The 272,116-nt window shown below is 41.2% G+C and overlaps 15 protein-coding genes and 1 long non-coding RNA gene across 26 annotated transcripts; 9 read left to right on the top strand and 7 right to left on the bottom strand.

Annotated features, from left to right (window-relative positions):
* Nucleotides 1-34,626: 34,626 nt before the first annotated feature.
* Nucleotides 34,627-38,187, bottom strand: rps24 (ribosomal protein S24; the record flags this gene model as incomplete). Of its 2 annotated transcripts, XM_084375250.1 has the most annotated exons (5): nt 38,100-38,187; nt 37,318-37,383; nt 37,007-37,216; nt 36,276-36,389; nt 34,627-34,712 (listed from the first exon to the last, which is right to left on the bottom strand). In XM_084375250.1, exons 1-5 carry the CDS (start codon nt 38,100-38,102, stop codon nt 34,710-34,712), a joined length of 396 nt encoding a protein of 131 aa, XP_084231376.1. In that variant the 5' UTR covers nt 38,103-38,187. The 2 variants fall into 2 exon arrangements, with proteins under 2 accessions (XP_084231376.1, XP_084231375.1); XM_084375249.1 differs by lacking the exon at nt 34,627-34,712 and having other exon boundaries at nt 36,270-36,389.
* Nucleotides 38,188-41,316: 3,129 nt separating this feature from the next.
* On the bottom strand, nt 41,317-47,611 carry eif4ebp2 (eukaryotic translation initiation factor 4E binding protein 2). The gene is made up of 3 exons (XM_084375366.1): nt 47,330-47,611; nt 45,076-45,252; nt 41,317-43,404 (listed from the first exon to the last, which is right to left on the bottom strand). The coding sequence occupies exons 1-3, from the start codon at nt 47,460-47,462 to the stop codon at nt 43,373-43,375; spliced, it is 342 nt and encodes a 113-aa protein (XP_084231492.1). The 5' UTR covers nt 47,463-47,611; the 3' UTR covers nt 41,317-43,372.
* Nucleotides 47,612-47,735: 124 nt separating this feature from the next.
* On the top strand, nt 47,736-56,580 carry LOC311270470. Its single transcript, XR_014624263.1, has 3 exons — nt 47,736-48,189; nt 56,120-56,288; nt 56,445-56,580. It is a non-coding gene; the product is annotated as an uncharacterized lncRNA (long non-coding RNA).
* On the bottom strand, nt 56,400-59,274 carry LOC311270468 (uncharacterized protein). Of its 2 annotated transcripts, XM_084375365.1 has the most exons (3): nt 58,478-59,274; nt 56,673-57,039; nt 56,400-56,609 (listed from the first exon to the last, which is right to left on the bottom strand). In XM_084375365.1, the coding sequence occupies exons 2-3, from the start codon at nt 56,991-56,993 to the stop codon at nt 56,541-56,543; spliced, it is 390 nt and encodes a 129-aa protein (XP_084231491.1). In that variant the 5' UTR covers nt 56,994-57,039; nt 58,478-59,274; the 3' UTR covers nt 56,400-56,540. The 2 variants fall into 2 exon arrangements, with proteins under 2 accessions (XP_084231491.1, XP_084231490.1); XM_084375364.1 differs by having other exon boundaries at nt 56,400-57,039.
* A 958-nt stretch (nt 59,275-60,232) lies between these two features.
* ppa1b (inorganic pyrophosphatase 1b) lies at nt 60,233-65,546 on the top strand. Its single transcript, XM_084375796.1, has 11 exons — nt 60,233-60,407; nt 61,125-61,189; nt 62,565-62,618; nt 62,711-62,830; nt 62,925-63,011; nt 63,167-63,293; nt 63,380-63,507; nt 63,804-63,889; nt 64,851-64,926; nt 65,024-65,063; nt 65,171-65,546. Exons 1-11 carry the CDS (start codon nt 60,347-60,349, stop codon nt 65,200-65,202), a joined length of 876 nt encoding a protein of 291 aa, XP_084231922.1. The 5' UTR covers nt 60,233-60,346; the 3' UTR covers nt 65,203-65,546.
* Nucleotides 65,547-66,821: 1,275 nt separating this feature from the next.
* Nucleotides 66,822-71,098, top strand: sar1ab (secretion associated, Ras related GTPase 1Ab). The gene is made up of 7 exons (XM_084375117.1): nt 66,822-66,903; nt 68,020-68,090; nt 68,748-68,867; nt 68,959-69,024; nt 69,110-69,213; nt 69,316-69,447; nt 70,958-71,098. Exons 2-7 carry the CDS (start codon nt 68,033-68,035, stop codon nt 71,072-71,074), a joined length of 597 nt encoding a protein of 198 aa, XP_084231243.1. The 5' UTR covers nt 66,822-66,903; nt 68,020-68,032; the 3' UTR covers nt 71,075-71,098.
* A 2,058-nt stretch (nt 71,099-73,156) lies between these two features.
* tysnd1 (trypsin like peroxisomal matrix peptidase 1) lies at nt 73,157-77,062 on the top strand. Its single transcript, XM_084375256.1, has 4 exons — nt 73,157-74,526; nt 75,839-75,969; nt 76,120-76,305; nt 76,496-77,062. The coding sequence occupies exons 1-4, from the start codon at nt 73,451-73,453 to the stop codon at nt 76,696-76,698; spliced, it is 1,596 nt and encodes a 531-aa protein (XP_084231382.1). The 5' UTR covers nt 73,157-73,450; the 3' UTR covers nt 76,699-77,062.
* Nucleotides 77,063-79,601: 2,539 nt separating this feature from the next.
* Nucleotides 79,602-113,700, bottom strand: spock2 (SPARC (osteonectin), cwcv and kazal like domains proteoglycan 2). The gene is made up of 10 exons (XM_084376217.1): nt 113,340-113,700; nt 98,139-98,184; nt 88,112-88,226; nt 87,644-87,749; nt 85,171-85,279; nt 84,851-84,985; nt 83,330-83,548; nt 82,767-82,829; nt 81,181-81,312; nt 79,602-80,602 (listed from the first exon to the last, which is right to left on the bottom strand). The coding sequence occupies exons 1-10, from the start codon at nt 113,526-113,528 to the stop codon at nt 80,457-80,459; spliced, it is 1,260 nt and encodes a 419-aa protein (XP_084232343.1). The 5' UTR covers nt 113,529-113,700; the 3' UTR covers nt 79,602-80,456.
* A 9,521-nt stretch (nt 113,701-123,221) lies between these two features.
* On the top strand, nt 123,222-124,604 carry LOC311270485 (DNA damage-inducible transcript 4 protein-like). The gene is made up of 2 exons (XM_084375391.1): nt 123,222-123,498; nt 123,718-124,604. Exons 1-2 carry the CDS (start codon nt 123,330-123,332, stop codon nt 124,221-124,223), a joined length of 675 nt encoding a protein of 224 aa, XP_084231517.1. The 5' UTR covers nt 123,222-123,329; the 3' UTR covers nt 124,224-124,604.
* Nucleotides 124,605-125,960: 1,356 nt separating this feature from the next.
* Nucleotides 125,961-132,522, bottom strand: dnajb12a (DnaJ heat shock protein family (Hsp40) member B12a). Its single transcript, XM_084374885.1, has 9 exons — nt 132,338-132,522; nt 131,816-131,993; nt 130,654-130,799; nt 130,384-130,554; nt 128,589-128,665; nt 128,378-128,487; nt 128,111-128,283; nt 127,483-127,625; nt 125,961-126,587 (listed from the first exon to the last, which is right to left on the bottom strand). The coding sequence occupies exons 1-8, from the start codon at nt 132,468-132,470 to the stop codon at nt 127,504-127,506; spliced, it is 1,110 nt and encodes a 369-aa protein (XP_084231011.1). The 5' UTR covers nt 132,471-132,522; the 3' UTR covers nt 125,961-126,587; nt 127,483-127,503.
* Nucleotides 132,523-132,545: 23 nt separating this feature from the next.
* trmt2b (tRNA methyltransferase 2 homolog B) lies at nt 132,546-134,934 on the top strand. Its single transcript, XM_084374884.1, has 2 exons — nt 132,546-133,550; nt 133,833-134,934. The coding sequence occupies exons 1-2, from the start codon at nt 132,705-132,707 to the stop codon at nt 134,454-134,456; spliced, it is 1,470 nt and encodes a 489-aa protein (XP_084231010.1). The 5' UTR covers nt 132,546-132,704; the 3' UTR covers nt 134,457-134,934.
* Nucleotides 134,935-137,018: 2,084 nt separating this feature from the next.
* scdb (stearoyl-CoA desaturase b) lies at nt 137,019-148,660 on the top strand. Of its 2 annotated transcripts, XM_084376448.1 has the most exons (6): nt 137,019-137,389; nt 139,732-139,987; nt 140,830-140,960; nt 142,351-142,556; nt 144,751-144,983; nt 146,913-148,660. In XM_084376448.1, the coding sequence occupies exons 2-6, from the start codon at nt 139,750-139,752 to the stop codon at nt 147,110-147,112; spliced, it is 1,008 nt and encodes a 335-aa protein (XP_084232574.1). In that variant the 5' UTR covers nt 137,019-137,389; nt 139,732-139,749; the 3' UTR covers nt 147,113-148,660. The 2 variants fall into 2 exon arrangements, with proteins under 2 accessions (XP_084232574.1, XP_084232573.1); XM_084376447.1 differs by lacking the exon at nt 137,019-137,389 and having other exon boundaries at nt 139,507-139,987.
* A 2,792-nt stretch (nt 148,661-151,452) lies between these two features.
* wnt8b (wingless-type MMTV integration site family, member 8b) lies at nt 151,453-159,442 on the top strand. Its single transcript, XM_084374819.1, has 6 exons — nt 151,453-151,632; nt 152,786-152,819; nt 154,365-154,503; nt 155,456-155,581; nt 155,676-155,818; nt 158,194-159,442. The coding sequence occupies exons 1-6, from the start codon at nt 151,562-151,564 to the stop codon at nt 158,761-158,763; spliced, it is 1,083 nt and encodes a 360-aa protein (XP_084230945.1). The 5' UTR covers nt 151,453-151,561; the 3' UTR covers nt 158,764-159,442.
* A 4,033-nt stretch (nt 159,443-163,475) lies between these two features.
* Nucleotides 163,476-180,393, bottom strand: cuedc2 (CUE domain containing 2). Of its 4 annotated transcripts, none has more exons than XM_084375493.1 (10): nt 180,265-180,393; nt 179,343-179,428; nt 179,111-179,254; nt 178,958-179,019; nt 178,016-178,140; nt 177,711-177,878; nt 177,552-177,616; nt 177,408-177,468; nt 177,153-177,315; nt 163,476-163,631 (listed from the first exon to the last, which is right to left on the bottom strand). In XM_084375493.1, exons 2-9 carry the CDS (start codon nt 179,414-179,416, stop codon nt 177,169-177,171), a joined length of 846 nt encoding a protein of 281 aa, XP_084231619.1. In that variant the 5' UTR covers nt 179,417-179,428; nt 180,265-180,393; the 3' UTR covers nt 163,476-163,631; nt 177,153-177,168. The 4 variants fall into 4 exon arrangements, with proteins under 4 accessions (XP_084231619.1, XP_084231618.1, XP_084231617.1 ...); XM_084375492.1 differs by lacking the exon at nt 163,476-163,631 and adding an exon at nt 173,099-173,155; XM_084375491.1 differs by lacking the exon at nt 163,476-163,631 and having other exon boundaries at nt 177,089-177,315.
* Nucleotides 165,632-173,701, top strand: hif1an (hypoxia inducible factor 1 subunit alpha inhibitor). Its single transcript, XM_084375490.1, has 8 exons — nt 165,632-166,049; nt 169,013-169,263; nt 169,776-169,924; nt 170,039-170,184; nt 170,433-170,539; nt 171,153-171,216; nt 171,311-171,421; nt 171,736-173,701. The coding sequence occupies exons 1-8, from the start codon at nt 165,870-165,872 to the stop codon at nt 171,790-171,792; spliced, it is 1,065 nt and encodes a 354-aa protein (XP_084231616.1). The 5' UTR covers nt 165,632-165,869; the 3' UTR covers nt 171,793-173,701.
* A 51,425-nt stretch (nt 180,394-231,818) lies between the features above and the next one.
* Nucleotides 231,819-262,610, bottom strand: pax2a (paired box 2a). Of its 5 annotated transcripts, XM_084375232.1 has the most exons (12): nt 262,013-262,610; nt 260,521-260,686; nt 259,918-259,938; nt 259,279-259,476; nt 255,749-255,834; nt 255,504-255,623; nt 254,540-254,584; nt 246,998-247,173; nt 244,542-244,662; nt 236,091-236,192; nt 234,664-234,750; nt 231,819-234,486 (listed from the first exon to the last, which is right to left on the bottom strand). In XM_084375232.1, the coding sequence occupies exons 1-12, from the start codon at nt 262,053-262,055 to the stop codon at nt 234,410-234,412; spliced, it is 1,242 nt and encodes a 413-aa protein (XP_084231358.1). In that variant the 5' UTR covers nt 262,056-262,610; the 3' UTR covers nt 231,819-234,409. The 5 variants fall into 5 exon arrangements, with proteins under 5 accessions (XP_084231358.1, XP_084231360.1, XP_084231359.1 ...); XM_084375234.1 differs by lacking the exon at nt 254,540-254,584; XM_084375233.1 differs by lacking the exon at nt 259,918-259,938.
* Nucleotides 262,611-272,116: the final 9,506 nt, after the last annotated feature.

Raw genomic sequence — 272,116 nt, 5'->3', positions numbered from 1 at the left:
TGTACAATGATAACCGTAATAATAATCATAAACCTTCTACAGGAAATCGCAGTAATTTCAAGCCACTTCTGCCATAAATTCTGCAAAGACTCTTCAACATGAATGTATAGTGTGAGTCACTGCATCAACACTTCAACAAAGAAGAAAAATCCTATGATGTTGCACCATAATTCAGCATGCTGAATCCAGCGAGCTTAGCTTTGGGTTTGAACACCAACAACCAATCTACACCGATCAGAAGCGCTGGTATTTGATGATCATGGAATAAAAGTCAACACTAAACTATTGTCTCCAGAATCACCTACTTTACCTTTAAAGGGGCACTATGTAGTTTTGAGAAGAAATCCAAAATCAGAATTTTAATATTTATAATATTAATGAGGTAATAATACAAAATCGAAATATTTATATTTCAATAAGTGAATAAACAAGCTGTCCTCAGAGGAAACAAGGTCCCCAGAACACTGTTTGAAGCTAGAAAGGTGGCAGGGTCCACCACATATAAACAAAGTAAAACAGTATGACATTGTGTTGTCCTTAAAGGTCAGTTTGTTTATTCAGTTAATTCAGTCATGAAAACAAAGAGTTTTATTATTTAGTTTGTTTAGGCAGGAAAAAATTAGCCAGTGAAGATCTTTCTCTTGCCCCAAAACTGCATACTGCACCTTTAATGGAAGTGAAATTCCATATTCTCATATACAGGGTCCATAATAGAGATAAACTATGATTATTTCATTAATAAATCTCTTGATTTTTTAAATATATCAATGCTTAGTTTATGAAATATCAGAGAAAAATAGGGAAAAACACTCATTACAATAGTCTATAATATCCTGAGATTTGATCTTCAAACTGCTTGTTTTGTCTGATGACTGGCTTTATCACCCAAAGAATTATCAAATTTGTCTTTTACTCACTGACTTGTGATTGACCAATCCCACGAATTGACGAATCATCCCAGCTTTGACCTTGAGTTGATGGCAATAACCCAGCACAAACATAATCAATAGTCTGTTACGAATGGCAAAACATGAGTTGAACCCATGTTGAGTATCCTACATTTGTGTGGGTAAGTGTAATTGATGCAGCTGATTGACCGTATGACTGAGGCAAGATTAGGGAAAATAAAGGGTTAACAGTCAGGACCAGGAGAGGAGAGCTGGGGCAGTAAATGGATCATCTCCTGCGGAGAAAAGGCAGAAGAGCACTATTTTAAAACAGGACACGACAAAGTCTGCTTGAGTACACCATTGATTGTCTCTGGCTGCGAGAAGAACAAGGAGCTGAGAGGGAGACAGAGAGGGACAGAAAACAGATGATACGACTGCTGGCTTCTGGAAGCTTGGACAGCTTTTTATAAATGCTCCCTCTCTCTCTCTCTCTCTCTCTCTCTCACTCTCGATTGCTCTCTCCATTCCTCCTCTGTTTTTTCGCAGTGTATGTCGACTGAGCAGTGGCAGATAAGGCAGACAGCCGGGGCCCCATGCTGACTGGCCCGACTGGCTGTGGGGAGCGCAGAGGCAATCAATGAGTGCTCACAATAGAGCGCCAGCATCCTGATAGCTAACAGCTCCCTGAGGCCATGGGAAGGAGGTGGAGAAGAGGGGGATGATACAAGTGGGGGAAGGAAGGAGAGAAAAGGCAGAGGACGGTGGGTGAAGAGATTTTGCGCTTTAACACATGGGTGTCATAGGTTCCTTGGTAGAAAAAAGCAACATGTATGAGGCACTAAAGCACTTATTCCTTTGAGGGTGTTTATGCCCACTAAGGCATGTGTAACTTGAGGTTAACGCTCAGTTCATGAACTTTTGCCTGCATCTGAGCCAGGACTCATCAGTTATGGGATGTGAAGTGAAGAGTGGTGGTTCGACGCTCGGGGTGATGGCTGCAGTGATCATGCTATTTATAGTTGGCTTCTTCTTCCCCTCATTGTTGCACGGTTTGCGTGTTTGCATGCGTACGTATGTGTGAGCCATTTTTTTTTTTTTTTAAACGTTATTATGCAATGCAGTATCTGACCTTGGGAAGAACATGTGCCAGAGGGATATAGGGAGAGAGCTGAGTGAATGTGTGACCACTTCAACCTCTGTGTCATCCTTGACTGCACAACTCGCTACCTCACTAGTCACAGAGCAGCTCTCACGAGGAGTTGGAACATTATTATTAATTGAGCTTATTCACTTCCATGCATACTACGCTGTAGGTTGTGAGTCTGGTACAAGACTGGATGGGTGAAACAGGTGACTTTTTTTGGATTATGACCTCTGCCAAGGAGGTTAGGTTTTCACCTGTGTCTGTTTGTTGTCAGCAGAATTACCCAAAAAGAACTGAATGGATTTCCACAAAACTTATAGAATGAAATAATAATATATAATAGACACCATTGACTTTTGGTGCAGATCCGGATAAAGAGACTGATCCAGGAATTGTCCTCACTTTCTTTAACATTGTGAGATAGGGATTTTTGCTAATTTAACAGGGAATAATGCATGTATCTAGATGAAAAAATTCAGGCTCCTTTAGGTGTCCAGTATCTATGAGTGAGTACAAAAGGGGACTGTAGGGCCTTGGCGGAGGTATGCGCTCTACTCAGTGCCATTATAGTTTGAAATGTTGTCAGCATTTATCATTAAAATGCGCAGAATGTAATTTCTGACACTAAGGGTCTCTCAAATTGAGGCAATGAAAACAAAAGCAGTGAGCATTGGAGTCCTCAGCATTAAACACGCAACACTGCAGATAAAAATCAATCGTATATTTACATTTGAGAGAAGGTTTCAAAGTTTTAAAGAGACAGGAGCCAAAACAGATGGTGAATACGCTGCTGCAGCTCTGGGCAGTATAAGAAAATTGATGTTTTTGTGAACGCTAAAACATGTGAGCCCAAAAATAAAATTATGAACCTGATAATATGTCTCCTTTAATGGGAAAATATTGCATATGCATGCTCTAACATGCCGCGCTCCAAACTGTTAAAAACAGTGAAAATCCCGTTCAAAACATCGCTCATAACCTTCCATTTAAAGCAGCTTTCAGTGGCAGTCTTGTATTGTAGCGAGGATCTTGTGACTGGAGTTAAAAAGGAAAACAGGCTGGCAAATAAGCCACCTAAGCTACAGCCTATTTCTCAGGATGACATTAATATAATAGCGCTGGTGCCCAAAACAACTTTGTATTGATTCGCATAACCTTTTAAGCCAATCGATTGCTGCACTCCAACTCAGAATGCTTAGGCATGGGCATGTTTTCAAGCGAGGATTTGTTGCAGTGTTGCATGTTAAATATTGTGTCTTGTGGTGTCTTTTCTGCTGATGTGTGAGCAATTCATCTTCATTTGTTTTTTTTCATGCATTCTCATTCATGTAAAGATGCAGTAATTATGTCTAAAGTAAATAATTCATCTCTACGATCGATCATTTGATCTTTTGTGATCTAACCTTATTCTGCCACGGGTCTCTTGGTATTACAACCCTTTTAAAGTTTAAGAGATAATAAGATGTAATAAGTACATATGTCATGTCAGACTATAGGATATAAATACTTTGTCGTGACATATGTTGTAAAGTGGTTTAATCCCTGCCATGCTGACTCATGCTCCCCTGGTTTTCAGTGGTTCTGTTGCTTCCTAACATGCTGTCCATGGTGACTCATCCTTAATCACAGATTCTTGAGATCCATTTAGTCCTCACTGATCCTGGAGGGAGTTCATGAAAAAGCTGAATGGTCAAAGATGCTGGGGTTGCTTCTTTCATTCATTAATTCATTCAGTTATTCATTCAACCTTTATTTTTACTCAGGGATACATTACGGTCGAGACTTGATTTACAATTTAACCCAGACAAAAGCTTGATGACAGCAATAAACAAAAACAAGAAGGATTAAAATAGTGACAAAAGTAAAATTAATAGAAAGCCAAATTAGTAAAATAATAAAACCTTGGGAATAAATAAAGCATTGTACCAGAGAGCTCACTGCAGTGTCCACATGAGTGCAGCTGCAGGTGAAGTTAAGGGGATGCAGCCTTTCATTTGCAGTGCACATGGAAACAATGCCTGTTCCAAACATGAGACGGTAATAGCCAACACTTAGTTGTTCTTGTGCTAACTCAATTGTTTTTGTGAAACGACATATGTGAGAAAGATATCTGTGGGTTCTTTTGTTTTAGTCTTTCATTCAAGAATATATTAAAGCCTGAGGGTAAACAAACTTATACAAACCAAGTGGTATACTACTGAAGCATTTCGCTGCCCTGCCTGAAAAAGAAAAATAGATCAGTATCACCTTATAACTAGAAAAGTTTAACCTTTAACAAGATCTTTTCCTGTTATAACAAGTTAATGTACCAGGAGGCAATAATCTTATATCAACTTTGGAGGGGACTACATTCAGTTTTTGCAAGAGCAGTTCCTGACATGGAAACCAACAGTTTGCTGTAACAATGCTTGCAAACGCTACATCAACCTCACAGCTGAGGAAAACCACATCGATACATGTGCTATTGCAAACATTGGTTAATGTTGATGTGGCTTGCAAGCAATTTTTAGCTAACCACTAGCTAGCATAAAGAGTGACCACTAACACATTTCAGAGAAAATGAAGACTGGTATTGATTATAAATACCTAACATACACTTTGTATGACTGCTTACTGGAGGTGAGCCACTAATAAAATTAAGACATTTTCACACTGTATTATCACATTATAACATGACAAGTCATGTTAATACAAAGTTATCATGATATAATGTGTGAATCTTCATAAAATGTGATAACTTTGCATAATAACATGAAAATAACTGTGTTATAACAATAAAGTTTTCACATTAAAACATGTGACTGGTCTGTTTATCTCACCATAATCATGTTGGAAAAGAACCTGCTTTTTGACGTATATGAATTTCAGAGCATGTGACTTAACTAGATGTCTTTGATTGGGAAAAGAGTGGAAGAGGGCATTCGTAGCACAATCACTGCAAGGAAACACTAACAATGTCTACTTAGCATCTTAACAACAGAAACAGCCTGTAGCCTGCTTAAGAGCCTTAGTTATCCCAAATCTCTGTGATTATATACATTAACAATGACTAATCATGTTATACAACCTAACACTCTCCAGTTCTCCAAGGCACTGTGACTGAGCTCACAACCTCTGGTGTGTCTCTGGAGGGCCGCTGCTTTGTGCCTCAGAGTTCAGGCTGGAGCTTGGAGCCGCGGAGCAGCAGGAGGAGGTATTGAATCTCCTCCAGAAAAAATAAATAACGCCCTTGTCTGCAAGTGACCGGTGCTCACTCCCAGACTTTCAAGGCGGCTAGAGTTACTGTGGCCCCTTGACAGGAGCAGACAGGTTGTGTCTGGGAGAAATACCTTCCCATAGATGACATCATTGCGGAGGGAGAGCGAGGCACAGAGTGAGCCGGGAACAAAGGCTCAATACTCAATCAAAACCTGAGATCACATCCTGATCTTTTTTCTCCTCCTAACAAGTTTTGCTGCATGATTTTATCTGCGAGAACATTCTGTCTCCTCTCAGCTGCATCTCTGACCGATCAGGACCCTGATTAGACCGTTATGCGTCCGTGAAGAGCGAAGCTTCAATCTTCATTTATTAGTATTCGAGAGGCATGAAAACATGACCTTAATTCCCCAGAGTGGCAATGCTCAGACAGTACAGTCCTCCGTTTAATACATGCCCACACTCAGAGTCTGTAAGACGAAGAAATACTGAGATCTAAGAAGGCAAGTCTCAGAGATGAGTCTATTGTGTGGGCTGAAATTAGCTCCAACCACCCTGCTCCCAATGAGGGTGGTCTCCCCTGAGCGCTGTGGATGACATTACAGGGATTTGTCCGTGAAGATCCGACTCTATTACTGCAAATAATGCTCTAGCTGGTAGACATCCACATCAGGCAGAAAAGCGTTTTGCTCACAGCTTGTAATCATGTGTATCTCAATTATCTAAAGTAGCCTCATCTATGCATCATCTTCGCTGCTTTAAGAGCAGCACAGAAACATGGAGGTTCACTGAAGGGAAGAAACGTGTGAGCATTCAGTGACATGAATGGATTTAATGGATGCAAAAAGCCAAAATATTTAAACCAAAGAAAACAGGGTGATACCACATAAGACAGCACCACCTGCTGGTTGTGTCTGGTCAGTGTTGAGGGGGCAGGAGGGCGGTGGGTTATCCTCACTGTGCAGAGATCAGAGAACAGGATTAGTTATGGAATGAGACCAGGCACATCCATGACAATCTCATCCAGATGCTGCTCAACGCTGTCTCACTCACAGTTACTGTAAGCGTGCTGCGAGTGACTGAGTCACTGAGCCCGAAGGGTGTAGATGTTCTGGCTGGTGATGAAAGAGTCGGCGGGTTAATAAGAAGACAGAGTGTGTTGCTCTCCACTCCACCAAGACCTTTAAATGGTCCAGCAGAGATGTTCAATGTTGAAATTTGCAGCGGTCATTCACGCACTCCATGCTCTCATAGGTCGCTGACACCCCTCTGTGATATGACGCAATAGGTAGTGTTTTAGCTGTGCAAACATCTCAGCAAGAACGGACTCTGGACCGTGATGACCGGGCGAGCTGTAAACCTCCCAACCACCACCCACCCACATGTTGCCACATACATACGGGACCCACTGTACACAAACACAACATGACTCATCCCTGTGTGAGAAAGGAGCCGCCCTGGTCCCTCAGAGAGCAGTATCAGCTCACCACAATCTATACAGCCCATGTAGCACCTGACCCCACTCTCACCTCACCGCTGCTCCCTTGTCCTCATCTCCTAATGCTGTTTGGAATGTCTTGCCAGGCAACGGCCTCTGTAAACACAGCACCTGGCAACTCAGACAGGAAACCTCCATGGCTCTGTGGAAAATTAGATGCCATTACTGTGTGCGCACACCCATTTGTTCAGATAACTGGATATCTGTGCGTGAGCTCTCTCCGTCAATCTCTGCTCTTTTGTTCCCGCTGTAAAACAGTTTACGTCTTGTATATTTTCTAAACAATCAGCAACCTAATCTGTGTCGGTTCATGAGCTCCCGACATCAGCTCCCATTCCTCCTCATTACTATAAGCAGCCTTTCACCAATTAACTCCCCCCTTTTGATTTGCATTACAGAGGTGGCCAAGAAAGTGCCATTACTGGACCTCCACGCTGCTTACCCTGTCCCATCAATTTCCTGTTATTGTTGGCAGTTGAGCTGAAGCCCCAGTATTGATCCCTCACCCCGGGAGAAGATAAGGTGGAGAATCGAGATGGATTCCATATCTATTATCTAATGGAATTCCTCCTCCCAGAAAGGGCTATGGATTTTCTGCCATTGAAGCTGTGAAAATGTGTGTCTATGCGGGCCTCTGCTGTGTCCCTGTGTGTGGGTGTGTGTGTGTGTGTGTGTCCTCTCTCCAAGCACAGAATGACGCTTTTGTGGGATGGATTAATGCGGTAAGCAGAATATGGTGGAAAGTGGCACTGAGGCTTTACGGACTGTTGAAGCATTCAGGGAAATGCACTCTCTATGAATGTGTATTGACCTGCTGCTCTCCAAATGGCCCTCTCAGACAAGTGCACATACATAGGCTCTCATGTGTGGAGCATTGCATCAAATACTGACACACAAAGTGGTGCAGTGATGGGGGCTTTCTCTAGACTGTGACTATCAGAGGTGTGCCACGTTTATTAAGGGTTTATTAGCTGTAACTAATAGTTTTTATTGATGGTTAATAAATAATTTACTAATGCTTTAATGATCAGTATAAGCCATTAATGGGGGAATGTTTGTGCTGTCAGGTTGGAAAAAAATGGCCTTATTTATTATTAATAAAGGGTAATAGGTGTCTTACTTTCTAATAAGCTAATAGCAACGGTTAGCAATTATAATTGTAATAAGTCATGAATCAAGAGTCTTTGCAGTAATCAGTTGGCTCTGCAGTTGAATGTTTGTTGGTAGTCTACCTTCTATATGTAGAAGGGGCCCGGAGTACTTTATGTCAAACAACTTAGATAACGTTGTTTAACTTAGTGTTATTTATCTTGAGTCACCTTTGACCTCTGAGATACAACCAAAAATGATGAGCAGAAAATTTGAGTGAAATGAGCCTTTAACACTGTATATAAGCACCATTTTAATAAATATGTCCCTTAACCTCTAGAATAAGAAACACACCGTTTTAAGATTAAAATAAGTAATTTGTTACTTTAATTTTGAGGCAAAGATAAACAAAAATATTAACTTAAATTTTAAGTATTGTATCACAGGTTTTCCCTTTAAACCTCACATTTTGAAACAAACTGAACAGCTTTCCTGTGCTTTTCTTTTTACTTATAAGTGACCAAAAACACACTATGCACTCATCAATAATCGCTCTACAAAAAGCCGGCATAAGGGTAAGTCAAAAATAAAATTGTTGCAGACCTGAGTCAATGCTCGTGAGCGTAGAGACCAAAAACTTAGCAGTCGCTTCGCTCAAGCAAGAGCACAAAACCAAACGAAGCAGTACCTCTTTTCCAAATGATGAAGTCCTTCAGAGAAGATTAGCAGCCCATAGAAATCCGTCCATGAGCAGGATGGCAGCAGGGGGTGATATTCAGAGTTTGAAGGAACTCTGACCATTCCCGGGTGGCTCAGAGCTATCTGGTTGGAGTCTCTCGTTTTCAGGTTGGAAACAGTGCAGATGAAGCCACGTGTCGAGCTGGGTTAGCTAGCAGCAGCTACAGTCTGTTCACATTGCTAATAGACTACTCGCTCCATTCAGGGCTGCTTGCATGTTACAGCACAAGAAACTTCATGTGGAAATTCTGTTACTAACTAAAGCATGTCCTTTTGCTGATTATCTAACTGACGATCAAAAACATAAGAAAATCCAAACTTTTCCTGTACAACTTCAGACCTCCACACAAACACATTCACTCCTTATCCCTACTTGATCTCTGTTTTTTCCTCACACATGTTCTCTCTGCATCTCCCTGCTGCAATGGTTCATTGAAAAGCAAACCCATGAGACTCAAAGCATTTCTCCAGAAAGATACTCAACAATCAAAAGAAATAAAGTGCTTATGACTTTTTAACATTCCTTAATGTTTTGAACCATTTTTACCATTTTTTTACCATGAACTCCACATTTTACAACACACTAACAAATGTTTCAAACCAATCCCGTTTATTTATGTACCTATTTATTATGGACAACTATATATTTGTGCATGTTTTTCACTGGACTACAGCAGTTAAACCAACATCAACAGTTTTTTCCATTTATGGGCAGCGCAGACAAGCCTTGAACACACATTGACATATCACCTTTTAAATTGATATAGCGAACTTGTGAGCAAACAGTTGCCTATTTACACATCCATCAGATATGGAGTAACATTAGCAAAAAGTCGCCAGAATAAATGTTGGCAATGTATTTGCAAACCACAGATATGCTGAGCAGGGCTGTGCCTATGGTCTGTTCAGATTTATGGCGCAAAAATGTAGACTGGTTGTATAAACCTTGCACTATTTGTGTTACTGTTTGCAAAATCCCTGTCACTACAGGAAAACCAACAACCTCCAAGCTAGCGACCTACAGGCTGAAAATGGCAAGTTACTCAAACACAACCTGGTTGTTAGCAGTACGAAGGTAAACAAAGCTAGTGGCTGTAACCTTTTCTTTTGCTGGGACTTTGTCACTTTAATGCCAGGGCTTGCCTCCCCACGTGAATGACAGGTTCCCCTCAACACTATTATAAGACAATGTGATTGGTTTGAAGAAATACAAATAAGCCAGAGCATTTTCCCCCTATACCAGAACGATAATTGGTGCAGCCAGACCTTTGGATCGGACAAGGAAAAGCTTACCGTGTCGTTAAAGATACCCGGTTCTGTTGGCAGTAACACGGCTGGAAAATGTCCAGTGGTATCGCCCTTGTGAATGTTGAAACGCCATCTCAAACAGTAGTCGCTCGCTTGGCACAAAATATTGATATGTTACATATTAAACCTGCAAATGTAGCTTAGCATAACATAACATCTGTGGTTTGCAGAAATGTGCACTGCCAACATTTTACAACATTCACCAGCTAGTCTCTAACTGTGTCCGTCTTAATTGAAAACAACTGCCTGCTTCAACTGGAAACAATACCCACGAGAACGGCGGGAGTAAACAAAACAAAGAGCTGAAAGATGCTAAAACGCTCTTTAGTGCTGAGGGGAACCGAGTGTCTGGGGATGTTTATCTGCAACACCTTTCACATACACTTAATCATGTCATCCATCGTTCAGTGTTGATGTGAAAATATTGATTATGGCAGCTATAACAAATGGATCGCAGTCCTTTTCCAGGAGGTCAGAGGTGAAATGGTCAATTGGAGGGGTCTGTTAGATGAACTCAAACAGTAAAAACACAAAGCAAGTGTCATGCTGGAGGAGGATAAACACACACCACAACCTGGCATGAATCAGTAAATGATTTACAAGCCATTAGTGAAAGCAATTAATTACAACCTATAAACACTGGGTGAGCTATTAGAAAGTGGTGCCTATCAGAGGAGGATCTATTCCTCAAAGAACAAATAAATAACTTAAATTGCAATGAAATGTATCTATGACACAATCACTGTTCGCTAGCACCATGTCCCTCTTTGTTTCTTTCTTTTGTTCCCACGTGCAGCACGCTTCCTTATCGGAGCATCAGATAAGCTGCCAGATCATCCTCTTCCTTCATCACACACAGGCACACGCTGACCCTGCGCCGACAGCAGCTCTGATTTTCATGTTTTGATACATCCCATAGACATTAGGAAGAATTTCATCCCCCCAAAACAGCGAGTGCACAGGCGAGGCAGGGGACGCTGTACCCATAATACCCCTGCATCCCATTATGACTTGATTATCTTCCAAAAGAAATTGACTCACGGTGGCAAAAATGTGTTCCGGGCGCATCGGAAATAATGAAGAATCAACAACTCATTGCCTTGATGGCTTCTAGTAGCTGTGTGGCCCCAGAGTACACACAACAATATTTCACAGGAGCTTAAATTGGTGTGCTACACAGCAGAATGCAGGTGGGTCTATGGCATGTTGTGGGATGATAAGTCCCTGTGTAATCAAGCCGTGGCACGGTCGCACATATGGTGAATACTGTTATTCTGAGGGACTGCTGATAAGACGGTGCCTCTGCTTTACAACACACAAGTGACAGAGTCAGGGGAAGGGAATTGAAAACCTGCTTTGATTACTGTGTATGAACGGTAGTTGTATAGTCTTTGTGGTTACAGCTGCAGGATCGTTCCCATCATTTAATTTACCCTTATAGGCTGTACTGAATGGACACACATGCACGAACACGTACCCAGAGACAGAAGTCAGTCCTCTAATGGGGAAGGTGATAGCCTTAGTGGGTAAATGAATGTCAGCAGCAATTAGAGGCCTGGCGTAATAGCATCTAACAGAGAGGCCACAGCGCAGCAGGGTCAGGAGTTTACCATGTATCACCAGGATTACATCCACACAGAGTGGACACTTTCAGCCAAGGACGTCTCGAGGGCAGGGAGACAACAGGACAAGGGTCTACACAATATGAGACGAACAGACTCTCAAAGAGGAGGCGATTAATGCGCATACGGCTGGGATTAACAATGTGATACCAGAGCCACTGCAGCTGGTCAATTCCCTTAAGGTGTATGCAATAGCTTGTTGTCCTTCATCTTCGGCTGCGGGAGGCTAGTTGTTATAAGCGAGCCCTCGGCTGTATGTGGGTAGACCTCAGCAGGTTTAGATGCCAAGCTTAAGGGTGTAAACATTGTGTAGAGGTGAAACAGTACTATAATAAACAGAAAAACAAAGTGACAAAGTGGCCTCTGGGGAACACACACACACACATTTACACTGAAGATACGTCTAGAGGAAGTACAATAAATAACTGTATTTACATACACGCAAATAATCTGTTCACGCCCTCACATGAGATCTCGTCTCAGGGATGCAAAACTGTTGTGCTCATAACGTTCATCATTCATTTCAGGATTAAGATTTGGTTTAAAGGTGTTACCCCACAGACCAACAAACACTACATTCCTCTTTGGTGAAAGTGCTTTTAAAGTTTTTTTACTCTCATCTTAACCTGAGCTACAGAAACAATTGAAACTTTATTCAGTAGCCTATGGAAGCTTATAAAAATAGGATTAAGGATTACTTGAGCATTGAATTCACATCATGCACACGAGAATTCATGTAATTTTTTGTTCCTTCTCCAGTCCGTTTCTTGGTTTGTTTTGGAAAATTTTAAGTCTGTTTAAAGTCTCAATGGTAAAATTCCTGTTAAATGAGGATTAAAATGTCCCCAGTCTGTGTCTGATGGCGGATGTTTGTTTATTGCCTCAGATTTTAATGTAATAAATGCCTCAAAAATAAAACAAGATAAAGACAAAGGTTCAGTTTTAGAGCAGGTTAAAATGTTGTAGTTAGGTGTGAGGCTATGGTTATGGTGAGAATACACAATCACAAGTTACATAATCAATACACTTCTACACTATCACAATCTTATTAGGGTTATTTTTAATCTATTATTGAGTACTGAATGCTTTTATAAAGAAGCGGGAAAAAAATCTGCATTATCTGTGAGAGGATTATGTAAACCCCTTCTGAAATCAAACATTTTCCTTCATTGTAGTTCAATGATCTGCATTATTCCATCTTAATTTAGAAGACTGATGGTCATTTTTTTTTATTTTGAAACTAACTCATTTTAAAGATATAATATGCAGGAATTCTGAGAGTTTAATCAAGGTACTGGTGTGTTTCATGTGGTTTCATGTCGCTACTTCGAGGATACTGAAATCGGCTGACTTAATGTGAATGCAGATCGCTGCTGCAGTCAGGTTGATCAACAGGAGTGAAGACAAATCTACTTTTTAATCCCAAATGTTTAAAAGTAATCTCAGAGATCTCCTCCTGTCGACAAACTGCTCCAGACCAGAGCAGAATGCAATGTGACTCCAGCTGTTTATTCTCCAGACTGGCTCAAACCCAGACTCTCTGCCCACCACACCACACTTGGCAAACATTTTTTGTTTTGTTTTGGTAAAGAGGCAGAAGTTAGGTTTGTTTTACACTCAAGGACTCACTAAGATCGAGGGATTTGCAGCATAAAATGACTACAGTATATGCATGTGTTTAGATAAGCACATACTGTGTTGCTGTTCAAAACTGTCTGTGAAAGCATGAACATGTAGAGGCGCACAAGATAGAAGGAAGGACAAGAGAGAGGGAGTAAGAGGGGAATATAATATCAGTAAAATAGCAAATCTAGGATCACCTCGGAAAAGAAAGAAAGAAAGAAAGAAAGAAAGAAAGAAAGAAGAGTGGACTAAAAGGTCTTTTGCTGCATATTCAGAGCTTTTCCCATGGGTCCGACACACTGGGCTAATCCCATCCCATGCTGACACTGTGTCTACCAACAGAGAGGAGGTTCAGGGGTAGACAGGAGAAAGGAGCAAAGAGGTAGTGGGGTGGGGGAGGATGATGAGAGGTGTGTAAAATGGGAGGAGGTAGGAGATGGATGAAGGGGCAGAGAGAATCAGGAAGGTTGTTAAGTAGCAGTAGCTGATGATTGAGTGGAATGACTGCACAGAGGTAAAAACCAGTGAGAAGATACTGGAGGTGTCAGAGGAAGGCTGAGATGACACATTAACGCTTTCCATCTGAACACGTCCCTCCCTAATTCAAATCAGGGAGCAGCTCCCAATGAAACAATTATAGATCACAATGTGTGTGCATTAGAGACGATCAGACAGCCTTACAGGAATTTAAACCTGTGGTGCTTTAATTCTGCATTTTCTATTATTCCTCCCATCCAGACGCCTTGTGTGGTTGTCATCCCTGACGTGTGTAGGAGGTATTGGTGGAAGATGGCATCAGGCCTAATTAGATATAATTATCCCCCTCTCTGTATCTTCAACCTCCAGACCACAGAGCTGGATACTGTACACTCCAAACACATCACACAGCGCCCTCTGTTGGCCGTTTCCTTAGTGTTTACTTGCAGTCAATGGGCCGTATGGAAGGTGGAGAGGTTCCAGTTTTGACGCCATTAACTTTAATATATCTGTCCCTTGGTGCAAAGTGTCTGAACACACTCTTGACTCTGGCGCCAAGCAGGATAGTTTGTCACCTCTCTGAACATTTAAAGCAGACTCTGGCTGTGGAGGAGGAGCAGGTTGTGTGTGTAACAAAATGGTACCGCAGCAGCACAGGAAGACTAACATGCTGCATCCTCAGAGGACGGAGGCCAGAAGGAGGCTTTATTAGTGTGATGTGAATTCACTGCAACTTAAGACTCATATGTGTTACAGTTCTTATGCTATTGTAACAGAAGTGCACATTTTATTTAATTTATTTTATTTTATTTTTGTCAGATTAAAGACACACCCAGGAGAAGATGCAACATGGTGCGCATCCAATTTTGTAACTGGGAATGAAAAGGAGGCAACAGGATCTTATCCCACAGCAGTATGAACTCTTCTCATATAACTAAGCTCCTATAGGAAGATAAAAGTAGAGGTGCAACAATTAATAGATTGATCCCAGTAATCCCAAACTGTGGTACACGTTACACTGGTGGCTCCCCAGCACTCTGTAGTGGCATGCGTACAAATCCAATGAAATGAAATGAAAAATAAGTTTTAGATTTAAAAACATACAAAACTAGCAAAATACTGCAGAATGTTTAACTGACATACTTAGATTGAAATGTAATGTATTATATACGTTTGGTATCTCCAGTAATGTTGTTTCAACACGTGTAACCATGTCATCCATGATTAGTTACCCGCTAAACTGTGAAGTGGTGGTAAAGTGAAAGGTTCAAACACACTCCAAATGGGAACTATCGGGAAGAGTTGTGTGGAGCAGCATGAAAATATTTCGAGTAGGCAATGTTGAAACTGAAGTTGACAAAAGTGAACCGAGCATAAGTGCGAAGGCACCTGCTAATGTTAGCGGCAAAAGGCGGTAACAGTTAGATAATAGAGTAGGTCAACGCTACTGTACTTTAACATCCTTCATAATGGTAGTACTTGGTGAGCCTATTATTTTTTGAGGTGGTACACAATGTGAAAAGTTTGAGTAACACTGGATTAATCGATTTGTTGTCATCTATTAAATTAAGTTTGAGTCCTCAGCTGCAGCCCACGTTCGATCCACCCATGACCGTCTGCTGCATGTCACTTGCATATGCGAGTACACACTGACTGATTGAAGCAGTATATGTTTAGTTCACTGGTTTACATTTAATTTCCTTTTCAATTTATGTTCACTTTGTCATATCCAACATGCTTGCAGATGAAACTGTTTGCATCCCATAATAATTGCCTGTGTCCATGGCAACCACGTTTCTTCTTCTGGTACCAAGGAGCTCAGGTGCGCACTGTTCCTCCACACATCCTGCACGAACACACACACACACACACACGTACACAGACACACACTCAAGCTAACGTCTCCCCTGACAACAGAGCACAGCTTGCATGGAGTGAATGAAATGAACACCAGAAACACCCAGCAAACTGTTACATCAACCCTTTTCTGGCAAAGTCCTCCCACCACATCTGCTTTTGTTATCGCCTCATAGGAGCTCCCTTCTGTTGAGTTTGGGGGTTTTGGGGGAAATTTGTTCTTTTTGCTTTTCCTAAAGACAAGTATGGGGCTGCCAAGATGTGTAATACACGCTCAGAAGTGTAGAAGTCAAGCAATTTAGCCATCTTTTTTTTTTTCATTTTTGGCACCACATCTTTTCCAGCACAGGTAGGATTACAGAGGATTTCAGGTCACGGTGGACACAGGACGGTGACTGACACTCAGAAGATTGATACTGTCTTAGCTAAAAGGGTCTGTGTCACCCAGAATACAGAACATTATATTATAATGCTCCTCGTGTCTGTTTGCCGATACGACCTTGACTGTCAAAGACTCCTAAGTGGCATAATTGCTTGTACAACCTTCAGGAGGTTGTGCATGCTTGTCCCACATTAGATTCAAGCATTTCTGGACAGCACATGGACAGTGCGATTTAAGAGCAGTGTCTACTCCCTTCTTCTCCTCCTCTCCGCCTTTAATCTCTCTCTCCGATCTCTCCATCCCTTTCTCTTTTTATGAGAACTGTCACGTTCATTCCCCTTGCTCTCCTGGCGCGAGTGAAGTCCCAGCCAGCCGCCAGTCTTCGCCTTAGGGTGTGTGATAGAAGAGCTTTCATTTATTAGCGATTATATCACTAACACAAACCAGACCAAAGAGCTCCTTTTTCTGCTCAGGAGCAGCGCTGGTCAGAGGCATCGGTGGAAGTCCCCACATGGTTGAGATCTGATGGGTTCAAATGAATTCTCTGATCAGCGCGTCAGAATAGAAGAAAGAGTTATTACATCCAGCCTGCGTGCTTGTATCCATAGTCAAAAGTCACAGGTTAACTGGCACACTGTGATCAAAATGTGTCAGATGTTCTTTCTTGTGTTGATGCATGAGAACAGTTTGACATGAAATCTCAACAGTCCCATGAAATAATGACTTTCCCTGTCCATTGGTGTGCAGCAGAGGCTTTCCAGTGGTGAGGTGCAGACAGATGAAGCAAAGATACTGCATGAGGTGAAAGGGACAGGTGCCTGCTGGTAGTTAGTTCTTGTAGTTTAGCCCAGTGATTTGGCCCTCTTATCAACATGGTAAGCAGTTGCAGCTGGTTCAGTGGCTGTGACACACGGAGGCTATTAAGGTGCTTTAAAACTGTTGGCTCCTGATTGCTGCAATTTGTGTCTGAGGTCGCACTCCTTCTATATAATTCAGTAAGATTCGGTGTGACTTACACTTTCTGATGATACTATGTTTTATTCCACTGTGAATTAACTTACATAAATCTGCTTAGAATTCAAAGCAGAAAGACGCTCCTTATAACTTCAGAACTTTCTTCAGGTTTTTATGTTTTCTTTGCTATCAAAGTAATCCCATAGTAGTTACCTGTACATCCATGGATACAATGCATACACGTACAGCTAATTACTAATTCGGCATTCTATGGCTCCACTTAGGCCCAAAACTTAAAGCATAATTATACCCTAAACAAAAGTAACTCCGTTGTAAATGATCTTTATCTACCAAGCTGTGGCTGCTACCTCGCTAGCTACAGTAGAACGGCAGAATCACACATTTCATTGGCATGATAACAATTTTATATGATAAAACACAGGTCAAAAAGTCTGGGGTGAAATCAATTTCATACTAATATGTAGTTGTTGCATTTCAGCCTTTTCATTTTTGGAGGTTATGAAAGTTGTTCCTTCCCTTTCATATTAAAAAATGATGAAAGTTGTGTCTTTTTGTCAAGATGAGCCAAATCTCGCAGCTTCGGACCTGTAATTTTATCTATTTGTAATCCTTTTTTCATATTTTTTGCTTTGGCCTTTGTTATGAATGTGTAAATCAATTTCCACCAAAACAGTAAGGGATCAAATGGAGAGTGCAGATGATGGAGGAGGCAAGTTCCCCTGAATGGCTGCTGTCAGTTTGCATTTTACAATTTTTGTTTCATGCAGAACTTCTTCTGCAGAAAACCTCAAAACACATCATAGGGTTTAGGATTAAACTGTGGGTAAGATCCACATAGAAATAACTGAACCTGAACACAATTCAGCCCGGATGTAACCAATTCCAAACATAACCACTCATGCAAAATGATAGTGGAGTAAACATGTACTTACTGTTTTGGCGGCATGTCTGGTCACACCATTACATTACTTACCAGGCAAAGGTGGAGCCAACACAAAGACATGTTGGCTTGCTGGCAGACTGGCTGGTCTAATGGTTGCTCTGTTAGCCTGCAGTAATCCAGCCCAGCTCCCCTGTCTCAGCAGCCCTCCATCTGTCATTGGAAAGCCGCAGCGGTCCCCCAGGTGGGAGCGTTGTGTCAGCCTGGCAGGGTCATTACCGCAGGGCCTGGGAGTGCCGCTGGTGCAGCCTGCTCCACTGCAGCCCCTGCCCAGATCTAACCCCTGCCAGGTAGCAAGATCTCACACAGACCTAATGTATTCACACTAATTAAACTGTGCCAGGCACCACAAGCGCCCAGCTGTTAAAATAGAAAGACCAACTGTTTGTATCAGAGGATGGCAATGTCAAATTCTTACCCCCAATACCACCTGGATCACCTGGTTCTGAGAGAAACCACAGAGAGGCCTTGTCTTTTTAAATGTCTAACATTTTCTTTTTAAAGATTTTTGCGTTTAGTAGATAATAGGGAGAGTAGAGAGCTGACAGGAAATGAGGAGAGAGATGAGGAACGACACACAACATAGGTGGCCATAATATAAGAGGGGTGTTGTGGCCCCTGTGCAACCAGAACAGCTTCTACTTAACTTTGTAATTTAAAACTCCTTATAAATAACCTTTACATGATAATATTTATTCTGAGACATAAATACCAGAATACAATGACAATAAAGGTACCGTGTCGAGTGTTGATGACTAACAGCTTAATGGAAAAATGTTTTAACAAGTAGATCCCTGTTTCATTTGTGTTCAGTCTGACTGACTGGATGTAGGCTGTTGGTATTAGCCTGCCATTTGGCGCCTATTTCAGGTGGCATGTCCGCCATCTGCATGTTACAACAATGACCTCCGAGCTAGAAATGACTATAACCTGGTTGCTAATGGGACAAACCTAAACAAGCTAGCAGCTCTTACCTTTTCTTTTTATGAGGATTCAGCCAACAAGTTACCACCAACCCTATTTTGCAGGGCCACCATCACTGCATGCTGGGTTTAGCAGCACCCACGATGATTGCAATTGGCTTACAGAAGTATAAACAAGGCAGTGAGTTTTTCCCCTTACGCCAGAATGAGAACTGGTGCAGCCAGACTTATCTTCACAGCTGTGTCATTGCAAGACTGTATGGTGCAGCAAGCATACAGGTAACAGGATACACACTCTTGCCACTGGCCACAAAGGCTTTGAAGGAGAGGACTGCGAGCCAGCAAACATGGATATAAACTACACATGATGTAAAATATTCAAATGATTCATGCAAATGCATTTAAAACATGTAGGCTTCAAGGGTGAGGAGTGTTTTGGTGAAGAATCTCTTGAAATAGTCTAAATAGTCTAAATAAACAGATGTATTTGCAATTAATTCAATGTGTGATAATATAATATAAGGTGTGTAAAGTGATGTACAGTTCAGGAGCTGGGTCAGGTACATTAGGGCAGTTTTCCTGGGTCTTTGTGTCAACTCAGTCTCCCATTCAAACAGAGTTGCCCTGTGCATTTCCAGTGGCACTGTGCTCCATGGTTGCATTGAGTTATTTGCATTTCTATCTGGTCGGAGTCAGGCTCAGGTTGAGTTGAGGTCGGGCGCTGCAGAAGACGACTGGTTGGGGTTGTGGTAAAAGGGAAAACAAATTGATTTGGAAACAGACTTTGACACAACCGGGGAATAGTTTGAGATCTGAGAAAGATGTGGAAGGAAGGAGTGATGGTGGAGGTGGTTAGTGCAGAGCAGAGGGGCGGATGAAAGGGAGGACACAGAGCAGTTGCAAACCTGAGCAGTGTCAGTGAGAAGCCCGTCCTTTGATCCGAGGAATGGCCGTGAGGAGGCACATCATGTGTAATTGTAGGGTGTGAGAAAGGGTGAAGCAGAGGGCAGAGGGAGTTAATGGTGCTGGTCAATTTGCCTCCGTATATTTTTGTCCAGGCTCCCCAAGTCTATGGAGCACCAGCCAGCTGCCCCATACCCAGGAAGCTCCATCTCCCATTAGACTTTCCATCTATAAATATTGTGTTTCAGGATTCCACAGAGATGAATAATGTCATAAAAACAGTCCATTGTCTGCTTCTCAAGTCGAGGAGGACGCACTTCTATCTGACAGTCAAAGTGATCAATGTGAGAATGACGACGTGATTGAGAAAAGCTGCTGTGTGGTTTCCTGGTTGACACAAAGACAGGGAGAGCTGAATGCAATAGTCCAATATGTTAGATTGCTTATTAGCGATCTCCTTCCAGAAGTGTTGCTAGTGTGGACAGCGCCAGATTGCACACAAGTAATCATCTAAAGTGTTTGGGGAACAAAGTGAGCAGGTGTTTGATTGTGAGAGATTCATTTGGGACAGATTTGAGTCCAGAAGTTGGCAGCAGACGTGATTGATAGATATTTCTCCCATTTTGTCTTCTGGAGAGAAGCGGAGGGGCCTGTCTGTGTTGTTGAGTGTTTAAACTTGTAATTTATTCAGCAGTAATGGGTGTTGGAGGTTGTGTTGATCTATATCGAATTAAAGGCACCCAGTGTAGTTCTTCTGCCACATTCCTTCCTTATTTCTGTCTTTTTGTTTTTCTTTTGTTTTTGTTTTTTAAGAGGTTTTTAATTTAAATATTGTTTCAATTTCAGCTTTTATCTTTCAGCTGGTAGTGCTTATCAAGTGTTCCCAGCTGTGTGCTGCTTCTGTTGACTTGCCTTTGTACACTGTCCCAATGATGGTCTTACCACATATCGCGGCTGACCCACAAGCCCTTTCCTGCCAATTTGCATAAATCACAGTCTAGATCTGACAGTCACTAGGCAGCACAGGCAGGGAGATGCCTAGCCCCTGTGCAGAAACCAGGCCACCAACCCAGAGAAAGGGAGGCCTGCCTGCCTGCCTGCCAGAGTGACAAATGTGTCTGTGGCCTACCTACTCCAACTGCCTCCTCCTGTGTGAATTGTTAGTGTGTGAGCGCATGTCTGCATCTGTCTGCAAACGCATGGGTACGTCCCTCTGTGACATCACATATAAAGGGTAATAGGTACTCCAGGGCTCAAAATAAAGCAGTTTAACAAAATAATACACATACGTTCCCTTAATACAGTGAAATCAATCTGGTGTTAGAATATACACTGATGTTACTCAGTGTTTGCAGAGCTTCAGTGTAGCATCGGTCAAACAGAGCCCAAAGGACATTGCCGCATGGCACCTCTGAAGCCGTGAACCATGACTGGCAGGTTGAATGAGGTGAGTCTATCCCACTGAACCCTCACAGACTCCGCAGCGACCCAAAGAAACCAAGCTGCCTCAAATAATCTTCCTGCAAAAGTCTCCATCCTTGACACAATACACAGCCAATGATATGTAGACAATGAGATGATATCATTTAAAAGAGCGCTAGATGAACCTAAAACTACTTTTATTATTCTATGTAGAATAAAGGTTGGTAGGAATGAGGCATTAATGTTTTACCGAATTTATGTCTTTATGTTGCAACTTTACATTTCTTTACAACACTGTGCCCTAGTTAGATTTAGGCACAAACACGACTTGGTTTGGGAAAAGGTCATGTTTTTGCTTAAAATACCTGCTTTGGTCCCCACGAGGTCTCCTTAAAAATATCCTTTGGTGTCACCCTTACAAATGCTGAAACACAGGCTCTAACTGTGGCCACTCTGGCCTGTAACTCCACCACCATTACCTCAAACCTCTCGCTTTGAGAGTCAGGTCATAAAAATGTAATGTGAACATGGTGTGACACGTCTTGTAGAACTGCCAGCATGGTACGTATAATACATGATATCGAATCAGTGCTTTGCAGAGACATTCACTGGCAACATTTTATTCTACGGACTGAGCTGAACTAACAGGCCTAGCCCAAATCATCACGTACAGCCTCAGACAAAAGCATAGACAGGTGTTTGGACATGGAAATGATCAAAATAGTTCAAAAATATCACTGGATGTGATTATAAACAAAGTTTTGTATCCCGTATTTTGTTTGTGGCACCACTTATATCTCAAACAACAGACACAGATGACTCTCATCAGATCACTTCATGTGTGCGTGTCTATGTTGATGATACTTGTGTGTGATATGAGAATGTCAGGTGCAGCTAAAGGACCACGTTGGCAAGTTTAATGAGTTTCTAAGTGCTTAAGTATCCGCATTTGGACACACCACAGGGCTTGAGTTGTCACCTCTCCAATTAGATATGAGCAGAGGCTTACTGTAGTGTGAGGCCAATCTAAAGTGACAGTCAGAAAACAACATGGCGGGGATTGAGGGGATGAAAGATGGAAGTCAACCAGAGCGTGACAGGCTACTCATTTCCCAGAGTAGAGCGCTGACACTCGTGTCTCTCTCTTTCAGTGCGTGCCGGGTAAAAAAAATACAATAACACTGATTTGCTGCAGTTATTTTAATCACAAAGCTGTGGATTATACATCTTTGGACACTGTGATAATGTGAACTCCACCAGAAAAGGTCTTCGTAACTAAGGGTCACTGTGATTTTCCATGCAAGTCGTGCTTACACTCACATCGTCTCAGCTACACAAGACGCCTGGAGTCTTGTGTGCCCAGCGCTGACATTGCAGCTGTTTACACATTCCCCACGGAGGACCACTCTCATCGCAACACCCAGCCCCTGGGTTACATAATGCTACGTACGTGCATGTGGGTAGTATGTGTGAGAAAGAAAGGGAGGCGGGTGGTGGGGGTGAGGAGAGGGAGAAATCTACACACTGCTCAAGCTGTGTGCTCAGGCTGAATGATGATACAATTAGACATATCCTCCACTTTGATACTGTTGTTTTGGTTGCAGATTAAAATGCCAGACATGAGCCAGTGCATGGGCAAACACAGCTGTTCATCCCAGAGCTCTTTCAGCATGCGTAGAGAAAGTTTACGTTTCGGAGGATGAGAAGCACATTTTCTACATCGACCCCGCGTTCGATCGATCCAAATGCCATCCGAACAGAAGTATGATCCGCCATCTTCTCCTCCAGATGATGGCTGTAAACCAATCAAGATTCAGGTGGAAACGTTTAGTTGTCTGACAAAAAAACAAAAAAAAAAAAAAAAAAAAACACCCACACTTCAAAAGCACTTTTGATGTTTCCCCCCTCTGTTTTTCCAGGCCACTCATGCATCAGTAGTTTTGTGAAAAACACAGACTCTGAGACAATATTAGAAACAATGCCCGCAGGCGATTCTTTGAAGCTGAACGCCAAAGCCGCTCGGCCAGTCAGCCCATTGATAGCGTGCTACTCTCCCCACTAGTTTGTATGATGCTGGTCTTCAGCCGGGCTAGAGGGAATACAAAACAGCTTTTTCGTCCAACCTATGTCAGCAGCGATGTTAAATCTTAATATTGCGGCCCGGGCTTCGACGGAGGCCAGTGAAAATCTCGCAGTCATTTGCTCAACAGAGCATGTAACATTTGGCATGGAGCAACTCAAGTAGCTCATAATGCACTCATCTCAAGTTAATATAACCAAAGCCGTGGAGTATCCTGGTGCTTTAGACTTCTGAAGTATTAAGTAAATATTCATGATGGCACAGGGTTCACATTCAAGATCATGCTCGCTCTTGTTCTCACTGCTTTTCTTCATGGCACTAGCGGATATATCCCCAAAAAGCCCAAAGCAATAATACCGTTCAGTGAATAATGTTGCCCTGGCAGTAAACATCAACTCCACACTGGCAGTGTGCAGCGCTCGCAACACAGTTCCTTTTCATTGTATTTGATCACGTTTTATGTTAAGTCTTTGCATTAGATGTCTGAGATTCTGGGTTGAACCTCAATGGGAATAAACATCACCGCTGGGATGCTAATCATAGCTGTTGCTCTTGGAATAGCTGCGCCAGCAGGCATGAAATCATGCATAAGTTAGAGCAGCCATTAGGGATTACCTAGGTGTTCTATTTTATACCACTTCTCCAACAAACACGCAGAGGGAAGTACTTAAAGAAATTGTTCCTCACGTAATGGATGCTAATTAGCTTCGTATTGATGTATAAGACAGATGATGGTCTGTGGAGATAATTACTGCTGTCGTATATGAACATGATGACACAGTGAGAGTGTATAGGAGTGCGGGAGTCATATATCACAATATGTATTTCCTAGAGCAATTACAGCACACCTGACCTTCAGTAAATGTGATTTTTACTCACAAAATATGTCCATCCTCCGAGGAGACGGAAGGTGATTCTTGAAGTCAACTTTTGAGTCCTACATTGCATCATTAAACCAACGAATGAGCATTTCCCTGTTAACTTTCCTGAACTGCTCTCTTCCTGATATCCATATTTCATAAGCACCTCTCACCATTCATCCCCTTCTCCTCTATCCCAGCTCATTTTCTTGTGCCAGTGCAGTTGACTGCACAACAGGGAGCAGCTTATATTCTGGGTTCCTCTTAATTATTAATGGGTTTCTCAACACGTACCCTAATCCATCTACACAACTTGAAAATACTGACACAGGGAGAAATCACTCTTTCTGAGGTGTAACTTTGCTTCTGAGATTCGAGGTTGACCCATTTTCACCTGGACTGACAGTAGATGCAGTCCAATATGGAATTAAAGTGTGAGGCTGACAATCAGAAGCATTTGAAAATACATTTTTAGGGTTAAGTTTTCTTTAGGTGCATCCATTTCACTTCAGGGAAGTCTGTGGTAAAATATAAAATCACTGAATGGCAAGAGTAAACAGCCATTCGCTTTAAAGATTTACAACATTATGACAGATTTCTGCTTACATGGATTTGCTGGCTTTGATGGAAATGTTTCATGACTAGGCCTACTAATATTCCCCAGTATCTTCACAGTGACTCCACAACATGGCGAACCAAGAAGGAAGGATCAGAAAGATTTGAGGAGAAGAAAGGTTTAAGAGAGTAAGAAGAAGAGAGTGTTTATCATGTTGTAGCATGCTAACATTTACTAATTAGCACTAAACACAAAAAACAGCTGAGGCTGCTGGGAATATCATTAGTTTTGCAGGTATTTGGGAATTTAGCAAGTATTGGACAATTTAAAATTTTGATGGCACGCCAAAGTTATTGCAATTAATCTTGAGGTGAACTTTAATATCTGTAGCAGTTACGCGGCGATACATCGAGACACGTCTTTACTCAAAAACAAAAATGTTAACCTGATTGTTGCACAAGAGAAAAAGCGTTGAGATAGTTCTTTCTCCACCAAAGTTGCGGATCAACCAAACAAGGCTGCTAGTAAAAACATGAAAAGTGAGCCGTACTGTGCAGCATTTATAAGCCTTGCACATTAAAAAGTGCTTGTATTTGAATTTGTGTGGATGGTAAATGGACTTGCATTTCTATAGCGCTTTTTCCAGTCTGCTGACCGCTCAAAGCGCTTTACAACACTTGTCACATTCACCCATTCATACACTGATGGCAGAGGCTGCCTGCCATGCAAGGTGCCAGCTGCTCATCAGGAGCAATTTGGGGTTCAGCATCTTGCTCAAGGATATTTCGACAAGCAGCCGGGGGAGCCGGGGGAGCAGGGGATTCGAATCAGCAACGTCCCGACCACTGCTCTACCTCCTAAGTTACAGCTGCCCCGCATTAGTAACATTGGAAACATTAAAATAGTGCTAAATACCACCAGTGTTTTACAAATATCTGCTGAGATACTGCTGCCCTGCTGGCTTAAATCATATTGCCCACAAGTACTCGACTGCTTCCCACAGCTTTGACTGGTTGCTTTAGTAGTCGACTAGTGCTTGTACAGAGACAGCGGAGGACATACTGTGTCCTGATGGGGTCTCAAACATAGCTTCTGACAGAAGTAAGGTCAGAGCCTATTGATTTTTAACACTGCTCAATGAGACAGCAGGCTGCTCGGTGCAAAAGATACCCCTATAGAGCCAGTGTAAAGAAACACGGCCTCAGTTCAGTTACACCGGCTGTTACATCCATTTCATGTAGGTGTACTGTAATGAAAAAGCAATACAGGGGATCTCTATATGATTGGCTTTCCACCTGGATGCTTTCATCCGTTTTATCTCTCAGATCAGCAATCACCTTGAAGAAGAAAGGCAGCAGAAATAAGGCAGGCTTCCATCGCAGCATCATGCACTACAGCGGAGCAGCCAGGACGACGGCCTTTGTGTGCTCTACAGTAAAAATGGGAGGGAAAGTGGGGCACGGGGTCTTTAATGTGCAGGGCGGTATTATATATCCTTTTAATCATGCTCCCCCACCCAGCAGCAGTTTAGGATGAGAGTGACGGAGAGCCAACACAAAGCTAATTCCGCCCCTGTCACATCCGATCGTCTCTTACCTCGCAAATGAGCTGCAGTAATGACACTCGCCTGATGGCCCACGTTCATGCACATTTGCAGGGGTAATGTTTGATAGAAATCAATCCGTGATAATATGGTGGATGGCAGCGCTGGGGTGATTTTCTGGAGCGATGGCTTTGGTGCAGTGATTCAAGCACTGAGGACGTCTCTTTTGGCGAGAGAGAGCCGAGCAATATGCTGTATTTCAAGCGTGTTTAACCTCCGAACCTTAAATGCACACTCGAAGGATTATGATGTGTTTGGCTTATGGTGTTTAGCAGTGCTTGTTATGGTGGTCTTTTGGGAGTATTTTACATTCATTTAATTGTGTTTAAAAACAGCAAAATGACTTTTGTAATGATTGAAATCATACAGATAATCTTGCATTGTCGTTTAAAGGGAAAGTTCACCCCAAAATCAAGAATATATACATATCTTACCCTCTTAGCTGCAGTATGTTTTATCTATCTAGATTGTTTTGGTGTGAGTTGATGAGTTATCTGCTATAAAAAATGTCTGCTTTCTTTCCAATAAGATGGAACTAGATGGCACTTGGCTACATTAGACATTTCATTTCTTTCCATAAAACATGACCTGGTTAGTCAAGATAATCCACACACCTTGCTGAGAGCAATTTCATATAGGAACTATTTTCTTTCTACTGAACTACAGCCACCAAACGTATCACTGCACAGAGGGTAGCCTGCATCTACTCATGGATGGAAGGCTAGCTAATTAGCTAGCTAACATTACAGCTCAGCCAAGGACGACGCCATCAATGTTTGAAATCCCGCGCTGGCACTAGCTTGAGCCTCTCGTCCATGAGTAGATGCACACTTTGTTCTGCTCTGTTGAGCTTTTCAAATGTAATTTTTTGGAGTTTTGAGCACCACAATCCGAGTGCCACCTAGCTCCATTATATTTGAGAGAAGGCAGCTATCTCTAGTGCTGATGTCTGCAAAACTCAGCAACTCTCACCAAAACAATCTCGATGGATAAGTAACACCACAGCTAAGAGGAAAAATCAGTGTATTTTTATTTGGAGTTGAACTGTCCCTTTAAATAAAGGGGATTACTGAGCCACAAAGTAAAACTCACACTAAAGCTAAGCAGCAGACAGCAGTGTAAAGATGTTTGATATAGAGTGCTTAAGAATCCAAATAAACATCTAAAAATCTGGCAAACCAGACAGAACAAATATTCAATTTTAGAAGCATGTATGTAAAATATTAGACAAATATGCCATTATTTTGAGTCAGCAAGTACAGAAATATGATGGTATCATAGTGGAACAGAATGTATAATAGGACACTTTATAATCACTATTTAGTACCAAACAAAACAAAACAGCAAATCCTTGTAGAATATGGCATAATTCTAGACAAAGTTCAACCTGTTATTAAAGAAGTATTATGTGGGCATTGCTGTACATTAGCTGTAAGCTAACGTTAGTTAGTAATGCCTCACACACAAGTAAAGTACATTTCCCTTCCAGCTCCAGGTGACAGTCAACATTATAGTCCGTAAACACCCGACAATGGAGCTCACCTTTGGGGATCGTTGCTGCAGTCAGGTTGATAAACAGGAGTGAAGATAAATCCACCTCTTAATAAAATAGTAATCTCTGGGCTCTCCGGATCAGAACAGAATCCGGTGTGACTGGTTGTTTATTCTTCAGAGGTTCTGGCTCTGCACCTGACTCCACTCCACCGCCCCCTAGAGGCAGAATTTACATGGCTTATGTTAAAATTAATATTTAGACTCCTGTGCAGAATAACCATTTTGATGTTTCTAAAAGCGTGCTATATCTTGACAAGCTGAGGCTCTGGATTGCCACAAAACGGTCCAGCAATAAGATGATCAGTCAAACAGTCATTATAAGATCTATTACATTTTAATTACTTGTGTAAGTGTTAAAACTGCTGTGTAAATTGAGTCCCAAACTTCAACAGAGTACATAAATTACTCCAACTATGACCTGATGTAGTGATGACGAGTAATTAGACTTTCTCGTTCATTTCATACCGCTCTATGTACTGTATGTGTGGATACGTCGAGAGAGCCACTAACAACACCATGAATTATGCATTTCTCCAGCGACAGAACATATTATGGGATCTGAGAGGCAATATGAGCAAATCTCCCTTTTTATTCATGCCAGTCCTGTTTAATGAATCACTGGGAGATTGCTCTCACTGTTGCCATTAATCAGAGCTTCTCTGCTGCTGATTGAAGAGGGTAATATGAACAGGAATACCAATGAGTGGAGGAATGTGCACGGGCTGAAAAATGGCAGAATAACTCAGCCATGCAGACAGCCGGGTGCTGTGTGTAGTCCAAACACAACCTTGTCCCATCCTTACCAGGAATAAAGTCCATTAGAATTTGACCGCGTTCTCCGCTGATATACAGAGACTGTATCAAACTGCTGCGCTCCCACAAGAGACTGAGACAATTTGGTTTTCGACTGCTATTGGAAAACCATGTACCACAGTCATTTTGGTACTTTGGAGGCTGCACGATGCAACGTTAAGTCCCAAACACAAATTTGTTTCATTGATTGAAGAAAAACTGGACCCGACTCGTGCTCGAGGGAGCATTTTGTTCATAAATTGAATCTATAAATTTGCCCTTACGCAGTTAACGTCTCTAGAATAAGGATAAGTTAGAAACCATTTGGGTTTGTGCCGTGTCATTTTTTCTCTTTGCTTTTCAAATTATGTTTCTTTGTGTATCCCTACTGGATTCACATAAATGTCATGCTGAAGCCTTTACAAGAGAAAGTAATTGACTTTTTGAAGAGTGCGACCAAGAAATTTAAAGGAATAGTTTGGTATTTTTTAAAATAGGCTCATTTGCTTTCTTGCAGAGAGTAAGATGAGCTGGATGCCACTCACAGGAAGCTACAGCCTTATCCATCAGTTGTTTGGGTGTGAGTTGCCAAATTTTGGAGATATCAAACATAGAGATGTCTGACTTCTCTTGAATATATTGGAACCAGATGACTCTTGGCTTGCGGTGCTCAAAGCACCAAAAAAAGTTGAAAAACTCAACAGCAATGTCTTTTACCCAGAAATCATGACCTGCTTACTCAAGATAATCAGCAGATGTTTCTTCATGTCTCTATTTTTCTTTCCATGTCACAGTGGAGAAGGAAGTGTGCTTCTACTCATGGATGAGAGGCTGGCTAACTAGGCTAAATATAGACATTGCTGATATCTTCAAAACTCAGCAACTCGCACCAAAATAATCTATATGGACAAATAGGACTGCAGGTAGGAGCAAAATATGTCGTTTTGATTTTGGGGTGAATTTTCCCTTTAATCGATACAAAACTGACACATTGTGGTTTGATGATGGGTTGTGTGCTGGACCACTAAAGAAATTAGATATAATTAACAAGTGACTTTTAGTGGTGCTTGTAGGCCAATTTTGTCACCTTTGGACAGAACCACACTAGCTATTATCCCGTGTTTCCAGTCCTTGTGCTAAGCTAAGCTAAGTTAAGCCTGCGGTAGCGTACAGGCATGAGAGTGGCGTCGATAAGCCCATGATTAGCAATAATATTAATACTAACATCATGTCGAGAACAGAACAGGCCAACAAGAGCTTAGCACAGCCACGGCAAACATATCTGAACGATGTAATGGTGGATTATTTAGTATTTTGGTTTAATTCAGTTTTATTGGCAAATTGATGGACCGTGATGAATTGCCTGGGAAATGGTGTGCAGGGCATATAACTATATTTTTGCACAAACCTGATAAGCCTTTATCGAGTATCCTTCTTCTAAAACCCAAGGACACACACATGCACACACACACCTCCCAGTCCAGAGAGTACAGCATGGCTATCACACAGAGCATTCCATCATACTGTCACTCACATCTGCTGCCCTTTCTCATTACTGCACCCTCCCGATTCTCCCTCTCTCCTTTACCTCCCCTTCAGCCAAAACGCTTTTCTACAACCATCCATATAATTCCCCCTGCTCCCCTTTTCTTCCTGCTTAACACACTATCTTGCCATGCCAAAAAAAAATGAACAGAATTCATGAGGATGTAGGTGGGTGTTAGGGAGGCAGGTGAGCCGACACGCTTTTACACCGGTCTGATGTCCTCGGAGCCTCTGACAGCATGTTCGCAGTCTGAAAAAAGGCCACAGAGCGGTTTCAATACACCTCACATGATTGGAACTGAGAAGTGATTTTTCACATGTGCACACCGGTTAGAGTGCTAGAATTAGACAGCAGGTATCATTTCTTTCACCTCTCGCTGAACCTGTGAAAAGGGATTGATGGAAAATACTATTGTTGCATCGAGCGACTATACTGTGTCGGTTTGGGCAGATGTAGGGTTTGCTGCAGTCTCTGCTGTATTTTTCCCTCCTCTACCGCTTCCAGAGAGGGATAAATGACAAAACCATGTCAGGCTGGTGATGCAAAGAGGATAATTAGGATTCACGAAACACAGTTTGTCCTCAAAAGCAAATCACTTCCCTGGTGCTCAGGGGCTACCAAGGCACAGATCATTTTATATATCAGCACCTAGCAACTGGCAGATGGAGTGAACTTAGTGCAGGCTGCCAAAGCTGATAGGACACTGCAGGACTGCAAAATGAGCTGTGATGATTCCCCTGCTGAGGCCAACAAGAGAGACATACCTCATTAAGATGCATAGCATCCTCGAATGCCCGGACACACTTTACAGCACCAAGTTGCCCCGTGCCGAAATGATCACAGCGACGATGAAAACATACAGTTTGGAGCTGATGGTTGCAAAACAAACGCAGGACAGCTTGGTAATTATAAACCTAAATGTGGTAGAACGCCAAATATGAAAGAAATCTAAACTAAATCACTATGTAATATCATTTTTAGAGCTGCATTGTTAGAAATTAATGAACTGGTGTACACAATATTGAGATCATAGTCTTTGACATCTATTGACACGTGCATGGACATGCTGGCGAAAACACGCCGTGAGTCATCGGGAATTCTGTTCATTTTCTCCTTATAATACCACAGCTCAGCTCTCTGCATGGAGAGAGACAGGCCATTAAAAGTGCACCTGTTGTGAGGGCGTAAACATGTGTTCCTCATAACCATCTATCATGAACCTGACTGCAAAAACACCTTTGTTGTACATGCAAGCAGAGGAATATTCCCCCTTCTTGCCCGAAAGGAAATCAGAGGTGAATGTAGACCTTTATCTGGTTTTATTTGGTTTGTGTGGGGGTCCCCGGGGGCCTTTGCCACAGTATTCTGATGCTGAGGCTGCGGCTACTAGACAGTGCATTCATCGTACATCATCGTCTGAGGGATTATCTCTCATCTTCATCCTCACATCATCTTTTTTGTCCTCTTTTCGCTTTATTTCTTCCCGCTACTCTCCCGATAATATCCTGCTTATTGCATTAGCCTGCTCATTATCCCTCTGATGTCATCCTCCTTTCCTCTTTTAACAAAAACACAGGAGGAGCGAGGAGGGAAACTGATTTCATCCGTCCCAAACAACAGAAACAAAGGAGGGAGGTCAGAAGATAAGAAGCAGGAGCAAGCACAATGAGTGAGAGAACCTGAAAAAAGATGCTGCAGGGAGAGAAGAAAAGAGACAGAGAGACAAAGACAGAGAGGCAGAGAGAGACTCCTGGGACGGAGCGACAGGGCTGTGGAGAGAGGAGCTTAATTTCCCAACACCATCTGTTACCATTCCCTGGGTTGAAAGCTCCACTTATGTCAAACCTCCCACAGCCACACACCAGTAGAGCACCACAGAGCCACAGTTCTTGTCTGTCCCCTGCACATTTTTTCTCCTCCACACACCTATATGCAACAGTCACCCACCCACTCGCATCCTCCACAGAGGCACAAACACACACTTCAGCTGAGATAAATGAAGCTGCCTGCTGTTTTCTGGGTCATAGTGGGTTTAAGATTCTGTTGAGGAAAAATAAAGTCGAAGTATTTGGGCGCTCTGCAGGAAAATGGATTCAGCTTTACACCAGTTCAATGGGGTCTTGATACAGCAACCTCTGTTCCTGTTGTGTCTGAGTCCAAATTATCTTGACAAACTGTCAGTGTTTAATCTTAGCCGGCTGGCATCGATTGAAGGAAAGCCCACAGGGGCTTCTGGGTATATATATATATAGGCCTTCCTACTGGGAAAGAAGAGCCCTCAACTCAAAATGTGTCAATGGAAGTGCCTCCAAGCTACTGTTCTTCCTTTTTTTTTTGCTTCTGGTGTAGACACTGAGGACTGTGGTGGAGAAATGTCTGCCCTACATTCAAGACTTAGTAGTGGCATGAAAATATGTCAAATTACAGGGTTGGAGACATAATATGTGTGACATAGAGAGTGAAGGGGGTCTCTAACAGGATGATGTTGCATTAATATGGATACAGTAGTCACAGCACTTTGGATAACGCTCTTGGGGAGGGTGTTACCTCCATGAAAGTGAAGGTTACAGAGGTCCTGAAGTCCACCAAAGCGATTTTTTTTTTCTTGGGCAAATTAATTATTCATCTTTGGCAAGTTATAGATCTTGCACACACAAGATTAAAAAAATATCACCTTTCAGGACTTCAGGTGCTCCACAGAAGGTCACTGGAGGTTGGAGGTTGTCATTTTTAGCATTTGATTGCATGATTTCAGGCAAGATTCTCGTAGCATGCCATCATTCATTATTAATGGAGTCAATACTACATCTTTGATTAACATTTCCTCTTCAGTTTCTTATGAGAAATTAGCCTGGTTACAGCTCCTGCATGTGGAAACATTGATATCCATAAAAGAATGGGAGACATTGGGAGGAAGGCATGGGGATAGAGGGGGAGGGGGGTTACCCTGAGGACAAACCATTCCCTGGCATTTTAATCACTTCATTTACACACTCTCTCAGGGTATTTCTATGCAAATTATCTTAAAAGGTCACGCTGTACAGACGGATATCCATTCTGTTCCAAAAGGTGTTTATAAACAGGAAAAGTCCACACGCACTCAGATAGACAGGCCTATCTGTGTGAATTAGTACATTTTAACCGTCAGGGGGTTTTGCCTCTAGGATGAATTAGAGGTGAATACTTTATCCAACAGGTAAACACTTTTAGTGACGGCTTCAGTGTGTAGAACAAGTCTTGTGTTTTCTTCAACAAAGGGAGTCCTCATGTGGCCTTTTCAGGTTACTACAGCTGAGTCTTCAAACAAATTTAAAAGCATCACTGTGACAGTGGTAGAAAATGTTTGTAAAAGCTTAACGGTCCTAAGGTGGAAAATCTACCAAAATATGTATTTCAATAAAGACAATCTAATTATGAGGCACAAAACAGAAACAATGTGCCTCAGATTGGTCAGCATGTTTTGACTGAGACTTAATCATATAAAAACAATAAACAAGATCTTTATAATCTCAGCATATCATTTAGTTTGACATTACCATGCCAAGTTTAACAGTGGACAGCTGAAAACAAGATTAATTTGGCTGCTTTGAGGTAATGTCATTAAAAAACCACTAGATGTCACTATCAAAGTTCATGTTTAATACAGTATTTCAGTCAAATTGCACAATCAAGACCAAACTAAAACGGCACTCACTAGAGTGCATACCTCCATCAAGGTCCAACAGTCCCCTTAAACTCAATCAAACACCAAACTTTATCGCTTGTATCACTCTAAATTTTAAAACTACCCATAACTGCTGAACCATAATTTAAAATCACCAGATCTAAATGAAATTGTAATCGCTCATAGATACCAGGCACCTTAACACACCTGATTTTTTTCCCCCATCAAGATCCATGCATTATTCCCTGAGAATATCAAAAGTTAACTTTTGATGGGCAGAGACCCATTTTCTATCCAACTTCATTCATTATTTTTGTGTAATCCCACCAACAAACCAACAAGAAAAAGGGACATGATAAAAACAACCTCTTTGGTGAAAGTAATTACTTGTTGTGAATAGTATACTTTGTACTGGAAACAACCCTAGTTTCCTTAAAAATGCAATACAACTACTACTGTTATCACTAGTAATCACATTTCCATGTGCATTTCATCATTATTGCTGTAATACATCTTTGTGTACTTTCACTCCTGTCAACCATCGCTTATAATTGAATACATTGTGATCTCGTTGATCTGCTCTGTACATGCGACATCTATTGCACGTCTGTCCGTCCTGGGAGAGGGATCCCTCCTCTGTGGCTCTCCCTGAGGTTTCTTCCGCATTTTTTTTCCCTGTTAAAAGGGCCTTTTTTTTGGGGCAAGTTTTTCCTCACTCGAATCGAGGGTCGAAGGACAGAGGGTGTCGTCTCTGTGCAGATTGTAAAGCCCTCTGAGGCAAACTGTGATTTGTGAATTTGGGCTATACAAATAAAATTTGATTTGATCTAAAGCCATATAAGCCGTTTGTGGATAGCCATCACTCACACAAACAAGCATTTTTACAGAAACACTGTCAGACTTGTTTGACAGTCAAGATATGAGCTCAACTCAAAATATAGGCATCAGAAAGTAGTTTGAATAAATATACCGAAAGACCACATATTTTCAGATTTTTTCCAAATTTATTTGATGACAATATACAAGAACATCTTGAGCATGGAGACCCTCCCTGGATGTCCGGGCTCACTGTAGGGAGATAAAAGCAAAATTAGTACAAGAGCAGAAATAAGATGAGATAAAATAATAACTTTGACAATACAAGCAAAAGTTAAAGTTAAAGAGTAACACAACAAAGGTATACAGTATTTTCAGACGACATCATACGAGTTTTAATTTTTTCATGAAAAAAACAGTTATCACTTGTTTAAGACGTTTTAAGAAAAAACCGAGAAGAAAGTGAGAAATTCATACAGTGGCAGGATTTTAGTTTAGCTGCCCCACACTCAATACACTAAGGAAACTAAGATCCTACACCCAACTTCTGCTTCTATAAACTACAGATGAAGTGTTGTTGAAGTGGTTTAAAGTAAGCCAGGGTGGTCAGAGCCTAATGGATATACCTGTCTTATCAGAGACAGTGGTACAAAGGAGTGGGGTAGGCAGGGGAAAACCTATTAGCAGGGATTTTGAAACGACATGGGAAGGAAAACTGCAGGGGAAAGTAGGGTGTGACATGCATGGCACTGCTTTATCAGCTTATGGTGTGCAACACAATGGCACACCATGCCTTTTCTGCTTCTATATACCTGCACACTGACACTTCATTTCTGCAAAAGAAATCCATGGGAAGCAAAATCAAGAACAAAAGATGGAACAAAAATAATGTTAACATGTTGAAATTTAAACATGGAAAAGAAAAGATCTCTGAATGGATGTGTAGTGAATGTCCTACACAGGTCATGTTCCACATTTAGATCCAAGCCAATGAAAAGCAAGCTAGACGTCGTTGGACATCATTGATGTTTTAAAACACAGGTGGCTGCAACAGTAAAGTATTAAAAATAGTCCAACTAAGTTTTGAAATTCAGAGATCCATTCTTGGTAACTTTAGGCCAGTGACTGGACAGGAGTATGCAGGGTTTGATTGAAACAAACACTACACTGGGGGATTTCACTGATTAGTACTGGATTTTTAAAGTACTGTCCATTATGAGCTGTGGGATCTCCTCGCATTGCAATTAGGTTTCAACAATAGGGTGTACAACACTATTAGTTCTCAGTTTAAACTTGTAGTCATTAGTATTAATACAAGGAATCACTGGTGGGTCAAATCCTTTCATATCAGATGCATCATGGATGCATCATGTACATCCAGAGGGAAAAGCATCAAGGCTCTCAGGTGGGTAGGTGATGGTGTAAAGGGAGGAGTTAGCTTGTATCTATAACTCCTGGATTATCTGCACACTGCAGTTAGTCTATGTATGAACAACATTTACCTTCTACAGTTCCAGAAGAACATTTGATAAGATTGGAAAGATGACAAAAGAAAATTATAACAGTAAAAGAGTTGTGGAAAACAAAGATTAGCAGGGTTGGAAAAGAATAGGTGTGCAATGAAATCAAAGAATCAAGTGCATTAGATTAAATGATGACTTCCCATTAACAACACATTAGGAAAGACAATCCCTTTCCCTATGACATACTATGACGGGAACACTTAGTTTAATTTTCTGTACGGGACCAAGAGGACACTGTATACATGGTTAGTGATATTCACTTGGCACCAAGTATATAAAACAGTCACTATACCTTTTTGCCAGCAGCGCCCACACTGGCCTTCTTGATGCCTCGTACTTTCTTCATTCTGTTCTTGCGTTCCTTACGCTGTTTCCTTGAGGTCTTCTTTTTCTCATAGAGACCATGCTGAGGAACACAAATGAACATGTTTGATTTTACCAGAGTATACTTAATACGTTAGTAATCATACTGTACTATATCACAAGAATGAAGTTCTATGACAAGAAGCAAAAAATGTGTATTACAACTATTACCCCTTATAGTTGTAATACACTTTTGCTTCTTGTGATTAATTATTGATATTAATAAAATAACTTGAACTGTGCACATATCTACATTTCAGTAAATTACTCAAACAGCTTCCAAATTAGTATGCAGTTTCTGATGACAATTATGGATGATCAACTTTCATTTTCTGGTGCAGCTTTCAATACCATCACACCTTTCAACTGTACCCGTCATTCTAACCAACTTCCATGTGCTGCTCTTCTGCCTTCTGCAAACTACATAGCATGCTGTACAGGCAATGTGGTACATGAGCACTCATGAGAGTTTAGAGACTCTACAATATTAGCAAAGGCCTTCAGTCAAAAGCTGTATCCCATTAAACTGCATTTAAGGCCCCACAAGACATATGTAAGATGAGTGGGAAAAAAAGGATGCCTTCCACTCATAACACAAAACAAGCTCTCTGGTCATTGTGAATAAAGCCATCAAAGCACTGACGTAGACCCAAAACTCACTCTGGCCAGTCTGTGTTTGGGCTCATTCTTCTTGGCGTAGTCTAGGGAGTCGTAAACCATGGCAAAGCCTGTTGTCTTGCCACCACCAAACTGAGTCCTGAAGCCAAAGACGAACACAACGTCAGGGGTGGTCTTGTACATCTTTGCAAGTTTCTCCCTGATTTCAGTCTTGGGGACTGTGGCCTTGCCGGGATGCAGGACATCGACGACCTACACAGAGGACAGGCAGAGAATAAATTAGTGTAAAACAGGAAAATAAGTTCATGATGGTGTCAACACAATGAACAGTGCAGGGGAGTTGAAAACCTTACCATTTGCTTCCTCTGAAGCAGCCTGTTCGTCATGAACTTGCGGGTCCTGACTGTTACTGTGTCATTCTAAAGATGGGAGAAGGTAGATGATCATCATTACCACAACATACACAACTACTACATGTGCAGTCTGAACACTAAATCAAAACGTCCTAGCATTTTATTGCAAAGGTATCTCTACACTGTATCACAACACTGTCAACTTCTCTGCCATCACATTGGCTAAGCCAGCTCGCTTACCTGAAAACTCACATGCTTCTGCAGCCTAAATATGGCCTGTTTTTACAACAACTGTGTGCCAGTTGTTAAAGTTGGGCAGTACTGTTGTAACATAACATGCTTTCTCACTTCACGAGGGCCCTGCCATGTCTAACTTGGCAGTGTAGCATATGCTAACGTTAGCCGCTAGGACCCATCACTTCATGTTCATTAATAACTACTTGTTTATACCTCTAAATACTACAGTGTGTCTTTGAACAACCGTGTAGCTTTAGCGTATGCTGTAGAGTTAAAAAAGAAATAAAAACACATTGTTGTAACTGTACAAGCTAACCCCAAACAGGTAAAGTCAGTGTGTATCACGTCCGGGTAGAAACACAATCAGCATAGCATTGGGATGGAGCCGCTGTATTTCCACTCATATACCGTCGTACCACATCAATATTTATATTTTACTATAAGGGAGACTTAAACGATCATTTGATGGGCATGAAATGTATGTCGATGCACGGATGGCTTCGATGTTGAACGGATTTTACTAGTATTTTTGCCACAAGACTCACCATCTTGACGCCGGCCTTGCTCAGGGACGTAGAAAAGGAGGAAGGACCAGCAGGCGACCGGATTAATGCCTGCAGAAAAATGAGTGGGCACGTACTTGCATTGCCTGATGTAAAAACGTAACTAAAAAATAAAAAACTCGGTGAAATTATTTAATGTTTGTGTCAATACACGTAATATTCAGCTATTGTATTTGAAATGCGTTACATAAAGAAGAAGCCTAAAACATTAGCGCATTATGCAAAGCCTGATATATTTTTTCGGCATCAAAGCATTTTTTTCCCTCCAGCGTTCATGCTGTCAGCTCTGAAACACGTACACACTTTTAAGTATACACACAGGCGGAGGAGGTTTAAATAGTAAAACACTGTAGGTAAACTATACATGCAGGAGGTAAACTGACATTTAGGGAAACACCAGCTGCGGTTACTGTTTAGTCCACTAGACGTCACTCATACAGCACCACACCATGACCACAGTATAAAGTAGCTAACTGGCAATAATAACAAAACTACAGAAGTACGCTGTAGTTATGAAAATATACCAAATAATGTCCCTATTAATGGTACAACATGTAACATTCAGCCACAAATTCATCCTCAAAACAAACGGGGGGCAGGATATCACCAGAGTAACTGCTAACTGCTTCTAACTGTAGCTGTCATTAGCCAGTTAGCTCAGTTAGCTTTGCAGCTAGCTGTACGGAAGGGGAGATCAGTGCACCAGGGGATTGTTGGTGTTTACACTGCTACTGTACTAAAGGAGCCTTGGACGGAGGGATCCCGGGCTAGCTGGTTAGCATGCTAACTTAAGATTGCGCAACACAATGCATACATTCACTCTTTACATTCTGTTGGTAATTTCTTTCCTTATTTATATTTTTGACTAAAATTCTTCCATATTGCACATTTAAGTAGCTTAGGCTACATTGCACGCAACAGGTTGTCCATGGCAGCTTCTTAACCAACCAGTAGTGCTCTACCTGGCCCTTGGGTTACAGTTGGTTCTTGCTTGTTTAACACAGTGTTATTTAAGAATATGCACCATGTGAACACAATAGCCTAATACGGAAGCAGAGAACGGCCATGGATTTTTCTTCTTTTTATGCACTGTTATCTCGTGATAACGACTTATTATCTCGTTATCTCGATATAACACATATTGTTTTCTCGTGATAACAAATTAATTATTTCGTTATCACGATCTATGGTCAGCCGTCTGTGAGACAAGGGCGTAGGGACCATCTACAAAGTGCAACCCCGAAAAGAGATGCTACTAATATTCAGTAACTTCACTATTATTCAGTGTAGTGTCACCAAAATCACTCCACACATCAATGGTCTCCTACTGGCTATACTACAACTGTTAGTTTGGACAAATGTGCTTCTGCATAATTTTGGGGAATTGAATAATATTCAATAACTTGACTCTTATTCAGTGTAGTGTCACCAAAATTAGTTCAAACCAGGGGTCTCCCTGTTGGTTATACTACAACTGTATAATGTCATGGCTGTCTCATGGCCACTGCCTTTGAACCAATCAAATGAAGGATGCATTGGGTGACTAAGTCACCAGCCAATCAGGAGCAACTTTTACAGTTTTCAGTTTTACTGCAAAGCCACTATGATGAGGTAAGACATTTTCAATACTCAATGCTTCAGATTCCATTGAAAATTTGCCTCCAGAAATTCCTCAAAATTATGCCAAACCACATTTGTCCAAACTAAGTATAACTTGTAGTATAACCAGCAGGAGACCATTGATGTGTGGAGTGATTTTGGTGACACTACACTGAATAATATTTTTTGTAGCATCTCTTTTTAAGGGTTGCACTACAGTCCCTGCGCCCTCGTCTCACAGACGGCTGACCATAGAGACCAATGTTATTTGTCCAGCCTGGAGGAGCGCTTGTTTTGATGAAAATGCGGTTGTAGCTCGTTGTCTACCTTACCACAGTAGTGAAGAGTCGTCGTTTGTGTTTTAACAATGTTTCACTTATGTGTTATTGATCTAGGAAGTTCGAATCTGTGAATATATTTCTAACTTTACCGAACTCTGTTATATCGAGATAACGAAATAATTAATTCGTTATCACGAGAAAACAATATTTGTTATATCGAGATAACAAGATAATAAGTCGTTATCACGAGATAACAGTGCATAAAAAGAAGAAAAATCCATGGCCGTTCCCGGCTTCCGTACAATACACTGTATGTTAGTTTAGAATGTAGTTTTAATGCAATAATAAAGCACTTAAAACTAAATGTTGACACAGTGGCCATCTGCAGGACAGATGATTTTGTACTTCAGTGGTGTAAAATCCTTAAAAAGTGCAATCACCAAACCAAAACCAGTTGAAATGCAGCAAACCTGGGATGTCTGAGACCGCTTTTTTATATTTGGAGCCCTGTGGCAGTTGATATTTTTGCCCTGCTACGAGTCCAAGCTTGGATGTGCACATTAAAAAGATTGTTCATAAGAGGATGAAGTAGAAGTTGTTTATTAAGTGTTATTATTACTATAGAGGGCTGCCCCAGAGTGGGGCCTGCTGGCCAAGATTGGCTTGCAATAAGGTTCAATTTGGCCTGCAAGTTATTTTTCTCCCCATAAATACATAAATAAATTAATGTAAAAGGTTTATATGGTTTTATTTATTTTAAGGTTAAAATGCTCTTTAAATATGTAGGATCCCTCATTTAATCTGACCACAGCCTGCAGAGTGACATTTTGCAAAGGAACTGAGGGAATTAAGGCAACGCAGGATCCTTTAGTACTATTGTACATATTAAGGATACATACAGTACAATAGGTGTTTGCTTTTGGCACATGGCCCACCATTTAGTCAAACCGAGTAGAGCCAGGCTGGCAGTTGTATATGGAAAAACGACATTAGTTTCACGTCTGGCCCTCCCAGGGAGAAAGTTTGGGCACAACTGCTTTAGAGGACAGTGGGTTATGTATACCAACCTAAACGCTTTTCTTTTTAACAGTAAGCTGTCTAAAAAGGCCCATGAACGAGAAAACTAGGGGGTACAAACAGAATGTTTACAAAGAGGTTTTATTTTTTAGATTGTTAATGAGTACTTGTAACGTGACATTTCAGATGTGGCTCCACTCTGGAAAAAGCATGAATCAGTGTTACTGAGACTAAAAGACATAGTGGTGAAAAACGAACATGAAAGATTCCTGCTCCTTACTGAAACAGTGAGCACAGCGGCCATTAAAAACATAACGACTTATTTTCTTTGTTACGGAACTTTATTGATCTTGCAGCAACAGTGTCCACTGGCATTGGAGTTTCATTTAAAATAAAGTTATTTGAAATCAGAACAGAAAGTTACAGTAAGTTTGTTTCAAATCTCTGTCAACACACAATGTTAAGCCCTCATTGTCAAACCAAACTGATCTGAAATAAAGTCTGCAAACTGAATTATGATGCTGTACTCTTATCGCCAAAAAATGTGCAATGCAAATTGGGTTCAAGCAACCCCCTTTATGTGTTTGTCAACAAAACATGGCCTGAATTCATTACAAAGCCAGAAAGAAAAAAATAAAACCTTTGATAGACATCATTTCAGCCATTCAGTGGTTCCAGTCATACAGATGAACAAACGTATGGTATGAATGAAAAATAAAAGTAATTTAAGGTGGTTTGTTTGCCAACTTCAGAGCTGCTACTTAGCAGACAGGACTATGATGGTGGTGTAAAAAAAAAGTAAATATTGGGACTAAATAACCACGTTGCCATCTTAACTTCAGAATCCCAAAATGAAATATCCCTATCACACTTTCAAACTTCACAGCTGCTTGAGGAAAAGGAAGTGATGTCGAAAAAAATAAAACATAAAAGTTCTTCTTTTGCTCAATTGCCAAGTACAATGTTACCTGTTCGATGTTGCAGTGAAAAAATAAACATCTGTTGGAAAGTACAAATTGATGACAAGGAACCCAGTTTGTCGTTGCATTTGATTCAAAGTAAGGCATGGGCACACATGACACATGAAAACAATAAGGTAATGTTACGTGGATTAAGGACACTGGGGACAGGTTTGTAGATTAAGGGACAGCATCTACCAAGCCTGATGCAAACAATGTCTTCTGGTTCCTTGACACTTTTATCTCATTCAAAGGCTTGACAGCGCTCTTACCCGAACAAATACCATCAATACTAAAACTGTATTCAAAAATAAAATGCATATAAAACATCTGGATTATTTCAAGTTTTTTCAAAAGTCTTCTTGTATTTTACCACAAAAATTGTAAATTGGGATATTAACCATTGACACCTTTTCTAGAGTTATCAAATTGAAGACAAACCTCCCGCCAAAACAAAACCAGCTGAGTCAAAGTGACCATTAAATCTGAACAGAGAAACTTTTCCTTGCAGTAGAGAAATGTGTGAATAGACTTATATAGCAAGGTCACAATAGTGATGAATCAAGTGGCTTGATATTGTTAAACCTAGTGAAAAGCCTGCCGAATTTATAAATAGCTCTGTGGGAAATACAATCATTTGATTATTACAAAATAATTTAAATTACGGCCTAAAATAAAAAAACAACAAAAGTTTTCCCCTGAAAATCGGAAACTCACACAGGCTTGTGTCGGTAAAGGAAACTAAAATCTTGGAATGGCATTAAATGCTCACCTAACTGCAAAATAAAAACACAGCATCCCTTTACATACCATCACGGGAAACTAAAAACAGACCAAACAACCGATAATAGATTGTGGAGCTTTTCAAGTAGTTCCAAAAAAGAAATAAAAATCATTTAAATAACATGCTAAACATGGGTCTTCAAAACCAAAGACTGTGATGAATATCAAAGCTTTTGACTGATTCTAAGGCCAGTACTCGAAATTACCACCTCCTCCCCCAATTTAACTTGGAATATGATCAGTTTACGGTGTGCTCTGTTAAAGATCCTGACTCACAGAAAGCTTTAAGATGAGCACTGCGATCCACATACTGGACAATGTGTCTGGGTACATAGTATTCAGGCCTGCACCCTTGCTGTGTGGTTGTTCATTTGTACAGCGACTGTTAAACACTGAAGTCTATACAAATGAACCTAGTTCTCCAGAGTTGGCCACATTGTACCTGTATGTATGATACACTGAATCCCCATGGTTTACACACATTACATCCAGCAGCGAGACAGAGAGCTAAAGAAGATGGCTGCCATGAGGGCTCACAACATTGGTTTCTACAAGCCAAGCCACTGGCACGTGTGATGCCAGGTCATTTGCTTTTGCTGGTGAGGTTCCCAGTCTGTTAGATGTCCATTTCAAACTGAGCATCGTCACCTGTAAAACAAAAGAAAAAGCCAGAAAGGAGTTGAGACACGTCTAGAACAGGTTTTAGTAAAATGGCAGTTATTAAGTGGAATAACAACGACATCAGAGGGTGTGTTTGTCAAATGTTTGGGAAGAGAGGGTTTGGAATAAGGCTGCAGCAGTAAATAGTGAAGAAAAAAATGGATTGTTATGATATTGTTCACATTTTTTAATTTAAAGTTTATTTCAGATCTCATGTCTGTCAGGACACAGTATTTTGTTAAATTGTAATAAAGCGTTTGTTCCACCAAAAAAACCTTTCTATTTGTATTCTTTTTCGGTCATTCTTTTGTGTAATACTGTTTAACATGATATTTTGAAACTGTGAATTTTCTGACATGGTTATTGTACCATGAAGATCACATACCGTTGCAACCCTAGTTTGGTGACTATATTAATAAAACAATTCCTACTATAAAAGGTTACTCAATCTTCAGGGCTGTGTGATATGATTATATACATTGTTTGATGATGGAAAACTGTCTTTTTGATATGTGCTTGATGCAAATGAACTGCTCTATTTTTGGTCTGGATGACTGAGAACCTTCATCAACAATATTTTTGGTCATTGGAGGATCCTTGGCATTTTTCCGCAGAGTGAACGCAACACAAAAACGGGTAATTCCAAACAGGAGAAGGACTCTGACCAGCCAAGATAAAACACGGAGCTTGGAACTAAATGAGGGGCTACTTCTGTCACATGGACGTGGTTTGGGTATGAATGGTAAATGGACTTGCATTTCTATAGCGCTTTTCCAGTCTACAGACAGCTCAAAGTGCTTTACAACACTTGTCACATTCACCCATTCAACACACAGTCATGCACTGAAGGCAGGGGCTGCCATGCAAGGTGCCAACTGCTCATCAGGAGCAATTTGGGGTTTAGTATTTTGCTCAAAGATACTTCAACTTGCAGTTGGAGGAGCCGGGGATTCGAACCAGCCACCTTCCATCTACTAGACGACCTGCTCTACCTCCTGAGCTACAGCCGAAAAGTCTGATATGGACCAGAAAACCATACAAATGGCCACGACTTTCCCACGACTATTCAAAGCTTCATCAGCGATCTACTTTTTACATATACACTTCGCTATTGCTAGTGTAGCTATAAGTCTAATGAGAGATGAGGACAGGGGAGGAGACATCAGCCACTGTCTATTCCATTCCAAAGTCAAGTTGATAAGGGAGTGTTGAGCTCATGTTGGTCACAGCCCTGTGCTCACAGGACTGCATGTCTGCTTATGTTAATGTGTGCTGGTTTTGAGACTAATAAACGCCATAGAAGAGCTCCATTTCCTTTTGCCTCTTCTTCAGTGCAGCCAGAGCAACATCTCCTTCCTCTTCGAAACCCGAAGCTTTGTTAATTACCATGGCAACTGCAGTAGCTTCAAAGCACTCATGTCAGCCCTGCTTTTAGGCCAATGTTTTGTTTAAGTACCTTTAATTCGTGTTTACTTCAAAATTTTATTTTAAAAACAGGCCTTTTCATTTGGTCATTTTGCAACAACTATTTATACATTACAGTAACAGGAAGTAACAGGAAGTGTGCTAGCTTGTGATATGTATTGATATCTTTGACATGAAATTAACTATACTGGGGTATGACATTTTTGTCACATCCCACAGCCCCATAAATGTTACCGTTTGTGGGCTTCCCATCATGGTTGATGTGGTTGTTGGCTTCATTCTTCTGGTTCTCTCTCAGGACATTTTGGCTGGTCACTCCAGGGATGACAGGCAGGTGAGCTGGGGGAGTCTGGGCAATGGGAGAATTGCGCCTGTCCAGTAGGAACTTACGGTCATAGATGATCCGGGTTCCTGCAGCAGGACACATATAAAGGTTGGGTTATTTGCATGCTATGGTACAATCAAATGTGTTGTTTCAGTCTGTAGTGGGTGCACGGCTTTGACAATAAAAAAACATGTCCAAAATAAGATGGCCATCAAATTTCCAAAAAAAAAGTTGAAGCAGCTAGGATGACTGCACCCACTTAAAACTCAGTCGTCACCAAACTTTTTTTGACACGCCGCATTGAGGAAGCCAAGAAAACCTATGAAGCGGTATACTTATTAAATTAGTTTAACTACATGTTTGTTTCTCCTGCTATTCTGACAGTACGAGAAAGACAGTCTTCTCCATGGTTTGCATTTGACTGACAAGATGCTTAGTGAGCTCCATGAATTTTCTTTCATAAATCTCGTACTTTGGCAAAAATCTGGTGAACATCAATCTCAATAGCCTTGCTGACTTTTGCACCTGTTTATCCCCCACTATAATCAGATTCACTGACCTTTTACATATCAGACATTTTGACGTGCCAGTCATGCCAGAAGAGCACAGGTAACGATGATACGATAACGATGGCTTGCATCCAGACATTACTGCAGTGCAATGTAGCAGTAAATTTTCATCAGCAACACCTGTCAGGTTTAAATGTCTGCTGTGATTACAGGCTGTTCCAACTCTAGTTTCACTTCATGGCAGGGCTGTCATGACCATGAAAATATAGTTGACGGTTAAGTGTCAACAAATAATGGTGATTGATGACTTATTATTTTTAATCAAACAGTTTGCATGTGTGCGCCCTCTGCAACAATGTGTTTCTTGTTCTGTGCCTTCAGATAAAAAGCTGTTGGCGCTTATTATCCACTCAGGTGTCGTTAAACAATAGCAAAAAAGGAAACGCAGTGAAATGTCATTGAAAGAGCACCAGTCAAACCTCAAATGATGGTAATAGTGATGGAAATATGACATTTCTGCTTGTTTCATCCAGCTGTATTGAAACAGGTGAATGGAAAATATTCTATCAATTTTGCAAAGTGATTGTGATCTGATTAAATAATTACGATCAGGCAATTATGCAATAATTGCGCCTGATTATGTGGGCCCCCTTACAATGGCTCTATGTTCACAATTCAGAAACAACTGCTTTAAATGACATTTATCCTAATATACTGAAACAACAGGTCTATCTCATTTAGAGCTGAAATGATTAGTCGATTGACAGAAAACTTGTTATGATGATAATTAATCTTTTTCAGCCGTTTTTCAAGCAAAAATTCCAAGAAATCCTTTGGCTTTAACTCCTCTAATGTGAAAATATGCTGTTTTATATAGTAGGAAACTAAATATTGGACTGTTTGTTGGCGTAGAGTTGCAGCAGTATACCTGTTTTAAGGTATATCATGGTAGAAAATTGACGGCATTGTGTGAGTGGATGATGCAACAGAGCCAAAGTAGCACATTTTAAATTTGTTTATTTTATTGGCAATGACAAAAAAAATTAGATACCGATAGATAATCAGTCTACCCCTAATTGCAAGCAACAATTAACCTCTAATGGATACCAAACAAAATCTCTTGGCAAACAAGGCTTTATTTAATTCATATGCAGTTTCTACACAGATTTAAGGCATGTCAGCACCACTGTGTCAAGATAACATATCTCAGTCATGCAGTTAAATGTGTACAGTATCCTTGCTAGATTTATTCCACTTCCTTATTCAGACTCAAATGAAAGATTGAAATGACTTCTAACAATATGCCACACAGCTGATGTGCAGTATTTGCTGTAAAGCTACTGGCTGTCACACTCCTATCTGACATGGGTGGCTTTTTCGCCTTTTTCTTTCAAACACAATAACACACAGATAACAATGCATCCATCACAATCTCTGCGCTGCAGACCAGCCAATCAGGCAGCAGCCTCGGAGCACAGGGGCGGGACTAAGCTTTGTTTTTGTTTTGATAGGGATGACAAGGCAGCAGGCTAACGTTAGGCCTGTGGCAGCAACAGTTAGCTCAGCGGATCGGTGAGAGCACAAACAGCACAGAAACATCATTATCATACATTTTAATTAAACATATGATACGGCAGAAGGGGCATCCTCTTACCTCCGGGAGTGGTAGAGAATAAAGTGCCTCCAGGGGTGGTGCAATAATCATGAGGTAGCTGCGTTGTGTCGTTGATCAACACCGTCCTGGTCGGGATGGCCCTGCTCTGGCTATACTGACGACTGGTCGACATTTTCGGCGCCGATTCGATGACAAATCCAGCAGCTACTGAAAAATGTGGTGTTTATTTCCCGACGGACGGTGGAAACCCGGGCCGTTCCCCACTCTCTTTATCTTCCCAAAGGCTTTCTCGTCTTTCCTCTCGTCCTCCCAGCCGTCAGCACCGTCCCCTCCCTCGCCAAGGCAGGAAGCACGACACGCTGCGGGCGGATATGAAGTCAGCGGCGCGGTGCAGCAGCGGACAGACCCTGGCAGCTACTTTTTACACTTTGAGTGACAAATCTGTCTGTATTAGTGGAAATATTCCACAGACAGACTGACTTTATAATTGACTGTATTCTGTGATATTTCTTCCCCTGATCTCAATCCTTCCATTACACCTAAAGCTTTCATAACTTGAATAACTGGCCCACAGTCCAAGTCCTGAGGGGCAAGTGAGACATCCATTTTAATTCAAGTCTGAAATGATCTAAATGATTTTCTCTCCTGTTTTTATGACTAACGATCTGGTGGGGAAAAAAGGTTATGTCAGGATAATCTTTCTAAGTTTGTTATTTTTTGGGAGGGTGCTCGCTGCGTAACCGCAAAGGTGGAGCTGCACCAGTCAGCCCCGCCCCTAGTCGGTGCAGGCCCGCCCGTTGATAGACTTCCACAGCCAGCCTGCCCCAAGTGGAGGCAAGTGGTAGTAGTCGCTGGATTGAAGAGTTGTGAGCAAGTGATTGGACTTCAACTTAATGGCTGTAAGTAACCCAACGTAACATAAACATTGTAGCGGCTTATTTAATTCATAAAATAGTCCGCTGAGAGGCAAGCAGGCTCCTTACTATGACTCGCTGAATGAAAAACCATAATCCAGTTCGAGCTGTGTTTGTTGACTTTATTAACAGAAATTATGATCAAAATTAAATGGAAATTGCGGTCAAAGAAAAAATATAGGGCCTCGCTCAACCTTCTTTGTCTAATGCGACGCCGACAAACCACGCAGGTGAAAATAATGTGGGACCACACCCACTTCCTCTTACCAGGAATAATAAGATAAATAATAATAATGTGCACTGCCTAAACAAAAGAAAACAATTCAAAATAGATGCACATTTTGGCTTCTACAATACCGGCCCCTAATTATTATATTTCAAATAATAATTACAATTAAATGCTCACAAAATTCTAACACACAATATTTCAATATTTTGTGTAGATCTTCTTTCTTCTTTCATATGGACAGAGTTTATCAGTCTTATAAGAGGAGTGGTCTTCACCACCTCACTCTTAATTAATCAAGTCCATAGTCTAATTTGTGCGGTTGGTAAGGTCAATGTCAGGGGTCAATAAAAAAGGTCAATTGGGATTCGCCAAAAAATCCTCTGCTTCCAATAGAAGACAGATCTTGTTGATGGGTCTGTTCAGGAAGCCGGTCTTGGTCTTGACCTGAACATGACGCACAAGCCCCTTTTTGTCCATGATGGTCTCGACGATTTTGCCAGTTAGCCAGGAGTTTCGAGGTGCAGAGTCGTCCACGATGATCACGATGTCTCCTGGTGTGAAGTTGCGTCTGATGTTAGACCATTTCTGTCGTTCCTGCAGTTGGGGAAGATATTCTTTTGTCCATCTTTTCCAGAACAAATCTGACATATACTGAACTTGTCTCCACCTGCGGCGAGCATATATGTCTTCTCTCTGAAACTGTCCTGGTGGCAGTGATGGTGTGGTCTTAAGAAGCAGAAGGTGATTCGGGGTAAGTGCTTCAAGGTCATTCAGATCTGTGGAGGCCTTGGTGATAGGACGACTGTTAAGAATGGCTTCAACTTCACATAAAACTGTGTGAAGACCCTCCTCATCAAGGTTTTGCACATTTAGGGTGGAATTAAGAACCTTTCGCACTGATCTAATCAATCTTTCCCATACACCTCCGTGGTGTGAGCCAGCAGGGGGATGGAAGATCCAGTTGATTCCCTTTTGGAGCAGAGTATTATGAATCTGATCTTGATTCCAGCTTTTAATCGACTCCCTCATCTCACGTTGAGCTCCCACAAAATTGGTGCCATTGTCGGATCGTAGCTCTTTCACTTGACCACGTCTGGCTATAAAACGGCGGAGGGCGTGGATGAAAGAATCTGTGTCCAGTGATGATGCCACTTCAATGTGAACTGCTCTTATAGCTAAACATGTGAAGATGACACCATAGCGCTTCACAACAGTCCGTCCACGTTTCACTCCAAAGGGCCCAAAATAGTCAACGCCAACATATGTGAAGGGGGGTTCATCAGGAGAGACTCTGTCCAGTGGTAAGTCTGCCATCTGCTGTTGTCCGGGAGTAGCATTTAAACGCCGACAAACAACGCACTTTGACACAATTTTCCTGATTGATACGGTGGCACCAGGAATCCAATATTTCTGACGTAGTCTCGCTAGCATATGGTTGCGACCACCATGACCCACCTCTTCATGAACATGTCGAAGAATTAGTTCAGAAATATGAAACTCTTTGGCCAGTATAACAGGATGTTTCATCTCTTCTGGCATTGCTGCCCTGCTAAGTCGCCCACCAACTCTCAATACATCATTTTCCAGAATGGGGTTGAGTTTATGAATGTGGCTTGTCCTCTTCACATTCATTCCTTTCTTCAGACTTGAGATTTCATCTGCAAATCTTTTTCTCTGGCAAAAGCAAATAATCTCCATCTCAGCATAAGCCAGTTCTTCAACTGTGAGTCCACTGTTTTCCTGAGCCTCACCATTTCCTGTTTTCTTTCGTTGCAGATTTTCTTGGTGGGTGCTATCTGGATGAAGCTGAGCATGAGCACCATGTGCTTGTTTCCGTTTTCTGCTATGATGTAGAAGCGTTCTCTTAACTTTGAGAATCCATGCTACTGCTCTTTTCAAATCAGTCCAGGATGAGAAATGGTGGATTAGACGGGTTATTGGATCTATTTCATTTGCCTTTGCCTGAGTAGCATTGATGGTTATGCTCCTGACTTCAGAGTCTTTTGGTGAGATTTCTTCTAGTCCATCAGGATTTTGAGGCCACTCTCCTGGAGGCAGAAGAAGAAACTGAGGTCCAGATATCCAAATTTCTTTCTTTAGAAAAGACATAACTGGTAAACCTCGGGAGGCCAAATCTGCTGGGTTGTTAGCTGTGTTCACATATCTCCACTGTGATGGATGTGAGACTTTGGTAATTTCAGAGATTCTGTTGGCTACAAAAGTTCGGAACCTTGTGGTCTTATTGTTGATGTATTTGAGAACAGAGGTGCTATCGGTCCAAAATACGGATTCTGCTAGCTTCATCTGCAGCTCTTTTCTCCACATTGTGTCCATTCTGCTCGCCATGGTAGCAGCAGTTAACTCCATTCGGGGAATGGTGGCTGGTTTTAATGGAGCCACTCTTGCCTTCCCCATTATGAACCCACAATGTGCCTGGTCGTGCTTGTTGTGCAGTAGCAGATAGCTAACAGTTCCATATCCGTCCTCACATGCATCAGCAAAATGATGCAGTTGCGCGGATGTCACTGTTCCAAAGTTCTTAGGTTTAAGGCATCTGTCAACCTTAAAGTCCTCCAATTTATGAAGCTCTTGAATCCAACTCAGCCATTTCTGTACGATGGAGTCTGGTATTGTATCATCCCAACCAATCCTTTTCCGACACAAATCTTGCAGGATCTTCTTGGCAGTCAGGACTACAGGTGCCAATATTCCTAGGGGATCATATACTGAACTGACTATTGAAAGAATCCCCCGTCTGGTGAGAGGTCTGTCTTTAAGGATGATTTTGAACTTGAAGACATCGGATTGAACACACCATTGAACACCTAACACTCTCTCCACAGGAAGATTGCCACTGTCCAAATCCAGATTTTTCATTTCTTTTGCTCTCTCTGTTTCAGGTATGGCAGCCAACACATGACGATTGTTGCTTATCCATTTGGTAAGTAGAAAGCCTCCCTTGAAACAAATTGCTCGTAGGTCCTGATAAAGAGCTATTGCATTCTCTCCTGAAGCTGCTGAGGCAAGGCAGTCATCAACATAAAAGTTGTTCATGATGGTGTCTACGGCTTGCGGGCTGAATTGATCCATATTGTCCTCAGCGCATTTCCGAAGGGCAAAGTTCGCACAACTTGGAGATGAAGTGGCTCCAAATAAATGCACTGTCATTCTACATTCCACCATGTTCTGACTGTAGTCTCCATCAGGCCACCATAGGAACCGTAAAAGGTCACGGTCTTCATTTGGTACTTTCACCTGGTGGAACATTGCTTCGATGTCTGCAGTGATGACGACAGGTTCTTTACGGAATCTAGTTAAGACTCCTATCAAAGTACTGGTCAGGTCTGGCCCCTGTAGGAGCTGAGAATTCAATGAAACTCCCTGAAATGTCGCTCCACAGTCAAACACCACTCGAAGTTTTTTCTTTTGTGGATGCCAAACTCCATGGTGTGGCAGATACCATTTCCTGCCATCACTGCGTTCCAAGACATCACCTGGCACCATCTCTGCATAACCTTTAGATAACATGTCTGACATGAAGTTGTTGTAGTCCAAATGAAAGGTAGAATCTCTTCTAAATCTTTTCTTTAGGTTTAGTGTTCGTTGTTCTGCAACACTTCTATTGTCAGGCATGTGGATTTTCCTCTCCTTTAAAGGTAATGCAATGCAATAATGACCATTGATTAGTTGGGCAGATTTTGAAACTAAATCCAAGAATTGTTGATCTTCCTTTGAGGGTTCTTGGGCATCCCTGATGCATTCAGGAAAGTCAGTCTTGAATTGTTGTTCCCACAGCTCATCGAGCTTCATGACTGCTATCCTGTTCACATTTATCACAGACTTCTCTTGAACATAATTTCTTCCTCCTAAAGGGCCATTCACCGTCCAACCAAGCCTGGTTTTGACAGCATAAGGTCCGTCTCCCACACTGCGTATTACATCAAGAGGTTCCAGAGCCTTTGGTACATCTGATCCAATTAGCAACTCTATCTCAGAGTTGATTTCAGGCAGATGAACATCAGTCATATGAGGCCACTTATCAATATCATTCTGATGTGGGATGTTTCCTTTGTTCACAGGCATAATTTTCTGAGTGTATATGCTTGGCAGATCACAAAAATCATTGCTGTCCAGTCCACCGACTTCAAGGCCAGAAACGATGTTAGTTTCAACCACTTTCCTTTGTCCCATAGTTTGCAATAGAATACTTGATCTCTTTCCCTGAAGATTAAGCTTATTCATTAATCCTACTGTGCAAAATGATGCAGTGCTACCTGGATCGAGAAAAGCATAAGTATGCACAGTCATGTTTCCTTTTTTTGCTTTAACTTGTACAGGCACTATTGAGAGCTTGCAGTTGTCTTCACCGGCCCCACTAAGACCACTTGTCTGAACAGAGGCTACGGCGGTGTCTTTAGCCCCTTTCTTTGTTTCTGCCTGCTCTTTGTCCATGTTCTTCCTTCTCTGGTGGATATGCAGCATTTTAGGATGCTTTAAACTGCATATATCGCAACCGAGTCTCTTCCTGCAGTCTTTGCTGATATGTCCCTTACACAGACAGCCAAAACAAACTCCATTTTCTTTCAGGAAAGTGATTTTCTCACTATGTGCCCTTTTTTCCAACTGTGGACACTTCTCCAAAGCATGTCCACCTCCACAGAACAAACAACTCCTATCCACAGGTGAGTTTTCCTTTGTTCCTCCAATTGTCTTTTCTGCAACCGTCGCAGTCGTGGCAAAGATATTTCCTTTTATCCTTGAATGAGGCTGTGTCTTGGACCTCCTTCCATTTTGGCTCGTTGCATCCTTGATGTCCCCAAATAGTGGATCTGTTATGATTTTTACTTGCCTTTCCAGGAAATCCACCATGTCTTTAAAGGTAGCTTTTTGATTGTTTTTCTCCTGGAGATCACAGGCCACAGTTCTCCATTTATCCCTCAGCCGGTAAGGCATTTTCTTTATGATGGCTAGCATATTAGCGGGCATGTCAAGCTCATGCATGTAGCTGACATCCTCCATGGCGTTGCAACATCCTCTTAGAAAAAGAGTGTATGCCTGTAGAGCCTTTGTGTCATCTGGTTTTATTGATGACCATGATAGAGCCTTCTCCATGTAAGCTGTAGCAATTTTATGCTCATGTCCAAAATGCTCCTGAAGTAAAGATTTAGCTTTCCTGAATCCTCTGTCAGAGGTCATATGTAAGCAACTCCTTACTAGTTCTCTTGGCTGTCCTCTTGTGTATTGTTCCAGATAATAAAGACAGTCTCTGGGATTGTTGTTATTGTTTTCAATACTGTGTTCAAAGGATTTAATGAATGTTTGGTACTGAAGTGGGTCACCGTCAAAAACTTGAATATCCTTCTTGGGCATGGAAGACAGGCACTGTTGTTGGACTAATAATGCAGTGATTTCATTTTGCTTTTCCAAGACAGAGAATATATTGTTCTGGTCACCATTACTTGAGACAGGTAATGTAGTTGGAGATATCACATGTGCATGTTCACTTGGATTCCTGGTGCTTAGTTGAAGCGTCGAGGGACCTGCGGTGAAAGATTGGATTTGCCTTGCAGCTCTGTCCGTACCTGTTATCTTTGTTGATTGTGGATCACATACACTGTGCTTTAAGGGTCTTTGTCCATGTGTATGTAGGCCAAGTATCTGGGGTTCAAAAGTATCAGTATCTGTTTCAACATCAACTGGTTTCTTTTGTTGTTGTCCTCTCTCAAAATATGATTCCATACCATCAGACACTTTTGAAAGGTTACTTCGTACACTGGATCCTTTTGTAGCACTTAATACTTTCATTTTGGCCATAGTAGCAGCAATGTTTGCTTCCAGTTCCAGTTGTTCCTTTTTCCTCCTCAGCTGTTCCTCCTGTTCCTCCAAGATGTGCTTGTCCTTCAACAGGTTTTGTCGTACAATAAGAGCAGCCATTTCAGCTTGGGCCTTTAAATGTGCAGATGATGCTGTACTTGAAATTTTGGAGCTTGAGCCAGATGAACTTTTCTTGCTTCTTCTGCTTCCAATATTTGACACACTGTCACTTGGCTGTATTTCATCTTGTACATCAGATGTTGCCTTAATGTTCGGTTGACGTAAGGGAATGTCATATTGGTCAATGTGGGCAATTGTTTCTTTTAATTCAACAGGTGCCTCAGGTGAAGTGGGAGAAATATCTGTATCTGCAGCCATTGTTAGTTCTGTAGTCACGGGACCTGTTTGAGGAAACGGCCTTCCAGTTTCAAACAGCCATTGTTTCGCATCTTCCATAATATCTGTCTTGTATTTTGTTACATGTTTAAACCAGTCACTCTGGGTTTCCTGTTCCTTTCGAGGAAGCAATACAATAACTGACTCATGTGCGTCCTTTGCATTTTTGTACAGGTGAGTCAATTTCTCCAATGTGAATTGCACGTCCTTTGCATTTTCATCATTTTTCATGAGCTCTTTAATTTCCTTTATAATCTCTTTAATTTTTTTCACATTTGTTTGTCGTTCCTTCTGAAGACTTTCAATTTTGCAAGCCAAAGCCTTAGCTGTAAGCTTGACTGGTCTCCTCTCATCCACTTCGTCCACTCCTTTAGTGTCACTCATTTTGCATTTTCCAATATGCGAGTTTCATCCACAAACACAGCAAAACACTTCACTGATAAACCGCATTCACAACAGCTTAACGGTCGTCAGTACGATTTTCCATTGCATTTTCCATTTCAACAGAGCACGGCAGTCAACGCGTATCAAGCAGTCAAACCAGCTCCAAACTTTCCAAAGACGCGCAGCGCAGGCCAACCAACAGTCCCCAATGGACAAGCGACAGCTCCTCCGACTGTGTTCAAACTTTCAATATACACAGAGGGAATTAAAACAGCCTACCGCTTCCCATGGCCGTGATGCGCTGCTGCTGAAAGTCTTCGCCTCGGCATCAGTCAGTGCGTCTCCTCCATCCTTCCTTCCGGAGAGCGAAAAGTCAATATAATCCAGTGTTCATTCATTCCAAAAAACTCCGCTGCGCTTGCCGATGCGATCCAAATTCTGTCCGTGCCGAGAAGTTACTATTTTTTCTTTGACTAAGATGTAGCGGCTTATTTAATTCATAAAATAGTCCGCTGAGAGGCAAGCAGGCTCCTTACTATGACTCGCTGAATGAAAAACCATAATCCAGTTCGAGCTGTGTTTGTTGACTTTATTAACAGAAATTATGATCAAAATTAAATGGAAATTGCGGTCAAAGAAAAAATATAGGGCCTCGCTCAACCTTCTTTGTCTAATGCGACGCCGACAAACCACGCAGGTGAAAATAATGTGGGACCACACCCACTTCCTCTTACCAGGAATAATAAGATAAATAATAATAATGTGCACTGCCTAAACAAAAGAAAACAATTCAAAATAGATGCACATTTTGGCTTCTACAAACATAATTATTAAGTGTTTAAAATGTTTTCCAAGACATATGTCATTATGTCGACGTAAGCATTACGTTATTTTTTTAAACGTTTATGTGCGGTAAATTCGGCGGTAATTACACTCGGTAATTACGGTACATGCTAGACTTTCCCAGTGCACTTGATAAGCACTAAAAAAACAAAATAAAATAAAATTGTGCTCAGTGTGTGTATTATGAGAACGTATAGTAACTTTTTTTCATATTGAAAATGTGCGCTTGTGTGTGTTTGACCTGCACAGATGCATCAGACAATACTGAGGAGAGGGCAGGATCCCCTTCTGTCTCTCAAGCGATGCAGCGAGTGTTGCAGCAGCTTTCACTGCACTTTTTGTAAAACGGCATTTGCCGATTTTTACAAGGTCAGATACCACGTAGAAAATCACGTGAGCATTGCTGTAAAACATGAAGGTATGTAGGCATTATTTCAAGTTTCTCAAGTCAGTTCCCTACTCTTGAAATTCACGTAGTTAGGGCTGGTATGGGGTGAAGTCTGTTGTGCTACTTTGCATGAAGCATCACTGTACACAAGACAGTTTATCAAATCTGTTCTTTTTTCCATTTTAGATTTTGTCATCGTGAAATGCAACCTGGGCTGCAGGGAAACAGCACATTTTCATTGTTGTTATTGTCCGTCAACTATACTCCGGAGAATGGCTGTCATCAAACATCTCGGTAATTGTAAGGACAAGTTACCACCACCTTCCCCATCAGCAGCAGCACAGACAGCACCTCCTCCTCCTCCACCACCAGCACAGACAGCACCTCCTCCTCCACCACCAGCACAGACAGCACCTCCTCCTCCACCAGCAGCAGAGGCAGCACCTCTTCCTCCACCAGCAGCACAGACAGCACCTCCTCCTCCTCCACCACCAGCACAGACAGCACCTCCTCCTCCACCACCAGCACAGACAGCACCTCCTCCTCCACCAGCAGCAGAGGCAGCACCTCTTCCTCCACCAGCAGCACAGACAGCACCTCCTCCTCCTCCACCACCAGCACAGACAGCACCTCCTCCTCCACCAGCAGCACAGGCAGCACCTCCTCCTCCACCAGCAGCACAGGCAGCACCTCCTCCTCCACCAGCAGCACAGGCAGCACCGTCGTCGTCATCATCAGGACGATTAAAGGTCCGCCAGCAGGTGAAAGTGATTTGCAACCACTGCGGCATCACATTAAATAAAAAGAACTTGCAGGTGCATATTAATAGAAAACACAGGCCAAAAGGTATACAGATTTCAGAGACACGGCACCTGTCATGTCAGTGCATTGATGCTACATATGGCATCTTTGCAGTCGACAAATCATTCTTCAAACCAAGCTCACCAATACATGTACAGAAAAAAACCTGGGGTACAAGCCAAAAACAAATTTGTGAATTGGATGATTGCAATACAAATTTGGAATTTGCAGTGAGGAGTGGAATTCCGCCATACGAATGCATCCATATAAAATCATTGACCTTTTCCCCCAGATCAGACACACCCCCCATAATTCTGGAAGAGGAGGTGCTGTCAGACATAGTGACTGCCAAAATATTTGGGGATGCGAGGAAACAGAGCTGCTTGAACCTCCAGAGAGCATCTGCTGCTGCAGGGGTTCCTCTCTCTGTTGATGTCACGGTTGGAGGGCCTTCCTCAAAAAAATTCCTATCAGTATTTGAGCCGAAAGTGTCATGCTACAGCAGACTGGGGAGGGTAATGGTGGCCTTCGACATGAAAAAGAGGTCATGGCACTGCCCATGTGCCAAACCCAGACAGTTGTGCTTGCACAAAAGTGTGGCAAAATGGCATCTCTTTCAGACAGACAGACAGAGAAATGTTCATGACCAAAGAGAGTGCCACTGCCAGTGGTGATGCTGCTGAGACAAATGAAGACCCGGAGGACAATGCAACACACAAAGTAATACTGTTACCAGAACAAGACTGGTACCCCGAGATATTTAATCAATAATGCATACTAAGAAAATAATAAATATAGTTGTTATTATTAGTTCAATAATAATATTGATTGCCTGAAACTGTTTCAGCAGTCTACTGTATCTTGAGCCGAGGTTATGTTTTTTCCAGACAACAGAAGGGGAAACAGGCCATGGGACACCAGTCCCCCCCCGGCATAGAATATGTGAAATGCATATTGATTTGTAAGCTTGTTTTGTATGTGAAAAAAAGTTCTAAAAAAAGAAAAAAAAACAAGGGTTGTTTGTGTTTAACTCTTGTTTTTTTTGAAAAAGTATTTTCAATAAAAACCAAACATTAAAGAAAATGATTATTTGCACGATAAATTCATTCGTTTGCAATGAAGTTTAAAAAAAGAAAAAAAAAAGTTGGCGGGGCTGACTCTGGTGGGCGGGGCTAACTCTGGTGCAGCTCCACCTTCGTGGTTCTGCAGCGAGCACTACTTGGGTATTTTTTTCCATCTGTTAAAATCACAAAACCCAAAATATTTTTGATGAAAAAAGAAAAAAAGAATTTAGCTTAGAATAGAAATGTATCCTAGTAAAACTTTTTTCCCACCGGATCGCAAATCATAAACACAGGAGAGAAAATCATTTTGATCAGAATTAGAAAATGGATCATCAAAAAAAAACCATAACTCACCTGCCTCTCAGGGCTTCTGATTTGCCCTCATATTCAACCCAAACTTATTTTTGAAGGCCTGAAGACTTTAAATATCCACCTTTATACTTTGTGGGCTTCCTAAAAGCTTAACAAAATGTAACTGTTGCCTGTCTAACAAAGTGAAATCAATCCCACTGGTTCAATGCTGCTTCTTGAACAACAAAGTTGCTGTTTGATATGGGGGGATTAGTTTTTTTACTTGTTGCAATGTTGTTTATACTTGAATATGTGAGTATCAGTCTTGGTTACAAATAGAGCCCGACTGATATATCGGCTGGCCGATATTAGGCATTTTCCAAATTATCGGTATAGGCATTTATAATGGCCGATAAATAAATATTTCAAAAATAAAATAAAAACGGACGAAACACCCTTCAACCATGTTATGAGTGTTGGCGTTGCATAGTTTGTCCACCAGAGGACACTCTACAAAGTCCCTGTTGGCAACACCTGTGTTTAGAACGCCACAAACCCTACAACCAGCTGATCCAGCCAGTCGGGCAGAGCACACCAGTTATCCAAGACTGAGATCATCGTTGAAGTGTGTTCATGGTAATAAGGCAACTGTCACGAGAAATACATTGCTTGAATAACAATTAAAAGAACATCCCCATCAGTTCTCTTAACTCAAATAAGCGTGACAAAATTTGTGACTACCATGTCCAGTTTTGCTGCTGTTACATGTAAGCCGAGAGTGAAACAGAATTAGCTAGTAATTTTGATGTTCCTCTGTTCTGTTGTGACAATAAAACAAACAAGTTTATTTTTAAACTGCATTATCATATTATTTCAGTGAGGACTCATAAATAACTACAAATAACCAATGTTACGGAAATCTGTTGTATGTTTTGTTATGCGTTTCTGGATTTAATATATATATATATATATATATCGGCCAATATATCGATATATCGGAATATCGGATTTTTAAATCACCAAATATTTGTATCGGTATCGGCCTTAAAAATCCTTTATCGGTCGGGCTCTAGTTACAAACGACATGATGAGAACACAGGCTACAACACAGTCTCCCCTGGGTGCTGATCTCACAACACTCTCTTGTACTCTCTCTCTTGTAGATCACTTGTCGCTGAGCAAGGCTGCTCTCTTCTCTGCCACCTTTACATGCTCACAGACCTTACCTGGCAACAATTAGTGCAGCTGATGAACAATTTCGATACTTCAGTTACACAGACACTCGGGTGGGTTTCTATTTTTTTTTACAAAGACACAAAGAGAGAAGCTTCTCCAGGCTTTTATCATTACACAATATCATTACATTTTCACAACAGTCACTCCTATATAGGGTAGGTATATTTCATCATGTTTCAGAAGCTATACGCAGAGGAGCATCTTAAGACAACAACTCCCATAACAATGTTAATACTCAAGTAGGGTAGTACTGCACCGAAGAACAGCACTGTCAACACGTCAAATTCATCATATTTGTATTTTTTTTTCAATTGAACAATTTCAAATGTACAAACAACATGTCTCAAAGAAATTTTACACAAGACCTATGGAATCAGGTGCATTTGAATAAAACAAAAAAACAAAGAGAAAAGAAAATGGACGGGAGATTGAAACAATATTAAAATACATTATTAAGAAAATGCCTAGTTCATAAGAAATGTCCTTTCAAGTTGATCAACCTTCAGAATACATACATAGGAAAATGAGATAATCAGATCTGTTCCAATATTTACGACAGCCCGTGAAGGCGTCAGTGGCAGTTTGCGCAGGCGCAGTGTCCTCACAGTCTACGTTACCAACTCTTCAGCGCAGTCGTCTCCTTCCGCCGCCATCCTCCATCCCAGAGCCAGACAGCAACACCAACCTGCACTGAACATGAGCTACAAAGTGGAAGAGAGGGGAAACCCGAACTCCCTGAGCTACCGCCTGTTCTTCAGTAAGTACAAACCGAGTAGAAACAGCACAGTTTTGTCTTTGTTTGCTACTTTTGAGGTGTGTGCACAATCCTCACAGGCCGACTGCAACTTCCCACGTGTCACCTATTCATTTACTGTCGCTGCTTGTTTAATCATGTCAGTAGTAGTGTTGGCAGATGGCCTGAACCGGGACAAAACATGTAAATCCACACTTGCTTGGATAGTTGAGGTGGTTCGGGTTGCGCTGTTTGAAGTTGCGTCAGCCAGTTGTGCCGGTTTTGCTGGGTAACACTGATCTGTAGTGGGATGAATTGGTTTCAGACACACCGACCTTAGACCTTTATTGTTGCTTGAGCTTTCTAAAAGGAAGTTTGTGACTTCTCAGGAAGTGCTTAGTCACGTCATCTGTAATTAGACTATAAAAGCCTGCAGTTGCTGGGACAACGCCCTCCCTGCTGTAACACGTTAATAAACCCATTGTTATTGATAAGACACAACCTGTTGGACGAAATGCTCTGCAGCTGCACGTACGCATGAGTGATTATGACCAGAGGACGTGAGGAAGGCACTGTTTCTCACTATTGTTCCAATAGAACTCAAATAGTAACACACCTTCAACCAAAAGTGAAAGTGATCTCTCTCTCTGCAGTCCACTGAACATGGTGACATAATAAACCTGCTGTAGGACACTCGGTATCTACCAGCCATATTCACCCAGTGTTTAATCTGATTTACAGAAAATGCTGAAGGGAAGTACATCTCACCATTCCATGACATACCGATATATGCTGATGAGAGTCAGGTAAGGTCACCCGTACCCCATTAATATGTAACAATGTGTGTGTACCCTTTAAACCTGAACACTAGTTAAAAGGCCACCTGCGTTGCTGCTAGGAATGTGTAGATTTGCAGTTAATTAAAGTATATCAATTACAGGTGTCAAACTGTTTAAAGGGGCAGCTCACCTCAAAATCAAAAATACATATTTTCCCTCTTACCTGTCGTGGTATTTACCCACCTAGATTATGTTGGTGTCATGTGACGGGTTTTGGAGATATCAGCCATAGAGATGTCTGTCCTCCCTTGACTATAACGGGCTCGCTCAAGCAGTCAGACAGATTTCAAGCTGTCTTTATAAGAAACACTCACATGCCATTCGATCTGATTTATTAACATGTTATCAGACCCATAAATCTAATCTAAATCTAAATATCAGTTTGTTGCTGTATATAAATCAGCTGAGCAGACCTCTTCCTCTCAAACTACTTCAATAAATTGAAAACATTACCAGTCAAACACAGAGGAAAGAAATACAAGACAATGGCTTTTGTTATTAATCACTTTGATATTTAGACTGTAGGACTTCACGTCTGTACAGATGCTGTTTGAAAAATTCTCCCACTTACTAGATAAGTACTTAGATAATTAAATCAGTCCAATATTGATATATACAAGACTACAACTAGCCATTGTTTATTGTATGCAGTTAAAAATTCTAATCATTAGAAAATTATTATTATTATTATTATTATTATTATTATTAGCGTATTATTAAAAATATCTGCCTTCTCTTAAATATAATGGAACTAGATGGCACCCTGCTTGTGGTGCTCAAACCGCCCAGACCTGGTTACTCAAGATAATCCACAGTGTTGGATGTAACAATAATGGCATCCTCCTCAGCTGATTGTAACGTTAGCTAGCTTAGTGTGCTAGCCTGATGATTGGTTTTAAGCTTCTGTCTGCACGGGGATACAGTTGGCAGGTGTAGTCCGGGAGATAGAAAATAGTTCCTACACCAAAGTGCCCACAGCAAGTCATCTAGATAGATAAATAGTACTACAGTAGGAGTAAAAATCTGTATTTTTTGATTATGGGGTGAAGTGTCCCTTTAAGTATTTTGCTCCTGAATAGAAAGGCCATAGTCTGTTTGCGAAGGCAATGGCCTTTACTCTACTCTTTGTCAATGCTGTGTCAACATCTCCTGTGATTGCAGTGGATTATCTAATATCTTATCTTTCTGGAACACTGAATCTTTTTTGTGGAATAAATGTGTAGAAATCCAGAATATAGCGTATTATATATAAGCATTATGTGTATGTGTTGTTGTGTTGCATACTTTTCCAGAATAATGTAGACATTTTTATGATTAAGAATTAGATAATTGTCTCTTGCAGAACATCTTCAACATGGTTGTTGAGGTACCAAGATGGACAAATGCAAAGATGGAGGTATGAGTCTCAAATAATGTTCTACCATGTGAAATGTACTTTTCAGCACTAATTACATCTTTAAAAGTAACAGCGATGCGATTTATTTTCAGATCGCTACAAAAGACATCTTGAACCCGATAAAGCAAGACGTGAAGAAGGGCAAGCTGCGATATGTTGCCAACGTTTTCCCGCATAAGGGCTACATATGGAACTATGGAGCCATTCCTCAGGTTAGATTTTTATTTCAACCTAGAAACTGTACAACAGCAAATATTTAGTAGTTTTACATAATCAAGCTGACATGCTTTGTTTGTGATGTTTCAGACATGGGAAGATCCCGCGCACAAAGACGGAGACACCGACTGCTGTGGCGACAACGACCCCATCGATGTGTGCGAAATCGGCACTAAGGTACAACACTGGCTTATGATTTCACAGCCTTGTTGTTCACCTTTCACTCAATCATTAAGTGACACTGATTGCTGTCTTTATTAATCTTTGTATGTATAATAATTTCATGGAAAAGGAGAATACTGCTCAAGTGCAAACTGAAATGTCCTCCCCAGGTGTGTTCCCGTGGCGAGGTAATCAAAGTGAAGGTGCTCGGAGTCCTGGCCATGATCGATGAGGGCGAGACTGATTGGAAAGTGATTGCAATCAACGTAGATGACCCTGAAGCCAACGACTTGAACAGTAAGCATCTCACTTTGTTCCCTTGTTTGAGTTTGCGAACAGTTCTGCATCAGCCGCGCTGAACTTGTTTCTGTATCGTTGTTCAGACATCAGTGATGTTCAGCGCCTGAAACCTGGTTACCTGGAGGCCACGGTCGACTGGTTCAGGAGGTACAAAGTGCCAGATGGGAAACCAGAGAACCGGTTTGCCTTCAATGACGAGTTCAAAGACAAGGTCTCCACCAAACACATCTTGCTTAGTCATAATTTGTTCAGTGGCAAATGGATTGAGATTAATCTTCAGCACTTTCTGCTTTGTCAATATCACCCTGCTCCCTTTCAGTGAAGTCACTCTGCTGTGAGAAATTAAGCTTTCTAGGAACTGCAGTGACGCCCTTGTCTAACTTTGTGCAAAGCACTGCAACCTCCACTTAGACTAGAATTACAATAGACCTGTATACGTATTGTTCTTGTATGGATGTGATAAACCTTATTTTCAGCTAAGCACTTTTTTTTGTGTGTGTGTTTCAGGACTTTGCAGTTGAAGTAATCAAGAGCACTCACAAATTCTGGAAAGACCTCGTTGACCAAAAGGCCAACGCTGGTGAACTGAACTGGTAAACACTGTTCTTAATGATAAAAACAGTATGTCTACAACTAACAATTAAGTTCATCAATTAATCTTGCCAGTTATTTTCCTGATTAATCATTTTGTTGTACACAAACTAGTCAGCACTGAGTCGTGCTGACTTGTGTACTTAATGTGCTGACTGTGTACATAACATGCTGACTTGTTTGTGTCTGTGTACAACTACTCCACGTGCCATTAATTGCCCCCGGGGACAAAAGTATTTTGAATTGAATTGAATTGAATTGAATTGGTCCATAAAATGTAAACAAATTGTGAAATATGCTCATCGCAGTTTCCCAGAGCAGAAAATCTTCAAATTGCTTTTTTTTGTCCAACCAACAAAACTCAAAAACTCTTTGTTTACCAACATAAATGACAAAGAAAAGCATCAAGCTGAAACCTGCAAATGTTTGATATTTTTGCTTGAAAATTACTAAAACATTACTAAAATAGTTGGCAGTTAATTTTGTTCCTCTTGATTAATCAATTTTTTCGTTGCAGCTCTAGAATATTTTTGCTTTGAGAACAAATGTACACTGAAACTAAGACAAATATGCAGGGATTGAATGTGACTAAGTACATTTACTCAAGTACTGTGCTTAAGTACAGTGTTGAGGTACTTAAATAAATATTTGTACTCCACTTCATTTCGGAGGCAAATGCTATGCTTTTTACTTCACTGCTTTTATTTGTTAACTTAAGTTACTAGTTACAGACCCTAAGTAGCACATTTTTAAATGTATCAGATAAAAAAAAAAGTAAAAAATAATCAGTAAAATGCTGATAGGCTGATAAAAGTTCAACCCATAAATATATAGTATAAACATGTGTAAATATATGTACAATATACTTTAACTTGTACTTGTTTTACTTAACTAAATGTATTGCTAGAAAACTAGTGAAGTACATCTAATATCAGATACTTACACTACACAATGTCTTTACAGCAAGAACACGTGTGTGTCGGCCAGTGGCAGCCCTTTCTGCTGCTCCGTAGATGAGGCTAAAGCTGCTATTAGTGAAGTAAGTACAACCCTTAATGCAACATCTAACATTTCAATACCAGGTCTCATTCCTGCTTGATTGTTATGTCATAACTGATGTTTCACTCCATTTTTAGACAAGTCCGTTCGGAAAAGAAGAGCCTGTCCCCTTATCAGGTAGCATTAACCTTAAAATAAAATATTTCTCTAAAAATGTCAAGATTGTTGACTTTCTGTTGAACTTGATCTGATGTGAGACTGACTGTAATGTTTTTGATTTGCAGTAGACAAATGGTTCTACTATGAGAAGAAGTAAAGCAGGCGCTGGTTGGATTGGAGCAGAGTGAAAGGCTCATCTCTCAGGAATACTTGAAGATGGTCTTACGTTAGGAACCAATGGGATGACGGGATGGAACATGGATGGTTGGGCCTGGGTTGTCTGATTTCATGTAGATAGAGAAGGTAACTGTTAGATACTGTAGAGAATGACACTTCAAAAAAGTAATCATGTCTTGACCAATGAATTTTCACCTATTTTACAAAGATCTCATTGGGAGTTGGTGCTGTCATAAACAAAGTACATGTACAATGCCCAGTAGAGACTTGCTCTGTATGAGACTCTGAACTGCATTAATAAAGCTTCTCGGGTTAAATTATCAATGTCAGTGTCAATGTGTGTTTCTTTGTTTCGTTTTCGTTCTCGTTCTTTTTCATTTGGACAAAAGTTCTGTCATAGTTATAATGCTGCCATCTAGTGTTTAGTGCCACACATTACTTTTTGTAATGAAGTAGGGTTCCATGTATATTCAGTTTCACATAACTACTGGTGTTTGTGGTGTGTTTTCGGTCTTTCTGGCTTTAATGTTTTGTTAGGAAAGTTTACTATCAGGCTTGTGTGATTCCTTTATTTCCCTATTTATAACAATAGTGGTAGACTGCAAAAATCACAGATAGATTCAGTGTTTGTATGGACACTAAAAGGAAAAAAGACAAACTATAAAGAAAGAAACAGCAAAACATTGAGCACAATAATAGAATTTCAGATTTTTAACAATGTGGTGGCAACATTTAATTATGTAGGTACTCATGATATTTTAAGGGTTTATAGCAAAAGTGTAAAGTCTTCGGGGAAAGTAAACATGGGAATTCTTTAAGAAATTGGCATTTATGAATAACATCTACTCAAAGGGATTATAACATTAACATGGAAATAAACCTTTGGGTCCTTTGCATTAAAAATAAATGACATCTTTAATAGAAAATTAAATTGTGTTTGTATTAGATAATATTGAAAAAGACAACATTTCTAAAATCTCTTGAGCAAAAATGTTTACATATGACTAGATCAGTGCATGTGTTGAAAATCACATCTAACATTTACCCACATTCTGCAGTAAGATTCCTGTTGTAAAAGACAGAAGTGATCAGTGGTAGAAAGAACATTTACTCAAGTATACTATACTGAAGTACAATTTTGGGGCACTTACTTAACTTGAGTATTTCTATTTTATGCTCTGTGCTGCTCCACTGCATTTCCAAGGCAAATATTGGGCTTTTATTCTGCTAGATTTATTTGATAGTTTTATAGGTTTATTGACAAATGATGTGATTATTATAGATGAAAACAAACATTAACATTAATACATGAATAATTTATCCAATTATATAATTAACAGTAGCCTATATATATTATTCTAACACGGGCCAATTTGTTATAGGAATGCTTTTATTTTGGTAGTTTTTAGTGTATGTTGATGCTAATATTTTTACTTGATTATTAAAGGAGTTTTATTTACACACTGTTTTGTATTGCTACGTGTATTTAAGAAACAGCTCTCAGCACTTTTCTGGTTAACATTTAAGAAAAGTTTTACTAATATGCGCGCCCCTCCCGCCTCAGCCATCCTGATGACGTATTTCCGGTTAACTGTCAAACTCGTAGGCTTCACGTCAGTCGACGGGACAGGCTCGGACCAAAAACCAGCGGACGGACAGTTCAGAAATTCGGCCGACTAAGGTAACACCCTAAATATTTATTGTGTTTACTCTGTGTTTAAGTTTTGTTTTGTGTTCGTTGAGCCACTTTCCTCACTTTACAATGTCACTGATGTAGTTTTATCCTCCTGGAGCTCCTGCGCGCTCATGATGTTGTTATCTAAATGTGTCATTGTTTACCATGTAACAGCTGATGTCGTTACTTCTAGCTACAGGTGATAAGCCGAACAGTGGCACTAATCATGAAATCACTGGAACAATCGTTTCTGATGAGCTCTGTCACAGTTTAGCGGCCTGTCGTCTTTTTATTGTGTTATTTCTGTATATTTCATTTGGAATTCTGAATTGAGACCGAATGAAAACTTATTGCTTTTTATATCATGACTACCAACATGTTTGAGGGTTAACTCAGCACAGAGAGCATGTTGTGTTATAGTATTTAGTATACACAGGTAGGAATTAAATTGCTATACTTTATAATAAGAGTTTGGTGTTTACAAATGACCCAGCTGAAACATTGTACCATAATGTAATCAACAATCTGGTAATTTCCTGAAGCCTTAGTCACTGAAGGCCTCTGCAACAAGCACATCAAGTCCCACACGGAGTGACAGGTGTTTGTGAGAGTGTGTGTGTGTGTGTGTGTGTGAGTGAGTGAGAGAGAGAGGGAAGCAGGGGGCGCCTGCCGAGATCAAGTGTCCTTGCCACAACCTGTCATAAAAATAGTCAGAGGAAGATCAGTGTGACTCGGTGAGACAGCCCTCAGAGCAGACTAGCATCTAAAAATCATCTATGGCCCGTTTGTTGCTCAGTTTGCCCCCTTCATCTCACGCTTTAAAGCTGCTGTGATTACACAGAGCTTACACATACCACAAGAGTAATCCAGGGTCAGGAATAATGAGTAACAATGAGCTTCAGTGCAAGATTCTGTAATGCAACCGTGTCCCGTTGCAACAGTGCATTAAATTCTGTACTGATTTGCTAATTCATTCTGTCTTTGTCAGTATGTGCCGTGTTGGTATGGTGGGATGTATGCTTATGATGGGAGAGGTGCCTTGCTGGATTTGAGCTAAACCTTTGCTGTGTTTTTTTTAATGTGCTGTTCCAAATAATTTCAGTTATATTATTTGTTTTACAGGAAATCAAGAAAAATGTCTTTTATATTTGACTGGATCTGCAGGAGCTTCAGCAGTGTGCTGCAACTATTAGGTAGAGTATCGTACAAAAATAAAATATGTCCAATATTGTCCAACCTTGTGAATTAATAATGTGATTTTACATTATTACCTTCCTCCATTCCACCTCTACTTTAGAACAAAAATGCGTGAAATGACAGAGTCAAACTTAAACGGCTGTAGCTCATGATCCAAACAGACATTAAGCATGGGTAAGGTCTTGCCAGAAGGGAAACTACTTGAAGTTTCTTGTGAAGGTGTCAGAAATATTAGTTGTATTACAGAAAGAGAGCAGCAGGTCTCTGAAAATGGAATTATCATCCTTATGTCAGTGGAGGAAGTTAAAGCTTCTGTTTTGGATATCGTTCTTTGTCATATTGCGATTTTGATAATATTTTGAATAATTGTGCAGCCTGAATTTAAATGAAGTATTGTTATGGTATTATTCTGATTAATTTTACATTGTTGTTTATTTCACCATTTCCAGCCCAACTTGAATATATTTTTTCATATTACCTATGTTTCTGAAAGATACCAATCAATGTGCATATTTAATGGAATTCCTGAATATGACAAAAAACCTTTACCTCCTGCTCATCATCCTCTTCGAGACTGAGATTAGAAACAAAACTCAATCTAAGTTTATGGTGCGTTTATCTGAAATTCACGTTTGCGTTCTTTTTATCATCAGGGTTGTACAAGAAGACCGGCAAGCTAGTGTTCCTTGGACTAGACAATGCTGGAAAGACAACGCTCCTGCACATGCTCAGAGACGACAGACTAGGACAGCATGTGCCGACGCTACATCCAAGTACGTCCAGTGACATGTTGTCAGTTCACAAATCAGTCTTTTTTCATGTTTCACCACTTAACTAAAGTCAGTGCTTCCTCTCTGTCCTCAGCATCCGAGGAGCTGACCATAGCTGGAATGACCTTCACAACGTTTGACCTCGGAGGTCACACGCAAGGTGGGAACAAGGAAAAGGCTGTTTAATGTAAAGGCAGCTACCACTTGTGTGTTTCATAAATACTGAAACTGTGTTTCTCTCACAGCACGAAGGATCTGGAAGAACTATCTCCCGGCCATTAACGGTATAGTCTACCTGGTGGATTGTGCTGATCATGAGCGACTAGTGGAGGCTAAAATTGAACTGGATGTAAGTTAATTATATTAATTTCACTTGTATATCAACACACAGCACAGTTTCAACAGCTTTCACTGATAGGTCTGCTCTCTTTGGTGATTGTATTGCCCACAGGCACTGTTAACAGATGAAACCATCTCAAATGTCCCAGTTCTCATCCTGGGGAATAAAATAGACCGTCCAGAGGCCATCAGTGAGGATGCACTCAGAGGAATGTTTGGTCTTCATGGACATACGACTGGAAAGGTAACAAACACATGGATTAAAGGGAAAGTCTGGGTTGTATGAGGTCTTTTTGCGGAGTCAGTGTATTACTTATAGCAGATTGCAGTTGTCACACCCCCAATTTGGAGAAGCAGCAGGAGTACCAGTGTAGGAGGCTAAGAAATGTACTACTTTGGAGGATGGCAGCATAAAAATGCATTTTAGCCACCTATGAAATGTCACAGAAAACTTCATGATCAGTTTAGGTGAATTCTATATTCAGAATATTTACAGTGCTTCATCATGCAGCCCTTTCCGAGGAAGAACTGAAGTGGATTTATATCACTTCCACCAAAGCCACCAGTCTCCTCTGATAAAAATAGTAATTTTACCTCGCAGAAGAACATAGGAGTTGCCGTTCTACTGCTGCCTCCATAAGTTAATTTTCATGTGTAACTGTGAGACTTTGGTGATTCACATAATAACACAAACTGATCAAAGCAGTGGTAGACCAGCAACTCTGCTGGGTAAAATGACTGTTTTTGTCTGGTGACTTTTGAGAGACCACAGATGCATGTAACGGCTTCAGTTTCCTGTGGGTAAAGGCTGTCTGATGAAAAGGTAAAGCGGTGAAAGTCTCCATAGGTGGGCCTTCTTTGAGGCTGCTAAAATAAGTTCTGCCGCTGCCCCACTCAGCAACAGTACATTGCTTTGTTGCCTCCACCTGTGCTCCTGCTGCTTCTCCAAATTGGGGTCATGCCGACTGCATCTACTGTAGTCAAAACAATGACTATGACTATACCACTTCAAAAAACCAGAACCAGCCCTTTAAAGATGTGATTGAAAGTCTACCATGTTTTTTTTTTCACTACATTGTTATTGGATCCATCTGTCTGGCAGAAAGTAGTAGAAACATTAAAAAGACATATTTTCTGGAGTTAGAGATCACTTCCTTACTTTTCTTTGTGACTTCAGTAAACAGTGCATTTGTGTTCATGATGCTTGGTCATTGAAGGACATTTTTACTGCATAGCAACAACAGTGAGCTTCATAAATCTACTGTAGCGAGGTCAGACCTACCTACCTTCAGCACAGAAGAAAAAGCGCTGTCATTCTGTGATAGTTGAAAACTTTGGGTTGCTTGAATTTTTAATACAAATCTGACTTGCCAAGGGCAGAAGGGACTGTGCTTAGATCACCGCTGCTCTTGTTAAATAATAGAGTGGTAGTGGGGGGGTGCTATACTGTTGAGAATCATTTGGCACATTACCTATCTCATTAAAATTTTTCATTGTTAGTGTAAATCTTGTTTACCACCTGCTGTTTCTCAGCAAGAGACGAGAAAGCAAGACGAGACAAGAGAGCAAAAGGAAGGAGGATGCAGTAGTGAGCCATTTGGAAAGCTTGTTTCAGTGATCCATGTCACTGAGGCAGCTCTGTGCCCCATCTCACATAAAGACAGTTACGGGTTTTAAGTTACTGATCGTACATGTTCAATGTTCATGTTACAAGATGTTGAAATGTTTGGGTTTTTTCTTTGTTTTCTTTTCAGGGCAAAGTGTCACTGAAGGAGCTGAATTTGAGGCCGATGGAAGTTTTCATGTGCAGCGTGCTGAAGAGACAAGGGTATGGAGACGGTTTCCGCTGGCTCTCCCAGTATATTGACTGATTCTTTTAATAAAACTTAACCAGATTTACTGTGCTGCCTGTGCACACAAAGACATTTTCCACACAAAACTACCTGCCATAGAGAGGGAGAGAGAGATTTGATTCAATATTTAGGACTGTGCCAGTAGGAAAATGTGTTTCAAGTAGTGTTTTGTTTTTAATATACCCTGTTTTTCATGCATTCAAAGATGTCATATGTATCACACCACAGCGAGACAAACATTAAGTTATGAATCTTCATACTGTATTGTTCAGACTGTGGAGAGTGTGGAGAATAGTCTTCATGGTGTGGTTTCTGCTGTTACTTAAAGCCTGTAGAGAATTTATGCCGCCATATAGAACATGTCATCGCAGTGAACCAGTTTCTGACCCGGGCGTATTTTTAGCTGCTGGTGTAGGCTTACAGTGAAGGTCATTTTGGTTAACACTATGTGCTTGGAGTTACTCTTCCTTGATTGAGAATGAATACTCTGAATCTACATGTTTTTCCTATTTCTACCACACTAATGGTTATCTTGAATACCATCATTTTTTCCGCAAGAATAGTAGTTTTTCTGGAAAGTGCTGCAGAGATTTGGTGCCATAATGTCAATAAGAGAAGTGTTAATACAGTAGCTACATCCAAGGATACTGACAGCTTGGCTGTTGGCATGTTTTTTTTTTAATCAATGAAGAGTTTACCACCACAGGCCAATTACATGAATGTGACCACAAGTGCATTAACTGATATTTTGAGGAGCTTTCTGTAATAGTTTAATATAGCAGTGTTTAATAATTGCAGTTTACTGTATGTTAACTGCATCAGCACAGCCAGGTGATGTAACAAACTCTTATCTGTCCACAGTGAGGATGCCAAACTACCTTGTTTTCATGATGGTTAACTGCTGTGACTTGAGTACTTTGTGATTAGTGGCTGCTCACAACTAGCAGTGATATTATGAGAGTACTTGGGTTGTGCCCCAAAAGTAGGGCACGCAAGAGATAGAGATATGCATGGAATTACCTCTTAGTGCAATGTTATACATTATTTTGTATATAAGCTCTTATTTATATTTTGCAATAAAAACTTGGCTTGCCTTATGTTACATCAAGCATCGAGCTCTGAAGTACTGTATCTGTTACAAAAGGTAGGTCTTACTGTTATTAAACGTGTGAAGTTTGAGCATAATAAATATTTTTGACAATCCTTTAAATCTTTATTGTCTGACTCATTTTTGACTAAGTAAATGGGTAAAAAATTGATACAAGCAGTTGCAAACTTTGAAAAGTGATATAATCATTAAGTAAGAAATTTCTCATACTGTATACTGTTTATGTAATACTAAGATAAGATAGAACTTTATTAATCCCTATTGAAATTCTTGTGCCAGAGAATGCTCAAAAATACAGTAACAGAATCAGAAGAAAGTAAATGCTGACATCAGTGCCAAGAATAATAATGATAAAATAAAATGAATAAGATTAATTCAGGAAAATAAGTAAAGATACAATAAAACTAAATATAAAAAGTAGAATAATAAATTATATTGAACTTTAAAAGATAATATTGCACCAGATATTTTAAAGGTAGTATTGGAAATGTTATTGAACAGTGAAGAGCAGTATTGCACATGATACTGAGAGTAAGAAAATCTGCATTAAAACTTTAATATGTGACAACTTTGTATATACATAATGATAGATACTACTAGAAATAGAGTCGTAAATATATGTGCATTGTAATACACTATACAGTATAGATAATACTGAGTAATACTGCAATATGTAATAACTGATAGGTTAACAGTATAAACACATGCTACATACAACAGTGGACTATTAGACAAAATGAAAAAAACTGGGTGAATAAATGGATGTGGTCAAACACGTTTTTAAAATGTACTGCCAAGAAAACATCTTTCTTTTTGAAATAAACCATGTATATTTTAAGATTCTGCTTTTAGTAGAATAATCACTACAAATAACTGAGTTTAAAATAAAATAAAATAAATAAATAAATAAATAAAACAAAAGGTCTGCTGAGGAAATAGTCCCTCCTCCTTGTTTCCCATTGGCTCGGAACTGCTCGTGTGTACATTCAGACCAATCACATTAATCGGTAGATGTCGGGTTTTCTGTCGTTGACCAATGAGACTCAACCAGGAAGCGAGAGCGCAGAATTACTAAACACCAAAGTGAACAGTATTAGCGATATAACGGTGGGTTTAAACTCGGTAAAAGACTCATATAACTGCCTAGTAAGGAGGTTTGTTTTATCGCCTCACCACCGGAATATAGCCGATATTAATGTGCTGCTTCTTAACGGTTTTCCAGTATCTCCAAGTTGCTCAACACCGTTGTTGACACATGGCTGAAGTCCATCTGTGCCGCTAACAACATGGAGGTAAAGGAGGTAGAAAAGTGTTGCTGTGTGGTCAAAGTGTCAGAGGCTTATTCACCAAAGAAACCTGTGAGCTGCAGCGGAGTTATCATCCATGCTCATACTGGAACAGTGTTGTGCCCCGGCCTCGCGTTTTCCCGTTTTCTCACCGACACACAGCCCCTCTCTGCAGACCACAGGTTCCTGTCGCCCCGCAGCTTCACCGAGAAACTTCAAATCCGCGTCAGCCTTTCTGCTGAGCGAGATCTGGGCAGCGGCCAGTCTGCACATGGAGAAGCATCCCCACCCTCCAGAAGCAAAACAACACGTCACCGAGAAGTTTCAGCTGAGTTGCTGATGCTGGTGAACTGCCTGGAGTTCAGACAGGCTTTCAAGGCAGTTTTCCAAGAGGCTGACCAGTGGCGTTTCCATGCAGATGAAGAGGGTGAGGAGCTGATCAGAGATGCCCAGTTCCTCAGCTGGTTCGCTGTACTCAAGGTGGCAGACAGCTGCCCAAATTCAGGGACTAGTATACCCTGGCAGAGCAGCTCGTCTCTCCAGAAAGGCTGCCCTGTCGTGGCATGTGGCTCACCCTTCGGCTCCCTCTGCTTAGATCTCTTCATCAGCACCCTCAGCAGGGGTATCGTCAGTAACCTCGCAGGAGAGGACAACGCTGTCATCCTCACAGATGCCCGGTGCTTGCCAGGCACCGAGGGCGGGGGGTTATTTGTGGTGAAAGGCAGAGACAGCGTGCGTCTCATTGGACTGATCGTGTCTCCCTTTGGTTGGAAGGCCAACGAGTGGATAGGCCTCACTCTTGTCTGCTCCATCCACTCCATCTTCAGGAACATCATCGGCTGCATGAGCAGTCAAGATCCACTCCGAGATGCTTGGCTCCATCCAGAAGAGGCAGGCCTCCACATGTCTGCCACAGCTCATGAGACAAAAGCTGCGAAATACCCCACTGTGTGCCTTGTGGACAGTGGACAGTTCTGGGGCTCTGGGGTTGCTGTCGCCTCTCGGCTGGTTGTCACCTGCCGGCATGTTGTCAACGGGAAATCGAAGGTCAACCTGAAGTTCCATCACAGAGACAGGTGACAACACATTGTCTTAACCTATCAGTGGGCTGTCAGTCACTCCCTAAACACACTCTTCTCTGTACAGAGAGGATTCGAGGGGAATAGTTATCCAAAAACACACTACAACATGCTTATTAGACTCCTTTCACTCTTTTTGACTTAGGTGAAGTAAAACATAGTAAAGCTGGTAGTCTTGATGATTGGATGAACTGTGTTATTGTGTTTTTGGGTTAACAGTTCCTTTGATTCCTTTTCTTTTAAAGGGTAACACACCCCTGAATAACCCCCCCACAGGTGCTTTCTGTTTTCACTTCACTTTTGCTGATTGGACCTCTTCTCAGGACAATGGGTGCTTTTCATAATGCTAACCTGTCTCTTTTATGTCCTTCATGTCTTCCTCCCGTCTTATGCTGTGTTTCAGTCAACGGCAGAGGTCAGGAATTTCCTAGATGATATTCCTGACATCTGACCTCAAAGTGTTCCGGGAGCACAAAGGTGAAACTTAACAAAAACCCTGGTTCACCGTAACAAAATGATGTCTCTTTGTCAAGTGTGAACTTAATTGAACCCTCAGCAGTGCAGCCTCCTTGCAAATATTAACAAAATAGAGTAGGAAAAGTGAAACATGAGGTAACTACTTGGAAATTAATCTAAATATTCCATTCAAAAGCCTAATACAAATACTGTAGTCCACACATACACCTACCCCATCCCCATGGGTGCTGCCATTGTTGTGTGACATCAGATAACTGCTCCCTCATAAATTTCAGATAGATGTGTGTGCCACAAGTGTTAAAGTAGACGTGCTATTGTAGTTTTTCTAGTAGGAAGTTGGACATTTTTGAGTTCTGAGTTGTCTGAAATCCAGCATTAAAGGATGTCCAGCATCCCAAAAATGATGTTACAGAGAGATGCAAGGTGTGGAGACTACTCACCTCAGCTCCTTCAGACATCTCCTCTGTCCTCGCCTCCCATCTCCCCTAGGTGCATTTGAGGGATTTGAAGAGCCTATGATGGCGGGGGGACGATGTCCATGTCAGGGGAGGAGATGGGGCATGAGAAAGCGCAAGTTAGCATAATGTAATGCACCCTGTATGTGTTCTGTGTTTGATTGGAATTTCCCCTCAATCTCCTGTAATCTGTGTAAAATTTCTTGCACCTGCTTGGGCCTTGGTCCAGTCACGTTGGAAATTCATCCCAGCGTCATCAAGAAGTATGTGCTTCTGGTTTAAACAGCCAGATTAATTGAAAATGCCTGTGTGGGTTCAGGGTCTTTTAGGACGCTTCAGTGTGTCTCACCACAGTGTGTACTATGTCTGTTTCACAGAGTCCATGATATTGTGGGTGATGTGCTGTTTTCCACCAAAGCATCCTCACCCTACGATATGGCTTTGTTGCAGTTGAGAGACTCCCCCACAGAGGCTGTAGCCCCTCGAATGGCTCAGTGTTTCAATCCAGGTTTGATTTCAGTCTTCTTTAGTAGAAACAGTAAAGATGTTTTTTTAGAGCAACATCTTGCAGCGTATTTAGTGCCAGAGGAGATTTTAGTTCTTTACACTAATGAAACGGTTGTAAGATTGATGTTCAGCGTGTTTTCTCTGCCTACAGGTGATTCTGTAGTTGTGGTAGGATATGGTGGGTTGGGTCGGAGCTGTGGCCCCTCCATGACCTGTGGTGTCCTCTCCAAAACCATTAGTTTGAGTGACAAGCCTGTCATGCTTCAGACCACTTGTGCAGTACAGGCAGGGACCAGCGGGGGTGCTGTGGTGCGGAGATCCACAGGAGAGCTGCTGGGTAAGAAAGAAACCGTGCAACGACATATCATGTACTCTTTTCGATCAGTGGGGGGCATAAGACGACCACAGAACACCTTCACTGTAACAATGCAGCACATGCGTGGAGAAAAGGCAGCTAAACACATCTGATTGCTCAATCTGCACTGCTGTATTTTGAGAGAATATAATGATTATTTGCTGTTTTGCAGGTATAGTGTCCAGCAACACAAGGGACTTTGCTGCCAATGTGACCTACCCACACCTCAACTTTAGCATCCCAGTGACTGTTTTCCAGGGATTGTTGCAGCGCTTTAACCAGACAAAGGATGTCAATGTGTTCAAGGTGTTGGACACCACAGAAGAAGAAGTCAGACGGGTGTGGAGGCTACAAGCTGGTCAAAGCAAACTATAACAGAGGACCCTGCCCCTTTAGACACACTCAATTAAAAGATGTAACATTGATTAGACGTAAATCACATTAGATAATTAAATTAATATTATGTGCAATTTTTTAAAACAAAACAGTTGTTTTCAAATTTCTAACTTTATATGTTTCATATGTCAGTTTGTTACACAGACACAAAGTCACATATATGCAGTACATGCACCTAAAACAACAATCATTAATTCTTAATGTTTGCATCCGGAGTCATGCAGTAAATAGTGTGAAATATTTATAAGACGACGAACAAGTTAAAGTTACTTTAGTTCCTATGGAGACTGTATAATTGTACTATAATGCAAATAAATTAATAAAATAGTTTATTCTGATGACAGTTGAACGTAGGCTGGGTATATTTCTGTCCACAGTCGTCACAAAATATTATAACAACTAACATAAAAGGAAGATAAGTAGAGCTGGAGGGCTGAATAAAGCAAGAGTAATTACCCACTTTTCTCCCAAAGCAACAGATAAAATGATGACGCAATAAAGTACAACAGGCTTCACATGTAATATCTAAGTTTCAGTTATTTTGCACTGACAGCATCAAGTAAAGACGATACACTTTTCCTGGACGTGTGTGTCAGGATTTACACCTGCTTCTGTTACATATGGCTTGTTTTCACCGGGCAGGAGGAATATTCAGCATAATAAGATGACAGGTTGCTGAACATGATTGGTCCCTTTGGGTAGCCAGAAGACTTGCTGCTGGTATCAGGTATTCAGACATCTGTTGGCAGGTATACCCACTCAGGCTAACGCATTTAAGGTTTCACCCACTGGGACATTACTGCTACTGATTTCCATTATCACTGAAACGTGAAACCGAGAAATGACATTTCAGAGGATTGGTTACTGTCAGTTTTTACAATGCTAAGACAAGCGTTCTTGGCCTGGGCTCCTAAGATGTGCATACACTGTGACATTCTGTAAGGTTTCTATTTCACTGTTCCCAGACGGAGTAGTTCACAGAGGAGAGGCAGGAGCAATGTCCTGGGGAGGCTGAGGAGAGAGTTTTCTATAGGTATTGTGCTGTTAGAAGTGCTGATATACAGACCTGGGTCTGCATCTCATTTCTGCTGGCTTCCCATAGCTATAAGCTACACTGCACTGCAGATTGAGGTAAGGCAAGAGTAGAAGTGAGCTGACAATAGGATCTGCCCCTCAGAGGATACAGAGTTATAGCATGTCTTTGAAATGGAAATTTTAAGATAGGCTGCAAAAATTATGTTTTTCCTCAATGTTTAAGTTTAAAAAATGAAGTTAAATGTGCTTTATAACTTTTCTTAAAGCGGCCACAGGGAACTTTCATTTTGTTATTGATTGTGCCGACCCCTGTGGACAGGACAAGTCAGTATTGTTTTAATGCCGTACCACCAGACTACAGCGCAGCTTTCTTCAGGCTGTGAGACCCCTCAACTGGTCGTCAGCACTCCATAAGAAAATGGTTGTTTTTTTTGTTTTTTTTTACTTTTCCGACTCGTGACTATAAAGAAACGGCTTATCTTCTCTATCATGTTCTCGTTTGCTTATGTAGGTCATATAAAGGGATCAGTATTAAACTGAGACTGTTTGATCTCTGTTTCTTGTAGTACTTTAAGCTAAAGGTTGAAAACGATGTGGATTAGTTTACCTAATTTAAGTCACCTGATCTAAAAATCCAACATATCATCCAACTGGTTGATTATATTTGTAACAACAGCAAGATTTTAAACCATAAATATAATGAAAGCATTTATTTCTATGCACAAAACTCTGACCTACTTGTCGTTGGTGCATCATCAATTACAGAAATTGCTTGAGTGAGATTTTGGCTCAGGGACAAGGGTGAGGTAATGACGGGCTTTGTGGTAATTAGAGCCTAACCAATATTTCAACATGGCTGATATTATCTGACAAATCTGGCTTATGACGAACATATTGGCTCATACATGTCTGTCAATATGTAACAAGAAACAACAGTGGAGATCATGGTGAGTGGCCTCACACGCATTCTCATGGTGGAGCAAGAGGGAAAGTCTGAGGAGCACCAGTCTATAGGCTTCATCCTCTGGACACCAGTAATAAAGTGATTTGAGATATTTAACTCTGGACCAAAGTGGATGACCAACTGACCAAGCAACAAACCGACAAATCAGATGAGTTTGTTTTAGTGCTAATTAGCAAATATTAGCCTGCTAACATGCTGAACTATGATAATGAACGTGGTAAATCTTCCGAACATCAGCAGGTCATAGTCATTGCAAGCATGTAAGCATGCTAATGATAGCATTTAGCGTGACTTCACCAATTTCACATCATTAAGTTGTCTGGGGGAGTACTACTGCATATGTGGCTAAGTTGCATTGGCACCAAGTTTCAAAGAAAGAAGAATGTGTGACATAAAAATGATATATTTGGTTCTGCTGTATCTGTTTCGATCATTTGTTTTTAAACTGTCCATAATGAGTACAACATTGTACTGCTTTCCAAAACCTGGTACCTACATTACCCACAATACAACTGAGCGACATCACAAGGGGCAATACATCATTACATGCTGCTTCCTCTGGAGCCACTAAAGGCTTTATACTACTTTTTCTCTCATGTCGAGGTACTCCCCAAGGTACCTATACTTTAATTTGTAAAACTGTTAGAGTCACCCTTTAACACAGCCTGACAGAGCTTGCTAGAATGGCTTTAAACTCTTAGCCTGGCTTAAAGTCAGATATATATAGATCAATATCAGCCTTAAAAACCTGGTATAAGCTGAGCTCTCTTTTTGAATTGGCATCGCTTACAGAGAAAAAAATTGCTGTATACATGACGGATCCTACATGTCATGACAGTCGTGAATCAGACAAAGAGAGAGAACAAACACATGGACTCAGATGTACGGTGGCCAGCTGGGCCACTTAGACCAGTTTATTTTATTTTTTTATTAAACACAATAATTGATCCACATTATGATACGATGTACACTTTTCAACTAAGCAGTATATTCTGCTAGTCAAGGCATTGATAACGGGACTAATATGTGACAATCTGTCTTCTGATACACACATTATATACAAGCTAAAGAGTGATGCGTGAGAAACTTTTTTTAATTTTTTTTTTATAAGTCATGAATGAGACAGAGCACTACTGTCACATATGAGCCGAAGCGTATGACATAAAAAGTCAATGGGTGCTTTTCAATATTCTCATGAGGCTTCCCCTCTTTATCGCCAGTTTCCTGCCTAAAACCAAAACTGGTTATCTAAATGTTGCTGATCCGCAGAAGGAAAAGATGAAAGAGGCCAATTTGGACTATTGAAATGCACCCAATCTTTCTCCATTTTTTATGCAAGCACATGACAAGCACCTGCCACTGCTTAAAGTCTCAATTATGCATCAGCTAAAAACTGCTCGAAGATGGTTCAAAGGACATACAACAGAAGAGAACAAAGATTCACAAGTATGGGGGACAAAAATCTTGACTCCAGACCCATCATTTCCTAATAGTGATATTTCCCCCTTCCCCTGCCCTTTTAAGAACATCCTGTAACATTAAATACCCCCATTACATATGCATCCTCCCTCTCCCAACCCGTGCAACCCTCTCCCTCGCTTTTTCCAGTGTTGTTCTGAGTGTGAGAGCTTCACCGCGTCCATCTCTTTGAAGGATTTGTCTGTGTGTGTTTGTGTGTGTGTGTGTGTGTGTGTGTGTGTGGGACCATCAAGATGCTCCTGTATAGACGCTGGACTGTTTACCAGATATATCCCCCATCATCCACCTCTCCCACCTCTCCCTCTTCCTCTTCAGCCTCCTCTGCAGTCTCCTCAGCTTCTTTCTCTTCCTCGTCCTCCCATCCGACCCCACTGCCGAAATCACCTGAATATGCCATTTCATCATCTGCGGAGAAACAGAGAGAAAACAGATTGAATTATCCACTGTGGCCATCTTGTATATTGTAATTACTTCTGTTCAGTGTGTCTTCCCCTCAACTTTGATGGAGTCCTTTCTGTACCAATGAGAAATGCCAAAATTAATTTAAAAACATTGACTTCTATGCCAAAAAAGAAGGGGCATATGTTTGACTTTGTCTGGATTTTAATAGCTATTTCTAAACCTTGCCAGGGGACCCATTCTTATCAGGCGCAGGTTCAGTCCAACCAGTCCTCATTTATCTTGAAAGACTTTTCTCACAGCGACAAGCAGCGCTTTAGAATGCAAATGACTTCGGACACATGAATGTGGCACTGGTCCCTGCAGTGAGTTATGTTGCAGTGGGCCCCAGTCCTTTAACATAAAGAAAGCCTTGTGCAGAATGTGTGTGTGTGTGTGTGTGTGTGTGTGTGTGTGTGTGTGTGTAAGGCGGTGCTGTGGAGAAATGGGCCAATCCGCAGCAGACATTTTGAGTTGTTTTTTTCCCTCGCTTAAGTTAAAAATTCTGTTCCTATATATTGACAGCTGAAACCTATGTGACTCACCGCAGTCTGGTTTGCCACGAATCCTAGATCCGGCCACTTCTCCTCCGTTTTGGTCAACACACCAGCACTCTCCCCTGTCACACTGCTGCTTCCTGTAGTAGCCGTCCTCATCACAGCTGGGGATGAATCGGCCTGGCATTGGCACGCAAAAATAAACAAAAAAAAAAGTCAGATATAGTAAAGCGACCTTATATACCCTATAAGACCCTGCATGTCGCATAATCTCTCCAAAGCCCATGAATCATGCCTCATTACACATGGCACCGAGCCCAAGTGAGAATGTAATGCATGCAGCATATGTGGCAGCCAATTTCATATTCCATGAATACAAATATGTTCTAGGAGCAAGATAGGGGTGAATAAGTATTAAGTCAGCATATTGCAGCATGTTGGGGTGGTGTGGGGGAGTGTGTGTGTGGGGCGGTTAGCTAATCATCATAGGATAAGGGAGGAGAAGATATTGGAAAGTTTTCAATTTGTGAAGTATTACATGAATATGAAACACAGCCTGTGTTCACGCATGAGGAAAAGATATTGTAGCTGCATTTATCACCGAGGTCAAATTTAACTGTATGGGCTATTTTTCTTAAAGGGACAGTTCAACCGATAATCAAAAATACATACTTTTCAATTTCCCTGTAGTGCTGTTTATCCATCAAGATTGTTTTAGTGTGAGTTGCACTCGGCTATCCATTAAAAGCACACAAAAACTCAACAGCAACACTAGTAACCCTAGTTACTCAAGACAATCCACAGACCGTTGTGAGCAGTTTCATGTAGGAACCGTTTTCTTTGCGCAGAAATAAAAATGGATGACGTGGACATATAATTTAGATTTTGGGCGAACTGTCTCTTTAAGGAGAGTAAAGCTTGATTTATGGCAGGGTGCTCGACACTTGAGTGTTGTTCGATAGAAATCAAAGTGCCAGGCAAAATGTTCAATTCATACTTCTATGAAAGGTTTCAGGTGTCTCCATGGTAACCAGACGCTAGTCTGCTGCAATACAAAATTGTCCAGGTTCACAACATGAGAGGGAACCGTTGAGTGACGCTTTATTCTGTTGAAAATACGTAATTTCTATCAAAAGTGTCAGACACCCTGCTGTATATTAGGTCTGAACTGGCATACTCCTCACATGATGTTCAATATTTCAAAGAAAACTTTATCAAAAAAAGTGTGACATTAATGAGACAAAACACAGCAAAACACTGTCCGTCGAGTCTTTCGGGGGAACATCTGAGTGTTGAGCTGGCAGACTGCCCCCTGCTCACTGCTCCGTGTCCTTGGAGAGTCCTGAGTCAGAGCCCAGCCAGCCAAAATCTGCAGTGCGCACATGCGTGCACACACATGTCCACACACACACACACACACACACACATACACATATTCACCCGCTCACACGTACATGTAAGACACACTGACGTCTGCTTTCCTTTGCCGTCTGTCAGTATCAAGTTCTAATCCAAAAGACTGATCGGGGACTAATCCCTGCCTCCTGCTTGTCGTCTGCTCGATGAAAACCCCTCGAACGGGAACGACAGATCCAATTGGGTTGAAATGCTCTTATGAGGAGTCAGATACCTACCAAACTTTCTCTTGCCGCCGTCTTTAACTTGGATCCTCTCGAGTTCGGCCAGGCAAGGTGGCTCTTAAAAGAACAGAAAATGATTTTTAAATAAAGGAACAAAGTGCACTCCTGGGCATGATTAGACACAGAACAGAGATAATGATGATCTAAAATCTGACAACAACTATCAAAGGTCAGAGTGAAATCAATGATTTCTAATGATCTGCAAATTTTAAGACAAATTTCCATGTCTTTTCTTTAAGACCAGTATGAGCTTGGGACTGAGAGCTAGTTTCTGCTTGGCTGGTTGGCTGACTCCGAGAGCTGTAGGAGAAACAGGCTGTCAACAAGCAGCAGGAATGTTTTTAGCTCCTTGCGGTGACCCCTCCCCATAGGGGGGCAGGAGGATGAGTAGGAAGACAAATAGTGACGGACCAGCACACAGCACAGAGGTGGCTACACCTGAGGGCCTTGAAGTTTCAAAGCATGTGCCAAGGGAAATATGTCAGCACACAGGCACGTGATGAATGTCTGTGTACCTACAGACCATAAACCCCACAAACCCTGCCCAGGATACTCACTCTCTCTCCAGAAGCAGAGGCACCACTCGGCAGTGGACACCTTGCCGTCCCTGTAGGAGTCACAGGAGTTGAAGAAGGGCCGGATGCACACCTCGTACTTGTCCAGGTTGATGGCAGCCAGCTCAGCTTGGTCCAGGTACAGGTCACTGTTGGTGTCCAGCTTGGAAAACATCCAGCCTATGGAGTCCTTACAGCTGGCCACCAGGCTCCTGTCCAGCACTGCAAACACAAAGACAGACAAACAAACATTCATTTTTATCAGGGGACAGCTGTACAAATAGAAAATGAAACCATGCCAGTGTGCTCAGAAATATCTGCTGTTTCCAATACAAATCCACCCTGTTGTTTACTTGTTCCAACGAAAAACTTTTTTTTAAAATGAAAATGGGATTTGATCTCATCATTATCAACCTTTGCAAGAATTTACCACTTTAATCTTTACAGCCTAGTTAAGACCTGGGGTCAGATGCATAAAGCTTTGTGTAGATTCACGTCTAAAACTGTGTGTACGCACAAAGGCAGTCATGAACTTGTAGCCGACACAGCATGCTCCTGTTTGTGATGCAGCATTATCTTGATTCATCCACCAAAAAGAGCTACTGAAACCTTTCTGAAAGCTGCAGAAAACACGACAGTAGAAGCATCACCAGCAGAACCATAAAGCTAAATTTGAGAGGATTTTATTCTCCCAGTTGGACTTGTTTTAGCTTTTCTGATTTTCCCTTTCTAAGTCATGCCATTTTTCACTCGGTGCTCCAATATGAGTCATGCAAGTTTGGTACACAGATGAACCTCAGTCAACTTTCCCCTTTCCTGTTAAACTAATTTTTATTTTGTCGGATGTAAAGAGTGCATTAGACCTCACCATCAGCTGAATATCACAACAATATCACCAAAGACACCAACATTTGCTCAAACGTTACAATGTACGGTCACATTATCCTGACGCCATAATCCTCACAGACAGTTTGCACGGTTTATAGTCACATCTTAAAGGGGCTCTGTGGAACCTCTGTGTTAAGCTGGAAGCTGTAGCTTCTGTCGCTCTCTGTTAGTGGAGCGAAGAGAGGCACTGAGGCAAAGCACTCAAGAACGAGCATAAAGTCACATCCTTTGAATTGTTGTATTTGGAATCTAACCCAGGTCTAAATAGGACCTGTGTCGCCATGTTTCTTAGATCGGCCAGTTGCAGTCATTGCATGATACAGTTGCTCTTGCTCCTCAAGGCTACCTTCTTTAAGCCATGTGAAAGCCCACCAGGTTATTTATTTCAGAGGCATAAAGGGGTTTGGTGGATTTTACATGTTCACAGTTGTGTAGTAAAATCGGCAAGAACTGTAGTGGCAACTTTAGTGTTAGCAGTAGCTCGCAGGCTACAACATCCATTGCCTCCACAGAGACACAATAAAAGACATAACATCTTGTTTAGACTTTTTTTACAGCTAGTATACTGCCTTTTTTTATAAAGTAGTTCTAACTCCCTCTTAATGCAGTCGGGATTCATCAAACAGTAGCTCTAACCTGATGTGGTGCTGGCTGCAGTGGTTCTGGCCCCGGACTTGCTATTGTTGTTCTGCTTGGCATTGGTCTGCAGAAGCTGGAACCAGTCCCTCAGACGCTCCCCGAGATCAGCCAGATCCTGTCCGGTACAGCTCTCTGTGGAGGCCAGAGGAAAAAAATTGTATTTGTTGCACCTATTCATGCTGCTGTGGTGATTGTTTTACTAGTGTGTGTGAGACAGAGATACAAAATAAATAATAATACAAAAAATATATTTATTTTTTGTATGACAATAAATATATTTATTTTTTGTCATAGTTGTTGTGTGTGTTTGATCTCACCATGTTTACTCTCCTTGGATGTCGGGGCGGCAGTTGGACAAGGACACAGACCTGAACACTTCAGGGTAAGATCCTTCCCCGTAAGACACGCCTGCTGCTCCAGCTTGCACTGCAGCACAAACACACACACACATACAGTGATTAAACGCACACACACCAGCAACATCGACAAGGGGACACAAAGGTGAAGTAAAATGAGTTATTGCTGCAACACAGATCAAATATTCATGAGGTGACGGACTGTATGCCTTAATTCAAATCTGAGATTTTCTCCTGAATGTGCTTTGCTACCTCACACAAGGTCAGGAATAGTGGTCCAAAAGACAAAGCATAAATCAATATACACACAGGATTCTGTCACCACAAGCCCCCAATTGGTCCTTCTGAGGCCATATATCAGGGCTCTTTGTCTTGGTTTTTTCCCCCTGAGAGGCTCTACACACCGCTCAGCTCAGAATGTGCAAGGTGTATGATACTATTTACGCCACAATGCAAGGTGCATTGTGTTAGTACGTATATAACATAAAGTCAAAGCTGTGAATAAATGTATCACCACCTCACTGATGCACATATCGTTATACATAGGTACTGTGTCGTATTTCACTACAAACATTTTAACACATGTCTGCTACCTAACCTACATTGGTAGTAGGTGTTCAGACCCTTTTTGCAATTCTGATCAACACAACATGCAGTATGTTATCACAAAGCATAGAGACCATATTGTGAAGCTGAATCTACACACACACAAGCGTCCTTTTCACTTCTATATTGTAGGCGATGCTGTGCAGTGTCACTGCCAGTGATTCCCACCTACACTCAGTGATTATCTACCTTCGGTTCTTTTCAGAGAAATACACATGTTCACACCAATTAAGGCAAAAAAACAAACAAAAAAAACTCCATATATTTTTTCCGTTTTTAGACTTAACCTGCCTTAATTGTTTTTATGTCGAAACTTGGGAGCAGCGGAAACGAGCTGTAAGCATGATATTAACGTACAAACACCTCAAAAAAGTTTATGGAGAACATTCTTGTAAACACTTAGCCGTGTTTATGTCTAATTGTCAACCTGTGACCTTTGGAAATGTCGTGACAAGAAAAGAAAAGAAAAGAAAATTACGCAAAGTGTAGTTGCATCAGAAGTAGGCAGCTTTATACATGGCCGTAACAGACAGTAGAAAAACTAAAGAAACGGAAACAAAACCAGTTGTTTACCACCAATACACCTCAAAGAAGATCAAGAAGAAACAGAACTGTAGATTGTGGGATACTGTTTTTTTTGTTTTTTCATCTAAAATGACAATTATGTTTGATGATGAGGTGACAGACTGTCTGCCTTAATTCAAATCTGAGATTTTCTCCTGAATGTGCTTTGCAACCTCACACAAGGTCAGGAATAGTGATCCAAAAGACAAAGCATAAATCAATAAACACACAGGATTCTGTCATCACAAGCCCCCGATTGGTCCTTCTGAGGCCATATATCAGGGCTCTTTGTATCGGCTTTTTCCCCGGGAAGATTAGACAAAAGAATCATTTGGTCTGCTCATCCGTTCCTTGGGAGTGGAAACAGCTGATCAGTCATGAGTTCAATGTTTGCTATATCAGAACTTATTCAGAAAAGGTGTTTCTATCTCCAAAGTGCTTTAACTCTTTTTCAAAAAAGACAAAAAACAACTCAAGCAAGGGGGGGAAATTAATTACAGAATTGACGTTTTGTCAAATGTCATTTCCATCAACCAATGATCAATGAAAACATGGACAATGAAGACTTTGATTTGGAGGTTTGTTTATGGCCCACTGGTGAATGTAGGTAACTCTGTTTTGGTCTCCATGAAGGAAAATATCTCACTCTTGAGCTGTTAAATACTATTTTTCGGTAGGCGGAAGTCAAACGATTGTTCCAAAGGAAGACACATTGATTCTAACTGTAACTTAACTTAAAACTGCAGCCTGTATGATTTACAAATGAGATATATGAGGTTGGTCAACAGTATATCAGGCACAGGCAGGTAACACTAACACGGTCTTATACAACAGTATTAATCACACCTTCATTGAGGTTATAATGATTTTTTAAATGGTTTTGGAGACGTTCTGATTCATCTTTATACTAATTTTGAAGGATGCAGGTGTTTACTCTGCCCTCATTGATATAAATGGGAATGACAGTATAACACCTCTTAGTATAAATCAACATACTTAACAGCAACACAGACTGCAGCCTCCAAATCATTAAGTTTAATCAGCATCTCTCTGAAACAGTTTCAACAAAACTGAACATTATAACCTTCATTAAAGGAGGATTTATTTCAGGATTGTTAGACTTTATTGCAAATGTATGCAAAGTCACAAAGACAATAATGAAACCGCTGTTCAGCGCAATTTATCATGTTCTATTGTTAAGGTTTACAGACAGACAAAACCTCCAGTAACTAATTCAGTTGGGTATTTATTGGCTTCAGTGTACCTTTGAGGCGTAGTTGTGTCCGTCCGACCCACACACAGGCCCGGAGGAGGAGATGGGACAGGGCTGACAGTTTCCATCAGGAGACCGGAGAGCAGGCTGCTTCAGTCTGCAGGACAGAGGACACACAAACACTTCAGCCTCACGAGTCCAGCTGAGACAGCGACTGCTGTGCTAATTCAGAGTACAGACACAGCAGCAGCATCCTGGACATGTAGCAAACAGCCCTGCTCCATGTTGTCTGAATGTATTAGCTTATCATTAAACAGCAGGCAGCCGTACCGCACTGGTCCACAAACAAGCTTTGTTATCATCACTGTGGCTGACAGGGAAACACGTCCCAGACCAGCACAGGCCACCGACTGGAACTGGTTTGTGTTATGTAAGTGTGCATTAACGGAGAAGATTTTTGACTACGCAAGTGTGTTTTGGGACTCAGTCAGCTCTCGCCCAGGGGTGGCACACACTCACCTGTGTTCGAGTTTCTTGCGGTTGACGCATACAGCTCTCTGGTAGCCCTGGGCGATACACACCTTGTGTCGGCTGCACTTAACCTTTTGACAGGGGTCCTTGGTGGTGTCTACATCTGGGAAGGAAATAGAAAATGAGATGTATACTGTGGTTTCCTCACTGCTTCGCTTTTTACCCTTTTCTCAGTCTGTCTCTGCCCATCATTCCACTTTTCACTCGCAGTCTCAAATCCCAAATCTCTCTGCTCTATTTGCTCGGCGTAACCTGAAAGTCAGCCTAAATTATTAGAGCATTGAACACAGAGCTAATGCATCGAACTGTCTCGCACTTTATTCTGTGAACATGAAAATGAAAAGCCTTTCTTTCTAACAGGATAAAGTAGATCCAATTGTTTCTTATGCAACTTATTTTGAGTTTTTTTTAAATGCAGGCAGCATATTGTGGAAAGGGAGATTTCCTGTCTTTTTTTTTAAATTTTAAAGCAGTTCTGAGTGCTATATAAATAAATACTACAGAAGTATCAAAATGCTCAATCCATGGAGCAATGCAGACAATAGGTATTCAAAAACTGTGCCTTCAAATGAGCCACCAGTACATCCGCAAGGTTGTGATGTCACAACTATACAGCCACGACCACAGCATAGCCATGGCTGCAAAACCACAGAGCTCATGCAGTGATTTATAATAGAACTAGATACTACATAATGGCACCCATTCAGTCCAGTGAGAATTGCTCAACAGGTTCATACGTCAGAAAAGTTTTCTGGCTTCCAGGTTTACTTCCTGGTTATGCGGCCCACTGAATAAGTGCAGCAGAGTTTCTTCTACTGGCCCCACTCGCAAGTTCCTGCTCTGCCCATAGATTTTACATTGTGACGACGTCACAGATTTTTAAGTTTTACAAGATCAAACCTGGATAGATAAAAAAATTCAGATTAGAAAGAGACATAATTGACTTTGTTTACAGTTTGAGGTGTCCGGTCAACAGCTTTACAGATGTGTCTTTTGGGTCACATGGGAATACAGCGATCAGCCACTGGGAATAACTGGAAGCAAGGCTGAGCAGCTCTGTTGTAACCAGGTCTTAATAATACATTCAAGGGCAGAGCTGATGCAGAAACATGCAGGGCAGTGCCTGCTCAGGTATGTGAGAGCTGACCAATCAGAGCAGACTGGGCTTGCCTTTAAGAGACAGGCACTAAAACAAAGCACTCAGACAGAGGGTGAATAAGGGTGCTGCATCATTGGACAGTATGAGAAATATAATGTGATTTTTGAACTTAAAAGCACATTAACAGTTTCTAGCGGAGACACAAAATAAAAGCATGAACTGGAAATTATCATAAAATGGGACTTTCCACTACATTATTAACATTACACGTCAGCTGACATCCTAAGACGAATACTGTTCTTGATGTACTCCAAAGCCTGCAATGGCCAGCTCACTCCACCTCATCCATCACATTCTCTGCTTGCACCTAATGCTGGACCGCGTGTCAGAACCCCACACACACTCATATGTCACAGCTGTCTCTTCCTAGCAGGCCGCCCCGAGCCCGACCTGGATGTCACACTCTGTTCTCTTCATATCCCCCAGCCTTTCTTCACCTACACGATCCATCAGTACAGCACAGCGGAACACAACTTATTCACTGTTTCAGGTTTCATCCATATGACAGAGGTCCTTGTACTCAACCCCTGCTCTGACTGCATCCTGTTTTATGGCGCTGTTATTATTTAGCAGACAGGCTTAGGATCTCCTCTGTTGTCCTCTCCGGTGGCTGAATACATTAATGCTGCCTACATCACAGGATTATCGAAGCGAACCGACAGATATCTGATTTGAGAAGCAAATCCAAAACAATACACCCCCCTGTCAGGGCTGAGCTGGTTGTATAACTGACTGACTGACTGCTCTGACTGAGAAACAGTGAGGCTCGGAGGCATTAATGCCCAGACGCAGACTCCTCATCCATTTAGACTGTCAACAGTGGAGCCTTATTCTCTGGTCGGCCCGTTCCCAGTTGGCATTGATTGTGTAGAGTATCTCAGCGTATGGTATCATACACATCTCCCAGCTTTTCTCCCGCTACTCTTTTGTCACTGCCCGCCTTCCTCGCAGGTTTGATGTTCCAACCCCATCTAATTCACACCAATGTATCAGCAAAATCAGGATGCAGCAGCCAATTAAACCCTGACGATACTTCCCGACACACAGGAGGACAAGGAGATTAAGGTACTAATGGGGATACAGGACACGTAGCTATGCAAAACTATGTATTCTTACAATCCATCCAAGGCAGATTTAACCAATACTCCAGCGAAAGAAATTAAAAGCAGCAGCACGCAAACACAGAGCAGATAATCCTGCCTTCTAATAGCAAAACATTTGTAAATAAATCTTGTCAGTAGCGAGCGGCTACAATGCTGGCAAAGCTTTGTGTTGTGAGTACAGAAGCATAAGGTGGCTGCCTGAGCCTCATGTTAACTTAACAGGCTTCCACGGATTAAAGCAGTGCCTGCGATGATGACGTTTCCATAGCAACAGGCTCTCCGTGGTCCGGGAATCATTTCTGGGTTGACTGTGATTTGCAGCTCAATCTGGTGTTTCTGAGAACTCTCTCCCTCTCCGTTTTCTGTCTATCAATCTAGCTTTCTTCCATCTTTTCGCATTCCTTTGTCTTCTCCTCGGATCAGACGTCTTCACTCTGTATTCGCGCTCTCGCTCTGCCTGCATGTTTATTATTTTCCTCATCACATCCAGTCTCTTTCTGTTCAACCCCCCGATGCACCCACCGACTTCCAGTTTTACTTTTCGAGAGTCTCTCCTTTGGTATTAAACTAATGCCCGCAGCAGTAAACCTCTCCTAATTAGGCTCCCCGTGCTTCAGTCTAATCCAATCCCGATTTGCATGAGGTTTATCCCTGCAGATTGAGGATAACGGAAGTCTAGCCCAGGCCCACATCCTCATCATGACCCTCTTATCTACTATTTACACACTCAGTCAGTAATAACATCAGTGCAATCTTATTTTCTAGGTAGCAGTGAAGCCAGACATGTCTCTGGCATAGCTACAGTTGTTAGTCCAGTTAATGCAAAAATAGGCTTGCATTCTCACAGTGGTAAAAAATACCCAGCAAGCCAAGAAACGTAGAATGAAGGTCTAAACTTAAACCTCCATTTATTGATTTTCTTGGCTACTTGCAGGCAGTGAAAACACAACCCTTACATATTGCCACCTGTGATGGTGAGAGTTGCTTGTTTACACATCCAGCAGACATAGAGCAACGTTAGCATTCGTTTGGGGTCGTGTTTCCGCCAACCTGATGAATTTAGGGCCAATATTCACTCTCCTTTTAGCTCTATTTCGGTCTCCACCAACTCCTGAGAAAAATATTTGGCTGCTAAATGCTATGTTATGCTATGTTTACCAGCTGACTACTGCTATAAAGAAGCGCGTCATTCGCAGTGCACCAAACAACACAGACACAATTCTGCTCCAGTGTGTGATTTTGGATAGCATGCCAAAGTTACAGTAGCAAAAGAGGCGTGACATGCAAGGGCCCTGACACAACTGGCTGACAATCAGCCATTGGCCAATGATTGGGCCACTGGTGAGTGTCTGTGACCCTAATAGTAACAATGTGTCCTGCACTGCTGGCACTAGTCAGCCCTTGCCAGCAGCTTTTTGGCCGATTGAGAGTGTAGAATCGGCGGCAGAACCCGTCAGTCAGAGAAATCACTATGATTGGCTGCTCAGCTACGTGAATCAGAATCAGGTGATGATTCTCTGAGGTTTGTGACTACAAGTGAAACCTGTCAAATTACAAAAAAACACTGATTTAATGCTAAAGGACTGGCTCCAAATTCACTTTGTGTTACATGAACAAATCAGTACTGCTAAATATGAGGCTTTGAGTTCCTTTTTACATTTTGGTGTTATACAAAACAAACAAATAAGATACAACACGTTCATTGAAACGAAAAATGGTATAGATCCTCTCACAAAAATCTCAGCAAATCACCAAAAGAAGTTTTGCGCTTCCAGAAATTTACATTAAAAACTAGAATGGCACCCCGTAAAGTGCATACTGCACCTCCACCAGGAACAGCCCCCTTTTATACCCACTCATAGATACCAGCCACCTAAATACACCTTATAATAAGATCCATGCATTATTCTGTGAGAAATCAACAAAAATGTTGAAACCCTACTTTAAAGAAAGTGATACAAAATTTCTGGATCCGTCTGTTTATCCAGATCCACATGAAAGTTAAAGGGGTCTATTCTGGGCCAAGACCAATCCTCCATCTAAATGGAAATCTGTTTGAGGGTGAAAACATAAACTCCTTGGCGGACATATCAACAAAAGAAAAATAAAGGACAGCACTCCCATCAAACTGTTTATTCTTGCCACACGGACTTTTCGGCCAAGACGCCCTTCTTCAGCGTGTATTCTGGCAAAAATTATTCTTATTTGTACGGACATATTAATAAAAATATAACAGAATATAGACTATACTGCGGCTTTAAATGTCCCGAAAACTTTCTTGTGAGCCCAGAATGATCGTGTAGGTGTATAATAAAAGGGTAATAACTTTAGTTCAAGCTAAAATTAGATGAAAACTTGAAAGATTTATTTTAGAGCGTTATTAGAGAATCAGATTGACTGAATCAGATTCAGTCGCAAGAGGATGATGTGACGATGTGAGGCATGTATTAAAAAGATTAGTTTTTAATACACGGGGTAGGGACGGGGGGCTGACTCCCCTCCGAAGTTGGAGGAACATGCTGATCCCTTCACCACCATGTATGTGGGGTTTTGAATTTGATGGAAGCGGCCCCAGGTGGCCCGAGGAGGGAGAGCGGGGAGGGACAAATTTGTGGAGTGTGAAGGTGAGAAGGGCAGCAGAAGTCCCTCGAGGATTGTGGTGGCTGTTTTTAGAGTTTCAGAGTTGTAGCGGTCCAGACACAAGATGTGTACAGCTTGTAGAAAGAGCGGGGCCGTCTCCCCGGTGGGGGAGTCTGCCCTGATTTGGTGGATGTTGTGAAGTAAAAATATGTTAATAACGGTGGAGCGGTCTCACACAGGGCATCTCCCAACAAAAAATTTAAATCGCCTTGATGTTGAGTTTTCAGTTGGTGGGTAGAGATCCAGCTGCAGACTTGAACAAGGCATTCCATGACAATTTACCATATGCTGTGTGTGTGTGTGTGTGTGTGTGTGTGTGTGTGTGTGTTTGTGTAAAGGCTATTTAAGCACCAGTGTATCAACAGCCTCAAGAGGTATCAAACTCTAGACCTTGTGAGTGTGGACTCAGCGTGTTTTCCTATCTCCTTAGTGTCTGCATTGATTTGAAACCATTGATTTCCAAGAAAGTGTCCATTCAACATTCACCTGGCCTCCGTGGCTCAGATAAGCTTCTGGAAAACCAAGGTGCACTTGAAAGTGTATGTATAAAAGGATCAGGTCTTCTATGAGTGCTGTACACAAACACTCGAGTGTCGGTGTGTGTGCGCACACACACTTGTTTACTCTTACAAGTCCAGATTACAACCGCTCTCCTGCCATGTTTACTGTCTTAAGAGCGAGGTGATTCAATCAGCTGCCTGATTGATGAATTGACTGGAGAAATCGACTGCAAATTACCCTGACCTCTCCCTCTCTCGGCACAGCGCTGGCTGAAGTAGAGTGTGGTGCCTGAATGCAAATTTTCCACCTCAGTCTGTTGTTGGCGTCGACTGCCTGTGCGTTAGAGGAGTGTTGACACTTCAAAAGCTCCTTCTCCCTCCGCACGGCGATGTAGCAGTCTGGGCTGAGAAATGAGGCCTGCAGGCTCATCCGAGCTTGGGAGTTAAGACATCGCACTGATTTAGTGATGTCTCCGAGGGACAAATCTCCTCTTTCTGCGCCTTCGCTTCATTAGGCCACTCATAAAGGAAGGCAGATCAGTGGAGGGAGATAGCACACTCACGTCAAGGCGAGAGAAAGGGAAATAGATAGATGAAGGGCTTTATGCTGTGTGAAATGAAAGGAGTGAGTTACTATTCATGTGACAACCTAAGGCAAGCATATAAAGCTTTGCTTAAGTTTCATAAAAGCTGAGCACACACAGTTGAATACCTACATTATAGATATGCCACTTGTGACGTTGATCTATTGACTCTGAACCCAGACAAAAATTAGAGTATAACTCCAACTCTAGTGCCACATAAGAACGTCAATACTGGATGATAATGTTTAATGACATTTTTTTATAATCCAATGCCATCGCTCTTCAGAGTGTGCAATATTTATAAATGGCAACAATGGTATGGTCAAAGAAAGATTGGGGTTATGACACATAAATGATGGTTAGGGTTATGCAACTAAAACATTTGGTGAAGGATGGAGAGAAGAAGATCTGTGACAAGACATGAACACATCCATCCACCATGCCAACCTCCACAGCCTTCATTTAATTGCACTAGATACAGTACAGAGCATGCTGCTTCCTGTTTTAGCACTGAACGTTGGTAGTGGACTTAAATCATAAGATGTCGAATTGTCCACTATTGCCGTAGTTGACAGGATACTGGGCTGGCAGATTGGTCAAAACCTCTTATTCCATTTTTTTGTTTCTGGATACAGACAAGAGTCAATTAAAGGTGCTATACATAAGTTTACTCAGCGAAGAGCTGTGTCTTCATCCTCTCATGTTCGACTGAGGGCAGACTAGACGCTACAGTAACTCACTATCGCCTCTTTTAAGGTACAAAGTGGCATTATGAGACAGGACAGGCAGAAGCTAGCATGTTAGCATGCTAACTTCAGTAGACATCTCTGCCACACAATACATGAACCTCTTTCCCATAAAGTCAAAACTCTGTTGATTATTTTAGTTAATTTTTCAATATTTTAAACTAAAATTCTAACATGTAGCTCCTTTAAGAGAAAAACTGGATGAATACATGGAGAAACATAATGAACGCAGATGCTTAGATATATGGCAATGGGTCACCAATTGTTTCAATGAGTATGAAAAAATGATATGCAGTGGCCTTGAGTCAACAGATCTCTGTGAAAGTAATTAAAAAGCTCACAGTGATTTATAACACATTTTTCGATGGCAGCCATGTGGGAAACTGCTCAAACCGCAACAGCTGACGAAACTTTCTGACAATCCAGAAATCCGACCAATTGTCCAAGAGTCCAATCGTTGACCAGTTAAGCAAACTAATCGAGCATAGTCCTCCTCTTGAACGACATGTCAAACTCAGCCGTTCTAGTTAAAGTTCTGCCTGATTCTACAATGAGTTGTTGGATGCTCGTGGTACCTTACTACACATTTGGTTTCTCCTTTTATTTGTCAACCATCTGTTTGTTCTGGATAATATCAATAATGTATTGTAAGCTTAATGAATAGCAAATGTTCTCAACATTTTAGATATATACTGTATCTGTTAAACAAACAGTTTAAGGATGTACTTGTGGTTGAAATATGGGTTCATTTTAAATGTTAAAATATTAATGAAGCCATTCAGATAGATCAACATGTGACACATTAAAGCATTACATGGCTCATTTCAGTGTATGTGATTTTTGCAGTGAACTTGTTTGCATTTTTTTATTCCAGTGAACAAACAGCTTCCTCTTTACAGATAAACAGAACACAAAGACATCCTTTCACTTTTTCATACTCTCATACTCTCCTTTACAAGTCGACTCGCTTCCTCCTCCGAGTCCACGGTTTCCTCATCACCAGACTGCCTCAGAGTTGGCAGGAATAATGTTGATGTCAGTCGCTTTACACTAAATCACGGCATATTAGCTCCCACCACTGTCACTCTCTTCTCATGCTTTTACTTCCCTCGCTGGCCTTTCATTGGAAACCATAATTAGTCCTTCATTAAGCCCTTGGAAATTGCACTAATGGACTCTGCCATTCAGCCGACTTCATTTGAGCTGCAAATCAAGCGACAATGGGCGAGGACACGACTCTTGTCATGACTTCATCTTGCAGGGGCTCAATTAAGGCTGGAGTCGCAGCAGGAGTCCGGGAGGAGACCTCAGACAGTGTGTACGCATGTCTTCTGCCGGAGTGCAGCAGAGAAAAAGGAGGAATTAGACCGAAGGTGGTGATGGGTTGAAGTCTAGCCAATGTTTAGTGTCTCCTGGGGGAGGCACATCAGATCCACTCAAGCAGATAAAACGGAGCGCTAACATCTTTCAACCTTTTCGCTGAGGAACCACTACAAGTGTGGACAGCTAACGGCCGACCCCAGAATACAAACATGGAACATACGCAATGCTGTCTAATACGATGAACCACAGACAGTCTGGGAAGCATCCTAGTTCAAATACAGGCCACAGATTATGTCTCCACGCTTTAGTAAAAGGCTAATGACAGTTCAGTTTTAAATAAATCATGTGGCTTTGCTTTCACTGCATCAGCATGCACACCAGCAGAGTTGTCTTAATATTTGCTCTACATGTATGAAATATGAATGTGCGTCAATCCTGAGCATGTGATGAGACATTTTGGGCACAAAGATTTTCTGCAGGGGCATAATATTCATTATTTTACAGAGCCTGGGAGATGTAATCAGTATTAAAAGGGGAAATTGTTGTGCACAGTTTATTCATTTATTTATTTTAAGTTTAACAGACTCTCCGTTACAAAGTGAGCGTTGTAGGTAGTTTACTAACGTATTTCTTCATGGCTGTTTCACGTGTTTTACTGCCACAGAAGAAATCTACTCCTGATGAGTGAGTAAAATGAGTCTTTACTTCAGAAACAGGCCGGCCTTGCGATCATCTGTCAAGCAGCCAAGAGTCAAACAGAATTTCACAAAGAGGCTCAGAGAGAGAGTCTGAAAGAAGCCCAAGAGTAGAGTGTGAGAGTGTGAGACTGATATAACAGGATAAAGAAGCAACTGCACTTAGAATGTACTTCAGCTGTGGGTTTACATTATCCTTTAATGGTAGTATTTCATCTTTTACCTTCACATGAGAAAGACCATCAAGGAGCAGGACTATATTATTCTTAGACTAACATTACTAAAAGGAAACTTGAGATACTGTGAACAGGAAAAAAATATACATTTCCTTCATTGTCATCTTGCCATCATATAATCTTATACTTGTGCCAATATTGTATAACTAAAACTCAACTGAATACATTATTGTTTACTTATATTTTACTATTCTGTGCATAGATGATCATGGGATCATTTTTCAAAATACAATTTATGTGCTTTCTCAAAATGTCTCATTGCACACGGGTTAAGGAACAAGTATAATTCCCATATTGACGAGCCTTTATCAATCTAGCAAAAATCCACCATTGGCCATTCAGTGCATGTCAGCCAAACCAGTGACTTGACTGAGCGGTGAAATAAGCTTGCTGAAGAAAATGGAGCTGAATGATAAACTACCATCACACTCAGAATAATGTCACTAACTGTAATGTTCCGCTATTTTATTTGGGCCATTGGCTTCATGATAGCTTGCCAATTGCAAATTACTTTATCATTTTAAATCTATTTTCAGCTTGCGTTTCAAATCAACCAGTCAGATCAATGTTATGTAGCTAAATGACATCTACCTGGCTAACCTTTGCTTTGTACCATCATACAAGCTATTATTGGCTACAATCAAGATTGTTTGTCACAATACATGTAAATAACACCAGCTCACATTAGCTGTTGTAGTAAGTAATTTGGTAAGGTATCCAACTATTTTCACTCAGATTGTGTTTCTCTAGCGATAACGTTTGCTAACCAAACAAGCTAAGGTTAGCCGCTGCATGGACCTGTGGTTGGTTGCTTCGTGTTGCAATGTGTTGGGTGGACGAAAAAGAGGCCTTTGAATTCTTCTGGAAAAACCATAGAAATCAGTCGACAAGCTGTTCTTACTTTTCAAGTTACAATACAAATTGTTCACACAATGGCTATACAAAGCGATTAATAGCGACTTTGCTTCACATTCTCACATATTCCAAAGCACACAGTGAGAAAGAGACGAGATGGTGAGTGAGACTTACTGTCATTGGAACCTTGGTTTTCATCCCAGGTACGAACATAATCATCCTGCAGAAAAATGAAGAAAACAATATTTTTTTAGCAGCTTCAGGGAATGAGGAGCCACGTAATTCACACTGCAAGCCTGAGTACACAGTGTTGTTGATAGCATAACATATTAACACTCTGTCATCTTCATGGATAAGTGAAGCAGTTTACATTATCATTGCATACTGATTATAATGTGTACATTAGTCTTGCACCATGATAATTAGCCAAGTGAATCACAGCAGAGACAGATGGGTATGGGCTGTGCCTGTACGCCTGTATGGAAATGAGTCCGACAAAGCTGCACCCGCAGCCTATATGTGAGACATATGGCATCAGGGGTGAGCTCCCTTTAAAGTGCTCTGCCTTTTTCCCTACATAATTAGAACATTAATCGTTCTAATTAAAATGGGCACGTTGAAGGAGATTTGTGAAAAAGAAACACACAGAGAGGAGATGGATAGAGAAGCAGAGATAAAGACACACAAAGACTGGGGAATGAGTCATGAATGAAAAAGACTTCGTACAAAGGCAGCTGGAGGAGCGTTGTAGAAAAAAATGGAGAGAACTGACCTCTACCTCCTGGTGAAATGACAGCAAAAGGAGAGAAAAGAGCCAATATTAGTGAAGAAAAGTGTCATTTTAGGTACAGGGTATTAAGCTGCAGTCAATGACATTGTAAGAACCAGTATTCGTTGTAATGCCCCTGAAAAGTTATAACATTTAGCACTGACGCAATAAAAAGTTTAAAAACGTCCTTATTAAGATTTCTACACTCAGAATGGCAGATTACGTGCTTCAACAAGACTTGGTGGGTCATATTTAACATGGGCCTCGCATCATCATCACCTTTTCCAAACCACACTTTATTCTCCATTTGCACAATGTAATGCTTTACCGACTGCACGTCCTGAAGGGCCACATCCAGTGCCATCTCTACAGCACATGTATAGTTATTTTAATGCAATTTTATCTGTAACTTAGTTAAAATATTCACTTTTCACAGTACACTTTTTATATATTAACAGTTTACCATTTGATTTTGTATATCGTGTTTTTAACTAGCGAGGTTAGCCTGTCAGCTAGCCTAGCTAGCTTCATAAGAAGCTTTACATATACATATAATAGTAGAACCAGTCACCCTTCTCTCTGATTTATGATTTAAATCCCTTATCTAGCAGTGAGGTCGGACCAAGACGGTGTACGTCAGTCACTTTCATTTTTGGCAGCTCTTCCAAGCGCAGAGTGTGAAAAAGAGCCATAGTGAGCTAATGTTAGCATGAGGCTAGCTAACTTTGCTAAGGATTAAAAATGCTTAAAAACATGATACACAAGAACAAACGGTAAACTATGAACATCATATACAAAGTGAACTGTGAAAAATAACGTTTTTAAACTAAGTTCCGGATGAAAAAGCACTGACATAACTACAGGGAAAAGGACGTGCAATTCGTAAAGCGGAAATACATCGAATAATAATACGAGAATTAAAACCGCAGTGTAAATTTTAAAAAGACTTGACTTTAAAAAAGTCAGGAACCTGATTACCTCTGAATTTATAAGTTAATCAGACTATTCAATTTAAGCTGTACAAGCTATAAAGTTTACTAAAAGTCTTAACTTTATAATTTTGAGGTAATCGGATTCCTTGATTTTTTTAAAAATATTGTCACTTTTTTTTACATTGCAGTGAAAAAAGCAAGAGAAACACCCATAAAAACAGAAATCCATCCAGTGAAATAACCAAAATTGTTTCAACTTCAACAGAAAGTAGCATACGGCCTTTAATATTACATAAATATAAATAAGGTGAAGAAAAATCACATACTGAGAATATCGACCTTTCCAGATATTGTCTCAATAAACCCTCTAATTCCAAACAGTGTAACCGTGCATTACACTGGACACATTTTTGGTTGTTTTTTCTTCAAATATAAAGAAATCCCACAAGAGATGGTTCAGATTTAAAGCTTTTTTGATCATATTGCTGTGTCTGAAATAAAAAAACATGAGTTATTTCCAGATATTTACAGTCATCCACCCCCCCTCCCTTCTTAGCGATGACTTACTCATCACCGTAAACATTTACTGTACTGGGAGCGTGTGCCAAACAGCTCCCCGAAAGGTGATAAATCCTGACACAACATGTGAAATAAGCAGCCCTCGTGAAAGCTGGGACCTTCTTCTTTGACCCTCACAGTTTTTATTTCACAGAGGTAAATATTTTCATCACTGGCAAGGACTACACACAAATCTACCACACTGCGCTTCTGCTGCTCGGCTCCTCTTCTAGTTGCTGCAGCGCTGAGCTCATTTCCGCGGCTCAATGACAGAAAAATCGCTTCCAGTAAACTGGCTTGTGTCTCCATTCTCTCTCAACACTCCGGTTGAGCTTCATGAATGATCGCAGGTTATGTTGTTTAACCTTGTCGGGCCTGACGGAGCCACGCATTAGCAGGGTAAGACCTCAAAGAGTTTACGACCTGGCCATTAATCAGAAGCCTCCCATGTCTCCTTTATTGATGCTCCAGCTCCTGCATTATTTAGCAGCTTTTCTGTATTTGTGTTTCTGCCAGGACCGATGAGGAAAGTGTCCTGCTGCGCTGACAAGACTGGAAATCAATGATTTCATAAAGGAGAGGCTGCAGAAAATGTATTAGGGTGAGAATAAATTCTCCTGAGTGTACAATGAAAGTGAGCATGAGACTCAGGAACACGGTGACAAGTTTGGCACACAGCAGAGGAGTTATATCACAAATATGACTCAGAGACCAAAAATCTGAAGAAAAGACTGCCAGGTTTTTTTAAGTGATTAGAGGAAGCAAGCTCGGAGTTGAAACACTCCGCTGTATCCAGGAGCTCTGTGATCTACCTGATAACATCAGAAAGATCTCCTCTTGTTAAACAGAGCGGGGAGGCTTACCCTCGGCATCAAACATGGCAGACTGTTCACCCTGCTGCCGAGCTCCACAACACTGATTGACAGATCACAATCCCTCATATCTGTGTGGGGGAGGGATCACGACCCGATGAGCCTGTCCACTGTAAAATTGGGCTCAGCTCATGAGGAACTGCAGCGTCACTACCAAATAGTGTGTGAAAGACAGATATTGTGCTTGTTAGGTGGATTGAAAAAGAAGCACGGACATGAAACTGGGTGATGGGTGTGTGCGTGTCCGTCTGACAGGTCGTGCGTGTGACTGACAGGTGATTCTTGTTAAATGTCAGCTGTCGGATGCACTCTGTGTTCACGGTGGTTATCCTGAGGGGTTTGTTCACGGTGACAGTGGAGTGCACCACTGCCTCATCATCAGTAACAAAGGATAGTGATAAGGCTCTCATGTGGAGATTTGTGCGGGCTCATCTGCCGGATGAACGTTCATACTTGACCTTTTCTCACAATTAATGTTAATGTCTGTCTTTGGTGGTTATATCAAACCCACGCAGAACATCACGCCGTATCACAAAAAAACACTTAAGGTCATAAAATTCACAGCAAATTTCAGCCCACGCAGACCCCAATCTCCGGTTTTCATGGATGACAGTGCTTCCGTGCCCGGACCATTTTTACGAGTGAAGTGAAAAAGCCTCAGAGGTGCTGCCAAGTCAATGCGAGCATCGAGGTAGAGGGGTGGACATTTCTGCATCAATACTGTGACAGAACATAATCTGAGTTTGCAGCCTACACAAAATTACTGCTAATGTTGGCTGGACAATAGAGTTGTGTAGTAATGTAGCTATCTTGCATTGAATTGAGGGCGAATGCTAGGCTAATGTTACTTTTGTATGCTGGGAGATGTGTTGGAGGGAGGTAGAGATCAGCAGTTTCATGAACCTACAGGGAAGCACCTCTGGGCCGCAGTGGCAGCAGGCTAAGGCTAAGCAGGGTAGTCCAGATGACCCTCAACCCAGCAATGCTTTCCAGCTCCTCCTGGGGCATCTGAGGTGTTCCCAGGCTAGAAGAGATATCTAAAACGGACTTTCTGAATAAAAAGGGCGTTTAGATTAATCTGACTTCCTGTATTAAGCACTAAAAAAGAAGTCATGTGCAGTAATATAGAATATTGAGGCTGCGATACATTGAGATACATCAAGATGCACCAAGAATCGTTGTGCAGGTAAATCTTCATCGAGGGAGGCCCCAGTCTGTAAACTTTCAGGCACAAAAACACTTAATTAGGGTATGTCGGTTTTTTTGGCTCTCGCAACAACTGATGCTGACGTTTTTCTTGAGAGGCGAGTCACAGAAATGCTTTTTTTAAAAACTTGGGTGTTCATCAAATGCAAGAGATGTGTAGGCGAGCTGGGGTTTTGATCAGACAGTCACCTGCTTGCCAGAATGCCACTGAATGCCACTCTAAACTGAAGGTCCTCCTCACTGTAATCTCCCTCCAGACTTCATCAAGGACCGGGCTGCATGCCCACCACTCATGCTGCTGAAGTCCCACTTTCTCTGTCGGCTGACAGCTGACGGTCCTTCAGCATATACAAGAACCCCCTCAAAGACGAGAGTCCCTGACAGATGAGGGCGAAGAGAGGCTGACCACGTACAGTGAGGATGGAAAGCATTTCATTAGTTGGTCAGAAAGCAGGAAAACACCCAAAGTTCAGCTTAAAATTGTAATAATAGAAGAGACATGCAGTTGGTTTCCAAAAGTGCAATAAATATCTTTCTTTGGAAGCACACTGCTGAAGTAAATATATATAAGATACTATTGTAGTACAATATATAAGCCCCGAATCTGATGAAATCAAGCCGAGAAATAAAAAAAACGTTACATTGCCTTGAGGTTGTCTTTGGCGATGATGCTACATACAGAATTGTGTCACTTCCTCCCACCTAGAGATTCACATAAAGACCCAGTTGCCGTTCACGGCCTCTCAGCTTTGGTTTATAGATCACATGAGGTGCGTCTGAGATGAAACAAAACCCCCTCAACAATATTGGCCTCCTATATGTTCTCCACTTATCTTCATGCACGCTGGGCTGCAGGGGGCGAGAAACAGCCCCGCTGATTCCTCTATTTCTGCATGCACACAGGGCTGTGAGCTGTTGCTTAAGGATTGCAGAGAAGAGGCACAGCATCAAACACTGAGAGTCTGGTCTGCCTCCCTTACAGGACGGAGTCAAGAGCGAGGCTTACATAAGAGAGCTCGGAGGACTGCATAAGTAAAAGGTGAAATAGGGGTTAGTACTTTTGGGAAACAGATCGATGGACAAAATAAGGGTGGAGACGAAGCGATGATATAGAGCAGAAGTTCTCACTAGTAGTCGCGAGATAAATCTGGGGTTTAAACATTTATTTCTTCTCACTAAATTATGCTTATCTTTCTGTTTTCCTTCAGGAGCAGCAGCGAGTGGAGCGTGGAGTGCTGGAGGACTATTTTTGCTTTCTCTCAGGCTATATACAGGCTGCCCTGCCTCAGGAACGAAGGTACAACTCTCTTAAAAAGACACTAGATCATTAAAAGGTAAAACAGTCAAGCACATTGCCTGTTTTTCTTACACTTTAATAATAGTTTCATACATGAAACTAAACCTACACCCTCGTTTACACACATTAGACTCTGGTTTGAAAGGTAGACTTTGATATAAGCAGAATATGGATTACCATGTTCTATATTGTGTCATCTGCAGAGCCTCTGATGCGTTTCCACTCTGGGAACTAATATTTTGAACTGCATTACCCACATTTAAGAAAACAAACTTTGTCAATTAGACAACACGACACAACAAATGCACAGCATTTTGGAAATGTGCTCCAGATACAAACAAATACATGAATGGCCCAAAATACTTCCATTAAGAAAAACGAGTAAATACAAAAATGATCCAAAATCGAAAACACACAAACCCCCGAAAACACGTGCACATCTAGTCGCCACAACAGAAGTGCTCCAGGGCCTCTAGGGGGAGCACTCTCCACCGACTGCAAGAGCCCAGACCTTCTTCTGTTAACACAATACATGTTGTGTGGCTGATGGTGACGCTAAGAAAACGTACTTCAGTATATTTATTAACTGTATACTTGTTGTATTTTTACATTACACTACAGTTAACGCTTCATGTTCCTCTGAACAGAAACTCTCAGTCCTGCTGTGTGTTTAGCTCAGCTGTAAACTATTAGCTCCATTAGCTGTAAGCTAAAGCGCAGCTGGTACCGGTGTGTCGATACTGCAGAGAATAAGAACTGAAACTGTTACTCAAATATCAATGTTTTGATTGTTGATATTTTGGACAACATTATGCAGGGGTATAGTGTAAAAGTTAAAGTTCAAATGGCAGAAAATCACTTATTTCCAGTTGTAGAGCAAGTGTTTCAGTACCTCAGTAGAGAAAAAGATGTGTTGCCTTTGCTTTTCTGTAGTATTTCACAACGGAGATGTTAAACCAAAAAACACAAACAAAAACCACTAGACAGAGAAGGATTGTGGATTTTTCAGCAACACTGACTGGTTTCCTGCATGTTTTTCCCTGTGTGCCGCAGGAGCATTTCAACATGGGTGGAGAAAACAATGCTCTTGGCGAAAGGTCAGATTTGTGTCCACATTCACGAAAATCAGATGTATAAGATCCAAAAGCAGATTGTGCGCGAGATACAATAGATGCACCGGGCTGCGCGCAAAAAAGCAATTACAATCGAGAGCGTTGGCCCTCCCGCAGGTCTAACTTAGAATGAATAATTTACATATTTCTTATGCTTGAGTTTGCAGATAGATTCCTATCTGAAAATATACTTTGACAGATGAACAGACATATTGTCTGCATTGCACTCCGCCTTACTGGTTCATACATGAATAATCTCTTTCATACTGAAGGTGGTGGACAAAGGGTATTCATCTACATCGGCAATGAGCGGTGTGACACTTAAATGCTACAGATATTGTGTATTATACATAATAATTTCCTGCCTTGTTCAAAAAAGGCTGTGATGTCTGTCTTTATGCTCAGATAGAGATGAGTGACGTCAGAAATACTCTGACAGTGAAGGATGGATAAAAGAACAAATACAAAAGCTGCCTAAAGCTTGGACTCAATTATGTCAATGGTGAATTGCTTTTTCCGTTTCACTGGATACATATTAAAAGGTACCGGGCAAAAATGCACCAGTTCTGCTGAATTTGAGAGAAATTTTGATCCATATTGGTGATGAGCTCTGAAGCTGTCTGGCTTTGTCCTTATCTTTTTGACATAGTCACAACATGCACAACACACACACACACACAGCTGTAAAAATCACACTTAGTCCACAAAGTCTCTGCACACTCATGCCAGCTCTGTACTCACTATCTATAAATAAAATCAGACCTTGTGCCTTTCAGGGCCCTGCGGGGAATAAGAAAACAGTCTGCAACTCACAGGAGAATCTGGTACAAACAGCGAGAACCTTCACACTTCACTGAAAACACCGAGCTCAACTGGAAAACAGACATGTACAACAATGGAAAATCAATGAAATTGCCTTGGTAGGGGCTTCAAGAAGGATAATAATCAGACAATGATTTGAGACGGGGGAGGCTAAGACAATGTAATTAAATAAGAGAGTCACAATCAGATCAACATTGGATTGAAATGTGGCTCGTCTTGTGGAAAAGGCAGACTAGCTGTCAAAATGTCAAGTTACTTACTTAAAAATAGATTCATATGAATACTATGGGCTCACTGTTTGTTTGTATCATTTGTACAAATCATTTTGAACATTAAGTTGTTACTATTTTTCAAAATCATTAACTGAATTTGACCTTCCAAAGTATGTACAACGAACATCTCGTTAGCTGTTAGCCTACCGCTGCTATACCTGTCTAGCTAGGCTAAGCTTTCTGTTTATGAAGTTTTACTGAATTCATACAGTACACGATTTTTATGTCTCATTTCTGAAATTGAGACAAATTGCAGATTTAATCAGCTGTAGTTAGCTGATTAAATAAGCTAATTGTCAAAAGTCAATTGATGACTTGCTAAAGAGTCAGCATCCAACAGACCATACATGTAGAAAACATTTAAATTAAGAAGTATTATTCAGGTACTGTAGCATAGTTAGTCCTGGCATAAAAAGATCAAAATGCTAATTTGAACATAGGTTAATTCTGCTTGGCTGCCTAGCTTGGGCTAGATTCTCACACAAGTAAGACAGAGATTTATTCTTAAGTGTTCATGCTTTCAAACAGTATTTTTGACTTTCAAAGGAACCACACAACCAAATCCTTCTTTTTAAGGGAGTGTTCTTATTGACCTTATTGAAGCCCTGTGCACTACTTCAACATGTGAACAAATCCTGCAAGTCATGCTTGAGTTAGTTCGGACCAGGAGACCTTCTCACCTATCAGCGCCTTTCAAAACAAGCATCTCAGCTCCAAACAATGAGGGTTTCTATGTGTGCATGTATCTGTATCTCAGTGCATGTATCTGTATTTCCGTGCATGTATCTGTATTTCCGTGCATGTATCTGTATTTCTGTGCATGTTTTTCTGAGTTTGATTACAACAAATACTTTCTCGGGAGTCGGGAAGATTTATGCTTCGGCCCCTTATGTCTTCTTCAAGATCAGCGATCAAATTTCTAAACAAGCCGACTCTCAGTTGATCTCAGGTGCTAAAATATCCGGAATTACACCGTTATGTTCACACAGTTTTCTATTCAAAATCCCTTGTTTGAATGCACCTACAGGAGCTGAGGTTATACTGGCTGTGACTCAGCCTGGCTCAAGCCCAAAGGTAATAACACTTGGGTGGCATTTACTGTAGGGACAGCCACTGCCACTTAGAGTTATTGTTAGTTTTAAAAGAAAAAAGCTGTGATTTATTGAACCTGCCTCACAGACTCTCAAAAGCCACAAACAGTCTCGTAATGATTTAAGAGGCATAGTGCATTTTCAAATGAGGGCTAAACACCTAACAAATACAACTCTTGAGTTTCAAATTGTCCTTCGTCACACCGATGCACCTTTCAGACTATTTTGGGGCTGTTTACTGTTCAGTTTTTTAACTACAGAAAGAGTTCATTAAACAGATTCCTGGATGTCAGGTGTTCTCTGCAGCAAACAGCCTATTTGGCATACCGACTCTCATGTGTAGCCAACACAGAAACAGGTCACTTCGACAAGTCATGCTTGTGAAATCCAACTGCTGGCACGCTGGGATTTCCAGCATCTCTAAGGAAGAATGCTGAACAAAAAGATGCTTCAAAAGGCCCGTCTCTTTTATTTCAGCTATTAGTCAACACCACATGGAGAGATGTGGATGAAGACAAATTTATTCAATTACGTACACAATTGCATCTGCTAAGAAATTGGATATTTATCACCTTTCCTCACCACTTAGAAAGTCCCCTCCGTCTCTCTGCGGCACCTGTGCCCTTCAGCTGTGGCTATTGTACTGCAGTGGGAAGCAGCTGTAGCCGTGCACGCAGGGCAGGCATGATGAAAGGCTGTTTCGTCTTTTTTTTTTCTCCCCCTTCTACTCAATTACAGCCCACCTAGGCCTCTGGTAGCCAGCCAAGACACCCCACAGAGCACCAGTCACTCGTCCAAACCCTGAATGACCAGACCGGCTCTCTCGAAACTGTTGGAAGTGAATGAGATGCACTCTGGACATTTGCAGCCTCATGGAGAATTATGAAGTATGATATGGAACGACTCGTCGCACACAAAGCGAGAGCAGATAAACTAATGGATTTCTGATAAGCTGTTATCACGATTCATAGCATGAATGCATCAGTAGCAGTCTATTCTAACATCAGAAAAATGGGGTAGTCGAGCGGCTGCGAGATGGGAAAGCCAGACTGAGCGCAGGGTTAGAGACGATAATTTACTGTTCATCTAGATAGTCTTTAATGGAGTATTTGGCTCCAGCGTTACAGAAGCCATTATCCACAATTATGTTTCGTACGCTACAGTGAAATGATAAAAAAGGAGCACTGATGGCTGCACCCGCAACCACAAAGTGTTAAAAATTCTGCTGGATTGTGGCCAGTTCAAGAGCACGAGAGGCTAAAATCAGGCGGGTCAGTGAAAGTATTCAAAGCAAACCTCCAGTCAAATGTTCTCACCAGATTGCCAGAACCTGCCGCAAGTGCCTCCTCCATTCTGCATATTTAATCCATTGGCATCGACGAGGGATCTGATGTTTTCGCGCTGGCACCAAGTGTTTCCTGTTGCTTCAAAATGAAGTGAATGCATAACAGGTGCGAGCAGGATTGGCGCTGGGTGGTCCCCGACTGTAGAGGTATGTGTTTTTAAGATAAGGATTTACCAGGCACAGACAGAGAAAATACTAACAAACATCACTCTTTTATGTTCATACTGGCATGTGTGATGAAAGCTGACAATAAACATCTTCCTTTGGGGTGGATTTGCATTGATACGTCATAACCATCATCCATTTTAAGGCACGTATCTGAGTTTATCTTAAATCGACAGGAGTAAAACATCAGACCAATTTCATGGCCTGGTGATTTCATGGACAGTATCATTTTTACAAGGGAAGTTGAGCAAAAAATTGAATTTACCGTTGGTTTGCCTTTAGAAGACATAACAAATTGGATCCACTGTGCACAAAATGCAGAAAGTCTCCAACCATTTAATTTCATACTGTAATGAAAATAGATAGGGCCTCAACTGGTGGGATGATCCCAGCTGACATCTAATTGTCCCTGTAATTGAGTCTTTGAATGTCTGCGTGCAAAACAAATTTAATTCAGCATCTGTTCTTAAAAATGGGGCTTAAAATAAAAATGAGCGTGTTACAAACAACAACATGTGTTTTATTATTCTACTTGCATCTGTTTTCTTTAGCTGCTGCGTGCCTCCATCTTTCTGGTTGGACAGCCTCTCTTGTGAGTAACAACAGTGGGAAATGAAGAAAATGTGGCTGCAACTAGGGCTGGGCATCGTTAAAAGATTTCGATACTGGTATCATAGATTTATATATAAGTAGAACTAGGTACCAGATGCAAAGATGGCGTAGTGGCAGTTTGGAAGCAAGGCTGAGCGGCAGCTTGAATTTGATCCTGGTTCCTAAATGATACTTTTTTTATACCAATTTCATGAAATCTGTTTTAACAAAAGATAACATTACACACATCTGTGGTGAGCCCCGTCTCTGGGCCTAACCTAGACTTTTTCTTGTGTGCCTCGACACAGCCAATCACCGGCACATTACATCTCGGCACAATAAACATGCTGCATGCTTATTGGGTCTCTGACGCCGATGAGATTAACTCCTTAGGATTTGAAATGACATTTTTTGATACTCAATTAGGCCATCGGTTGGTATCGAAGAAAGACACCCAGCCCCAGCTGCAACTAAAGATTCTTTGCATCGCTGATTAATCGATCTATTTTCTCGATTAAACAATCACTTGTTTGGTCTATAAAATGATGAAAAGTGCCTATCAGTGTTTTCCAAAGCCTAAAATCATGCCTTCAAATGTTTTCTTTCTCCAAAACCCAAAGGTATTTAATTTACTGTCATACAGGAGCAAAGAAAATGAAATATTCACATTCAGGATGCAATCAAGGAATTCTGAACTTCTTTTTTTCTTATTACTCAAACTGATTAATCGATTGAATAGTTGGGGATAAATTCAATAGTTGACAGCTCATTGATTAATCGTTGCAGCTTGAGAAATTGATCAAAAAAATCCTGAACTAAAAGTGGCAAATGTCTCGTAAGAACCTGCCAAATAACACCAAAAATGTCATTCTTCAGCTTAAAATAACAACTCTGCATTCAGTCACCATGACTGCCTTCCCTGTTCCCATGCTTTCTGTTTTTTTCCCCTGGATTTGGTGCATTAGTGGAATGAAATGTTGAGTGCACCTGTCAGATTAAAGGATTGAAGGTATCCCATTCGATTATTTGTTGACTGTAACTGTTAAATCTAATCTCCTTGTCTTCCTGTGAAATAAATTGAATTGAAGTGTGGGGAGCTATTTTTATTGGAAGTGAAAGAGCCTCTTATCCTGATTCTGCGTTTACGCCTTGTGAGAGAATAATAAAAAAAAGAAATATTTACAGTGTGCCGCCTTCTGCAGCCTATGTATTGTGTGTGAGGGAGTTTGTGTGAATCCGTGTGTGTTTGCGCACATGCAGAGGGGAGAATGAAAGAGCTCGTCTTTCATGTTGCGCTGCTTTGATTATTGCTTTCCAGTGTTGGATTAATATTCAACGTTCAGCTCTCGGAGGACGGCAAGTCAGCATCAATTTGTGTAATCTGAATACCTATAACTGTGTCAATGGCAGTCCTTCATACATCAACTAAACAATTCCCAGAGACTGAGCGGCTCGTTTTCTAGTTCATTTTTTAGCTCAAACAGCAGCATGAAGCAACACCAATTAAATGTTCATTATACAGGTAATCAATATTCAGCAGCTCTCATTAAGAATCAAGAAAATATGAGCTGGTTGCACACATGGTGTTTCAGCTGAGGAAGTGCACAGGTTGACTGATATGAAAAAATCTTAATAAGGGACGGCTCCACTGTTTCCTCCACCCTGAAGCCGGACCGGCGATGGGAATAGAGTCATCAAACCCTCAGTGATACATGCTCCATTTCAACTACATAACACGGAGACCGCTGTTGCTACGGCAGCAAGCTGAAATCAAAGCTGTTTCTACTGGCGATTCCCCCGGGAGGTTCAGTGGTTCGCTTCTCTGATGTTCCTCCTGTCATCATCATCATCACCAGAGACACCACCACCACGCCTGCCCTTCAACGCGCTCGCACAAACCCTAACAAAAATCTCACTTCTTCTTCTCCTTCTTCTTGCTTAAATGCACGCACACACCGTCACACATTGAGACAATCACCTCTGGGAATAATGATCATGAAAGAGATGCAGTGTGGAGCTGCGGGGGGGTGTTTGTGTTGCACGGCAGCTTTGATGTTAAATTGAGGAAAAAAGGGAAAGCAGAGCAAGAAAGTGACATCTTTATATTGGATGGCAACCCTTTAAGCAATGTTAAGAAGAAGATCCCACTTTCCCTGAACCGTTTATACCTTGAGGATGCTCCACATGTACGATGCCTGTGTATTTGTGCTTTTATTCACAGATGTACTGCGTCATGAATGTAGTTGCTCGCTGCCTATATATTACCCCTGTTACTGGAGAATACACCTACATGGTACATGTTAGCTTGTTGTCCATGCCCCTGCCCATACTGACTCCTGACCCTGTCATATCCCCAAACTCTTACAGTTCATGTGCATATGGCATCTTGCGCACACATTGTGTTAATTCCTGAGGACGTGCACAACCGACGCTCCAAAAGGACCCAAATGCATTGTTGAAAGCAAGTATATCTCCAGCCTTAAGGCTAATTTTTGCTTAAAGTTAGATATGGACGGAGCCTTCTGTCCGCACTCTACGTCCATTTTGTCTGCATTTCTTTATGTTTTCTGAAAGCTTATGGATATGGACCAATGGAGCCGTACCTCAGGTAGTCGTGGGGGGCAGTACAGTAGTGGAGCCAGTAGTTTGAGCGAGACATGACATGAGGTAATGGGAGTTGGTGAGAAGTTTTACTACAGAACAGCTGGGAGCAGATTGGACAGGAATGAAATGTGAGTTTGACGCTGGCGAAGGAAAAATGGAGGTCCATGCAAGACAAATTCGACTTTATGCCGTGCCCCCTAGTGGTTGTATTGCTTAAGATGAATGCCAACGTGAAGGAGGCATGGATGTATGATGGGAATGGACGGGTATATCAGATGAACTGGACATATATGTTTTTGTACGTAAAGGGAGCATAAATGAGCCTTTAGAGGAGCGGCTTCTTTTCCCCATGCTTTGCTGGATTCAGAGTGAAGTTGCAGCTCTAACTAACATTTTGGATCAAAGCTGTGTAAATATAGAGCCGCATCCAGTGAGTTATAATCCCACAATAATTCTGACTTAATCTTTCCATGCCCACAATTTCATTACTTCTCAAAGTACAGTTCCTGAGGACATACTCTTCAAGCAATCACAGTCAAAGTAATCCGATCCCAGGAGAGGCTGCTGCCAATTTTCACTTTTTCTTCAGGGACGTCAGTGGTTTAAGGATCTGTATGAATGCACCCAGAATGACACCCCAGCCTCTCTCTGACGGTTATTATTTACCAAGGCTCTTTGGCATTGTTCTTCTCATACAAGATGCTCAAGCTGAAGCCAACTGCTCACATTTCAAATCCAATAATGATACCTATCACGTGCTCCTAACCACCCCGGATCAATTAAAACCCAATTAACAGGAGTAATATGGAACATAATCCGACTGTGCTATTGTCCAAATCCTATCGGGATCATTAGTAATCATCTCACAGAGCTGGAGGCAAAACTACATCCATACATTTACAGACACAGCAATATATCACCGCATGTATACCCGGCAGGCTTTAATCAATCCCTGCAACCCAGTTCAGTTCAGTAGGTGAATATGCACATCAATCAATCTACGCCCCTGTGCTCTAATTGCTTAATTCTCTTGTTTGTGAAATCTCCCGGGACACGTCTGGAAACACATCTGAGGTAACCCATATTAAGGGCGGCATGATGGAATAGGTCTATACTGCTCCTGCTGTGCAAGTGGGACTCAAACATTAACTGTGTATAATTAACTAAAGGGCATATACACTAAAAAGTGGGAAGGGCAGTTGAGTACAGATGGTTTGTGTTTGTGATTTTGGCAAAATTTCACTCATTCCTCTCCAAATTAATATCACTTTGAATTTTGAGGAAGAAGTAAAACAAACAAGTGAGTGTTTCTCATTTACCTTATCTAAAAATCTATATATTTTGAGTCATTCTTCACAAACAATAGCAACATCAGGCTGAATGTCCACATGCAGATGCCATTCATTCAAAACAAGGCACACTGTGAACACTGTAAACAACCCCTCATATATTTTAACATGTCATTCCATTAAAAATGCCCAAAATACACATTTTTACCATCCAAACAGAGACCTCAGAGGGATTATTCTGATTATTTTCTTATTTTGAAACATCTATTCTGAAGTCTGCGCGTGTGCTCCACAGCAGCGCCAAGTTTGTGTGTATAATCAGTGTAAGAAAGTGCGTGACGATAACTATTATTACTGCTTCTTAACGGCCGTGCGTGTTTTTCCCCCCCCGCGGCCAGCGCATCTTGTACCGCATTACCGCGCATCTCTCAATCAACACGGCGGACTTACGTCTCTGAAGCGATTCCAGTGCTTGATCTTGCGGCTGTACTGTGAAATGGTGGACAGCCACTGCTCGTCTTCCATGAAATTCCCCGTCTTTTCCGCCTCTTTGACGCTCTTCACGTCGCTCTGGAAGGCAGAGCCCGGGAGCATCAGCAGCGGGACGAGAAGGCACACGATATCCGTCATTTCCACCATGGTAGCGGGCAAAAATCACCTCGCGCAACGCCGGCTGCTGGCTGTCCTCTTCTGGGAGGGGGAGGATGCTGAGGCTGGATTGAAACTACCAACTGATTAGCCTATAGGATGCTCCTTCTGCTGCTGGCAGAGGGAGAGGGGGAGGCAGGGGGGGAGGCGGGGAGGGAGAAACCTATTTGATAACAGCGGTCAGGTCCTGGTGCTGTGTGACTCTGTTTGGTATGTTTGTAAGGTTTAAATACGTCACACACTTATTTGCATTTTTATTTTGTTGGTTTTGCACCTTCAGCTGTCACGTGACGTCCCCCCCGCTTCCACGTCACGATGTGTTCAGGTGGGACAGCCTGTCCTGTATGTGGGACAGTCTGAGTAAAGGCTGCAGCTCAGGATCAGGAGGTAATCTGCGGATTGTTTTCTCAATTAATAATGAATCATTTGCTGTATGGATATGCAGAAAACTGTGTTTCTGAAAGCCACGTTAATGTCATCAGTCGAAAATATAGAGATATTTAGTTTGATATCATATAAAACAAATAAAAACAGGAGTTAAAAAGGGCCTACTTTCCCTTGAAGATGTACTTTAACGATAAATCAATTATCAGAACAGTTGCATAAACATTTTATCAGATTATTTTATCTAATGATTTTAACTCTAGTTAACATATAAATATATATATTTGTGCATGTCACAAATAATAATGATACTAATAATCCACACAGGTGTTTTTTGTTTTGCTATTTCCTGTTTTATTTTGAAGTTATAACGTGTTCCTTGTTGTGATTTACTGATATACTGATTTACTAAGGATAAATTCACCCAAAGATTACAGTTCAGGTATTATCTACTCACCGTCATGCTGATGGAAAGTCCACAGCTTCACAGCAAAAGTGCGTTGCAGCATTCTCCTAAACAACTGAAGTAGTTGGGGACTCCATATGTAATTCAGCAGTCAATCACTGACTAATGACCATTTCACTAGTAATTAGTATTTTAGTTAACTGCATAAATAAAGTAGAAAGCACCCAATTTACCACAAAATGCAGCTAATTCTACCAGTCTTTTTTATTTTTTATAGGAAACTCAAAACAATTTTAGAAAAATAATCACGTGGTTTCATTAAACATCATCATAAATCATCATTTAGAGAGCTTAGGCTCTGAACAGACCCTGACTCTTTTAATGACACCGTACCAGTCAAAAATTACTACTTCATGTTCGGTCTGGCCCCTGAACAGGCTTCTTTCACAGCCAATCATATCATCAGATTAGTTTTAGCAGGGAGAGCACAGGTGTTGCTAATGACACTAACGATGGCTGTGTTCCATTTAAGTGTCCCAGTGAGCCCTGACAGTGAACCAGTGTGCATAATATCAGGGCCCTGGAACTGGAACACCTACATGCAACGCTGCCATAATTAATGTTATTAATGACACACATGCTATTCCTGCTACCACGACCCCAACACAAAAACTGAACATGCAATTAACACAAACTCCAGGGCTATTTTATTGGCATGTGACGTTACTGTGAAACTGTGGTCTGGATTGTTGATTGTATTTGAGTACAAACGTGTTATTTTTATCACAGCATGTCCACCTCTGCAAGAGGGGGAAGGATTTGCCCTCACGCCCTCACTGCCACTATAACAGTGAAACATATCCGGCCAAAACTGGATGGAAAAGTGAGGTCTGTGCTGCTGCTCTGCCTCTGAATTGTTACCTGGATCCATTTAGAGACAACACAAAGTAAAGGTTCCTGAATCTGGATCAGTTTGCTGCTGATCTCTGGTCTGCTGTGTTCAGATGGCCCCACAGATAACGGCAGTGTGATGCATTGCTAGGGAAAAAACGTAGCATTTGCATAGTGCCACGCTTCACAGTATCTCACTGTATCTGCCCTGCCTGCTGTATCGCTCCCTGCTGCAGTCTCAGCCAGTCCCCGGAGAGACACGCTGAGTGACAGCTTGTAATTGAAATGCTGGATTAACTGATGCCATCTTTATTCCATCCTGAAAAGAGTGTCTTTGAGGCCCTCTTAATAAAGGCAGGCACGAGACAGGGCGTCATCTAATCTCTCAGCTGAGCGCAATCAAGTCTACGAGGAAAGATAAAGAGAGAGGAAGTTGTTTAAACAGTGTCTGAAAGCAGGAAAGCATGTCCTAATCCTCATACATGTGCTCATTTGTTACAACACAGTTACGCACTCAGATTGTTAGAAATTATACGTGTGGAAACAACTAATCTGAACTGCACCATCTTCAGTTTGTTCTCCGTATGCGTGTAAAAAACAAATGGCTTTTAACACAGTGCTCTACAGCTGCTGCAATCAGCTTGATTCATTTTCAGTGACATTAATCAAACTTAGAGCAGTGAGTCAAATGAAGCAAAACAGCAGTGTGATTAACATTATGCATCCTTTAAGGCACACGTTGGGTGAAAAACTTGAGGCTGCTGCACTCAGGTCCAGTCATGAACCCGCAGACAGATGTGATGTGACAGTAACAGAGCCGGGATCCAGAAAGAGAGGAGGGCAGAACATGGCAGGCCAACAATGTTCGTCTCATTTATTGGAGCCAGTTAAAGAGAAAACGGCTGAGTAATCCTAGAGTCACAGAGCCATAGGGGGTTTCAGGTAATCTCCTTATAAAAGCTGGGGAAAATACTCCCCTGTCAGTCATGAGAGCGTGGCTTCCCCCAGGTCTGATGCTTTGTGAAGCAAAAGAAGGGGATTGTGGCAGCTGGAATGGCTGCAGGGCAGAGAAATGTAAAGATTAAATGATGCTCATTAACAAAACACGTTGGCTGCCGTCATCTGGACGTCAGATAATGCATGGAAGCCGTGGGCCAGCCCCAGACTCTAAGTCAATGAAGGACTATAAAAAGGGGTCGCTGGGGCAAGATAACATTTTAGTTTACTTTAAACTCTATTGTACATTCCATTAAGGTTTGCGAACATCAAGAAGGACGGTACAAGTCATGCAGATGAACAATGGCTGCATGCCCTTTCAAATTAGTTTGTGGCACGTGGCCTCTCAGATTTTTGAGATTTGATTGCTTGTAATACTTTAATCGGAAATTTTTAATTCTAATGTTTTTTAAACGTTTTCATAACACTTTTTGTTTCAATTTGGAAACAAAAATATAGTTTTTGCCACAAAAGCAGCGTGCCTCTTGTGATGGCATGTCAGCCTGTCGTACGTGACTTTGTTGGTGTATTTCGTGTGTATCGGGGTTTCCCTAGAAGTGACTTATGTCATCACAGCTCCTCACCTGAGTCAACAGTGAAGACATGTCTGGACATGGGTCACCGTCTTTCCTATGAATCCAAAGTCTCGCCCCAAAGGAAATGGTTTCTGTATTAGATTGACCTGAAACTTGAGTGTTTTGTATTTTTAAGAACTCAAAAAGCATGAAAATATACATTATTTTCTATCAGTTTGTTGCGAGAGCTTTCTTTTAACTCACAAGTGATCAGTGACTAATAATGAAAGCTCATACAAGTGTGATGTGTGCCAGTGGTGTGGCTGTAAGGATGGTCCAAACTGAAATATCTCAACAACTATTGGATGGATTGTCATGCAATTTCTTTCAGACAATAATGTTCCCCTCAGGATGAATCGTGGGCATGTTAGCATGCTGATGTTAGCAAGCAACTGTCCATTAGCTATCATAATCACATCATCATTATGTGTAGGCCTATCATTTGATTCACAACACACAAATAACACAAAACACAACAAAAAAGCAGCCAAACAAGCTGCGTCTTTTAGGCTAGAGGCTCTACCATTATCTAAATAATAATTTCTAAGTCCATCAGGGTCGGACACTGAATATCTTTCCATTGTATTGACAAAATTTCACAAGTATACACAAGTTCATACCAAAATAATCTGTTGGACAACCCAGATCAATACTATTGGTTTTATCTTGTATAACAAATGACTGTTTTCACAGTTAGGAAAAAATGTCATCTTGAGTTTATGCTTACATTTAACTTTCTCCACTATGAAAAGTGGCAGCAATGAATCAACGTCTTTGGAAAATATGCTTATTTACTCTTAATGAGCTGTCAAGGTGTTGTTAGACAGATGTTGTCGGACAGAGCCGTCCTAGCTGTTTCCCCATTTACATTCTTTGTGCTTTTGTGCTAAGCTAACAGGCTGCTGGTGCTACTGTAGCTACATATAGAGCTTACAGTTGTACAAGTACAACTCTCGGCATGAAGGCAAAAAAGTAAATTTTTTCCTCAATGCAAGCTGTTCCATGAAGGTAAATTAATACAAACTATAATATGCATTTAACAATAGTAGGTCCTGTAAAATATGGTAAACAAGAATGATATACAGAATGCTTTAAAATTCAAAGAGCAGTCACAACAGCCCTACGAGTCTTGTTTAATTCAGAGCCAAATACAAAAAGCAAAACATTGGCAGCGTCGCTAAATAATGCACACGGTTCTAAAATGAGAGATAGCTTTGCTCAGGGACGAGTCACGGTAAGAGAACTTATAAATAATGATCAGGATCTTTTTCTGTCTGATGTCATATGGCCACAGCTCATCAGGTATGCATTGACTTCCTTACTCCTGCACCTATCACTTAGCTGTGCAGCCTGATGACATCCAATCAATATCAATAATACGGCTCATTCACAGGCACGACAAATACGAACTGGAAACTACAAATAATCCAGTTCCTGTGGGTGGTTCATGTCAAGTTAATAGTTGGGGGGATAGTCCTAGGGGAAATACATTTGCATTCAGTTCCCATATCCTGCCATGAATGCTGTATAATGTACAGTAAAGTACATGTGAAATGAAAACCAGCAGAGGACAAAACAACAACTTGGTCAGAGACATAAGAAAAAGGTGTCAAAACACAAAAGCAATAATACAAATATTTATTGATTTCATGCACTGTACATGCATCTAATGTAATTGTATATCTTGTTTCATTGTGGCCAGTGTTGCATGATATTTTATGTGATTCTGCACTCTTGCTAACTTTCTTTGAATCAAGTAAAACAAATGAGATATGGTCTTTAAGGCCCTTTGTACAGGGGAACTTCCAGAAATGTTTTGTACGAGAACTCACATGGGCCAGTGAAACTTCCTGAGGTGAAAATAGGGATGATTAATATGCTTCTGACATTCTTCAATTTGATATGTAGCATTACATACAATTGATGCCCCCTCACCTTTGTGACGCCACTGCATTTGTACGTTTGAAAGAGTCTGACCTTTGACAATTTTAAAACTTAGACAGTTTTCATGCTATCATTCGACTGCAATGCGCCAAAACTGTAGTCATACATTTGGCCTAATGTAAAATAGGTATTAGGTTTTCTTGGAAACATTATTAAAAAGAGGAAATTTGTGTCAAAGGGATATTTCAGTTAGTTTGAATGCACAATATGTCATTTCTGCAACTAGGGGTCTCACAGTCGAAACAAAAACAAAAGACAGAAGTAGTGTGAGGTCATGGGAGCCGTTAACTTCACTACCACTGCCAATGAAAATCTATTCAAGTGATTTACGCAGAAACTTTCACGGATGAGGTAATGTATTAAAGTTTTATTCATGTTCCTTCCTTACCCTTTGACATATCACCTGATGTTTTCTCAAAAGTTATAGTGACAGACGACCACTTGAAACACACTGTTACCTCAGTTCCTTTGGGTTTGAACATTGTTGGAAACATCTGGGATAATTCAACGCAAGATATGACAATGGTTTAGTCTTTTTTAGGACATTTTAATGCAGAAATGTTACATATATATTTTTGCTTGGCTCATAACAGTCATTGCCTAATGGAGTCGTGCTTTTTTGGTGATTGTCTACTTTCCCTAATGTGCAAAAACTTAAAGAAACCCACAAAAGAAACAAATTTAAGACAAATGAGGAGTCTATCCATGCATCAAGCTAATATTCCAACCATAGCTGTTTGAAATTGGTGTGTAAAGTGTTAATGCTTTGATAAAGAAGAGTGCGTCTCAGCAAAACTCGCCAAACATCACAGTTTCTGCTGTCCCCCCCTTGAGAGTGCAGGTCTGTTTCTGCTTCCTCCAGCAATAAATCAAAACCTAAATGGAACGCTGTCCCAGGCGCATGAAGCCAGAGAGTCCTGCACTCAGAGCTAAAGGGTTTCCAGATAAACACAGGGCTCAGATGACAGAGGAAAGAGAGGCTACATGCTGGGATATTAACCAGATAGATGGAGAGATACTTTATTTCTTCTCATGTTAGAATCATGCTGTCTGAGTGGCTGACACTGGCCCACTTTTCATGTCACGAACACTGATAAAACACGAGGTAACCGAGACTGTTTCAGTGTGGCTTCAACAAAACAGTTCAGATGTCTCAGTGAGATGGACCCTGCTCACAACAGCGTGTTGTTGCTATAGCTACAGCCTCGCAAACACGATCCAGGGACCCTTTTACCCCCACCTGAATTAATTAACAACACAAGCGTATTTAAGAGCCTAGAAGAAGCTTGTAAATGAGCTAAAACAGGTGTAAATATATGCATTCTCCATTTAAGTGCCTCATAATCGCTCCGGTTACTTTCACACCAATTACTGGAAACTAATAGTTCTTTAAAATTTGAAATTGTTTTTTCTTTGTGATTCACGCCAGTGCACCTCAGATTAAAGCAAACTGTGTCAGGGAAAAAAAGCATTCTTAACAACCCATTTGGTAGTAGATTTATTATACATGAATTACATAGCCCGAGGCTGGCCAGCCTAACAGCTCTCTCCGGCCTGTTTGAATTGTAAAACACAGCGCCTGTCACGCTTTATTTCCTCTGCTCCATTTTACTTTTTTTTCCCATTGACACGGCAAAAATAATGTTTAACCCCAAACAGTGTAGTGTAGGAGGCCAAGGTCAGTTAAGTGAAACATTTCCCATCCATATGCTGAGTGCAGAGACACGTTTAAGGAGCAGAGAAACACAGTTGCGACCATTAAAGTGCACACAGACTAATGCATGTTAAAGACTGTGTGTTCATGGGCATATTCACTGGAAACAATAGGTGCACTCAGGCAGAAACAGTTTACATGATCACACACACCACACTGGCTGAAGCTTCTTGGCTGTCTGTGAATTGGAGGTGGTACAGTGGCGCCATCATCTGCATATGCAGTGTATTACACCATATAGGACAGAGCTCCAACACATGTAACTTCAGATTAGAAAAAATAAGTCTAAAATCAAATCCTCAGTCCATCTACACATTTATATTCTCTGTGTCATATTCTCCCATTTATAGAAACCAGTTTTATAAAGAAGTTTTATAGACATTTAGAGTATGTCAACCAGTAATAGATATGGTTAAATGCATTTTATACAATAGGCAAGGCAAGGTAAGTTTATTTATATAGCACCATTCAGACACAGGGCAATTCAAAATGCTTCACAGAGGCAGAAATGCAATAAAATAAGACATTAAAACACTACGATAAAGTTAGAATTGCAATTAAAAAACAAAAAAGGATGCAGAAAGCAAAACAAGTTACAGATAAAAATGTATTTAAAACACAACAAAAACAAAGCAAACAAATAGAAAGTTACAGATTGAAAAGAAGTGATGAATCTGGTTATTGGAAAGCCACAGTAAACTGCAGCGTTTTCAACCCAATAGGACTGTGGCTGAGCTTGAGTGTGGAGCAAGCCTCACAGTTTGGATTGCCTTCAAAGTGCACACACTACAGGCCTCCCATGTCTTACAAACTTGAAACCAGTGGTTTAAAAAAAGTATTCAAAACCTCACATAAGTAAAAGTATGTAAGTATAATCAGCAGTATGAAAAGTTAAAGCACTAATTGAGCAGTTAAGTGGTCATTTATTATTAAGGGTTTACAGTTGAGCTCAGTTTAGCTACATGTACTATTGGGTGGTTTAATCTACAGCAGTGCATCATATTCTACAAGATTATTATATGTTTGTATCTCTAAAGAATCAACTCTTCATGAGCTCAGAAGTCAACCCTGTTTGCGTTCATGTGGACAATGCATTTTCCAGCTAATCCAAGGGTTTTGAAAGGTTTATTTAGTTTAAGACGTATAATTCCTTCCTCAAGCCATAAAGGAACACTTAATCCTTCTGTTTATGACGAACACTGAAAATCAACACATGGTTTCTTCTTGTTCTTTACTGGTTTATTTAAGTTTAAAACACTATTGCCAGTGTAGAATAAATGTATTGCAGCAGATATAGCACAATGCTTTTCAAAGATTTTCATTTCTTGTTCCTGGGCGTGTAGTGCACATAACAATATAAACAAGCACAAAGACATTAAGAATACAACAAAGATGGAAAAACAACACTAATAAATACCCCATAGAACAGATCAGAAAAGCATTGTTGGACCTTAATGGGAACATGGCTGATTAAACTAATTCAGACTTCTCTGATATTATTGGGGACAGTATTCCATTATTTTATTGCAGTAATAGAAAAGGCAGATTAAGTGACCAATGTTGAATATACTAGTCTCCCCTTACTGCTGGTCTTGTTTGTCTTGTTTCACCATGAGCTGTTACAATAAAGTATTTACGGGGTGGGGGAGCTGGACCATGCAGTGTCTTATACAGCCAACAGACACTGGTCATTGACAGGAAAGCTAAGATTACTGAAAGTAACTAGCAGCCTAACTAAAGCTGTCAGACAAATGTAGTCAGTAAATTTGTAATAAAGTAGTACAGAAAGAATTACAAGAGATTGTTAATTAATTTAATACATCATACAAAAACCACACCAACTGATGGTGATGTTAGTTGGAGTGACTTGAGGGGTGGGGGATGGTCTGTGTGGAGTGGGCCTACGTGTCTCAAGTCAGGGGTTGTTCCGTAAGTTTGGGAATTCAGTTTCTCAGATAAGAACAACAGATTACAGATTTGGAAAATCGTTAAAAGCATGAAAATAATCAAAATGGTTGTGTACAGCTCCGTTAGGCTCACCACCACTCTCTGACACACAATAACCTGCAGCACGGATTAACTGAATAAGTGATTACATGTGAAACAATTACTACATGTATGGATCGGACCTGGCAAGATGATCAGGATCTTTTTATTTTATTTCATATAGATGAGGGTATGATCTGATGACAGCAGTCCATCATATCATTAAGTCCAGTGTATCTTCCGTCTTCCTTCCCTTTGTTAGCACACACCAACAGATTCCTGCTCTGGATGAATCAAGCCCAAATATCAGCAGTCAGCGCTCACATTTCCGATCATACACAGACAATAAACGAGTCCTACGTGCGGTACGTGTCATTCGGAGCTGCCACTCACGTCAGTGGATCTTGCCACAGCTCGTCTGTCTCATTTCTTTTTTGTTCCCAAAAACTGAGGAGGTGTGTCTTTCTTATTGTTTCATGGCATTATGGCGACGGCCGCTGATTGGCCTGTCAGTCCGTTTTTTTTATTTAATCTCTGACAGCTGTATCACTTCACTAAAACTTGAATATGTGTGTATAGCCTGAGTGTGGTTGGGGGTCGGTGGCCTGCAGGGCTGGGGGCGCCTGGCCCCTGCCTCATCAAAGGGACCAGAAATGTTACCAGGCAGTTTAGAGAGCTGGGAACGTGAGCTGAAGCCTCATTGGTTGAGAAATACAGGAGGCGTGGCTCTCTGGCTGGGGGTATTTAACGCTTTGTTCCATTGTTGCACTGTGTGTTTTCCAGCTGGTCTGGCTCAGGAAGGGGGAGGCCTGCTGTTACAGGACACCACTGCACTCTCTTTTAACAAGAGGATCTCCTCTTTTATTTATTTTTTCCATTATTATTTGTTTGTGAAGATGTCTTTTTCTTGCGATCATTCTCTGGACGGCAGCTTCCCTCCGTCTCCAGCCGAGGACAGGGGTGCAAACAGGCTGTCCTGGGGCAGTCTGCTGCAGAGGCTGACTGAGCTGAAGGGGATCAATCAGAGGGCCACAGCAGATCACCAGTGCAGCAGGAGTGAGACTGGTGAGTGTAGCAGCCTTTTGTCTCAGGAGGATCTACTGTCTTTTAGTTTGGGTTGACTCACAGTGTAGCTAAGAAGTTTTATCTGTGGTCGCATGCATTTAAACAAAGGGCATGAACTGACAAAGCACAAAGAGTTTAGGGGATGCAGAGGGTTTGAATGATTTTAGAGTGAGTCCAGCATCACCAGACGAGACTTTAATCTGTATTCTTTTGTTTTAGGATCTGTGGCAGACATGTCCCTGTCAGAGTTGGACAACAGTTTCTTCTGTTATCCCCTGGAGGAGACCCTGGCTGCAGAGGTTGTAGCAACTATAACACAAACTCTGAATGATGCATCAGACGTCCTGGGCTGCTCCAAACTCATCCTACCTGACTTCCTTCTGCACAACATCAGCCAAGAGCTGCTCCACCTGGCCGCCAGCGAGCCCTGCGGTCTACGGGGAGCTGTCATTGACCTGTGTGTGGACAGGGGGGACCCAGGCTCCTTAAGTACTGTGGATCAAATAGCAGTGGATGCCACCCTGGTCCCAACTTTTCATGTGACCCTGGTGCTGAGGCCCGAGTCCAGTGGGCTGTGGCCAAAGGTTCAGAAGCTCTTCAAGGGTAGCGCGTCCCCACAGAAATCTGCAAGGCACCAAAACACTCTGAGGCTGAGTACGAGCTTCAGGGCTATCAAGAGGAAACTGTATTGTTCAGGGGAGCTCCTGATTGAGGAGTGCTGCTGACCAAGCACTCCTGTCTCTGATTAGCTGAGCTGAATTCATATGTACTGTGAAAGATGGCTGGCGGGTGAAGCATTGTCTGTTTATGAAGACAATATCGTATGGCTCCAACATGTCTAATGGCACTGACAAGATGGTTCTGAAATAACATGTATGTCTTTGTCGGTGTATTTCTTGTGTATTTCATGGCAGCTGCTCACCTGGTTGCAGGTGACTCAACTGTGAAGACTCATGTTTGAACATGAGTCAGTGTCTTTCCTATGAATGTAAAATCCCACCTTGAAGAGTGGCTTACGTATTTGATAGTCAAATATGACCTGAAGCTTGTGTGTTTTGTATTTTCATAATTTTCACAACACAAAAAATAAATTATTTTATATTTAATTTGGTGTTGTTTTCTTCTAACTTACAAGCATTCATGAAAACTCACAACAATCAGTGTGTGTGTGTGTGTAGCCATGCTAGCAGTGTGGCTATATAGGGACGACAATGTCAATGACAATGAGCTGAGTCCACCACTTTGGTCCAGACTGAAATGTCTCAACTATAATAACTATAATACGGAGGAGAGGATGAATCGTAATGTCTTTGGTGATCCCTCAGCTCTACCTGTAATGCCACCAGCAGGTTCACATTTGTGGCTTTGAGTGAAATCTCTCAACAGTTATTGTTGGATTGCCATGAAATTAGGTCCAGACATTAGTGACCCAAGCAGGATAAACTGTAATGAATTTGAAGATACCTTAAAGTCTCCTCTAGCACCATCATCAGGATAAAGCTGTCCAATACTTCAGTTTCTGAACAAATACCTGAAAAACCTATGAAATTATCAACTGTACATTGTCTTTAGTGCTTAATAGCAGCTGTTAGCATGCTAACACACTAAAGTTAAGTTTAAGGTCTAGTGTGTAGGATTCAGTCGCATAGAGAGTGGGTAGGGCTGGGGAATGTGTACGATATACATCGTTATCGTGATAGGAGACTATATATTGTCTGAGATTTGGGTTATTGTATAGTGTGATATCTCTTATGGTTTAAAGGCTGTGTAACACTAAAGTCATTTTCTAAACTTACCAGACGGTTGTACTTGTTCTACTACTTCCCTTTACCCGCCGAGTCATTATATTCCCATTACTGATGATTATTCATCAGAAATCTCATTACGCAAGTATTTTATGAAAGTACCAAGTCATCCCAACAATATCATTGCAATATTGAAGTAGGGCCTATGGTTAAAAATATTGTGATATTTGATTTTGTCGCCCAGTCCTAACATTTATAAGGTGCTTTTGAGAAGATTTCAAAATATCGTAATAAGATTGTATATTATTTTAAGGCCATACTGTCCAGCACTACTAGTGGGGAGGTTTCAGAATACAACAGAAACCCCCTTCCTCACGGTAGATGCTAAAAATGCTAAAGGTCCTCTCTAGAGCCAGTATTTGGTTCGTCTTTTCTCGACTACTTTAGAAACAAAGAGATGCAACATAGCAGACTACATGGACTACTCGGTAGATATAAAAGGCTCATTCTAAAGTAACCATGAAGATTACATTCATTTTGTTGCCCCTAAACCCTTCACACTGGACCTTTAAGATGGTAAACATGATAACTGCTAAGCATCAGCATGATAGCATTGTCATTGTAAGCATATTATTATTTATCTCAGTAGTACAATCTCACAGAGCTGCTAACACAGCTGCATAGTCCTGTTGTTAAGAAGAAAAATATGCACCAGACAACCATTGGACAAATTTAATTCAAAGAAACTTTCATACAATTTTAGCATGTTAATTTAATAAATATGGTTTACTTTTATTTGTGCAATGATTTTCAATACTTATGATCCAACAGGCTACAAGCAAATCCACATAATAACATTATAGTAAATGATATTAACTCCAATAAACCCTGCACTGTTAAAAGTAAAATGAATATTTACATTGGTAAGAACTATAAAAATTACACACTTTCCTTGTGAGTGGCTCAGACATCTGTCTATGAGAAGGCCATGAGGTTTCTCAAAATGTTAAAAGGAAAACAAAAAGACGGGGACAGAGAAAGCTTATCTTAGCAGCTTCATTAACCGTTCAAATAGACAACTATGCTCTTACTTTTCCACTGGGACGCCAGGCCGACTCTCCATCCTCAAGACACTAGAGTAAGAAAATGTCAGCAGTCAACTCAAAGCTTCTCACAGTTCTACAGGAAGTCAATCTACACCAAGTTGCAGAGAGGTTCCCTGATGAGGTCTGCTGCCCACTGCACGTAAGGCATTTTTGATTCTCTTGGTTTGCTGCAGAAATATGCTCCAATTTGAGTGGGCTCCGACCGATTTCTTCTAATCAGATTCAAGTACCGACGAACCTAGGAAAGAGAAAAGAAACAGTTATGCCGCTGTATCGCTACATGGGATGAACCTTTATTGGATTAATCCTAACCACCTTTGGGCTCTGGGAAATTGTAGCATTTTTCAAATTTCTTTGACATTTTATAAACTAAAAGATGCATTGAATAATCATGAAAATTATCAGCAGATTAATCAGCCATAAAAAAAATAACTGTTAGTTGCAGCCCTACAAACTTCTACACAAATCAATCATTATCACTGTCATTTGTGCAATGCTTTTTATCAGAACAGCGACCAAAAAACAAAAACTGTTTTTAGCCAATTAACTACTGCTATTGCAAACTTGACATAACATTTAGCCATTACTCAAATTATACAATCTGTTATTAAAATGTACTTACTACCTTCCAGGCAAACATGGATTTTTGCTCATTTTACCACTAAACCAACTTGCAGAGACTTCACCATTGCTCAAGAGAGGTAATCCATCACAGTGACCCATCAGTTGCTTTTATTGAAGGTTTCTTTTTGGTCAAAGTTCTGTCATCACATGGTAGTGCAGTTGTGAGAGTTGAGTGCTCGTGGGAAAGTGGGACATCTGAGACAGCCCAGCTGACTCGTTAATATCAGGTGTCTTTCACTGCAGCGTTAAGTTAACGGATAAAAATAAAGTTGACCAGCCGCTTGCTGTGATGGATTACATATTGGAGGCAAGTGTTGAAATGAACGGGGACAGCATGTTAGGATTCCATCCAAAAACATGTGGTTTGCTTTGGGAAACAGTCAAGTGTGATGTCGAGTGTGTGAGATGTGTAGATATTGGTATGAAACACGCAAAACACTGGTGTCTTTGCAGCTCATGTAAAGTATAAAGTGAAAAAATATAGTGCATTGTTGTTTGTGCCAACTTACCCGTATGTGTGCGAGTGGTTTTTAGCCATCCAATATGACCTGAATCTCAGATAGTCTGGAACAGCTGGGAGTCCCCATTCTCTGCGCCCTTTGGTACAACTCAGAATCCCCAAAGTAACGAGCACGATAAAGTAAGCCTTCCTCTGAAAGCACAAGAAAAGCGTGTGTCAGTATGCTAGGTCCCAATCAACTACACTATACAAAGGAAAACATACAAAAAAAGAAATCAAGAAATGTTACTTCACTTCAACAATAAACAAAGAATGCCAACCCTGGTGGCTAACTAGAGCTGAAATTATCAGTTGATGATCAGCAGAAAATTAATCTGTTAGCATATAAGTCAATTTTGAAGCCAAAAAAACCCCTAAAACTTAATAATTCACTGGTTCCAGCCTTACAAATGTATAATCTGTTGCTTCTCCTCATCTTTTTTTGACAGTAAACTGAAAATCTTTGGGTTTGGGAATGTCTGTCGCACAAAACAAAAAATTCAAATATGTAAACTGAGACACTGTAAAACTGCGATGTGGAATTTTCACTATTTTCTGACATTTTTAAATTATTGATTGAGAAAATAACTGTCAGATTCATTGATAATTAACGGTTAAATGCCCAGCTGTAGACTTACTCTGCTGCTTCTCCTTCCAACAGTTGTTTCTGAGATTGGAGATATAGTCTTCTTCTACACTTCTCTCAACATTCTTCAGGTTATTCCCGGAATATTCTTCATTGAACCGGTCTCCAACATAGAAAGGCACCTTCAGGTTTGTTGTATGCCTTTTGTGAATATGCCCAGCTGACCTGATGTATGGAGAAGACATCATAATAGAGTGAGACAGATGAAGAGACATTTTCACCAAACTGCAGAAAGCTCTCCGAGTGGTGAACCACTTACGGGCGGTAGCTAAGGCTATAGGGAGGCTGGGTGACCATCATCTGGCTGAGAGCGGAGACGATGATGAGGATTAGGATGGGCATCAGCTGGACAAACAGAGCCAGGCCTCCCTGTCAAGAGAGAGAACGAATGAAGTTTCTTTACAGATCATACAGCGCATCAGCTGGTATCAAAATTTAAGTATGATTAAAGTACTACAGACAGGACTTACATCTCTCTGTTGTTCTCGTCTGTCTTGCCTGTTATGTGCAAAATGCATTCTTCCATTTCTGTAAACGTGTACATTACCTAAAAAGAAATGAAGAAAAAAAAGATTAAGAAAAGATAATGTGGGTGCTGCAACTCTAAGCCATGTAGGTCAAGGCCACTATTAAAGAAGCTGATTCCACCGATTATCACATATTCAACCAGAGAGTCAGAAGTATTTATAAACCAATTAACAATGTCATTATGTTATTCAGATTGATCTATTTTCAGGATTAACACAACGCGCGTACGTTATGACCCTCAGCTCGCTACATAGTTTGGGAATCAGGAAGCGATGCAACAGTAACGTTGTAGATGCCAAGCAGAAACAAGCCTCCTTGTGCAGATATGGATAAAGAAAAGAGTCTTATGAATGGCAAATTCAGCTTCAAAGCTCTGCCAGATGGTTCTCTCAACAAGAGCAAAGTTACTTGCATTTACTGTCGATGTGAACTGAGTTATCACCGGAGTACGTTTAGTCTTAAATACCACTTGCTGGCCGAGCACACAGCTTGTGCAGAGAGCCCTCCTCCCCCTCGACAAAGGCAGACCACGCTGTACAGTTTGTGACGGAGACGCCTGGACAACTCTACATGAGACAAACTTTCTAAATGGGTGGCTTTAGCTTGTAGGCTGATTAACCTTGTTTAGTTAACCTTTACAAGTGTAAAGTTAGACACTACATTGTGTTAGTATTACGCAGGAATGTTATATTCAGGTCAATACGCCCATTTGTTGTTGCTTGTTGGGCTCGAGTTTTGCCATGTTATGCTTTCAGCATATTTTTTGAGCATACAGTACCTTTGAGGTTATTCTGGAGAATATTCTATACAGTATCTGTCATTGTTTTGGATTGTTGCAATAATAATAAACATACACTTGCATAAAGCAAGCATATTTGTCCACTCCCATGTTGATTTGAGTATTTAAAACTTGAAAAATATCCCTTTAAGGTACATTTAGAACAGATAAAAAATGTGCGATTAATTTGCAATTAATTGCAAGTTGACTATGGACAATCATGTGATGAATGGCAATTTAATTTTTTAATCAATTGACAGCCCTAAAAGATTCATAGAGGAAATGACAGATAATAACTACAAAGCAGTCTGTATTTAAGTTCCAATCCATCAGAGATGCAAACAAAGCAAATAGCCAACCTAGTTTAGGCAACTTTGAATTTGATAAAAAGCCCAGTCATATGCTCGTCAGTTTATGTTTATATGCTTGTAAGTTTATGTTTATGATAAAATAGTGATAAGGAGATTTTCAAGGCTGACAGGCCAGTCAGACAGCTCTGTCTTGTTGACTCTGACAAGGGCATGATCACTGATAAGGGCTGAGTAGAGCCAACTGTGCAAGGCACGGCAGAGAATCTACAGGTAATGGTGACATCGGGCCAAATGACTGCTAGACAACTGTTGGCTTCATCTGTCAGGAAGTGTTTTCAAAACAGTCCCTCTGAGAAAATACATTACATGAGGAAAAATTAATAATAAAAAAATACTACAGCTGCATAAGTTGACTTTCATACCATACCATCACGAAGTGTAACGGCTGTTTGGAAGGCAGAAGGTCAATCTAAAACACTGCAGAACACAGTGATGAAGCTTGGCCTGGTCTTACAATGAATGTGTTACTGACATATATAAGCATGCTACTCCAATCATGAAAACTAAAATACTCTTGCACCTTGAAAGGACTGCACAAGTGTACAACAACAACCTGCCTGTGCCTACATTCGTCTGGCATCTACTTACTTGATGGGAAGCCTCCACCAAAGAACATGTTGAAGAGGTCCTCAGGTGAGATATCTGCTTCAAAATCACGATGGTGTCTCTGTCTAGTAGGGTGTGATCTCTCCTCTCCATACTGGTCATACTGCCTTCGTTTCTCAGTGTTACTCAGCACAGCATAGGCATTACCAATAGCTGAAAGACAGGAAAAACCCACACAAGTTTGCACTTAGTAAGCTTCATTTACACTACATGTCCTTAGTAGATCAGCAGTGGAGCTGACTTTTAATTTACCTTTAAAAGCCTCTGTGGCTCCAGGCGCGTGATTTTTATCCGGGTGAAATTTCAGAGCAAGCTTTCTGTAAGCCTTTTTTAGATCCTCCTCAGTGGCGGTCTTTTCAACTCCTAGAATTTGGTAATAATCTTTACAGCTCTTAATCCTGCAGATAAAAACACACAGGAAAGTTACACAACATATGGATACATCCCCTGAGATATTAATGTGACACCAAATACCTCAATTAGCTAATTGTAATGATACAAACAAACACTGCTCAGTGTATGCACCAACCATATGTTAATTCTAAGATTATTACATTCAATTTGTGCACTTTTATAGCATTTCTGGGATTCCTGTTTGCCATCTATAAAAACTGGGAAACTGCAGTGAAGCGTTGCTCAGCAAAAAGAAAACAAGTAATCTGGATATATTTTGTGCAATATGGCTTCATTTGTACACTTGAGCTCCAAATATTCTCATATCACTGATGGAATGTTTACACTAGAGCCAGACAGATACTGGATTTTTGGGGCCGATGCTGATATTGGGGAGTAAAACTTGAAATATCCATATAATAGTCGTTATTCTTACATACAAAGAATATACACATGAACACATTTTCTGCAATGATCCCTTGAATGTGGTTATGGAAAACTTGTTAAAAAAAAGATAAGAGCCTAATGGAGGCAGGATATTTTACAGTTAAACAATGAGCTTCACTGTCTAAAAATGAAACTGGAGCACAGCTTCAGCAAACTTTACTGGGAAACAACAAACAAAATCAGCACATATTGGACAACATATACTGATATATATGCAATTGGCCAGTATAAGCTGATAATATCAATTGACCGATATATCTTTCATGCTCTAGACCTCACTATGTTGATATTTGCAAATTTGTTTGTACTTCTCTCAATAAATATAATACTGGCGTATGTTTTCCATATCATCATATTACGAATGATCTTCCTCATTAAAGGCACAACTAAGAATTAAATTGACTGCTCCAGCTGGGTGACAACAATCACACTGACAGTAATGCCCACAACTCCAACCCCTTTGAATATGATACCTACAACCAACAGACCAACACATTACTTATTACTGATTATCAAGGTACTATGTTTTAACGTTTTTATAGAAACAAAAGATTAGATCCACATGTGCACTGACTTTCTGACAGCTTCCAGCTGATCTGCAGTGTATGGTTTAGCTGATTCTGTGGCCCCCTGTGCGGGCGCATCAGCTTCGTCTCCGTGGCCTCGGTGCCTCATAGTGGGTCCGTCTCCGTTCACAGGACCGCCATTCTCATCTGGAGGCTTTCCATTCTGCGCTAACGACTCCAACAAGTCTGTAAAGAAAGTGGAGCCATGTTATTCAGGAATGCCACCTGAGACTGCCTTCGAATTACTTAACTCACTAGCATAATGAGCTAACAGTTAGCATTGTAGCTGCTAACAGGGACGTCAAGGATATAAATACGAATAAGCAAACACAAATTCAAGACATTCAGCAAGTAAATATATTACATAAATCGGGGGTGGTGGGCTTTAAAAACTACAAATACCAGTGTCGGCTAGGGGCAGCTGGCGTATCGTTAAGACGGTTATGCTAACGTTAGCTGATTTGGTTTCACAGCGATGGCCCACAAACTGACGTAAAATCCTCGTCGAAACAGACTTTTATTCGACGTACTTTTGGCCTTTTCTGTCGGAAACAGTCGCTGTGCCTTCTCCAGAAACTTCCTGGCTTTGTCCTGCTGATTGTTGCTTATCGCAGATAGGGCTATTTTAATGCACCGCTCCGCTTCGTCCTTGTTTGAGTCCATCGCGACACAGCGGAAATGTTTACTTGCCCCAAGACGCACGGAGATGACGTTGACGCTATGTGGCTCATAAATAACACGTCATGACAGTTGAATTGAACCTTCAGCATGCGCTTCAATAACGCCCGCCGGAAAAACGCTTTTAAACAGTAATATTTAAAGTTACTGGAGTAACGCGATGCTAGCTGACACCTGCAGCAAGGTCAGTCATATTAGCTGCTTTTAATTCAAGTTAAAATGGCTTTGTCAGTTACATGCAGCAGGTCAGTCTTTGTCAAACGCAAGATTCTGTACACTTTGAGGAAAACATGTAGTCTGAGACATGAGACTATTCTGGCTGCTCAGGGGACACCAGCGTTAAAGGAAAAGAGAGGAAAACGTCACAAGAAACCTCTCCGGACTGATAATCTGTCCTGGGAGGAAAGGCTGGCTGATGTGGTCACCCCTCTGTGGAGGCTGAGCTATGATGAGCAACTTGAGCTCAAGCTAAAGCAACAGGAGAGGATACTGTCTCAGATCTCAGGTGACTTACAGTCACACTCCTCATCACCCGTCAGAAGTAAACCCAGGTTCCCTGTCCTGCCTGTTCTTCCATCGCCGGTGAGGGACGGCTACCGCAACAAGTCTACATTTTCTGTCAACAGAGGATTTGATGGGAATCCAAAAACAGTTGGATTCTACTTGCCCAGAGAAAGGGATGGGAACTTTGTCTGCGTCAATGGAGACCACCTGCTCAACATGCCCGAGAAACACAAGCTGGTCGCCAGGTGCTACCAAGACTTCATCCGCCTCTCTTCCCTGGAGCCCTGCCTGCTGTTCCACACTGGGGGTCACTGGAGAGAGGTCGCAGTCAGGACCAACACAGAAGGCCGCACCATGGCTATAGTGTACTTCCATCCACAGACGCTCACCCCAGAGGAGGTGGCAGTCCATAAGGCTGAGCTGGTGGATTACTTCACGCGGGGTCCAGGGTCAGTCTGTCAGCTGGACTCACTGTTCTTCCAGGAGAGCATCAGGACTCGATGCACTCATGAGGAGTCCCCCTACCAGCTCCTGTATGGTCAGCCACACATATACGAGGAGGTAATACGCTATCATAGCAAAGTTACAATCTACAAGAGATTTGACAGAGCATACAGCAAACATTTTAATGTTCAAGCATTGCAACTTCACAACCTCTTGTCCAACTGCAGCAATGTTGAAGTACTTTTTTAAAAAAATTAAGTGCTGTGATTATTTTCTTAACACAAATGCAGGTTCAAAGCAGGTGTACCATTTAATGCATGTCACGTTCTCTGTAATTTAGTGTCTGAAGATGGTGATATTTTTATTCTGTTGCCAAATCAATTCTTTTGTCATTTACAGGTTTTGGGCTTCAAGTTTCGCATCTCTGCTGATGCCTTTTTCCAGGTGAACCAGGCGGCCGCTGAGGTACTCTATAGCACAGTGAGAGACCTTTGTGTCCCTAACCACCAGGAACATGTAGCAAGAACAAAAGTTGGTGGCACTCTCCTGGATGTGTGCTGTGGGACAGGTGCCATCGGCATCACAATGTCTCCCAGAGTGGACAGAATTATCGGTATAGAGCTCATAGAACAGGCAGTGGAAGATGCTCGACACAATGCAGCTCTCAATAACGTATTGAACTGTGAGTTCATCCCTGGGAAGGCGGAGGTGGTGCTGCCTAGCCTTATGTCTCAGTTGAGCTCTGCAGGTGGAGGCCCTGTTTCTGCCGTGGTAAACCCTGCTCGAGCTGGCCTGCATCGGAGAGTAGTCCAAGCGTTACGAAACCAACCTGCTATCCGCAAGCTGGTCTATGTTTCCTGTAAACCGGATGGAGAGGCTATGAGGAACTTCAGGCAGCTTTGTTGTGCTCCTGACCCGTGGAAGAAACTCACAGGCGACGCGTTTTCTCCAACTCTGGCTGTGCCTGTGGATATGTTCCCACATACTCCTCACTGTGAACTGGTGCTACTTTTTGAGAGGTAGCAAACACCTCAGAGGTGGGCTTCAACCTTTCAACAACTCTGGTCGCTTTAAAAAGCAATTAGGTAGCAGCACGGACAGGGACAGGAAGAGACTAAACAAACCGATTAGGAGGGCCAGCTCTGTCCTGGACTGTCTGCTGGATTCCATAGAGGTGGTGGGTGAGAGGACGATGTTAGCCAAGCTGACGTCAATCATGGACAACACCTCTCACCCCCACCACCAGACTGTGAAAGCCTTGAGCAGCTCTTTCAGCAGCAGACTCTTAGACTCACTGTGTAAGAAGGAGCACTACCGCAGATCATTCATCCCCACAGCCATCAGACTGTTTAAATCAAGCACTACCTGAAAAATCAATTTATTTTTTATTTAACTTTATGCGTATTTGTGTTTCTTTTTCCTGTACTTGTTGCATCTTGAGCTGTTGTATCAAGTGAATTTCCCCGCTGTGGGATAAATAAAGCCTATCTTATCTAATCTATCTAATCTAGTGGGTTGAATATGATGTGCTGTATTTGAAATGATAATGTAATATAACTTTATTTATAGAGAGCCTTTGTAAAACTGTTCCAAAGTGCTGCACTTGCTTAAAACAGAGCAACGCAATGATAGATGCGGGGAAAAGAGACAAAGTGTCAGTTATCAGAGCAAGTATTACATGGGCAATTACAAATATGAAAATAAAAAATACAAATAAGAGATGTGTCACCAAATAAAGTGAATACAATCAGCACACAAAAGTAGATAAGTAAATACCAAGAATGGAAACCACCTACAATAACTTTACACCCGTGGCTCATCTACACAGTTGTCCTCACTCATTTGCCTGATTAGACCTCCTATCAAGACTGTAGTAGAGTGGTATCAAATGACTTTTGATAATTGATGATGAGTAAGATTTTTTTCAGATGATGCCGATAATTACCTGCTTCTCATGGCCGATATCAATAAGTTAAGCAATAATGTAACATTTTAAAAAGGAGTTCCTAACCTTTAGTTTATGCACACCTGGGGGTGAGAAAGGCTCACATGTCATGAGCAAAGATTGCTGGTTAAATATTCCATATTCATCTTTTATTTATTCTTTTCTGTGTTTATTGGTGGACTGCAAACCAAGTTCTAGGGTGCAGACAGCCACAGAATTTGAAAATGCTGTGCTTGTTAAGTCAATGAAAACAATTTGGCTTCATGTTATTGGCTGTTTTAATTGGTAGCAATCTCACCCAAACATAGCTGATAATATACATTTCCCAATATCGGGCCGATAATTTCAGATATATCAGATATTTAATTTACAGCTATATAAAATAGAAGAAAGTGGCAAAACCTTACATTAGAGATGTTGAAACCAGGAAATGTTGCTGGTGATGGATTAATTGACACATACTCTGTAGGCGCATACAGATTTTTCTTGATTAACAACTCCTTCTCTCTTGTTAATTTAGACAACATACACCTTTATTAATCTCATCAGTTCATGCGGTTCGTTGGCCTCTCATAATACCCTAAACAGCGCTAATCAACACCTGTGTAATTGTGCTGGGCCTTTAAACACCGTAGTGAGATGCCATTCTTTCAAGACGAGACAGATTGTGTGTTATTATATATATTATATATTACAGAATTGTTAAGATTATGTCAAAGTGAGGCTGATTTGATTCTGTGGTTGTTTTTGTTTCCTTATGTAGCAAGGTCATACCTCAGAAGCTCAACTCTTGCTAGAAGATTTGAATGTGGGAACAAAACCTGTTGCTGTGCATCCTATCTCCTGCCCTGCAGTAGCTCTATGTGTGCAGCAGATGGTGCTATTACAACTTCTATCTCTCTAGGAATCATCACATTTTTTCCAGTTTATTAAAGGTCATAAAATCATGAGTGTACAATACAAGTGGCCAAGTTTTGTTCCTGAGGGTTTACCACAGTTTGTGTGAGCTCATACACTGGTACAAGGCGGCCTTGGCTGATAGTGTGTCCTTTTATCTCTCCAGTGGAGTAATGGGATGATGACTGTGCAATAAAATCATGGGTTACTATGGTTTGCAGAAGGGTAGGAAATTCCATTTTTTACCACCTCATCACTGTCAGGGTGTTGGCAATGAGAGGTTGCATATTTATCTCCTTTCTTGCACAACTAAAATTATAAATTCTAAATATTTTGTTCACAATACATTACTGTGGTTTATTTACTTAAAAAAGGGCTTATTAAGGAAAATTGAGGAAAAATGTAACACATTAAAAGCACATCTTGGCTGCACGTTTCGCATGAACTCCCACTTGTTTTTTTCCCTCATTTTCAGGAAGAAGTTTTCTATCTTCTGATGTCAACATCTGAGGGAAATATTTTAGTCATGTCTTATTTTGGGAAAAATGTACTGTACCAAAAGTCAAGATATTTTAACCACAATTCACAACCATGTCACACTAGACTTTTTAGACTAGCTTGCAAAATAACAATATTGCTCTTGGACTGCACAGTGTCTCATTTGTGAAAGAGGTGAAGGGGTACAATGCACAGAGAGTCAGATGACAGCATTTTCAGACGGAGACAGTCATCGCTGAATGACATCATGGTGTCAGAAGAGCTGACCTGTTTTTAAAACCTCGTTCAATGTTTCATCAGTTTAAGAGTCATATTAAGATTAGGGAGCTTATTTGAACGATTAGGCAAGACTATATGAGACTGTCTGATGTTGAAAAGAAGGAGGGGTGTCATCAGGCTGTCACGCAAACAGCCAATGGGATATTCAGAGCCGTTCATTTCCACATCCACCAACTGCTTTAAAACATCCTCGGGGCAGTGAGACATCCTGGACTTCATCTCTGACGAGGACCCGCGTTACCTTCTGCATCTTTACTTTTCAGCTTACCTGCATTCCAGGTGCGCAGCGCGGCCGGAAAAGCGACTGGAGCGCACACAGCGAGTCGGCTTTACCTGGGTGAGCAGCCATTTACACCACACGAATTTGAATGGAGTTTTACAGAAACGCCAATGTCACATGCAAATATATAATAGTATTTGACTAGTGGTATGTTGCTGCTGTTCAGCCAAGGACATATACAGACACATGCCTGTGTAACGTGCGCCTGCACAGCGTTTAACTTTCATATTGTGCCACTGACATATGCCACTTTTAATGGCATGAATTTAAGACATTTTCCTTTGGTTTACTAAATTGAATAATAATATAAAAAACAAGTACATGTTAGCTTAACTGCTGTTCAACCGACATACAGCCAACCACTTCTTACATGTAGAAAGTTTTGTTTTTTGTATATTTTTATTTTAATTTAAAAAAAAAGAAGACATGCCCATTGTAACAGAGCTAGCATTAAATAATAACTCCCCCAATTTTAGACATTAAAGTATGCTTACTGGCTGTGGTGGAAAATAAAAAGGGCACAAGCTGTTTGCTGTTGATTGTAAAAAGAGGGTGCTTCACCACCTTTTGTCCACTGGAGGGGCACCCTAGTGTTCACTTTATCATGTTTTATCTACCATTGGGACTTCCAAAAGGGCACTATATTGCCTCCAGTGTTGTCACTCAGTAGCTAAGTTGCATTGTGGGTAATGTAGGCACCAGATTTTGAAAAGGAAAGAAGGATGCGCAAAATAAAAAAGGCTATATCTCTGGTTCTACTCTATTGATTTGGCTCATTCAGTCCATAATGAGTACAGCAGTGTTGTGCAACACTAGACCAGTGGATTGCTTTTCAAAACCTAGTTCCTACATTACCCACAATACAACTCAGATATGAGTGATATCACTGGATGCAATCAGTGTTGCCAACTTAGCAACTCTGCCGCAAGATTTAGTGACTTTTGAGAGCCTCTTTAATTCTAAAAAGCAACTCGTGACAAATTTGTCTCACTGCAACCATTACAACCACTAAGCTTTATGCAAATAAATGTGCGATGGCATCACCCATTTTTGTCACTAGAATGGCATCATCTGGCTACTTTTGGAGCTAGTGCTAGCTACTTTAAAGGTGCAACATCTAAAACATTTCAAAATCAACACAAATTATCCACAAAATGTGATGAAATCTATGTAGAACATGTCTATGTGTTGTGTTGCATAGATACACACTTGAAATTAGCAAGCTAACCAGCTAGCCCCTAGCCACTTTGGACCTTAGGAGGTGGTAGCCTCATAGTTAACAGTAGCAACAGTCCCCTGATGCTCTGAGCTTTTCTGCTAATACACCTGCTACCTGCACAGTTAACTGAGCTTACTAGCTAACGGCGGCTACAGTTAGCAGCAGTTAGTAGTTGCTCTGGTGATATGCTGCATGCTTTTTGTTTGGAGGATGAATTTGAAGGTGGCCAAGTCTAACATATTGTAATTGCATTATAATTGGAAAATAGATGGCAGCACTATGAAAAGGCGTTGTACTACCTTTCCCCCCATGTGTAGTAGCACTCCTCATACAGCTAGCTTAGCTTAGCTTAGCTTAGTTAATCAAATCAGTGACGGTCCTTCTTCTTCTTTCATGTACCCGACAGACTAGACGCTGCCCAGGCGTATTGCTGCCCTCCACAGGTCTTTAACAGAAGGTATTAGGACGCCTCAGAGCAGCCTTATGTGTTTTATAACAGCGTTAGTTGTTTGAATTGTGTGTGTGTGTATTATAGTCGGTGAATGCCGTCAAATCATGATTCACTGCCTCTCCATCAGGTTGCTTACCAACCATTGTCGCCCCATGATTTAGCTCACAGTGACCCAGTCTTGGCATCAGCTACCTGTTGGTGCAGTTACACGCAGCGCGAGCCGGTGGAACAATAACGGAGACAACAGCACCGTTTTAATGTGAGACCGTTAAATACCAGCTAGCAGCAACACATTTAAGTTAAGAGATGTCATCATGACACAGCTGGTTAACGTGTGAGCAGTATCTCGTTGTGAAACACAAGCACGCAGCTGCAGTACTTCCTAATCATCACTGGGATAAGTTGGGTGAATGTATGAATCAGTTTATGGCTGTGGGGAGTGGCGTAACTTCAGCCGGTGTAACATGAGCTATACCTTTAATGAGAGCCACACACCAGCAGAGCGGCAGCAGCATGCTAAAAAACCAGCGGTGACATAACTCTCAGATGATGCCACTGGAACAAAAGTGGCATCCCACTCTGCGATCTCGAGAGTGAAGCGCAGCCTGCTGCATGTACACAGCCAGCCGCCGTACTTTCCCCCTCCGTCGCTGCATCCCGCTGTACGCATTTTCACTGAGCAACACCTCTCTCGTTTTTTCTCCCTGCTGCGCACTGCCGCTGTTACAGAACCTCTTCAGCTGAAAAATGACCGAGACGGAAACCCGGAATCATCACGCTGGCAAGCAGCAGAACGGAGGTGCCATGGCAGCAGAAACATCGACGGTGGAGGATGTTTTTGACGACACCTACGCAGAGAAAGAAGGTCCTAAACCGCCCAGGATACTGGTGTGGAGAAACATCCTAATGATGACCCTCCTACATGTCGCTTCGCTTTACGGACTGGTTCTGCTTCCCTCCGCATCGGCTCCAACTCTTGCTTGGAGTGAGTATTGTGTAAACACTGTCGCAGGCTTGGCGTTACAGCTCCGGTTTGTCTTTCCTCCTCACAGGCCACAGTTAGAGAGGAGAGAATGTGCTGATGTTGTGTGATCATTGCTAACTACAGTACGTACTGCCTGAGGGGGTCATGCCTATGGGAATAATGGAGAATGAGTCACTCTGGCCTTTCTCATTATACACATCCCTGCTTGTGTAAATGTTATTTGGTTCCCTCTTTAGCAGCTCAAACCTGTGGCTAGTGATTCTAAACTATTTTGAATATGTAGCATGTGGGTGTGCAAGTGTTCGAATTTCACTAACACGAGCCAAACTTGCTGAATAATTAGAATATGTCCCCTATATATATATGTAGACTATCGACACATGACTTGAATTCCTGAACAGTGTCAACTTTGTTTCCACTGTGGCACTGCATAATTTTCCCCTCTCTTTGCAATGCTGAGCTGCATATTATTTCACCGGGGAAGACAAAGCACAATCACCATTCCCATAGTCATCCCATTGTGAGCTGCGTGGCACCACAACAGAATGTTCTTTGCCAGTCAGAAGCCCCCGGGTCTCAAATCCTGGGTAGTCTTGTCTGGGCTTCACATAGAGACACATTCAGCAGTTTTAGAACAACAAAATTGTGAGGGCAGACCTGCACGCTCCCATCATCCCATCTCTCCCCACATAGATGACTTTTCTCTGAACAATGAGGCCTGGCTGTAGTGGAAAGAACATGGTGTCCCAGTGACCCTGCTCTCATGGGTGTAAAATTAATCTCAGTCTGGTGGTGACAGTTTCCCCTAAGATATGTGTCCTCTCCACCTCTATTTCTTCCAGCTGTAGTGTGCTACCTCTTCAGCGCCCTCGGTGTGACTGCTGGTGCACACAGATTATGGAGCCACAGATCCTATAAGGCTTCATTTCCCCTGCGAGTCTTCCTCGCTCTTGCCAACTCCATGGCTTTTCAGGTAAAACCAAATTTTGTTTTAAATATTTCATGCATATTTCCGTTGATTCCTTGGCAGGTTTCTGTTCTAGCTCCACTCTGCAGATTGATGTATGTTTTTGCCAGAGCTCTGTTTTTCATATACAGCTTAACATCACAACTAGATTGGAAGCCAATTGTGCAACTTAGACAAGTGTGATGTGGGAGCTTTAAGCACATACACTTAAAACAGACTTTACAGTTCACAGAGACATCCAGTGTCGAGCAGTTAAAGTGACAGTTCACCCCAAAATTGAAAATACATATTTTTCTGCTTACTTGTAGTGCTACATGCTCATCTAGAGATGTCTGCCTTCTCTTGATTATAATGGAACTAAATGGCACTCTGCTTGTGAAGCTCAGAGGGCTAAAAATACATTTGAAAAATTCAACAGCGACGTCTCCTTCCAGAAATCATGACCCGATTACCGAAGATAATCCTCGGACCTCGAGAGAGGGTAGTGCTCCTGACAGCTTGGGATGTAAACATTAATGACATCCTCCATGGCTCGGCTGTAACATTAGCTAACTTAGTTAGCTTAATTAGCTAGCCTCTTGTCCATGAGTAGATGCACGCTTCCATCTGCGTGGTGATATGGCTGGCGAGTGTAGTTGGGGAAAAGGTGACGGTTCCTCCATCAAGCTGCTCACAACAGAGTCTGTGGATTATCTCTAGGCTCTGGAAGGAGACATCGCTGTTCTGAGTGCCATCTAGTTCCATGTTATTAGAGAGACGGCGACCATCTCTACAGCTGATATCATGCAATTTAGGTTTTTTGAGAAAAGAGAACATATTAGACACAAAGTACTGTATTATTCAAAGCACTCTCTTTATATATCATAAAACATGCACGGAGGGGATCTTAAAGCAACACTATGTAGAAAGCACAGCCCCAGTTTCTGAGTGTAACACCACTGTCATCAATACAAATCCGGGTTTCCGTAACAATATTATCAGAAGTAATGTCACATGAACTAACCAGCTAACAGCAGCTATATGTAGCACTATTGTATACTGTCTCAGTCTGAAAATGCAGTATACTATTGTATGTATACACTATTCAACCTATTACAAGTCAGTGTATCATCAAATTGATACTGAAGGTGTTTTAAGGTAAAGTAGTTCCATAATGTTGCTTTAAAGCTATCCAAATGCTTAATATTCATCACATGTACTGTACAGAATTTACTGGTAAAAATAAAGTAGCAGTTGTATGGTTTTCAAATAATTCTGTCTGATTTCAATTGAGTTATGTAATCGAAGTAATATACATTTATTGTTTTGTTACCACATGATCCATGACCTTAATCTGATGATCTGAAACTTCCATGCATATGTAGGTGCCTCATGTAATCCTCTCTATCTGTACCAGAATGACATATATGAGTGGGCAAGGGACCACCGTGTCCACCACAAGTACTCGGAGACGGACGCAGACCCCCACAATGCCAAGCGGGGGTTCTTCTTCGCCCACATTGGTTGGCTGCTGGTTCGCAAACATCCCGACGTCATTGAGAAGGGCAGAAAACTGGAACTGACAGACCTGAAGGCGGACAAAGTGGTTATGTTTCAGAGACGGTGAGCATGCATTACGTAGAGTTTACTGCCGTTCATGTGTCTGAAAGGAGCTCATAGATGCAGACTAAACAGATCGTAGTCAGCCATAACGAGAGTCCGCACATGTGATCGTCTTTATAAGTCATTTCCCCTCTGGCGCAAGCTGCACAGGATGTTGTAGTCTGGGTTGTAGAGGCCATGATAACACTTACAGACAGATCTACTGATAAGGGAAGCGTTTTTCATCAGGGAACCGTGCCCCCATAGTGTCCACTGACTGGTCATTGGTCAACATTTCAACTCTTCTGGACACGGTCCAAGATTTTCACTACTGCGCTCAGAGGAAGGGGATTAACACTGGCCAGAGCCTCCCAATCAGAGGGTCCTGTCAACTGTGTACAGTGAACTAATGTGCCAGTTGTCTGAAGATAATCATATCAATATGTTCTGAATTGCCCTCATGACAATGTAGGATTACATTTGTGGCCTTTATGGGACTGTTTAGATTAGACTAGATTAGATTACTAGTGAATTCAACTTTATTGTCACTGCACAGAGTCCAAGTGCTGAGGCAACAAAATACAATTTGGCATCTAACCAGAGGAACCGGAAGAAGTGCAAAATAATGTGTCTATACTGTATAGTAGTAGTATATAGTTAAGAAATAGATATTAATACACTAAGATATATGTGTCTTAGAACTGGGCGATATGGCCTTAAAGTATTATTGTAATATTTTTAGGTTATATTGCATTGAACCACTATTCTTGAACAGTGGTATGAGTACCAATGGTGGTATGCAAGCTCCCTTTAGTGGTGTAGTGGTGTAGTTAAAAATGATATAAGCTAATTTAAAAACGGAAAAGATATGCTGCAGAATTGTAAGATAAAATACTCAAACTGAAATGTTATTTAAGATAAGTTTTGTCTTTCCTGTTACGTTTGCATTTTGTAGTCACGTGGATTATGATTAGTTATGAGCTAAACTCATACTGTGATGGCACAATAGTAAGCTGAGGTTAAAGGAAAGGTTTAAACACACTACAAACAACACCAGTAAACTGAGCACGAGTGCTAGTGGCTTCTTAAGCAGCGCTGCTTGAACATCTATAGCATCTGCTAATGTTAGCAGCAAATGGCGCAAAGCTCAATAAGTGAACTGAAATGAGTAGGCCTACTGTATGCCTCTATTTTTAGGTCATAATTGTGTTACTTGGCGAGAGTAACAACACTATATGTAGTCTCATATCACAGTTACGACATAGTATCAAGATATTTCTCATCCCTTACGTGTACAGTACGAACATATGAAGCACTTACAGTGAGCAGTGCAGGTAATAGTAAAAATGTACAGTATATTGCAGGTGTGAGTATAAGCAATAATAATAGCAAGACATTATATAAAGAGTAAACAGCTGGAGGTATAATATGAATGTTTTATACACTATAGATTATATATACTACACAGTGTAGACAGTAGTACAATATTGCTTTTCACTTCTATTAGTGTTGTGGGATTATAGAATGTGTTGTTTTTTTGCCATTAGACAAAAAATGATTCAGTGACTGCGTTTACATGGACCTTAATATTGTTATTATAATCGGTTTTAAAGCCCAAACAATAAAAATGCTCCATATAAACACCTCAGTCAGAATACACAGGCTCAAACAGAACAACATTTTAATCATCAGTTGCAATCATCAGTTAATCATCAAATTGTCCCACATAAACCACATTACCTGATTATTTTCAGGCTGCCCTCTCTCTGGGTGTGCCCACCGTAGTGTCATATGTTTCTCTACTTACCAAAGATGGTGGCTTCCATGGTGAACTGGTTCACTGCGGAGGGTTTGTTTTTAATGCAAACTCTCAGAGAACGTCACATAGGCGTTGATAGATACCCATCTTTGGGACAGGGAGCTGATCAAACACACGTCAAGAGATAAAATATCTGATGAGGAAGAGGAATGTGTGACGCAAAATCATTTTGCACGTTCCATAGCTGTTCTGATTAAATTACTTGTTGCATGTAAACACCAGACCCTATTAATCACACCCCATGTTGTCAGAATTAAGAAATATTGTCCATGTAAACATGACTAATGTGATTTTAATCTAAATTTAACAATGTGTGTTATTTAATCCAGCCTCAGACTGGTTTATGTCCAAGTGTGACTGGATCAGTGTGAGATACAGTTTGTTCTTTCATTTCAGGCACTACAAACTCTCGGTGCTGATCCTCTGCTTCGTTGTGCCCATGTTGGTGCCCTGGTACTTCTGGGGTGAATCTTTGCTCGTGGCGTACTTCGTCCCCGGACTCCTCAGATACACTGTGATGCTCAATGCCACCTGGCTGGTCAACAGCGCTGCGCACATATGGGGCAACAGGCCTTATGACAAGACCATTAACCCGAGAGAAAACGCAATGGTTGCTTTAAGTGCCATAGGTAAGGAAACAGCATGCTCATGATTCATTGTTATTTATACTATGGTAAATATGCTTATACTTGTGTTTTTTCCATGTGCATTCAGTCTTTTTTTAGTTTTTTTTTAGATGCTAATGTTATTTTCAGTATCATCCTTTTCCGTGAGTCGAAACTTTATGCGTGGAGGCTGACACCACAAGGGTATGGTGCTGCAAACAGCACCGAGCATTGTTGGCAGCGAAACAGCACTACATTTACGAGCTTACTAATGACTGCACACAAGCTTTTCTTTTCTTTGCTTTCAACTGTATTTCCATGCAGCCTTACAAGAACTAACATTGTCAGCCCCATTTTATCCACCAAGATTGATTTTCTTGTTGTGCTGCCATCACGCAGCTGTATGAACAAAAGGGGAAAGAAATGAATCGGAAACTATTTCAATTTCCAAGTCCATTTTTACACCTTCAAGTGTCACCTATTGTGTCATTTTAATTAGTTACAACAGTCATTTCCATGTTACTCACTTGTTCCTCAGCAGCCAGAGCTGCTGTAGTAAACACATTCCTAGTGAATAAAGCAGTAAAAGTCTGCAGCTGTAAAAGCATTCTCAAACATAATACTCTCAATTTGCATTCAGAAGTTTCTGATGAACTTTCACCTCAATCATCATGACAAAAATAGTCTGATGGATTGTTTACTGCTGGGAACCAGAGGTGTGAATATGCATAGTGATTTGTGATTGCAATCTACAACGAAACACTGCAATAGAGTTTCAGAATGTATCCAAAAATATGACAAAAAATCTAAATTTATCCAACAGGTTTGACAGAGCAATGTTACCTGTATATGCTACAGGATTTTGAGCTTGTTGATCGGCTGTTTTCTACTGCAGTGGTTCAGTGGATTCATAGTTGTTCTATTTCCTGAAGCTGTGGGCACAGCAAACGGTTTCATAAGCATTACTAATGCAACACATCTGATTTTGGTTTTCTTGTAAATTGTAAATTCCCTGTCTCCACTTAGCATCAAATCACATTATTAGTCACATACTACGCATAGCTGTGTGTCTTCAAATGAGAGTAAACGTTCCATGATGCTATCAGCTGGGGCTGGGTAGGTTTCTTGTTTTGCCAGTCCTGTCTGGTGAACGAGCCTCAGACAGTTTTTGATTTTGTGCCAACTTGCTGTACTGACACTTTGTAGAACTAGCAGCATGTGGCGAGTTAGCAGGAGCCCAGGGATAGCTGATTAGCTCAGCTTTATCGGCGGTACTTATGTCTTGTTGTGATGCACTTAAACTGAGTTGTGCAGACAGTGCCACCACACTTCTCATACTAAGGTCCACAAGAGAAAACTGTCAGTAATGATTTGGTGCAGGGTATTTTGCAGTTTATTAAGTTAAAGGCTATTTTTGTAGCCTGCAGTACAAAACTCAACACTTCCTGTTTTCATTTCAAATTTAAAGCCCTCTAGCCTTTAAGTGGACAGAGACCCTTCATTTCTTAACGCGGCTTTCATTGTGAGACATTCTCAGGAATGTGATGAGAAAAACTCACTGACATGCAAGGTTCACAAATATGACTACTTTAATTGTTGCTTCATTTTTATGTATTATTTTGATGTTAAAGCTCAGAGGAAGACACGTTAAGTTGTATGGTTGGTATGAGAATTGAAAACATGTTGTTTTGCAGTTGCCCTGATGGACTGTAGTGCCACTACTCTCTCTTATTATGTTCCTCTCGGGAGCATCTGTAGTCTATATCATCTAGTGGTGAAATTTGGTATTACCAGTCTGGTTAGGTCTTAGGCTTCACCTCAAAACATTTTAAAACAATTTTAAATCAACCCTATTATCAAACTCATCAAAAAGTATCTTTTGTAGCCATTCAAGTTATGTCTGTTCACTTGTTGACATTCAGCAAAACTAACTTATGTTTTTTTGGTTTTCAGGAGAAGGATTCCACAACTACCATCACACTTTCCCCTTCGACTACGCCACCAGTGAGTTTGGCTGCAAGCTCAATCTCACCACCGCCTTCATAGACTTGATGTGCTTCATGGGTTTGGCCAAGGACCGCAAGAGGGTGCTGAAGGAAACAATCGCTGCTCGCGTACAGAGAACGGGCGACGGCAGCTACAAAAGTGGCTGAGTCACATTAGCTTCAAACTCTGATAACGCTGTGTGGAACCAAGACAAAACGTAGCAACGGGTATAGCAGCATTTTAGCGATTTGGGGGGTGTTTACGACGCTTCTGATTATAAGTTAAACCTCTTCCTGAGACTAATATTGGCTTAAAAGAGTTGTAGACCTTTCTATAAATTGTGTAGGTCTCTTTAAGTTGTGAAGTGTCCTCACCAAATATTAGTCACAGCCAGCGACTCGGCTACATGTGCAAGCACAGCTTTTTCACCGTAATATAAAACAGGCAGGAAGAGGATAAAAATGCTAATTGGGATTTAAGTCTCTCTTGGCACCAGTAGGACAACCAAACAAGTCTGTGTGAGCGGTGTGTAAAAGCAGCAATTACAGAATAATTTACTGTATCTCTTATTTGTTAATGTGCTATTTATTGATTGAGTTTTTGGCACTTTGAAAGCTTTGTTGAAACCCTTAACAATGAGGTTTCTCTACAGGCAAGATTGAAGGTCATTCGCTCTAACTTTGAGTTTCATTCCACAGTGAGTGACGTTTCATCTTGATATTTGTTTGTCTGTTCCAAGCTAAGGTTTATCTTTAATTTTGGTAAGCTAGTTGTCTTACTAAACTATAGACTGCCGTGTTAAATGCCAACAAGAAGACAGTCAACACTCGACTGAACTGCCCCTATTTATCATACCAGAGTAACCCTGGGTGAATACAGATGTGTTATACTTTGGGATACTTTCATATCTACTGTCTCCAAACTGTCCAATGGGCTCCTAATGAGGACTCAGCTCTCTGGTTTGACGCAGTGTATACCTCTGATTAAGTAGTAAAGACTGGACTGAATTATACAACCAGAATTCTGACTCTTAATCTAAAGAAGAGAGAATTATTAGCATTTATTTTGTATGTACATAAAATACACTCAGACATAAGGTCTCCCTCTCCCTCAGATAAGGCCAATGAGGCATGTGTAGGAGGTGGATTTACCTTTTTGTGCTGTGTGATGATGAAACATGTCAGGACTTTGCCCAGATGCCTTATGATGAGGGTTGCACACCTGTTTGAAAAATTAAGTGCAAGTTGTGGAACTAAATTAGGGCTTAAATTTTCTGTCCAATCACGGCTGTGTGGTGTCTGATTTCAAGAACTGAATAATTTATTTATAATGTACAAAGTGGGACCATTCAACAAATCCTAAAAAAAAATGATAAAAATGAAAAAACGATGGGGTTACTTTAATTTAACTTTTGTGGAACCAAACAAATCCTTTTGCTCTGAAACGAGATCCAAACTTGTTCTGACATCATTAATGATACTGTTGTAATATTTGTCACACTTCCTCTTTTACAGAGCAACAATTTTTTACAGTGTTAACTTCTTGAAGTCTGAATGCCTTAAAAAAATGGCACCTTTTTTCGAAGAATGTTTTTGCCCACTGTATGTACGTAAATAAAACCAAATTTTCTACTTGTGATAAAGTGTATGTTTTGCTTTTTTGTTGGAATTCTGTAATACTCCTTCTTCGTATACTGAATAAAAAATATGACCAGACTACTTTGGTTAAATTCTTTATCAGGGGTGTTTGGACACTACAATAACAACTTCTACTGATAATATAATAACTGTGAAAAACTATATGTGAAAAGTATTAAAAAGCCTTTTGTGGCTCCAGAGGAAGCTGCATGTAATCTGATAAATTGCCTCCAATGTTGGCTCTCATAGGATAAGTTGTATTGTGGGTAATGTAGGCACCAGGTTCATAAAAGGAAGATGAATGTGTGGAATAAAACTGATCTGGTTATGATCGTTTGTTTTTAAACTGTCCATGAGGAGTCTCACAGTGTTTCAGGAGTGCAATGCAGACCGGGGGACTGCTTTCAAAACCTGGTGCCTGTATCACCCACAATGCATCTTAACCACTGAGTGACATCACTGGAGGCGATTTATCAGATTACATGCAGCTTCCTCTGGAGACACAAAAGGCTTTTTACTACTTTGTTCACATGTAGTAGGCCTAATACTCAAAGACCTGTAAACACACTTTAATGTGTAAAATTGGTGGATTTACCCTTTAAGTTGTTTTCATTGGGTATTATTTAACACACACCTTTATCTTTACTTACAGTTATCTGTCTGCACGTGCTTTTACGTACTTATAACACGTGTTGCTCCAACAGGAATTAAGAATGTCTGAAAGTTTTGATCTTGATCTTGCTGCTGACGTCACCGATCGCCTCCAAAGCATACCACAGCAGCTTTCTAGACAAGTTGTACTTGTTAATTAATAGTGTCGTCTCCCGTCTACATGCCTGTGCTGATGTGGATCTACCTCTGCTGGTCATGCCCGGCTTGCTTGTCTCACACATCAGACACTGTTGTGACCTGGCTGCACTTGTTGACACCACCATACTGTACATATTTAAAATATCTGCATTTATTGTTCGAACATTCCTCGGGGAGCCCATTGTTACACGTGTTGCATCTTCATGCGTCCATCCCCAAAGACCTCTGGCCTATTTCTGCTGTCACTGTGGTCATGTGTGTAAGTCTTGATGGGAGGTGCCACCTCCTGCTATTTGAGCCTGGTTTGCTCAGGGGTAGCAGGCAGAGGAAAATGTCCTCCCTGAGGTCATGAGGTTTTAGTTGTTGTCATCCATCAAAGAAATTGAAGGATCTGTCAATTCGCTCCCTCTGCTGGAGAATCCCTTTACTGCAAGTCAAAGAAGCAGCTAACACGGTGCACCCTCCCTCTGTTCAGTGTAGAAACACTAAATCTGATGTTTGTTGCAACTGCTGATTGATTTTCTGCCAAATGTCTGAGTGCAGCCACCAGTCTGAGCCCGGTCCAAATGTACTGTTAGTGGTCCCACCACCACTGTTGATCTCTGTTGCCCCAACAGTGACATCAGCCCTCTGTCCATTGGCTGCTGACTGTCAGGCCATCCTCCTCACGGCATGCAACACCTCAGTGTGGTGGACACACTGGCAGAGAGCGCTCAGACGCGCCACAGTGGCCAGTCACACAGCTGAGCGCATTATGCAGATAAATAATGAATATGTTTGCACTTTTTTTTTTAAAGAAAATTCCCATCAAGCCCAATTAGACTATTTTAAATATGAACAAACTATACATTTAGAGCACATTTTTTGGGGGAAATTCTCGCGATAAGAAGTGCGTTTTTGGCGCTCCCTGTGAAGGAATCACTCGCTGTGCCTTAAAAGTGCTGAAACAACAGGATGGATCCTGCTGTTGTCTCAATTCACTCGTCATTCCTCTTTAAATCTTAATCCAAAAACATCCCTCAGAAGTCCCCCTCCTCCTGCTCTCCGCCTCCCAATCACTTTTTCTCTCTCTAATCCTAATTTGCACACAAGAAGATGGCTAAAGGGCTGCCTGCGCCAAAGGAAAGGGTCCTAGGGGTCAGACGGGGTTATTGGGGAATAACCCTTCATCCAGTGTTAGGTAGGGACCGTCTGGATTAGTGATGCAAATATCTGATCAATGGCCGGGCCTTCGCTGTGTCTCCATCAGCCTTTTATTTTCTCGTCAGTCGAAGTATTTCTCACTCCTGTGGCAACTTTCAGATTCAGATATGGCAGGAAACGTGACAAATATAGAAATGTAAAGTATCAATACATACACAGCTAAACAGCCCCATCTACTGCAGAATATGTATTACATTGATTTTTAAATCATACATGAAAAAGTGGAAAATGAGACGGTTTTCTCTTCAAAGATGCGTAAAAGGATGAGCCATGATTGTACTAACACACAGCTGCGCTTCCACCTGCTGCTGACCCGCCTGTAGAAATAAAACACTCTGCAGTATAAATGTATTCAGTAAATGTGATGATGCAGTTTAGATTACACTTGTGATCATCATGGCTATCATCGTGACTGTCCTCGTGTTTCTGGGTGATACACGTTGATTCAATCACACCTCTGTGAAAACATGAATTACTTCCTGAAGAACAAACAGCTCATTTTTTTGTGCTCCTATCAAACTAACAATCCGCCATCCAGAGCACTATCAGCCACTAATCCCTGACAATCAGCGAGCTGCGTAAGATATCTTTAATAAACGTAAAAATTCAAGGGATCAGTGTTACACTTTTCCTACAGGATTAAAGAGATCTTCCTTTGCCTTTGAGTGGAGGCAGGGAGCCTACCGTTGCCAGGCCCTGAGGGCCCAGGGGTGCCCTGATCAGTTCAGTCTCTCCTCTGGTGCAATACTTCTGATTGGTCGAGAGAGTAAGAAGGGGGAAAATCTTTAATTAGGCAGATAATCTCTTGTTGGGACGAGAGCAGCTCCATTTCAGAGCCCCCTCCTTGAGTCTTGGGAAGCCCCTGGTGAAGTTTCATGCGCTGCTAGCTCAGTTTCCATCTCCATCTCGACTGTCTGCAGGCTTCGGACGGGCTCAGAGTCTCCGTCATCCCCCTCACCTGTCACGATGTTCGTGCATTTGGAGGTTTTCTATTATATTTTCATTCTCCTGGCTCACATGAGGTCGTACTGCTGCTGGTAAGTTTCATCTACTGTTCAAATATTATTCTTATTTTGTGCAGAACAGGTAACACTTAGTATATTTCTCGTATTAAACTTCAGTTAATTGTTAATTCACCGTTAGAACCAATGAAATGCTATAAGCCACTTATTAAACTGTAAAGGTTTATAAATAATGTAAACAACCACTTCATAAAATGGTTATAAAGCATTCCATTGGTTGTTAACAGTGAAATAACTGCTAACTAAGTTTACTTACCTATACCTTTACCTATTAATGATGATTTATGATTATAAAGTGTTACCCATAATTCTGTGTCCTGATTATGTCCTGGTTATGTATCTAGTATTATATTGTTTGTAAGCCCTGATTTATGTATATTTTTGCTGTGTATTATTCAAAAGGCCCCATTAAATCACTTAAATGAACAATTTTGCAATTGTAAATAAGGAAATGACTTATTTTTCATGTAAATCGCAACTGGATCTGTTCCATTTATTTCACTACTACCATTTTTAAATAAAGTACTTTTATAAATGGTTTATAAATGGTAACTAATGGCTTAATTAATGATAAAATATTTGTTTTACTAATGCTTTTTAAATCAGTTGTAAGCCAGAAGTAAGAAAACTTTGGGTTGCCAGGTTGTAAAAACTCCTTTTCACCACTATCTGACCACTTTTTTTTTGTTCTCAGAAAAAGACGTGCAGATGATCAGAATCCATATACAAGCAAGTGTTCAACACTTAAAACTGCAGACTTGTTGGCTTAAAACCATTTTTAATGACTTGTAACATTTATAACTGCGGACATGATGACTTATTTGAAAATGAAGAAACCCATGAACACTATAAATAGATTACCAGCATTTATGACAGCATTATTTACAAACAGAGAGGATAAACCACCGTCAGTGGGTTTCTTCACAACCTGGCAACCCCAAATTTCAAGTAATAAAGGACTAATAACATAAACATTGGCCTCAGTGTGCCTCACTTCTTACATTTCTATACTTTTGGACCAAATTCAGGCGTATTGTTCCCTGAGGTTTGGATGCCTGCCGGTGTCACGGTTTAACATGTTACAAAGCGCACTAATGAGAGATGTTAGCAGAGGAATTTGTGAAGGACACTGAGCTTCCCTGAGTGAATAAGCTGTCTCCTTTTCCAGGTCAGTGAATAATTTCTTGATGACTGGACCCAAGGTAAGCCAACTCTCTTTTGATCTTTTCTCCCCGTCTCGTCCCCCCCAAAAAGAGACCGAAAACATGCTTTCCGTGCAGCCTTGTTGTCTTTGTGATAAGTGTATTGACAAGCTCTGGTACCCATCAACAATGCTACTAATGATACATCAGTGATATTCTTGGCCCTTTGTGATTTTTTCCCCCCGCCGTACACTTGACCTTATTCAGAGGCTCTGTGTATGTGCGGGTTGAATGTTTTAAGGGGCGAGGGCAAGCATTGCTGTAGTGGGTGGTCATCATTAGTGAGCCAGACCCCTGTGAAAGAGGTGGTACTCCATCTCCCCAAAGGCCACTTGAGACATATTAGTTATATTATCGTTCACACAGCCTGAACTAGCAGCGGAGAGGCGGGCGAAAGCCAAGGACAGGGCGTCCTAAAAAAAAAAAGTGAAGTTTGAATGCAGCTCACATTGTTTTTGCATTATTTTAATCTCCAAAACATTAAAGGAAAAGTTCACCCAAAAATGTAATTTCATTATCCACTCACCCCCGTACTGATGGAAAGTCAAGTGAAGTTTCAAAGTCAACAAAACATTTGTGGAGCTTCACAGCGTTGCAGCATTTTCCTTAAAGATTGAAGTAGATGGGGACTTATGTCTCGTGCATGCTAACATGCGTAACAAAAAACAAAAACAGACCCAAAAAAACCCCATAAAATGGCTCCATACAGCTCTTCTGGCGTAGTCCAAGTCTCCAGTCTCCCAAATCAATTTAAAAAGACATTATTCACGCCCTTTTTTATAGCTGAAATCACCATTTTAGCTGCTAAGCTAAAAGTATTGGCATGTGCTCATCTTAAGTGTGTACACAAGCTTTGAGGGTGTAAATAACTTCTTTTTAAATCAATTTGGGATCTCTGGACTTCTGGAGACTTGGATTACACTGGACGATCAGTTTGGAGCCATTTTATGTTTTTTTTATTTATTTTTTTATGTTTGATATCAAGTCCCCATCTACTTCAGTTCTTTAAGAGGATGCTGCAATGCTGTTTTGCTGTGAAGCTCCAGAAATGTTTTGTGGACTAAAAAACTTTTTTGTTTTTGCTCAAGAAAACCATGTGAAAAAGTGTAAATCATTTGACACCAGTAGTAAGATATAAATGTAAAAGATACTGAGACTGTATCGCATTGGCATTTTTTGTTTTCTTTCCATATAACATTTGATTTTGCGCCCCAGAAGTCTTCTAATGATTCGTTGGAGCTGTGACTACTGACGCTCTATAAGGGCCTTCTGTCTGAACTCTGTGTTCAGGCTCAGGCTTGTGTCATTATTTCACAAACTTACATTCATATTCCAAAGGTTGGGTTGGATTCATAAGGTGGGGTGCAACTGATTGCATTGTTTGCATCAGGTAAAAAAGAGAAAGCTAATTTTCACAATTTAAGGTGGATATATCTGAGTATCAGAATCAGGCCAGATGCTTCAGAACCGTCTAAATATCTTAAAACATGCTGTCATTATTCTATGGGTTTAATATTTCCCCTGTCTCTGCTGCTGTTGCTGCAGGCGTACCTGATCTACTCGAGCAGTGTGGCAGCAGGAGCTCAGAGTGGCATAGAGGAGTGCAAATACCAGTTTGCATGGGACCGCTGGAACTGCCCCGAGAGAGCTCTGCAGCTGTCCACACACAGCAGCCTGCGCAGCGGTGAGTCCAGAGTCCCCCGGAGACGAGCCGGCTTTAACACCGGCTCAAACATCTCCCCACGCTGCAGCAGGGGGAGAGGGAGGTTCTCAATGGGGAACACGGCTAATGGATTTTAAAAGATGTTTGTTGCAAGTTTCTGTGGTGGAGGGGAGGGTTTTCTTTTCCCTCCTTTGTGAAATAGAGATGTTTGCTCAGTTGAAACATTCGCCAGCCTTTGGGATAGTTACAGTGGGCACGGTCGCTAGAGGCAAAACAAACAAACTAATCCATTTCACAACATCCCCCAGAGTCACTGCCTCTCTGTGCAGCTTATGAAAGCAGCATAACCAGATTCACAAGACAAGGAGGGAAATGTGTTCAACGTCATGTAGGCAAAATTTCGAAGTGTATATACCGTGATGACACATTTTTTTCCAAGACATTTCTTACATTAAAAGAATACATTTTAATCAGAAGAGAAAGATCTTCACTGATATTTTTGATGCCTAAACAAACTAAATAATACATCTGACCTTTAATGACACCTGCCACCTTTCTAGCTTCATACAGTGTTGGGAACTTATTTCCCTCTGAGAACAGCTTGATTATTCCTGAACAGAAAAAATAAATATTTCTGAGTTTGTACTATTACCTCATTAATATTGTAATTATTAAAATTTTGAGTTTGAATTTCTTCTCCAAAATGACATAGTGCCCCCTTAGATTTCTTTAAAGGAAAGTCTGGCGGAGACAGTCATCAGCAAAAAAGCACATAGTTACGGGCAGAAAACACACAAGGACACAAAATACAATAAAGCAAGCATGAGGAATTCACATACTAAAGAGAGACATTTCTAAGAGTTAGTTGCATAAACAATTAAAATAGTAACATTGACAACTTAAGGCCTCCAGTTCTCTCTGTAATATAATTCCTAACCGATATGATTTTTAATTAGTCTTTCTCTGTCGACAGCAAACCGGGAGACAGCGTTCGTTCACGCCATCAGCTCGGCTGGAGTCATGTACACTTTAACCAGGAACTGCAGCCTCGGAGACTTTGACAACTGTGGCTGTGACGACAGCAGGAATGGACAGCGAGGTCAGAGAAATACACAGATCTGTACATAAAAACCTACAGCAGCCGTGGCTTTAGCACAGATCATTTGAACCTGGTGCTTTATTTATTCTCCTAGGCGGCCACGGCTGGCTCTGGGGCGGCTGCAGCGACAACGTCGGCTTCGGCGAGGCCATCTCGAAACAGTTTGTCGATGCCTTGGAGACTGGGCAGGATGCACGGGCAGCTATGAATCTCCATAATAACGAGGCCGGGCGTAAGGTACAGTAGATGCTCTTGATTCGAGATGAGCCCTTGGTAAAAGATGGATTTGATTTGAACCATACAGTATTTAAATTGGTGGAAATGTTGGGAATCTGTCCGGGCCCTCCAACTGATTGCACAGTGTAAAGCACCTTTTGAATCATTTTTTCTCTGAGTGTGCCACCCAAGCATCCCTTTCACGTCGCTATAAGTGAGGTGCCACTCGTCCCCAATAATAACAGTGTGTTCGGTGTACCAGAAGGGCCTATTTACCAGTGCTGAATGCCCCTTATGACAATACCTCAACTCGAGAATCTCAGGATCACTGGTGCAAGCTTAATTAGAGATCCTGGGGAGCCAGACACTGCACAACATTCTGTATTATGCTGCTTTTTTAAAATAAGTGTTTAGTTTTTATTCTTGCAATAAGGATCCCACATTTATGTTGGTCTTTGTTTGGCCCCGAGGGAGTCTGAGGGGACCACAGGCGTGCAGCTGAAGTGCTCTTTGTTTACGGTGCCTTTGCTCCCCCCTGTCGGGCCCTAGGATCCCCATGGCACCTGGAGCATCATTGTAACAGAAAAAAATGGGGATAGAAAGAGAGAAAAACTCCTTTTTCATTTCTCCACTCAATGGGACTCTCCATTGGGTCTTCTCACACTGGAAAACATGTTGATAATGAACATGCTAAATAAATACTCCCATTTCTTCGGAGGCGACAATGGGGCTCGATGTGAAACTTTGATTCAGCCTCACCTCGACAGAGAGTTCGTACCCTCCTCACGGAGAGAAAACGTCCTCTTTTCAACCGGCAGCTGTTTTGTGTCGGGTAAAGTCAGGAAACACTGAGGCCGACAAAGACACTCAGAAAAGGACCTTGAAGCTATCATTTCTTCCTTTCAGTGTATTCATCGCCCCTTTTTTTTACTTAACTGGAAAACTTTGAGAATACAATCAGTTAATTTGACAACACATCAATCAAGAGACAATGGACATCCTGTCCTGTTTTACACGCACATACTTACATAGACACACGTGTGCATGTGCATATTCTTAACTACAAATCTCTTTGTGTTATCACTGTCTAAATATCAAACACTGATGGAATGTAAATATGTACATTTACAGTGACTCATCCTCTTTTACCTTCATACCTTCCTACTGGAGTCACATTGTTTACTCTCAACCTTTATTTTAAATGTGTCATGCTACTTAAGTATAAGCTACTTGTACAACAAGTCCTTAAAGGATTAGTTCACCCAGAAATGAAAATAAAATCATTATCTACTCACCCTCATGCAGATTGAAAGTCAGGTGAAGTTTTGTAGTCCACAAAACATTTCTGAAGTGTTGCCGCGCAGCTCGTCACATGTAATCCAAGTCTCCTGAAGCCCAGAGATCCCAAATAGATTTGAAAAGACTTTATTCACACTCTCAACTCGTGGTCAAGCTCCTGTATCCACTTCAGGCACGGTGCATGCTAATGCTTTTTGCTTAGCAGCTACAGTGAAGATTCTAAAAAAGGGCGTTAATGACCTATTTTCAAATTAATTTGGGATCTCTGGGCTTCTGAAGAATTGGATTAGGCACGACAAGCTGTATGGACCCATTTTGTGTTTTTTTAATGCGTTTTAAATCCCCATTTACTTCAGTTATTAAGCTGTAATGCTCTGTGAAGCTCCAAAAATGTTTTGTGGACTACAAAACTTCTCTCGACTTTCAATCTGCATGGGGGTGAGCAGCCAGCGACTGAATCTCCACACACTTTTGGATGAACTTATCCGCGAAATACAATTATGAGGTACTTCACTGACTTGAGTATTTTCATTTTCTGCTCCTTTATGCTTCTTCTTCATTACATTTTGTCAACATTTATTGAAGACTTTACATTTATTTGATTACTTTTGTTATGTTACTTTGCAGATTGCATGCTGCATCAGAGCCAAAGTAGTGCATTTTAAAAAAAATGTTTTTTCTTAACAATTAGATAAAAAAAAAAAGAAAGATTCTAGAGCAATTCACCAGAGTAACTGCTAATTGCTGTTGTGGTTAGCTAGTTAGCTCAATAAGTTGTGCAACTAGTGCGCCTATTAGCTGACTCTACACAAACTGGGCGCTCGGGTGAACAATGTTGTTTGCTATCAGAATATCACCTCTTGAGTTACAAAGTGGCTCAGGGCTAGTCGGTTAGCATTCTAACTTCAATAGATGTCTCTGCAACACAACACATTGATGCTTTTGGCATGTGGACTGCTATTTCTTCACATTCTGTTAATAATTTGAGCTAATTTTTGAATGTTTTAAACTAAAAACCTTACATATTGCACCTTTAAACTATAAATGCATTTTAATAAAGTGAATCTTCTCTCTTTCTGTGCTTTCTGCGTCTCCAGGCTGTGAAGGGGACCATGCAGAGGACCTGTAAGTGTCACGGCGTCTCAGGGAGCTGCACCACTCAGACCTGCTGGCTGCAGCTGCCGGAGTTCAGAGAGGTGGGGAACTACCTGAAGGAGAAGTACCACAGGGCTCTGAAGGTAGATCTCCTCCGAGGAGCTGGGAACAGCGCGGCCAGCCGGGGGGCCATCGCCGAGACCTTCAACTCCATCTCTCGCAAGGAGCTGGTCCACCTCGAAGACTCCCCCGACTACTGCCTGGAAAACCGCACCCTGGGCTTGCCGGGCACAGAGGGCCGCGAGTGCCTGAAGAAGGGCAAGGGCTTGAGCAAGTGGGAGAAGCGGAGCTGCAAGAGGCTGTGTGGAGAGTGTGGGCTGGCTGTGGAGGAGCGCAAAGCCGAGATGGTGTCGAGCTGTAATTGTAAATTCCACTGGTGCTGCGCGGTGAAGTGCGAGCAGTGCAGAAAGACAGTGACCAAGTACTTCTGTGTGAAGAAAGGAGGTCAGAGGGGGAAGAACGAGAGCGCCAGCAGCCGCCGGAAGAACCTGAGGCTGAGGAAGAAGCACTGAGCGTCTTCATCACTTCTCCCCTGCTGTCATCATATTTGTACCACTGCGCCCAAACTCTCTGTGCATGTTCACTTTAATACATTCTCAGACCATCCTCTTTGTCAGTTTTGTATTAAAAGGTAAAGACAGCGGGATGTGCACAAAGACACATGATCAAGAAGACGAGACGGAGAGTTTTTACAACTTTTGGTACAAATGTATTTAAGATATATTTTTATACTTTTTACAACATTTTGAAAAGAGTATTTCTCTGACTTCAAAATTCTCCACAACATGATTTATTTATTGTCATGCGCACGAAAAAACCCCATTAAACAGTTATTAGTTTTTTTAACGGTGGATGACTATTGGGCAGTAGCAGTATTAGCCTTTTAAAACAAGTTTCAAGGTTGTATTCCCATGAATGTCTCGCAGTAATCTTCTTAAATTTCAACTTCCTCTGCCAATTTATTCAGAAACATTCTGACATTTTTGGGGACTATCTCCCATCGTCTGGCTCGCCCTGACCTTCGCTGCCCTCTTGATGTATTTAATTGTATATAAAATGAAGCACTTTGTACTGTACATTGTTAATTTATTGCACAGCGTTTCCTAGTTTTGCTTTATTAGTAGTTGCCTTTGCGGTTTTTCTGTTAAAATGTAATGAAAGAATAATAAATCCTTCTTATCTTATATATCACTCACAGCCTGACGAAAGTGTTCATCCTTCTTTAACTTTGTGACAGTAATACCTGATGGTTTGCAGTAAACACAGCCTCACTCTTCGCATTGTTCACACTGGGGTTAGGATAGTCCGGGGCAAGCCAACAAGAATAGAAAACCTTCCAGCGAACTCTTCGTTCCATCACGCCTTTCTCAATTTCGCCTCAACAAATACCTCCCGTCCTCTCCCTCATCATGGTAATCCTCAAAGAGCCCCCTAACTCCCAAGCGCTTGGAAGTTTCTTTACTGTTTAATACTAGTTTAATTAACTTTGTCCAGACAGAGTAGGGCCGTGGGGGTGGAGGGCATGAGGCAAGTTGCCCTTAAAAATCATCCCGCCTCTAATTTTGTATGCTAATCTCCTTTTTCACGCCGCACCTCCTTAGGAGTGGGGGAAAGAAATGTTGGGAAAACTTTGGCTCGCCTGTGCAGGGCTTCCTGCGGCTGTTTTATTTCTGGGCCCACCTATTTGGATCCTTTCACTCCTCTAGGGCCTTCCTTTGCTCGATTTAACAATGAATGCAGAGCTAATCAGCTCTCTCGGAAATGCACCACTGTCGAGGAAGGTAATCCCTTCTTCTCCGCTCTCAATGGGCCGTCGCCTTCTAAAGGACTTTGGGAAAAGGCTTTGCACAGATTCACACTGTTCTCTCAAAAGAAGTTAGTTCAAGTATTGTGCCCAAACAAGTGGGTTTTATAAACACATGCTTTGCCAGGATACTCACCCCACCTGCGAGTAAGAAGTGCCAGGCCCAGGCAGACTAGCACATGGCAGCCGAAGCCGAAACCCTTCAGACGAGATGGGACATGAAAGAGGAGATTAGAGGTCCCATTGAGAAGGGGGCGTTCATTTCTGCACCTTCCTCCTTTTGCTCAATAAAGTGTCAAGGAAACACCTTGTTGACATCTTATTTACCAAATAATGATCATAATCAAAAGTCCTCCCTCCTCTGATGACCCCTGTGGGCCGGCTGGATTGCTCTGCCTGGCATGCAGCAAAAACCCTCTCAGCAACAAAAGAGCCAGCATACCGAGCTTTTGCCCTGCGGCTCTGTGGAAGTTCTGCATTTTACTGCGATAGAGCGCACAACAGAGGCACGCCGAAATGTCCATTCACAGTAATTAGGACATACATTTTGGATTAGACTCAACAAAGCCACTTTAAACTTGGTGTGCAGAACCCATCCACTCTCATTCAGACTTCTTCTTTCAGTTAATTATGTGAGTCATGCACTGGCTCGCTCTCAGCACGTACTGTACGGACCCACATGTAAAACAAAATCACACAAAGGCTGCTGACACAGCAATCCGTTAATGTGTGGGAAAGCCAGACAGAAAAACACGTTTGGCCGTTTTTTTCTTCCCTTTTTTTTTTTTTTTTTTTTTTTAAGTTCAGCACTTCGATGCACGTTACACAAGTTGTGCATCAGCAGCAGAGATGAAAGAGAGGGCATTGCTCTTGAAGGCAGCGTATGGAGATAATACTATGCTTAACCTGGAGACCTAATGTCAGGCGCTGGGCTGCAGGTTCAACTGAGGGAAGAGGAGAAAAGACAGTTAATGAATTCTTACATAACACAGAGATACCCCTGTTATACATACCCTTTACCTCGCTGTACTGTACTTCTCTGTTTGTCTTCAATCATGGGTTTGTTCTCATGTTCATAACATTGTGTTCCTCCAGTGATGGAGGGTGGCTCAGAGGTACATTTACTCAAGTACAATTCTGACGTAATTGTACTTTACTTGAGTATTTACATTTTCTGCTACTTCCACTCCATAACCCATTCTACTTCTTACTCAAACACTACACAACTTGATAACTTTAGTTACTTTGCAGATTGCATGCTGCATTAGAGCCAAAGTAGTGCATTTTTAAAATTAGTTTGTTTTATTGACAATCAGATGAAAAAAAAAAAGACATCTCTTAATCTGCAAAAAGCTGAATATCAATTATTGGCCAGGATGATAATCAGTCGATCCATATCGTACATACTGTACAGACAAGACAAGTAAATGTATGTATACTTTCAAATTAGCTTGTTTATTCACTTATTTAAATTTTAAGTACATTTAATATCAGATACTTTAAGACTTTTACCTAAGTACTATTCATCGGATGACTTTCACTTTTACGAAATTAATAATTTGGATGCATGTGTACATATGCATACTTTAAAACACAAATACATTTCTTTGACACCGTTTCAAGAATGTTCTGTAAGTACATTTACTGAAGTATTGTACTGAGGAAAAATTTGAGGTACTTGGATTTTACTTGAGTATTTCCATTTTCTGCTACTTTATACTTCTACCCCACTACATTTTAAAGGCAAATGTTGTACTTTTTACTCCACTATATAATTTGATGACTTTGCATATTAGTCACTTTACAGATAACATGCTGCATCAGAGCCAAAGTAGTGCATTTTAAAATCATTTAACTTAACTAATATGCTGGATATGGATAATCGATCGACCCATAGTATATAGTGCATACATGTTGATATAAGTATAATTTACTTTTACTCTTGGTAATGAAATGCATTTAATATTAGATACTTTAAGACTTTTACTCAAGTACTATTCGTACGGCTTTCACTTTTACCAAAGTAATATTTTGGACGTATGTTTACATATTCCTACTCTTGATCATAAATTGATGTCTTTGTTTTGACACTGATTTCAATATTGAACACTTATGGCTGACTTATGGAATGTAACTAAGTACATTTACTCAAGTACAATTAAAATACTTGTACTTTATTTGAGTATTTCCTGCTACTTTGTACTTCTGCTCCACTACATTTTGGAGGCAAGTATTGTACTTTTTACTCCACTACATCTATCTGATGACTTAGTTATCAAATAAAAGTTACTAGTTACTTTGTAGATTAAATTCAGACTATTAGAAAAAAGAAGAACTTGATAATCAGCCAGGCCCATAGTTGGTCGACTCATAGTATACACTACAAACACGTAATTTTAAGACTTTAACTCTATACTATTTGTACAGGTGACTTTAACTTTTTCCAGAGTAGCCTAGTTTTTAACACACTATCTTTACTTTTACTCCAGACTGACTTTTGGGTACTTTTTACAACACTGTGGTCTTCTATACGTTTGCTAAGTGGTTCACATGAACAACTAGAGACCACAGTTTGAGGTAAAAACCTTAAATACAGATGTACAAAAACATGCAACATTATCATCTTTTGTGTCTCGTACTCTCACTTGTTGCCGAGGCGTGTGAAACAGCACATAACGTTGATCGTGACTCACACAATTTGCCCCCACCCAGAGAGTGACACGACCTCTGACCGAGGGGTCTGAACTTCCGTCTCTCGGGCCGGCCCTGCCACGTTTAATTTACCATCACACATCAGGCCGAGGTGGCGGAGAGAGAGGCGACACCACAGAGGAAGAGTGGGGCTTTAGGCAGAAGCTTTCTCACAATCAACTTAAAGATACCAGAGACTACTGACCGAGAAGTGCCTTTTTGGAGCCTTTTTACTATGCTACTGGCAGCATTTAAAGACAATCGTAATGAAATTGGGAGTTTTAGTTAGAGGTAGGTTGAGTATTTTGTTTAATTTAAATGAACACTTTTGTTGCTCTCTTTAACATTACACTCTGACACATAGATAAAAAAAAAATCACACAAAGGGGCCGAATTCTCTCAGGTAGCAAGTGATAATGCAAACAATGAAAGATGGGAAAACGACTTATAATGCTTCAGAGAATCCCTGACTAATAGGATTTATGGCTTAGGGGTTCTGGACCTACAACACCTAGAGGGGCGAGGGTCAGTATGAATGTGAGAGAAAGCCAACACAGATGAGGACAGATGAGGGGGATGTCCAGCATGTGCTCTGAAATTGGTTTAAACAAAACTCTGTGGAATCTGTAGTTTCCTGTGCTGCATCATTAAGTCGATTTGTAGGCAATTAACGCATGAGGATGTTTCCAGCAGTAATCAGAAGCTTTGACTCATCAGGAAACAGTTTCATTGGGACAGTACCTCCTCGAGAGAGTCTTTGTTTTGATAGCAGTCCATCTGTTCTGGAGAAGGCAGCAGTGGTATATGTGTTTGTAGCTAACAGCAGGATTGAGATGCAAGCTTCTTGAGGCTCACCGGGGTGGTCAATCTCCCGGCTGTTGGTATCTGTAAAGAATGGGAAGAGAGGAGCATCAGAGGGATCAGCTCAGCTCAGCTCAGCTCACTGATCTGCACAGGAAACACCGAGCATGGGAACCCACCAGGGAGCCCAAAGTAGTCCCTGCGGTGGAAATCTGCTGATAAAGCCTCACTCAAGGGAAAACATACAAGATGCATCTTGTGCAAAAAAAAAATAATCAGGAAATGCTTTTGTACTTTTGGGCTAAAATTAGGTCTGTTTGTTGCTTTTAAAAGCAGAAAGATTACAAGACAGAGTACCAATGATCAAAGTGATTGATAAGATGTGGTGCTTCATCTACTTCAATATCAGTCTGACATTGACTAAACAGAGCAAAGCTCCATCAGCTGTATCACTCCACTGAGCAAGGTACAGTGTGCACTGCTATCTCATGATGTATGATCGAGCACTGATCAATATAGTAATGCTGAGGCAATGATAGCCAGAGTTAAATATTGGCTCAGCATTTCAAAAGTGTTTGCTCAGTCTTTCATTACCATATCTTTTCTAGACAGAGAGAGAGAGAGAGAGAGAGAGAGAGAGATGGGACCACTGCTGTGGTGTGTCCTGTACTATACTACAATGATATTACTCTGTACTACTGCCTCCTACAGTACAGCGCAGCAGAGCAGCACCACACTATAAAAATACTCCACTAGGGGTAAAAAGTAAAACAAATTTTATGTATTTTTACAGGTAAAAGTATGTGAGTATTATCAGATATGTACTATGTACTTATAATACAGAATAACCTCGATGTATTAGACCATTATATTGTTTTACTTTGATAACACAACAAAAATGTATGTTAAAAAAAAAAAATTAAAGGTGCACGACTAGTTTTGGGAAGACATTTTAATCAGAAGAGAAAGATCTTTATTGACTGATTTGTATGCCCAAACAAACTAAATAAACAAACTCTCTTTGTTTTCATGACCGAATAAACAAACTGACCTTAAAGGACGACGCAATTTCATACTGTTTTACTTTGTTTATATGTGGTGGACCCTACCCTTCTAGCTTCAAACAGTGTTCTGGGGACCTTATTTTCCTCTGTGAACAGCTTGTTTATTCACTTATGGAAAAAATAAATATTTCTGAGTTTGTATTATTACCTCATTTACATTCTAAACATTGCAATTCTGAGTTTGAATTTCTTCTCCAAACTACATAGTGCCCCTTTAATGGTAAAGAAAAAAAAGTATAATTATACTTATGGGTAGTTTAATCGATAACAATGCATCATATTTTATAAATTTACCATGTTTTGTGTCTAAAAATCTCAATTTGAAAAGTAACTTGTCACCACAGCTGTGAAATAAATTGAGTGCAGTGAAAGGTACATTATTTCCCTCCAAAAATGTATTGGAGTAGAAGTCACATAAGATGGAAATACTCCAAGATTATAAAGTGCCTACAGTACTTGAATACATCTTGTGATCTATAGTTGATCTGTGAATGGAGCTTTTATCACGCATAATGTAACGTCCCCCAGATCTGCCAATGTTTACATTTTACAGTCAATTAGAAATGTTGCTAAAATATTATTCAATTTAAAAGAATTAAAATAAAAAAAACCATAAATAATGGTGTGACTGTTACTGATTACTGAGTGTATCGTTGAATGTTTGTATGATCTTTGAAAAGAAAAAAAAAAGACCGCTATCTGTATACAGCATGTTATTGTTAAGAAAGGAATTGAACCGGATCAAGGAATTGTGCATAAGGAGTTTGGTTTACAGAGTATTATTTGTAAATTAATTGTGGAAAATTTACACTGAAATCACCAAAATAAAACAGATATGAAAGGAATGAAACGGATGCAGAAAAACTGCAAAAAAGACTAAGTGTGCTGGCGCCCTCTAGCGGTAGAGGCGGCTCATTACAAGCTGAGCATTCAGTCAGCCGGTGCGCTGGGTGTCGCTGTCTGATATTCCGCGTCATCACGTTACTGAAGTCTATTTTAGTTTGTGTCGTTTGTTTTCTGGCTGTCAACACGGTGTGTAAACACCTACACGGATCAGCTCCGGAGAGAGCGCTTCTGTGTGCAGGACAGAGCCGGTTTCTCTTTATCAGTTTAATAACAGTGAATGGGAAAGATTGTATGAAGACCCCGCCGCTGACTCTGGAGCCTTGCAGCGGGGTAGAGACCTGAAGACGAGTCAGTCTCTGGTTGTTTCATTGTGCGGAGGACGGAGGCAGCTAAGCAGCGCCTGTCGACGAACATGGCAGCGGCGACCGTAGTGGAGGCTGACCCGGAGGAGAGCGAAGGCTGTGCCGGCTTCCCTGGCGTCCAGAGCCGGGGCTGGGATGAGTCTCAGCTCCGGAAATATTCCTTCGCAACCAGGCCCATTCCCCGGCTGTCTCACACGGACCCCCGAGCAGACATGCTGATAAACAACGAGGTAAACAGACTAAGTTGGCTTGTCTGTTGACTAAGTTAGTTAAGAGAAGTGTGACCCTGCAGCTAAAACCCTGTTCTGACCACAGTCTAACTCAAGAAATTGTAAATTCTCTCGGGTCAAAAAACACATTTAGTGTATGTTGTTGTTGATATATAGTGAGATATTGAGCTGTATATAATTGTGCTCAGGTTTATTTTCTGAGAGAGTTAATGCAGGAAAAATGTATTCTTTAACTCAGTTTGTAATGATTATATCACAATAACATCTGTAGAGTTTAAACAATCAGCGGATTCATGGTTTAGTCAATTTACAGAATATATTCGGCGGCTTATTTCATACTTGATAATCATATCATGAATTAATCGGTCGTTTTTTAAGCAAAAATTACGCAACATCTCAGTTCCATCTTCCCATTTGTAAGGATTTAGCCCTATATATCTGTATTATTGACACTAAATGACATCCTAAAGTAATTACAAGAGAAAGGCATTATTCACATATGATAATATGTACATTAACAAAAGCAGCCCAGCTGTAAATATTTTTGTAGTGGGACTCAGATGAAGGTGTAGGGAATGGCAGCATATAAAAAGTGCAAAGCCCTTTGTTATTTATCATCAGGTAGTTTGACATGTGGTTGGTGATGTTTGACTATAGTTTGTGTTTTGATAAGTTAAGATAAGTTTCATTCAGCATGAGTAATGCTCGTGATCGTTAGTGGCTCCTGGGAACATGCAGGATGTCATTGAGGTGTGTCTCATACAGAAGCAGACCAAAAATATGTGTTAACACCGCAAATTAAGCTTATATCCTCCATCAGCACAGCTGGACATTTCTCTTGTATTTGGTCATTGCTGGTGTGGAGTGTGGTGTTGAGATGATGCACTTGCACGCTGACCTACAATAGTAAGATCTTCAGCTGTGGTTTGCAGGGATAGCAACACAACAGTCTTATCAGACTAACACACGCGGGCCATTTTTGAACATTGTGCTGTCAAGTGAGGCTCAAGCAAAGCGAAAAAAATCATATAAAATCAAAGATGGCTACACACAAGGACCCTTTCGTGTGATTTAACACTGAGATTCACAATTTGCACTAAAATGTCTACTTCAGGATATACAACTATGAAGACGTGGTATGTGAACTGGAATATGCGCACATTGAATTGAATCCATTAGAGGTAAAAGAATAATAATGCTCGTTATAGTGTACAGTTGATATTATTGAGGAACATGACAGAAAATCATGCATCCCGTTATTCACTACAGTAGCCTTCGGGTTTGCACTGTTGCATATGTATGAGTTAAAACAGGCTAAAAGTGTCATTGGTTTGGTGTGAGGACATGCGGTGTACTGGGAGCTGTGTGATACTGGGAGCTGTGTGATACTGGGAGCTGTGTGATAGTGTCACTTTCCTTCAACACGTTTCTCTCATGTTACTTTTCTACAACCCCCCATCGGCCAATCACATACGCGCGCGTGCGAGAGTTTTATGAACAGCGTTGATATGCCCAAATATGGCTCGTTCATACTGTCCGTTAACTGTGAAAATCCCCGTCCTTTGAGCCGTGGGGACAACAAGGGCAGTTCCCTGTCTGTCTTCAAGTCATATCACGGCAGAATAAAGGCGTTTAGATACTTATTTATGATTTAAAGCGACACACAAAGCAAATTGTTGTAGCAACACTCGACGCGACAGCCCAAAACACCGCTATCTGAAGAGCAACGCTTGTGGCCCTTTGTTTCTTTGCTAGCAGCTGTAAAGACACAGAAGACCCACAAGCCGCCACACTAAAGTTACACTATGGGTTTTTTGCCCTTCATCATTTTGTCTCTCCGGGACCGCAACCTGCCCTCGTTCATCGGCGAAAGTGAAAGCGAGAGCCGGTGCAGTGAGAGACAGGCAGCGGGAGCGCGCCCACCGGTCTACGTTCAGTCAGTCACGTAGCCCTCGGAGCTCAGTATACTGTACTGTCAATGTACTACTGCTGCGTAGGTGTGTGCCGGGGTGTATTCGTGTTGCCGTTCGTGTGAAACGCACTTCCACACACAATATGAATGATACTATTTACTGGTAGTGAATATAACAGTAGTTACGGGATTTTGTGACACAATCAAGATGAAGCACATGCAGCAGCTGCAAATGTAATATAACATGTCTCTAACTTCACTCTGACAAGTTTTATTTGTATTTAACCTGTGCTGTGAGCCACTATAATAGTAACAGACTTCTCTATCTATCTATCTATCTATCTATCTATCTATCTATCTATCTATCTATCTATCGAGAGTTAGATAGATAAACAGATAGATAGACAGACAGATAGATAGATAGATAGACAGACAGATAGATAGATAGATAGATAGATACTTTTTGGATCCTTTACAGGAAATTACTTTGTTACAGCAGCAACAACCACCACAGCCACACACTGATATACAACACATCTATAAACATATATACTCAGCACAAATTACTAGAAATAAGTTATTAAATGCTCTATCTTGTACCAAAAAAGCTATAAAATATATAATAAAATACCCTGTGTGCAATGTGGAAATATGCTACCTGTATTATCTAAAACTATAATATATACGGTATATTTAATAAAATATGAAACACATACACAGATGCATACAGATGCATATGCAAGTACATGTATGCACATACAATATTATGCTGTTAATGCACATTAAACAGAAGAAACACTTAAATCCAACAGTATAATCCAGAATAACTAAATGAATTGACATAGCACAGTCACTTTACATGGACAGGTAGCAGGCCTAATATAGCCCTCTTAGCAGTCTTGCATTTATTATTCCTTATTGCATTATTCCTGAGAGCCTGTTTTACAGTGGATATACTGTATGTATAAATACACTTTAACTTAACAAAACTAAATACAACTAAATACACTTTTAATAATATTGTATTGAAATGTCATTTGTCTGTTTCCAGGAACCGGTGGTTTTAACAGACACAAACCTTGTGTATCCAGCTCTCAAATGGGACATTAAATACCTCCAGGAGAACATTGGAAATGGAGACTTCTCTGTTTACACTGCAGAAAACCACAAATTCCTGTACTATGATGAGAAGAAAATGGCTAATTTCGAGAACTTTGTTCCAAAGTCACGACGAATGGAAATGAAATTCTCTGAATTTGTGGATAAAATGCACAGAACAGAGGAAATGGGAGGAGAGGAGAGGTAAGATATACTTACAGGGATATTGTAGCTAGATTGGGATTATGATGTCAGCTTTGTTTATATTAACCCAGCCAGGGCTGGTGCAGAGCAGGAACAAGATGTGACTGTGCTGCAGGTGTGCCTGACAGTGAGGGGGTGTTTTTTTCATGAAATGTAATGCAGCACAGGAAAGTGGAGCGAATGACTAAGCATTTACACAGGGAATTTGTTACCGTGACCCGACTTGGCCCGTCGGCACACATGCATATCACTTACTAAAGTGAACTTGCTGACAGTCACAGTGTTTCTTATCTATTTGGATTAACATCGTTCACTTCCTTCAATGTCAAGTTGTTCTTCAGTATGTTCTTAAGCGAGATGCATTCCACTGAAGTACAAGTAAACAAGCTCATATCCTGCAAGCACATGTTATAGCATTTTCAGAAATGTATCTGCATTGCGACTTGTTTCAGGTCCCAGAGTGTAGAACACAGTGTCTCATGCATTTTGTCTCTTCTCTCATGCATTTCAAGGGTATATCTGCAGCAGACTTTGAATGACACAGTAGGGAAGAAGATTGTTCTAGACTTCCTCGGTTTCAACTGGAACTGGATCAACAAGCAGCAAGCCCAGAGAAACTGGGGCCAGCTGACATCCAACCTGTTACTCATAGGCATGGAGGGTAAGGCGGTTTCACAGATTCTGTTATACAATAAAGGATAGCGTTGCTCCTCAATCGTCACTGAGTTTTTTTTCCCCTGACACCCCATTTTCTATTATTATTCTCGCACCATAGGCAATGTGACGCCAGCACATTACGACGAGCAGCAGAACTTCTTTGCACAGATCAAAGGCCATAAGAGGTGCATTCTCTTCCCTCCGGACCAGTTTGAATGTCTCTATCCGTACCCTGTGCATCACCCCTGTGACCGACAGAGCCAAGTAAGCCACAGATGTGTAGAAATCCACACAGACTTTAATAAAGCTTATAACTTGTGATGTAGTTCACTTACTTTCATCTTAAGTGATAGAGATAATTTGCAGGAGGTAGTCTCCACATAGACCTTATACAATGTCTATACATTAAAGAAAGTTATTATAGAGATATTGTGTTAAAGTTACTTGAAATAAGGACATACATTTTGTAAGAAAGACTTCCTTTAAAACAAATTCATATTTTTCATTCATAGGTTGATTTTGATAACCCTGATTGTGAGAAGTGTCCCAATTTTAAAAACGTTGTTGGCTATGAGGCTGTTGTGGGCCCAGGAGACGTGCTCTACATCCCCATGTATTGGTAAGAAGTACTTCTGTGTGGCCTTTCTATAGAAATGATGTATCAGTTCCACCACTGAATCAGCTGATTATCTCCAGGGCATTGAGTTTCTTCAATGCACTGTCACCTGATGTCTTTCAATGCTTGCTGCATTTCAGTACTGTATTCTTTGATTTAACTGTTGTTAGAAAACTGACTGAAATGATCAATCGATTATCAAAATAGTTGGCCATTAATTTTCTGTCTATCAACAAATCAATTAATCAAACAATTGAAAAGCTCTGATGTATAAATAAGTATGTCTTGTTGGTCAGTATTGCAGTTCTCAAGCTGAACACTAAATGTACAGAACACACTTACAGTACATGAATATGTCACTGTTAAGAAAAAGTGCAGTGTTACCTGTTTAGTGCTTCTTTCTCCTTTATGATCTATTTTCTGCTCATCATACCCATCATCCTTTTATTTCCACTGGCTTATACTGCCTGTAGTTTCTCAAACAACCTCTTACTTGCATGTATGATGCTGATATTAAATAACAGGTAGTTTGGTGGCAAGATGAACTGTAGAAAGTTGCTCTTTGACTGCCAGAGATTGATGATTTTAGTTATTTATATTTGTCTTCTCACTTCAGGTGGCATCACATTGAATCACTGTTGAATGGTGGAGTGACGATCACTGTAAACTTCTGGTACAAGGTACGCATACTTGACTCATGGCTTGAACATTTGTGCCGTCTTTGCTACTACATGTTTCTTCATCATCACTCACCTTTTTGACCCCTTTGTTCAGGGTGCCCCCACACCCAAGAGGATAGAATACCCCCTGCGAGCACATCAGAAGGTGGCCATCATGAGAAATATTGAGAAGATGCTAGGAGAAGCACTTGGAAACCCACATGAGGTAAAAGCATTTGCTTCTCCATCCTCTATATAAGTCAAACTCTCTCCTGTCGTCAGTGTACTGATTGCATAAGTCACGCATGAATGTCACACTGCCAGTTTCTAGAACATCAAATCAAATCCACATTTAGGTCACCTGTTGCATGAAATCCCTGGGGCATGCTGACCCTTCTAGCAGCCCAATTACTGTGAATATTTATGGCTTACCTGATTTAGTACAACGGAAAAGATATATGCATTCTGGGACAGTGGGTAAAACAATGTAAAGTGTCTGACACGATATGAAATCACAAAGAATCCTTTTTTTCCCTGTAGGTTGGACCTTTACTGAAAACGATGATCAAGGGCCGATATGACCGTGATCTCAGTTAGAGCCCCACCCTGAAAACTCTTAACTTGGCTGCTTCAGAAACTGTTTGCGTGTGAAAGTGAGACTGCTGCGTGTGTAATGTGCATTCAGACTTTGGAGCTACCTGTCACTGCATGGCAATAACCGGCCATCTTGAAACCATTCTGCTTCGTCTCAGAGTGCCATGTTCATCGCAAATCCATCAACTGAAGAAGATGTGTTCGACAAACACACAGGAATACACCCTGCGTGAAGAAGTCTTTGAAGAGGAGGCCTTATTTGGCTCATGTCTAGATATATTTATGTGAACCAGTCTCATAATTCAAGCTAGTGGGGTTTTGGGTGCATTTGCTCCCCAAGAGATCGGTACCTTTGGAACAACCTCAATATTTTGACCACTAATGGATGAGACAAGGGGAATTATATATACAGTACACATCCAACAAATACAGGACATTACTGAAATACATGTAAAAACACCATACTGCACTCCATTTTTGTCACGGACAGCTTTAAAACTGATTTGGTTCATACCACTAATGATGACAGGTCTAAGTGTTTATGAAGTATTTATCAATGTAATCTGCATCCTTTTAGGGAGTAATCAGCAAGAACTTTCTGTTGCAAAGACGACTGCATAGGCATGATAATAAAACACAAAAGTACAGTGGTTACTGAAAAACTGTAGGTGTGGGGAAAAAAATGGGCTCATATACTGATACATATTCAGCTTAAGGGAATATGTGACTGCTTGAGGCTAAATTATTTTAGCGGAGTGATTGCTTTGTGTTTTATTTATGCTCTTGCTTGTTCGATTCATATTTCAAAGACTATTGGACATGCTATTCTGCTTACTAGTAATAGGTGAGGGGGCAGTGAAAATAAACTGTACACTGCACTTTTATTTGCAAATACAGTTAACTAAGAAGGAAAAGAAAATACAGGAAGTTACTGTTTTGGGGGGAAACTTCCCAGATGATGTTTTATTGGGAAAGATGCGTAAAAGTGGTTAGAATGAACCCCTTCAATGATTTAAATTATTGTTATTAATGGATTGAACTAGCAGAATCATCTCACGGGATGTAGCTTATGTATGAGCCATTGCAGTGCAACAAAAGTACCATCTAGTGGTAAAGTTTGCAGTTGCATGTTGAGCTTGAATTGTCCTTACTTGGTCCCATGCACTATCCCTGCAACAATACAAATAATGGGAATGTTGTGTCAGACGCAGCATATCTCAGATAAAATTACGCTGGAGTGTGCACAAAAATTTGATTCCAGCTGAAAACTTCGCACTTAAATCCCCAGAAATACACTTATTTTTACTTACATGCAGCCATATTTTGAAGACCTTAGTGTGTTAACTTTGAAGTGATCTCTCAAGAACTGTTGCAAAAGTGTAAATGAAACAAAAGAGATGGTTAATGTCATATATTGTGCTGTATGTGCCAAACCAACCTAGAAAGCAGTACGTATCAGGAAGCTTTGTTTTCCTGTACAGCTGGAAGAATGAGGAAGTGGTGAACTATAAAATGGGAATACCCAATCACCAGATTGTCAGACATACTGACCTGATTAAAGTTCAACCTTTGAATTGCTGATAATGTGCATATCTATGTCTTAACAGGGCTACTTCCTCTATAAAAATAACTAACCTGATGATGCGTCATAGGTTAACCCTGTTTACTGTATGTGCCTTGCTTTACAAAGGCATGGCAGGAAATGTTGCAAGGACTTGATTTTTTATTTACATATAAATTTTATGGTCAAAATGTTCTTTTTCACTCCGGCATTAAACGCCTTTAAATGTGGGACTTACAAGGGTTCGTAGAGATAGAGGCATGTTTTTACCGACGGTTGCCTGTTTTTTTGTTTTGAACATTCAGTATGTGCACTCCTAGTTCATCTGATTAAAGTTTGTTTGCAAAGCTATTCACTGCTGAGTTCTGAATGACTGAGAGATGTGATGATGAAATAAAATATTTCATGCGTTTGAATTAGTATCTTACATACGCTGAGTGAATAATTCAAAGAATACGATGTGAATGATCTACAAAAATTAGTATTTATTTACTATAAATTGTGCGTCAGCGGTTTCTCAAAGCGCAGGGTTAAAACTCAGTTGTGTCTAAACAGATGCTCTACAGTAACACTATCATACAATAATTAAAGACAACATTGCTGCTGATAACGACATGTATCAGTAACAACACATCTTTTCCACAATCCATTGTGTTACACATACACTCAAGTAAACTATATAATTACCACCAATCAAAAACAATTGCTTATATTTGCTCCAAATGGATGCAGAGTAGAACACAAATAAACAATAGAGTAATAAACATCAGTATATGCATAAAAAAACCCTGACCAACCCATTTATCTTAATATAATATATATAACAGGAACCAAATAAGAATCCAATCATAATAAAAAAAAAAATCACAATCAACAATCACAAGCGAAGCAAAATCCACACAACACAAATGAGATGAAAGGATAACGTCATGTAAACAGACCCTGAAAGCACACAACAGGCCTCTTCACCATAAATACGCGAGACTTTGCAAATCTAAAATCTAAATCTATTGATCTATATCAAAAATAAAGATAATGCTGTTAGAGTGAACTTTAAAATCAAGCCCTCCTGCAGCATGTTTAGCGCAACATTTAGGGGGCAACCACAGTTATAGTTTGCCGAAAATTGTAGTGCTGTAATAGTCCGGGCACACCTGGAGGATTACATTTGTTGTGCTAGAAAATGAATTACCAACATTATTTACAGTTATAAGGTTTCTCATCACAGTTGAGTAATAAAATGATATTTCAGGTGGTTGAAAATATTTGCACCCCTGGTTTCATCAAGGCTTAGTTGTGTCATTGACAAAATATTTTAACGCAAAGATTTCCCTGGATGTATGTGCGTTGCGTTACGGCTATGGTACGGTTTTGCTCCGTCGTCCGGCAACCCCCACCGGCTGTGTTTTGAGTCCGGCACGGCGCAGCACCGCCGGACAGCTGAATTAACTGAATATTATGTTGTTGTCTCTGTGTCTGACTTCCTGTCTGCTCTGTGTCGAATTCGGCTGAATTGCTGCATCGTGCTCCAGCATCCGTAAGCCCTGCATATCTGCTCTCGAAGGGTCCGTACTGCCGGAGCTGGGACGGAGCCGATACGCAACACAGCGGAGCCAGTGGAAGTAAACACATAGGCTAGAGTGAAACCTATCAGCTGGACTGGAAACGTATCTGGTGGAATCTAGGGGTAAGTCCCTCTCTAGCCTCCCGGTGGTTTGAGCTTCTCTGTGTGGAACAATGACCAGTATGTACAGTTTTAACATTGATTGCTTGAGGTGTAAAATTTTATCTGAGCTCGATGAAAATCTAATTTTAAGATGTGGGCCTATGAGCAGGATTTGTGACATCACAAATAATTTGAGAATTTGTAAACCAATCCAATTATTTGCAGATTCATAAATTCTGGAATTTTTAAATGAGAAGGATTTTAATGTGGTAATTATACTTCTTTTCTCCCTGCAAAACCAATCTCAGTCACACTAGAGAACTTTTTGTATGCATTAAAACGTGTGGGGGGGATCCTTAACATTCCCTCTTAGACTGCTCCTGACTCACAGATCTTTCAGGGTCTGGCACTGGTTTGCAAAACTCACTTTTGGATGCCAAAGTCAAGCTCATCATGTTTCTATATTCTGTGAATGATGTAGTTTTTGTTTGAGATATTATAAACAACCATAATTATTTTATATAGTGTGAAACTTGCTTCTCAGAGTTTCATTTGAAAACCATTTTGTAGCACAACAAATTGTCCAAAACAGAGGGCTTGACCAAACACTTTCGTAGCACAGTATTCCTGTATGATGTAAAAATAGAACTTTTAAAATGAAATTGGCATCAGTGATTGAATATATATACATAAAAAAGCAGTTGAGACTTATAATGTCCAGAAGAAACTCTACAGCACCACTAGAACTTATTTACAGAAATGACAATTGATTCATCTCTACAACGTCATGTCATAGTTATGAATCTATATTGTAGTAAGTTGAAGAAAATACAAACTATAAAATAAGAGAATAAAGAAGTAAAAAAAACAAAACAATGTCAGTGCAACATCAGTCCTGCTGAGATGGCAAAAAGTAGATAGATTAGGCTGTTACACAGAACACAAGTTACGACATCCCCACCAAAATATCACAAAAAATATCAAAAGCTCAAGGAAGTGATGCAACTGAAACACTGTAATATAAGGTTTTAACCAAGGCATATAACGGTAAAAATGTTTTAAAGGTCAAGTGTGTAGGATTGCAACCAACTGAACCTTCAGTGGCTGGTAAAAACGTGAAAGGCCCTCTCTAGAGCCAGTGTTTGGTTTCAGATACATGGCGGTGCGATAGGGCTGGGTGACTGGATGAATATATCGTCTATGGGGGATTGCTGGTTGGTTTGTATGGTTTGTAATGGTGCGCCTCCTTGAAAATTTCACTCAATAAATAATTAACCTGTAAGCGCCAAAAATAGGAACAGGCAAAATCTGTGGTTTTCTCACTGCGATTAGGAAAGAGTAGAGGAGGGGCAGAACTGACTAGTGTAAAGAAATGCCAGCAGACTGCCTGGGGAGCTGTGCACAAGTTACTGGAGCAAGCTGACGAGCAGTGCAGCTCCGCCACTCGCGCTGCAGAGTTGGGAATAAATGTAACCTATATGCGAGTTCAAAAACTGTTAGAAAAATGAGATGTGCAGCATTTTGTATCCATATTTTTCTGGCACAAATCTGCTTGTCAGCAAAAAAAACGCTGTAGCCTACTAGATTAAACACTCAGTGAAATCTCTGTGTATGAACAACGGTGACTTAACTGAAGTGCTGCATAAACCTACACGTTTATAGTTAAGCTGTCTTGGCAAAATAGTTTTATTTGGATTTATTAAAAAGTGTAGCCTTAAACTTTGGGCTGTAATTTTGATTGAAATGATCTTGTCACTTTTAAGACCACGGATGTCAGAGGGTAGGGTAAAGGCACACCTGCACGGATATATCAGCAATCGCTGATCAATATACTGACGGTGGCATATCCTTTAACCCTACGGTGCAACATGGCAGACTCCAGATGACCTGCAGATATAAAACTCATTCTAGGCTAACGAAAACAAAATTATCCTTTTCAGGTGAGGTACACTAATGAAAATGTATAATACTGTATTCCATTTCTGCCTAAAGACCCCACTGTATCCTGCACACAGGACCTTTAAAATAAGCCACTGACAAGAACAAATGTCTTCATTTACTTGGGAGAAAAATCAGGCTAAATGAATTTAATAAATTAAAAATAGTGTAAACAATATTGTCAGTAGCTGCTCTTACAGTAATGTGCTCGTCATCAATGGAATCTGTACTTCCGTGCAGGCTTGATATTGACATACGTCTTCTTCATGTCCTCTGCCTCGTCTTTCTTCACAAGTTGATATCGCTCTCCTTTTGTGGTGACCACCTGGTTGCCGTGGTACCGAACTAGCTTCTTTGGAGCCTGCAAAAATTTTACCAGTTTTTTAAGCAATTTCATTGCATGAAACAGATTTGAAAGCTGTATTGTGATATAGAGTATAACCACAGACTTACATCTTTTGGGGCGACAGGACGGTGTGTTTTGTTATCATCCTCATTGTCCACAAGCATGTACCTACAGAGAAGAAACAAAGTCATTAAGTCATTAAACAAAGAAGTGAATTCTACTCTCCAAAGGATTAAACCAATCTTACTCACTTCTCAAGGATGCTCTCTTTAAGTTTCTGGTCAGCCAGCGAGGAAATACTCTTCCCGTGGTTTACCTGAGGCAAGAGGACACCATTAAATCAGACTCAAAGTAGGAAGAGGCAGACATGAAAGAGAATGGCAGTGTTTCTGTGTGTGGCAGAGACTCACATTAAGAGGAGTGGGGCTGAGTTGGACATCGCCCTCTATGATAAGGCGCACAGCCTCCTCCATGTCTCCTTTGGCAATAGAAAGGGCACTGCGAGCCTCGGACAGACTACACTTGGGAAACATCTCAAGCAGGTGCTGCTCCTGGGCCTCCCACTCAGATACTGGTGGCTGCACATAAACACATTTTTATTACTTAGATGGATGTGAACAATATGTGATATTAAAAGTAGCACATACAGTAAGCATAAGTGATATTATAGTGATTCAAAAATGATAAATGCAGTGATGTGTGCTGAAGTGATAACCTTGGCAGTGGCGCCCTCTGTCTGTGTTTTAAGGCACTGTGTTTCTCTTTCTGGTGGAGGTTCACTGGGCAAGGTGGTGAGTTTCAATGAAATCTCTTCTGTCCTTGCCTTAGGCACAGCGTTTTCTTCGTCAGATAATAAGGAAACAAACAAATTAACATTGTAGTACAAATGTTAGGCTGAACATCCCCACCAAACGTGTTTCACTGCCCAATATAGTTTGTTTTGATGACTCGTTTGGCAACATTCTGAAAATGAAGGAAGGGTTAGACTGCCATAATACTGTACGTTCAGTGACAAAGTTTTCCTACCAACTAATAAGCTCTTGATATGATTGAGTTACTGATTACACCTCCCTTTGTACCAGACAGGATGCTCACTATCTGTATTAACTTACTGCGAATACAAATTGAACATTTCCTAATGTTGCAGCTTCATATTAAAAGCATTTACTTTTATTATGAAGAAGGCTAGTTTGAGCACTTACTGCTATCGTTCATCAAAATGCATTTACATTTTTGTCATTGTTTGAACTACGTCAAGGGGTAGTTTTATATAGTCTGTGGTAGCAATGGAACTAGAAGTTGGTAGATGAGCAGCCGCACACCTCCAACTTCTCAGTGAGGTAACCAACTCCTTTCTCCTCACTGACATCATCAGGTTCCTTGTTTGCATTGCGTTTCATTCTGTAGTTTTGCCAAATATGTGCTTTTATGTTTTGCGTAAAAGACAAAAAATCCTCAGCCATCATCTTGTCTCACTGTCATAATAAGTGAAATGGGACTTCTTCACCTTCAGTTTATAATTGTAGCATGTGTCATCTGACTATCTATTGATTTAAAAAATGGACAATTAATCTGTGCATGACCAAACATTGTGTAGCACCGGGAACACAGATTACCTAAGCCTATTGTATGTGCTAGAAATAAAAATAAAACCTACCTGAGGTCCGTGCAGTAGCCAGTTTTGTAGCCAGGCTGAACATCATTTCACAAACTTTAACACTGCCAAATGAAAAAACACAGAGTAATGTAAGTGCTTTTTATCCTGACACAGTGCAATCAAGATAGAGAAAACACACGTCTTTTTGTTTACCTTTCAATTTCCGCAAAGCCAGGTATGTAAGCTTCTAGCATCTCTGCAAACACATCCACGTCAAAGTTCTCATCAACACTGTGCTGGGAGCCCAGATCCTCCAGGACTCCAGTTATGTAGGACAGAAGCACTTCATCCAGAGTACTGCGTTGAAAAGTAAAAAACAAGTTACCGCAAAACTGAGTGAACTTAAGTTTTTCTAACGATGCAAGAAAGCTGGATGACTGTTTACCTGAGATCTGCATCAGGGATGTAAGTCTGAATAAACTCGTGCAGCGCGTTGTGGATGATTTTCTGGAGGTCCATTGCGTTCTCCTACTGAAACACAAGTCAGTGTGCTGGAGTAAAGGCTGCTATATAAGCAACAGGGCGTGCAAACCTTAAATAACTAAACACAGCAGTTGTCACCCATGTACCAAATATGGTGCACCGTGGAAATGTTACAAAAGCACTGCTTACGAAAGCTTGTTGTGAAAGCTTTGCTGCAGCCTGCAGCATCTTCTGCTGCCACTGTACGACGCCTGCGGTTGTCAGCACTGACGGTATTCTCTGCACGACCTGCTACATGAAATCAATCTATAGATTTCCCGATTCATTTCAACCAACATCGCCTGTAAAGTTAGCCAGGATGCACCGATATCTAAGGCTAACATTAGCATTAAAACCGCTGAGGAGGCTACTTAACATGTTCACTTGAGAAGTTCACCGATGTTAAAGTAACCCTAATATTATCCAACACTTCTTCCGCATTACACTCATGCACAGCAAAACAATAACCTTGCTAGCGCTGGTTTGTTGCCAGCGTTAGCATCGCAGCTAGTCGGATATTAGTTATCAGCTAATGGTTAATTACTAACGCCAGGGCTAACATGACGCTATCGTTCGCTGAACGGTTGCAGGACGGCAGTTTTTTCATTATCCACCTCATGCTGCTATTGTTACACGTCCTGACAAATTCTCTCAACATTACTATTGTTCATCCATCAACAAGGTTAACCTTCATCTTCGTGTCCAGATATAATAGATGGGTTGATAGCGAACTAGCTTTCGTTAGCTAACAACAACTGCTAGCTAACGTTAACGCTTCGTGCAGAACCAACCACCGTTATTTAAGATTATTCAATCGGAGGGACTTTGAATGGAGTGAAACTTACTGTGACGGTAATTATAGGGGCATGAAGCTCAAAGTTTGCCCCAGATATGTGAGGGGGAGGCTGGTCAGTGCGGTGCTTACAGGCTCTCTGTGCGTGATGCTGGTGAACCCGCACGATTCAAAACATTAGCACGTCACTTCCTTTGAATTGAAAACACACAGGCTGTTATTTAATGCGTTTATATGGCTGGAACTTATTTGGATTGACTTGAAATGCTTTGTGAAACGAACAGACATAGAAATGTTTAATTAAATAGAAACATCAGGCAAATTGAATTGAATTTTTTAAAATGTATAGCTTACATTTCTTTTTGAATAATCACAAAGGAAACCCCCAAGTAGAGATTAGACACTGAAGCATCACATCAGAGATGAAACTAATAGTTGAGAAATTGATTAATTGACTATTTTAATCAATAGAGCACATGTTTTTTTTTGTCTATTAGTCAGTTGACAGAAGAAGGTCTTGCAGGACAATCATTCAATCCTTTGTCAATACCTGCACAGTTCCCACAGGACACCTTCATAACTGAAACATATTCCTGAGTGTGCACGGGACGATATGAAAATTTGGTGTAACGATTATCCTGTCCAACTTAACTCTGATTCACGATATTATCCCGATAATCAGCAAAATATTCTCAAAAATTTCAAATAAAAACTGAAATTGCACTAAAACATGCTGGAATCATTTTACATTGAATAGGCCTAAATAATCATGAATAATAAGGTCTTCCTAACCTCATCTCTCTGTTGTTCTTAGTAGTTTGGAATCCATGGTATTCACACACATCCAGTTTAACTTGTTTTTTGTGGGGATATGAGTTGGACATCTTTGTTCATTATTATTCATTATTTAGTCATTCATGTGAGGCTAGTCATAATTCTCTCGATTCACAATGTCTGATTCCTGAGGAACTTTTTTTGTAGTTGCTGATCAGAAACTATTTTGACCATCAATTAATTATTTGAATCATTTCCTTATTCATACTTTTCATACTTATTTTTATTTTATATAATTGCAAACTGGATATCTTGGTTTCGGACTGATAGCTAGACAAAAAAGTCCTTAGGCGCAGTAAAGGTTTGATGTTTGTCCTAATATTCTGACATTATATAGATTAAGCAGCAAAGTGATTATTCTAGAATATAATTTACAGATTGATTGACTATGAAAATAATTATAAATTGCTGCCCTTGACAAAAAAGTCAGAGAACTATCAGGACTGTGGGCATCTATTCCCCAGCCCCAGTTTCCTTCTTTATGGTTTTACCTTTAATGGATCGACAAAAATAATTAAAATAGGCAGCTATTATATGTTAAAGGGGCACTGTATAGTTTTGGAGAAGAAATTAAAATTCAGAGTATTAATATTTACAATATTAATGAGGTAATAATACTAACTCAGAAATATTTATCCTTTCCACAAGTGAATAAATAAGCTGTTCTCAGAGGAAAATAAGGTCTCAGAACACTGTTTCAACCTAGAAAGGTGGCAGAGTCCGCCACATATAAACAAAGTAAAACAGTATGTTATTGTGATGTTCTTTAAGGTCAGTTTGAATCTGCAACAATATGTGTGACATTTTACGGCAACAAGAAAATCTCATCAGGATTTAAACTATTAACCTATTCCCTGTCTTTTGGTAAGTCAAAAAAGCGAAGCAGGATTACAACGAAAGGTAAAACAAGGCTAAAACAAACAAGAACAGACCTCTGCATCAATATGTGATTCCCTAATAAATTCTTCCTCGCAGCTGTCATCAAATATTTGTCTCCGGGAGATCAGTTTCATTGCTGGACGAAGGCTTTTTCGATTAAATTTACAGACTTTCTTCTCTATAAATGTGAAGCCTTCTGTGTCCTGACTCAGTGTCTGAACACTACACTGGGCCAGTAAATAGTCTACTCTCACTTGGACATTATCTTATATCTTTAGCCAGATCCATACATAGTTGATGATCAAGGTGTTATCTGAGGCAACATCAATGATGTCATCAGATCCTGCTCTCGGTTACCTCCGCCTGTGTTGGTATTATAGCAGATATGTACCTGTAAATCATTAATGCCCACCCAATTGTTCCCTCGCTCCCTCGGCGGTATCTCTTGCCGGCTGTAGTATTTCACTGGGAAATATGGTACACGCTGCTGATAAAACAAGCAAGAACAATTCTCGACTTGGCTGAACTCTGTTTCAACTCATGAGATCATGGCTAGACAGGTGGGGCTGAGGTATCGGGGCAGAGTGTGTAAAATGTACAGCAGAGGAGAGCATCTCGGTTTTCTCCCCGTGTGTCAACGGCTGACAATGAGAACAGCCTGCAAGCCATATAACACACACTTATACACTCAGTGGCATCAGTTAACTGTAACATTATGTTCACACTTACTTTAAAATTGTACACTCAACATTTAAAGTAAAGTTCACCCAAAAATGACAAATCAGTCATTATCTACTCATCCCCATGCTGATGGATATTTAAGTGAAGTTTGTTATCCACAGAACATTTCTGGAGCCTCACAGCAAAACAGGGTTGCAGCATTCTCCTAAACAACTGAAGTAGATGGGGACTTGTTTTAAAATTTACGAAAACAGCTGAAAGATGACATAAATAGCTCCATACAGCTCGTCAGGCTCAATCAATGTCCCTGGAAGCCTGGAGATCCCTAATTAATTTGAAAAGACATATTACTTACACCCTTTATAATGTGAAATCTTCTCTGTAGCTGCTAAGCTAAAAGCATTAGCATGCACCCAGGCTGAAGTGGGTGCACCCAGTCAATTGTGTGTCTCTTCAAATTCATTTGGGGTTCCAGGGACTTGGATTACACCAGGCCAGTTGTATGGAGTCATTTTATGTTTTCTAGGGGTTGTATTTTTATGTTTCAAAACAAGTCCCCATCCACTTCAGTTGTTTAAGAATGCTGCAGCACTAGTTTGCTCTGAAGCTCTAGAAATATTTGTGGACTGTAAACCTCACTGACTTCCTTTGGCATGAGGCTGAGAAGATAATGACTGACTTTTCATTATAGATGAACATATCCTTTAAGGGCTTTGAAAAGCCTGGTCACACTAGACTTGTGTTGTTTCATCCTCCAAGGAGGTTCTGTTTTCACCTGTGTCCATATGTTTTATTTGGTTGGTTTGTCAGCAGGAATACACAAAAACTACCAAGCAGATTTCCACGAAACTTGGATGGAGGTTGGTTCTCAGCCCAGAATAGACCCCAATAACTTTTGGTGTGGATCCGGAAAAAGGGGCCGATCCAGGTATTTTTCTTGCTTTCTTTAACATTGCGTCTCATGGAATAATGCATGGATATTGATGAAAAGGCATATATTAGGTGGCTACAAAAGGGGACTGTTGGGGTCTTGGTGGAGGTATACACTCTATTGAGTACCACTCTAGTTTGTAATGTTTCTACTCACACGTTATTGTGGATGTCTTTATACAGACTGTGAGCTCAAATTTCCTCTATGAAGTACAATAAAGAATTAACATGAAAAAACATTTGCCGTTCTCCATACAAAGCAAATTCTTAACTGCAGTAACGCATTTAACCACCAATAAAAATGAATGATCTCCAAGCCACCCCTGTATCCTGTATATAATCATTTTCATCCTATTCAATTCAGAACTCAGTGGTAAATATTAACTCATGCTGACAGACATAAAGCTGAAACTGGCTTCCTTTTCTTTTCTTTCCAAAGTAAAAGCTAACCCAACACAAGGTGGCAGCATTGAGTTATCAGTGACAGCAGGACCTCCTCTACGTCTCTGAGAGATGCTTTGCTCTTAACACCTTCCAGTAGAAACAAATCACCAAAAAATAGATTCATTGCTAATATCAGATCCACAATAGTTCATTGTTTCTCTTGATTAAATATTCTCTTTGTTTCTTTTAGAACAGCCCTATTCATTAACACACACCTTCAAACAAAGAGGTTGTGAGCAGAGTTCAACAGTACAGGAGTCACATTCTTGTGCTTGAATTTCTGTGTCCAAGTTCCTTTATAACGTAGAACTTCACTTCTTTGTGCATGCAGTGGTGATGCAGTTTGTACATGAGTCCATGTTTTTGTGTGAGTGAAAGAGGAGGAACGTACTGAAGCATCAACAGCACGCGTACTTTTCCAATCAGTGCGACCAATTCTGTTCAAAATAGTGCAAAATAACAAAAGAAGAAAATTGTTGTTAATGAACTAAAATTATAGTACCAGTTTAACCATATTGCACATTCTTCTTCTTCTTCTTCTTCTTCTCCTTAGAACAAATATCTCAGGTGAAATTATCCTTACTGCGCACATAGAACCATTTAATGACAAGGGTCAGATTATTCTCCTCCTCCTGCACACGTCCTCAAACAGCACAAGAAACAAACATCCTGAAAAACATTTAGCAGTTTAATCATTGTACACACACATAGAAACACACGAACAATAAGTTAAATCAATGTATACAAATGTCATATACCTTCAGTAATAACACGGAACACATTGCGCCTTTAGCCTCGAGCTACATTATTATTTAAAACTGCCATTCAGGGAGCCACGAACAAGGAGGATGGTTTAGTTACAATGCTGTGTGACAGTACGACAGATAATTAAATACATTTGCATATTTTCTTTACAATGTATTTAGTGTAAATTTGAAAAGACAGTGTCAGTTTTTGTCAGAGTTTACTGCTTTAAGGCAAAAGAACACAAATGTTTTACAAATGTCTGAGAGGTATTTTGTTCAAGCATTGAAGGCATCATTTTTAAAACTTTTATACTTTAATGCAAGTGGGAGCTTAATGTGTGCTAATGGTATGTTTACTCATCTCTGCTCCTATATGCCAGGGTACAATCAAGCATGTCATGCAACAATGTGGAGGCAGGGCACATAATGTGGATATTGTACTGGTGGCACAGATTTCCATTTTCACACAGACAATGGGGACCGGGGGCTGGCTGGCTGTGGGGGGGACGTCTGAGCAAAAAAAAAAAAGATTTCTCTTTTTTTTTTACAATTCTCATCAGAGTCACCAAAACACTAAATGATTTCCTGCCAAATTAATTACCCTTTACCCAACTTTAGACAATAATGCTCGGGGCTGTCTGTCGGAACGGTATTATTCTATTAACGTTCGATTTGCAGTTCAGCCAGAGTGACTTCATATTTAGATTTTATTGTATTTTCTTAGTGAATGTGTAGCATTGCATCCACAATAGAAAGGCGCAGAATTATCTGGCAGCTGAATCACCTGTGCAGCAGCAGAGATGGGGATCAGCACATTATTTGGAGAGAGAATTTGTTAAAAAATTTTGAACACTTAACGTATCTGTTCCTAAGCCTCACAAAAGGTGCATTTACAGGGTGAATTCAAGCACAGTACAGTTTAATTAATTGAAACTTTTACAATATAAGGCCTCCTTCACAATCATAACCCATCTTTAATCAAATCTTAAGCCTAATCATTTCACCTCTCTCTGCTTTGGTTTTGAAGGTTGTGTGATTTAAAGCGTTATCGTGTCAGTTTTTACAAAAGTATTAACGACGCTCAAAGTTGGCGCATGTTTTTAATTAAATTTCCTTTATCAAGAGCTGCAGGTTAAGTGACTTGAAGGGACTTGGAGCATGAGCATGAGATTAGCTGGCTGCTTGTCCGAGGGCGCGGCTGACCTGATCCAGATCCGGGCCACCTGTGTGGGCTAGCCTGCCCTCCCGTCTGCCTCCTGTACCGTCTCCAGGAAGTGGTCACCAGGCAGCCCATTGCCACTTTTTCCCCCTTCCCCTTTAACTCCCCAAGCCAGCCACACAATTACATATTCAACAGACAAAAAAAAAGACTTAAAATGATGATGATACAGTAGATAAATCTCTGAAAAATAAAAGTGTTGTCAGGCATAATAGGATACAACAGATGGGTGCGATAAGTAGGCCGATTCAAAACACAACTAGCCTCGGTTCATCTCAGGGAATGGGGCTGGTCTCCCTTGTCCTGGCCCGTGTGTCTCTGTTCAGCAGTCGATAGGTTAACCTGCCAGTGGCATCCATCTTGCGTGGCCCCCCTCGCATTACCATTGATCTGGGGGAAATAAAGAGCACACGTGTTATTATATACAGCCCAGAAAAACACCCTCTCTCAGTGATGGAGTGAACAGGCCAAATGTATGAAATATCGCCCCTGCGACATATTCTGTCTTCCTGTCAATAGTGCAGCCTTTGCCCACAAGCCGGATCAATAGGGACTTATCTTTTCATGATAACACATAACGATGTTGTCTGCTGTCTTTTTCTGATATTGAAGTTCTAATTCTGTCCCTCCGCCTTTTTAAATCATCCGCTCTGATATGTATATTTGGACGACTCTTTTTTCTTGTTTTTTTCCCCTTGTTTTTCTTTCTGAGAGAAATAAAATTGGCGTGGGCCTGCTAGTCTGAGACATGGCAGTTACAAATTTACATGTTGGTTTTCTGGACGTTTCTCTGAAGCTTTTGGGGGTCTCTCATGTGTGAGACTGCTCAGCGGAGAGAAGACACCCCTCTGTAAAAACATCTGTTGTGGAAATGGCTGTCAGACTCCCTTTTGTGGGCTCCGTCTCTTCTTTGCGCAGAGATTGTCATTTGTTTTGATCATTTATGTGGGTGAAAGAATAATGATAAAAAATCTGGAGTATGTAGCCATGCAGTTGAGCAGTCCACAGTTGGGCTGCGTTTGTTTTCTTTTTTTATGGGAAGGAACATTTCTCTCTGATTTAGTGGCTTCGTGGTCGGCACATTGAGGCATGTCTTGTAACTATATCTAATGTGGAAAGTAAACTATGACACACTGCGAGTGATTTAAACTTTTTTAGAAATGTTTTGCAATTAAACATCTCAGTAAGCATACATTCTGTGTACATTATGTTGTCTTATGGGCAAGCTGCTTAAAGATGATAACAAAAAATACTGTTTAATTATTCATGATGTGATCGTTATCATGTATGGAGGAAGTCACTGGAAAAGAGAAATTGGCATTGTCCCTTATTGTTTAGAATGATTTCATTGTGGAAAATGCAATTTCTCCTTCCATTGAAAGTAAAAAATACTCTCCGTAGTCATCCATTCTGTTAGCAAACAAGTACAATACCACTCATACCAAGTGCTAACTATAAACGGCTGCTGTCTTGGTCCTCAAAATATATTGTCAACAAAAGCTCTGTGTTCAGACTCTCAATGGCCCAGGGTGCGGTGACGCCACTGTTCTCCACCTAGACAGGAAGTGTTTTGAGAGCACCTGTCTATTAGTGCCACAAGGCACCTCACCTCTATGTGCTCCCAGGTCAGTTGCCATTTATCTCAAGCTGCTGTTTCAGCTGATTCATTTTCACTGCTCATCACTCAAAACATATAACAAATTATTCCAAAAAATGAATAGTTGTGTTGTATACAGTTAGAAGGATTGCTTTCAGAGAAGTTAAGTTAAGATGTAAACCGATGATATTTTGTTCCCTGTATGTTTTTAAGTGATTTATGGATCCCAAACAACAGGAAAATCACTGCATTGTTAAATCAATGTAAAATGTGACACCTGACTAATCCTGCCAGAGTAGGGTACCATATCCATATATAGTATATATACAATTCTGGCCATTTAACTTGGACAATATCTTCTTATGAGATTAAAAGTTGACTCTACTTTAAAGGTGCACTATGTAGTTTTTTGGAAAGAAATTTTAATCAGAAGAGAAAAATCTTCATTGATTGTCATGCCTAAACAAACTAAATAGAAAAACTGTTTTTGTTTTCATGACTGAATCAACAAACTGACCTTAAATGACAACACATATACATTTCTGTTTTACTTTGTTTATATTTGCCAAACCCTGCCCCATTTTTTAAGCTACAAACTGTTTTCAGGGATTTTCCTCTGAGGATGGTTTATTTGGTTAAGGAAAAAATTAATATTTCTGAGTTTGCATTATTTCCTTATTAATAATGTAAATGCTACCATTTCGAGTTTCTCAATTTCTCTCCCAAAACTACACAGTGCACCTTTAAAAAGTCAGGAAACTCATTACCTCAGAATTACCAAGTTAAGTAGACTATCAAATTCAAGTTGTACAAGCAAAACATTTTAACAACTTAAAATTATTAGTGTACTTTACTTGGTAATTGTGAGGTAATTGGTAAAGTGACAGATTTTACAGTGTTGAGACAATTAAAATAAACACAGTTCTGGAAATACTGTATTTCTCATGAGTCCCAGGAGCCTGCTGTGAGATGTCATCACTTGTTTTGAAGCATCAGTTTAGACTGTATTCAATGTAAGGCACTTTCTGAGTTTACACACTGGGTCACATGGGTGTACACGGCAAATCCTGATGTTATTTTGACAGTTAGAATATGACAGTCATGTGTCTGGATGTAGGTGGTAAGCAGTACAGGAAAAATGTGTTTTTATGTCAAACACTTCTTCATTTTTTTTTAACAAAAAGGAGCTACTTCTATATGAAATAATTTAAACATTGTGTGATCTGGTTTAAAAGGTGTAAATGATGTCTACAGTAATGTGATCCATAACAGCGAGATCCCTGCATGAATTAACAGGACGCCTGCTTGTGATTCTCTGGTTTTCCTGCAGAACAGGTGAGTGTTTGAGCGGAGTGACACCTCATAAACTAGCTGATAACCTGTTCCTGTGTCTTCTTATCTGTCTTCCTGACGATCCCAGGTCCCTGAGCGCGTTGTCGTTTCCCCTCGGGCCCATTATCAGATCCCCTCTGTAGGCTCCCAGCAGCTGCAGTTATAGTGGAAGACTCTACTTTTATAGCCCCCATGATGTCTGTGACAACACTATCTTTTATGGGATGGTAGTTTCCTTTTTTCCTTTTTTTTGTTTTGTTTTGACCGAGAAGCTTCCACTCGTTTTTTTTTCTGTTTTCCTCATCAAATAAAATCTATTAAAAAGAGAATTTAATGCTGAATTTAATGTTGTTTTCAAATGTTATATCATCAATCATCTTTTTCCAATCATGTTTCAGCACTGATCGGTCCCTCGCTCTATCTGTGGGAAACGTGTTATCTCCCTCTGCCATTCATGTACACATTTATTGGATTCCAAGTCTCTGGGATCAATCTTTTGGCCACCAGAGGAGCATAACTAATGGCAACATTAGAATGGCTTTGTGAGAGGGACTGGCCGGATGCGGGTTAACCAAGCAGGAAATAATCTAGGATTTTATATCCTGCATGAATGGCCATAGGATATGCTGAGAATAAATTAATCCCCCCCAAAATTTTACTGAGGTTATCTTTTGAATGAAACTGTTTCAGAGGGGCGGGCGGTTTGTTTGGCTGATTTCTTTTTGAGGAGGGCTGGGGGGGTGTTTGCTCCCCGCATGAACACATGTGGAATTTCTTAGCAGATAATGACCGTCATCTTAATGCTCAGCCAGGGTCAGAGTATCTATTTTGTCTCTGACCGCAGGTCTAGACGGCCTTCCTCTTGGAAAAGCCTTCCTTTTAAAGACCCACTTCTATTTTCCTGTTGTGCCCAAACAAGGATTTTATAAAACGGGTGGCATCGCCACACAAGCTGTCTGCCGAATCCCCCTTAATTAAAGTGACTTTTAAAGCCTTCCTCAGACACTAATAAACCCCCTCTCCATTAAGATCCTCCTAATTACTGTGTGCAAAGGAAAGGGGGACACACAGAAACAGACAGTGTGGAGGTAAGCCTGCTGGCATTTGGCCCCATAAGCTGAGCGCCACACAAAAGAAAATGTCCCCTGGGTTACCCATCCTAGCAGAGAGATTCCAACCTCGCTCCCCCTCTCCCGTTTTCTTCTTTATGAATGAAAGTATATGACATGTGGGGCTGACAGTGTCCATTCATGGAGCTGCTGGAATGTGTGAATAAGGGCTTTGAATGAGGCATGAATCACAGCCACCTGATTAGTCATTAAGCAGTCTTTTGACATTACCATTGTTTAAATGTGCATGGTGGAAGGGAGAGTGCTGTCATCTATAAACACCCGTTCACTCAAGTGAGGCTGATTAGAAGAGATAGATGTTCAATGTAAAGCAAGAGATGCAGGAAAGCGTCATGAAGCATTTTTGTGGTGAAACTTTGGTATCAGTGGACCAATTAAAAACATTATGGAACATTTAAGGCCCATATTTAGCGTCTTAAATTGATGTTGGCAAGAACATCTCATATCGTCCTGTACAGAGTGTGTGGACAGTCACTCCAGCTTCAGTGGCACAGGCCTGCCCACAGAGGTTAAACGTGTTTGGTTCATGTCCTGGTCTGCAGATTAATGACATTAACGAAGTTTCCATTAGTCGTTCAACTGGGGGAGACATGGGCGTCCATGTGGAAAGCCACATGACTGAGGCAGAGATAAGAGAAAATGAAATACGTCTTCGTGGAGACAGGAGGGGGCAGGAAGTGCCACTCCAAATTAGCTGCAGGCCCGGTTTGTTGTTACTTCATTAACCCAACAGCCCCGGGAAAAATAAAAAGTGGGGTCACAACCTTTAGCAACGGGGAGGCCTGAAATTTGTAAAGAAGAGGCTCCAGCAAAGTTTGGCTGGATGCAACTATTGACACAATACAGACAAGTGTTTGTGAGGGAAAGTTAAAGGAACATTTTAGTGTTTTACGGCAAACAAGTCTGTTTGCATTAGTACTTAATTTTATATTAATTCAATTATATTCATGTGGACTACTATGAGAAACACTAGGTTGCTGTACTTTTTTCAATTATTTAATGTTAAACTGTGCTGCAGGTTAACTATCAACCTATATTTAAATGTTCAACTTTTTGTGTCTAGTGAGTATAAGTGATTCATTTTCAGCAACGTCCTGACAGGCCGGGTTTTATATAGATATCCTTTTAAAATATTACTTTGGTGAAAGATAACGAAACCCATACAGATAGTGGCATATTCTACTTTGAGTAAAAGTCTTAAAGTATCTGATATCAAAATTGGAATTAATTATCAAAAGGACAAGTATTAGTAAATGATGTATGTATTTATACTATTGGTCAAATAGCAATTTATCAAACTGGATATTCAGGATTTTTAATGAGATTGCTGATAAAAAAGTAGATACAAAAGTGCCGACTATGATGCAGGATGCAATCTGAAAAAATAACTTGTGACTAAATATATCAAATAAATGTAGTGGAATAAAAAGCACAATATTTGCCTCCAAATATTACCTAGGTACAGTACTTGAGTAAATGTACTTAGTAACATCCCATCACTGTTTGATATAAAACAAAAACAGTGTCAAGTCAAATAAATCGTGAGTATGCATATGTTCTATATACACCAAAAACATTACTTTGGTAAAAGTAAAAGTTACTCTTAAGTAGGCCTAGTACTTAAGTAAAAGTCTTAAAGTGTTTGTACTTCAGTAAATGTACTTAACTATCAAAAGTACAAGTAAAAGTCAATTATACAAAGGCTTTGGGAGAAATGGAATACGTGTACTGGGATTACATCATTAGGATACAAAAAGGTAACTGTATTCTGTCAAAGTTATAGAAAAAAGATGCAATTAGATTACAGATAGATTTACTGAAAAGGGGGATTACTAACAGGATTACAATTGTAAAATAAAGAATGATACACATAACAACACTTCACACTTGTTATTAAGATTAAATAAAAGTAATCTTATCAATATTTATTTTCTCTAGGCTTTGTCTGCATATGTTTACTAATGAGGTAATCCAAAAGTAACAGATTACATGACATTTCATTACGACTGATACTTGGATTAAATTACTGACTATGTTTTTAACAGGTAATTAGTAACTGTATCATAATACATTTGATTATACAAGTATGATTTTCAATATATATTTATTCATCTATTTATATATTTCAAGTACAAGTACCTCAAAGTTCTACTTACTGTGAGTGTAGTATTTGAGTAAATGTACTTAGTTACATTCGATCACTAGTGACAGGTTGCTGAAACAGAGATGAACCAATCATGGAGTCAGCCTCCTGCAGTCTGATCTTTTACTTCTTTCATGTTAAATGTTAAAAATGTAAATGTCAATAATAAGGAACTTCATGAGTTTTAGTTAATGTACCTTTAAAACACACTAAACTCTGTTAATAAAGGTTAAGAAAATGTCAGTGATGTTTTCTAGGACAGGTGAAGTGGTTCAGATCTGACAGCATGCGGGTGTAAAAGTTCATACAGCATTCAGTGCATGAATCACACTGTCTCCTATGAGGAAGGAGAAACCTCACACAGTGCTACATGAAAACATCCAACACCAGACAGAAGCATCAATAATATAAATTCATTACCAGCTGTTCTACAAATGAGAATAATATAGGATATCGCTGCATCATCAATATTAGATAATGTGCATTGTGCTGTGTTTGTTGCTCTCTAACATTTGGTGGTGTGCTTCAAAACAGAGCCGGGTTGTATAATGCCGGCCTTGTTGTTGTAACGTGAGCTGCGCGGTGGCTCTTTATTTGCAGGCAGTGACTTTATTAGAGTCTATGGTTACAGACCCTTGGAAGGAGGGCTATTGTATTCTCACCCCTTCTCTGGCAAACATACCTCTGCTGCTCTCTTCCTTTCTACACTCTCTTTATAACAAACAGGCCTGATGGAGTCTGTAAAGTGTGGGTCAAAGCAAAGAGTATTATTTTGAGCATTATATGATTATTTTATTGATTAAACGGAGGTGAATTTAGTTATGAACTTAAATCATACACATTAGATGCCTTAGATCCATCAAGTCCATGTTTATTTCTTAAAAAGTCAGCCTACCTCTTCTGTAGTTTTCTCTTCCTCTCTCTCTCTCTCTCTCTCACACACACACACACACACATACAGTATATACCTACTCAGCAACATGGATCAGCTGACTTGGCTAGAAACTCCATGGCACAGGTAGACAGAAGCGGGGTCCAGCGAGTGTCTACTGAGGCTGCAGACACATCTGCCTGCTTGATTTCACCTGGTAACTGAGCATGTAGTATTTACTTCTCGGCTGAAATGCAATCAGGGGCTGGTAGCTGGCAAGGAAGCAATGAGCCTGCGATTAGGTGCAGTTTTTTTCCCCCTCTTCTCCTCTCTCTCAAGAAGTAAGGGAGAGTGTGAGTCGAAGAACTGTGGGGAAAAATGCACTGTAATAGTTTGGAAACTCTTTTCTCTACATTTATAAACTTGTAACACACATTACATAAAGGGATACATATAAACCATTTCAACAATTTACTTTAGACTTTTGTTCAAGTCTTGTTTTCCAAAATATATTCTGGAATATGTTGTTAAAGGTGCACTGTGTAGTTTTGGGGAAGACATTTTAATCGGAAGAGAAAAAAATCTTATTTTATGCCCAAACAAACTAAATAAAGAAACTTTATTTGTTTTCATGACTGAATAAACTGAATAAACAAACTGACCTTAAAGGACAACACAGTTTCAAAGTTTTACTTTGTTCATACTGTATATGGCGGACCCTGCCACCTTTTTTTAACTTCAAACAGTGTTCTGGAGGCCTTATTTTCCTCTAAAAACAGCTTGTTTATTCAGTTATGGAAAAAACATTTCTGAGTTTGTATTGTTTCCTCATTAATATTGTAAATATTAAAATTCTGAGTTGGATTTCTTCTCTAAAACTACATAGTGCCCCTTCAAGGTCAAACAGGGTTGCATGGTACATTTTATACTATCTAATACTAAAGCAATGGCATTTAAAAGTGTAGCTTGAACTAAAAATAAAACAACTTTATGCAAAATGATTGAACATAAAATAAAATGCATTATTACGAGCTGTTTGTGACGACCAGAGCCTCGTGAATTCCTGATGATAAACGTAACAGTGCCACTGCTGAGGTTCCTACGGTAGAGTGCTCGCCTGTGCACGTATAAACATTTACATCCTCGAGACAAGAGTCACCTCTCTAATCTGGCTGAAGAAGTGTGTGGAGAGGCCCTTTATCCCACCCTGCTTTAACCGGTTGCTCACAGAAGAGCCATTTACCTCCACTAATGGGGAGTGAGTCTTTCACCGGGGGCCTGTGTGCCTCTCAGGCCCCTGAAAGAAACTTGGCCAGAGAGGAGACATTAAGAAAACCAGTTAATCTGGAGCATTCTGTGTGTGTCTACCCAGGGAGTGGACCGAGCTCCTTGGTGCCTCCTCAAGAGGCTTTCTCTTCACAGAAACTATAGAAGTGCTAGATCAGCACTTTTTCTCTGACATGCTGAAGACACGGTGGTTTAACAAATAAGTGTTTTTCTACACTTTTTGAGTTTTGAAAGCTTTAAAAATGTTGCTAATTCAATAAATGAAACATACAAAATTCATTTATTGTATGTTGTTTGGCCTCATGTCCTTACTATCATATCATCATAGCGCCTCTCAATCATTTGGAAAAGTCAAATAACATGAGAAATCTGATTTTTTAAAACATGACCAAGAGTATGCAACCATGCTGGCAGCTTTGTGAGGCTGTATGTAGCCACAGTGGTGCTTTCAGTCAAATATACAATATGCAAGATTTCTGCATATAATGTCTAAAACAGACTAGACCTTTGTCATATATTTTGTTTAATTGTGTACTTACATTACCTTAAATGTTTCTGACAATGTTCAAACCCAGAAAAATCTGTCATTTCTACTCATGGTAGTGGTACATTTCATTTGGTTGCCTGTCTGCAACTTCCAGGAGAACTAAGCATAACAAAAATAAAACTTTAAAATATTACCTTGCGTGAAAACATTTTTGTCTAATTTATGAAAGAGATTTTTGTCAGCAATGGTGACCCGTAGCATCAGATATAACATAACGTTTTGGGACTACTTTTCTGAAGCCATCTTGGTTTTTTGGAGCCAGAAGTGACCATATTTGGCTGTGAGGGTGGAGCTGGGAGGGATATCCTGATTAGATCTGACTGAGAACCTGAGAACACGCTGTGGTACGACTACGTCAATCCCGAGGTAGGTATGGGATATATCATCTCTTTTATCCTAAATGGGACTACAACTTACATAATAAACAACATGCTGTTTGAAGAAGACTAAAAACTATTTATTGGTAAATTGTTTACTGAGGTAATTAGTCAAGTGAGAAGTAGGGTCATTTTCTCATAAGCTTACATACAATTGGTTGTCCCTGCTGGACATTAGAAGGAACACAGGTTTAGGGCACTTTCGCATTGGCTTCACTTTGCAGAACCAGAAGCTGCTCCATATTTTATGCAGTCAATGGTTGTGACACATCTTACCTTGATAAAAACTGCAGCTCCTGTGATGTGGGTTTTTCACTTGGCCATATTGTGATTTTGATAATATTTTGATCAATTGTTCAGCCCTAATTATAAGCATAATTATAAGCATGTGTCTCAGTTTAGCATGCTAACATTTGCTTATTAGCACTCAACACAACGTACAGCAAATGCTGATGGGAATGTCTTATGGTACTGGCTTTGACCAGATTATGGTGCTAATCGAAAGTTGAAGCATCACCAGAGTCATTTTAATTGATCCTGAGAGGAACATGACCCAAATGTGCCAAAGTTAATAGCAATCCACCAAACAGTTGTCAAGACATTTCACTGCTAAAAGTCACAGACATCGGTCTGCCGGTGTCCCCTCTGGGGACCATGACCATGACCTTGCCATCCTTAGACCCCGCCGCTAGCATGATTAAAAACTTATTTCAGACACTAAAGTTGGCCAAGAACACACAAAACACAGGTTTTACTAAAGAGAACAAAACAAACTATTTCTCTTTTACCTCTATAGTGCTCAAGTCCAGCTCTAGTCTTTATAGAGATTAATAAGCCTTTGTAGAGATTATAGAGCACATTATTGATTTTAGAACAGTGGGTAACTCTCTGAAACAGGCAATAAAATAGCCTCACTATGCCTAAAAGGAACCTGAGGAAACAGTCGTGGCAGAAGCAACAGAAGCCCTACCACAATCACAACCTAGTCACTGTTACTTACCTTTGTTTGTGGCGGTGGAGGCTTTTAACCCCCAGACACTCACCGTTTATGGAGCAATCCAACTGTGGCAGGAGTGCTAGAGCAAGGTCATAAGTGGCTGCAACCAGAGTGACTTGTCGTTAAAGACGGGACAAATAAACACACGAGGAGCTCTGGAGAATGGGGCTAATCAGGTAGGTAGCTGCAGTGGCAGGTGGCCAGCAGGTTAGGACGAGCAGGAACAAAGATGCAGGCGATGGGAGAGGCATGTTAGAGAAATTCAGCACTGCAACAAGATAATTTAGTAGCTAGAATCAGAAATGCAAAACGACACGCATACCCTAACAGACACACACACATGTGCGCACAGAGGCAAGCATGTAAATTACACACACACACACCCACACACACACACACACACTCGCTTGTGTTTCAGTGGGAACGACAGATGCCGTATGGACTGTTGTATTCTCAGCAGTAAGAGGGCCCTGAGGGTCTCTGCTGTCTGACAGTACACCAGGGATCAGCTGTGACACAGTGACACCGATCCCCTCATGTCACACACAATGCTGTCCTAACAACACTGTGTGTGAGAGCGTGTGTGTGTATGTGTGTGTGTGTTCTGGGATTTCATCGTGTCAAATGTACTACAGCAGATTTATTCATGTCTCAGTATGACATTTTCTTGTTCGCCTTTATCCATCTTCACTGCAACGTGTTTGCCACATTAATGTCCCATTTTTCTTTCATCGATTCAAAATGAGACTTTTGAGAAAATAAATGCGTCAAAAATCTTTTTAATATGTTTGTATAATTTGCAATGTTTCATCCTGTCAGTGCCTGTGTGCAAACAGCAGGAAAGCTGGGAGTTGCTGTTGGTTGTACTGCTCATGTTTGGCCAGTTGAGGCCATGCTTTCCTCAGGGTGAGCATCGTCTGACTCCAGCCTCCACATTTACTGTCAGTCTGGCCCACTTCTCTCCTCACAACTGAGCTGTATATATGGGTCATGCAATTGGAAGCATTTGCACAATCATCTTGCAATCTGGAAGCAGCAGTTTTGTATGAGATCTGAGTTACTGACTACTTTACTTGAGTATTACCATTGTGAATGTATTTTCTTTTACATTTCACTGTTTTTTTCTCTTTTATCTACATAGCACATCCCAGGCTAGGCTAAGAAAATAAGCCATTTTGCACCTTAATATGCTTCTGGTGGGTCACAGCATTGATGATTTAACACAACAAAAGTGGCATTTTTCAGAACATGTTCTTTTACTTTAACTCAAAGTTTCTATTATTCTATTATTAATTTGACTATAAAGGGGCACTATGTAGTTTTGGAGAAGAAATTCAAACTCAGAATTTTAATATTTACAATAATAATAATTCTTTTTTTTTTCCATAAACAAGCTGTTCTCAGAGGAAAACAAGGTCACCAGAACACTGTTTGAAGCTAGAAAAGGTGGCAGGGTTCGCCACATATAAACAAAGTAAAACAGTATGAAATTGTGTTGTCCTTTAAGGTCAGTTTGTTTATTCGGTTAATTCAGTCAATGAAGATCTTTCTCTTCTCATTAAAATGTCTTCCCCCAAACTACACAGTGCACCTTTAAGGATTCAAGAATAAAGAAGTCATTCTAACAAACAAGAAGTTATGAGGAAATAAGTTCTGTATATACGAGAGCCCGACTGATATACTGGTTGATCGATAGTATGAGCTGATATTGGCCTAATATAGATATATCAGTATTGGCATACGTGTTGTGCAGTATGAAAACTTTGTTTTTAGAGATTATAACGCAGATAAATATAATATATATAACAACATTTCAGGGATCATTGCAAAAATTTTTGTATATCAGCTGATATATCAATATCGTCATTTTCTTACTCCCTGATATCTGTATTAGCCTCAAAAACCCAGTATCAGTCAGAGTCTAATATATACATATTCTCCAGATTTTGACCAGAACTTCTGAGTTTATGTTTGTTATTTGTTTAAATTTCAGTTTTGAGCCTCTTGGAATCTCTCCGCAGGGACTTTAAGAAAATGAACACAGTTTCAACTAAAAGTCTGCCCCACAAACATGACATGCTTACGACTACCAGTGTGTTGGAGTCTGACAGTGGTTCCTGCCTCTCCCCCTGCAGTGTTGGTCCATGTGCCGTGCTGGTCAGTCCCTATCCAGGTGTAGACCTTCTCCAGTAAAAACCACCATGAGCCTGTCAAATAAGTAAGGGCAGGGAGATGTGTGGCCTGTGAAAGGGATATGCTCACCCTGCTAGTGGGCGCAGAGACGCTCCTTTGTTTCCTGGCATGTCTCACATACTTTCAGAGGCCAGATAAGCCCCAGCACCATGAAACACTGCTTTATGTTTGGCCCCGGTAACGTCCCAGAGAGGGCAGAGTGGACTCAGAGGCGAGAGCAGTCAGTGAGCAGGTAATATGTCCTCAGTGTCACACCTTATTAAAGGGACAGATACATATATGAGAGCCTTGGTTATATAGTCCTGAAGTATTCAGGCACCTGCTGAAAAATACTCAGATAAACAAACTACTTAAAATAACTATTCCTCCGTCCAACTCCTTCACTGTCACTCATTTTCTTTAAACTTCCTTCCCTCCCCGAGGAGAGGGGGTAGGCTGGAATGGTGAAAGGCAAGGGGGAGTTGGAGGGTAGGGAGGTGGGGGCTCGGCTGTTTCCTGAAATCGGATTAGCAGCTACTCTACACTTACATAGCAGGGACTGGGGCTTTAGTTTAGCCCAGCTCAAGACCACCCAACAGGTAAACAGGTACATTACTGTGGAGAAAAGAGGAAAATGAATGGTGAGGGGATAGAGGATAAGAATACTCATGAGAGATTGATCGAGAGTGAGTGAAATAAATACGAGACTGGAGGGCAGACTGGGGAAAGTGGATTCCTCAGTGCGGTTAATCTGAAATTAATTCCAAAAACTTCCCAGTGGAAGTGGTGGAAATGTATAAATTGCAACAAAACAAACAAAAAAGCATCAGAGAAAATAAAACCAAACCCAACTTACTTTTGAAATTTATTCTCAACTACCAATTTGTGAACTTCCTCTTCTTGAACCAACTCTCTGGACCTTCACAAAAGACCTACATTTCTCAGCCCCAGCCCTCCCCGCTCACCGAGATATCTAAACCTCACACTGTCATGCTGCTGCCACTGCATCCCACAGAAAACCTCCTGAAAATTAGTTTTTGGCAACCGGCTCGCAAACACACTCTCCTGTCTGCTGCAAGCCACCAAGGCTTTGTTAGGCAGGCCTGCTCTGAGCCCAGAGCCTTCAAGACCCCCATTATGCAGCAGGACTCAGCGGGGCAGAAAGAGCAGGAGTGTTTTCGCCAGTCATGTGGGCACACAGGCATTATACACTCTTCAGTGCCACTGTAGATATTTTGTGAGTCTTACAAACAGAGGGGAGGTCTGCAAAGGCTGCAAGAAGTTTTGATAATTGGGAGTTATATAAGTTCCAAAATCCTCACAGGAGGATTTTAAGTTTTTTCCCCTCCTTTTCCCCTGTTGTGTGTTTTGAAAAGCTGTGTGTGAAGGCCCCACTGCGAAGGTGACAAATCCTCTGACATAAATCATTGTGTAAAGGTTAAAGGAATACAGTCAAGTGCTCAGGAAGAAGAGCCTCTAATTGCCTGCTTTGCTCCAGCTTTGCCGAGCGGTGTTTTACAAATTAAACAACAGCTCCTGCACACTGCAGAGCATTTGTCTGCGTGTGCACGCGCCTCATGCGTGTGTGTTTTCGCGCATCTTTGTTTGCATGCGTGTCCACTTACGTCTTATTGTAAGAATAAGCTCGTGTCAAGAGCCGGAGCTATCGGCTGCAGCTGGGCAGGAAGAGTTTTTACTAATCAGTGATGGACAAACTCAGAGCTCCCTGCATCTCAAACATCACTGCTTCTGTCAGGGGCCCCGAGTGCAGAGCAGGCAGGCTGAGCAGCTCTGATCAGCAGTGTTGTGTTATTTTTTTTTCACACTGAATCACACTGGGGAACATGTGTGTGTGTTTGAGATGCAGGGATGCATGGTGCTAACCCTCCCCTGAGTAGTAATGCATGAACTGTTAGCAAACCATTGTTGCTGCTGCTGTTGCCTTCTATGTTAATAAGACGTGGATTGAGGTGGGGGGGTGCGGGGGGTGCACAGATGTAATTCAAGGTTGACATCACAAGATTCATAATGCACCTATAGTGTGGGATATCATGCATTTGGCAGACCTTAGTCAAACTTTCAAAGTCAATACAGAAGACAGCAGCAGATGATGATTTCACATGAGGCAGCCAGATTAAATGACAAAAATGATTTTAGATTAGATGTTTCCAGTTTCATTATCAAAGATGATGTTCTTGAAATCAAATGATTCTCTTAAAATACATATATTCAATAACATCTTGACACAGAGAGCCCTCGCAGCTCATTACAAGCCCTCTGTATTTGTAATAGCTGCACCTTTTATGCAGCATTTCAAGCTGTCAAGCCGCTCGCCTCCATGTCACTCAGTTATGTGTTGTAGAGAGAAGAGTTCAGGGTGTGTAAATGTATTTATGAATGCATGATTTTGTGAAAGTGTGTACTTGGCTCTCTCCTCTTGCTGTCTAATAACTGGTAACCCCAGCTGTGAGTGTGTGTGTGTATTTGTCTGCCTGTGTAAAGCTGAGGCTCGCCGAGGCACTGAGGCGAAACTTGGCCCCAGTCAGGCCAGTGCGCAGGGGGCAGAGACCAAAAAGCCTCCAGCCGTGCTGTCTCTCTCTCTCTCTCTCTCTCTCTCTCTCTCTCTCTCTCTCTCTCTCTCTCTCTTTCAATCTCTCTCTCTTCCACTGGGATTTGGAAATAGGTAGCCCGGAAGATGTAACATGTATATATTTTGTACACAACACTCTGGGATTCTCTGCCGTTTTGTAAATGCGCATGCAGTGCATTTCACTGACAGTGCAACGGCCGGCAGAAAAATAAACCTCAACTTTGTGATTGATTTATTTAGATTTAATTTCACAGTAGTCAAGCTTCTACTTTTATAACTCTGTTTCCTGACCTTAAAATCAAATGGCAAAATACAATCATTTTTAAACTGCTCTTATTCCTGGAAAGTTGTGTAAAATTACCCTGAAATGTATCTGGTATGAATCTATAGGAGTTTGAACACACTGAATTATTTATTTATTCATCTTGCCTACATTTTTTTAAATGCAAAAATAAGCTTGCCGATGACCTGTAACAACCCTTATCAGCTGGGAAACACAATAGGTCCACAACATATAGTCCTACATGGTCCAAGTTCAAATTTAATAACAATATCACTGAAAAGGGACACTTAACACTTGTTCCTAGGAAAGATCCAGGTGCCTGGCAAAAAAAGTGCCATTTTATCCCCCTGCCTGAGAGTAACAGGGGCAAAAAACTCATTGCAGTTCTTTATTTGCTCATTAACACAATCTTTGTACATAAAAAAGGGCAAAAACAAGTGCTCAGGTGGAAAACACCCTATTCAAATGGCAAAATGCATTAAACTACATAAACATGGATAATATCCAAGGTTATGGCTTTAAAGACTGGATCTGAAATCTCATTGGCTACATGATAAGCAATCATCCAGAGGCTGGTGTGTAAGTGGCTCAGGAGAGAAGAGAAAGAAGAGAGAGTGGGACATTTTTCTACATGATCACTCATTGGCTATTGTAGGCTCTAGGACGGGCTTAGAAGCTGTCAATGAGGAAGTGAACAGTCCAAAGTCTTAAGTTTTGTCGACCCTGATCTCCTCCCTCTGTGGCTCTACAACTACATAAACATATTTCCTGCTTTGATCATATTGAGTATACGTCATCATGCTTATGCCCTCTAGAGGGCTTTGTCACCGAAACATTAACAAATGTTGATTTGGGGCGTTTGCTGAAAAGGATAATTTTCTCAACAGTTTCCTTTTTCTTGCCTGTCCTCAGTGGACACATACTTGAACTGTACATCCTCACTCTGTCTCCTTCTCACCTCCTTCCTCCCTCACAGGACCTTTCCAGTAGCCTGGAGAGGAAAACCAGCATGGAGCCAGAGCTACTGGTTAAGCATTTTCATGCTGGATTTGAAATCAGATTATATATGGGCCTGCTCAATTGACTTAATGGATTTGAGGAGACTAGATCCTATTAATAAAGGAATAAAAGAGATGGAGAAAAGGAGCAAAGGGGTGACTTTGCCCCCGAGGCTGAGGCCCCACCAGTGGGACTGGAAGGCTAATCTGCCATGCAAATTAAATCCTGCCTCCATGCACTGGCCCCTCTAATGTCCTCCATTACACACCTTTTATTTGTTGTGGTCTGATATTACAAACAGATACATTTCCAGCAACAGTCAGGGACAGCAGACTGGTATGGGAGTGATTACTGGGGAAGATGGAATTTACATCCCTTCTCATCCCAAGTAAGTGCCTCTTTGCCTCGGAGGAACAAGCAAAGGGAATATTCCAAGATGGTGCTCAGATTGGGACTGACACTCGTTTGGTGTCCTGGCTGGATATTTTTTTTCTTCCTTCTCCTAAAGAATCCGCCTTCATGAGTTCCCGGCAGGATTATGATGCAGCTGAGACTGAGAGGTTTAATCAGTGAGAGTGGCAGTGTTTGGGTCGTAACAGAGCTTACCTCAACGTTTTCTCTTTTGTCTTAATGAGGTTGTACTTTGCTTCATTCCTTGGAAGTCTCACCTCTCACACGCTGTTCCTGTCGGGCTGTCAAAAGTAGCTGTAAAAACACACATATGTCACATATGCTAATCCGATTTGCACTTAATCATGACAGGGATTATACTGTACGTACAGTAGCCACAACGCTGTGAAACTTTCGGTGTTTTCCAGCAGTAAAGTTCACCTTACCGTGAGTCTGGAACAAGTTTGCAGGGCAGACAATTTGCCTCTGATTAGGAATAATAAACAAAATCCTAAGTACTCTTGCATAAGTAGCTTTCATGGTTGGCTGTTTAGGCTTTGTCTTTGAATAATCGCAGCAAATGAGTAGATGAAATACTGGCTCAAGTGTTTGTTTGCTTGGTGTTGGCCAGTTGGTGGGAAAGTCTGCTTTATTTGCTCAAAACAGTGTGAGTGGAAACAATTAATTTCTTCTGGATCAGGCACTTACTTCAAACACGGCAGATTAAAAGAATACAGTTATGAAAAACACTTACAAATAATCATCTACATCAAAGTCATTCATGTCAAACAGTTCATGAAAGCTGTTTCCACACATGGAATTCTGATCCGCATGTTAAAATAGCCAATCACATATGAACATTTGTAACGCACGTGTAAATTTATTTTGTGGAAATTTTCATTCAGACTTAAAAAAAGCAATCACTTGTGAAAATGTTTAGTTCACATGTTACATTGTTTTATTTTCACATCTTAAAATTTCATGCGCCGTGTTTTATTTCCACATGTAAAAATTGTAATCCACATGTGGAGAACACATGTCCCATATGAGTGTGTGTAATTCTCATGTGAAAATGTAAATTTCACATGAGGAAATTTTCCTTTATGTGTGAAAAATGCCAGTCACTTCCTTAAATGTTCAGTTCACATGTGATATTATTTCCTTTTCATGTTATTTTAGATCATATGTGAAAATAGCCGATAGCATGTGAAAAAAAATGTGGAATTCACATGTGAAGAAGTAAATTTCACATTAATTCATGTGTGAAAAAAGCCAGTGAGTTTAAAAAAAAGTCCAGTTCACATGTGACATTATTAACTTTCACATGTTAAAATTTTAGTTCACAGAATGTAGAATTCACACGTGAGGAAGCACATTTCACTTGATTTCATGTGCCGTGTTTTGTTTCCTCGTCCACACATGTAATTCACATGTGAAAATGTATTGTTTAATGTGGCCATCTCCATTCTTATGTGACTCAAGCCAATCACTTGTGAAAATGTCTCGTTCACATGTGACATTATTTTCTTTTTGCATTAAAATTGCAGTTCGCTTGTGAAAATATCCAGCTGCATGTGAAAATGTTCACCTCACATGTGAGATTGTAATTTTAGGATGTGCAAAAGGCACATTTCACATTTGACATTTTCTGTAAGGGGAGGGAAATTGCGGGCATACAAATGCATTTTCACGTTAACCAAAAATAAGGCTTTGATTCAAAATAAATGGATACATGGCTGTTTAATATATAACAACCATAGAAATGACCTGAATTAATGTTTCTGTCACAAGACATAAAATATCTACTCTCAGGATTCTTTGTTCTCCACGACTGAAGTCAATAAGAATTAATAATTTTCACTTAAACGCACTCTCTGAGCAACAAAAAGAGCATTTGACCCTGATATGTTGATGAAAACAGTTTCCCTCACTCTACTGCTGCTTCATCAGTGTAGGAGGAGCATTGTTTCTGTCCAATCACAGCTGAGAAAACACGAGTAAAACCTGAGCGCCAGCGTTCTTCAGCCCATTATCGGTGTTTGACTGTTTGACCAATCACTGCAAGAGAAACTGCTTCTGCAGGATAAACATAAACTAAATATAGAATATATCCTGTGTCTTTGATATCAACATCCTGCCAAATAAAAATGAATATCCACCTTTCAGACAAAGGTATGCCTGGGAGTGTGGACCTCATTTCAAGCACAATTAACTTGAAATGGAGTGCTGCAAGATCAATAGTCCCCAGTTGATCCAGAGGGAGCTGTCAGTCTATGGAAATGGCACACATATGGTAATATCCCCAGCTTAACAACAACTTAGAGGATTTACTGTTGCTGTTTTCAGACCCACATGAATAACAAACAGTGGGCCACCCCCTGGGAACCATTTTGTTTTATCCCAGCTTCAATTAATCTTTAAGGGGGAGGATACCATTCGGGAGAAATGGCAGGGGGGATATGAAGAGGGCGTTTGTAGATGCGAAAGGTATACTGCTAATTATGAAAATTACAAATAGACGATTGACTCATGCAAATTCAATGATGTGTGTGTTCCAGTGTTCTCTTCACCTAACTAGCTTTTCATCATCTCTGCTGCTCTCTCCCTCCGTCACTCACAGACAAAGTGTGTTTGCACTTTCATTTTCTAATTAGGACACTTTTGTCTCAGTGAGATCTACTATTGACAGGCACGCAGACATTAGCAGGATTATATGAGTTCTTACACTGATGAGTGTGATGAGATCTCAGGAGATGTGTATGGATTTTACCTCCTGCTGACTGCACTTCTCCCCTCTTAGCCCCGGGCCCAGAAACCTGTGGCATAAAAGGCTCACCGAGAAGAAGCAAGAGCGAGGATAGCTGGCAAGCACGGTAGTTATACGCTTCAGTGTGATGTCATTAAGTCAGATTCGTTTAGCGGAGTCAGGTGCGGACAGCCAGCACGTATAGACAATGCAGTGTCACCTGAGAGAGCGACGGGACTTAGGTCAATTCAAAATTGATTTACCTCAACTCTGCGATTGATGAAGTCCGTTCAGGTTAAACTGCAGAGTTCTCGATTGGACATGCACTTTGGGGAGTCGCTATTGGAATTGACTTCTGTGTGTCGCCCTCAGCTCAAGCCAGGTGGGAAATTGAGTTACAAAGCACAGCATGAGAGGGATAGATGACCTCTGTGACAGTTATACAGTTTGTGTCTGCCTTTCATAACTCCAGCTGAAGAAAGTCAGTCGATTGAACTGAAAAGGAGACTAAAGTAAAAAAAAAATCCATATTACTCCTTTCATACTGTTGTAATCGTGAAGGAGGGTGAGTCCTCTTGAGAATAAGAGTATTAGAGAAATGGCGCCATTCAAAACATGGTAAAGCTGGTAAAGCTCTATTGGCGACCCAATGGCCAGAATAAATGTTGGCATTGTACATTTCTACAAACCATCGATATGTCAAAACTTTACTCTTCTTTATGTAGCAACTTTAGGTTTCTTTATGTTACATTTTCAGTTTTGTGTATCCGGTGGGGTCACTCAGCTGCAAAATCTCCATTGGTTTCACTCTGACAAACATTGAAACACCATCTCAAACAGCGGTCTCTCGGGTGGCACCCATGTGCCAAATGTTGAAATACTGTCTCTAACAGTGGTTTCTTGCTTGGCGGCCATCTCGGAAGTGGTGTCACGCCTACAAATGTTGAAATGCTGTCTCGAACAGTGGTCTTTCACTTGGCAGCCATCTCAGTAGCTACCACCATCACTCCTGCTCCTCCTGACATAGAAGTCAGCTGATATACTGCACATGTAATCTGCACATAATTTGACACGCACTGTACAAATGTTGATATGACAGGCATGAAATATAGAGATTTAACGTATCTGTAGTTTGTAGAAACGTACAATGCAAACATTTTATTCTTGCAACTGGGCTGCAGAATGATAGGGCAGAAAGAGGTATATGTTAAACACTCTTCCTCCTTCTCATTCATGAGGGCGAGACGTGACAGGCACAGAGGCAATTCCCTGTCCTGTTTTCCAGGGAGTGTGTAAAACTAAATCTAAATTTCTGCTATCATTTTTCCACTTGCCTCTGATGAAGGAGAAGTGATGTTGGTAAAGAAATGAATAAATGAAAAAAAAAACCCCCACCACAGCCCGGGGCCTGTGGCTCTTCCTGACTCCAGCTTTTATCATGTAAATAAGGCGAATGGGACTGGGTTAGGGGGACAATTCCCCAGCCGCCACTTGGGCCAAATACAACTTTCCTGCGCTTTAGGCCCACAATGAGGAATGTATTTGGAGGCCTCAGTTTTAATTTAACTCGAGTGGCAGCTGAGGGGGCACCAGGGACCTCATCTCATGACTGCTACGATCGCTCGGGTGGAAGGAGGGGAAAACCTCAACCTGGTGCCGTACATTTCAATGTGCAAGATCTCCTCCACAGCTCCATCACTGCTTGTGCGTGCGAGCGTGTGTGTGTTTGTGCGCGTGTTTGTGTGCCGCAGCTGACTGTTGCACTCACTCTGTAACACCTCTTTGGTTTCCCAGTGAGGAAACACGCTTCTTGCTCCGCTGTAACATTTGATTCATTATGATCTGAAACAGCACATCAGTTCGCTTATTATGTCTTAAAAAATCCTCCCAGCGTCCCAAAGAGCAAGGGGGGAAAAATCCACCAAAGAGGCACTGCCTTGAAATTGACAGCTGTTATTGTGCTGTGCCATCTGGTGCATTTGCCAGGGAACAGAAAAGGGTTAATATTCTATGATGTGTGGTAGCAGTGGCACAGCCTCTTTTGCACAGCCAGAGTGAAATACCGGGTGCCAGGAGTCTGTTCACCCGATGGAGAGAAACCCTCAACATTAGCATGGCACCATATCAACCAATGTGGCTAATTTAATGGGTCAAATACGGTTGGGATGGTGCCAAAATAACAGCCGTACCAGCAGAATTTCTAACAGGGCGGAGAATCACAAAGGAAAGTTACGGCTCCGCTTGGCATTATGCAGCTTTTAATCTTAATTCTCTACAGATAAAGCGTAGCAATCCAGGATATTTTATTTTCCTTTTGTGTTAACCCTACACCTCGGAAATCTGTGTTCAGCCTGTGTCTATTCGTGTCCCTGTGCAAGTATGTGTTTTGCTGTGTCGGAGCTGTCATTATTCATTGACCACAGATGTAAATGGATCTAAACAATGGGATGCACGTGCTGCGGGTAGCGATCGCCCCTGGAGAGGACAGGGCCTGCTGAAATTAATAGGCCTCCCGTGGCTAAATAAGCAATGGCGAAATAAGCCTAAATGTCCCCCAATCGCATGACAGACAGGGCCCAAGAATCCGAACAGCAGGTAGTTATTATATGAATTGCTGGAGAGGGACATATTGCAGACCCAACATGCCACATCAAAACCATCACACTGCACTGGATTTGAATCATTATGTGTGCATGGTACGTTTCAGAGAAGAAAAAAAGCTCATTTGCTGCACAATGTTTCCTGCTATTTTTGCTTTTTGTATCCTTGTGTCTTTAAATGTCACAACAATGTTTCAGCCCTACTGTGAAAAATCAAGGCTTTACTTTCCCATATATGGTTATTGTTAAACTTTTTTGAGAATCGATGCGAATCACGAAGCTTCAAACATTAAAAATATGTCAGAAAATATCACATATGGCCACTCACATGCCCAAAGCCCCAATGTTACAAAAAAAACGCTAAAGAATATGGTACAAATATGCTCCTTAGCTGGAAGACACACTTCTTTGAGCCATCGGCTCATTTCTAATTCTGAGTGCTGGTTCACAAAATGGTCCAACATTTAAAGCAACTGGCAGGGGGTAAATTAGTGCTCCGAGATGAATTATCATACAATTAAGGACCCCAGAATGTGCCAAAACACAAAACACACAATATGGAGGAAAGACCTACTTTCCCCCTAATTCATCAGAGACAGACCAGAGTCACATCCTCTTTTAAAGGAACAGACTTTGACTTTGTAGCTCATTTATGTTCGTGCTTGCTTTGGTGTGCTTTGTCAATAGATTTCTGTTCAAAACGTGTTGCAGCTCATTTTGAAATGTCAAACTGATTGTTCTGCTTGTGTAGATTGATTAGAGAGCCGTCTAAATCTACTGTACGTGGTGAGAATTTGGTGATAATTCTATAATTTCCTAATAATTCACATGCAAAATAAAATAACACTGACGCTTCAGTTTATAGTATCAGCTTTCCATTCATCATAACATGCGTTCCTCCTCTCTGTCTTTTCTTATTCTGTGTGGCGGCAAAGGTGGCTGTGTTGGAGAGCTGAGCTGTGTGGAGTGATGGGACTGCTGAGGTGGTCAATAATCTATTACAGCACACAGCCCTCCGCAGAGTGACAAATGTCTGTCAGAGAAATGGTTCCAGAGAGGTCAGAGCTGGGCTACTGACCTCAGCCCCCCTCCAGCCACCGCACACAGATAGAGCAGGCTGACGAACGCCACAGTGAAATACTCCGTTTGATGGCAGGTGTCTATTTTCGGGTCCGCCGGCCTTAATCAAAACACGCACTTTCAGATATTCATAAAACTCCACTTCCGATTCATCATCACTGCACGCTTCAACCAATCTAGCAGTCTTGTTTAGTGCCATGTAAAATGAGGCTTTAAAATTCATGAACTCAGGTTCTCTCTTGGGGTGTTTGAATCATCTTCCTAGTTAGAAACATGGCTCAATAAAAGGAGGAAAACAGATCTGACATTCTCTGACTGTGAGGACCCTTGGTGCAACTTGATCTTTCATACAGGAAAAGGTAAAGAAACAAATTAAGTATTTAAGCAACCTGCCTGTCAAACAGTATATGTGTGGACAGCTAGGTTGGGTACTGGTCATGTTTGAGCAGATACCAGTAACGGTACCTAATCGGTGGGTAAGTGTTGGCTAACACAAGTAAAAATGGCAAGCTAACGTCAACCAAGACATTGAAAAAAAACCCTGTAAATATATATATATTGTATTCAACAACATCTCCAACTAGCTAATTATTTACCTGAAGATGTCAACGGAGATGTTAGTTCCTCACTTTCAGTTTCGTCTTCCATGCAGGGTTCAACTTCTTCACCGTTGGCTGCAGGCATGCTAACGTTAGCTGCAGTGTCAGCAGGGGACTTGCAGAGTCAGGCAGAGTCAGAGTCATGTTAGACCCTGGCCAGCTATGCACTTTGGATTACAGATATTCTACCAAGTGTTGTCTGCGTTGGGTTTTGAAATGTGTTAACAGGACATTTCCCTGACTCACTCAAGCTGCACAAGCTGTTACTCCAGATGCGCTCTCAGGTACCAACAACTTCTTGGTATCAATTGATTTAACTTGACTCTGAACTAGGTACCCATAAAGTACTGTGTTCAATAACCAACCATAAAGGACAGGGATTACATTTAATTATTAGAGTATTCTGGTTATACATTGTGCATGTAAGCATTATATTTTGCCTATTTTCCATTTGAAACTATAAACTGTTCTCACAGACTTCAGATCAAAGTTTTGTGGTCACTGTCTCAAGTTTTGTAGGTCAATTGAAGTAAGTCAATAAAACAAACAAAAAATATGATAAATTATGTAATGATCAACACGATGCAGAGCATAAATTGTATTGTAGCTCTTGTTTTTAATTACCAGTGATCAGATAGAGAAGCTAGATCCAGCAGAGTTCAGACAGCTGCAAACCAAACTGTGTTCACTCTTTGGCTGATTCATTGAGGAATCAGACACACCTGCATGCAGATGATCAGAAACATGAATACTGTTGTTATCATGTTTTTGAGATGGAAATATAAAGATATGATTTACCAGCTTTCTCATGTTCCATGTAAACATCACATCCCGATTAAGATCAAAACTGGGATAAGAGTCAGGAGGGAACTAATGTGCACGTAAATGTAAATTTGGAAGTGACACTGAAAGCTCCATGACTATAAAATAGATAATAATCTTATCTATAGGTAATTCTCTTCACCGTTAAATATACCTGATGTGCATGAGTCCTTATGGAGTTATTAACAAGAAATCCAGAAGCTGGGATCTGCATAACAGTCAATGGATATAGTGTGTGATTTAATTTTTAGGCCTGTGTTCCTCGGTGCAATAGCTCTCTTGCCTCTGCATAATATTACATTTTGAAATTTATGGATGCATATCATATATCATATCCTATTTGAAGAAAAGTCTGTATACGTGACATTTCCTGGGAATTAATGTGGTGCTGACTGTCTATATAAACTCCCTCACGGCCTTTTGGAGTCACCCTGAGAGGAGTCAGTGCTCTTTTTGTATTGGCAGCCCTGCTTCCATGTTATAATGATAGGAATGGACGTAGACCATTTAAGTATCAAATCAATAGCAAATTAAATTTTTTAGCAGTGCAAGCTACCCTCAGAATCACCTGTAATTAGCCTTGACAGACTCTGGTTACGCTGCTTTCATGTCACTTTGCTCCCAACACACACACACTGCTTAGACCCTCTCACAGCAGTTGCTGATTATAATTCATATATAATTAAAAATGTGCAGTTTCGAATACTGTTTTTTTGGAGGGGTCATCAGCATATTTCATGCTATATGTGCTCCTTATGGGTCTTTATGGGTGCAGACATTTATACAGAACAGTGGTAGAATAAAATTTAATGTACTGAAGTACAATTTTGAGGTGGTTAACTGAGTATTTCATTTACACGCTACTTCACGCTTCTTCTCCACTACATTACAGAGGGAAATATTCCACTTTTGTTCTCTCAATCTCAATCTTTTACCTCACAGATTAAAATTGTACAAACAAAACATAAGATCAATTTATAAAATACGATATATATCAACTACACAGCAGTATATAAAGTAATAAGTGTTCCACCTCAACCAGCTGTTACATTAAAATGCTGCTGATGTGTTTAAACATCAGTAATAAAATTCAAATAATATGATGTATATATTAACTAGAAGATGTACATCAGTGTATTTCTTTTTGTTTTTTGCTGTGATGGTTTTATATCACAGTGTTACAAAATAAAAAGAGGCAGCCACTTAAACATGATTCAACCTCTTCTCACTGTGTTGGCGATGTAAGAGGATTATCTCAAGATAGAAAAAGATATTAAAAGGTATGTGTTCATTGGCCTCAAATAGGAAAAGAAATAAGCTATAGGCTTCATTGTTGTTGTGGGGACATATCGATCAAAAATAAAGTGTACCCACTGGGTCTTCACTTCCTTGTATGGTGGGAGTAGATGAAGACATTTGTGTTGGTTGTTGCAGACAACATCGGAGAAACTGGGGTGCTTTGTTTGTCTTACACATGTTTGTGTTACTGAAGTTGGCGTTAGCGAGGAAAAAGTAGTAGTTACTGTGTGTAACTCTAGTTCTATGAGTATGTGTTGAGCCATTTAACTGTATGTTATGCAGCGACAGTAAAGCACACTATTATATTGTATTATATGTTAAAACACTTATGATGATAATGAAGGTGTTGCAAAATCCATGTCTTCCTGCATGTCAAGTACTTACTCTTTAATAATTTAGGTGCGCTTAGATGTTAATACTTTTGTGAAATCTTGATTGAAGGACTTTCACTTGCAACAAGGTATTTTCACAGAGCAGTATTGTAACTTTGACTTCAGTAAAAAAGGTATGAGTACTTCTTCCACAACTGTTCAAAACATACTTGAACACCTGAAGTAGGTTAAGCAGAAACACATGCGTCTTGCCTGCTGGTGTGGTTTTGAAAATGGACTGGGACCTGATTTAGATAAAAGCACGATGACCCACAGGCGCTCCGATAATAAATAGTGTGTCCTCCGAGCCTTTCGTTTTCCTCCAGCCTGCTACATTTGTCATCTTCATATGAATAAACAGGCCTATTTAATCTCTCTGTCCTTTCATGGGATTGTGTGGCACATACACACTAACAGCAGGCTACGCGTAGCCTACAAACATGCTTGTTTTGTCCCGTTTCCATTGAATGGTTATCAACAGAATCTCCATTGCAAATGAACTGGAGAGAGATGCAGTACCAATCCGTCATTCTCTTAAATTTATGTGGAAACCTTGACAGTGTTAGGAATTAGATCTACACGTGATCGCTGCAACATAAACCTTAGTATGAGCTCTAGCTTAGAGGCCTTAAAGGTTCACCTAAGGCTGCTAAAAGAGGCAGGAGGATAGTAGACGTGAGTGATGCTGACCTGTCAGTCTCCCTGTGCTCACCTCTGCAACACATCTACTGTTGATCAAGTGGAAATTAACTGCACCTGAATGACACGCCATGCTGGGAATCTGCACGTTGGCTCTGCCTTTTTAATAGACTTACACCTCATTTGGCCTCTAAAGCCTGTGAAGCCTCCCATGGGATGGCCTGAGGCAAAGACACACACACACTCACCCACAAATGCATGCGCATACAGAAAGCCAGAAGGAGATATGTGTACGCCAGAGGGATAGACTTAGAAAGATGTGGAGAGAAAGAAGAAGGGAAAAAATGTAAAAAGGAGAGACGGAGAAAGAAAGATTGCTTGCAGGAGAAAGATGAGAGGGAGGTGAGAGAGATGGGAGACGGAGATGCAGACAGGGACAGACAAAGAGACAATGGTAGATAAAGGGGAAAACACAGAATGAGCTTGTGCTGTCTGTGTCGGGCAGCAGCGACAATGCCTGATTAGGCCATCGAGGGCTGAACAATGCAGTTCGCTTCCCCTTCACAACAACAGACCTTCCTGTCTGACCCCCTAACCTCTGTCACTGGCAATACGTGTCACAGCCGTGATGACACCCTGTCAGAACCACCCCTACCTCCCTCCCTCTCTCCATCACCCACCTCCCTCCCTCCTTCCCTACAACCTCAAGTCCGTCAGTCCAAACTTGTCAGCTGATGAACCCCAAATTATTCACTTTTGGAACAGCAGCTGAAAAGGAAGATCTTGAATTTATGGTCTTAATTTCTTTCATTACTGGAGATATTGTACGATGTTGCTCAGAAGCTCTTCAGGCTGTCATGATTCAGCGCTCCACATTAGTATCCTCCTTACCGTGACAGTATTGCTATTTTTTGTGTTATTTTAAAGTTTTCAACTATTTTGAATTCAAGAATGAACTGGAGCTGGAAAGAAATATCTGTTTTTAAGTTTCTGACTTTGTGTCTCTGAAACACACAAATTCACAAATATAATGAATACAGGAAACACCTGAACAACTGATAACATTATCAAAGCTGAAACACTTAGTCAATTACTAATCAACTAAATCTCTCGATCTGTTTGTCAATCGAGAGAAAATTAATTTGGAGTCATTTTTTAAGTAATTTTTTGAGCAAATTTTGGTTTATTTGGTATCTTTTGCCTTCTGACTGGTCCGGGGTTTCATCTGTATGTGAACACAAATGACTGGTATTATTCAATAATTATACAAACCTTATAATTTCCAGAAAACCACAATTCTACTTGGTACAAAAACCTTAAACAATGTAAAAACATCAAACATTATTATGTGCATTGAAGTTTTATTTATATTGAACAATGTTTTGTATGTTGGCAACCAATGCGCTTAATTTTACCAGTGTGAGACATTTCTGGAATATGTTCAACAAATACGTTCATCATTCTCTTTTAATTATAAAAAACAAAGCAAAACAACTAACAAAACACAAAGCAAAAGTGAGCCGGATCCCATGGTTCACTTAGAGGAGGTGGCTCATAGAGCTGACTCGTTCTCGACCGACACGTCACTAGAGAGTGTACAAAACTCATGACTGTGATACTGGAGACTGGGTTGTGTGTGGATAGGTTTAGACAACGAATGCATAGATATAAAGAAATATGGTTAAATGTTAATAAACAGCTCCTTTGTTGCGTTTCAAGTCCTGTTTCGACTTTTAAAGTCCAACCAAGACCACAATGTCTCCCTCACCCTCACAGAGTGCTGTGAGACAAAATGTGGGAAAAACAAATGAACTAAGATTAACAAGTTGTTGACCATGATGTACAAGCTGACTGTTTTGCCAACCAGGTGTGTGTCCAGAAGGGGGCCTGGGATGGCCCTGGCCCAGCAACGGCCACCCCAAGTGCCACCCCATTATCCATAAGTATAACTGACTATCTGCCCAGTGAGAGGCAGGACTTTAGTCCAAACCAACTGCTGATGAGTACTTTTGAATGTTCATTGTTTTCTTTTGTACCTAACTACCCTGCTTTTGGAGATACAATTAGTTTCTGACGACTTATAGTACACAGTCTGGAAGCTTTGTTTGTTTACTCCCACTCTGTTTTGTTGTGAATTGTAGGACTATTTGTCTTTAAATGCACTTGTTGTAAGTCGCTGTAAGCGGCAATGTTATTAGAAGAAAATAGAAATCTAAATACATAAAAAAAGATATTGTGAGATCATTTAATGTTGCAAATTAACGTATGAGAAATGGTAAATTAATGCTATTCCAAAGTGTGTGTGCATGTACTTCACCCCTGCATAAGTTAGTGCCCCACTTGGGCTGCCCAGTCAAAAACAGTCTGGACAAGCCCCTGCTGGAAACTATATTTCCGGCAGCATGACGTTGTTACTCTAAACCCATTTTCTGTTGCAAATTAATAATATAAAAACATAATATTTGGAAACATTTCTGAGTTGCAACTTCATAAAGCAATGCTTGCTGATTTCCACCGGTTTGTCTTGTGTTCACTCCGTGTAGTTTGGTGTAACTCGAGCAGATGGTTACAGCAGAGTTAAAAATGTGCTGCAAAATAGCAGCCCTCCATCAGAAGTTAACAGTTAACAATTAAAGCGACTCTCCAGTTAAACCAGATCTAATTAGCTTTTGCCAATTTCCCCGCTCTCGTACCCCTAAACATTCCATCTGCTGTATCGGAGCTCCTGGTAGTGAACTCCACTCGCAGGAAGAGGAGCCTCTGCGCAGCTCGCTCCCTCTCTCTCTGTTATTTTATTTTTTTTCACTGGCTGGTTTGAAGTCATCTTTTGTCTGCTGAGGGGGGGTTATTGTCTACATATTAAGTGAGGTTCTGTAAGGGCTTCAGCAGCATCTTGACTCCCCTAAGCTGAGGAGCAGCTGAGGTTAAGTGGTCTCCTCGCTCATGGCACCCATCTTCTTCTTCACCGTGACAGCTGGGGACCAGACCGTTGCCATAGATACACTCTCCACCCCCAATCGACTGCTCATTTGCAGCACACACACACACACACACACACACACACACACACACACACACACACACACACACACACACACACACACACACACACACACACCAAGATATGTTGTATACAGTATCAACTAAATATGATTGATATTTAATTGTTTTCTGGCCTGTATTCACCTTTTTATTCTCCATCCTAAACAACTAAACTAAAAAGTGAATAACATGAAGTGAATCTGAGAGCAGAAAACTCTTTTCCTTTCATGCACTCTAAGGTTTAATTGTTATCTATTAGAACTGATTATGACAAATGGAAAGTCAGTTTTTGGAACAGTAAAAATAAATTTCACTCACTGTAGATGACTGCATTCCTGTTTGTTTTGCTCAAATTGCAGAACTTTTCACTGGAGGTGGAAGAATTCCAAGAGATAAACCAGTGATCAGGAAAATAATTCCAAATATTATTTTCCAATAACACACTCCACAGGGCAACTTCTTTTGTGCCAAGCTACAAAAGACACAGGTCTCGTTCTCTGATTGAACAGACTGGAATTTGCTTTGTATGCAGGAAGTTCTCTGAGCGATAAAGTTTGAAAATGTATGAATACTATAGGATCATTTATTTCCAAAGCCAGCATAATTCATGTTTGTCCTCAAGTATATTTATTAACTTTGAAGTATAAAAGATGGTGAACCAAAAAACACACAGTGATGAAAGGACCCAGGAAGTAAACAGGAGAAACAAGTCTGACAGATTGTACCATCTGTTAATCTTTAAATAACAGACCAGGATTGTTAAAAATGAAAGTACTCTGACAGTGGAACAAGCTCACCAGCATCTTCAAGGAATTCACTATTGACATTACTGATAAATTCATTGCTTTCATTCAGTGTATAGCTGTAAAAACTTATGTTGCAAACAAATATATAAAAATAATAGAGTATAATTAATTTATTAATATCTCAAGGTAAAAATGGAGCATATGTTTGTTTCTTTCAATGGGACCAAAGGCCTAAAAGGCCTCTCAACTTCACTGGGCATTACGTGCATAATGGATCATTTCTTAAATATAAAATATAAAAAGTCATGCTCTTAATAACTGCTCATGTTTTTTTGACAAATGCAGCTCAGATCATGTTAATATTGTGCTGAATTTATGCTGTGAATTTTAACATGATCACACAGCGTTGTCTTTTTAAATAAATTATATTTTTCATGTGATAATTAACTGTTTATGAAGGAACACCTACAACAGCACCTCAAACTGACCGCTTAAAGCAAAAGAACAACAAATAAAAACAAACAGTGGAACCTACATTTCATAAACGTAACAGTGTGGGTAGTTGAATAACCTAATAATAAATATACAAATCAATAATGGCCTGAAACATCAGTGTACATCAGCCTTTATACTGATGAGTGGTGGGCGGGAGCGGGACGATAAGTCCTGCTTATCATATTTCAGACTTAGAGAGTTAATATTAAAGACTCCTCAACATTTGGGTTTAGAGTTTAGACACAATTCTCATTAGTGAGCTCCCGATGATGACTCAGCATTATGAGCTAGCATGTAATTGTGAAGAGATGTCGCCGTAACATCTTTAAAGTCTCTGCGGGGCCTTACTTACCCAGCTTATACTTCTCTGTCAGGGTGAATGGAGACAACAAAAAAACCCATCTTTTGAAGCTTGAAGGTTGTATATGTATTTTTTAAAACATATTTGATGTAAATATAATGGCAAAAAGTTTATTAATGTGTATAATTACCTCTGCTAATGACATTACTGTATGTTTTCGCCCATGTCCCTTTGTCGGGTGGTTGGTTTGTCAGCAGACTAAACCTACCAACATTTTCACAAAATTTGGATTGAGGATGGGTCTCGGCCCAGAATATGTAGACCTTACTGACTTTAGATGTGGATCCATTTAAAGGAATGGATCCAGGTATTTACTGAAAAAAATCAGGCGTATCTCCAGTAGGTGGCTGGTATCTATGAGTGAGTACAATCTGATGTGGATCCTACATCTGGTGAACTTAAACTATTGTTAAGCAGTTATGGGTGGTTTAATTTAAAATGTAGAGTGATACAGGGCTATAGGGTTAGATGTTTTTATATGAGGCTTGATTGAATTACAGGGGACTGTTGGGCCTTGGCGGAGGTATGCGCTCTACTCTAGTGCCATCCTAGTTTGATCTGCTACACCATTTATAAGAACAGAGAAGGTATCTACATATTTTCAGTAAATAACTGCATTTATAAACTTAACAACAGTGAGAATAGCCACCACAGTCAGAGTGGATGACCTTTACAAGCTATTATAATAAAGCAAAGATAAACATTTTAATTCTCCCTGCACAGCATTAATAAAACATATGATTTTTAACTTTCTTACATGAACAACATTTAAAAGTCATATCATGGTATTTGGTATTATGAGTTTTACTTTATAAAAATGATGTGCCCTGTCTGCTGGTTTCATTAACACTCCATTTGCTGGTCACTGAAAAGGCTCTTGTACTGGTGGAGCCGGTGGGTCTGTGACACCTCTGTAGGTGTGTCCTGTTTCCTCACCAACAACACTGTCCTGTGTCATCAGACTTTAAGAGCAAAAAGAGGCAAACTGTTTGGATGGGACAACAACGAGGCCCCACCCAGGACCCCAGACCAGCAGGCTGAGATTAGAGGACATTTGTTCCACAATATTGCTGCCTCCTGGTTTCCTAAGGCTGGCGCGCTTGCACAGAAGGTGCAGGCAGATATTTGGGCAGCGGCCAAAGCCTTTCCTCGCTAGCGGGCCACCTCGCTGGAGCTGCAGGTGCTGAGAAGGACTCCCCACTGCTTCCTAGTGTGGTCTGCGACCCTACAGGCTGATGGAACAAATGCTGGTCTAGGGAAAATAAACTTATCTCATTTGGATGACAACACATAGCCTCGGGTTACTGTGCTGTGTTGCACCAGTTTTGAGAAACAAGTCGGATGGGGTCAGCTGCTCATCTTGTGCAGTTCTACATCAGAGCACTTCTGATGTAGGAGTGATAGAAAAGGATTCAGGATTTGCTCTGACGATTAATATCTAAGCTTTTTTGAAGAATCAATATATTGTTACTGATTGCTAATGCAACAAAACTAATCAGATGGGCAATGATTTTTACACTATGGGAGCTTTTGGAAGCTAAAGCTGGAGGTATTCTCTGTGGAGGGGCTCTGTACTGGCTGACCTGGCCCTGACCCCTGAGGTGAACCCCATCACACAGAGGTGTTAGAGTGCCACCCGGCGTGATGGATCACCCTCAGATCCCTGTTATCTAACAATCATCAGGACTCTTTCTCTGTTACTATAATGATCGGCAATGATTCGGGCCTGGAGTATTTAGATGATGGATGGAGGCTCGTGCCGGGTCCTGAGAGAGGGCGAGCCAGGCTGGATAGAGCCGGGACTCAATGTGTATTGACAGCGTTGGTAGGTTAGGTAGTTGTTAACATCTTTATCATAATGAAGTGGGGATACTTAACCCTGGAGTACGTGGGGGTCTCTCGGCGCCTTAATACTGATGTTTAAGGTGACCCCCCTCGGGGAGACGCCCACACATTGGCTAACCATTTTGCCAGATGATATGCTAATTTTGTGACCTTAGATTGAGCTGGGTTACTCCCACGTCTACTGAAAGAGAGGAGGATGACAGAGGATGATGAACTCTGCAGGACATATGCCGAGATTTGATTTACATGTCTTTAATTTGAGAAGAAGGTTTTCTTCAGAAGATCAAAGTAATACAAATACTTATATAAACAGAATGAGTCAGATTTTTTGCGTTAAAAGAAGCATTTCTGCAGCAATAGTTGGATTCTCTACTGTATCTCTATATAATACATGCAGCGTCTATGCCTGGCCTTGGATTTGGGTAAAGGCTGTCACAAGCTCACATGAGTGCATGCATCACGGAGCAGGGGTACTCATCCAAACCCCACCCAAAAACCCACTCCCCCGGTGCGGGGAATTACTGGGCCTCTCCCAGCTCCTGGTAACCCCTTCATTATCCACACACCAATGGGTCCGGATCAGATTCAGCCTTTCTGCAGGGGGGAAAGAAATGGAAATTGGGAGGCAGGGGCTGCAGTCCATGCATCTGAACAATGCCTCAATGTTTAAAGAAACGGCCTCGCGAACGGGAAGTGATAGGGTTCAGTTGTGGTTGGTTTGGAGCTGGAGCCGGAGCTGGCACGGGCTTCCCTGTTTTCATTTGGTCATTTTGTGAAAATCTTTCCCCGAATGTAGCCTCTGGACGTCACGAGAAAAACAGATATTCAGTGCTATATTTAGCTTTTCCCTGAACTATGTGGTCTGTGCTCCTCTCTCTCTGCCTCCATCTCTTTCTGCCTCTCTATGTCCTCTATTCATTTTTAAATTAACCTCCTAATGGACCTCATCTGTCCAGAGCGAGCCTATTAACTAAAGCCGCACTCTCATCCAGGGTCCCTGCCACAGAGGGCTGCAGACCCCACCCACATGAACCTGTCCCTCACTGCCCATCAAATGAACAGCCTCGCACATCAGGAAACAAAAATCAAATGTGGAGAAAACCAAGAGGTAACAAAGGGATTTCATTGTATATAGTTAATTACCTACTGGCCCTTTCCGAACCGAAGAATTAGAGGGCTTTAATTGCTTTATCACCTGGGCCTTGTGAGCGCGGCAACTCAGCAATCATCCTGATTTGTTTTAAATGAGCTGCCATGGGATGGGATGGAGGAGCTTGATGCCCTCCAGCACCAATAGGTGAAGTGGTGAGGTTCCTGAATGGCAAATTGAATGTCCGTAAATGAATGGAAATCAACAGTGTCAGTCCCCGAAACCTCCCTGACGTTTTCTGCTGGCCACAACAGCCTTCAACAAACAGTATGCTAACGTGGCCCCCTTTATTTTTTTTTGAGCAGAGGTTTCAAAACCCCAACGCACCATCTCCCTCAGGATGTGGCGGCAGCCTTGGGATTTGAACACCAGTGTTACTGAAGCAATTAGCATATTCCTGTATTAAAGGAGGGAAGCGTGACAGTGTTTTCCAGGATGTCAGTATGTATCATTAAAAGGCATATTTTAATTAGGGACATGTTAGTTCGTTACACTAAATGGATTAACATTGCTTGTCAAGGGTAGAGATATGTTTTACATTTAAGTCCACTGGGGAACAAGGTCTCAATTTAACAAGACATCTTAAGTTGAGATGGGTCTTGTTAGTGGGGGATTCAGAAATGGCACTTAGACAGTTTAATATTTTTTTTGTAAGTGTGTGACGATGCCGTGTCGCTGGGCTTCTGTTTGCGTGTAAGTGAGTGCAAGAAGTCAATTATTATATTGCAGTCGTGTGCATGCTGTGCTCTGGAAACAATACGCTCACAGACAGTCTGCTATCATTTGCAAACTAAATTATGAACAAACTCAAATTATAATTTGTAAAACAAAGCCGTTTTGTCCCTCTTAAAGTTTGCGGGGAGGGATTTCTGAGCGAGGAGCTGGACGGCACACTTTCTGACGATGCAGCGAGTCTAGGTTCTGCATGACCGTTTGGATCAAAGAGTGGTTATCTCTCCTATTGAGCTGTTCTCACCTCTGTCTTCTCTCATTATAGGCTGGACAACAAGAATTTCCCTCCATTAATCAGAACCCAATTTCCGGGGTCAGCCATCACAGAACTCCTAACAAGCCAAAATGCAAAAAGAAGTGTGGAAATAAAATAAATAAATAAAAACAAGACAAGCATCTCCTGAATGTCATAGATGCCTGAGAATTGATTTCTTCCCTGTTAGTTGGAGAAAATGGGCGAGAAACTACTGCTTAGCCAGAGGTTCTACTAAATTAGATTCACTTTGTGTGTGCAGTCAGCAGTCAGTCAGCAAAGTCAACTTGAACTGGTTGTGAAGTAAGCACATATTCATATAAATTGGCTTTTTTTCTGCTGTGAATGAAATAATCCCCCACCTGACCACAGTGGATAGCTCTACATACATTTGGACAACTTGTTCCCATCCATATATGAATAATGGCTTTTGTTAGAGGTTGTATTTTCCAGAGTTTCCTTAAAGAGCACGTCAAAGGATTTTCAGACTATCAGGATAGTTATTGGGATGTGAACCCTGCAGCTGTGTTTTTACATTTCTCACACACCTGCTGTGCTAACAACACCCCTGCGAGGATTATATCCAAGAGGATTTGCAGCCTGAAAAAGTGCCTGAATTCTTGACGTTGTGCTGTACACATTCATGAAGTTGAAAAGATGAGATGAAGACAAATGCAGAGATACATTCAGGTGAATTCTGACAAATTCGGATTGCATTATAAAATCCGATGAATAACAAACTGTATGCATCCACGCTGCGCCATTTTCCATGAGTAAAAGATGATCTCCAGGAGAATATCATCACTCGCCTCTTCTCACTGTCACTTAGCCCTGTCTAGGTATAATGTCCTGCCCTACTTTGCCAGTTCTTGATTAAAATGTTGACTTTTTGCTGGGTAATAACCTGATTAATGTAATTGAATGTAAAAGGGCGTAGCTCAGCAGCACTGCTGATCACTGGAGATGGATTAGGAGAGAAGGCTTTCAAATTGAATACAGTTCTCCCTCCTCAGCTTGTTAATTGTGCCGTTTACCACTACCTGAGTCAGTGACCACTGCTATTTAGTCTCTCTAATGATGATGCACAGTCCGACCCAACCACAGATAATTAAAAAAGCCTTCCCCACACCCACCCCCCCGTCTCTCTCTGTCTTGAGTTTGGTGTTGCATTGACAAGCCGCACTAAGGCTAGATATTGAGCTGTCCGCTTCGCAGAGCCCTGGCTGCAGGACCACGTTCTAAATGCTGTTGTGTGTTTTCCAGGGAGAAAGTTAGATATAGATTCTTGGTGTTTGGCTCTGATTGACGGCAGAAAAGTTTCATCATGCTCTTACTGTCAAAATGGTTCATCCTCCTTGTCTTACTCAAGCTAAACAGCTGCTTTTGAGCTATACTGTCAATTTTAACGTCAGAAAGAGAAGAATTTTCCTCTTGCTGAGCTTTAGAAATGGTTGATTTCCAGCTGGAAGTCTTGAAGGAATTGGGGATTATTAAATCTCCTTAATACATTGTGAATATTTCAAACAGTTTGACTTATTAGAATCAACTCAATTGCCAGAATAAATGTCAGTGATATACATTTCTGAATATGTGCAGTATGTTGAAACTGCGTGTTTCTTTATGTTGCAACTTGACATTTCTTTAGGTTCAATTTTATGCTGTGACAATAGACAATAGAGTTAAGAAAATATCATATTTTGGCTGAACTGGTTCTCTCACCACAAAAACGACACTGGAAATTGTCCCAACATCTTATCATGAATATCCGTAAGAAAAATTTCTACAGGTTTGGCACTTACAAATGTTGAAACACAGTCTGGTCAGTGGTCTCTCGCTTTGCAGCTGTGTAATGCCACCACCATGCCCTCCACCGTCCGACAAGATATTCAGCTCACATACAGTACATGTTGTATGAACATGATATGACACGTACCGTAGAAGTGTTGATAATGTATAATACATTGATATATACGACACATATATACGAAACTGAATGTGTCTGTGGTCTGCAGATGTAAAATGCAAACATTGTACCTGGCTAAATTGTGAAGAAATGAGGTTCACAAATGATTTTGTTCATGGAAAAATACAGAAGATGATGAACAGGCGAACCAAATTAATGTGGATCTATCGTGTCTTTGTGTAGCTTTGTTTTGCGGTGCAGTGCAGAAGCTCACTCACTTTGTAAATCTTGACACTGACATGGGTTTTTTAGTTGGCGGGGACAAGTGACATTTTTATTTCTGGCACTGTGAAAAGAAGTACTTAACCTCATTGTCAAGAGCAGGCAGTGAGAGCAAGTACAAGCTCTTTATTCATCTCTGAACGCTGTGTTTGGTCCTCTTGGTCTTTTTGGCCTACTTTCTCTCTAAAGGAACACAGTGGTGAAGAAAATGGATGATGATGGATCTTAGATGGTCCAGTACAGTACAGTTTGTAATCCATCTAACTATCACAACTTGCAACCAAAGATTATTTTCATTAATGATTAATCTACAGATTTATTTAGCATTCAAACGTACAGAATGTTATTTCTGCCACTTGGAGTCTCTCAATCAATACGATACAGAAGACGTAAGTAGCGGGAACAAGTGACTGGGATTAGCTGTCACTCAAAGTGGCTATGCCCCTAATTTTGTGCAACTTTAAGCCTTAATATGATTTAAATTAGTGAGTTATATAAAAATGTACCCTCTGGTTCATTTGTCATGAAGGAATAAATAGGTATAGAGACTAAAACCATCTTTTGTACCAGGCTGTTAACATGTATTTTTCTGCTGTGTAGTTGGGCATTGTAACATGGGCCCTTATGGGGAGTGACTCGCTTTTGGAGCCAGCCTCAAGTGGCAAATAGAGGAACTGCAGATTTTTGCACTTCCGCGGTGGCCTCCTCTCCCAGCCCTGGAAGTTGCTTCCCCTTGAAAAAAATCCAAGAGGGTGTCCTCTTGTTTCTTCTTTAGTCCGACTGAAGGTTTAAAACTTAAAGAGATCCAATTAACAATGATATGAAATACAGGAAACAGCAATTCTTCACATTTGAGATGCTGTTGTGCTTACTTTATTTGATTATCAAAATAGCTGCCTATATTCTGTCCAACCACTATATGTTCTGGTTCTACATCATTCCTCAGTTGGATTACTACACACGCTACAGAAGAAAACCGAATGGTTCTATAATTTTGTGTTCATTGTATTCATAACACTGATACAAATCTCTGTTTTTGGCAATAACGATGACATTTCTGATCTACCAGTATTTAGTTTTTGAGCAAGGGGGGTTAAGGTGAAACTAGGTGAGGAAGGTTTAAGTCAGTCATTAAAAAAGAGTCAAAGGAATAAATATAGACAACTCTCATCTTCCCTGTTACATCAAATTCTAAATTATGGATACACTGTGTGTCCAAATTCAGTTTGATAAGCAACATAACTGGATTTATTCAGCTATTTCCAGTTGAGAACATTTATTCATACAAGAAACTTTTTTACAACCCATTTCTACCATATCAGATTAAAATTCATCCTTTTAAATGCCCCCTGTAGAGCAGCTCTAGAATGAGGAGCATTTTCAGAGGTCTGAGAGGAGGAAAAGCACTCTGCGATTTTTTACTCTGCTGGCAGTCTCGAGCAAGTGCTGAAATAATTAGGGGAAGAAATCTTTGGCTTGTGCAAACTTCCTTCCACCATTGCAGAACAAAATAATAAAGAGAATGTGTGTGAGACAAAGGCAAGAGACCCCCACGGTGCCTGGGTCTCTGCTTCCTGTCAGGAGTATTCCTGCGGGGTTTCACATGACAAAACGCAGAAAGTTGTTTTGTCCCCGTGCCTGTCACGATACACCCTCGTAACCGCAGCTGTGTGTTTGTGTGCATATGTGTGTGTGTGCGTGTGTGTGTGTCTGGTTGTGCACTTGCACGTGTGTGTATGTGTGTGTGGCTGTGCTTTTTCTTTTTTTGTGCTGGCATGTTGTCTCGCTGTCTTCCCTGTCAGCTCGTAGCCTGGCACCTGCTCTCATGTTCCTAATTAGTCTCATTTAATTAATTATATTCTACAGCACATCTCCTCTCTGTTCGTATGCAGTTTCTTTCTGTAGGTTTCTTTCTGCTCGTCTTTTTCCTTACTCTTAATATGTGGAGAACATTAGAGTCTTTGCATGCCTGCGGCTGCAGTGGGATGGGAGTTTGTTTAGAGGCAGAGGAGCTGGTGAATAAGCGGTCGTCTGAGGCGCGCTCCGAATGCCTTTTCTGTCGATTGAATCACAAAAATAGAAATTGATACTTACCTCAGTTGACCATCAAAGCTGCACTTTTTCTACCTTCCAAATTGCATGTGCGTCTTTGTTCGCGAGACACGCTGACAACCAGCTGACTCACAGACAGAATCTCTTCAGTAAGCTGCAGGAAAACAAGTCAAGTTTCCAGCGCGGTGAGTAAACAGAAATCAGGAAAGCACTTTACCTGTGACAGTTGGCCTAAGCACCTCTTTCTTCTCTGTTAGCTTTTCTGTTCCATTTGTCAGGTTCACTTCGCTTGTATGCCAGTGTTGTCTATTAGGTTTATTTTCACTGTGCTTAGCACTACAGTAAAGGACTGAATTGAGAGGAACGAGAAAGAGAGCAGAAATGAGTTTATTAGCCTCGGAGTCGCTGGAGTAATTACTCATCATTTGGCTGCAAGAAATGTGACGACTGTCAAGATGTAAATACACAATATCTGTCCGTCTAAAATCACCTTTGTGTTGAATGAGGTGTGATAATTCTTTTAAACAAAGTGACACTAAGAAGGGGGCATCCAAGGTACACGAGTCCATCAATGAACGACAGTGGAAACAGCGTTGAATTTCACTTCCTGATGTCAGAGAAGAGGGGCAGCCAGTCGCAGGCAGCCTCACAGCTGCCCCTCATCCCGTGTTTTCCACCAGAGGATCCTGCGCTTAAAGAAAAGATGGCGTTAATAATTCAGAGCCCTGATGAACACCACCCAACCCCGCCACAAAAGACAAGATCAAACTTTTGGCAGAGTCGGCACCGCAGCGGGCCGATAGTGTTTCCCTGCGTTGCTCGCTGTACGTTGACCATATGGACATCATAATCACCCGTGGGATGAATCAGCAGATTCTTGATCTGGAGCCCAAAATCACACGACACCTTAATTAGCTGGTGTTGATATCGCCCTTCACAGTGCTAATTTGTCACCGCCAGCAAAACAGCTCCTGGCAAGCATGGTTCTGTTGAGTTTTGTCGACGCTGTTAAGGAAACAGAGACGGAGCATTTGAGGTGACAAACGTTCGAATTACGGGAGTTGAGCAACAAAGATTTCACATTGAATCGTGTTACATATCAACAGTCAATTATGAGGAAATGAGCGCGAGTTTGTCCTGGTTATTTCCTGAATAATAAACGCTGCCGTCATTAAATTATTTTGGGCTGTGTTTGTTCCCGATGACATGCAGCGTCCAATAAGGTGTAAATAATTGCTGCCCTCCTTGGGAGGCGTAGCCACCATGAAGCAGTGAGTTGAAAAGGTCAGACGTGTTCTGCACGCCAGCTCTAAAGTGGTTTATTAGCATCCCAACGACATATTCAGGAGATCGTCTGAGACATAATTACCTGGATAAGGTACAGATGAATACTGTATTTGGGGGAAAAGGCAAGGTTGGTTGGATATTGGCTTTGTCTCCATTAACCTGGAGCACGGTGTTAAAGGATCTGTTTGTGGAGAGAAAATGACAGGGAGTCGGGCTGACGGGGCTGGACTGAGACAGTTAAAGGCCCCTCACTGCATAGGATAATTAATAAATAAAATACCAGGGGAGCCCCTGCCATGCCTTCGTCTATGACAGGGGCTGTCTCCAGTGCGCTAAAGCATTAAATGACCAATTTCTGTCAGACTAACTTCCACCACGCTTCTCTCTCTCTCCCTCTCCCTTTCTTTCTCCCTCTCTCTTTAGCTTGCCCTCTCGTCTCCACTACGCTCACCCCTCTCTCCCTCTCATTCCCTCCCTCGCTTCCTCGTTTTTCTGAAGTGGGGCTACTTTGCTCTCTTTGCACTGAGTTTTTCAGCGACTGATGGCTCTAGTTCATTTCTGCTGAATTAATTGGTCCCTGAATGAATTCTGTTGACAGGGCAATTCATCATGTGTTTGGCCTGACAGTGACTGGGTGTTGGGTAGGGGAGGGGGGGGTGGAGGCGTCGGGGAGTGTGTGTGTGTGTGTGTGTATGTGTGTGTTGGAGGGGGTGAAGCGGTGTGGGGAGCCAGTCAGAGGTGGTGGGGGTTGGTGATTGTGGCCTCCCACTTTTCTTTCTCCCCTCTTTGCCTCGTCTCTTCTCCTGGAGCCGCAGAAGCCTGGATGCTCTTGTTGCACTGTTTTACCAAAACAGACTCCAACTCAAACAAATCAACCCCCCCATCAGGCTGAGCTCCTGTCAGACAGACGACCCTCTCTCAGCTTGAAGGGGGCACGCAGGTCAGTGCAGCCCCATTTGACACATCTTTGGCCTTTTGTACACACTTCCTCCCCAACCTCAAATCCCTCCCCAACACTTGATGTGAACACCATCCCTCGCCCCACAGCTCCTCATCCCTTTTGGAGAGTGACATAATCAGGTAGCGAGGCATATTTAGTGCTTAATTACACAATGTGTCGCACAATGGCCATTCAAAACGATAATTTAGCTCCTGAAGGGGAATCGCTCTGCACTGCTGACGGATCTAACTGGAATGGGAATGGTATAATAGCATATAGTTGGCAGACGAGGCCTGGGTTGGGAAACGCAGCATTTCTCCAGACAGCTCTTCCACTGCTCATTATTCTAATTGCGAACTATGCTACAGTACAGGATGCACACAGAGCCCGAGCATCCTCTTGTGCTTGAACATGGAGGAAACCTCTTTAGGCGGCGTTGAGTCAATCAATGCTCACTCATTACAAACATCACAAAGTCATGTTCTTGTCGCCTGGATGGTCTCACCCGCCGACAGTGAAAATAACCTCATAATCATTGTTCTGTCAGGATCAGGATCATCAGAGACCGGGCCTGAACTCGCTGACTCCCCCGCCACACTGATATAATCTTACTATGAAATGATTTATTTTCACGTGGACATTTTCACAAACCTTTATTTTAATTTTCATCCTTGGACCAGGATGATAAACACGTAGTCGCTTCTTCAAGGACACTTAACACAAACATATTCACTTTGAAGATATAACCAATGTAAGAAACAACTTGTTCCAACCAGCAGCACATACTGTAAAGTAGCTCCACATTATACCTCTGGAAGTGCTGCCTCTTGTCAACCCAAATCCATTTGGGATTAACAGAGTTAACGAAGGCGCCGTTGTGAACAATACTGCGCCCGTGCAGCCACTAATTAAAGCCGCTTCTAATGAGGGCTCGTTGATTGACACAGCAGGGTTGGCCTCTCCCCTCGCCAGCATCAACTATGACAGCCACATGATGAGGCTGATGACAGGCTCCCATGCAGGCAGATGACAGGACGTCACCGCCAGACCACCACCGCTCCTCGTCTCTGAACAATACGGCGCTCGTGTCACACCTCGAGATTCATCCAGTCCTGCTCTCTGGTCGTCTGCTGGATGTTTACACAAAGAGAGATGATTAAATATTGAGTTGTTCACACTGTAGTTTGTCAGTGTTAACTTTGTTCAAAAGAAACACCACTAGTGTTTGACGACCGGTGCACTTAAAGTACTTAAAACTTTTACTAAAAGTAACAATCTAAAAATACTCCAGTACAGGTCATGCATTCAAAAGTTAAGCAAAATTACATATGTTTTATGAGGAAAATGAACTTTAAGTGGCTGATAAATGATCATATATTACATTATTGGTAAGTAGCATCTTACTGCTCTAGCTAGTTCTGATTATTTTGTTTGGTATAGTCCAGTGGTTCCCAGTCTAAAGGGTCAAGAGATAAATCTGTGAGACAAGAGGTGCCACACAAATTTGTTTTCATTTTTTATCCAATTTTCATTTTTGTGAAATATTGAAAATGTTATTATTTCACCTGTTTGGCCTTGAAAAGTTATTTAAGTTGAACAATCTGATGAGTTTACAGGGGAAATATCTCTTTGCTGGGACTGCTAACAACTCATAGAGATCTGAAACCTGTGACAAAAGACCCACAGTAAACACTGCTTTTCTGTAAGGGGATTTTGAATTGTATTTTATAAGCCTAGCATGTTTTTTAATGGAACATCTTTGATCATAAACCATAGCTACCAAATAAATATATGGAAATATATAAACTACAATATTTCCCTCTGAAGTATAAAGCAGCATAAAGGGAAATACTCAAGTAAAGAAAATTATGAGCTTAACTAACATTATACACATAAAAAATGTACTTATGTGTGCAATTTATGGGGTTTGTCAATCAGAACAAAACAAAAGATGTGAGTAGGAGTTGTTGTCTTCATTTTTAACCAACCAACATAACCAATGAAAATCTATCTAAGTGACTCACGCAGAAATTTTCAAAGATGAGGTTTTATCCAGGTTACATTAAGTCATGTTTGCCGACTGCCTCTCTCACTCTCTGACTCTTTGCTAGAAGTTATAGGGACAGGCGACCAAAAGACATGAACCTTTACCTTGGATAAGAGTTTAGATTTCTTTGGGTGTGAACATTGTTGCAAACATTTGGGATAATGTAAGGACCAGGCTTGAGGGGTACCAGAGTAAATGTAAAGGGATTACGTAATTAGGATGCAAAATAAAGGTAACTGTGCAATTAGAAAACAGATACATTTCTTAAAAAATGGGATTACTAACAGGATTGCAATTTTAAAAGAAAGAGTGTTATACTTGCCTGTATCCATGCACATGTGCACACATGACAACACACACAACGTCACTTGAAACCAAATATACAAATAAACATACTTAGATCACACACTCGTTCTTAAGATGTCTTTATTTGCATATGTTTGGTATTGAGGTAATCCAAAAGTAAGGGAAAGTAATCAAGTTTTGTTTAATTAATTTGATTATGTTAAGAGCAATACTTTTTTAAAGTAACCCTCCGAACCCTGAGTCCACAACTCAACAAAATATTTAATAAAGGTCATAGGAAATAAAAGTTGCTTTTAGACATTTCAGTGTTACATATTATATCTTTAAGTAGTCAAAGTTTTTAAAACAATGCAACAAGTATATATATAATTGAATCCAATGTGTTGATGTCTGAATAAAACTTTAAGTTTGCAGGGGATTGCTTCAGACTGTGTCCATCCACCAGCTCTTTAAAATGGGCTTACTTCACTGTATATATTACCAGTGACAGACATGAATCATGCCGGAGAAGCCTAGCTGTAGGGCATCAGCAAAGCCAAGTTGACAATGAGGGTGAAGTGTTTGAGTAAATCTTTGCATGAGGCCCATTGGCCCCCGTGGCAGGGCCTCTCTGTGCGGCGTTTGAGAAGCCCCGAGGATGACAGGTGCTTTTCGTAATGCCTAACTGATGAGAGCCAATCAGTGCGCCCCATTCTGCTGGTGTGTGTCTCTTCTCCTGTTGTTGTCATCTGGCCCGCTAAAGTAAAGATGAGCTTGACTGACAGATGCATCCGGGGTTCACAGTTTATTGGTTTCTACGAGAGAGCCAGATATGCCAATTTAGACAGGGTAGTGACAAAAAAGTTCCCATCTAAATGGAATAATTTTACCACTGGGAATTCTCAGCTGGGAGAGGAAGGGGTGTGTGTGTCTGCGTGTGTGTGTGGGTTTTTTTTCTTATCTTTTAACAAGGCCTGAATGACAAACACATAGGACAGTTAGGGGGCTGACAGAAACAGCAGCTTTTGATGCTTCACAGGGGATCCATGAAATAAACAATAGGCAGAGGAAGCAGGGAAATTGAATTACAACTGGCTGGGTTTGTGTGTTTCAGAGTCGAGAGTGTAGAGAGGAGGTGAGGCAGCAGCAGCAGTGTGGTATAGCAGGATGAAACCAATGCATCATTAAATATACTGGAGTCAGAAGCTGGGGCAACGCTCTCCTGCCTCTCCAACTGTCCTGCCTCTTTGTTTCACCCTCTTCTCTCTCCTTTCCTTTTTTTTTTCTTTTAACCTTCTTACTTTCTCCCTTTCTCTCACAGAATGCATTCTTTTTTTTATTGTACACTCAGGCTACTTTTAACAGGAATCATAATATACATGCTTTCCTACACTCACAGAACGTGCTCTGCCTTCATGTATTTCATATCAGCGAGCTGTAACCCGTGTGAGTGCGTCCTGTAGTCCTGACTGTTCATAAAACCAAACATCAATACACCAGCAGCAGCAACGCTCACCGGGAACCTTGAACTCTGAATCATTTTCTTATGGGGTTAATAATGAGGGGACACCGAGTCAACGACTGACATATAAAAGAATTTATTTCTCATGTGCACAAAAAGAATTGGAACAGAACTGAAACAGAACAATGATTGAGGCCACAAGGCTTTCCGTATAGATTTTCATCAGAAACCCTTTTTATGTCCATGACACATCTCCTGTATCATCTTTACAACAGCAGAAGACCCATTCCTTCACAGGTGCTCGAGCCCGAATGACGGTGGCTTGCACTCCGCGTGTGCCAGTGTTTTGTTTTCAGATAGCTACATGTAGACAGAAATAGGCAAATCCCAAGTGCAATTTGTAGAGGATAGCTTCTCCTGGAGAGCAGGACCGCGGTCTGTTTCTCTGTTATCTGACAGTTAACCCTGGTACCAGATGATGCATTTGCTTGTGTAGAGTAAAAGTAAACTTCATCTTAAAGAGCGGAGGGAGGAGAGGTGGGTGGATCTATACATGGAGGCACAGATGACGGTAATTTGGGTTAACATAATGATCACAACATCTACTAACAGCAAACAGGACAATATCTTTGATTGTTGCCAAGGACTTCAGTTTGAAAGAGAAACCATTTCACGCTGGAGGTCTTTACGCCGTTCTCCGTGGGGATTACTTGTTCTGAGCCCAACAACAAAAGATGATACAGAAAGCCATTTAACTCATTGCATAGTGACATAAAACATCATCGTGACATTATCATGAAAACAAAATAAAATGACAAAGACAACCTATGTGATGTTAGCATCTGAAACCTGCCGCTACAGCACATGTAGCCACAGGTTATACAGTAGTTGTGCCTTTTTTCTCAGAGCACAACATTACATTAAGACACAAATGTAATGCATGTATTTTTTCTGTCTGTATATCTACAAAGGGAGCCAGTACATTAGAATGATACTGCAGTGGTGTGTGTGATATTATTTACAGAGAAGAATTGTCTTCACATTATTCACAAATCATTCTACAAAGCAGCATTTTGTTGCAACCGATGGATTATTGAGTCACTGAATTTTACCTTTTTCCACGCAGGCGTTCTCGTCGTCCGCCCGTCGTTAAAGTCACGACATACATGTTCAGTGTTGACTACTTATTTAAAAGATAATACTGCTTTATTTATGCATACATATACTGTAAATAAAATATTAAATATCAAACTAAGTCTTTGGCAAATGTAGTTAAAAGTACATTCACAAAATATTTTCCAAAAAGCAAAATTAAATCAGTATTTCCTTTCAGTTCCGATGGAGAGTGAAATCAAGGAGGGTGGTGAATGTGTGACGGTAAAGGCAATTAATTTCGTTGAACAGGCATGAATTCACGTTGAAAAAACAGGTTTGTAAGGCAATTGTTGAAGCTAATTTACAGTTGGTTCGCTCAACTGCGTACAGCTTTCTAAACTGTGTAGGCATCTAGTGGTATGACTAAGTAGCTGAATGAAGTGTAACCCAGGAGAATGTGTAGCCACAGGGCTATGGCTTACAAACTGCTCAGAAACTCGAAAGATGTTCACACAAAAACATGTCTGTCTGTCTGTCTGTCTGTCTGCTTTGTGTTTTTACACCTACATTATGCAACATAAATAGCTTCGACTTCTGTTCAATTAAAATCGGTTGGTTAATTAAACTTAATTTTAAGTGAATGTACTGAATAAATTAAAAAAGCAGAGGTTATAGTGCAAAGAAAGAGCAAAGGATGATCATGCCGGGACATGGACGTGACTGGAAAATGAGGGAAATGTGACTGAACTACTCTGACGTGAAGAAATCTTTGATAGCCTTTTTTACAGTAAAAAACTGAGACAGAAAAAAAATAATAATTTAAAGTATTTAAAATTCTGGCGAGACCATTTTTGGGGGCCACCATGCTTTTTTAATACTTTGCAAAATGATTTACATTTTTACATCTGATTGTTTGCCACAGGGAGTGTGATGTTGCCACTGGTCTATAGGGTCAGTAAACGTGGTAGGACATGCTGTGTGTGTCTGATAATGTGGGTGGGACCGGAGACATGGGAGCAGGAGACGTAGTCAAAGCACCAGAGTAAAGCCCGCCCTACAGCGTGGAGTCTCACTGAGAGGCCCCACAACACTGGTTCAAGTCGCTGCACCATCAAGCTATTGTCGCCTCCCCTGGACTTCTCTCTTTAGAGCAGAAAAATACTGCAGTTCATCACATAAAAGGAATGTGAGGATCCATGAATAAAATAACAACAACAACAACAGCAACAAAGAAACAAAAATAAAAACCCACAACATTTTTTTCCACATGGAATTCTTCACACTGTTTTTCTTCAATTTATATTTTATAATATATATATTTATATAATCTCTTAAAGTCATTCTGGAAATGTTCAGGCCTGTGAGAGATTGAGGGCATGATGGGTGAGTTCTGAACGCCCAGCGGGCCCTTTTTTTGACCCAAAAAGTGTGTGACGCTGCAGCTGGGCTAGATGCGCCGGCGACGACCTCGCCGATCCTTCCTCCACGTCACGTAACATCACGGGCTTTTCCTTTAGGATTCCACCTCGCTTCCCTTTGACCTCAGAGTTTCTCAGACGGGGACAATATGGAGGCCGAAGCCATGGCCCTGCAGTTTGAGCTGGTCTCCGTGGTAACTAGTGGCGGTCGTAGGCAGTGGCAGCAGTGGGAGGTGCGGAGCCACGGGATGCGGCACTATAATAATAAGGGGAACCTGAAAGTTAACAGAAGAGCGAGTTGTTGGAAACCACGAGGTCAAACATCGTGCAAAACACAGATGGAGCCTTGAGATTATTTATCATTGTTTTTTAACATAATTTACTTGTCTAGGTGAGGTTAAAGTTCAGTCAGGCAACAGTATGTTTGACAGTTTTAAGAGAGAGTTGCTTACTTAGTAATGCTGGATTGCTGAACCGCCATGCTTCGTTGTAAGTGGTGTATTGTGGATGAGAGTACGGGTTTCCAGAAAAGTCCCCTCCTGGTGAACAAATCAGCAAAAACAAACATGAGCAAAGAGCTACCAAAGTGAAATGACAGACAGCTTTTAAAAAATATCAAGCTGTTCTGTCTTGTGTCTCCACAGTCTCTTCAGGAGAATTGATTGTTTTATTAATCTTCTGTTAGTCTTTAGGATTTCCTCTATTCTCTCCTTAACTGCTATATTTTCCTGCTTTTAAGCGATGATGCTTCGCTTCAAAACTCCTTAATAGGTTCTCCCAGACGCTCGTTCGCTCTTTGTCCTCCCTGTGCAGGTCGTGGAGGAGAGGACGGGAGGCTGAGGGGATGTCAGAGAGCGATGCTGTGGGTCCACAGGTTTCCTTCTTTTATGAGACTATAAAGGCTGGATTTTATATGAAGCTGCTGAAGAATGGCCTTTGCTTTAACAGTGTTTGGGGCCAGTCACTAAATCTAAGTCATTCACCAGCAGATGAAAAAACACCACTACAATCTCTGGATTATGGAGGTGGCTGTGCTTGTGTGCTTGTGTTCTGGTGAGTTTATCTATGCACACTCTCCCGTCCGATGAAGTGATTTTCTTAATTTGAGACATCAGCTTTCCCTGTATTAAAATGTTGCCTTCATGCACACCGAGCTCACTTGTAAATACTGCCCGCCTGCTTTGATTATTGGTCAGTGTGAAAGGTACATGTCTCCGAGCAATAAAGGGAATTGTGTTTTCAGTTGTTTGGAGGAGAGATCTACACACGCTGGCAGCTATAGCATCCTCACTGCTGGTCGTGTAACTCGAGCTCATCCCTGAGAGAGATAGTGATTTAAATATTTACAGGCCCTCCACGCCTCTGTGTTTTGACCCTTAACTGTTTGCTGTGAACCTGAACTGCAGGTTAAGTAGAGGGGAAAGAGATACGCTCTGCAGCCCTGGGTGTCCGGGGAGGCGAGGAGAGGCGCAAAAGCAGTGTTTATCGACGGGGCTGGTGAGAGTGCGCTGTGTGGACACGGCGAGGGTAATGAGCGCTGGGAGCTGGAGTGTAACTGAGAGGAACTGTCCTATCTCACGGCCACTGATTGTGGTGATCGCCTATCGAGTTCATCTAATGTCCTCGTCTGCACGCGCTAACCACAAGCTAACCGCAGTCTAACAAAGCTATAACAAGCTTGCTTTCAATCCTATGGGTCAGGGGCAACGCTTTAAGGATTCTTCAGACTCTCAATATTGGGAGAGTCACGCGAAAAGCATCACCACTTGTTTGGCGCAACGTCTTCAAAGAAGATCAACTGAAGGGGACTATCTAGTGAAAATACAGCCTGTGGAAGTAAAATTAATGGCATCGTAAAAACGGGAGTAGGGTCACCTACCAGGAACCATTCCAGCGAGTGTGGAGGTGGGGTAGCTGCCTTGTCCTGTGGGGGGCACATGAGGCGGGTAGCCAGGTAAGGTGGTGCTGGCCATGTCTCGACCTGCAGGCACACAGGAGGGAAAGTCTTACAAGGATGTTCCAACACAGACAAGATAAATGACTACATTTCAACATTTCCTCATTATGTTGATAAAAAACACGAGGCATGGGCGGTATCATATTTCATTACGTATAGAAACATATAGAAATCATCATCAGTATGACTGAATAAAGGCATTTTTGTTCAACTCTACGCAGTGGATGTTTATCAGTGTAGTAAAAGTGTCATTATGCTTTTGTATTTTCCTCCCCTGCACCGTAAATGCTGCAATTATGATATGTCATAAACAGGGAGCACACTAAAATCACCACAGTGAAGTGATGCATACAGTCAGGGAGAATGACAAGAAATGCCACGTTCACTCACAATGCTTCAGATTTTTTATTTTCTTTCAGGATGCAAGGTCTTTTTGCAAAAATCTAAAGAAAACTATTTTCAAAAGACTAAACATGACCATAAAAATGTAAAATGTTGCAGCATGTTTCATGAAGTTGCATGTTGTCTATCTGTTTATCTTAAATCATGGGTGAAAGACAGGTGATAGATACGTTTTTGCTTTAAAATATCCTTATGAATTAAAGGTGGATAGCACAACAAAGGCTATAGAAGAATGACACCATTGGCATTTAATTGGTTTCGTATAAACCTTGCTTTCACTCTCTATTTCGTCTGCCATCGTGTATGAAATCTCCCGGGAAAGTGAAGGCTGAATGGCGATTCAGCCAGGCTGGCAGCTTGGCACCATTTCGGTCTGTTTTCACATCTCCATTATCAACTAAATGAATGAATGAACTCAGGTTTTGTTCTGTGTTGTTTGAAGTTGCTACTCTGAGGAAAACAGAAAGCAATCCGCTTGTCTTCGAGACAGCGGTGCCAACAATCTTACCACTTGGAAATGCATTTTTTAAATTGATCTAATCAGAGACAACAACTGCTGCAGCATTATTATATCAACATAATAAGCAGCTTTAAAACTGACATTAGCATCAAGAGCTCTCTGTTCTCCACTCCACATTCAGTCCTGTAATTAACAGTGACAGTATCGGGCCTGGCTGGGTGAAGGGGGCACACAGGACAAGGAGGTATGGGTCCAAAGCAGGCCCCGGCATCAGCCTTATGTCTCTGCCTCTGCCTCTGCCCACCCCCTCCCCCTCTCAGACCTTGGGCCTAGCTGTCACGAGGCTGGAAGGACCTGGAGGCCTTTTGTTAACCTGAGAGATGAGCAAGGGTTCAAAGCTGGTGAAAAGCCGGGTGAAAAGGGGGAGAGACAAGTCGCTGTTAATGAGGGGCAAACAGTCCCCTTGCTGTATATGCTCCTGTATACACAACAGCAGGGCCACAAAGCCTGATGGGAGTGCAGGATTTGCAACTTAAGAAGTGGACGCTTTGAATTTAAAATGATTAAAAGTGAGCACAGAGGTAAATCAACTTGAACAGAGTGAGCGTGATTGGATTTTTGATCTGGTTACGTGGCCTTATGGGCAAAGTTGTACCTGCTATAAAGGGCTGGCTGGCATACTGGCTGTAGCAGGGGCCATGGGCATGGGCAGGGTAGCTGGGAGTAGAGGCATCTACAGAGAGGCTGGACTGGTGGGGCAAGATGTCAGCTAGAGCAGAGTCCCCAACAGAGGAGGGGGTGAAGGGGGCAAAGGATGCCTCATGGGGCTCTCGCTTTACACACATGGAGGATGGATATGATGGGTGAGAGTCTGCCAGGTGGGAAAAAAAAGAAAAAGAAAAGAACCTGATATGATGTAGTCATGCAACTCCACACGTACTGTACATACAATCACTTCAGTCACTCAGATGTATGGTGGGATGGATTTAAAGCCTTCCAAATGTCCAAATAACCATAAGGGAAACTACAGTATGGAAGCAAAACAAATCAAAGAGAAGTTTTTAGCTTTGTCATGCACGCAGCCGAACACTACCACAGGGCAATAAATCAAACAGAGACTGGACTCCAAATCCTGAGCAGATCCGTGGTATGAATTGAGCAACGCTCCGAGAAGTGAGATCGCTACCACACACCAACTTCCTATCTTTTGCCGACTCAAAGCCAGACGTTTTGTATGAATTCTGAATTGATAAGCAGTCTTTAGAAGTTGATTCGTTCATTTACATAGCTCATAATAATAATCTCATATGCACCCAGCAGTAATTCACTCAACTAAGTGGAAACATACACCAGTGAAATGTTGCAACAACACATCGCGCCTGATCAATCAAGCTCAAATGCGTAAAAAATTTCCCCAAGGTTTTGGGAAAACAAACAACATAATCTCACGGCTGCTTTCTCACAACAAAATCACTCCCGCAAATAAAGCAAACAATCGGCTTGCAGACAGTTCAAAACTCCACACTTTGATCTAATTTGGCTGATGAGTCTTGGCATCTTTCATTTCAACCGGCTCTGCCTCTTGAACCTATGCAATCAATGTGAGCTCTGTCTCCGGCCTCTCCACGTCTGCCGCAGAGGCTGCTCTGTTCGCTGGGGCCTGTGGGGAGAGATGGCTCTTTCCCGACACCATGATAGCCTCATTAGCTGCTTCCCCCATCATTGTTATTTTACAACAGGACTGTGTGTTGCGATTCCTCATTAAGATAAGGTCTGTTCTATGGAAGGGGGTTGCAACCCTGTCAGCCAGGGAATCAGGCAACCTAACTGACTGCTTTCCCATAAAAGCAGGTTCTCCAAATCTCTTTGTCTTTGTGACAGCTGTAAATGTGGATTTAGACAGAGGTACTGCAATTACACCGACTACTTTCATCTTATTGAGACAAATACCGCTGTCACGGAAGGAACGACACAATTTTTAACAATGCGAGTTTTTAACTTATGATCAAATCATTAAAAAGATGGTTGACACGAATCTCTGGCGTGAACAGGAATACTCTAACGAGTGGGCTCTGCATTTAATTGGACCGACTGAAAGTTTGTCACATGCACTGCACAAGTATGTCATAAATTTAGTGGAAGCAGGGTCCGACTGTAGGAATGAGTGCAAATGACTGGCGCTCAGTTCCGTTCTTCAATTAATTAAATCGAACATGTAGTCTTTAAAGTTAAAACAGCTTTCAAAAGTCTAGTTAGCATGAGTTTGATTTTAGTGCATAACAACCACCCTCCACCCCAGAGAAAAGAGGCACTCATTGATAAAAGACAGTACAGCAGATGAAGCGAGGGGGTGAGAAACACTGCAAAACAGCTATATTCAAGAGCTCCAGCTATTATGATAGTCGTGTATCCAGTTTGAGTCGTTTTTCAGTGAAAGAAAAGCCAAAATGATCTGACTCCAGCTGCTTAAATGTGAGTGTTTTCTGATTCTTTGACAGTAAACTGAATATCTTTGGGTTGTGGACAAAACAAGACATCTGACGACGTCATCTTAGGCTTTGGGTAACACTGATCGACATTTTTCACCATTTTTACAAGAAAAACGATCGTTTGTTGCAGCCCCACCGTATTCAACATCCGCCTTTATATATATATTACCATTTTCAACCCACTTTCACGACCACAGCAAGTATAAACCATAAGAAAACTTATGGAAGAAAAGACACTACAAGTTCCAGTGTGTGCCAGGAATAAAACAAATCAGATTGAGTGTTTACCAGATTTCTTGTTCAGGATGCAATATGTAACATTATCCTGAATGTTTCTGACAATGATCAACATCAGAGAAATCCATCATTTTACTCAGTGTGACGATGCGTTTCATTTCCACACGTCCATGAACATTTCTGCCTCAGTGACATGGATAGATTTTCATCGACAATGTTTTTTTTTTAAAGAATGAATACTACAACTCCCATGATTCACTGCTACTTATCTCTTTTGTTTTGTTTTGATTGGGAGACTATTGAGGCCGAAAGAAGTCTGTGTTTAAGTGAACCTTGCTCATGCTGGTAGAGTATTATTGTTGATAAAGAGGACTCTACATTGTTAAGCAGGGTGACACTAACGTATTGCACGTTAACCTGAACTTCAGGAGAGAGACTGCGGGTGTTCACACTGTATCCAAGACTTCCTGCGTACTACTGTAGGCTTCTGTTTTCTCAGCGCCTGAGCAACCGTTGTCAAACAGACAGGGGTTACGACGCAACAACAACCGATACAAACGCTGCGTTCAAGACCACTGAACTCTGAAACTAATCAGACATGGTGTTGCTTATTGTCCTGGAGACGAGGCAGAGCCCGGGTAAAGGGAGCCTGTCAAATCACAGGCCCTGATGATGGAGATGGAAGATAAACTCAGGGTCCTTGGGGACTCTTCTCCCCAGCAAACACATCTCTGAGAGAGTGGAGACGCTATAGAGTTCTCCAACATCTGTCTGTGCTCCACCACTGATGCCACGTCTGCAGACCCCATCAACCATAGAAATGAACTGTTAAGAACCTACAACAGCCCTCGGAGCGATGCGTCCAAATATAGCTGCAACAGCCTTCTCTCAAGTGAGCATTTCATTTTTAAATGTACACCGAGGAACTCGGTGCGCAGACCATTTATTGTTGTTTTCAAAGGCTGACGTTCAATCTTCAGAGAACTTTTTCATTTCCGACAGATCAGAGCAAAACTTCCATCTTCCATCAGGCTGGGCCAGTTAAACCTCTGCTCTTCAGTCTTCTGCATTGTAAAAGTGGTCATTTTATAACAGTTTACACCAGAAAGGAACAAATTGTCAAAAGCTACATCCCATTGTGAGTGAGTAAAAATATTTGCAGGGCCAAATAGCTCAAATTCCCCATCCACAGGTTTAAAGTCATTCATTATCTGATGTGTGCTCAAAGGTTAGTGTGCTATTGTGGGGGGTGATATAAACATTCATTTCCGAGCTCTGGGCTGCGGGCATTACCCGAGCTGAGACAAGCCGTTTGTCACCAGGCCACACACCAGGCACGGCAGGTTAGGTGGCTGCTTGTTGTTCGCCACCCAGCAGAGAGAAGCTGGCACTGCCCAGTCATAAACTGGGCTCAGAGTGTGGTGTACATTTCGGATGAAAATAATCTGTGCTTTTTCCCCCACTTCTGCTCTCCTTTCTCACTCACTTGAGAGGGATATAGGTAAGAAGGTAGAGAGATAAAAAGAAAGATGGATTTTCACATCTGCTTCAGTTGTAGTAGGTCAGAGGGGTGCCCATTTACACCCAGTCTCCCCACAGACTCTGGTGAGAGTGATTATCAAGCGCAGCCTGCACAGACTTCACAGAGTGCTCTCGTTGGGCGTAACCCCATTTAACTACTGATAAATAGCTACAATATTATACTATCATTTGTTCCACATAAAAAGTGCGTGTCAAAGTTAGAAAAAATCTGCCGGACACTGCGCGTGCTTACTCTGATCAGGTTTCAATAGAAAAGTGTGCAGACACCAGCAACCAGGGGTTATTCAGGACATGCTGTTCTCTCCATTGATTGTACTGAGCAGATCACAGTGTTCATCTACACATACAACAGCTTCTCTACAGCTTGTTTACACCAGAAATAAACCCTACTTTTCACCCAATCAGACAATGCTTCATATAATCTACTCACCAGAATTAACAAGAGGCTAGATTTGTTATGTATTGACAAATTTAGACTTTCTTCAAAAGACGGTAACATTCTTTCACAGAGAATCTAAAGACAGTCGTGGTGAAGGAAGGGAAACCATTTTGTAAATGATTGGTGCGTCTTACTAAATCCCAGCGGTGCGTTTCAGTGCCCTAATTCTCTCTCTGTGATTTGGCTGCCGCCCTCCTTCCTAGGTAACCGTCTCTTTCACACATCAGGGTAAACAGAGGACACAAAAGATGGCCGACATTGCTTTCGCTATAGCGCCCTTGGAACGCAAAACTGAGCACTTCATTAATCATTCATCTTTAATAGATTATGCAAATTCCAGGACATAAAAATCAACAAGATCAATAACTGTATGAATTTTAATTGGGAGCAGAAAACATTTAAGGAGTGAATATAATCTCGTGGCTCCATCCAGTATGAGAGCGTAATTTATTGATAATTGGATCCCGGCCTAAATGAGGAAGGTAATTTAGCATTTTTCAGCCTTGGCATACATTCCTATTTACAGGGTCTTGCTAATGGCAGAAAAAATAATATTATGCACTGACAAGCTACACCCAATCAAACGCTTCATGCATTACTTTGCATAGTCGTTAAAATTAAATAATAAAAGTTTACTGGATATTACTTCTGAGTTGATTCGGTGCTCAAAATACTCACATTTTTTATTACTTACAAAGTGCTAAAGTATGTTGTCATATTTAAGAAAAGTTTGCTTCGTGCGCCTCCTCATTATGCAATCCGTGGCCCTCGCATGCATCGCTTTAGGAGGCCCCCCAGGCCCCCAGGTGGCTTGAAGGCCACCTGCTATGAGTGTGCTCCCCAGAGCGAGACCGCTTTCATAGGAGGAGCCCAGCGTAAGAAAAAAAAAAAAAAAAAAGGACAAAAACACACCTTTCTTCTCCTGAGGCCCAACTTTCTGGGGCAAATCTACCTCCCACATATTCAGGAATAAAAAAGGGGTCTTTCTTTTCCCATAGCTCTGTCTATGCCTGGGTCCGGGGCTGGACTACAGGGATCATTTGAGAAGGGCCACTGCAGTTTTCAATCATGCTGTCCTCCTCCTCACTCTCTCACACACGCACACACACACACACAGTGGACTCATTGACTTTGATGCACACTGCATAATTATGGGTGTTTTATTAAAAGGCTGGTATATTATTCTCCAGTCAGTGTGGCCGTCAGTAAACCTAACCTCTCCTGGGAAAGAGCCTCAGCAGCCACATTGAAACAATATTTCAATTAAGCAGGCGGCCATCAACCTCGACAGCAGAGCAAAAGAAGCCATAGTGCAACACAGGGCGGGTTGATGTGCGTTATATGATACAGATAGTTAATACTACAAGATATTCAATACACCGCACCTGCCATTAACTGTTGGCTCTCACTGGAAGTTGCTATTGAAAACAGCGGCCAGCTCATAGGTTGGATGAACCCTGTAATTTCAGTGTTACTTTCATTGTCTCATCTGTTTCTGGGTCTCTCTCTCCGTCTCGGCAGTGTGAGGCAGCCTGCCAGCCACGGTTGCCATTCCAGCCACTGTCAATCAACAGGCTATCATAGCCTTTGATGACAACGTCGTGTCGCGGCGAGAACAGCAGCTGTCTCTTATGAGAAGTGCTCCCAGTCAATCTGTTAGCGGGCCAATCCAGGCTAACACAATAGCCAGTTAGGAGCAGCGTGTGAAAGGCCTGTAGGATTTAATGGGCTCAGATGATATATGGCCTCGCTCCGTCCGTCAGAAATAAACACCTCGAAAAGTGTCTCGAAAGAGGTTTGTTTTTGTCATTTGGTGATAAGAAGTTATCATAGTGGCAGAGAAATCTATACCAGTCAATAATGATGCAATTTCAAGAGGTTTTTTCCCCCCAGTACTTAGTCAAAATAGTCAAAAAGAGAAAATAGATGAAAAAGTCTATCAGAATCTGCAGAGTTTTGGATTTTAATACTTTAATCTACCAGGAAAGTCACGCTATAAACAACTGGCTGATTATCAGTGTTTCCAGTTAGCATTATTAAGTGAAGTTAAGTGTAATCAAAATGTTAAAGGACAGCAGGAAGTGTACTTTCAGTGAGTTCAGAAGCATTATTGTCTCCTATAAAAGCTCCTTTACCAGCTGCAATAGTCTGAAGATGTGGCCTCTGTTGATTATGGGACTGAATTAAAATGATTAGAGTAGAGCTGCAACGGTTAATTGATTAGTTTAACGATTAAATTAATCAACTTTTTTGAAAATTGATTTTCGAAATGAAAACTCAACATTCTGCGATTCCAGCCGCTAAAATCTGAATATTTTCTGGGTTTCTTTACCACTCTACGAAAATAAATTGAATGTCTTTGGGATGTGGACAAAATAAGGCTTGAGGATGCTATCTTGGACATATATAGACAATTTCTGACATTTCATAGACCATACAACTAATAGATTAATCGACAATGAAAATAATGGCTAGTTGCAGCCCTAATCAGGTGGATAAGGAATGAGTAAAACTTAGAAAACAGTTCAACAGATTCAGTCGGCTGCTGAGGGGCAGCAGAGGGGAATTTGTAAAAAAGGGATACAGTAAAAGTTATAATCATGAGTGATTATATGCCTGGTTTTATTATGAACTTTTAGAGGACAGTTGGGAAGATGCCATGAATCAATATGAAAACGCGCAGTAGCAGGAGCAGAGTTAACACACTGTGTTTGTGTTCGACCACCTCGCTGCAGATGTCTCTCGACCTGCTGCAGCTGTGTGTATTCTTTTTAGGGATCAATCTAGCGTGAGTCAGATTGTACCTGTCACAACAGAGTAGCTCTGGGAGACGCTGGAGGCGAGGTCGGAGCTGGCGCTGCTGGACAGGCTCGGCTTCACGTCTTCCAGGCCGGGGTTCAGGGATGGGAGCGAGTACTCATTCGCCTGCAGACAAATACACAGCAAATGCAGAAAATGTGTCAGTGGAGTAGTAAAAAATAATTTCACATTCCACCAGATTGTGTCATGATCTGGTTAGTATCTCTCAAGCGCTGCCTGTGAGCTCACTTTGGGTGCAAAGAATGAGAGCGGGCTTCCCAGTTCAGAAGATAATACATGAAATATGTCTGAAGGAAACCCCTGGTGGATCTGAGGAAGCTCTCTGTGACCCTTTCCTTCTGAATATTTCCTGTGAGCACCACCAAACACCCGCGCCCCCCCTCCTCTGCCTCACCAACCCGTCCTGTCCCCGCTCCCCATGCTTTACCAAGACCTATGATGTATGCATGCATTAGGGCTTGTCTGAGGAGAAGGCAGAAAGGGAGAGAGGGATGAGAGAGGGATTGGGAGAGGAGTGAAAGGACGGGGTGTCAGCTGGCTCTTTGTGCTCCACTGCAGTCATCCCTGTGACCAGTCAAGGGAGGAGACATTCAGGGCTTTGTTACAGGAGAGACATGTGGTGTGGTTTTTTAAAGGGGAGTACAACCTCAAAATCAACCTTTGTGCTTTGCCTCAAGGATGAACACATAAAACTGGGTTAATAAAACGATAAATATAAATATACTTTTATTTGTATTTGTTGCTTTATGTTGGAGGTTTTCATTGCGTTTCTTCTCAGTGGCGCAGCTGCAGCCATCTTGCACGTTTTACAATTTCTCATTCACAAAAAAAAAAAACGCAGCACTGGAAAACTTCATGTAAGGATCAACCACCAACTTGTCTCTTTAGTATTTATTCTCTTTAATCCGAGCTGAAGACTGTTCTAGCAGCTGTGATGAATCCTGTTTGTTAATGAGATGACACTTCCTGACCCGGCTCTTCTTCTTTAAAAGGATAAGTGTGTGCGCACACATTTTGTTTGGACCCGAGTGCGTGTGTGCATCTGTTTGTCTCAATGGGACGAGGGGGTCCCACAGGGGCGAGCTGGTGACCCCAGTCTTGTCTGCCTCTATCCCAGATAAACTCTAATTGTCTGCTTACAACTGTTCCCTGGCACTAGGCTGGATGTTCCTCTCTATTCCGCTGGGCCTCCGCAGCACAAGAGCCATTTTGTCATGCAGATGGGCTGTGGGCAGGGCTGGGCAGGGCTGGGCGGAGGGCGAGTGGCGAAGCACAGAGGGGCCTGAATGACCTGACCACATGGCTGCCAGAAGTGTGGGAGGGATGAGGCCTATTCAGCCTGGCCTCTTCAAAATGGCTTTTTAATGCCCTGACGCAGACACCAGACAAGCCCCTAATAGCCTAATATCCCACCTTTTCACCAGTTTAAGAAAAGGAGGGGGTGTTGGAAACAGGGAGAAAAAAAGGAGGCGCGCAGAACGAGTGGAAAGCGGCCTGATTAATATTACATTAAATTAAAACTGATTTTTCTGGACCATTCTGATGCCGTTTTTCTCCCCCCTCCTCCACCTTTTCTCGCCTTTTTAATACCTTCTCCTCCACTCTTTGTGATTGCAAGTCATTTCCAATTCGTTTTGGTATTGATCTTGCCGTAGAAATCACTTTGGTAATTAGCTGCATTAGGGGCTGTATAGCAGGCTGAGGGGCTGTCCCTCTGATTTATCGCCGCTGTAATTCCCCGTGATCGCGCAGAGATGAAAATGAACTCAATTAGGCACTGCTAAGGCTGCATGGGCACCCACATAGAGTTCCAATGGAAAAATTAATAGTCTCTTGTTGTTTAACAGTCTAATGAATGTAAATAAAGGTTATCCGCTGTAATAGGCTGTAGGCTTGTAGGTTGCTTCGAGGCAGAAGTTGCACAGAGCTTTTTGTCACCAGCGTCAGGATATGTACCAGTTAATTCAGTATATGATGCTACAAATCAGTGTAAATTATTTTACTGTTGACAACCACAACTTAAAGGCACAATATGTAGGTTGTCTCTCGATCAAAACAATGAAAACCAAAGTAGTTTGATGCATCGTGAAGTAGTGTTGGGTCATGGGAGAGTTGTCTTCAATTTTAAACAACCATCATCGCCAACAATAAAGCTATCTGCAGGCAGAATGGTTCACAGACGAGTTAAAGTTTTATTCACGTTATGCTCCTCCCTTACTATCCGATGTATTGTGGCGTTTTCCTGGAAGTTATAGCGACAGGCGACGAAAGGAAACGCACCGTTACTTTGAGTACATTTGGGATAATATATGTATATAACTCAAAAAATATATGACAATGATCTAGTTGTTTTTTACGTATTATCCCTTTAAAGGACGGACAGGAAGAAAGACGCTTGAGCTCTAAATATCAGGGTGTGAAAGAAATCTTTCTGGCCAACCTGTTCAGGTTTGATGTGTTCTGAAGTGGGGAAGACATCAGGGTAGGAAGGACGTTCAAACACACGGTCCAGGGCCTCCAGCTGCTGCTGGGTGAAGGCGTCCGCTCGCAGGTGCTTCCTTAAACTCTCCACGCTGCCCTGAGAGTCGCTGCCGGGGCCTGAGCCATCAGAGCCATCTAGAGAAAGAGGGCGAGGAAGAAGGGGAGGAAGAAGGGGGAGGGAGGGTGACAACATTCTGCATCAGGGCATAGCTCCAGTCTTTTTACCTGATATTATTATTCTAACAATGTGAGGTAAGCATGAGGAGGCATTTTTTGGAGCTCAACGGGTGTGAGAGTGATGGCACGAGGAGCAGGAGTAAATTCAGGGAGAGCCACCAACATGTTTTATCTCCCTCTCCTGTTTTTCACTGTCTCTTCCTCGCTCACACACATATACACTCAGTCAAGCAGCAGCCCCCTGCCTCTCCTCGCGGCCACCATCAGCGCGGTCATCATGTGATAGGTCTATGGTAATTGATGGATTACCTTCAGTGCAAATATATACTTGTAAGGGAGAGCGTGTGTTTCAGGAGGAGAAAGTAGGGCTGGCGATTACATACAGAGCCTCTCATTCTGCCAGCGGGAAATGGAGAGCCATTATTTAACTGCACTATTTCCTCCTGAACATATTACCCTTCCCTCTCTCTCCCTCTGTCTCTCTTTCTCTCCCTCCATCCCCCACATATTGCCTGTCTTCTGGAAAACAGAATGGAGTGGGGACGGCACTCAGGGCCGAATGAGGACGGGGCGTCGAGGGCAAGCGTATGCATTTCCTCACTCGGTCACACTCTATATAAACAAATGAGCCTATGCTTCCCTCGTTCTCCTGATCTCTGACCCTATCAACTCGGCCAGGGAGCCCGCAGCGCTCCCTCTGCCCGCTCATCAAGTCCTGAACACCGAAAAAAATCTGCAGCTAAAACCTCCAGCCAGCATCCAAGGAACCTCCACTCCACTGCCTTGCCTCCCACCGCCCTCCCTTCCTCCCTATACGCCGCCGCCAACAGCGGATGAGGGCTTTAGCTCCCATACAAATCTGTCATTCTAAATTTGCAGCAGATTATGTTCTCTCCTGGGCGAGCCAGCGGTGATATATGATATGCAAGGCCGCTATTGATTGCCTGATCCGCCAGCAGAGGAGGGAGGCGAAATGAACTTGGAATGAACATCATGCCTCAACTCATTGTGCGTATAATACTCTACTTAATCCCACATTTTTCTGTGCTATGGAATTCAATTGATCAATCATGTTCCACTGATGGTACCATTTCAGGGGCGTTATTGCCATTCTGCTCGGCTGCTTGACCTTTTTTCAATGGCTGAGGCCAGAGGATGAACCCGACTCGCACCAAGAAATAGATCCATGGAGAGAATGGAATAGAGGGCTGCAATTGGGTATGAGTGTGCGTAGATGGGAGGGTGTGTGTATGTGCTTTTCGCTGCTAAAATATATTGACTTTAGCTTTGTGTAACATTTATAAAGGAATCAGTTTTTTCTCCTGCCACATGTGTTTTTCCCACCATCCGTTAACCGAATATTTTAGCACCAGGCACCAGCTCCTTTCTTTTCCTTTTTTTCCCCAGCTCCCTTGGGTGGAGGGTTTGGTTTTGCTGCTGGTGGAGCAGCATTAAGTGCTGCTGTATGAAACTCAATTGTTGTCTGTGGTACAGAAGAAAATGGAGTCATTAATTACCTCGTATCAGCTGGTCTGAGAAAAGAGGCAAGCTCGATCAATAGCAACTGTTTGTCATTCACTATGGAGGAGCATGCTTATACTCAGCACCCCCTCACACGCTTAATCAGGCCTCCTGAACCTGACACAGGATACTGGTGCACTTTCCTGACCTAAATGTAAATCAAAGCCTAAAATTAAAGGGGCACTATGTGGTTTTGAGGAAGAAATTCAAACTCAGAATTTTAATATTTATAATATTAATGAGGTAATAATACAAACTCAGAAATATTTATTTTTCCACTGTTTTCAGAGGAAAATAAGGCCCCAAGAACGCTGTTTGAAACTAGAAAGGTGGCAGGGTCCGCCAAATATAAACAAAAGACATTAAAAATGCAAAGATCGTTCTTTTCTGATCCCCAAAACTACATATTGCACCTTTAAAGACTTGGACTAACAATAAACAACATCTAAATCTATATTAGCAACACTACAGGTTTTTAAAGGTGCACTCTGTAGTTTTAGGGAAGAAAATTTAATCAGAAGAAAAAGATCTTCTTTGATTTTTTTTCTGCCTAAACAAACTAAATAAACAAACAAACTCTCTTTGTTTCATCACTGAATAAACTGAATAAACAAACTGACCTTAAAGGGCAACACAATTTATACAGTTTTACTTTGTTTATATGTGGCAGACCCTGCCACCTTTCTGGCTTCAAACAGTGTTCTGGGACCTTATTTTTTCTCTGAGGACAGCTTATTTATTTAGTTATGGAAAAAATTGTTTGTATTATTGTAAATACTAAAACTCTAAGTTTGAATTTCTTCTCCAAAAGTGCTCCTTTAAATGTTTGTTTACATGAGTAATGGTTTAAAAATTGAACTTTTAATCACGTTTTGTTCACACACAGTTTTTTCCTCTCTCTGTGAATGTGAATATATATCAAATGTATGTAGTCAAAGAATTACTGATTAGGCCTTTATATAGAAATAGTAGTAAATCATTTATTTTCAGAATTCACCATTAGAGGTTCATGTTTGACATATATCATAAGATAGCTGCAATAAATCAGATTCATCCTTTGACAGTCAGCGTGTCAAGTGGAGTGTGAAGCCCGACTGTCAGATCGCCTGTGTGTATGTATGTGTGTGTGTGTGTGTGTGTGTGTGTGTGTCTCATTGACTGGCTTGTTTCATTTTCTCAGTGTTTCTTCAACCCCTTTGGGTGTCTCAGCAGGTATTCTCTTATCACCCCCACAGCACCAGCTGACTGCGTCTCTTCGTTTTAACACCAAAGTGTAAGGAGACGAACCAAGATAAAAACAAGACGCTCCAACAGTGACATTCACACGTCAACCCTAAAGCAACGAGCTTTCTGGGAAATTCTTCCTTTGTTCATTTGAGTACACAGGCACCGGTCGACCTCGTTGTGTCCAAAAGTATTTAAGCATTTAAACGTTTTAAGTCCAAAGACAAACTCAACTGACAGACATGAAACTGCAACTTCTTGTCTTACGACACTGATAAAATAATCTAAAAGTTGCTGTAAGCCTTTCACACTCATGCACTTTCAGCCATTTGTGCACATACACACACAGAGAGTTAACCAATGACAGCAGCTACTGGGAAACAGACCACAATGGTATCAAAAGCTGTTCTGTTTTGCTTTGTCTCTAAGGGGGATGTTAACGTCCTGCGGTGGCATGGTGGCACTTTATGTCCCTCTTTCATCTCCCCTGTTTCTCTGATAAGATAACTCAGAGGAGAGTGGAGGTGGGGGCTTGTTTGAAAGGCAAATGAATTCCTACACACCGCCTGGCTCTCTGCGTAAATCAATGGCACAGGGTTTTCCTAGATCAGCGGCTGTGAGTCCTCTGCTGATGGGCGAAATGATGCTATCGCAAATTGTGGATCATTTGTTGGTGTTTTTAAAAATGCAGTTATGCTTGAAAAAAAAAAAAAAAGAAAGAGAGCGCACAAACAAACTGGTATACCCAGAGGGTGAACACTCCTCCCCTGTAAGCTAGCTATATTTATGAAACCTCTGAAGCGGAAAGGAGAGAGGTGGGTGGGGTGGGGGAGAGAGAGGGAGAGAGGCAGCAACACTGCCATGGCTGTTAAGATCCTGTTATGTTGTGGCGTGTTTAAGAGCTTTATTAATTCGATTTAGCACCACCGACCAGTGTACTGACTGTCAGCAGGCACAGCGATGCTTATATGATATCGCTGCCAGCACTGAGGCTGTGTCGATCATATTTTGAAGCACTCAAGTTATTTAATTTACCTTAGTTTAAATTCTCAGATATAGGCCAGTGCACAAAGTTTACAATAAATAAATAAACAGTGCATTATTATTTGGAAACTGTTTGATTAAGAGTAGATAGTAATAGAGCGAGTTGGCCTTTAATCACGAGGTTGGTGGTTTGGTGGTGCTCTTGAGCGAGATACTGGTCTGCTGTTGGTGTGTGTTTGTGGGTTAAAATTATTTGGAATTTTGCAAAAAAAATTCAATTTTATAAAATACATTTATGCCAGTGCAGCCAGAGTATTCAATACTAATATTATATATAAGTCTTTAAACAAGGAAGAACAAAGTGGATTGCTGCACCGCAAACAAGAAAAATGAAACATTATGTAAAAAAAATATCCTTAAAAACACTTTTGTTTGCATTGAAAATGACTTAAAATATTAATTTTTCCATTTGTTTTAAAAGAATAAGTAATTTAAGACTCAATTACAACAAAAATGACTTTATAAGAAGGATATTTTTGCAGTACAGCCTCTCTCTCTCTTCAGAATGACTCCATTCCCATGTCTTATTTTTCTTTGTCCTCCTCTGCTTTCATCTCTCCCCTCCTCTGGACCAGTCTGTCGTTCAGCGTTTTAGCCACCCTGCATGTGTGGCGAGTATTTGTGGAAATGCAATTAACGCATCCCATCTTTTCTCTTGCCTTTTCTCCCTCCTCAAGCTGAGTAATGCATCGCTCCATTAATTCTCGGCATCGCTGCCCGTAATTGACTTTTCTCTGACATGATTCCTCTCCATTGAGTGAATTCCCTCTCCTTATATTTTTGTGACGGATCTCATTGTATATTGTTTACAACTATATGTGGGGTCTCGTGCGGCCATGTCGCTGAATGCAAATGGTTAACCCACAGGACTCGGGAAGAGGAGAGCGACGATAAGAGGAGAAATTAAATGTTGAAGAGGAAGAACGACGGCGATAGAGCAGGAGAGGAGGAGGGGGAGAAATGCAATGTCGACCCTTTTGTGTCCTCCTTTACTGTCGGGGCCCTAACAGCTTCTTGTCTCTATGTTACGCTCTGTGGCCCCTCTCAGACCTGGGCTTTTCTCTCTCACACACACCCCATCAGGGCCATCATAGTGCTCATGATTCCATTTATTTCTGTCTCGCTCTGGATGCATTTATTTTCTAAAGTGATCCTCTATTGACTCATTGTCATGGACTGGCTTGACTAGCCAACCAGTGTAGGCCCAGGTTCAAATCCATACACTAACTGATTCAAACTCCACAAATGGGTCATGTGTGTTAAAAGATACACACCGGACAATCTCCAAAAGGTCCAAATATCAAATCAAAACAGCGACTGTATTCATTTTTCCTTCTGCCATTGAACAAGGTTGATGTGACTCCGGCTGCTGCTGCTGCTGCGTACGCTCGTTCCTTTTTATGTCATGAATGAACAAACCTGCTGGGCCATATTTTTTTCTCCCCCGCTCACACACTCATCAGCTCTTCTACACTCATCCCACACCCACGCTACAATCACAAGTTATGACCTTTGCTTTCTCCGTCTAATTTATCACTGTATAGCTCCCAACTGCCTGTCCTCCCTTGGAGCTGCACTGGGCTCCATCCAGGACGTGGTGAGCCAGCGATGAGAGAAAAATACACTGAGGTCACATCAACCTTAGTGCAAACAGCAGCAGGGTCAGGGGAAGCTGTCACTGTGTGCTAAAGCTCGGAAAACACTGAATTTAAAACAAAAAAAGAGAAGAAATTACAGCAGATGTATCTCACATGAGCTCAAAATCAGCTGAGAGGCCCCGAACTTTTCATGGACTTCTTGCACTGTAATACACATTTGACAATCACACAGCAGTTGTCACCCAATCCCCTCTGCCTTCTCTTGGCTTCCACTTCCACCATAGGTTTAAATGACTGAGTGAGAGCATGCTGTACAACAGGCTAATTTCCCCACTTCACTATTAATGCATTTGGCAGGAACAACATTCCATTTCCTGTAATGAGATACACAAATAAATCTGGCTATGGATAGATTCGGGGTGGGGTGGTGGTGGTGGTGGTGGTGATGGTGGTGGGAGGAGGAGGAGGAGGAGGAGGAGGAGGAAGAGGAGGGGGGGCAAAGGAGGGGCGCATTGAGACGCATTCTCCCAGCACTGGCATAATTGGTATCGCTGCTTGCAGACATGCAAACCAATCTCTCCACAGATAGGGCTGAGACTCTCTCTTTTCCCCCCTTAAGGCTATTTCTTTTGTCTTTTCGATAGCTTGCACATCCAAGATAGAAGGAGGGAGGGAGGGGGGAGATGTTAATTTGTGAATTAATAGCTTTTCTCTGCAGAATTGCAAATTCTTTTAAATGTCACTATGTTCACTGTGTGAGGAGCATCTGAAGCCACGAGAGTTACAAACAGACACACTTATTGCACACATTCCCGTGCATAGGTGTGTATGCACAAATCCTAAAACCAACCCTTGCCCAACTCTTCTTCCCTCATAAACCCACTTTTTTTTCTCTCATTCTCCTGCTCCTCTGTCTCTCTCTCCTCCTCCCGTCTTCACTCGAAGCCGTCCAGTGTAACATGCTACTTTTAATTTGCAATAACACATGACAAGGGCAGATTAATGGCTCTTATGGCACCTATGTCCCTGAAGCTCGTCTGACGGGGACCCGGTGTACATAACGCGTGTCACACTACATTATCTCTACAGCCCTCCAGTAATGGGGACCTTTTTCTTCCTCAAAGGGCAACCGCTGACTTCAGCCACTGCCAGGATCACACACCACTGCTGCAGTACGAACACTGTACAGTGCTTTTTTTTAAAGATGTTGTCAAATGAACACAGTGAAGGCACAAACATGTGACGCTTAGAAGCTTAAAATCTGATGGGTTTACACACATGCAACAGAGTCCAGAGAGTTATGTGTAGAATATTCTAAACAACATGAAAACTCTTATCTACTTATTCATGTACGTATTTTATGACTTCTGTCTTTAAGCAGGTAACTCTGCTGTGAGTCTTGTTAAGCTCAGGTAGATGGTCCTCCTGAGCTCAGACCATCCCTATAGCTTCTGTTTTGTAAAATATGAACATTGTCAAATTCATTTAAAAAATGTGGGCTGTTACCACCGTTAAAATTACCATGAATAACCAAAAACAAGAGCTGCTTGACATAACAGGACAAATTAAGGGAAAACAGCAAATTTAGAATTATTAAAAAAAACATATTTTTAGTATACAATAAAATCCACAGCAATCTTTGCCTGATGACAATTCCAAATAAGCTGCACTGTGCATTACTGTATATTGAACTGCATGCCATTACATGGAAAATAGGATTTTCCACAGTCACTTTAGCTTCATTTATTTTAATTTCTCGGGAGATTATTTATTGGAAAAATCTCCCCCCCGCCTCACTCTCATAAACTCATAACCCTGGAAGAGCAAAAAAAAAAGAAAAAAAGAAAAGACAAACAAAAACAAAACAACAATTGAGAAGAAAGTGTGGTCATCTGATTGACCAAAGCAAAAGAGAAGGTTGTCTAACTTCAACTTACAATGTCCTATTTTCCTTCCATCCAAGTGGTTGCCACTCCAGAGAACTAAAGAGACAGAAACATAAAAGAAGGAAGTGGCCTGTTTTGATGAGTGCTCTTTGAGATCATTTTCAACCATAATCATACCATCAGCCAGCTCAAACGCAGCACCAGAGGATCACACACGTGCACACACACACACACACAGGAACACACACACGCACACACACGTGCGCGCAGCCCCCTCCCTGCCTCCACCGGTCTGTTCCTACACCTGTTCAGGCCTCCACCAGGGACATGTTAATTCATAGGCATTAAAAAAGCCAATTGTTTGCAAAACCGATAATCTATTAGCCCTCAGGCAGTGTGTGTCCACTCTCTTGCCTTGAATGAGAAATTCTGGCTTGGACTGGATAGGCTTCCACTTAATCTTTGAGCATATCTAGGTCTGTTTTCATGCCAGTCTCCTGGTAGTATAGAGTCCAGTACAGTACTTGTAAAAAAAAACGCTTTATGATTAAATGTTTTATCAGCACAGATTCAGTCAAAAATCTATTTATGTATCTAGAACATTAAATTACTGACTGATAGTATCAACCTCTTTTTCTGCCCTTTCTTACATTATAGAAAAGCAAGGAGCAGCAGCATTGATGCCTTGCCAAGAGGGATTAGGGTTGTTTGACAGCTATATGGGATATCTACAGTACATCTGAGCATGGTATAAAATTGAGATGCAGCTCTGTGGGCGTATGGTAAAACGCAGGGCATCAAAAAGCTGATTGAATCGCAACACTCTCTCAACATTCACCCTGCCTGATATACAACATAACAAGTCACTGGAGACGGCACACAGAAACACACTCGGCTGCAGCACTGTCATAAACGCCATCTTCTTCACACACACAGGGAAAAAAAAGAAAGTAGGAGACGAGTGATGGAGAGAATTAAGAGGATGGAAAACAAAGGGATCTTGTGTCTCCCTTACCATCGTCTCGTTTCCTCTTCTCGCCGTTGGAGCGGGGGATACCCAGAATGCCGTTGATGGAGTAGGATCCTACGGGATCGTTGGAGGCGCTGGTCACAGGGGGTGAGGCTGTGCTGGGCACTGATGGAGAAAGCCGAGTTAGTGTGTGTGTGTTCATGTTGAGGTGTTTTCTTTCTAGTTTCAGCGGCCCCGATTGGCTCATTTGACTGTGTTGTGATCTGTGTGTGGCCCTCGCTCGCACTCACCTATGGTGTGGCCCGGCGTGGAGAGTGGCGTAACAGATCCGTCGGGGGACGGGTGGAATGGCTGCTGGACTTTGGTGCGGATAATCCTGGCAAAGTGAACAACAGACACGGATCAATCAATACTGCTTCCAGAGCATGGAGATTTCACAGCACCCGGGCCCCGGGACACTTAAACACGCCACATCAGGTCCACTTACGCCCGTGCATGTACAAGTGCTCCACGGTTTGGGCCGCTTGTATCCTCATATTCGGGCCCCTGTCACAAATAGCCAATCTCGGGGCTTTAGGGGCAATCTCTCTGCTCCTGTGTGAGGCTGAATAGGGGCTGCCCCCTGAGATTGTGGATTCAATCTAGCTGGATTCTGAGGTTAGAAATATGATAAAGTCCCCATACCAGTAAGATGTGATGTGGCGGGAAAGTCTTCATTGCACTTTGGTCTGAATGATCTTGCAAACAAAGCATGAAATCACATCAATTCACCTCAATGATCAGCTTCACTGGCTCTACCTGGCCAACTCTAATAATCTCCCTCTCCTGCTCCACACTCCGTCTTTTCTCCTCGCTCTCTCTTTCTCTCTCCACCTCTCAAACCTGATCTTTCACTCCTCTCTCCCCCCAACCTCATCCCCCTTTTCTCATTTCAACTCCACTGTCCAATGTGCTCTCTCTTTTACTGTACTTGCACAATGTCTATCTTTCAAACCCCCCCCCCTCATCTCTTTCTTTCCTTCTCTATCTCCTTTCTGATTCATTTCTTTATTCCTCTGTCTCCTCTCTGGTGTCTGTTGTAGTTTTTCAGTCTTTTTGTTGCTCGGTGTAGCACACAGGAATCCTCCGGGCTCACTGAGGATCACAGCCTATTATTGATTGGGACTCCCGGATAGAAAAGTTGACGACGAATGGCAGCGAGGAACCGCAAATGCAAATGGTGATCTATAAATTATTTGTGACAGGAAAGCAATAGTGTCTTACTGGTCCAACCTGAGACCACTGCCACATCCAATGTGTTTTAATCTGTGTCGCGCTTTGGAATAATTAATTACAAAATAAAAGGTGATAAAAAAGGGAGGCCTTAGAGATAATGTTATATTTGTAAATGTGAGGATTTTTGTGCTTCCTTCAGAGGTACAGTAGGATTTATACAAGCTCAGCTTTAGCTCTTATGGGACATGATCGTATTACATTAAACCATGACCATGGTAATCTTTTGATTGACAGACGAACGTGAGATCATTGAATAACAGGCAGCGTTGTGCACTGACAGAAATCCCACATGGAGGCCCCTCTCGCCTGAGAGGTGTGACAAAAACACACTTTTACAGACTGCAGATGAGGCGAGCGACGTCCACGTGTGTGCATGCAGCCGCCGAGCAATGAGCTATCAATTCTACATCAGGCGTCGACGGGGTTAACTTGCTCAGGGGCAAAAATGTACATCAGACTCTTTTCATTCCCCTCACTATCTCATGTGTCCTCCATACTCTCTCCTTCAGGCGGGGCAACAAAGGCTGTGCAGCCTCCTCCAGAAAACACACATCAATATTTTATTTGAATTTCTAACATCTCACCACAACAGTTATCTGACCTCATGACTCGAGGGAGCCTCATAAATTCAAGGACTTTGTTTCAAGTCCATGTTGTTGATATTGAATAAGCAATTTGGATGGGTGAATTAACGACTTTGGTGTTTGGGTGTTGTAAAAAAAAAATATCTCCAAAGAAAGATTAAAATGTGGATCAATATGATTGAAAGCCGCTTAGGACTCTGCCTGTGGCCACTGGGCACGGTGCAGCCGGTGGAAACTCCTCTCTGCGGCAACAAAACAAAGTGCAACCCAGTCTCTGTGTAATCTTTAATAATTCATGCAGGAAAAATGTGTTTAAAGCCAGGACATCCTCTTTAGTCAACAGAGCAGAGGTCAGCCCCTTAACCACAGAGACCACCAGGGGTCCGCTGTCTCTTTCTCTCCCCCTTCCTCACTCTCTTCCTCCTCCACATCTCTCCCAATCCTCCCCTTAAGACCAACAGCAACGTACGAAAACAACATTTAAGGCAGCGTGTAATGAGGAAATTATTGAGACATATTTCTGGAGTTAAGGTTAGATTTAGTAAACGTTTGTTACGCCGTTAAACAAACATATCTGAACTCTTCTCTCATGCTGAAATAGATTTTTTGGAATAAAGCCTATGTTTTGTTACAGTGTGATACGTGAGGTCATACTTTAAGACTAAATAAAGCAGTTTGTGCATTTTAACAAGGTCTGAAGTTAATTATTAATGTGCAGGCCAGTTTACAGTTTAAAAGGACGCAGTTTCTCCTAAGCGTCTTGTTCCACACAACTCAAACAAAACACAATATCAGAGAAGTTTTCTCATGGTAACACATGAAACCTCCACTCTCGCTTGGACACATTTTCCTTGGTTTTAGGAACAACAGGTGTAAAATAAAATAAAAAATAAAAAAGAGAGGACCTGTTGAAACCAGCCTGATTCTCTAAAATGTCTCTCCTCTTTTTTTTTTAGTAATTCATCTTCCATCTCCTACATTTAGCTGGATGTGTTATGAGACTCTCTTCAGCTCATTAAAATGTAATGCCGATGACCAGCTCTCTGGAACAGTGCCTCCTAACCAAAGTTCATCACTCGCAGCCACTATGGGGCTTTTTTCACTTTGCACGCATGCACTACTGGGACTTTTTCTTTTTTTTTTCCCCCGCGTCCTCTGTCTAAAGACACTTTGTCCACTGCTGTCCCGCTCCATGTTGAAAGGTGAAGGTGTAGGGTGTCTGCTCCAGTGGAACAGAAACTCTTTTATAGTCCATTTAGCCACAAATCAACAGTATTTTAGACGGCAGTTTAAGACTGTTTTATTTTCTTTCTCTGTAATTAACCTGGAAAATAATTATAAATATCACAATAAAGCTAACAATAATAATAATAATAATGGGCGATTAAAACAGGAACCATACTACCCGCCTGAATGTGTGATGTGTTGTCGCTCCACACGCACCTCGATGTTGGAAAACAGAGCAATTGCTTGGCAATAAAGAGGCTGCAGCCGCCTCTGTCGCAGTGTGGTCCGCGTATTGAACGACTTTGTTGGGTATTTCCCTCTGCCTCTGGATCTGGTTACGCGGTATTGATCGGTTTTTATCGAGACAGATGTGATTCTTCGTGGCCCCAGGCTGCAGCCCCCGTGCTGGCTGTGTTGCGGAGGGCCGCACAGGGGATTGAATTGCACTTGTGAGACCACCCCGGATATATGGGCTCGGCTTTGACTGACTATATTCCGACCTGAATGTGAAGATAAAATACCTTTCGGTAGCGGATTTATTCCTTTTACGCACGATGTACCCCTGTTACGCACATCCCTTTTTCCGATCGTTTACCTAATTTTCTCTTACATGTATGCACACATTTAGATAATTAAATAAAGCTGTGTTTTAGCAAGAATTTACGAGCTTTGGAAGAATTCGGCATGCTTTTTAAAATAATAAAACCAAATAACAAATTCTTATTTCCACCTACCTGTTGATGGATGAGACGCTGGGGACGGTGTCGTTGTCGCAGACGCCCTCAGCCAGTAGTCGGTCCCTTATCTCCCAAGCGAACATGGTTGGATTCTGGCGCTTATATTCTGCAATTTTATCCACCACTTTCGGAGTTGCAACCTTTGGTTTGGAGCCACCAATGACTCCGGGTTTAATACTGCCGGTTTCATAGTACCTGCATGGGGGACAGAGTGAGTATAGCTCCTGAATGGATCCCTCCTTTAATTCAACAATTCTGTCTGATTGATGTGGCTTTAAAAAAAAAATCGTCTGTGTGGAAACAAAATCTCCGCCGACCGAAAAAAATAATAACCTACAAATATGATGGCGGCTTTAATCTATTAATTGGTGTGGAAGTGTGCAGTTATATGGGCCTAATTGAGTGTCAGCTGGAAGGTGAACAGAGCGGATTTTTCAACGAAAAGCAGTGTAATTAAAATCACACAATATAAGCAGTGAGACGGACAGAACAAAGGACAGTTTTAGCTGTAAAAAGCACATAGTTTGGACCTCATTTCCAGTTTCCATGAGCTTACAGTAGCATGCACGACATGCCACCATGACCTATTGGTAAATGTTGGTGACAGAAACATTCAGTGTGTGTGAAATGAAATACCTCTGAAATGCCTTCTGATAGCTGAAAAAAATATATTTCAAAATATTAGCTATCTCACAGCATTTGTGCTCTGAAGTAAAATGATGTAGAGCTAATTTATCAGGTTTGAAGTAGACTTTACAGTGGGGGGATATAGGAACGTAAAGTATGTATTTATGGTATTTTTCTCCTGGGTTAAGGTGAGTTTGTAGTGGCTGTAGATGTGGGATTTTTCTTAATCTGCGCGCGATATTCTCTGAAAAGTCAGTTTTCGGTGACCTCATGCTGCTTTATACACTTTCTTCACAGCCTCATATTCCTCTGGTAGATTTTTTATCCTTAATGTTTAGCTGTAAACTCTCCCCCTAAAAATGTATTTCATGATTATGATGCTTCTCACTCGCAAGGCTGCAGGTGATGGATAGAAAATCTCGGACGCAGAACTGCTGTGTTCAAGCAAAAAAAAAAAAAAAAAAAGAAAAAAGAGAGAAAGAAAGAAAAAATGACCTGCCTATATAACCGATGACTGGGGCTGAAATAGAGCTGGGTGCGCATATACGAGCTATAGAAGATTGATGTTTGACACACACAGGGCTCTGTCGGTTGTGGATCCCCTCCTTTTACCTGCCGAGGATTTTGCTGACACAGCCGTGACTGACCCGTAGCTGTCTGGAGATGTCGCAGGGCCGGACGCCCTGGTGGGCCAGCTCCACGATCCGCTGCCTCACCACGTCCGGGAGGGGTCTGCCGTTCACAAACACCCCGCCGAGCTGATTCACACCGCCGTGCCCTGCGTGGGATACAACAGCAGCACAGGGGAGCATAACATTACATACCTGCAGAGGACGGCTTCTCTTCACGTGGACTCAATTTAAGGATTTTCTTGGAGACATTCGTGCGTTTTTAATTGAAGTCTTAAAGGTTAAATCACACACAGAAGCACACACACATTTTAATTTAGTCCCTGAACGCATCCTGAGATGTCCTAAATTTGTAGTTGATTTTTAAATAGTAGTTTAAAAAAATAATAATGACATAATAATAACACACGTTGGGTAAAACGTGATAAAATTGAAGCGCAATGAGGCTAAAATTCAAGTGATCGTGGTGCTTTCAAGAATAAAAAATAACCAGCATTAAATGTAAAAATAAACGCACCTCAGTGGCTGCTTTAATAGCCTAAAATAAATACTAAACCCTCCTCTCTCTCTGGCCTGCTTAGGCAATATTTTCCAAGAGCATCTCCTCCAGCGCAGCCTAACACATGTCGCGCATATTACGTTTCAACCTGTTTAATTTTCCTCGCACAATTATTGTAAATAATTAAAATGAGCTTTGATAACTCATATTACAAACGCGGATGGTGCGAATGAGGAGGAATAAATAATTTACGCGCAGCCCGGGTCTTCTTTACCCATATCGTATGGAGGAAAACACGAGGAAAATGAAACAGTCGCTTCATCTTATTTTGAAACACCTGAATCTAAAGTGAGAGCAGGTGGAAAAAAAATAAATAATATAAATAAAGTGACACCTTTCGATCAATTTACACACAGCCTGCCCTTGTCTCTCTTAAGTCATTTCACAGGCAATAAAAAGCTTTGTATTTAAATTGGGCTGTTTCTGTTTTGTCACTCAGAGCAGCCCGCATTTAGTCATTTTGATTAACTTCTGTGTCAATAAAGCTTTACAGAAAAAACCCCAGAGAAAAATAAAAATAAAAACAAAACTCCTCAGTGACCATGTGCTCTTTAAAATAACACAGAAATGTTCCAGTTTTAAGCAGCCATCTGCCTGCGTCTTACTCTCTTCTTTATTATTACTATTATTATTAAAACTAACCTAACTACATCTATTTTTTTTTTTTTAATTCGTGACTCCTTTTGGTAAAACTTTCCCAGTGTTATTAAGGAGAAAGGGGGATTCTGAAAATATTACAGATAGTCTGGTGACATGTTGGAGCCTTAATGGACTTAAAATGAGAAAGTAAGACCACGTTTCTAAATGTCTAACTCCTTGAGTGCGTAAATTCTTGCAGACACCTTCGATTTAATTAGCGCAGTAAATAAAGTCACAACACACACGTCTGTTGTACAAACTTATCCAGTATACTCACGGTGCATCGCCGAGAAGGGGTCTGCTTTGCAGTGAATATCCATGGGATAGCAAAGGAAAGAAAGGTAATCGACTGAGGTCGCCGTTTCGCCTCTGTGGTGCAGCTTTTAAGGGGTAAAAAAAAAAATAAAAGAACACGGGTTTGTGTTTTGCTGTCAAACAGTCCGTGTGGGAAGAGTCCGCAGGCTGCAGCGAGTCGACAACTTCTCGGGGGGCGATGCTAAGTTTTCCTCCTGCTTCAAGTCTAAACTCACAAGGACTGTCAGGTGCGGAGCATGACCCACGCGTGTGCAGAGCGCACCAGCCGCAGCGACGTGGACTCAAACCGGGTCACTGTTTGTGTTTAAAGGACATCATGAGGAAAACAAAGGATCAGCTGAGTGTCCACACGGGTCCGCTCTGGGAGTCTGCGGCCGGAAAAATCCTTCTCCTCTGACGGCGTGCAGGACCGCGGGGCTCTGTGGCGCTTTAATCAGATAGGGGCGGAGATGACAACAACATGGACACGGCGAGGTACAGAGCAGTGCGTCCCCCTCTCCTCCAGAATGGGCTGTGCCTGAGCGAAGCTTTGGGCTGAGAATGAAACCCCTCTCCTTGTGTGTCTGTTTCTAAAAGCTGCAGTCCCACAGATCACCCCCACCTCCTCCTCCTCCTCCCTCCCTCCCTCCCTCCTACCTCCATCCCACAGATCCCCTCGCATAGAGATGGATGACTTGTCAGACAAAGGCAATAGATTCCAACACTTTGTGATTCGCCCACGTAAAAACCTGCAGCTCAAATGAGGAGGTCCCTGCATCCGACAGCCAGGAAGGGGAGGGAGACGAAATGGGAAATGATGAGACTTTGGGGTGAAGAATCAAGGAAATTAAAGGCAGGGGGTAGAAGAGAGGTAAAGCGCTGTCAGGCTGCTGTGTGTTGTTTAAAGAGACGCTTCTCGAGTGTTTAAAAAAAAAAAAAAAAAAAAGCACACATGGTGAGACTCGAGGATGCTCACACATGTAGTCTGGAGATGTTTGTTGCTGGCACTGCGTTTAAAAAGTGACAGTGAAGAAACAAGATGTTTAAAGAATTCGAGCTACGAATTCTATAAAGTTTTTTGTAAATTAAATAATACTGAATGGAAGTATTCCTCTCAGCTCCTGGCGGCCCAATAAGCCACTTTGCGAGCATCTCATTCAAAGTGTTAAAATCTCAATATCACAGTGATTTCTTGCAAAGAAAAATGGCGTGAGATTTTGCAATGAACTCTCTTTCGGTCTGGAAAATGTGTTGTGTTTTTTTTCTCACAGCTTCTCTTGGCATTTGAAACAAATCAAGAAAAACTACAAAGGAAACATGTGCAGTTACTGAAGCTCTGCCGGTGTTTATTCTAGCTGCGTGGTCACAGTGAGGTGTGCAAGGTGAGCTCTCAGCCTGCAGAGGGAGAGTCCGTCAGTAGGCCATCATCATCATCATGATCATCATCATCATCATCCACTCGCCGCCTGTGTGCAGCATCGCTCTGTAGATGGCGCTCATACAGTAGCTTACACAGCCCCGCTGTGCTCTCACAGGCGGGCGGGAAGGAGGGCAGGCAGGCAGGCAGGTGAGTAGGCTGCTGCTGCTGCTGCTGGGGCTGCTGGGGCCGGCCGGGTCAAAGGTTGGGCTGTAAGCCTACTGTAGCTGAATTGTGCACTCTTAATCTCTTCCGGTTGAACTCAATCCACTAAAGAAACAAAGAGGGAAAGCAGTCATTTAAAGGAGATTCATATATTCATATGAATGGTCTGAAGCATTAACTCCTGCATGTAATAACTGACTGCTGTTAGCTGAAGTAAGCTGCACTTTTTCCTGCGTAATAGTGTCAGAATGATGTACACGAACAGCTGGTTTTAACACAGTGGTTTGTGCAGTGTTTTGTTGCAGTAAAGTTATTAAATGTAATGCACAAAACTGCCATCTTTCACCATTTATTTGAATGTATGTATGTGCAGTTTAGAGGCCACAGCACAATAATAATAATAATAATAATAATAATAATAATAATGTGTTATTTGTTGACTTCATAGCACAGGACTCCGTGTTGCGTCCAGCTGCCCTCTGGACAACTTTGAGGACGATTCCTCTTTTTGTTTCTGCTGCTTTTTTTTTTTTTTTTTGGGAGGGGTGGTGGTGGTGGTGGTGGAGGAGGGAGCTTCTGGTACAATATGTAGCACCATGGGCTGTAATTTCACACGTCAGTGCACTTTTGCCCTAAAGCTGCTGCTATTTCCCCCACAACACCCCGATTTGCCCCCCGTACCTCTCCCTGCACTGCCACGGTGACGTCCCGGTGTCACAGCACTACAGCAAAACAAACGGCGTGATAATTAAGAAACTGTTAGTCCTGACTTCACCCCTTTTAAAAGCCCAGCCACCGAGGACCTAATGCCATTATTCTCTTCGATTTTTTTTTCTTTTTTGTTTTTTTTTCTTGAGAGAGCCTGTGCACTTATCACACAGTTGTTTTTAATGTATTTCAGACACTTATATAATTACAGCATCTAAACACTGATTTTTTTAATTTTATTTTTAATTTTTTATTTGATATCAGTTAATTTTAGGCTTGTGTTTTCTTCATATATCCTTTAAAAAAAACACTGTTTTCAACTTTGAAGTCATACAAATGAGCTAATATTAAGACAATAAATCTGTTGTATTTGAATATTGAAGTGGAGACAGAGCAGACAGAGAGGGAGGGGAGGATGATGAATTTCCACGGAGGACGAAACAAATCCCTTTCTTCCGTTTTCTCAGACATATGGCTTGTAACGCGCGTCCACGTCAACAATCGATATTCCTGTTTTTATCTGCCGGTTGTGTCCTCGCGGCGTGTTTGACACGATGCAGGGGCTCCCAGATATTCTCATGTCAGGGTCCCCGGATCACCTGCCTTCACTGACTCTAATATAATTAGGTATTTATTTGATCTGAGGCCAAATATCTGTTAGAAGTGTAAATTAAAGACGCATAGAAAGTGTATTTTTACATTTTTTAAAATAGAAACTTGGAATATATTCGAGGACTCCTCCCTCAGTGTGGGAGCCACTGCAAGTTCAAAGTTTGACTTTGAGTGTGTGAAGCTTGTTAAATTTCGTCTTGTGCAAGAATTTGTTTAGAGGATTAATTTTAATAATAACAAATTAATTTATCATCACCAGCATGAACATTTTTAAAACTGTGAGCATTTTCACTCTGTATCATTTTGGTGTAATGACCTCTTTAAAATGATCAAATCAAATCAAATGATCTCATTGAGGACATCCAGGTGTCAGTGAAGTAAACGCCGGCAGAACTCACCTGCCATAGGCGTGATGCATTCACGTTCAGCTCTTTCCTTTGATATATTTAAAAGCTAATTTTACCGAGCTGTAATTCTGCACACGCCTCCCCTGGATCTATTTTTCCCCTATTAGCCAAAACATCCGCATCATACCGGGAGTCACTTGTAATATCCCACAATGATTTGGTGTCTCCTGACACCCACAGCCATATGGGTAGGCTATGGCGAACTGCAGGATATCAGCTGCGTCCTTAGATTGCTTATTCATGTGCTGTATAACGGGAGCAGATGGATATCAATTTGACTCTATCCTCGACACCATCACAGATTGATTTTGTACTTGCTTTTAATTTTGCCATAATTAATTAGATCATTACAACTGTTTTCCATTGATCTTCCCATCTAAACCCAAAATTGAGAGGTGAATTAGATTGTGATCCATGTTTTCAATTACAGCCCCAAGCATAGAGGTGATGTTAATAGACTATTATGCTATTATTTGAAACAACAACACCAGTAATAATGGTGATAATAATAATTATAATAATACACATGAAAATATATTTTCTTGACATTATTTCCTGACGTTATACAGTTACAAAGAGGAAGTTCAAACACATCAAGTCTGCTCTAAATGGAAGAAAAAGCACACTGTGCTTTGTTTGATCTGTTGAAAATAACAAAATAAAATAAAAATACAACCAGGGAGCTGGAGCCTCCTCACAGTTCTGTCCCACACGGTGCAGCCAGCCTACCTGCAAACAAACACCGACATTAGTCTGAGGCGGAGGGGAGAGAAATCCTTACCTGATCGACCAGCGCTGTGAGGCATGGCTCTCCCCTTGTCTAATGGTGCGTCTCCCCGATGCAGCCCAGTAGATCTGTCCGGCCTCCTGCGCTCCCTCTCCGGCTGGGCGTCGTGCTTCTCCCCGCTGGTTGTCAGAATCTTTGACCGATCATCCAAAACTAAACGGTTTAGGCGACAACAAAAAGCGGAAGCAACCCTGCTCCAATGAACTAGGAATTGATAAAGGAAAAAAATATATAAAAAAAATCAAAGAACACAGAGAGATGCAGGTGCTGAATTAAAAGCAACTGTAAAACTTGCCTATAATGGTGCGTAAATACTGGAGTTTAGTCTTCAATCAGCACGGTGGATACAGCCTATTTTATAAACACCATATTTCGCACTCACTGGTATGTATTTGATTTATTTTTTAAACTTCATATCAAGCAGCATTTTCTTTGGATACACTAAAGTTTACAGGGAATGTATTGAGTTTGTGGTTGAGACGCTTTGTCAGTCTGTTAAACGTGTAAATTCAATGTGAACATATCAAAATGTTGTTAAAATTATTTGTGGCATTTTTTTGTAAAGAAGTTTGGACGCGCAAAAAAGTCCAGTCCTCATGAACACGAGGTTTGGCAGCACCGGAAATCGATAATAATTATTTATTAGAAATGAGAATAATTTATTTGTATAGTCAACTAAGCTGTAACACTTTCATTTGCAGGCTACTGGTAAACATTGATAAACACTGCAAAGAGTCTCTCTCTCTCTCTCTCTCTCTCTCTCACACACACACACACAAACATACACAGAAAGGTGAGCTTGTGCACCTGAGGGGTGTGTGCCAGGAGAAAAAAAAGGCAAAGAGGAAGAGAAGTTAAGTTAAGTTAATTCAAGTAAAGTTTTGGAATTTAATGCTCCAATCACTTCTGTTATTTGGAGATTTTCCTCCTTTATTGCTTCAGATATATATTTTTTTCCCTATCAAACACAGTTTTGACACCTTGGCTGTGAAACAGTTATCTCAAAGTGCTCCTCTCAAGAGATTCAGCTCACTCAGATGTCTCTCAGATACATAAACTCCACCGACTTAAACTTTCTCTGTGTGTTTAACAGTGTGGGGGAAATACAAAAAAAAAAGTATAAGGGAGAGTATAAAACTTAGTAACTGGAACATTAACAGATGAATAACCAGTAAAAATGCAATATTACAATATCCACAAGAACGACAGAGCGTGGTAAAGCTATAAAATTCAACATTAAAAGATTATAGCTTCTCTATCGGCTATTTAACAAACATTTTGTATTATAAGTCTCTTTACAGTGCTTGGAGTTCAGAAATGGCAATAAGGCTGCCACTGGACCAAGGACCAGTAATGGATATTATGGAACACTTTATATCAGAGATACTCAGCTTAAAAAGACCTGTTCCTTACTTAAAAACGTCATTTAAAGAGCCGGCTACATTGCTATCTGCTTTTTAAAACATCAGATATTCATGAGAAGCGCACATTGATATCCATTTTGGACATTTAAAAGCATAATCATATGTAGAAAATATATGAAAAACAAATATATTAGAATTAAATGCATGAATATAGACTAAAACAGTTATCTTTATATTTGTGACGTACCAGTTTTTATAATCTATTTATTCAATATAAAGCCCATTTGTGTGTAAGTTTCTTCACAATAATCCAAAACCCACAAGAAACAGCCAACATGTTTAATTTATGCTAATTTACAAACTCAGATTTACAGACTGACACACACACACACACACACACGCTGACACACCACTCTATTGTTTTTACAGTGTTATTGTTTATTGCTGTGAGTATTAAAAATACATTTCCAGCAGTAAGAGCTGACTCTGCCTTGGCAATCTCGACATTAATGATCTTAATAAGTGTCTTTTCCCCCCTCTGTCTGTTCAGGCGACACACTGGGGGTCTGCAGGAACATCCGAATGGGAGGAACCCAAATCGAGGAGCTTAAACGGCCATAAAGCTGTGTGGGCTGTCAGTAATGGAACCTAAGCTCTTCTCAGAGCCACACACCACATTTACGGGTTATGACCGGTGTCTGCAGGAGAGGCAGATTGAAAATTGAGGGAGAGGAGTGATTTTGGTTGGACGGTGTTGTGTGTGTGTGTGTGTGTGTGTGTGTGTGTGTGTGTGTGTGTGTGTGTGTGCTGGGGAGGGGGAGATCTTATGGCATAGTCCATTAGAGTGGTCAATGGTATCTACTCTGTCCAAGATTGCCAGGGGGCTGAAAGGAAGCGAGGGAGTGTGTGTGTGCGTGTGTGTGTGTGTGTGTGTGTGCAGTGGGGGGGCAGGTTAATGTTGAGGTATCTTCAAACCTCTCACTTCCTGTCTCCTCTCCACGGACAGACAAAGTTCTCACCTGCACTACCACCCGTCTTCCTCCAAAACCCCACCGCCCCTCCCCTTTCCCCCTTTTTTAAAAATAGTGTCCCACTTGCTCATGGGCTGAACATTAAATAAACCTCCCTCCTTCACCTCCCGCCCCCCATCTCTCCCTGGCAACACCTCCTTCCCTTCACTCGGAGGCCACTGTAACTCTATGCGCCATCATTTATCACAGCAGCACAAAGAAGTCCGATGTGTTTGCGTGTTTTTCAGACAACGTCCACACAATTCAAGCTATATTAAATGATTATTTTATGCCTACACTGTGCACGAATGGTCAAAAATACAGTTTGCATCACATTACTTTTCATCTGGACGGCCAAACTGAGACAACACCAGGACAATATGTTTCCTGCCTGATGTCTGGATGGTTTGTTGGAAATCTGGGCTGAGCGACAGCCAGTATCATCATCATCAACTCTTGCCAGCTTTTCATATTTAAAGCCAGCAAGGGTTTAATTACCAAATGATGACAGTGTCATATGGTACCATGATGGCACAGAATGAGGGTGTGCAATGTGTGTACGCTTGTGTGTGTGTGTATATCTCCCTCTCTTCTGGTCTCTGTTGTGCACATTTGTATCGTGGCAAATGTGTGAACACCTTTGTGATGATAGTAGGAAGCTGAGGGGGCCCGGACAGAGGAGACAGGCAGCGGGCAGGAGGTGTTGTGGGAGAAAAAGGCAAAACAGCACAGTAAAACATCTGTAATTTGTAATTCCCTGGCATTCAATGGCTGCTCATGGATTAAAGATTAAAATCTATTGTCTTGACAGATGGGAGAGAGAGGGAGAGAGAGGGTAAGGAGAGGGGGACACTCATGCACATCCCATTTCCATTTGTATATGAGCGGCACAGTTTGGCTAATCACAGTGGAAAAATAAGCTGTCTGCCTTGCCTCACTCTGGGCAATGCCACCGTGAGCCTCCATTCCAGCTGTGGAGACATTAGAGACAGAGAACTGTGTCAGCCTGCGATGACGAGTATTTGTTTATTAATATTCCAGCGGGAATAAAGCACAACAGGAATGTCAGCATAACACAATAACTCCCACCTTCCCAAAACATTAAAGCAGCTGTGAGGAAATGAGCTACCAAGGTGCAGTGGATGACATCAAGAGATGGTGGCGCGTTAAAGGTGCACTATGTTGTTTTTGGGAAAGAGTTATTCTCTACCTTGACTGATTTTTTTTTACTGAATAAACAAACTGACCTTAAAGGACAACACAATTTATACCGTTTCACTTTGTTTATATTTGGCGGACCCTGCCACCTTTCTAGCTTCAAACAGTGTTCTGAGACCTTATTTTCCTCTGAGAACTGCTTGTTTATTCAGTAATGGATTTTTTTTTCTGAGTTTGTATTATCACCTCATTAATATTGTAAATATTAGAATTATGAGTTAAACTACATAGTGCCCCTTTAAGGTCCAGCAAAGCAGCATTTAGGTGACTGTGTGGTTATAATTAAGCAGCATTTTTCCGTAATTAAAATGTGTCATCGGCTTGTTTGAAATGTTGATAATTGTGCAGAAAGAGCACAAGACGGTGCATGGATGAGTTAAAATTTCTTGTTTAGTCTGTGTGGTCTGCAGTGTGTGTGTGTGTGTGTGTGTGTGTGTGTCTGTGTGTGTGTAGGGGGTAATGGTCTGGTCAGTGGAGTGAAGCAGACCACCTGAGAGTTGTTTTTGGGCATTAGTGTGTGTTCTCTCTCTCTCTCTCTTTCTGTGTGTGTGTGTGTGTGTGTGTGTGTATGTGTGTGTGTGTGTGTGATATATGACACTGGCCATCTGAAGGAGGTGCCTTGCTCTCCCTCTCCAAGCTGCATGAAAGGGAGCTGAGAAGCCTGATGAATTAAAGCCTCTCTTCAATAAAACATCAGAGTCTTTCAGTAACACACGCTTGAGATGCCCCAGTAATTGACTTTTGGACTTTAGGATTTACATGAACCCTCCAAAAGCAGCTTACCTGTGCAGCGATGCCCCTTGAGTCTGCATCCATTCCCTGCTGATGTGGATTTCCATAAACTCATGCAATCTCTTTTTATTTTATTTTTCTCTGATAAATGCAAAACTATCCACTGTAGATAATTTGAGGGATTTATTGAAGTGTTTGAATTTATTTATCTTGAATAAGAAATCTTGCCAAATAAATCTTAATCCATCGATATTTGGCACATTTGTATTAATACAGTCAGCCTACGGATTCCACTCAATGGCTGTTTGCTCATTTATAGAATTAACATAAATATGAGCATTTCCCAGATCGTGTTTATCCACTTAAAGGGGCGCTATGTAGTTTTGGAGAAGAAATTCAAATTTAGAATTTTATTATTTACAATTTTAATGAGGTGATAATACAAACTCAGAATTTTTTTTTTTTCCGTAAGTGAACAATCAAGCTGTTCTCAGAGGAAAATAAGGTCCCAGAACACTGTTTGAAGCTAGAAAGGTGGCAGGGTCCGCCACATATAAACAAATTAAAATAGTATAAATTGTGCTGTCCTTTAAGGTCAGTTTGTTTAATCAGTTTATTCAGTCATCATGTTTATTTACTTTGTTTAGGCATGAAAATCAGTCAATGAAGATCTTTCTCATTAAAATTACATCCCCAAAACCACACAGTGCACCTTTACAGGGATTCAGAAAAATACAACGTATCTTATGAAAACATCTCACAGGATGATAGCATGAGACAGACACACATACATAGTAGACAAGTAAAGTATATTGGATGACAAAAACACATTGATTTGTGATATATCTGTCAGACCAAACATTATTCATTGCAGTCAGAGGCTTTGGTACCTTACTATTCTCTCACAAGCTTTTAAAGAAGGCGGGACAAGTCAGAGGTACCATTTGCTCCTTATGTCTTTCACTATATATGACATGTGAAATGTTGACAGGAATAGGAGACAAGAAATTACAACATCAGATCACAGTTAGAATCGTGGAAATCTGTGTCTTGCAGAGACAGCGCTAGACAAAGTTGTGAATTCACTCCTCATCTCACACAACACATAATAAACTCTTTAACAAGATGAGGAAAGTAAGAATGAAGGGAGATCTATGGGAGGGGCAGAGTAGCTTGGCAGATTTAATTAATTACTGCATATTAAAATGTTTGTTTACAGAAGTGAGCAGCTACAAGAGGTCCGATGTTAATTAATTTAAGGCGTACTTCCCACCAGCCTCAGTGATGTGTCACAAGCTGCAGAGCTACTCCCTTTGGCAGGAACTCTGCGTCTCATTGGATATCCATCAATTGCTGTGAGGTGTGTAAGAAACAAAGATGCACCGTGCACAAATTAGACCCAATGTTAACATGATTGCATATTAAGATTTCTAATTAGCGAGCAGGAGGAAAAGGTGAAGTAGTGGAGGTGTGTGGTGCATGGATGGCCATTCAGGAAACAGCAGCTGAAGCGTGGATGTCTGCCTGTGGAGCATCTGCAGGATTTTTTTTGTCTCACTGTTTAAATCTCCTCTCCAGACGCTCGTGTCCAAAGCATTTTGTTGACGAATTCAGCGGCTGGACAAAGTCAGACTGCTTAACACATGTGCTGCTGCCCCTGTCCAGTC

The sequence above is a fragment of the Pagrus pagrus genome, assembly GCF_965226575.1.
Source record: "Pagrus pagrus genome assembly, chromosome: 15".
Taxonomy (NCBI): Eukaryota; Metazoa; Chordata; class Actinopteri; order Spariformes; family Sparidae; genus Pagrus; species Pagrus pagrus.
The sequence above is the reverse complement of the archived record's forward strand: the minus strand, read 5'-3'. Positions and strand labels throughout refer to the sequence as shown.

Bases quoted from the DNA above. Each gene is read 5' to 3' on its own strand.
- eif4ebp2 (XM_084375366.1), bottom strand. From the start codon at position 47,462: ATGTCGACCAGTCGTCAGTATAGCCAGAGCAGGGCCATCCCGACCAGG. The intron at 45,253-47,329 runs GTAAGAGGATGC...GTCCTGCTGCAG, and splicing joins ATTCTCTACCACTCCCGGAG to GAACCCGGATCATCTATGAC. The intron at 43,405-45,075 runs GTAACATTTATG...TTTGTTTTACAG, and splicing joins TGATGGGAAGCCCACAAACG to GTGACGATGCTCAGTTTGAA.
- LOC311270468 (XM_084375364.1), bottom strand. From the start codon at position 56,993: ATGATGACGACGACGGTGCTGCCTGTGCTGCTGGTGGAGGAGGAGGTG.
- tysnd1 (XM_084375256.1), top strand. From the start codon at position 73,451: ATGGAGGTAAAGGAGGTAGAAAAGTGTTGCTGTGTGGTCAAAGTGTCA. The intron at 74,527-75,838 runs GTGACAACACAT...TCTGTTTCACAG, and splicing joins AAGTTCCATCACAGAGACAG to AGTCCATGATATTGTGGGTG. The intron at 76,306-76,495 runs GTAAGAAAGAAA...GCTGTTTTGCAG, and splicing joins ATCCACAGGAGAGCTGCTGG to GTATAGTGTCCAGCAACACA.
- cuedc2 (XM_084375493.1), bottom strand. From the start codon at position 179,416: ATGGACCTCCAGAAAATCATCCACAACGCGCTGCACGAGTTTATTCAG. The intron at 179,255-179,342 runs GTAAACAGTCAT...TTTTCAACGCAG, and splicing joins ATCCCTGATGCAGATCTCAG to TACTCTGGATGAAGTGCTTC. The intron at 179,020-179,110 runs GTAAACAAAAAG...TTCATTTGGCAG, and splicing joins GGCTTTGCGGAAATTGAAAG to TGTTAAAGTTTGTGAAATGA.
- wnt8b (XM_084374819.1), top strand. From the start codon at position 151,562: ATGTTCGTGCATTTGGAGGTTTTCTATTATATTTTCATTCTCCTGGCT. The intron at 151,633-152,785 runs GTAAGTTTCATC...CTCCTTTTCCAG, and splicing joins ATGAGGTCGTACTGCTGCTG to GTCAGTGAATAATTTCTTGA. The intron at 155,819-158,193 runs GTACAGTAGATG...CTGCGTCTCCAG, and splicing joins ATAACGAGGCCGGGCGTAAG to GCTGTGAAGGGGACCATGCA.
- scdb (XM_084376448.1), top strand. From the start codon at position 139,750: ATGACCGAGACGGAAACCCGGAATCATCACGCTGGCAAGCAGCAGAAC. The intron at 142,557-144,750 runs GTGAGCATGCAT...CTTTCATTTCAG, and splicing joins GTGGTTATGTTTCAGAGACG to GCACTACAAACTCTCGGTGC. The intron at 144,984-146,912 runs GTAAGGAAACAG...TTTGGTTTTCAG, and splicing joins GGTTGCTTTAAGTGCCATAG to GAGAAGGATTCCACAACTAC.
- trmt2b (XM_084374884.1), top strand. From the start codon at position 132,705: ATGGCTTTGTCAGTTACATGCAGCAGGTCAGTCTTTGTCAAACGCAAG. The intron at 133,551-133,832 runs GTAATACGCTAT...TGTCATTTACAG, and splicing joins AGCCACACATATACGAGGAG to GTTTTGGGCTTCAAGTTTCG.
- spock2 (XM_084376217.1), bottom strand. From the start codon at position 113,528: ATGGTGGAAATGACGGATATCGTGTGCCTTCTCGTCCCGCTGCTGATG. The intron at 88,227-98,138 runs GTAAGTCTCACT...TTTCCTTCCCAG, and splicing joins AAACCAAGGTTCCAATGACA to ATGTAGACACCACCAAGGAC. The intron at 83,549-84,850 runs GTTAGAGCTACT...TTGTGTTTGCAG, and splicing joins TGCAGCCAGCACCACATCAG to TGCTGGACAGGAGCCTGGTG.
- dnajb12a (XM_084374885.1), bottom strand. From the start codon at position 132,470: ATGGACTCAAACAAGGACGAAGCGGAGCGGTGCATTAAAATAGCCCTA. The intron at 130,800-131,815 runs GTCAGTGCACAT...TTTTATCTGCAG, and splicing joins CAGCTGGAAGCTGTCAGAAA to GATTAAGAGCTGTAAAGATT. The intron at 130,555-130,653 runs GTAAATTAAAAG...CCTGTCTTTCAG, and splicing joins AGCCACAGAGGCTTTTAAAG to CTATTGGTAATGCCTATGCT.
- LOC311270485 (XM_084375391.1), top strand. From the start codon at position 123,330: ATGTCTTTTTCTTGCGATCATTCTCTGGACGGCAGCTTCCCTCCGTCT. The intron at 123,499-123,717 runs GTGAGTGTAGCA...CTTTTGTTTTAG, and splicing joins GTGCAGCAGGAGTGAGACTG to GATCTGTGGCAGACATGTCC.
- ppa1b (XM_084375796.1), top strand. From the start codon at position 60,347: ATGAGCTACAAAGTGGAAGAGAGGGGAAACCCGAACTCCCTGAGCTAC. The intron at 63,890-64,850 runs GTAAACACTGTT...ATGTCTTTACAG, and splicing joins AACGCTGGTGAACTGAACTG to CAAGAACACGTGTGTGTCGG. The intron at 64,927-65,023 runs GTAAGTACAACC...CTCCATTTTTAG, and splicing joins CTAAAGCTGCTATTAGTGAA to ACAAGTCCGTTCGGAAAAGA.
- hif1an (XM_084375490.1), top strand. From the start codon at position 165,870: ATGGCAGCGGCGACCGTAGTGGAGGCTGACCCGGAGGAGAGCGAAGGC. The intron at 169,264-169,775 runs GTAAGATATACT...ATGCATTTCAAG, and splicing joins GAAATGGGAGGAGAGGAGAG to GGTATATCTGCAGCAGACTT. The intron at 170,185-170,432 runs GTAAGCCACAGA...TTTCATTCATAG, and splicing joins CCTGTGACCGACAGAGCCAA to GTTGATTTTGATAACCCTGA.
- pax2a (XM_084375232.1), bottom strand. From the start codon at position 262,055: ATGGATATTCACTGCAAAGCAGACCCCTTCTCGGCGATGCACC. The intron at 260,687-262,012 runs GTGAGTATACTG...TATCCCACGCAG, and splicing joins CCCCTTCTCGGCGATGCACC to GGCACGGCGGTGTGAATCAG. The intron at 244,663-246,997 runs GTTGGCCAGAAA...ATTTGTCTGCAG, and splicing joins AACACATCAAACCTGAACAG to GCGAATGAGTACTCGCTCCC.
- sar1ab (XM_084375117.1), top strand. From the start codon at position 68,033: ATGTCTTTTATATTTGACTGGATCTGCAGGAGCTTCAGCAGTGTGCTG. The intron at 68,091-68,747 runs GTAGAGTATCGT...TTTTATCATCAG, and splicing joins CAGTGTGCTGCAACTATTAG to GGTTGTACAAGAAGACCGGC. The intron at 69,214-69,315 runs GTAAGTTAATTA...TATTGCCCACAG, and splicing joins AGGCTAAAATTGAACTGGAT to GCACTGTTAACAGATGAAAC.